We start from the raw sequence: 260,704 nt of genomic DNA, 5'->3' as shown, positions 1-260,704 counted from the left end.
TTTACTGATAGCAGCTCTTAATTTTTTTTTTTGCTTTTTTCAACAGAAAGCAAGTTTCACTTGCGGTGCGTTTTGTGATATGCGTCAATTTCCTTTTTATTTGTGTGTGTTAGCGAGCAACAACAACATGACCGACCATTAGCATCAAGCACTTGTATAGTATGTTGACCGGAAACTATCTTTACAACAGACATCCTGTCGGAAGGATGTACCAATTAGCGCTGTTTATGCGTCCGAGTGGCATCTTGTTGTTGATGTGTTTGTACTACACGCATTCACCATCGCCCCTCGACACGCAGTCAACAGGCATTTGAGCAGCGGCATAAACAAATGGGTAATTGACATTTTAATGAGTGCCACTTGACAGTATGTTCTGTGTGCTGTGTGCTATATGCTTTGGGTGCTGTGCTGTGCTGTGCAGCAACACAACCACCATTACATCACATGTCATATCGCATGCACAGCTTACAGCAGAATAGCCATGGACTTGACACGCAGCAGCGGCAAGGATATTCACACTACACGCATCTAACATACAAGCGAGTAGATAATTCTTTGTGCTGACTAACTGACACTGGAATGAGATGACTGAATGGAGATTTATGTAATTTATATACTTCTTTTTGCTTCATTACTTGAATTGTTTCTGAACACTTTATGCATTCTGCACTCTATTCTATACAATTTAAATTGTTGTGTATACTTATAGAAAAATTATATACACTTTGTATAATTTAATTAATTACATTCATGACGTTTCTTTGTTATGCCTTTTTTGCAATCATTTAGAACACTCTACTTTTTAAATTTCTATTTTGAAATTTACATTGGGGAAATTTATAGACTTTTCTTTTAATCTAATCAGTTGACGCGTTATGTAATTTTTTTTCCTTTTCTTCAATTATGGTAAACTTAGAGATAATAAAAAATATTAAATCTAAAGAATAAGAATACTAGCAACTAACTAGACCTTCAATTCTATTTAATGAATTTCGAATTTAAATATTTGAATGTGAGTTTTAGTTATATTTTATGGCTGAGATTGGCTTCCATGTCTGAAATGCATATATCAAATTGTAATGAAGTATTTTTGCAGATATGGAGAAGATTGATAAATATTTTATCAAACGCTTACAGAAACGCTTACGCTCTGTACATAATACATTTATTTAAAGCAGTATTATATACGATGTATAATATATATATTATGATATAGATGCTTGAATCCTTATCAATCTTTATATATTACTTTACTCCTTAGTGACAAACAATCATATTTTAACAAGATTTGTAACCTTCCTGCGCTACCGTATTAAACTTCTCTCATAAGTATTATATTTTGCAATTCATTTTTAAAGATACCACACACTTACCTTTCGTTTAAATCCACTCCACGTTATTTTGCTGCCAACTAGACCACAATAGGCTCAATTTACGATACGTTCAACTCACCTTTGTGTAATGCGCTCAGTTTACTCCATAGGAATTTCAGTAACATTTTGCCACCATTAAACTTGACTGCACTTGGGCCACTGCCACAGCAGATAGCTAAGCTTTTAGTGCTCTAAACCCAACACTTCATTAGACACCAGACAGAGAGCAGAGAGTCTGTGCTGGCTAACAAATACATAAGTTGATGTTGGCCATAACTCTAAACGAATGAAAGAATAACACGCGATAAATAGAAAATGGCAGGTAGTCTGAGATAATATTACGCATTCTACAGGGCTCTTAAAGTTGTGGTTATAACTTGATTTGCTGTGGCAGCATTAAATTGAAAGTAAAAAGTGTTAAAATTTTCACATGAAAGAACATTATGGGGTTTTGCTAATGCCAAAGGATAAAGTTTTCCCAAACGTTTGCTTCTTTCTTTGCGGAAATTGTTTTCGTGCCAAGCTTAGGCAAAAATACCGATAGATCCCAGAACGTGACTGTAAATTTTAAAAATTGCACAAAATTTGAATTTTGCAAATGCTTTTCATTATTTATTTTTTTAGTTAAAATCCAAATGCTGAAATTAGGACCTTTATCAATGCAATAAATTAAACAATTTGTATGCAAAAATTGCGTAAAATTTGTTGGCTGATAAGCCTTAGTTTTTCATTTCCCTAATGATAAAATTTTAATACACAATAAAATGAGAATCGCAAATTCTTTATTTATGCGTCACCAACTGTAATTTCACAAAATAAATTGAGTAGCAAAACTAATGTGCAAATTTGCTGCAAATTTGTAAAGATAAATAGATTAACTATTATATTATTATAAGCAATGCCTTATTATTAAGTATATGCCTATGGGTCAATAATATCTTTATTATTTATTGTTAGAATTGAGTGCAGCAAAGTTTGAATAAGAATAATATTGTTATGTTTTCTTTCTCAGTTTTTTTATCCTTGTTAATGTTGGGGACCAGAATCCAAATGTAATTTCACTGTATCGTTAAATAAGAAACTGGGTAATGGATGCTTCTGTACAAACAAAAAAAACAAACAATTAAAATGTATTCATAAACATAAAAAACAAAAAGAGTAACTCACCTTCTAGAGTAGCCTATCAGAGCTAAAGTCGTCCGATGGAGAGCCAGGAAGTTGAAGTCTACGCAACCAGTCTGCATCTATGTATGGCCATTTTAGACCTCTGCGTATTGTTGGAATAATTGGATTTAAGTTGTCCACAAATGCTTGTGAGTGGTTATTTCTGGCTCTGGGAAATACGACAGTGTTTAGCTCACAAATTCCATGCAATGAATCGCACCAATTTCGATTTTTTTGGTTATCGATGTAGGCATTTGGGGACCAACTGAGTAAGTTTCTTGCTTTTCCTCCCGATGCTGAAGGTGTAATTATGTCAATGAATTTACATTCGTATTGACAGCTTTGTGTTAACACAGTCAAATCAGTTGGATTCGAGTGCACTTGGTCGATCTGCCAGCCAAATAGATAGCCTTTATCGTGTTTGTATTCGACATTGGGTTTACTTGCGATATTGAAGACTTTACCAAACTTTTGCGCTATTGCAGCCGCATACCACCAAGGGCAATTCCAGCTATAATGCGTATCGTACCATGATTTAGTTATATTCTTCGGCCACACCGTCAAGTTCATTGCCATGCCCAATATTTTGTGATGGTTAGCAGAGTCAACAACTCGACCTTCACTTCCTGAATGAATCACAAAATTCTGTGTGATGTTTGGCCAAAGTTGAAAACATTTATGAGCGGCATAGTCATCATACTCCCCCATGAAATTGTGTTCAAACAGAGTAACTCCCAACTCAGCAGCTGCCCAATTTGTAAGACCCAGCAGCAAAGATCCATAGGCAGTCGTAGTGTTGAAGAGCTCTATAGATTCTCTCACTTTAAACTGTTCTCTCTTAAATACATCACACACTTTAAGTACTCTAGTGATATTTGGACAAAAGCTTAATTGGTACTGCGGGCAATGAATTCCATGATGGAATGCAGAATCTTTTGAGATATTCACGCTACTAAATGCAAAGTATCCAAGTGGATCGGTTCGCCAATGTTGTCGATTTTCTAGCACCAACTTCAAGGTTTGTTCGTCTAATGTGGCCATATCAAGTAACTTGGAGTCTCCAATCATAAGATCCTCCTGGCAATTGTACTTGTAGACGCCAGCAATGCGAGAGCGTTCCGTTTCATTATCTCCAGCAGCTTTTGAGGGACTTTTACGACTTGGATATACGCCGTAGCCACAAAATCGACTAGTACATAGAACCGCAGCACGCAACTGAATTTTTCGAAACTCTTTGGCCGTGAACATAAACTCACACATATGATTAATGGCCATGGCAACATCAGTTGCAACATTGTTATTAGCGGTTGCATCGTGGGTTCTACCTAAATAACACATTACCTTCTTTGCAAATTCAGTTTCTCCATCGTGTTTTGCAGCGATGCCATGGCCAACCCTGTAATCTTCGACCGACATTGAGCTGTCCACAACAACTAAACAAATCCTTTCATAATTTCCGGGAATACAAACTGTGGCAGCCCGAGGCATTAGTTCAATTTTCATTTGATCAATCATCTCCACGCTGATCACAGCAGCATGATTCCACCATTTTGTTGTGGTAAATGCTAGGATATATGGCAGTAGCCAAGATTGTCCCCTCCAACAAGACTTGACAGGAATGAAAACCACAGAGTCTTCCCTTATTATTTTCTTGTTTTCATCTCGCAGAAAACTGTTTTCATTGGCAAATCCATCAATAAGCCCCGCGTATTCATGAAGAGTGCGAAAGTAGAGCGTGCTTGTTGCTGTTTGCGTTCCGATTTGCAAGTTATCACTGCATTCCGCAGCTGGTGTCCATTTTACGCTACACGATCCTTCTTTAACTCTGGTGTTGAACGCGAATAGATGTGGACAGTCGGAGATTCTGACTTGATAAGCTGGTTCCATTGTGATGGCCTGAAGTAAGAGCAATCTAACCATTGCTGCTTCGTCGATCGATTCCGGGTTGCAAAATTTTATTAATGAGCATAGAGGATTAGTCCGTGTACGAGGTAATAAGTCCCACAGTGTTCCGGAATTCCTGTATTCAGTTTTGTTCAACTCTTTCATACGCAATCCAAGCTCAGACCACTCGAGAGTTGATGGCGCTGTTGAGACTATTCCGACACCAACTTGAACGGCAGGCATTGAACTTACAGCAATTTGCTTAGCTCCCATTGTAATGCTATAAGGTATTAGAGGATCAGCCCACATTACGGGACTGTATGGGACGTAGTCCTCTTCCATTTCGTTGCTTAATATCTCAGTACCAAATGGCATATGGCGTTGTCCGAATGGGCAGGGATTCGGCATTGGATCGGCAAAGAGTTCCTTCAGCACATCGACAACATTAACTTCATTCATTTTATAGCTTTGTAAGTTTATTGAAGTCTTTGTTGAATTAATCACACTTAATATTTATTTGTTTCACTGCTTTGATTCAATTCGTGTTCTTTCCTAATTTTGTGTATCATTATCAGCTGTTGTCTGTATCGATAAATCAGCTGCTTTCTGTCTTGCGGCATATGTCAAGTGTTGAGAAACTACAAATTAAAACTTTGCAATATTGAAGTCTACTTTTAGGCTGTACATTAATACACATTTAGCAATATTGCTAGCTACCTAGTAATGATAAACATTTAACAAATAATTCTCAATTTTAAATTCATTTTCAAAAAATTCTCTCAACTAAAATATTTGTATTTGTAAGTCGGTATATTTTTTTGAGTTCAATTCGCAACGCCTCGTATATCACTTTTATGTGTCTGCAGAAAGTGTAAAATGTTCATTTGATTGTCATCCAAATGCATCAAAAAAAGCACAAGAGTGTGTTGGAAAAAGAAAATAATATTTTACGATGTCGTTACTATGATTTGTGACTAGCTTTTTGAATTTGGCAATATAAACTAAAAAATAATAATAACACGGAATAAGTAGAATGTAGAAAATTATTTAAAGGCTCAATTTAAATTCTTGAATAATTGCAATTGAGCAATCACGCTAGCTTAGACAGAAGAAGATGCCTCATTCTGTTGTTACAACAAGCTTAATGCTTGCCAGCTTGTCTGTTCATCCACTATGAAGTCAAACATATTTTGTGTAGACAGTTATTAATAATGCTCAGATAATTATAACCGCACATATTCGTGATGACCATGAACGAGCAAAGCAAGAGCAAACAACTGGAGCCATCCAACTAGTTTGCTCCTGTGTTCACTGTTCACTATGCTCTGTTGCTGCCTGTGCATAATTCGTGTGTCAAACTTTGTCCTGCAGCTGCAGTTTACCGGGTCCGTGTCGTGATAGTAGTAGTAAAGAAGGACGACGAACAGCACCTGATAAATTTTCAAATTTGCATGCTAATGAATGGCACCAAATCCACAGAGTTGCCATCAACTTTTAAATTATTCGACATTGGCTAGTCGGAAGTAAAAGTCCTGCCAGTGACAACTGCCGGTGATAATGAATTTATTCAATGGTTTCTTACTCATATGCTAATTTTTTAGATTTTGCTTGTATTTACTGTTTAATTTCATCAGTTTTATTTCTTTTTTTTAATTTCATGCTTTAAATAATATTTATACTTATTGTGCAGTAATAACGCAAGGACATGGCTACAGAGCAGTCGCTACTTCTTGTGCCGCTGCTGCTGCTGCTGCTGCTGCACGTGTTTACCCAGTCAACTGTGCAGGCATTTACAATTTGGCCTCCGCCCCACTGGCTCTAGTTGTATTTGAATTGCACTCACTGTGCATTCATGCATTCATCCATTTTATGACCCACTGCCGGCGAACTTTTAACTATTAACCAAGCAACCAGGCAGTCAACCTTTGGCCAAATGGCCTTTACCATCGGTTAACCTTGCCTATACGAGGTCCATGCCAAACGGTTGGCCATAAATAATTGTGTATGTTAACCGCAAAGTTAACTGAGAAGCTGTTGTCCCCTCTCGCTTGCAAAATTGCTTTCAGTCACTTGTTATTAACGTCCCTAGAACTTTTGTCATTTCTTTTTGTCGTTGCAAATATGAGTCTATTATATTGCCGTTGATGTTACTAACATGACACTGCAAGTGACATTGTAATAGTTACGGAGAAAAGACTGTCATAATAATGTCAAGGCTTGACACGAGACTCTATGCTAAATGACATTAATTGTCATCAGTTTGGGGAAATCAAATAACGAATTGAAGGTTTTAAGAAGCGAAGTTTCTCTTGAAAAGAAAATAAGTACTTAAGCGTACGCTGTGTAGGAGAAACAAGTCAATTGTCAATGTAATGCAAGGATTGATTAATTAATGTCCAGTTGAGTATTTTTACACTCGAGATTAAGCTATATTCTAAATGCAATGCAATTAAAATGTTTGAAGTAAAACTCGTTTGCAACTTTATAGAAATTATCTAATCCAATCATGGCATCACTTTATTTGCATATATTACAACTTAGTATTTATCTCAATATAAAACCTAATTATAGATGCTTTTTATCGCAGGAAATTGATATCAAACAGAGGAATTCATCAACGCTTCTCCATTGCCTTCAAGTGAACTTCAGCCGAATTGTGGTTAATTCAAGTCATACATTAGTTTCTCGGCATTATTGGGTTCCTCACATTCAAAAGAAGCCATCATTAGTTCTGTAAATGAATAAATAAAATAAAATAAAAAACTTTTAAGGAAAATATGCGATTAAATGTGATGAAAGTGATATGAAAGGCTAAACTAAACTCTGATTTATTTAATTGCATAATTAGGTTAATAGTGTTTCTTAGCTGTATTATGTGAAATGTTCTCTTTCGCTTTCAAAAAGTAGCGTAAATATTCAAACATTCACACAGGCAAGCCGCACAACTTTTGCTGGCTGTTTTTTTTTGTCAAATCAGCAGACATTCGGCCGTGGTCCACTTAAAGTTGCAAACAGCGAACAAACAAAAACTGAAAAGTCGCCAAGTGTCAGGGTAAAAACCAAAAATAAGAAAAAACAAGTAAGAAAGTTACAGTCGAGTGTGCTCGACTGTGAGATACCCGCTACCCATTTTTAATAAAGGCAAAATACTGCGATATTATTTTCAAAATATACCGAAAATACTAAAAAATATACCAAATGGTATGTTTGGTATATCGATATAGTACACCATTCAAAATATACCATAGACGGCACAATGTACCAGATTGTCGGCCAAAGCAACTCAGACCCCTAGTAAGTAGACGTTTTTGCCCATACAAAAGTATTTCTTTAATAACTTCCACAATTTTTATCTGATCGTAACCAAATTTTGAGGAATCGTAACTACTATAGTAGTTATTGTATATGCCAAAATTCTCTAGCTTTAAAATTACGCTTGGTATTCGATTTTTTTTGATTTGCGGGGGCGGAAGTGGGCGTGGTAAAAATTTGAAACAAAGGTGATCAGCGTGCAAACATAAAAATGCTGTCGAAAAAAAATTATAGCTCTATCTCTTATAGTCTCTGAGATCTAGGTGTTCATACGGACAGACGGACAGACACACAGACGGACAGACACACAGACGGACATACGGACATGGCTAGATCGTCTCGGCTGTTGACGCTGATCAAGAATATATATACTTTATAGGGTCGGAGATGCCTCCTTCTACCTGTTACATTTCCTGCCGGCACAAAGTTATAATACCCTTCTACCCTATGGGTAGCGGGTATAAAAAAAGAAAAAACAACAACAAAAAAATGCACGGAAAAAGTTCTCACAAAATGTAGGAATAACAAAAGTGCAGAACTCTTATGACGCTGTTTAAAGTTTGACACGAGCACGAGCGTAATATAACTTACCAGCCTCGGCAAGTTTTGTAGTTTGCTGCATATGGGAACAGAAGTGCTCATACTCGTCGCCAGATGGCGTCTGTGTCGATTTCATGGCCTGCATGTGCTTGGTGAAGGCCCCAACAATGGCAGCCATGCGATCAAAGGCGTTTATATCGATGTGGCCATTGGGTAAACTGAAACGAAAACGTCAAAGTAATGGATACAATATTAAATTTGCTTTAAAAAATATATTTTTTAAAGAGAGAGTTTTAAAAGTACTGTAATAAGCAATTAAAAGCTTATCTCTTTGAACTCTCCATTTAATACCGTTTTTTGTTACTTTCATTGCATTATAAAAAATTAATGTCTCCACAAAGCAATTTATTTTGTTAATTGAATTAATGTAGTTTTTGTGTCATAGTTTTTTGTTGCACAGGAATAATTAGAGATTTACTCTCCAGTTCACACTCAATTAATTTTGTTGTTTTTTTTGAGACTATTAATATTATCGATTATACAATAAATGTCCATCAATTTTAGACTGTAATGCATTAAATTAAAAACACTAAAAGTATATTAATATACTTGATGAATTTCGAACAAAAAATTGATTAATATTCGCCGACACGAATACATTAATCAAAATCCACACGCAATTAACTAACGTATGCGAACAATAATAAGTTTTGCAGGGAGAGGAAAAACAAACTTACCGATGCAAACAGTTTTCGCGTTCGCCGAGTGCCAATTTAACAATATCCGCAAACACCGGAATAACAACCCAATCATTCGGTTTGCCAGAACTTGTTCTCGTACTCGCTCTTGCTTTCGTTGCTGTTGATGTTGGTGTCTCTGTTGCCGTCTCTGTTATTGTCGTTGGTGGCACTTTGCCACTGGTAGCTGCCACAGCCATCATTATTTGCGGCAAGTCCTCGTTTGGTGTTGCAATTGTATTCATACCGGAAATGGACGAAATTTCGCCATCCAACTTGTGTTGTCCACTGCTTGACGAGGTTGTTATTGTTGTTGCTGCTGCTGTCGCTTCGTCTACAGTCTCCTTCGAGCTCGATAATAATGATGCCTGCTTATCAGTCTTTAGCTGCTGCTGTTCATTTAAGACGATTGCCTGCTTTTGCCATAAATGTCCATGGCCCTCGGCATGTCGTTGCATGCAATCCAATTGCTGACATGTCACTTGCAATTTGCTCCACTGTAATCACATAAATATTGGAACGAAGATGCGATCAAATGATTAAATTTGCTTGGATTTCATGCTCAGAACTTACTGTTACTTTAAGTCTAGCTATGGCAGGCGACTCTAAAGATTCCAATATAGCCGTAGCACTATTATAATTGCCCACCAGCAGACAATACTGAGCAACACCACTCCACAGCTCCACGGTGCGGCTGCGTTCCTCAATTCCGCTGCACTATAAACGAGATACAATTTTCAACAGAAAGTTGAGATTAATCTCTTAAGAGATTCTTTAATCTTACCTGCAGTATTTCGTTGCAGACAAACAGACGCAGACGTGACGACCAATCCAAATATGTTTCCAGGTTGCAAGTCTTTTTCGGATCCTGTGCTCCTTGCGATCCCGTTGCTGTGACAGGCTGGTCCCACTTTTTCTGCAGAAAGACCATGTTGATAACTGTCTTAAAGATTTCGTTACTATTAAAGCCTTGCCTGCTTATCCATTAACACCAAGTTGCTGCACTGCAAAAACTCCTCGGGTCCAATGTGCTTGGCCAACTTCTTTTCCAACCGGCATAAGATTTGTGCGTATTGTGTGGCAGTCAGACACTTGAGGGGTGCAGCCACCTAACGGAAAATACGATTTAAAATAATTTATATAATAATTCATTAAAAGTATAGAATTATTTGTATTATTTTGTAAACTTTGCATGCCTAGCTGTTGCTTTTACATTATTTATTTTACTTAAGTGTATGCTCTAAAAATGCAGATTTTACATTTTATTCTGTGTGTTGTTAGTTCACACAGTGAATGAGTTAAAGAAGAGCTTTGCCCAAACAAGTATATACATATGCACATAATATTAGTTATCGGGATAATCTTTGATTACAAAAGGCCGCTTCACATGTGACTGTTCTACTTTTGACGACTGTTGATACAGATATGCCGAATGCCTGTCAACTTGCTAATGCCAACTGATATCCATAGGGTTAGTCGATAGACCCTCCACTTATATACCATAGTGTGTATCGACTAGCCTCCACCTCTGTTACATGTGTATCGATAAACTCACCTTGTCGTTGTTGGTCTGGCAGGCACGCAGATCGCCCTCATGTCTCTCTAAATCAGTCAAACGGTTAAGTAAGGCACTTAGTACTTGCGAGACTATGGCTTCTAAATGAGTATGCGAGCATCTGCAATTGGAATGATTATTTGCTTAGTCGTATTAAATAGAGATTTGGCAAATACAAATTGTACCTGACAACGATATGTTTGACATGATTCATCATGCGCTCGTCACGATAATCATAAGGGAACTTTTGCGTCCATTCGGAGAGTAGGGCAACCAATGCCTCGAGGCATCCACTCTCAGGTACCGAGTCCAACAGTTTGCCCAACAGCTCATGAGGTCGTAGAAATAAACGTGAGCATAATAAGAATGAGAACAGAAATTCCTGCGAAACACAAACATTATCTCGCTTATTTTCTGCACATATTTCTAAGCATGTCGAGTGATTAGGTTGCGTTTAATAGCAGCCACAGGATATGTTAGCAAATGTTGTAATCATTTCTGGCAACTTGTCTTCACAGTTACCATAAGCTTGCTCTAATCACTCTTAAGGTTTTGTCTGTGTATTTTTATTTTTCGCTGAACTGCCAGCATTTTTGGCGTAGGCGTTCAGAGTTTTGGCTTTGACCGATGCCAAGAAAATTATAAATTTTGGCGCTTGGCAAGTGACCAAAAAAATGTAACAAACAGTTTCAGTTTGCAAATTATTGAAGGTGAATTGAATAAAAGAAAAGTGAAAAGGAAGTAGGCCAACTGCATAAATTCAATTTGCAATTTAAAATAGTTTAAATTGTACCACAAAAGAAAATGTGGAATTACCTTATCTAAGTCGATGACGTGCTTGGGTATGAGAACCTCAGTGAAAGACTCTAGCGGTCCAGAAACTATTCTACCATTTATGTACATGATGCCGCCGGAACCCAAAACCGAGCTCTAGAGTAAATAAATAAATAAATTTTCTATTCAACAACTATCCAATAAAATGTTATCCAAAATTTGTTGGTGTAAATAAGTAAATGTAAATAAAAAAAGAGAGTAGTAAATGTTGCTGAATTGCCTCAAAATTGATATCACATTGGCTGCGTTTGTGCGGATTTTTGGGTACATCATATTGTATAGGATCATCCCTACCGCCTGTGGCTTTTAAATGCGTGTTGTTAAGCTGCAATGGGAATTTCAATAAGCTAATAAATAAATTTTGAAATATTTAAAGCATGCACATGTTTGAAATTGGTAAAAAATAATGTACAATAGGCAAGTTTAATACTAGATTTAATATGATTAATAAATCAATAAATGATAAAATAATTAAATAAAGAAAATATGCAAATAAATAAGAAATAGTTAACTACTTGAAATCATTACCTCAAACTGTTGAAACCCTTGCTCCAAGTCCTGTGCACTCAATTGCTCGGCGCTGTGTCGACGCCGCAGTCGCAGCTGCTCATTGCCCAGCTCGAAACCAAGTGGCAGATTGGAGTGCAAGATTGGATTGGCCACATCAATCGAGATGACACTTAAATCCGGTTGAGTTGCAGATATATCACAGCACGCCTCGTCGAGGCTCGCTTCACTCTCGGAGGAGCTACTGTGATGGCAACGATGCTGGAACTTGGCTTTATCACGATCGCGTTGACCGCGCGACTTTTGCAGCACGCTCTGCTTGCAACGTGAACCGCAGGCGATTGCTGATATTTTACTGGCATAGAAATACATCGCCATGTGTCACGTTCTTGTTGCCGCTCGTGTCGCGGTCATGTGCTCTGTGGGGCTGCGACTTTGCTGCTCTGCTGAACGAGATTCCAGACGTTACTTGTTGTTTACCTCACACAGGTGTAAAAATCATTTGTAGGTCTTCACTCTCTCCTCGATTTGATGCTCGTTATGCCATCATTGTGTACGTGTGCTGAAAGCAACTAAAATTCAAGCCGCATAAATAAAAGCGACATTTTATGATTCACAGACACAGTCATAAAGTTAACGTTGCGGACAATCGCAGCACATTACTCATACGTCGCGTTGTACACAAAAACACATTCAAACAGACGGCGTAAATTACGGTCATTAGGATGCTCCAATACTACGGACACTACACTAAATCATTAAATGGCGTTAATATCCAATATCAAAAGAACCAAATGGAAATTTATGTTGAATTTTTTTTTGGTTTGTTAGGAGAATTTTAAAGAGAAAAATTTGGAAGAACTTTAGTTGTTCATTTTAAGTTTAACTTGATTTTCTTTTTGTACATTGGTTAGTCAGTTCCAGCAAGCTCTAAATAAAACACATTTTTATTTTTAAAATGGTCATCTGATTATCACAGAATTAATTGCTTATGCTATCAATCGCGTAAAATTAATAATGCATAGGTTTAGCTCACTTTATGCTTTTAACACACACTCTTTATGCTCTTAAATATATTCTATATTCGCTACTCTTATTAACAGTCTGCATTTTTTAATTTAATTGTCAAAAATTATAAAAATATGTGGTCACAGCTAATTTCGAAAACGAGTAAAAATTGAAATGACTCTATTATGAATGACTCTAGTTGACTTTCATTTATATTGTTTTAATAAAGAGCGGCCAAAATGTATTTTGAAAGCAATATACATTGTAAAGTTAATATTTTATCAAGTGTACTCATTTAAAAACTATTTTTTGTCTTTCAAATAATATGTTTAAATTTGCCCTAAGCTCCAAAATATTTTGAATGGGGGCCAAAGCGGCTTATCAACGAAAACAAAACAAACGGGCGAGTTCACGGACCCGTCCTGCAAATGCAATTCAATATCACAAAAAATATCCGGATAGCACACTCGTCTGTCTCGAACACACCCATTTTCATATATATGCAGATGAGGTTAAACAACAACAAACGCCGCGGAACGAGGACTGTTCATTGTGCTCGAAATGAACTGAAACTCGGCATAATTATGGATATCAGTAGCCAGGCATGGATTCACACTGAATTTATGCTTTATTTCCCAACAGAGGTTTTGTCGTACACCACTCTTTGCGCACAATTATCCTTTTTATCAAGTTTGCGCAAAGTGTCACACGAGGCGTATACGCAATTTAAAGCGGAAAATACACGTTAAATGCGATCTGACATTTGTCGGTTGTCGCTTGTCGGCCCGTATGTTGGTCTACATATTAATGGATTTCATTTATTGATTTGGTTAAACGAAATGAATACCTCGTTTTCGGTAGTGATGAAACGTGATTTGGTTATTTATTTAAATTATGCAGCGTTGCAGTTTGCAATTTCACTATATATAATAAATCTGCTTATTATTGTCACTCTTTGTTAGGAATTTCAATTTCGTTAGATTCTTTGCATTTTAAAGGTAACTAATTAATTGATCAAATCACACTGACACCATTAGTAACTTATTCGACTTGATGTCCGTTCTATGAACCGCACTCGTCTAACTTCCGCTGTGAACTAAACTCTTAACATGGCTTTCCATCGCTTATCTTAATCAAAGACTTTCAGCTTAACAGATAGAGGGAAATTTGCAATGCGATGCAACATCAAACATGTTCGTTTGCAACATGTTGCCATCAGAACTGGGACAGTTTTTGCCACACTTTTTATTACGTATACGTAAATACTTGATTCATGAATGGAGTTAATGCAAAATGGTGGCAAGCGTTGTTTCAATTACAGAGGGCGCCTCAATGTATGCTAAATAAAGAAGCTGTCGTGGACATGTGAGCACATCTAATGATCCCCCATTGCATTTTGTTGTGTGCTGTGTGTTGTGTGTTGTGTGTACAGCCTCTCAAGGGGTTCATCGTACGCCAAGAATCTGGCATTGTTTTTACGTGCTTGTGAAAAATTGCCAATTATTCGGTTGAAATATCTTTTGCGGCTGGCGGTTGAGGCTCTTGAGGCTGGCTGGCTGGTTTGGCTTGTTTGCTTTGTAAATCTAAATTTAAGTGAATGTCTGCGCCATCTCAACAACAACAACGAAGAAGAGAGGAGAAAAAGTTCACACAACAAATTAGCGAAATCAATTTGAAAATTTCGCTGAGTGTGCGAACTTTTTTTCTTTTTTTTTTGTTTAACACGCACATAACTCAAACACTCATTGGGCCAACATTTTCTGAGGTCAATGCGGCATTTTTGAACCAAAAAAAAACTTTGGCCAGGCAAAAGGCCAAAGTTTCAAGTGGCCTGACTGAAATTCATTTCATATTTTGTCGATTTAATTTTATTTACATCTTATCAAAAATTCAGAGTTTAGTAGGAAAATAAATATCATATTTTGTCAATTCTTGTAGAGCTAAAGAAATAGAATTTAATTCTAAAAGTTGTCATTAGAATAGATATTTCTTTACACACTATTCTGCTTAATGAGGTTTCCAAATTATATCTTCTTACCTTTTCCTTCCACTTAACTAGACTGCAATTTGTATTTAATGTATTTTTAATTTTTATGTAGGAGCGACAAATGAAACTGTCTGCGAATTTATGACCATTTTATTTTGACAATTTATGCTAGAAAGTTTTACGAAATTACAAATTGTGTCACAATTTTTATGGAGTGTGTGAACGTTAATTTTATTTCACAATTTTTGTTGTTGCTCTTCCGCTTTCGCATTTAGTACTCAGTAATTAAAACCATACACATGTAAAGCACCTGTTTTCGTTTTTTTTCCCCTGCAACTAAATTGCAAAGTACTTTAGAGTTGAGCTGTGCAAATAATTGTAATAAAATGCAATTGAACAATTTTGTTAGTGAATAAATTCTTTTTTTGTTGCCAGGTTGGGAATTGTTTAATTGAATGTGTGAAACACTTGCAAAAAACATTCGATTTCAAAGACCAACTCAAATTGATTATGCTCGTAAAAATTGTGACATTCATTTTCCCAACGGTTAGGCAATCAATATAGAAAAATGTCTGAGATATGTTTTTATTTAGTAATTGTTGGCTATTTTTTTTGTTTGTTTAAATGGATGCGCTGCTCTTTAGATTTGTAAGTTTTTCGAGTTTTCTATTTTAAATGCTGAACGAATTTCATTTAAATGTAAGCCTGCTCTTTAATACATATAACACGCAACTCAAGTGCAACATTGCCTTTTTATTCCATCTCTCTTGCACTGTGAGTCGTATTTCTCGACTGCATTTAAGAGCAAGTTAATGTCACGCGTTCGCTGTCGCAGCCTTCCGCCTTTCAGCAAACACAGCAGCGAGGAGATAAGCGCAGAGTTGTTGGTGTAGTTGTACTTTGAATGTTGTCATTGCTTTTACAAGTCAGCTACATTATACTTAGTTATGCATGTCTGTGCACACAAACACATATGTGTGTGTATGCTTACTGCACTCAAGTGTGAAATGGAAAATGAGTTCGCACTTTAGATTAAAATCGGTAAACACTGCGGTGGGTAAAAGGGAGGCGGATAGAAACCTTGCTTTATTTGATAACATTACCCTAATTAATTCCAAAGGAAATAATTATTGCACGGATAAAAGTGGAAAGTTGGGAAGAGATTTTCAATAAATTTATAGTAATCAATCATTATTAAAATACACATAAATTAAAGGCTAATTTGACCATATGCGAAATTAACCCAAACGCTAAGCTCTTAAAATAGTTACATAACTACTATATAGATTCTCATAAGCATAAGTATATATTATTCAAATATATTAACTATAAATAATGTACAAATTTATATAAATTAAACTTACTTTTTACTCGTAATTATGCTTTAGAGTCATGTTCGTTTATCTTCGCTTATTTAATTAAGAAACATGACATAAATGCTGCTGCCATTTTACTAAAATGGCACTCAATTCGTGTTTAATTCAATACTGCTCCAATGGAGAAAGGTCAATTATCGAGATGGTTTAACACAATCTATTATGCCAATAAAATTAACATATTAAATAACAAGTATGACATAAAGGTCTAAAGGTCAATTCTCACGCTCGAACTGAATGACATTAAAAATTTCACTTACTCAAGAGACAGCTAAGGATAAATAATTACAAGGTCAATCAACATTTTTGTATTTTATTTTTTAATAAGATATTTATTAGTTGTTTGAAGAAATCGTCGACGCAGCTTCAAAAGTGTTGGCAATTAAACCTTGATTTCTATCAATGCCAATTAAAGGAAATGGAAAAACTTTTTATTTCTAATTAAAATCATATTAAACGAGGCGATAGCAAATAATTCGTTGCTAAGCTTTGAGTTTAGCCTGAATGGTCAAACAATTTCGAGTTTTCTTCAGAATTTTTTCTTTTTTTATTTCCTTTTTTTTTTTTTTTGCTTGGCCTGCACACTGCAATAGAAATAATACAATTGATTGGGGTTTTAGTTGAGCTTCTTTATTTGTTTACACCACGCACAAGTAAATTGGTTTCGATGGTTTGGGAGGGTCAACAACAACAACAAAGGGAAAGTGGGAAACGTGCCACATTTTCATTCAATAATGTTATTAGCCACAGCAATTTCAGTTAGCCTTTGTGTGTTCTCTGGGCCTTTTTGTGCAATTGCGAGAGTGTTTGCCTTTGGCCCATTCACACAAAAGCATTTTCACTTGGCCTTTCAGCTGTTCATTTTCGTTGATTTCATTGTGATGAATTCTGTAAGCTTTTTGTGTGGCTTAGGCACCCAGCATCAGCATCAACATCACCATCAGCATCAACATCAAGATTAATATTATTTACTCAGCTGTAAGAAAGACTTGGTCATCATTTCGTAATGGATTTCCAAAAAAAAATCGAGTAAAGACTATGATTATGAGTGTGGCAGCTATAAAACCAAATTTGACGATGCTTTGATTACTTTGGCACGTCTTTAATAACTGATAACCAACGTCTTGAATCTCCAAGATTTGCATAAACATTTTGTAGTAGTAATCAAATCAACTTTTCCCATTATTTAATGAAACTTTAACCACTGTGCTGTCAGCACATTTTTGCTTTTCCATTTGTTTTTTTTTTTTTGGGAAACCTCAAAATCACTTTAGTTTTAATAACTCAGTTGAAAAACTTGCAGAGACTACTTTGAAAGTAGAATGTTCAATATGAATAAAAAGTTGGTCTTATACTTTAGCAATCGCCAACAGAAAGTGTTAAAACGAAAACTTTTATTTTGCGCTAGATTTAATTCAATTGCAAAACATAATTTGATAGGAATGACAGCTAAATCAATGCAGGAATCATAGTCATAGTTTTCAGCTAGATAATCCGACAGGTGTACAATACTTTAAGTAAGATGGGAGAGAGAGGATCCAATAAAGTTAAAAATCTAATGAAACCCAACTCGCATTCAGTTTATCAAATGAAATTAGTTTTTAGGCCACGATTTATGCGAACCCAAAAACAGTTTTCGTAAACTGAATCCTCATTCTCTACTGTTGTTCCATTTTAATTAAAATCATGTCGATTTATAGTTTCGACGTGAAAATTCAGCGCTTCTACGAACCCTTATTATCTTATTTATTGGACACAAAACGCGTTTTGGTTTTGGTTTTAAATTTTTTTTAAAAAAAATTTTTTGGGGGTTTTTAAGGTTTAAAAAAAAAAAACCCTTTTTAAAAATAACCCCAAAAAAAAAATTTTTTAAAATTTTATTTTAAAACCCTTTGGGGAAAAAATTTTAAAAAAAATTTTCCAATTTAAAAATTTTTTTAAAAAAAAAAATTGGTTTTTTTTTTTTTTTTAAATTTTTTAAAAAAAAAAAATTTTTTTTAAAAAAAAATTTTTTTTAAAAATTTTTAAAAAATTTTTTTTTTTTAAAAAAAACCCAAAAAAAAATTTTGGCCAAAATTGGGAAAAGTTTTAAAAAAAAAATTTTTTAAAAAATTTCCAAAATTTTTTTTAAATTTTAAAAAATTTTTTTTAAAAATTTTATTTTAAAAAAAAAAATTTTTAAAAAAAATTTTTTTTAAAAAAATTTTTTTTTTTAAAAAGTTTTTGGAAACCCCAAAAAAAAAAAAAAAAATTTTTTAAAAAAAAAAAAGGGAATTCCCCTTTTTTTTTTTTTTTTTTTGGGGGGGGGAATTTCCCAAAAAAAACCCTTTTTAAAAAATTTAAAATTTTTTAAATTTTTAAAAAATTTTTTTTTTCCCTTTAAAAAGGTTTTTTTTTTTGGGTTTTTAAAAAAAATTTTTCCCCCCTTAAAAAAAACCCTTTTTTTTAAAATTTTAAAATTTTTCCGGGGTTTTTTTCCCCTTTTTTTTTTTAAAAAAAAAATTTTTAAATTTTTTTTTTTTTTTTTTTAATTTCCAAAAAAAAAAAATTTCCCCAAAAAAAATTAAAAAAATTTTTTGTTTTTAAAAAAAATTTTTTAAAAAAAAATTTTTGGGAAATTAAAATTTTTTTTTAAAAAAAAAAAAAGGGGTTTTTTTGGGAAAAAAAACCTTTTAAAATTTTTAAAAAATTTTTTAAAAAATTTTTTTTAAAAAAATTAAAAAAGTTTTTTTTTTTTTAAATTTTTTTTTCCCAAAATTTAAAAATTTTTCCCCAAAAAGGAAAAAAAATTTTTAAAAAAATTTTTTAAAATTAAATTTTTTTTTTAATTCCAAAAAAAAAAAAAAATTTTTTTTTTTTTAATTTTTTTTTTTTAAAAATTTTTTTTAAAAATTTGCCCCTTTTTTTTTTTTTTCCAAAAAAGCTTTAATTTTTTAAAAACCCAAAATTTTTAAAAAAAAAATTTAAACCATTTTTTTAATTTCCCCCTTTAATAAAATTTTTTTTCCCCCTTTTTTTGGTTTTTTAAAAAAAAAATTTTAAAAAAAAAAAACAACGGGAAAAAGCAAAAACCCCCAAAAATTGGGAAAAAAAAGGACCAAGGGGGGAAAAAAAAAAAAACCCCAAAAAAAAAGGGTGGAAAAAATTTTAAATTTTTCCCAAAAAATTAAAATTTAACAAAAAACCCAATTTTAAAAAAAGGGAAAAATTTTTTGAAAATTTTTTTTTTTTTTTTAAAAAGGGAAAAATATTAAATTTATTTTTTTTTTTAAATTTTAAAAATTTGGTTAAAAAATTTAAAAAAAACCCTTTTTTTTTTTCCCGGGCAAAAATTTTGGTTTAAAAAAAAAAAATTTTTAAAAATTCAAAAAAAAAATTTTTTTTTAAAAAAAAATTTAAAAAAAAAATTTCCTTTTAAAAAAGGGGGAAAAAACCCCCCAAAAAGGAAAGGCCCAAAAGGGGGGGGCCCCCAAAAAAACCCAAAAGGAAATTAAAACCCCCAATTAAAAACCCTTTTTTTTTTTAAAAAAAATTTTAAATCCCCCCCCAAAAAAAAAAAAATTTAAATTTTTAAAAACAAAAAAAAAAAAAAAACCGGGAAAAAAAAAAATTTTTTAAAAAAAGGGAACCAAAAAAGGGAACCTTTCCCCCCAAAATTTAAACCCAAAAAAAAAAAAAAAATTTTTTTTTCAAATTTTTGTAATGGAAAAAAAAAAAAAATTTTTTTTTTTTTTTAAAAAAAAAATTTTTCCCTTTTTGGAATTTCAAATTTTCCAAACCCAAAAAAAAAAAAAAAAAAAAACCCCTTTTTGGTTTTTAAAAAAAAAAAAAAAAAAAAAAATTTTTAAAACCCAAAAAAACCAAAAAACCCCAAGTTAAAAATTTTTTTTAAAAAAAAATTTTTTTAAAAAAACCCCCCAATTCCTTTAAAAAAAAAAAAAATTTTTTTTTAAAATTTTAAAAATTTAAAAATTTTTAAAAATTTTTAAATTTAAAAACCCTTTTTTTAAACAAAAAATTTTTAAAAAAAAACCCCCCAAAAAAAAAAAAAAAACTCCGGGTTAAAAAAAAAAAAAAAGGGGAAAAAAAATTAAAAAAAAAAAAGGTTTTTGGTTTTTTAAAAAATTTTTTAAAAAAATTTTAAAAACCTTTTTAAAAAATTTTTTTGTTTTTTCCCCAAATTTTTTTTAAAAAAAATTTTTTTTTGGGGAAATTAAAAAAAAAAGGAAATTAAAATTTTTTTTTTAAAAAAAAAAACAAATTCCATGTATGACTGTTGTATCCATCCTTGAACCTTTTCTTCCATTTTACCATTTTCAATGGCGACTTTAAATGCAAGCAGACATTTTTGTCGCAATCTAAGCATACATCAGCGCAGCTTTCTTGCTAATTTATTTGAGTGACGCAGTCACAAAGAAATATCATTCAAGATGACAGCTTAGTTGCACATGCTAACAGACAATTTATATTTATCTTCTCGCCAACCACTTTACTGATTATCCTACATTTAAATAGTATCAAAGCCACTTAAATACAGTTTAACCAGAAAAATATTATATCTTTAAATGAGAATTTCGTTTAGTCTGGATTCGTATGCAGATTTAAACGCTCTATCCTTTAAGACACACATCAGCATTTCACTTACAGAACTGTATCCTTAGAGCACAACGAGGCGTATGCGCAACGCTTCTCAGTTATTAGCATATTCTCAACTTGCTCAGCTACTTAATGATGCAGAAATGTTACACACAAAAAACAAAACACATACTCACACAACCCTCGAGTTTGCCGAAACTCGGAATCCATTTCAGTTTCGAGCCATTGATTATGCTTATGTCGCAAAAACATGACTCAAGGGAAGTGGAGAGATTGCATACTTTGAATTTTTGATTGCTTGACAAAATCAAAAGTACACACGGATCCCTTTTAAGCAATTTATTTAAATCATACTCACGAATGCAGTAACGCAAATCACAGCCAAATATTGAAAACGTGTTCTTCCCTTTTCCAACATATTAAATAAATTTTAGTTTGAAAATTCATAATTTAATAAGAGTAGATCCGCATATTAAATTTGACTACACTAAAAATGTTTAACGAGTTGTCCAGCTTTAAATCCAAGGCCTTCACTTCTGACGTCATTCTGAAGCTGGCAGCCGAGTCAACGCTGATTTATGCAAACAGCCAACGTGATGAGAGTAAATTAATGCATCTGATGCGAAAAACTTCTCTAATGGCATTCACAACTGAGCAGTGGCAAAATCTGGTAGTGGGCTTTAAAGAAACTTTAACTCTTTTGCTACTAAGAGATATTTTCATTTGGTGTTTTTGTCATTTAATATTAAATTGGTGAGGCAATTATAAGAAAAGGTTTACTCTAAAATGTACAAAATGAAATTGGAGCTTGTTTAGCTACATTCTGAATTCATGCCATTTCAGACATCCCTTTTCTATTAATTTGAGTTACATTGCGAACCTTTTTGCTTAAGCTTTGTCCTTATTCTTTTGCACTGGTCTTATTAGATATCAAAGCAAAACTCCATTTACTCCGCTTGATGCTTTTGTGTTGATACTTCAAAGCAAACTCCATTATCAGCTGAGAGCCAGCGTAATCCAATAATCTAATTTACAATTGCCAGTATCGTATGATTTGTGATGTAAGTAACGCTCAGTATAAGCTACTCAAGCTTTGTCTCTGTTTAAAGACAATAAAATTCTGCGACATAATTTCAAACTATGTCCAAAAACATTATTCATAATATTTGTAAAAAATAACTCATACGCAGAGCATAAAATAAATCCAAAAGCCACAAAGATTTTAAGGATTTTTCACACTCGACTGGCACTTAAATTTTTGCAGCTGCTTTCATACTTCACAGCTGACACAGCATAAAAATCGCAGCGTATAAAATAATCCCAAAATCTCTAAACTGGCAATATTGAACGTTTGCGCTGCAATCGAGTTGCAATAATTTAATTTGCAGCTGAATGGCAGTTTAAACAGAAAATTCACTTAAAACCTAACAACTAGCAATTAATTTGTGCGAATAAAAATGAAAAACAAGCTAAATTTCCAGCGATAAATAAAAGCCATTATCGATACTTTGCTACAACGAATGCTCAACAAAATAGTAAACAATAAATTCTGTGCAAAAACCAACAAAACCAACGTTAGCAATAACAATAACGCGATATTGATGCCGAGAGTTTTAAGTACTCGGAATTGAAACATCTGGGTGGCAGTGCTTCAATTTCAATCTGCGGTTGAAGGCAATAAATCAAAGCGAGTGCAACACAGTTGCAACAGCATTTTGCGGAGTACAAATAATTATTTGATATGAAAGAAAAATGCAAGTAATTTACTAAGAGATTTCTACAGAACTTTGGCATATTTTGTGAGAAACTGCCACTTTAAATTGCACGAATATTTCAAATGCAAAAATATGCAGCTGTTTAGGTTGTGTAATCTTTTGGAAGAAATCGTTCATTTCACCTTTCTACGACACATGGTATATGTATGTTTGTAGCATAGTATAGTTGGGTTACAGGTGAAACTCGCTGCACAAGCATAGGTTAAAAAGTTCATCGCAATCTCCTGGCTGGGGATTCGCGGCATTCATTAGCATGCAAATTTGAAAGTTTATCAGGGCAAACGGTTGAGCTTCTATTAGGGTTTCAGCTGTAAAAACGCCAAGCGCAAAGCTCGGCAAAGTTTTCACACACAAATTATGCGCAAAATAGAAAAAAAAAGAGAGAAAGCCGCATATCTAAGCCGGTCAAATTTTACCTGCATAATTATTATGCGTTGTCAACTGCATGAAAGTCTGTTTATTTGGCAAGCAATATTTAGCGATTTGGCAGCGTATTGTTGAGGCAAAGTTGATGATCACGCGGATCAGCCCAACGTCCGTAGCTATGGAAATGTGTGCTCAAATGATTTCTTTTAAGCAATAGCGGTTTCACAATTCTCAGAAATTTGGGATAGAGTTGATGGGCTTCTCGAGCTGATTTCAATACAAGTTGCACCTTTGTAATGAGATTAACCGAAGTGCAATCGTCGCTGGAATGATGAAAGCCACTGCGAATACATTCAAATTAGTATTCGATATCTCAACTTAGTTTAACAACTTGCCAATTGCCTATGTGAAAGACTCGCGTTCCTTTGATTGCCATAACAAGCAGTTGTCTTTTGAGGCACCAACTGGAGGCGTGTTGCAGTGACCAATCCCAATTGTAATCGTTGTAGTTGCAAAAGGACTTGGCACATCGATTTATGTTAGTCCACAGTGTGCGATTGATGGCGAAGCCCATATTGTGCTTGCCCACATACCAAGGCTCGGCTTCAACCTAAAAACAATAATTATAATAGACAGTCAACTAAAGAATATGGTTATTAACTCACCTTTTTGTGGTATGTAAAGTACTGAAGTGACTTTAGATAATTACCGAGTGCCAACACATTGCAGTCTGGACACAAATTTCCTCTACTCTCCTGCATTAATAACAGCACATGCAGAAAGTCTTCGGCCACATAGTGATCTTCCTCCAGAAACAAAACGAGACCTAGAAACGAAAAAAATTAAAACAGAGTTAGAGAAAAGCAATTACAAGAAATCATAAAACCATCTAGAAGCTGGTATTCACAATAAAAATAAGTAATTTCCTTAATTTTAAAACTAAAAAATAAATAAAAATAAATTAATTTATAAAAATTACTTCACCTTTGTGATGCTTGGTAATTTCTAGTCCATTGAAAACCATATTAGCCTTCCACCACCAATGATGCTTCATCTGCGTAACATTCGCAATGTGTAACACGTTATTGCATTTACTCAAGGGATTTCTTAGATAGATGAATAACAATAAAATTTAGATTTGCATTAAGCAATTTATTTCTATGCTCACCCTTCCATTGAACTCTGTTGCGAACATTCGTTAGGATCATCGCCTGGGAATTCATTTGGATGCATTTGCACTGAGTGTGGATAGAATATTTGCATCACTTTGCAAAACTTGATTGATTGCACCAAATCGTTTATGACATTATCATAATAATCGTGCGAGAAAATCAACAAGGCCTGCGAGATATTTCGAGCTAGCGACAGACTATAAATCAAATGCTCCAAGTACTCAATACGTTTGTGAACCTGCAATTATGAGATCTGTGTTAGCGGTATTAAATAGTATTTTAAATAATTCACCTGTATGAGAACAATAACAGAATCATTTGTCAGTGGTCCATAAATCTCCTCATTGAGCACCAATTGTTGCTTATTAATACTAATTATGTGAATCTTTATTTTCTCTATGCTTTCCTCATTAAAGAAGAGTTCTGCAAGAGCAAGCAAATGATTAGCTGTAATTATTATTTTAATTATCAACTTACCTTCACTGGACTGTTGTTGTTCTTGGTAGGTCTCGACATCATTGGCTACAAATAAATCGTTTAAAAGTAGTTCTTTATTTTAATAAATGTTCACTTACAGTATTTCAAGAACTTGGAAAACTGCCAAAGGAAAATTACAAGGTATATGTATAATAATAGTCCACAAATCCAGACTATATAAAATTTGACTTGTTTGTTTTCCATGGCCCAACAACTGACTAAAAACTTCTAACTTCGAATATAATTTAAATTATACCATAACAATTGCAATTGTGACGCATATAAACAGATTATTATTTTTACTTTGAAGTGCTTTAAATTGTATAAAAGAATCGAGTACCCTACAGTTAATAACTTTAAAATATACTCGCATATATTTACACATTTGCTGCTCCCCCGCAACCGAATTTGGCTATCCCATTTATTTACCCGAAAAACAGCAATATCCCTCAGGTGGATATTTGCTAAGTCCTCGTCACACACATCCAAAGTAAACTCAAGAAACAGCAGACGAGGTAGGAAATTACTTTGGTAACCTCAGGCAGCTGCTGATGCTGTTGCAGCTGCTGCTGGTCAGCAAAGATGACCCAGAGACAGGTGAATGTTGACTGGTATCAGCATGGCCAGCAGCTCCATCTCGATATGCTACTTCTATTTATCTTAGTCTCCCTCATATTTACAGAAAGAGCCACAAAGAACTATTGGCAAGTTGAAGGCAAAATAAATGTGGCCACCACAAACTGGAATCCAATAAAAGAGAGCGCAAAGACAGTTGAACTTCAGTCGCAGTCGTCGTCGCAGTCACAGGTTGTGACCACATTCAATTGTCTAACTGACAGGACATCCAATGGCTGTCAGGATTCTGCCCAGCAGGATTTCCTGCAACGAGATTAAACATTTTTAAAGCAGAAAACTATTTAGAGCACTCGAGCACTAACTATTGTTTCTTGATGTTTGAGGCGCCAATGGATTGCTGTAAACACTCGAGGCTATTACAGCAATAAATATCCTTTAGTTGTAGCAGCAAAGGGTATGCAGAATATATTTTCGTAAGTTGTTTCCATTTTCATATACTTTTCCTTTTCACAGAGTATCTTCGTTCCCATCCGCCTTTATTTAATGTTTCACTTGTTTTCTGTGGCACTTCCTGCGATTTTTTCTGCAGTGCTCAGACAATGGGAAGGCGTGGTCCCTTTGTATCTCAGCGTTTAAGGGAATATTCATTTTTAATACTGAGTTGTCGAGCGTCGAACTGGGAAATGGTGTGAACGCATTGTAGTTGAATGAACAGGATGCAAGCGGCAGCAACATTGCGACATTTGTTCCCATAATTTGGCACAATTATGCAACTGTGAATGCAACCTGGAAGCATTCAAGTAATATAATAGGTATTTTTTTAGCAATGAATCTCCCACTGTTTTGAGTTATATTGAAATTCCTCTGCGCGCTGTTGTCAGCACATTCGTTTTATGAGCATGTCTCGACACAGCATTTAATTAGCTTGACTAATATGGTCAGACACTTTGCCCCACAACCGCCACATGAGGGGTAACTAAATTGCATTTATGTTAATTAAGTATGCATAAAATGCAGAGAACGCAGAGCCAACAAATAAACTACCCTAGTGAATTCCACATTGTTGGTTAGTAATTTTAATACAAATTTTTGTAATACATAAAAAAGTCCGTAAGACCAGCTACAGACGAGTGTGCTCCCTGTCAGATACCAATTATTTATTTTCAATAAAATCAAATCTAGAAGATACAAAATTAATATTCCGAGAAAATACTAAAATATACCAAAAGTTATATTAGGTATATCGATATACTCCTATTAATATTCAATAAAATAAAAACTGCATATTTCTTAATAGACACTAAATTAATATTCCAAAATATAATAAAATATACCATAGGTTATATTTTATATATCGATATATCACTGTCCATATTCGATAAAATCTAAACAGTTTAATTCTTAAAAGACTCTAAATTAATATTTAGACAAAAAAACAATAAAATTAGTTCTATTTGGTATATCAAATTACAATTGCATTAAAAATATACTATACATCATAATCAATAAATAAAATCATAAAGTCATTTTTTGCAAAAATAAAAATTATTGCTCTATCTCTTATAGTCTCAGAGACTTCCACAATATGGCAGCGGGTATAAAAACCTGCTTAAAATCATATTTCATGAAAGTTATTTATATGCGAACGAAATTAATAACGAGCATCAGCAGCAGAGAAACTCAAGCTCTGCTAGCCATATTTATTTTCTTTTCTGACCTATTCGTAGGGCAGTCAAAACCACAGCTGCCTTTTGATTGAAGAATGAGAAGAAGCCTGTCAACACGTACAACAACCGTCTGATGTTTCTCTCCGTTTCAGGTGCACTTAGCATCCAGTGCCTTCATTCAGATGTCAATTAGGCTGGATATTAGTTAGATTTCGATTCTGACGAATCTTCTACTCGTATGTGGGACACTTTTTGCTCTGTTTCGGTGAAAGTATGTTTGCTTTTTTTCCAACCTTTTGGCCTAAACGTGTCTACAAGTTAACTTTGCTGTCAATCGATGAACAGATAACAGAACTTGAGCAACTCAACATGTGTTTTTGTTGAATGCCTTGGGAGACAATTGAGTTGGTTTTAGGGAATACAGCAATGCATAGAAATACGAAAAATCTTAAGGCGCTCCCTTTGAGTATAAAAATATTTATATTGCAGAACAAAACTTTGTCTATATTATTTTTTTGATTCAATAAAACAATTTATTCATGACAAACAAAGAAAGTATTTTTACAATTATTATATAATTAAATAAAACAAAATATTTGCACTAATTAAATATTTTAAAAGGTTTTTCTTAATTAACTTCACCGAATGCTTTATTGTTTATCTGCGCATATTGATTATGGTCTCGACATATGAAGTTAATTTCGATGCTATTACTGTCACGTACTTGCAATAATGAAACCTCATTAAGAGCCACTTATCTGAGATTTTTGCTGGGGTAAATAAACCATTTGCACCACGTTCTGTCGCAGGCGAATTGCAGTTCGATTAATTCTGCTGAAAGGACGAAATTCAGACAATATTTTAAATCCGAGCAACTTATAACGAAAGGCTCATAAGCATTAATTTGCATGCGAATATGATTGATGATGTTGGTGACAGTTTGTATTATTACCCTGCAACAACAAGGATCACAAGGATATAATGTAAGTTAAAAATAAAATGTACAAACGTCACAAACAACAACTGCGGAAATTATGTTGAAGAGTTGCAAGAGTTTTCGAAGTAAGTTAATATGCGGATATTCCTTATGGAATATCTCGTAACTTTTGCTAGAGTATTTTGAGTTCTTTAAATTATATTAAACTACAGAAATTGATTTAAACTACGAAACAATTAATGTCTGGCATTGTCAGGTTTTTAATTAAAATTTACGAGGAGATTGAGGCCACATGTTAAGCATATGAATACGTTGACAGATTAAATATATTTCCTCAAAACATTGGAATTGACTCGGTGGCTGTAACTATATTTTATATAATTATATATCCCCATCAGTAAAAGGAGGAGTAAAAGTAGGCATAATTTTAGAGAGACAAACTTTGTCTTAACGACAGCCCATTTCTGCATGTGGCAGCAACAAAATGTGAATTTAATGAATGCATGCGAATAAAAAGTTTAAATTACCGTCTAGAGTGACTTTAACAACTCGAACGATAACCTTACACATTATATATAATATATGATTGACATAAGCTACAACATACAATATATTTTTAATACTCAAAATAACGAAGTTTGCAAGCAATCAAGTCTTGTCATCTTGGGGAGCAATAAAAAACATTTAACTATATTGCGAATATAGAAATATTAACATAATCAAAATTGAGCTTTTAAATTTTTTGGCAAATGATAAGATTGACTCTTCAGTCAGCTTTCAATCTCCAAATAAAATTGCTTAGCTCATGCACTCAACGGATTTTGAGCGAAAGATTGATGATGGTCAGCGATAAATAATAGCTTGAGCAACATTGTCTTCTGCCATGGTGATTTGTTGCTTTTTTATGGCTTCCCGTAAAATATACAAAAAATTTGCATAGACTTACATTTGCTGCAACAAATTATGTGATAAAGAACTTTGAAATTGTCATATTGAAAGCCATAAAATGCGGGAGCCATTTTCAATATTTACCAGCCACATTTTATGACTATTAAATGCTACGTTTTGTTCATAATTCCAATTTAAAAGTGATTTTCTGTAACTTTACGTTGCAACGCACAACATTTTCAAATGCGATAAATATTTATTTCTTGTCCAAATAAAACTAAAACTATATATACATATATATTGACTTTTACAAATAGGAGCGCAAATTTCAATCTGCAATTGCCATGCGGAATGCGAGGAAGAGGAAAATATGTTGGCTCAACCACAATTGATTTTAGATCCTGCACATAAAAACTGCACAATTGGAGCAAAGTGAAAGCAAACAAGTTGCAATCCGATAAATGAAAAATATTTGCAAAAATAAATAGAGTAAAGTGGAATGGTATAAAAAAAGAAGTGAAAGCTGATAAAAGCAAAGCAAACCCGATAAAATTGACTATAATGCGAAATAAAATGCTCAGCGTGGGAAAGTGAAGCCAATAACATTTTTCGTTCTTACATAAGAAAATAGGGGACCAATTCTAAAAGTAGTAAATGATTATACTTTTATTACGTACATAGTAGTTATTTACGCTAACATTTACCTATTTTAATTTTATGGCATACTCTATTATTAACAATAAGTTGTTTCAACAATGAAATGCATTTTATTTTTTATTCGTTATCGACTACATTTATCTACTTATATTAATTATTACAATGATCGAATTGGCTTAGAAATAAGTTTAATCGATAATTTGAAGAAATAGTCTTTTAAATCCGAATATATTATATATAAAATTGAATTTAACAAACTCTGAATTCTTTACACTTTCAGCAGTAAGCGAAATTTCCCACAGTGTTTCAGCTAAAGAGGGGAAGTGAGAAAGAGTGAGAATTCGAGGGCGAGAATGTTGGCTTATGCGTAAATTGTTGGCTTATGCAAATGTTTTATGATCCACTTGGCTAGATTAGCATAGCATTTTGTGCTAAAGTGCCGCGGGCATACGCTGCGTATGAGTTATTTATTGTTTGTCTAAGTAATTTGCCTCATTTTGGGCAACTGCATGCGAAACACCATGTATTTAGTCTGCAAAAATGGGAATTACGAACATCCTCTACAATTAAAAGAATATAAGAACACTTAAAAACAAAAATTTAACCAGAAATAACAAAAAAATAGATAAAGATTTTAAAAGTATTTCCACGCTTACATCTTTAATTACCCATTGCAGATCCAATCTGCATGTAATCGCAGAGTGCGCAACAATACTTACGCTTGATTAGCCAAGTATTTAATTGAATCCTTTGTGATTGCAGAAAACACAAGAGGTGGAATGCAAAAAACCAAAAAAGAAATACGCAAATGAGAAGAAGAACTTCGAAAAAAAAAAACGGCTGAGCTAAATTCGTACAATTTCCTTGGCAAACAGTTGAAATTAATGAAATGCTTGATTAATTATTGTTCACTTGCAAGTGAGTGAGCAATATTTTAATTGCGAAATCCAATAATGAAATCTCACTACATTTCGGGTTTCAGTTTTCTGTTTGAGTTGTAATTAAACGAATGAATAATTCTTACAAATATCTATACGAAATTATATAAATTCGAGCCCACAAATAAATGCACGAAAGATCAAATGCCTTAATCCAAAACACAAAATTTCACACCATCATTTAGCTGGCAGATAAAAATGCAATAAACATTTCACGAAGAGCCCCAACATAGTAATGCCAAATGGCAAACCAGTTTGCCTGCGAAATGACCTGCAATAATATTTGGGAAAAACTCCAAAAAATGCCAGCTATCTGACCCACTTGCAACACACACTAACACACATTCTCGTATTTGCTTCCCCCTCGAGTGTTGATAGCAAGAATTTATGTGACTCTAAACATGTTCATTTTTAGTGGTAAAAAGTTAACACCTGGCCACAGTGTGTTTTTGCTTTCGTGAAGTGGAAAATAAGTGTGCTTGAAATAGACAGAAATTTACGTTGTGTTTTTATTTTGCAAATATATTTACAAATCAGATATACTACATATTGAAATTGTTTAACTCTTTTACAAAGTAATTGATGGATTTTTCATATTTATTTATAAAAGCTCTCTTTTCTGTGAATTTAATTTAGTATTTAATACTAATAAGAAACAAAAATAATAATTTAGAAAACAAAGTTGCTTTGCTGTATAAATCAATTACATTTTTTTAAAATTCTTATTTTCTATCGATTGTCAATTGACATTGCAAGCTACAAACGTTTGAAAATCTCATGTGAGAAAAATCGACTTTAATTCTGTTTGTACTTTGCTTAGCGGTAAAAAAAATTCTCCCATGCAGAATCAAAGCCGAATATGTGTATTTTTGTGTTTTGTGATTTTGCATTGCCAGCAGTTATGAAAACTGTTTGACATTTTTTTGTCGCAATCTGCGAGAGAGAAACAATCTACCACCTTTGTGGTTTCAGTTCTCTTATATTTCTAAATTGTGAATTGCGCCTGGTGTCAGGATTATACTATCAAAACAAACAGAAGATTTCTATACTCTTTTTAGTACATTGGAATATGAAATAAAAATAATCAAATTAAAACGGAAAGGTTTAAGATGTAATACTTGTTTTATTTCCGTTTTAAAATAATTATTATTTTAAAATAAATCAACTGCATTGCTAACAAAAATGCTATTAAATCTGCATGATAGAGCTTAAATATATGGTAAATTTAAAAATATGTAAATAATATGGTAAATTAGATAGGAGAAAGCCAGCTACATGGTGTTGAAGCTGGTTTTAGTCTACCCAACACACATGCTAAGCATAAGATTGTGTTCTGTCTAAACTGAATTTGTTTGCTTTCCCCTTGATTCAGTAGTTGACAATCTCATGCTTTTGGAAACCTTCTTTCTTTTTTTGTAAAGCCATGGGGAAAAGCCTGTCAACACGAACATTGCACAGCCGAAAATGTTCATTAAAATGTCATTGAAGTTTGACGTGAATTCAATTACTTTATGCCACGTGAGAGCAGCAAAGCAACAGAGCGCACAAAAGTATGCAACATTTTGGAATGCAACAATCTCGATACGAAGCGTATGGAATGCTCAACTCTCACGGCGATAGACTCGAAAGCAAAATCTTTGACTAAATAACTTTAAAATTGTATGGATCTCTATGAAGTCTGAGCGATATTTCATTTCCCTCTGGCATTCAATAAATCGGACTTCCCGTTGCTTTCATGCGTACTTTCTTCTCTATTTTCTGTACCTGTAACACCTGCAGCTTTAAGGGCGGCAAAAGCTTTTAGGTGACCCCCAACTGACAGTTATTGAACCGTAAACTATATTAGAAAAAGTGAGTGCTGTCTCGTAGCCGGAAACACTTTATCGCATCAAATAAAATGCATACAATGCTATTGAAATCACGCTATGACACTCAAGTGATAAATACGATTCAATTAAGAAACATTTTATCAATAAAGAGAACTCTTAGCACTAATCAATGAATGCTACAGATTCGAGTGTACTTGAGTGCCATTTAATTAGAAAATGTTTTCAGGCATTAGCAAATACGTAAATTTAAAGCCATTTTCTGAAATGCAACTTTAAACTTCGCTGAGCAAACTCAACTTTATTTTAAATCGTTTTGGGTGAAAGGTCAATGGAAAGTAGCTCAAGTTACATCAAAGAAAATATTTTATGCAGACAGTAAAGTGTGACGACAGTTTCTTACGTGCTTGGCATGACAAATTAATGAGATAGATGTCTGGATTTAAAGGAATGATTCAAGACATTTATTAACTTTACAATTTAATAAGAAAACACTCCAGTTTTAAAATCAGTCGGTTAGTTGTTAATTCCAATATTTAAAAAAAACGCCAATAAGTAACCCAACCAAAATTTGATTTATTAAACACAAATTTGAAGACTAAGCCCGCTTAAATGAAAATGCCTATCAGGAAGTTGCAGTCAAAGAAGAAACCATTAAATGTGTTAAAACTTTGGATAAGACCTTGGAAGGAGAACGCCTTTATAAACAAAAGTAGGAACTAAATCCTTGGGGCAGCATTTAAGATTCTTTGCATATTATGCGACAGCATTACGGTTACCTGGAAAAGTCGACAATTTGTTAATGTATCTACCAACAAACCGCAGTACGCTCGTACACGTGGCCCAAAGAAGGGTTAAAAAGGGTTTACGCTAAGTTACAAGTTTGCTAAATATAATTAATGTCAAGTTAACTCTGCCAGTCCCATCGCCAGATTTGTTTCATAATTTATTTTTATTTGAAGGTATAGCACTAAAATACTCCGTCGACAACAGCAGTTCTAAATGTCCGCCTTCGAACCTTACAACACGTTGCAAGGACAAGTCGCGTGTGGATTGTGTTTGAAGTGAAATTTAAGGACATTTGTTCTAAAGTTCGGGGAAATTCCAGAGGAAATATCAGATTGTCAACTGTCCGATTTTCATAATTGTTGTCATAGAAAACTTTTAAAAACATTGCCATTTCTTATCAATCAATCGACGATAAAAGAATTCTGTATTGCGCATTATTTGTATATCCTTGAATGAACACTAATACTCAACAATTAACTTACCATCTTACCATCTTTATTTAGAAAGTAATCAAAATTAATTGCGTGCGTTTTTGTTGTTTTTTTTTATAAGTTTTTAAATGAATTAAAACATTTGATAGATAAAATTAAATTTGTTTTGTCTAATAATAAGCAATATTTCTTTTCAATTTATTCAAACTAAAATACATAAGGCATCATAGCTGATTTCCCAGTTTCCAGAAAGTAAAACCTTTCTCAATCTAATTTACTAAGGTATTCTCTTATCAAGTCTTATTCATTTCATTTGTTATGAAAACTCTATTAGTAAAATAACGTTTTTGCTAAGTTCGGTAATGTTATTTTAATTCAAATATATTTTAACTTTTCTCAAAACTTTTACAGTACTCTTTTGAACCCAGTGCTTCTAAGAACAAAAACAATAATTTAATTAAAAACATATTTTTCGGCAATTCCAGACATTTTCTTGTTTATCTTGGCAAGTTCGCAGGCAAGCTCAACAAGTAAAAGCCAAATATTCATTATATTTCATACTTTCTGAAGCTCATTTTTAAGAAACTCATCTGTAGATTGTTTTACTTTTAATAAACTCTGCCCTTTCTGTAAATGTTTAAGTATACGTATGTTACCTATGTATATAAAGCTCGCAGTTGATTCTAATTTAAAGCTCAACAATTCATTTATTTCACGTCAATTTCACCATCATAAAGTGCTATTGTGTAACACATTTTTTTATGCATATCTCACGCCACATCGAATAATAAATCATATTTTTTCGCCACTTTCGATTTGTGTTTTATTTGCGAAAAGGCAACAAATAATTTGCTGCGAACAAAATTACCAATCCCAAAGATAAACAGTCAGTGAAGGCAAAAGCATGACTTGGCTATTGTACAATACAATGGGATTAATCTAAGACACGAGACTAAGTAGGTCACGGACTTGCTCCTTAACACTGTGAGGAAACCATATACATATATACGATAAATAAATGTGGAAAACATATATTAGATAAATAAGCAATTTGTATGGCATGCTGAAGCTTTTCAGCAATTTGTAACACACAATAATAATGCACTAAGACGACTTAAAGAAGGCTTAAGTAATTGAGTAGATAGAAATTATATTTAATTGAATATTCACTTATTTATTACCGAAACAGGAGAATAAAGTATTATTTATACCTCTATTTTTCTTTCTCTTGAATGAGTTTAAAGAGTTTAAGACGATGCAAACAAATGTTAGCTGGCAAGGGGACCTTTCGCTCTGCAAATGTGTGTTTTCCTATGCTAAGCAAGAATTGCTTAGATTAATTCGCAGATAGTCTGGCCAGAGAAGTCAATAGCAGTCGCAGTTGCAGACCAGATGACAAGCATTGTGAATTTCGCAGATTAATAGACATTTGATGAACACACTGTTCTGCTGAGTCTGAGCTTGTCTTACGAATTGTCAAGAGTCGGTGGCAAAATTGGAACGTTAATCACATCAGCAACTGAAATGCAGACACACGACTCGACAGACATTGAAGTGGGCAAGGGAGAGACCGACGGGCTGAATGAATACACTCATAGTTATGTGAATGAATGGAAGCCACATTCACGGAGAGTGTCAAATTTTAATGAGTTTAATGTCCCCAGGGAATAACCCAATAAAAATAACACAAAATGGCATTTTAATGGCTGCAAATGTTTTTTAATTGCATTTATGTCAGAATGTGTCTCATTATTACATTACACGAAACATTGAAAATTGCGTGTACTCCAATATAAATGATTTACATCGAGCGATGAAAAATTACATCTTTAAAAATTTAAGTAATCAATAATGGTGAAGGCTAAAACAAATACAGCAATCGAAATTTACATTTTACGGCCAGCGAATATTTCGAAACCATAAAAAAGCAATAAAACGGTTTCGAAGTTTCATCTCAATAACTGACATAATTCTTTTGAATAATGTATTTAAAATTTGCATAAAGCATTAAAAGTTAATACGCTTAACAATTTCCTGGCCACAAGTGACAGTAAATTAAATGCGGCTCCAAGGATTCCATAAAAGTGAATTTGCAGCATTTATGAGGTTCCAAGGGCCTCATTAAATCCAATCACAATCAAGACAATTAACCCCACATAAATTAATCCCTATGCTTCCAATGGCTTTGGCCATGCACTAAATCCAATGACAAAGTCAAACCCAATGCCTAATGATTTTGGTTAAATGGCGGGTTGACAAAAACACACACACACACAGACATAATAGACAAGCTAAAATTCGGGCAATTTGTGTTCGATGTCAAAGTGCATACGTCATTTGTGTGTAACCTTTCAACTCCAACCAATAAGACCTCAAGGAAAATAATTAAAAGCAAGTTCCGACTTCAAGTTAAAGCTATGGTAAAAGAAAATTAGAAGAGATTTAATGTAATATTATTCTATAATTTAAATGTATGCACAATAATCTTTTACATACGTAATTTGCCTGCAACCTTACAACTGCAAACAAATTGGCTACACAGAAAAAAATAAGAAAACTTCAGTAGAGTGTGCTCGACTGTGCGTACTCGCTACGCAGTTTAAATAAAAGCAAAACAGTGCGGTATTAATTTTAAAATATACTAAATAATAACCTCAAAAATGCAAGTTCCGACTTCAAGTTCAAGTTACCGAAAAGACAATAAGTTTCTTAAATTTAAATTTATGCCTAATTAGCTTATCAATAGTGAAAGCAAACTTTATTGATTGTCGAATTATTTAACTTTTTATTTAATTCAATTAAACTAATTCAATTAAACACTTTCTTTGTTTAGGCCACAGAAATGCAAATGACTCAAAACCCAGACGACACGAGTGTAAAAATTGCTTAAAAATACTCATGGGTAAAAATGCCTTAAAAACGAGTCTCAATAGGAACAAAGACGATAAAAAGTCTTTCAATTCGTTTTATGGTTGTTTTAAATGCTTTCGCGCAAAGACATTAAAAAGTCCTCAAGTCTGCAAAAGTTGTTGTTTGTTTTCTTGAGCCGGCGCCACTTTAGCCGAGTCCTTGAACATGATAAGTAAAAAGGAAATGATTATGAATCGTAATGAACATAATTGTGAAATTAGCATTTGTTTATGCTACACACAAATACTATATAAAATCTTTGGCTGAGTGTTGAGTGCAATGAACTTCCGCACTTGACAAATTTCAAACCACAATTTTTCAGCGTGTCAATTGCTTTATGAAGTTTCAAAAGGTCAGCTAACATTATTATCTTGCCAAGTTCAACATTTCTGCAACTTGCTTTAAAACTTTTCCGTGCTCTCTACATATTCACAATTGTGTGAGTGAATATATATATACATTCGTACATTATTCAAATATTTTGAATGGCCAGCTTCGCGCTGAGATCCAATCCAATTTGATGGCTCTTTGTTGAATTCCTCGAGGCGAGAAATGCACATCAAATCTGTTAATGCGTGGTCTGCCTGTTGGGAATATTTAAGTGGTTCTGATTTTATATGCACAGCTCGAGGAAGCAGCTCAACAATTTACAGACACTTTGCGTTTTCCCAAAACTTGAGGACAAATATTCGAGTAATTTAAATACATTAAAATTAAATGCCTTACTAATTACGATGCTTGATATCTTAAATTTTGCACAGTTTGTAACTCACTCTAGACAAGGGAAATTCAATATTGTAAACTGGTTGCTGTTGACTTTTGTGCCTTATCAACTATGCAACACAAAACTGCATCTGCATTTTGAATTTACGATACTCAATGCTTAAGTTAATTGATTCCAATTGCTTCGGGCCAGCATTGATGCAAGCTTTCTACGCCCTCGATTCGATTTCATCGACTAAAACTGAGATCCTGGCTTTGTTATTGCCATTGTCTGACTATATTGCTGCAATACTCACTCGTACTTTGGCCTCAATGAGGCGTAGGCAGCAGCCTGTAGTCTGGAGTCCGTAGTCTGTCGCTTGTCGTGACCCGCTTGATAAAATGCACACAAATATCCTCGTTTGTTGGTTGCATAAAAAAACGGCAATAAATTCACCCTCCGTCCGGTTTCATTTGTTAACGGAATGAGCGCATTGCAATTGAGCGTGAAATAACAGTTTCATCTCACTTTTTTGCTTGTCGCTTTTATGAGTGCAATTCTTTCAAGTTGACTTTTGTATTCAGGCCACAGTTTGTCACCCGGCAAAGAACTGCGATGCACTGTAAACGACCAAAGCAACAGCAGAGAAATTTCAAATACTTAAATTGCTGACAACAATCGAAAATAAAGCTGCAATCAAATTACGCCGATAACAAGTGATTCAACGAATTCAATTTGTTATTGACAACGAACATTTATTGATTTCCACAAATTATCTTTAATTTTGCACTGCATTACATAGTACAAAAGTAATTCCAAAGCTTAAATTCTTATGAGTTCCTTAAATTTTTCGTTAAGCGTTCCCATTTTCCATTATCACAATCATTGGAAGCCACAAAAAATGTTTCAAAAATTGTTCAACTTAAGAACGCTTTTATTATTAAATGGCCAAATGGACCATTTCCTGTTTCCTGCTCTAATATGTACAGCCTTAGGCAGCTATTGATGAAGTGGGCAAAGAAAAGAAAAAAAGAAAAATTCCTGGCCAGCGAGACAAAAGTTGAGCCTTAGCAACATTTCTTGTACACTGAATTTTAATTATTTATTGTTTTAATTGAAATTGAAAAGTTGCTTAAATTCCCCTCAACTTTTGTTGACTCTGTTTTTTAAATGCTTCATTTATTTGTTGTGTCGGACAAAACTTAACAAAGTTTATGTAACAAGAGGTATAAAATTAAATTCCAAGAGAATCTTGAAGTATGAGCGAAGAGATTGTTCAACGAATATCTGAAATAATTGCAGCATTAAAACAATTTAAAAAAAAAAATAAATAAATATAAATATGTATAAACTCAAAATCTATCTGCCAACTATATTTTTATATATACTCTCGCTTTCAAGAAAACATCGTAATTAATTCTTTTAAAGAATGTAAATTTACATAGAAGACAGACCAACAATTGTATTGATATCAGTTTTAATTGATATTAATTATTACAAATTCAAATACCTTGGCGAGTTTAATGCGTAGATATTTCTGCTGTTTATTGAAGTCAAAATTGACAAACATATTTGCACCGCATATTCTGTAATTATGTAATACGATTAAATGATAGACAAGCAGACCAACTGAGTATTAATTCAAGCTGTACTTGGCATTAGCTTTCATCGATTTGCCAACTGGCAGTCAAGTTACACTTCACAAATCAAACAGGTGCCAATCCATATTACAACTCACTATTAACTGAGCAAATAGGCTTTTGTGTGTGTGTTTGCTTTAGGCAATTCATGTGCTCATATTGATTGATTTGCTATCTGAAGTCAGGTATCTGTAACAAGTGAATAGAAGCTTGTTATGGAATCATGGTATCGAATTAGCATTCATAGCACAATAATAAAACTAATTTCGCAAATTAAATTTATTTATTTTTACCTTACTTAATTTCAGCAACATTCTAATTAAAATTCAGCCCATCATTTGTTTGAACCTTTTTCAGTTTCAGGTGACAGCAGCAGATATTAAATTTTTAAGACATTTCCCCGAGACGGAAGGAAAAAGTTTGATACTGCAATTACAGTTGTCTGTCAGCTACTTTGTATATAGAGCGCTAAAATTGTCAAATTATGGAAATTAGCATCAAGTGCAAAGACATCTGGCTGCTTGGCGTCATCTTTTGAATTTTAAGCAACTATGTCGTACTACTTACTATACGAGTAATAAGTGTAATGATGTAAAAATTCAATTACTTGATGTACCCGGCCATAAAAAAGCGTGCAACATTGTTTTTATCACAAGGCGCTCGGCGAGTATTGCAAGGATTTTAAATTTTTGGCCAGGTGACAGCAGCAGTCGGCTTTACGACTTTTGGGGGTATCCTTAAGCTGCTTTCTTATTTCTTGACTTTCCATTTACTGTGTGTGTCCGCCTCAGCGTCTGTCGCTGTCGCTGTCTCTGCTTAACACTATGCTCTTGTCTGTGCTGTGTTCTGTTCTACTTAGTATCCCTAAAAACTTTGTAATGTCTTAGAGCTTGGCATGTGTCCCTGGCACGTGCCTTTGCGGTATCGTTGACGGCTCACCTTTTATCCCTGGCCTTTTTCACATTTGGAGTGGCAAAGCAAAGTACAACTAAGACGGCATCCAACAAGCCCACTTTCAATGCGCCACTCACTTGAATTGCTGTAATTCTATTAAAGCATAATGCGATTATGATATTTGAACTACGACTATTTCCTTTAATTTTATTTCATCTTTATACGAGCAATTATGCACTGTAAAAAGAAAAGTTTCGTAACTTAAAAACATTGTTAACAAGTAAGAAAGCTACAGTCGAGTGTGCTCTACTGTAAGATACTCGCTACTCATTTTAAATAATAGTAAAACCGTGCGGTATTATTCTCTAAATTTACCAAATTAATATACCGCAAAAATACTTACTTATACCAATTGCTATATTTGGTATTTTAATATAGCATTACACTTAACAAAAGTAAAAAATATACCAAATTGTCAGCCAAAGCATCTAAAACGAAAAATTATATCTCTGCGATCAAGGAAAGACAGCAGACGGGCATGTCTGTATCGTCTTGGCTGCTGACGCTGATCAAGAATATATGTACTTTATAGCGTCGGAGATATCTGCTTCTTTATGTTATATAATAATTACATTTCCTGCAGGCATAGCTATAAAAATTTACTTGTTTAAATTAGACCAAATTATTAAAACTAAGCAGAGCAACCAAACCTTAAATTATGCCCACTTTTTAACCGTGAAAAGTATTATTGAAAAAACCACAAGCACATACATATAATATATTTAGCAAGCTACAAAGTAAAAGTTCACAGCTTTTGTTCCAAAACAAATTTTCCACTCAACGTCAACTCTTAATAATGCATTTGAATGCGGGTATGTCAGTACTCTAGAGATTACTGATGGAAATTCCTGCACAGCAATTCAAATGTATTTTCGCTGTTGATGTGATTGCAATTCGGTGTGTGGAAAGTTCTGCTGCATACATTACTGTTACTAATTTACTATATAAGCGCAATTTCACGCTGCTGAAATACGAATGGTGACTTTATTTCAATAAATGATTTATTATACATTACCTTCTTAGTATACTCTCTACTTTGTGATTACGTGCTGCAAATCCATTTTCAATAATCAAGCTGCAATATTTACACTTGCAAACACCTTATTAACTGCCAATCGCTTACGAAAACTATATTTCTTGCCCTTGTACACGACGTATACGTAATGCGCGTTGAGCTTATCAAATTGAATAAATTCTGTAAAAGAAACCGCCATAAATTAGCATAGTCAAGGCAGCCAATATAAGGCATAAACTTGCCTCTTTACAATGTTGCCAAGCTGCATATTAACTTGGCTTTTAATCTTGTCGTGAATAAACCGAGGAGACGAGAGAATATGCACTCGAATATGCAAACAGACATAACTGAAATGGGTCACCTTTGGCAACAAACGGCAGCAGCAACGTCTACAAAGTGACGAAAGTGTAATTTAATTTTCTCTTTACTGCCTCCGTCTCCACATGCGAAACTTAAAAATGTATTAAAAACAAATTGCCGACTGCAAAGTGCAAGAGACGTCATTAAGTGGCACATGCAAAAAACTTTATAGCACATCCGCATGTGTATTTTATGTAAATAACTTAACTGCCAACGCCATCCATCCTGCACTGCACTGCACTCAAATGATATGTGAGCACAGAAAAAGATGCCTTCAACAGCAGCAGCAACTGCAACTGGGGATTATTTGCTTTTCACAGTCTGTTGCCACTGTGCCACGCCACTGTGCAACTGTCTGCACTTATAAGGACAGGTTTAAGTACATTGCTTGGTCATTTTTTTGACTGGACATTACTGAGTAAGTTGGACTTCCGTCAATATACTTGTAATATGAATAACATACATTTTAAATAACTTACATTCGACGACCTGATTTTAGTTGCAAGACAACATTGTTTGCTTTTAATGGAATAACTTGTCTATGATAGTAGAAAATGTATATTATTTAAAACATGTTTTGCTCTAAACCAACTAAGATAGCTACAATCAAGAGCGGTATTCTTCTTAAAGTATATCATACATATATTGAAAAAATCCTAGAAAAAAAATGCCGAACGATATATCCGCTACGCATTTTGACTAACATACAAAATACGGTATTATTCTTCAAATACACCAAAATAATATATGTCAAATACAAAAATATATCGAAGCATATATTTACTATATATATATATATACTACACTAAAAATATACCGTAGAGTATAACAAAATAATCTTCTAAGAAATCACATAAACTGAAGTTAAGATGGTATGTACCAAACATCATGATTTAAAATTGAAGTCTTGATTTACCAATTAAAGTATTTTGTATTTTAACATTAATTAAATTAAATGTTATTTGCTTAACTTTCCCGACTATATGACAACTTTATTCTTACAACTCAATGTGCGACAGAATTTCTCCATATCTAGAGCTTCTAACAATCTATAAACTGTAGTAGGCAGACGATATGGACTAACTGATGCAATAATTGATATTTATTGGTAATCCAGGGTACCTTGAACATCTCTTATATTCATAATTCAATATATATATTTTCAATTATATTAATTTTCGTATAATAATTCAAAACTCTACAAATTCTTCCAATCGATTATTTTAAGCAAAACTTTAAAACATAAATCTGCGTAAGTTAAAATAAGATTTTCTTTAACAAACATTGTGATTTCAAACAAACCTTTGGGGGCACAAACTTTTCACAACTCAACGCCATAAGATATATTGAGAGCTGAGTGGGTAAACTTGAGTGCGACTGTATAATTGAATAGAGAATTTAAGTATTCCAAGTGCTGTGATAAACCCAAGCAATCCGAGTGGCAAGTGGCAACTGGCAACTGGCAACTCGACGCGGCATCTTCTAACTTCTGATAAAGTGCCAGTCATGGTGGATTAAGCAATTGAAATTGGATTACACATTCTAAGATACGTGTGTGCCTCGAATAACTACGAGTGCTTCCATTTGATTTGCATGTATGTTTTATTTTTATTTGGCACTGAGCATGATTAAACATCTGCAACCCTCTTACAAATTACTGCACTTTGGCGATCCGAAGAAATAAATGAATGCTCGGCACTTTCAAGCAAAAGTGTTTAATAAATCATAGCCGAGTGGTGGGTGGATGGTGAATAAAGTACAAACAAAAACCAATATTTCGACCGAAAGCATGAATTTGTCAATGTTCATGTCCCACATGACGTATGAGTTATCCGCAAAAAGCGAAACCCGACACAAAATAAATAAAGAATGGCGAAACTTCGTTTAAAAGGCAGCAAGTTAGTTGCACACATAATGTTTAACTTTCCAGCAAACTTTCAACACAAGAAGAAAAAGTATCATAGCACAAAATTGTGACTAAATTCGTGCACGAATTCAGTTATGAAATGGAGCTGAAAACACTTTAAAATAACTCACGGAATCTGCATTGAAATATATACAAGGGAAAACTCCTGAGGCGTTTAGCACCCACAATTTAAATGAATTCAAACTCGTTGAAGCAAAAACAAAACAAGTTTCAACATTTCAAACTACTTCGTGTTTCACAGACAAACTGTTTTGTTTTTTTTTTTGGAGTAGAATATGAATTAAATTTGTGTTCAGAGTGTGAACAATAAAATCTAGGAGAATGTATAAAATTAAAGCGACTTTTACTACTGATGCTGCTACTGCTTGAAACTTTTGCCACTTTCGCATAGACAAAGTTCAGCTGAGCAAATTCCCAACTGACCTTACAACGTGTTTGCCCCATGGCTATGAGAGCTCTCTTTCTATGTGTGTGTGAGAGTGTGTGTGTGTTAGTGTGCGTGCTAAATGCTTTTGACCCAAAGCCAAATTCGACTAGAATTTCAAATTGATTTGTGGCAACTTTTGTGGCCCAGACATTTTTAGCATTTAAATATAGATTTCGCAACTGAACAAGCCTAATTTGCCAGCCACAACTTTTAACCCCAATCTAGGCTAGATGAAAGCAGGATATTCATTTCAGGGCACGTTCTAAGGTCGCAGATTCCAACTGCCAAAAGGTTATTGAACATAACTTTGAGACCTTATTGGGGTTCAAGTCGACAAAGATTAGATTATGGATTCTTATTAAATCGTATGAGTAGAAAAATTAATAAAAATGTAAATGCAATCTATCAAGAAGCAAATAGAATGAAACATTACTTCACTAGTAGACCAGCAAATATTAATAAATTTCCCATTATTAAGCCACAAACTATGCTCCGTTAAGCTGTTAACTTAATTTCCTTCTGTTATTATTAAATTTCCTCGAGGCCTTATCAACTAATTTCAACCTTTAAACAGTTGCTAAAATTGTGCAAATAAAGTCTTTTGCGTCTTGGCCCCGTTCCAAATCGCCAAATGCAGCCAATTGTAAAGTTCTCTCTAAGAGCAAATGTAAATGGAAATCAACTGGCAACGTTGAGATAAGCATTTGACTTGCTCTCAGCAAAATGCCAAGCTAATTAAATGATTAATTCACTGCAGACAATGTCGAATTTTGGCAATTGTTAAATTAAGACAATTGCAATTGTATCACACTTGTAAAGCAAACACACACTTTGTATTTATTGTCTCAATCAAATTGCAATTCAACTGCAGAAGTGCCACACTGACAAATGCAGAAGTGCCTAATTGAATCGGTTCAATGATTTAGTGATGTGTAAGATCGAGTTTGTATAGGAAACAATAGAGCAAAGCTCTATTATATCCAAAAAGCTCCCCCTTTCGACCATTCCAGTCATCATGCAAGTAACATGCATTTAATATTCACAAATCTGATAACGAAATTTGCAAAGCACATTCGGTTCTTGTCATCTAGTATCAATAGAAGGACTATTCTAAGGGTCAAATAAAAGTTTAAAGCGAGTTGCTTGTAATAACAAAATATAATAAAACATACTATAAATTTGTTATAACTGCAGCTTATAACTAAATTTCATATTTCATATTCAGAGCAACTTAGTTCCCCACGATGTTTTACTTTATTACCATTTTTAATAAAGTATAAGTATAAAATGGATTTAAAAAAATTTAAGTTCATTTATAAAATCATCATTCATATAATGAATATGTGAACAGATCATATTCAAAACAAATTTTCAAATATTGTTTATTATTGAATTACAAAATATTTATTACTAATTCAATGTCTTAATTACTTTCTGCTCATCATAAATTAAATTTAATTTGAATTTTCAACTATTTACTGCATTTCAATACTGTGATTCATTGGTTTTTTTTTTACTAAATAATTATTTTGAATTTAAAATGTTTATTGAATTTCTATCTGCTCAACATGGGTAATAATCAACTTGAATACTTTAATATGAGCTTGAAAAAATGTGTCCTTATATGTAGCTATTTTATCTGTTAAATTTTAAGTTTTAAATCTGCATTTAGTTGATCCTAATCTAATCTTTATCTGGCTTTATATATTCATTTAATCATTAAATTTGAATTATTAAAATATTTCGCATAGACGCAAATATCTATTTTTGTAGTCTGCTCATTATGAAGTCAACAGTCGACAGTTAGACACTTTATTTGTACATATATTTATTTTCTAATTACCTCTTTAGCTGATACCTTTCACCTTAACCGATAGCTCCTTTCAACATGGATAAAATTCACATTGAATATTGCAATATGCCCTTGTAAGCTTTGGTTTTTTAGTTGTTTTATAAAATGTTAGTATTGAATTTGTCATTAAATATGGTAGGTCTTAATTGACGATCTTTCAACATCTTGTTGTCAACATTAAATTTAAATTATTAAAAAATGTAACTGTTGCAATTATTTTTTGTTCAATAGTCGATATTTATACACATAATTTATTTACTAATTGCTACTTTAGTTGGTACCTTACACAACCTGTCAAGCTCATTTCAATAATGGTAAAATGCAAGATGGCAAAGAAAACTGAATAGATCTAAGTGAACTTTAGTACCATTATAAGATTATTATAATTATCGTAGAAATAAATGTATGCAATTTAAACTGGAAATTCCTCGGTTTAGCGATTTATTGGCATGAGTGAATATTTACTTATTAATTGCCTGACCAGCAAAAAAAAAAACTTCTCGACTACTCAAGCTCATTGCAAAAAAAGGAGTATATTCGTATTCCCACATTAGCCCTTCGCTGTGCTGTGCAGTGCTGTGTGCCTTTGCATAAATTACACATCACAAGCATATGCAATTAAAGTGATGACAAGCAGCTTCATTAACAATGCTGCCTTCGTGTGCCTCATTCTGCTTTAACAACAATTTGTTCTCTCCGAGCAGCAGTAAAAAAGAAGAAGCAGAAGGCAAAAGGACATGCTATCGAGCGGACACTGTGTTGGAATGAATGGCAAAAGGAATACGATGAAGGCGAAGCTGATGCCGAAGCTGAGGCACGTCTGCTTGTGTTTGCCTGCAATGAGATGCTGCAGGTAAGCAAGGCTATAGTCACATCGTGCCAACTACTATACCATATGCTGTAAGCTGTATTCTGTGTGTGTTGTATGCTGCTGGATGTTGCTGCGTCCGGCGGCATGACCGGGTCAGCCATGCGCAACCCCAAGTTAAACGGGGTGCATGAATCCTTAGACCCTGCGGATTGAATTAAAATTCCCCAGCATGTTAAATATACAGAAGGACACGCTTCACCCTAGACTCTGGTGACATCTGCATAATCAAACGAGGCGAGCTTACATACGAGTATAAATTATAAGCCTCGTTCTCGCTCTCGCTCTCCCTTTTGGTCTGTCTCTCTCTCTCTCTCTCTCTCTCTCTGTCATATCGACAGCTTGTTGGCCAAGTAATCGCCTCGTTAAAGATTTAGCCAACTCGTGTGCTTTGACTAACTAACATCCGTAAACAAAGCAAACTTTGATTTCGAATGCATCTCAAATGAAGCATGTTTATTGTTTATTGTAACTGCAGAAATATATCTAACTAGCTCGAAGGTGAATTTCTTAAATAAACTTTAGATGGAAATATCTATTATCTTTTGTATTCAATTCAAGTTTCTGCTTTCTTTACAGGTGACAAAGCCACACTCGAGAATGATCGACTGTGAGATACGTGCTAAGTATTTTCTAAATCAATATACCGAAATAATACTGAAATATTCCGATATATCATTATACTATATATTATACAGTAAAAATACACCAAATTATCAACCAAAAGCTACTTTGTAATTTATAATTATTTTTTAACTATATCAACTTTACAATTTTTAATTGGTTGTAACAAATTCAAATGGAATTGTTATTGTATGTACCAAAAATCGGTTGTCACTGATCGAAAATTTATATACCTTATGGAGATGCCTCCTCCTGCCTATTATATACTTACTTATGTACATTTACAGTAGGCACAATGTTTTAAAACCCTTCTCAGCAAAAAGTAGCGGGTATACAAATATTCACACACGATTTCATTCATCGTGCTTATATTTGCTTAAGAAAACTAAAACAAAAATAGCAAAGGCAAAGATTAAATTTGTATTATTCACCCCAAGTTGCTCGTCTTTGTTGCGACAATTGTTCACAGGAAAGTTTTGCTTAAGACTGGCATTTAAATTAGCATTTTATTCGCTGCGAAATGGGTTATCAAATTATTAAAAGCCATTTCTGTGCTTCGCACGTAATTTGTCTGCCAAAGTTCAGTCAAGTTCATTTGCATGTTGCTTAAGCAGAAACTTTCCTTTCTCAACTACACACTTTATGTGCTTAGCTTTTGTTTTTTATTTAAAATATCTTTTAGACAAGGCGTAAAAAATACTTGACATTTTATTAGCACATCTGCAGTCTGTGAAATCAAAAAATTGTATTGCATGGAATCACAAAAATTGAGTGAGCATTATTGTCAAAAATTTATTGTTGAAATTGGAAATCAACAGCTGGATTCGGGAGTCGTAATTGATTGTATTCCCATACGATATCCTAATTAGAATCTTATCCTTGCGCAAAGCCAAATGTCACGCCATAAAAGTTGATGCAAAGCTGCACAACAAATTACACACATAAAATTCGCTCGCACACCAAAAAGATAACCATAAACTTTTACAACACGCGCCACCCGCCGCAAAACAAGACACACAAATAACACGAATAAAAGCAAATAAAGATTATTTTCCATTTGATAGGAACATACACAGTATAGAAGCATTCGAGCACAGAATGTTGTTCATTTATGTATTTACCCTTGATTAAAGTGTGGCAAATTGCAAGTGACTTGTCAACAATTGCGAGTGCATGCCGAAGGACAGCAACGTCTTCAACAACCATCTAGAATGCCCAAAGTCCTAAGACCAATGTCAGAAACCCAAAACCCAAAACCAAAGCCAAAGCCTGCTAAACTGGCGAGTGGAGACAACCTTCGCAATAACGAGCATGACCATCATTATGCTGTGCTTCGCTGTCAAAGACGCCCAGTTGGCATAACAGGCACTTCCGGTGTGCATGCAATTCAAACAGCAGTTCGCCATGTTTCTGCTGTCGCCTGTGGCCATCAACAGCTATGTGAAAACAGCAACAGCAACAGCAACAACAATGACATTAACAACCAAGCCATCGCTGAGGTTTGTGGCGATGTCCACTGAGCGAGTGGTTCACGTTGTCTAATCTCCTTAATTGATTGATACGAAGATATGAAAGGGATGTAGGATTATTAAATTGGACATAAATGCAAGTACTATTAAATATATAGAATATGTATTTAAATAAATATTTTGTAATTAAATGAATTATATTGAAATAAATATACAAAAAAAGGAGAAAAAACAAACTATGTATAATAATGACTCTTTATATCCAAATCTAAATACAAAAGCGTTTGATTACAATACATATTTAGCTTAAAATGATGGTCTGCTAAATATATTGTGAACGCATCCTTTTCATTTAACTAGACTATCCGATGCTACTTTTAACATCCTATTACACATATCTTAATTCTATTTATGTTTATGTTACAATATCACTATCCAATACTGCCAGCATGTTACAATATGTATAGTATTTATTTAAGAAAACTTCAAGTGCAATACTTAAAACCGAAAGTCCCCAAGAACTATTGGAAGGTGTTTATTTTCCGTACATTTAAATGATGAAATGATTGAACTAAAAATAACCTAGTCTTGTGGACAAAATTAAAACTAGTTTACATATTATTAATTTAATTATATATTTATAAAAATACTTTTACCCGAATATTTCACTTTAATTAAAAAAATTTCTGGGGGAGTTATAAAGTAGACTTTATTTTACGGAGCTCTACTTAAGGAACATAAAATAAGCCATATTACAAATGTTATAAATATATTATATTTCAAAATCTTTTTCCTTAACTATAACTATAACATTTTCTTTTACTACACTAACAAAGAAGTTGGCATATTTATAGAGTAAAAAAATATTTTACTTTAATAAAAATTGTTTGGAATGAAATTCGAACTGTCGTACTATTTAGCTAAAGTAGTAGTATAAAAAGTATACTTGTTATATTACTACTTTAAAATAAATATTATATTTCAATTAAGCACTTTTATATAAATAAATAAATTTGGCTAAACTACGTACAGTGACTTTGCATTTTAAAATATGACAAATTAAGTATATTACGTATACGCAAACATATTCCGAATTCACAAAATACCTTAAGATGCCCTTTGATTTCGAATCTTATTTGGGTGCTCATGTTGTCCAGCCTTTCCCCCAATTAATTGCCAAAATATGCTAAACACTGACAAGCCTGCTTATTATTAGTACAAGAGCAAGTACAAGACATGCAAACCACAAAGCCAAGTGACCCAGAAGTTGAGCACAAGCACAAGTTGTAAGGAACCAAACAAGCAGATAGCCTAAGGATTCAAGGAATTCTGAGAGCATTTCAATATTTGTTGTTTCAATTGTGCTCATTAGGCGCAGTTGGCAAGCTGTGGCCTAAGCTGATCATGACCAAATAAATGTACCACTAATTAATTTAGCAATTCAGCAATGTGTTGACCAAGTTGTGAATGTGGTCAAGACAATGAGAAGACTCTGCTGCAATGAAATCCAATGAAAGAATTCAAAACATTTTAAATCCATTTTTATGTTCAATGAAATGAGCTTTAATATTCGTTTATTATATGTTAAAAATAATTTTACTTAAAATTGTTGATTTGGGAATTGAAATATTTATATCAAAGAAAATAATAATATCCAATGATAATGTGCATTTTATATTCGAAAATATAATTATATTAGACATATTGAAAATTCAACATTTATATTATGGTTTTGAGATTCGAAAATGTATAACAAAATAAATAATCCCATTTGCATATCCAATGATAATGTGCATTTAATATTAAACATAATTTGCATGATTCGAAATTAAACATTTATATTGTGATTGTGTGGAATTGGAACATTTATATCATGTGCGGAATAAATAATTCTAAATTCTTGGTATGACAATGGAGATGTGGCATTAAACATAATTAAACAATATTTTCAATTATTGAAAAGTCTTGGGTTTGCATTGTGCCGTTAAACGGCCGGGTGTCTTTTTTAATGTTTTGTGTGTGTGTGTGTGTGTGTCGAAAAAACTTGAGAATACTTTATTGATATTTCGGTTGCTTGGGTTTGCGACGTGGAGGTCGAACCGCTGTCCTAAATGGAGATTCATCGCCATCGCCTAGGCTGGAGGAGCTCTCTCTGCCTACGATCTGTCTTAACAGCTGCTTTTGTTCCTCAAACTCATTGAAGAGCACTTGAAACTGATCTGCAATCGGCAAAGAAGGAACTTCATTCAAAGTTTTCGTTACTCATACCACAAATATACCCGATAATATGGCCATCTCTTGCCTCATCGTATCTACAAAAAAAGGAAAGTTAAATATTATTATGGTAACTTTAAAGTTTAGATAGATTTACTACCTCTAATGTGTGCCAGTAACTTCTCGTTATCCATGCAGGAATCGCAGTGAATACTTGTCTTTGGGCTATCTCCTACCATATCTCTTAAAGATATTTAATAAAAATATAATATTAGTGCAAATAAATAAATATTATTCGAAATTTTGTACACTTTCTAATTTCATTTCATATATTCCAAATTGCATAATTTGTTTCGATTACAAAATTATACAACTTTGAATTTAGTTCGTTTATTTTTATAGAGATTTATATTGATTTGATTTTCTTATTGTTTATAGTTTTACATGATGCTCCCTTGTTGTTGAGTATTACAAGCATTTACACACACTTCTTAAAGCCTTTGTACCAGTGATGACTTAAAACAAAGATTAAACATGTTAGTTACAAGCAATTTGAGTATTCAGCTTCTTAATCCTAATGATTCTTACTTAGCACAATGAAACTTAATTAAAAACTAAATTATTTCTATTGCGTACAATTTGTCTCGATTGGTTTTGAAGGTGTTTTTGTCTCGTTTTATTTTATGACCAAACTACGCTGTGTTTATTTCATGTAATATTTATAAATATGCATTATTAATATTTATAAATATTTCGCCGCTCGCATTTGCTCCCGATCGCAATGAGATTTTGATCGGTACCCAGGGGAACACCACGGGAAGGCCATTACAATGGTAATGGGGTCACCCACACACACACATACACGCGTATCTTTTGGTGACCTACGAGTCGACTTGAGCTGCTCCAAAGCAGCTCCCAAGTTCCCCAAAGTAAAAACTGTGTAAATGCACGAAGAGGAAAATAAATACTATAATTAATCAATACTAACTAAATAGAAATTATACACACTTAAACGAAAGTTAAAAAACTTATTTGAAATTAAGTTTTTTTCTGCATTTATTTTATTGTTTAGACAGCTATAAAACTATCAGAGTGTCAGCACTGATGCTAAACCAAAAGGCCCAAAATAGACAGCCATGGTGCCATTGAAACGCTTTCAGGCTAATAATAATTTGCTGCACTTTGGCAAAATCTAGGGATATAGTACGCTTTGTTTCTATGTTTTCTAATTAATTTCAGCAAATTGGCACAGGTGCACTTTTACACTGGCACAATTATAATATGTTTATCGACGGTTTGGAACTTTTATAAATAAAAATAGTTTCAAATTTACATTATTTTGTTAATAATATAAAAACGTATAACATTAATAAGCAGTTTTAGCTACATATTAAACAAAATTATGCAACAAGTATTAATTTCATAGCACGAAATTAATTATTTGTATTATTGCCTTTGGAACGGAAAATATCCAATATTTGTTTTTATTTAATAGTCCGCCAGCACACTCAAAATATTCATTTAACACGGATTAGTTTAAAAAAAGAAATATATGAAGTTTTCAACAAAAATTCATAAAAGTCTGTATAAATGCGTTGTAATAATTTTCAACCGCTCGATCTAAACGCACGAAACGAATTAAAATTCTCAAATCAGGGAATTTATAGCAAACTAGTCACTAGTCAGCGATACATCAAGAGAAAGCGAGAGAGCGAGAAAGAGAGCACCGCATCCAACGAAAAAAAAAGGGCCAAACATTTTTGCACTCACAGATAAAAAGTACGCGCTACAAAATTCCGCCCACCTGGCACTTGCAGCTGTTGCTTCCCACTATTTTGGCCTTTTGCGAAAATTGTTGTTTACTCAACGAACTGCCTGTGAAATGGTTAATATAAGTACAAGTACAAGCATTCGCCGGCAGAGGCGTTTTCAAAATGTACACTATGGTGAATATAAATAACTGAACAAGTGGATTCCATGTGCCAGTTGATGCATAACTTCGCTAAGCAAATTAGTATTCAATACAAACGCTAGGGGCGCTGTATAGCGGCTGGCAGGTCACAATAGATATCGCAGCAGCATAGGCTGAAACCTTGTTGGTGAAACAGTTTCTCCGCTGAAACGTTGTTGGTGAAATATTTTCACCGTTGCTAGTCAACACTCAAACCACAGTGGTGAACTTTGCTACTTAGTACACGAATAGCTAAACGACAAAATAAGAGACAGCAAAATTCCTCGCTCAACTCGTATCTTTTATAACACCCACAAATTCTACGCCCACAGCGACATTGATGCCAAAAGCCTCTATTAACATTGTTGAGCTCGTTTCGTGTTAATCTGTTGCATGGATAAAATCACGCCTCAAAAAGAAAGGCGACGACGACGACGAGTTGTGTCATCATCAACCAGACACGTTTTTTGGCCCACATTCTGCTGCGTTTTCTATTCGTTGCCTGGGTTTATTTAATATTGAATTCAAAAATAATATTTGTGCTGTCACAGTAAAAACAACATTGTTGCCACATTTCTGATTGAAAGTTTTGCCACTCCCCATGACTTAAGCTGTTTGCGTGACGAAAAAGGATATGTTGATTGAGCTTTGCTTATATACTAAGTATTATCTATAAATACTCGAATTTCATTGAATTCGCTAAGGAAAGGTGTGAGAGCAAACATTTGACGCATTCCATAAATAAACTAAATATTTTTCTTTCTAAATCAGCTTAAACAACTGGATTGAACTTCAAGCTAAAAGAATCACAGTGAAAATATAGAGTATTAACAATACGAGTTTCTTTTTGAATCTTTTCCTAAGGCCTAGGGAAAGAAAAACGGAATTGTAAACCTATTCACTCTCCTTTCTTCAACAAGGCTTTCTATATGTTTTATTAGGTGACACTCGATACATCACTTTAATTTCATTCTCTTGTAATAATAGTTTTCTAGAATTAACTTTGCTCACATTTCAGTTTTCAGTAGTTAATCTTAAAGTTATTTAGTCACAAATATTTAATGACAGGCCTAGGCACAACTGAAACGCATTTTTCTTACACATTCCACAGCGTCAACTTGACAGCTGTGAATGTGGCAACAACGACAGCAACATGAACACGAGTCGCCCCACAGGGAGACACTTAACATCCATATTATGCAAAAATTTGAGTGGGGCAAGTGGAATATTTTTTGGGGGAAAAAAAAAAAAAAAAAAAAAAAGGGGGAAAAAGGGGGGTTTTAAAAATTTCTTTAAAAATTTTTTTTTAAAAAAAAATTTTTAAATTAAAAAAAAATTTTAAAAATTCCCCCTTTTTTTTTTTTTTCCCCTTTTTTTAAAAAAAATTAAAATTTTTTAAAAAAAAAAAAAAAAAAGGGGTTTTTTTAATTGAAAAAAAATTTTAAAAAAATTTTTAAAAATTTTTTCCTTTTTTAAAAAAAAAAAAAAAATTTTTAAAAATTTTTAAAAAAACCCCCAATTTAATTTTTTATTTTTTTCCTTTCCAAAAAAAAAATTTTTTTAAAAAAAAAAAAAAAACCCAAAAAAAAAATTTTTTTTTTTTTTAAAAAATTTTTAAAAGGGCCCTTTTTTGGGTTTTTTTTTTTAAAAAAATTTAAAAAAAAAAAAATTTTCCAAAAATTTTTTTTTTCCCTTTTAAAAAAAAAACCCCAACCCAATTTTTTTTTTTTTGGGGGCAAAAAATTTTTTTTTTTCCCCGGGGAAAGGAAAAAAAAAAACGGTTTCCCCTTTTTAAAAATTTTAAAATTTAAAAAATTTCCTTTGGGGTTTTGGGTTTTTTTAAATTTTAAAATTTTTTTTTTTTTAAAAAGGTTAAAGGAAATTTAAAATTTTTAAAAAAAAAATTTTTTTTTAATTAAAAACCCCAATTTAAAAAATTTTTTAAAAAATTTTTTTTAATTTTTTTCCCCTTTTTCTTTTTTTTTTAACTTTTTTAAAGGGCCCCCGCCCTTTTTTTTTTTTTTTCCCCCAAAAAAAAATTTTCCTTTTTCCCGGGTTTTCCTTTCGGTATTTGGGCCCCCTTTTTTTAAATTGGCCTTTTTGGGGGCAAAGGCCTTTTTTAAAAAAAAAACCCTTTTCCCCCCCAAATTTTAAAATTTTTAAAAAAATTAAAAAATTTCCCCAATTTTTAAAAAATTTTTTTAAAAAGGGGGGAAAAAAATTTGGGAAAATTTTAAAAAGGCCAAAAATTTTGCGGGGGCCCTTTTTTTTTATTTTTTTTGGTTTTTTTTCCCCCCTTTTTCCCCCAAAAAAACCCTTTTTTTGGTTTTTTTTTTTCCCAAATTAAAAATTTAAAAATTTTAAAAAAAAAAAGGGGGGGGGGGGGTTGGGTTTTTTTAACCCCCCAAAAAAAATTTTTTTTTAAAAAAAAAAAAAAAAAACCCCCAAAAAAAAAACCCCCAAAAAAATTTTTTCCCTTTTTAAACCTAAAAATTTTTAAAAAAAACCCTTTCCTTTTTTTTTTCCTTTAAAAAAATTAAAAAAAAAAACCCCCCTTTTTAAAAAATTTTTTTTAAAACCCTTTTTTTAAAATTTTTTAAAAAAAAATTTTTTTTTTAAATTTTTTTAAAAAAAAAAAAAAATTTTTTTTTTAAAACCAATTTTTTTTTTTTTTTTTAAAAAAAAAAAAAAAAAAAATTTTTTTCCCCTTTTTAAAAGGGAAAAAATTTTTCCCCAAAAAAAAAAAGGGAAAAAGGAATCGCTTTTTAAAAATTTTTTTTTTTAAGGGGGAAAAATTTTTTTTTAAAAAATAAATTAAAATTTTTTAAAAAAAAAAAATTTTTTTTTTAAAAATTAAAAAATTTTTTTAAAATTTTGGGAAGGGAAAAAAAAAAAACCCCCAAAAAGGAAAAGGGTTTTTAAAAAAAACCCCAAAAAAAAAATTTTTTTTTTTTTTCCCCCCAAAGGAAAAAAAAAAAAAAAAAAACCCCAAAAATTTTAAAAAATTTAAAGGGGGTTTTTTTTTAAAAAAAAAACCCCCCACCTTTTTGGGGGGTTTTTTTAAAAACCCCCTTGGGGAAATTTTTTCCAAAAGGGAAATTTTTTTTTAAAATTTAAAAAATTGGTTTTTTTTCCCTTTTTTTTTTTTTTTTAAAAAAAAATTTTTTTTTAAAAAAAAATTTTTTTAAAAAAATTTTTTTTAAAATTTTTTATTTTTTTTTAAAAAAACTTGTTTTTAAACCAATTAAAAGGCCCAAAAAAATTTTTAAATTTTAAAAAAAAAAAAAAAAAAAAAAAAAAAAAAAAAATTTTAAAAAAAAAAAAAAAAAAAAAAAAAAAATTTTAAAAAAAAAAAAAAAAAAAAAAAAACCTTTGGAAAAAGGGGAAAAACTCCAAAAAATTTTGAAGGGTTTTTAAAAAATTTTTTTTTTTTCCCCCAAAAAAAATTTTAAAATTTGAAATTTTTTAAAAAAAACTAAAGGGGAAAAAATTTTTTTTCCAATTTAAAAATTTTTCCCCAGGTTTTTGGAAAAAAATTTTTTTTAAAAAACCCCAAAACCCCCCAAAAAAAAATTTTAAAAAAAAATTTTTTAAAACCAAAAAAACCCTTTTTTTTTTAAAAATTTTCCAAATTGCCCCAATTAAAAAGTTTTCCTTTAAAAACTTTTTAAAAATTTTTTTTTTTGGGTTTTTAAATTGGGGTTCCGGGAAAACAAATTTAAAAAAAATTTTAAATTCCCTTTTAAAACCCGAAATTTTAAATTTTTTTTTTTTAAATGGAAAATTTTAATTAAAAAATTGAAAATTAAAAAAACTTTTTTTAAACCCCCTTTTTTTTGGGGTTTTTTTTTTCCTTAAATTAAAAACCCAAAAAAAAAAAAAAAAAAAGAATTTCCCCTTTTTTTAAAAAATACCGGGGTTTTTTTAAAAAAAAAAAAAAATTTTTAAAAAAATTTCAAAAAAAAAATTTTTAAAAAAAAAAAAAAAAAAAAAAACCGTTTAAAAAAAAATTAATTTTAAAAAAATTTTTTAAAAATTTAAAAAAAAAAAAAAAAAATTTTTTGGGAAAAAATTTAAAAAATTTTTTTTAAATTTTTTAAAAAAATTTAAAGGGCCCCCAAAGGGAAAAAAAAAAAATTTAAAAAAAACCCTTTAAATTTAAAATTTTGGAAAAAATTTTTTTTAAAAAAAATTTTTTTTGGGGAAAAAAAGGGGAAATTTTAAATTTCAAAACTTAAAAAACCTAAACTTTAAGGCTTTACTTATTGTTCGACTGGCATCTCTAGTCTCAATATTTTCAGAAATACACAACCTAAAACTGATCAATTTTGTTAACATAGTTTTTATCATTTTAGAAGTAGCTAAAAATATTTCAGTATTTTTATAACTACATCTGTGAATTCATATAATACGAAAGCAAGCATAGATGAATTGAAAAAATAAGTTCTCTCTTTTTTTCAGTCGTAAAATTAAAATAGTTTTAATCCTCATTTCGAATACATTTCGTAACAATTCCATTTAATACTCTAAAATTATTCAATACAATCCCAAAGTTACTGAATAACCGAGTTAAGACATTCTTCTCCTAAGTAAAAAATTTCACACCGACTGCTTCTTAAATTCTACAATAAACTGCAAAACGAATACAGAGTATCTCACAATCAGGTTCTTGTTTTCCCAACATTCTTACTCTTTTAATTGCAAGTTTTGTTAACGCTTGAAATGTATTTATCTTTAATATCTTTGGAACTGCTTATCGTAAATTCCCCATTTGCACTTGCTGTTTTTTGTCGTCGTTGTTTATGCGCTGCCACAGAACATATGACTCGCAAATCGTGCAACAAAAACATTCATATCACATCACTAAAAAATCAAAAGAGCGGGCCCCAAAGGAGTTGCCTCCAAGCGTACAAAATGAAAACAAATTACCGCCGCCCCCACGAGACTTTGCTATCAAAAAACTAGCGTTTAACTCACGCTCTCTCTCTCTCTCTCTCTCTCTCTCTCTCTCTCTCTCTGTGTGTGTGTCAATCTCTTTTTATGTCTCACTCACATTCTCCCAGTGTTTTCTCTCTCTGACATTGTAAATGTCACACAGCCAGGACGCTGTGAACGATTGTTGCGACGGCGCAAGAGAACGCCAACAGAGCGAAAGAGTGCACACACAGTGAGAGAGAGAGAGAGAGAGAGAGAGAGTGGGTGAGAGAGGGAATTGACAAGCCGAGTCTAGGCCTAGTGGGCAATGTGTACTGATTTTCAGGTTCTCCTGGCTTGTGGCACAGTGCGGACGTGTTTTTCAGTTCGGTCGGAAAAACCTGCACGAAATAGAAACCTGATAGCTAAGAAAATTGCAAAAGCAAAGAGCGTTCAAAACCCATTTAGAAACATCCACCAAAAGTCAATAAAATAAAATAAAGAAAAGTAAAACCAAATGCCAATTAAACGAAATCTTTTGTAGCTACCATTTTGTTATCAAGTGTTGTGTGCGTGACAGTGTGTGTGTGTCTACCTAGAATTAAATTGAGCCCAACACAACACAAAAAGAAACCGAAAACCGAAAACAGCGAAACCTCAATCAAAAAACCCAAATCCGTACCCTTAACAAAAAGTGCATTTAAAACGAACATAGAATCTTTTAGCCAAATAAAACCAAACCCATATTTAAATTGTGTATGTGCGGTGTGTTGGCCATTTATGTTAATCAGCCCAGCAAACTGGCTAAAAAAGCTAAGCAAAGCAAAAGGTGTGAACCAACCACAACAACAACAACAACAGCAGCATCGTCCGCCTCAGCGTCAGTTTAACCAAAGCCAAAATCGATAAAATTGTTAAAAATAAATTCCATCATTAGACGCGAGCGTAATTTATGCTCTGGCAAGGAAATAACGTAATTCGCTTAATTGAAACCGCAAACACTGCCACATAACGAGCTAACATTCAAGTTGATTGCAAACAAAACCACCGTTTCGAAATCTAAATCTAAAGATAAATACCAAATGAGCAGCATTTAAAAGGAGAACATCCACATCCACAGCAACCACTGTAGCAGTAACTAACTGGGTCAGTTAACAGCAGGCAGCTACTGTTGCCAACTTTCCTCCTGCCACGCCTACCTTCCACCCTCTAGCAACAACTACAACTACTTCTACGACTCCTCGTCAGGGCATCCTGACAAACACGGTAAGTTGAGTTGACTGCTCTCTGCTGGGGGGCAGCAAAAAAGTTTGCACTTTTACTCGACTCTGCGTTTGCTTGAGATAGCTTCACTCGAGTGGGAAGAAACCACAGTTTATCTTCATTCCAGCAGGTGTCTTACTTCAGAAACTTTTAGTCGCACTCTACAAAATGTTTCGAATTTAAACTTACAACTTTATGTGCATCAACGAATATTTGTTGCTAATGAGTTGTGATCAAGATCGAAAGAAACCACATAAGTTACTTTCTGATTTATCAAAAGAAGCTGGGTAAATTTGTCATGACGTTATACAAGTATCAGATTACTCAGAAGCAATTAACAAGAAGAGAATGCATCGAGTCTCAATAAAAACAAAAGTTATATTAAACACAGAACAGAATGATTAAATGCATTAAAAGTTGGTCACAATTTGAAATCAAGATTTCAAACCAACTTCTTTTCAAATACCCCATATTTAAAGATATTTAATTAATTTATACTATATATAAAAATAAATCTGAAAAAAACTTATATTTCGCATCTTAAAACTTCCCTAGAATCAAATCTTTATAATTTCCTTATCTCTCGATTAAAATTCCATATTGAAATTCATACTTGACAACTGCAAAAATAGAAACTACAAGTAAAATTAAATATTTGTATATTATATATTATATAAAATAAATTAAAGTAAAAGTTAAGTAAATTTCAGAAATGATAAAATAATGAGAGCCAATAAAATAAACATTTCTCAAATTTAAAAAATGTTCCCTTTAAAGTCCAAATTAAAATTTGTGGTTGTTACTACAAAAAATATTCAAATGCGAATAAATATTTGTGAAAAATATTATATAATTTAAAGATTTAAAAAAAATGTTTAAGATAAATCAATATTTTCAACTAAATGGTAACATTTAAATTTTCACTCGTAGTTTTGCTACTGAAAGGTGAATAATTTTGTAATCATTAAAATTCACAACTTCACCCACTGTACTGACTGTTGGTGGCGCCAACCACCGAAAGAGCTTAACATTTTGATTAATTTGCAATTTTTGCTCGAAAACAAACAAGCAAGTGACAAGCATATCAACATTTCAAGCTGAGCAATGCGAAACAGGCCAAAAAGGTAATCAATGCCTTTTAAAAATGCCCAACTGTGAGGGGAATTCACGGTATTTGCATTGTTTGCTTTTGTTGTGTTCTTGAATGTTGCATTAGAGTAAAATGAAAACAACTGCTGCCCGAATGTCTGGCAGAGCTTTGTTTCTGCTTGATAAGCCAACGATGAGACTCAATAGGCTTTCAACTGTCGCTACTTTACTTAGGGTTTCTCTTAGACTTGGACTCGTTCTTGGTGTCGATTTATCAGAGAGTGTGTCAACGGGTCAGGCTTTGTTTTGTCATGTCCTCAAGCGCTTTTGTTGTCACTTTTGCTTGACGCCAGTGTCAACTTTAGCTGCTTTTTGGCATTCGCATTCTAGACTTGCCAAGTACTCAACGCCGTTGGCATACTTGATAATTTGCCAACTTTGGCAAATTTGTAAGCGAACTTTGATGCAGATAACGAGCACACATAATTGGCAAAAAGATCAAACTTGGGCGAAGCATGCAAAAAAAATAGATTGTAAAGCAATGTTACTAATGAGAAAAAATGTACTTTCCTTGAATTAAGTTGAAATTTGCTTAGAACTCGAAATGAATAAAGTACACAAAAGAGTTCCCCTTCAATGATCTTCAATAATAACAATTTGAATTGTTAAAGATTAGCAGGAATTCCAATAAGATGATCCCAGTACTCGTTACTTAACTTCAAGTTAGTTAAATATTACACTCAGAGCAAGTCAAACAAGTTGAGCTTTATGCGGCGCCACACAAAACAAATACTTAGTGCTGGCCAAATAAAGCTTTCCAGTTAAACTTCACTTCACTGGCTGTTAACTACTCGCCACTCACACACACACACTGTCGAATTGACACAAACAATAGAAAAGTGAGGTTATGTTGCGTGGCCATAACTCATATGACACTCCAGCAATGGCAAATAGGGCTAAAGTTTCTGACACATGGCCCGCACAAAGGCCCTGGGGACAAGGACATTAAGGCAGCGTCGTTAAATGTTGACTCCAATCGATGGTTATTTTTATACGGCCTGTAAGCTGAGTCTTTACTTCGTTCTCCTCTTTCTCACTCACTCTCATTACCATTATCCCCAAACTCACACAACACACACACCCGACTGTCAGGCTGCATTACGAATTCATTGCCGTAATTGGTATGTGGCGAAGCTTATGCAAAGAATTCCGATTCCCCTAAAGGAATGGGCAACGTCTTGAAAAATATGTTTGTAAGCCACCTTAAGCCGGCGGACAAGTTGAAAAGTCCTACTATAATTAGCACGTGGAAACGTATGCGTATGTCTGTGTGCTTGTGTGCGTGAGGGTAGTCGGGTGTGTAATTAGCTTCCAGCCAGTCATGTCAAGTGACACAGCGTGCTCTCAAAAGTACTTTTGCCTATTCTAGACTAACCTGCTTACAGTTATGCACATCGTCATCTGTTTTATTAACTTTTCCGACTTGCACATACACTTAAATTTCTCGCATTTCATTCATTTGAGAATTTTTTCTGAAATTTTCACTGCAACAGCAATTTAACTTCTTCGATAACTAACATGCAACCGATACGCCGATTACAGCAACGATAACTTGTCAGATCAATTGTTATGCCACTGTTAAGTAACAGCTATGCTAAACAGCACAACTGCTATGCAGCTGTTACGCAATTATCGATTAACCCATTTGGAATGCGATCCCCCGCAGCGAATGCAATTTAAAACGATGCATTTTAAAATGCAATCGTTCTGGTTCGTTCAACCAAAGGGTTAACGAGTGCTAATAAATCCACGTGTGCTGACATAAATCCTTCACTATATTTAGTAATGGGCTCGTCGCATGTGTCGCTTGAGTGGTTTCTGGAAAGTGCGTTTCAGCCAAGTGGCTAAGTGTAAGCCACCCTATGAATTCGTCAGGTTACACATAAATATGTGTGTTGTATGTAATCGTGATAGCACGTGTTGTCTGTGGCTTTTGTTGTCACATCTCATCTATTTCGCACCACTTCCAACGCGACCTTACAATGCCATCTAACTAGTTCTCCTCCAATGCCTTGACTCTATTTAACCACATACTCTTATGTGTGTTGAAGAAAAATCAATAGCGACAACGTTTTCCTTTCATTTGCTGAATTTAGCACACGCTGCGAAATTGAAAATTACATTTACACTTGACAGAGGCGCACGAGTTTACGCCTAACATTCACCCACATTTTTGCTTTTTTTTCTTTTCGCCATCTTCCTCCACTTCCACCTACAAAACACATTCATACAATTGCCTTGCCTCATTCGCACGTTTCACGTTTTATAGGTTCAGTTTTCCTATGGGCCACCAAACACACACATTACGTATTGCCTGGTTACAGTTTTCATATCCGTTATGTGTCTGCCACAAAGAGGAAAACCGAACCAAAAACGTCAACGTTAAATAAGATAATTCAATGCAATGCGCGGATGCCAATGTCGCGTGTTGTCGTCAAAGGGGGGAAATAAAAAGAAGGGGAGCAGATGAAAGGGTGGTGTAGAGAGGAGTAAAAAGATAAAATCATATGCAAAATACACATAATGTTTGCAGAATAAATATGAAAGGGCAAAAAGCATTCACGAAATGCGAAAATGTCATTTACTGATGCGCAGATAAAAATCAGCTTTAAAATTCATAATTTTATTTTAAATTCATGAAGGTAGCTGCCATAAAATGAACGTGCATTAAAAATATGTTCATTTTAATTAAATTATAATAAAATTATAAAATTACAAGATATTTCATATGTGAATCTAATGGATCTAATGGGGCATTCAAAAAATAAGTTATAAAATGTAACATGGCAACAATAAGGATAAAAAAAAAAACTAAACCCTCAAAGAAAAATAAATAGCACGATAAATCGAACGATATCGAACGTAAAATAGAATTCCATTTATATAAAATATGAATAAGAATAAAAACAGCGCTTTCAAGATGCTAAGCCTTTCATTTGCAATAAGATTCATAAAATAAATATTTTCATTCACAATGAGGTTTCCGGTTTTCTTTACAATGAGAATTCTTTCATTTACAGAAAGAATTAAAATCATGAAGAGAAATAAAAAAGTAAAGAACGTTTTTCAAATATTATATTTGATTATAAAACCCAGCTTCCCAATATGTCAATAATACCCTTTCAATTAAGCTTCTGGCCTTCCATAAATCGATGAAAGGTTAATGGAAATGCTATTAAAAAGCAACCTCATCAATTTCTAAAATTAACATAATACTTTCGTTGACCTTGCAAGAGGGTAAACTTGAACACTGAATTAATTGAGTGCATTCCATAATTTGTGTTGGCAAAGAAAAAAAAGCTATCAGTCAATTGCTGTGCAAATTTAATTAAATTAAATTGCATTTGCTGTTACAGCAAAATCAACACGTTACCTCCAACCGCACGATGTCACACACACACACACACATGCCGAGTCTTGTTACCACATTGGCATCCTTTTGGCCGGCAAAAAAACACCAATTGGCGTGCAAGTTGGAAACGTGCTTATAACACAATAATTATGTGTGAAGCCGTAAAGTAAACACATTAATGCAGCAGACAAAAGAGCGCCCAAAAGAGAGCCACCCCGAATGCAGTTGACACTCTGCTCTGTGCAACAGTTGCAGCCAAAGCTTAAATTAGAAGAGAGCCAAAGAGCGAACGAAACTAGATAAAGAGAGCGAGCGAACGTGCATCGATGATACAAAAAAACAGCTGAGCGAGAAAAACTTAAACAGCGTCGTTGTCGTTGTCGTTGTCGTCGCCCATGACGACTTCGCGACGCTTTTAACCCGGCCGGATTAGTCTGGCGCGCGACTCAATGCAATGCGGATTACGGCTGCAGTTGCCACTTCAGCCGGAATAGAGAACTTAAAAAAAAGTGGTTAAAGTAGAAGTTGAAGAAAAAACAGCAACAAAAATAACAGATTTTAATCGACCGCGCTTTAAACTCTGCGCTTCGTTGATTGAATTTGCTGCTTCCCTCTTTTGACTTGGGTTAAACTCCTTTCAGCCAGCTTCGTGTTGCTTTTGTTCTTTGTGTCTGCAAAACGTCGTGTCAATAACCCGCCGTGTCTTTGTCTCGCAGTCGCCGATGCTGTCCAAACGCAACAACAAATCGCGACCATTTGAAATTTGTTAATTTACACATTGTTGCGGTGTAGAAAAGTAGCAAATTGGTTGCAGTGTGGTTGACAGCAATGCCGCAACAAACCAAGTCACAGGCACAGCTCAAACATTTTCATGGCAATGGCAGAATGCCGAATGTGATAGCAACGAATAGCAGCAGGTAAAACAACTAAAAACAAAACAGTTCTCATTTTAATAGGGGCCAATAAAAGCCAACAGTGCGTATGCGTAATGCATGGGTGGAGTTCAATATGCATTTAAAATTGCACTGGCAAAGTGGTTTACGTAAATGTTGAAGGAAATAATATATATCAACCAAAAACTAAATAAATTAAAATACAAAAAAAAATAAATACCAGAAATTTAAAAATAAATTTATAAATATTAACAAAACATTATACAAAATAGAAAATGAATATAATAAAAAATAAATAAATTATTTCATAAAAAATGTCTAAAGTGTGTGAAAAGTTAATTGTGTATCTAAGTGAACTAAGTAAATATGATACTCAACTAAATATATTTCAAAGGCAATAAAATGCTAGACAAAAATAAACCCAAATTAAATTAATGATATATTTATAACTAACTAGAAAACAAATGTATTAGTTTATTTTACTTTAAATGCATAACTCATTCATTAACTTGACCATTTCACTGCCATTATAGCAGAACAAAACAGTTTGTGTGCAAAAGATTGATACAAACATTTGTTGAAGCAACACAACTGCTTATCATTTTCCTCGAACAATGTAAAAAACAGTAACTGCAAACGAAAAACAGCTGCTGGTCGTATCGAATGAAAGATCTAAAAGCATGTTTGTTGAGCGACACTCAGTGTTGAACAATGCCAGAAGCCGGCTATTGTTTTCAATGCATTGCTCATACGACATGTTGTACGTAGTAAAATTACAAATTTAAAAAAAGCAACTGTCGCTCTACTATATTTAACTTCACGCGTATTTTTATTTCTAAATTATCACTAATAATAAATTACAGTTATTTATGTGCCCCAGACTCGCACACAATAGTTATTTACATGTCAGCCCATAGCCAAAGTCCAAGCCCAAGTTGCATTCACATTAGCAACAAATACGGAGAGAAAATAAATGAAACACTCACGATGCAAGAGATTTGAAAAGCACAATAGCTTTTCCATTATACCCATAGACGTATTACTTATAGACGTAGTGCCCCCCAATTAAGTGACAATGGGAACTTCCGCGACACGCATATCTACCCCAAAGTATTATCATTAGGTCAACAAATTATGATTTGGAAGCATTTGATGAGCTGGCACGATACCGACTATTTACCGAGTATTGTCATTAAAATGCGATTAGGCCATAAATTAAACTTGATGGCGTCTAATTGAAAGCTCAAATAAGCGCCCAGCAAACGACAGGCCATAAAGGCTTTAACCATATTGCGTCAAGTGTCAGATGACGGAAAAGAAACAAAAAAAAATGTATGATAAAGTAGTAAATGTTTGAGCTTGATAGACAGCAAAGTACTTAATGATGAGTCTCGTTTAAATGACAATAAAAATAAAATTATTTCTTGAATAGAGTACTCCAAATAAACTAAGACTAAATAAAGAGTAATTCAAAATAAAATTAAATTAATTTAAATGTAATACTGTTCAATGCAAATAGAAAATATATTAAACATGTAAAAAGTTTCAATAATTCATTCAAAAATGTTTACTTGCTTTATTGCTATATTAAAAGACCTCAACAAATCCTTTCAACATTAATTAAAAACAAGCCTACAACAAAAATTATAACTATTAAAAGAAATCAATTAAAAAATTCAGCAATAAAATTGATTCAATTGTCCGATTGAATTGTGAAGCACAATTATGTTTGTACATTTTGTATTATTCATAGTTTTGTAAATAGATGAAAATGTTTAGCCAATATCAAATTAAAAATAAATACCACACATTTTCGCAACATTTTTATTCATTACATTCATTAAATTGTTGCTGCTTGAAAAGGATAACTTTGAGAATTTATAGTCTCCTTTCGATTGCTTTGCTTTACTCTGCCTGTCACAAGCTCGTTAACTAAGCTATCACACTCTTTAATCTTTCGGCTAGAGTGTATGCAAGGAAAACTTCTAGCAAAACAATGGAGTCTGTCGCTATGCTGAACTTTGGAAAACTTTAGCTTACTTTCCGTTTTGTTTGAGATAGTCTCATGTGTGTCTGCGTCTTTGTATGCGTGAGCCAACTGTGTGGGTGGTTGGAATACGTGTGTGTGTGTGTGTGTGTGTGCCATTGTTATTTTTGCTGCAGTGGGTCAATAACATGGCAAGTGCAGATGGTTATTGTCTGGCTGTGTCTGGGGCTGAGTCGCTGATAAGTTCGCTGTGCCCAGAGCTTCCTTGTGCTGTGTTGTTGTTGGTTCAGGTGGCAGGAAGCATTCGATAAGCGAACAATGTTGCTGAGTTGCAGTCTCTCGCTGCTGCTGCTGCTGCTGCTGCTGCAAGGTGTCTCTCTCCCTCTCGCTCACAATCCTTCTCTTTCTCTGTCAGCCTCTCTCTTTGTTGTCCACTCTCTTGCTTGGCAGTTGGCATTTCTGTTTTGCTTGCCTCATTCTCCAATGCGACATCCACATCCACAGCGCGGGGACATTGATCCCATTTGCCTGGCTGAGCTCCAAACACCCAACTGTCACCTTCCTCCCTCCCTTCCATTTCCTACTCTTCCTCACTGAGTGTGACTTATGTATGTCATTTCCGCCATGTTCCGCAGCAGAGTCGACGCCTTAAGCGGCACGTGCCTTTTTAATTTTTATGTGTGTAGACCTTTTAGCCCAATTTGACACGCTAGCTGATCTATTTGTACTTGCAATATTTTTCAGCATTATTTACTGCTTAATTGTCGCTTCGTTAATTGGTAACGAACAAAAAAAAAACCGCGTCAAGTGCAAATTGTTTGCGATTAATGCGTGAAATTTGTTGTTTGCCCGCGATAAGCTAGAGAGTTGTAACCATGAGAAAGTCATGCTCTCTTTCTCAACTCGTATAATTTAATAGTTCTTTTTTTTTGTTTGCCCCTTTCTATTTACTGTCACTTGCAGAACGGACTCTGTGTGTCCTTGCAGCCAAAGACAATAAAACTAAACTGAAAGCTGAAAGCAAATGCCAGACAATGACATCAGCTAAAAGTAGTTGTAGTAGCATTTTAGCACGACTTTATTGTATATGCGGATCGGGCAAGGGTCGCAAAAGAAAGCCAAAACCATTAACTTGCGTCCCTGAGCTTACAATATCATTCCATGGCCATCGAAACGACACCAGACTTAGCTCATCTCTTGCCCGAAAAGGGAACGAGCAAATTTATTATTGAGAGCTGATTTTCATTTGGTCTAAATTCAAGTCGCAAACTCGCTATCGCTATTACACAGTTGCCTTAAATCAAAACAACAGTGTCAAGATTTATTTTAAGACTCTTATCTTGGGCTGTTTTGGTAAATTGAATTGATTTTTACGACTCCTGCAGTCAAGTAGAAAATAAATAAAAATATAAGCAAGATAAGAACGAATTAGCAATAGTTCGATATTAACTTTAAATAGACTTGCCTCTGAGAATTTTATGCAAAACAATCAAATTTCCTAATAATAATAATGCCTAATAACACAAATTACTAATAACCTGAACCGCAAATGTGATCGCTTTAAAATTTAATATAGAAAAAGAAACCGGCTTCTCAGACGTCATGCGTATTTAATTTCTTTCTATGTTTACTTGACGTAATTGCAAATCATTAAAATATTTAGAGTAGTATTAATGATATTAAATGCTGTGATTCAGAAACCATTTATTATATTTAGAAGTTTAATAATCCTTTCCTACGTACTCAGCAAAAATGCTAAACAAATAATAATGAATCAGTTAATTCCTAATTTTATATAGTGAATTATTCGATGTGTTCATCCAAGTCATAGCAGCTATGTCAATACAATAAAAAACGCTACACACTTCTTCCCCTCACTTCTACTGCTATCTAGTCTTTTGACTGATATCAAACGGCTTGTCTATTTGAAGTCAAATTCAACAATGAGTTTTATCAAAAAAAAAAAAAAAAAAAAAAGCTAAGCTATAATAAAATTGTGCTAATACAATTTGTTGATACTTCAGGCCAAAACAAATAACTATAGCGGAGGCCACAAACTGAAGCACCTAAAACAATTTGTGTAAGCCTGTTTGAGGCGACCCTAAACTGGTTTTTGTGTGGCCATATCTTCATTAGTACCAGTTAAAAACACATTAGAGCTCTTAAAAAATCGTTTCCGAATTTTGTGAAATTTGTCAAAATCATAAACCTATCAAAAGCCAAAGCAAAGTAGAACCCATATACCACACATATAATGTTTTCACACTGAAATAAAATCAAAATGATAAGCGTAAAATTAAAAAACGTTATCAAATGGTTTCACAAGTGCCTTGTTCAATGACGTGCCAAACAATATTTATCGATAATCATCTCGATTGACGGAGCTTGTCACGTTTATTAAACAATGTAGTTGCCAAGTATAACAAAGCACTTAAGATTGGCAAATGAAATAAATGATAAAAGCAAGAACCAAACCGAATACGCATCGAATCTGTTGTTTATGACACAGTTCCCTTTTGGGGGGTTAGTGAAATGACGCTAGTAGAGCTCGATTGTCATCCAAGTTATCGACGACTTGACGTCAATGCGGCTAAGATCTATTGGTTTACCTCTCCACACACTCACTCACTATGTCTTGACTTAGTACACAAGTTTTTATCGTCGAATCTTGAACGCACGTGTTGCGAACAAATATAGATATCAATTCATCAATATGTTGTTGCTAATTATTATTGTTAATTCACCGAAAATGAATTCATAAACAATACACAATACTGTTGCTGAGGGCAAGCAAGGTGGTATGTGTTATGACCCAAAGCAGTGACAAATTTTATGCGGAATTTCATGAATGATTTCGGCAAACAAACAAATTGATTGAAAATCCAGTTCGATTTTGAATGGGAAGCCGCGAGTTGGGAAGTACAAAGATCTTCCTTCTGCCCCCGTTCCAGGTTAACTTCTGTGATGTCTGCCGTGTCTGCGTCTCAATCTTAGACTGTCAATCAATCACTCGATCAGTTGATCAGTTGCTCAAGTTTGATTTGAGTTACTAACACTAATTATAATTATAAAACTCGACACGGTTGACGCTTTCCAGTTTAAGCCGGTCAAATGCTACCTTGCAGCGACGTCGTAATACGCATCGTTGCAAATTCAAATAAATACTAGCGGCCATTATAAAATCAAAACAAACAACAACGATTAAGCATTTGTAGTATTATATTGCCCCCTTTGCTTCACCGTTTTCTTCGACTTTCAGTTTCGGTTTCGGTTTTGATTCAGTTTTCTTTTGGATTTAGCCACACCACACAGCTGTTTTCCGATTCAGAGCGGTAACACTCATTAGTATGTATATATATTCACTTCTCGATATATGTATATATATAGTATATGTGGCGACAAATCGTGGGCATTCCGTTAGTAGCTGATATTATGCATAGCCGGAAAGTGTCGCGCCAGAGACAAAAGAGAAACACACACAAACAACTAGAGACCGAGACCGAGAGCAAGAGCGAGAGATAAAAACGCTGCCTCAAGATTATTTCTTCATCTTTATATGTATGGGATATATCTCGATGCTATTTGTTTTGTTCTCCGTCTCATTTCGAGTTCGATGTGTGTCCTCGCATCGAGTGATAAACACAATGTTTAGTTAGTAGATACCAGTTCGGTGCGGTCGACGCAAGTGGAATTTTGTTAGGATCGTTGGAAACAAAGCAAATAAACATTTTAAAGAGACATTCCATCAAGCCCACAATGTAAAGCAAAGAAACTCCCATAAAATAAACTATTAAAGAAAATAAATGTTATCTCATTTGGTCTTTGACATTAACCAAGTCAACAGCCTTTGAATTTGAACAGAACTTTAACTTATTCATGCTAATATAAATATCAACTGAAGTGGAAACTCTTCTATATATAGTTCAATACAAAATAAGGCAAAAATTAGATAATTTATTCTATTAAAGAGATGAAATTTAAATCTCATTTGGTCTTTGACATTAATTAAGTCAACAGCAAATTACAAAATTGAAAACAAATTTTTGCATTCATTCAAATTAAAAACCAAAAATTGAAAAACTTATCCACAGTCACGTCTTAGTATTTAAAAAACACTTAAAAATCCTTTGATAATATAAAGAAATTTTACCTTAAATTCTCTTTAAGAAATAAATTTACCAAATTTCTACCGAAATCACAAACATCTCCAATTAAAACTGTTCTAGTAAATTCAGTAAAAAGTCAAGCAAAAATAAGTTAATTTATTCTTCAAGCTAAGCGCTTCAAAATATTAACCAGAAATCAACTCAAATTCAGTAGCCAATTTCAATTCTCATACTTCTCATTTATTTTAACGTTTTAAGAATTTCAAAAACAAAATCTTTAGCAAACAGGTATCATTTTTCTGTCCCATTGTCTTGCCCCTTAAATATATGTGTTTGTAAACAAAAATAGAAACAACAATGTCAGGCAAATGAAAACAAAAACATAAACAAATAAACTAATTTGATGCAATTAATAAATTATTTGACTGTATGCCAAGTATGTATTTATGCAAATAAGGGAAATAAAATGTTAATACATATACGTAAGAAAAACAAAAGAAACATTTCAATATTTGAAGAACAATAAAAACAAACAAAAAACTGAAATAAATACATATATTAACAAAGTGACGTAGTGTGCGTGAACGGCGGCTAAACAACATATTTTTTTATTGTTTTTTTTCTTTTTGGCGCTATAATTAAATGGAAAAGGCAGCATAAAAATAATATTTCTCAATTTTTTTTTGGGCCAACACAAAAATTGTCAAGTTCTGCTGCCGCCAACTGCAAACATACTAATTTGGTTAGTTTCACTCCAAGCCAGCAATGTTTTTGGGACGAGTTTGGAGCAGTTGTAACCAGTTCCGCAGTGCAAGCAAACACGGTATCAATGAATGCAATCACTGTAAAACACAATGCCTGAATAGCTCCGCACAAAACAAAGGCAAATATTGTAATAAACAAAAAGAAAGAGATGAAAAAAACAAATACTACTTAATTGCAAGTTAGGTAAACAGTCTGTAAAGAAAACTAACTGATAACAGAGTGCCCAATGTCTGAGCGAGCAAGGGCGATAAGAAGAAGTTCTACAACAAATACATGCGTACGTAGAAGGCGAATATCGATGATAAAAACCACAAAAAGATAATCAACGCCTTCTAAGCACCAACACTTTATGACAATTCTATTTGTGTGTGCGCGTGTGCGTCGCTCTTCTTCACGCTTGCCGTTCGACAAACGCACTGTGCAACCAGTTTCATTTGGCATTAAACTCAATTTATTAATTAGTAATGGCTGGTTATAGCTAGCCGGAGTGGAAGCCATTAATTCAAGTTACTAAAAGGAAATGAATAAACTTAAAAAATCCAAGCGTAATTATTTGCAATTGCTTTTTTTAATATTTTTAGTTGGTTGTCAAGAGGAGGAATAAGTAATGATGAATGAGTAAAAGAAAACTAATTGAATTTATTTTAAATATTTGATCAACACTAGAACACACACATCAATATTATACTGTACAATTCTACTAGAAAATATTTATAGATTTGTAATCATGAGTAAACAAAAATTTTAAATTTAGAAACATTACTAATTGAATTTAATAATAATATAGTAAAAACAAAATATATTCTTATCTACAAATCTATATAACATAAATGTTATACAAGAAATGAGAAACAAGTATACAAATATTTCGACACAAAATAAACAAATTTCCCTTATCTCATTTTTATTAATTCACATTATTCCAATATCATTTGTTATCAAAATGAGTGAAACTTTTGAAATTTATATTAATATGAAATATTTTTAAAAATGTAAAAGAATTAAAGAAAAATATTTATAGAAATATTTCGACACAACATATACAAATTTCCCTTATTACAATTTGTAATCAAAAAGAGTGAAATATTTTATTACATATTAATATTAAATTCTTTTCATTTTTATACTTTAATTTTTTGTTTTTATTAAGTAATTTTGAATTCAGTTAAATTGCCAAGTCATGCTAAGGTTGCTTTTTCGCTCGTATCTTGAACCACTGTGCATGATCGACGCGTCGCTGTCGGCGCTAATCGCAGCAGCAGCAGCAGCAGCGGCGACGGCGGCGGCGGGTTAAGCGCCGACGCTGCTTCGCTTTGAAGATCGGCCAGTTAGCAGTTAGTCTGCAATCGTCCGGGTTTGCAGCGAGTCGATAGAACGGCGCAATAAAGAATCGAGTGAGCAGGCAAACTTAAAACAAAAACAAAAAAAACATAGCACTACTCATAGTAGAATATTTTTGTGCATTCGTGTTGTGTGTTGACACACGCTTTTTGTGCCTATCTTCGCCTATCGCATAGTTCGCCCTTTGCCGCATTTTTAATCGCCGCCGAGTGATAAACAACAAATCGATCGCGCAATTCGAACAACGCGATCTCGTTTCGTTGTTGCAGGTGGTTTTAACATTTTTATTTTGGGTTTTCGGTACAACAACCAAAAGGCCGCGATTCGTGAAGACGACTCGTAAGTAAAGTGGGAAACAAGTTTCCACCCAATCAATGTAAAATGTAAATTGAAAAATTAATTTGTGTGCGCTGATTGCCTTGGAATGTGTCACAATCCATGTAAAAGTCGAGTATTTACTTAAAAGATTATCAAGTGTCATCATGTATTATTGACAGGTTTATCTTAAGGGCAATAAACAACGATCATAACCGTTCACAAAAGCCAAGGACAAAGACAAGCGTACTCTCACTCAACTGTTCTACATACGACGAGTATCTTTTTGTTTAAACGTCGCCTATAAAGTTTAACCAAGCGCTTTAATGGCATTGTTTTTTATGATATTCTTTAAAATTGTTTTTTATAATCCAGCGATACGTGAGTCACTTGTTTTTGCACTTGGTTAGGGACAGTGTAACTGGGAAAGCAATGGAAAAAGTGGTTGATAGTACATATAGGACTGGGATCGACCCAGTTTATACCGGCACTTGACAGATAGTCTGGACAGTTTGTCTGAAGCTCATTATATATACTTTGCGTATGCTATACACATATATAGAATATAGATAAGCATTCTAGATTGTTGATAGCGCCTGTCGTTCACTCCCCAGATGTTAAGCTCTTTTATAAAATATTAACAACAATTTCAACAAGAAAACACTTACAGGCCACACACAATTTTATGTTGTGTACTCAAGAGTAAAGACTTAACAATGCCATTGAAAGTGACTCGAAAAGATGATCTTATACTTTTTTGAGTCGTAATATTCGCCTTCGCTATTCCTTTTACGTATTGGCATTTATAGCACTTGTTGAATAATTCGACAAATGCATTTGTAATAGAGTCAAAGGTGCTGTACATTAATTCGTAATCAAATCGAATGAATTACGTTATTATTTCATTAGCAAACAAATAAAACAATTATCATGAAAGTAAAACAGATTTGCCAGCTTAAACAATGAGACAAATTAAAACATTCTTTAAATACAAATTTATTTACCAATTATAAACAAGCTGATTAAATATGTGTAGTACTGGGTGAAAATAAACAATGATGATTTGATGCTCTTACTTTACAAGTTTTTTTTAACTACATATTTAGTCACTTCAACTAAAACCATACAAAGTAAAATAATTGTAGTCATATTTTGAATAATTAATTCTTCTTTGTGACACAGTGTATTAATAAATATACATAAGTAATTACACATATCGCAAGTCCAAGATAAGCCTATTTCCTCTGATTCCGACTACAATATACCACGTAGAGAGATTAATAAGAAATTTATGGCAATAATAATACAAAATTTGGTGACATTAATAAAATCAGAATTTAATATTTGAATTACTTATTAAAATTCAGTGACCAATAGATCAATTCAATATTACCCATTTCACTGAGATTATAGGGTATTAAAATATGCGAAATCTATCGAATTACTAGCGCTAAACGAGAGCAGCAACATTTTATAGTCGCGTGAGAAGTGGAGACAAAACAGATGTAAACTTTGGAATGACAGTGACACAGAGCAAACAAATTTCGCATTAAATAATTTACAATATAATGAAATGTGATACACGGCACATGAATTGCCTTGTTTGATAGTTCATGTCGAATTGTAAGTGCGACTGTGACTGTGACAGTGACAGTGATGTTGACAGTGGCTGTGATCTAATGGGAGAGCACACAAAAGCAACGACGAGTTCTTAAGTTGTTTGTTTTTGATTTTGTTTTTTACCTTTTTAGTTTTATTTATTTATTATTTTTATTTTTGAGCCGGCGGCATTTATGGCGCATTTCAATTAATACGCTGCACATGCAGTACCGGTTAGTTTTTTTTTTTGGTTTTGCTTTATTTTCTGGTTTTTAGCCTTTTAAATTGTTTTTTTATTGGGTGCGCCAAAAAGTTCTGAAAGCAATTAGTGTAAAGTGCAAATGATTCATTAATAATTTAAATTTGTTAATTCAAACATTTATCACGGTGCTTCAACCTTTATCCACACACAACTAATTGTGTCTCGAACTCAATTTTGTTTCGCTTTTCAGGCCCTGGAATATGAACTCCTCAAGTGGTGACGATGAGGCGCCCAAGGATCCGCGAACCGGCGGCGAGGACTTTACTCAACAATTTACAGAAAACGATTTCGAGGGTAAGTACGAAATATAAATGAAATTGTAGCTCAAGTGCACAACGCGGCGTATACGCAATGCATTGGCATGCAATTAACCTGACTTCGAGGTTGATTCTTTATGCAAAGTTTTGCGCAAAACGATTTCAAGCACACCCCCATCACATCAACAGGTTGTTGATTACGAAACCAGTCAAGTCTCAAGTTTTTAGGCAAAATGAAATTTACTAATGACAGCGACGGGACGTGAATCCCCCAACTCAAGCAGCAAATCTTCAAGTCGCCAGTTGAGCGAATAAATTTAAAAAATAGAACAGATATATACAAGTTAATGAAACTTTAACTTGTAATTACAGCACTCGTAAATTGTTTGTTATGCTAATTTTTACTGCATATTACAAATGCAAAACTGTATTTAGCATTCTTAAATATATAATTTTTACTTCAATTTCGTTAAAGTATTATTACGCTGCATGTTTCCCTTTATAAATAGAACAAAAGCTAGGCCAGTTAATGTGAATGCTTTAAAAAGTAAAACTGCATTTAGTTTTCTTAAAATTATCATCTTTATTTCAAATTCGTTGTTATATTTATATTGCTTTTTTTAAGCAAAATTAATTAATGCCTTGATTATTGAGTGTTGAAAAAACACCTCGTGAATAACTGAAAGGAAACGTGATGAGCATAAATGAGTTGAATATTGAATATTTTACGCAATGTAAAGTACGAGAGCACTCGATGAATTTTTTATAAATATTTCCTATTATGATGATAATTACAATAATTTTCGCTACACTCGTGGAGTGAATGCTCTAAGTGGACTTTAACAACAAAGTTCCGGGTGCAATTACGAAAACAAAAAATTTGTATTGAGTTCAAATAATATTATTATGAACGTTTCGAATTACGAGAATTATATTGAGCTTAAATTATATTATTTTGTCATGTATTAGACAAACAAAGAAAACTATTTCAAAAGAATAATTTACAGAATTATTTCAGAGCACAATTTTTTGTTATTATTCAAAAATAAATATTTAGAAAGAATAGGAAATTTATTTTGTTTACGAGTTTAAATTATTTTGTCATTTTCTAGACAAACAAAGAAAACAATTTGTAAAGAATAATTTTTTAAACAATTTGCGAGCAGAATTAAATAAAATGTTAGCATTTATTATTATTATAAAATAAACATTATGAAAGATTAGAAAATTTATTTCGCTTTTTTAAAATGCAATTCAATTATAGTAAATGGTTTCATTTATATTTATTTGTCAACCCCATTCACAACCTTACAAAATAGTTGAATTATTTGTATATTAATTTAATTTATTTTTATATTATTTGAATTACACTAATTTATAAGTATTATTACGTATGCTAATTTATTAATCCACAATTCATGTTACACACCTTCATTGCATTATTTCCCATTAATACCACATTATTCCGGATAGAACTGCTCCATTCACTCTCTTACTATCCGTAATCAAATATCAGATTGCCTTGCCCAACGCTTCCTCTTAGCTATCTCGCCGCTGTATCCGCAGACGAATTAAATGCATTAACAGCAGCTTTGTAATACGCCCACCACATCTTGTGACAAATACACACAAATTGTATACTAAGTATCCGCTGAGAAAAACTCGAAGCACGAGATGTGTGATGGCATTTAAAAAACAAAAAGTTACTCATAATTAATTTAAATAATGATCAAGCAGCTGAGAGTACTTAAACCAGATGATTTCACAATTACGAGTAGTCAAAACGAATTGAAGACTTGTCTTTAGGGCAAGAAAATTTCCAAACCCAACTAAGTACTATATAGCGACTGAAATGTTGTGATGCATGCGAGAGAGAACATATTAAATTGTAATTAGGCAAAGCACCGACCGCAAAAGTCGAAGCGTTCGGCGCGTGTTTGTCTGTGTATTGGATGAGTCAACACGTCGTATGGGCAACGTGATGACTTGACAGCTGTATTAAATTATCAGTGCTTATCAGCTGATGCCGAATGTACTTCAAAAGTGCGACCATGAAAATTGAAAAGCTGACCGACATTTGTAATGCATTGCGTGCACTTTGGATTTACTACACTCGAAAATGTTAATTATTATTTACAACTGCTGTTCTTGTTGTTGTTGTTGTTGTCAATTACTACGAAATGCATTCAGGACATCGTGCACACACCGTTTATGTGGGTGTCCATGTGCCAGGAGGACGACGGCACTCGCAACGACGCCGCAAACATCATCACGGCGGCACAGGCTCTGCAGGAGTTGGAGCTGCTGCTGCGGTCAGTGGCAGCCTCGCTGGCTCGACCAGAGATAGCATCAGCGACAAGCAACAGGAAGTCGAGCGTCCAGGTGGGCAAACACAAATTTGTCCCTTCCCCCCTCCCATTGTAATTGTGTGAACTGAAACTGGAGAAGGTCAGGGACAACAACAGAACATATGTGAGGCGACAATCAATGTCGAAGCGTCAGACTGATTACAGGATGTAACGACAACGCAGCCAACAGAATACACAAATTACAGTCATTCGATTAATCAGGGCTGCTTGTTCAGAGAGGAGCCTAAAGTTACATATGGCTGACAAATGAGGCGACTGACTGTAATTGCACTGACTATAAATGAATTTTCAAGGATTCAACTCAATGCAAAATGACATAGTGTCAGAAATAATAAGTGTTAAATATTTTAACAGAATTTAAATTAAATAATTTCAAGTTCATTCGAAAAGAGTTCTATGAAAATTATGAAAATAATTGACTTAAATTCACATTCGTTAACAAATTCCTGGCAATTTCAAAGTGATCCTCTTTGTAATACCCTTCACAAAGATAAATTCAATTTACGAAATTCTTTTAAAAGATAAACACAAATAACTTACTCATTTAGACTGAAATTTGTTCTATCAAAATCTTCGATAACAACTAAATACGTTTGCTAAGTTTTTTTATCATTGAACTGATAAAAAAGATTTTTGTTTATTTAAAATGTGAATCAAAGTTAAATTCCAAATCTTCGCAGATCAAAAAATAATTAATGCAAATAAATACTGATAAGATAGAACTGGTTTTAATAGCAATAATTAGCATTAAGTAATTAAAAAAACTTGAATACAACAAATATTGAGCAATTCAAAAAGAGGATAAAAGTAGAATTCTTCACAAAATTTAATATGGAGTACAAAATGTCTGCTACTTTCAAAGAATATTCATAATACTCATTGCAAATCATTGAGGATAAAAGTAGAATTCTTCATAAAATTGAATAAAGAGTAAAAAATGTCACCTACTTTCAAAGAATATTCATAACACTCATTGCAAATCGTTGAGCGAGGTCATCACGTCTCAAAGGTTGCCACTTTCATTTCGCAACATCTACTAACCAAAGTAAATTAAGCTAAACTGAATGAAACAGCGACTAAGTGGCCATATGGTCGAGTCGAGCGAAATTCCCGTGCGGATCGGCCCCAAAATGATGGGGTCAATTAAGCGGATTAAGCTTTGAGACCTTCGGCCAAACGCATCGCTGACTCCTTGAGTGCCATTAATGTTTATTGACCTAATCGTGATATCTGCTCTTGACCTTTTTTTACCACCCCTGCCCTTCCATTAGCAACACCGCCCGCACAACGCGTACAATTTATACTGGGCGAAGACGTGGACGATGGCTCGCATGTATCGCATCCGCTGTTCTCCGAGATGGGCATGCTCGTAAAAGAGGGCGACGAGATTGAATGGAAGGAAACGGCACGCTGGATCAAGTTCGAGGAGGATGTCGAAGAGGGCGGCAATCGTTGGTCCAAGCCACATGTGGCCACACTCTCGCTGCACTCGCTCTTTGAGCTCCGTGGCCTGCTGGCCAATGGCAGCGTAATGCTCGACATGGAGGCAAATAATCTGGAAGTCGTTGCGGATTTGGTTTGCGATCAGATGGTAAGCAGCGGCACATTGCCCGCTGGAGTCAAGGATAAGGTCAAGGATGCACTGCTGCGACGCCATCGTCATCAGCATGAGTACGCAAAGAAGACGCGACTGCCCATCATCAGATCTCTGGCCGATATGCGCAATCAATCGTCATCGAAAAGTGAGTACCCCAAAACAGAACAAAGCAAAAATAATCGATTCAATTATCGAGGTTATTCTAAGCTCATCTCGTACGTTTGTTGCGCATCATAATCATAAAAACCAAAAACAATACATGAGTTACTAAAATGTCCTGACATAATGTTTATACTAACTGAGCTGCAGACGCATTGCATGCCACATCGCCAAATTACGGCATGGAGGGATGCCACACACCCGTGACGCCGAGCTATGTGTGTAGCAAGGATCAGCGTGGTTGTTATCTCGCTGTTCCCACAGGTATAGAGACTCACACACTTCCACACCGATCTCTCGATCTGCCAAAATGTTGTTGCTTCCACGCACCTCAGCACAGCTGTACAGCGAGCACGCACCCAATTAAAAAAATACGAGTACTATACAATATTGATAGCGAGGCTGTCCAAGTCTGTCCCACCGAGAAACGACTTTTAAGCAAGCTCGCATCGTTAAGATCATGCATATTCATTCAGCACATCTCATTAATCAATCAATCACCAGTGTTGTACAACGCCTTTTGCGGCTACCATTCTAACCATTCGCTCGCTCTCGCCTTTGCTCTCGCCTTTGCTCTCTTGCCCTTGATACATTAAGCCGACATGGGCGCTATTGGCGTTACCACCTGGTTCCATGCGGGCGCCTCGCCCTCGCATATTTCAGCTGGCCAGCAAGGATCGCAGCCAACGACGCAGCAAGTGCAAAGTAATCGTCTAACCACAAAAATAAAACTTATTTTACTTGTGTACCTACCAAATATAGCACGCTCTAGTTTGACTATCTCTCTATCTCTCTCTCTTTCTACATCTTTAACTCTGTCTCTATTCTAAATTTGACTTTTTATATACTATATATGAATTCTCTACTACCCGTCCACCGTCCCGGCCACACTACGTATACGTGATGCTGCAGACTTAACGCGAGACAATCTTAGATATCCTGTTTTTTTTGTTTTCTTTGGTTTCGTTTCGTTTCATTTGTTTTTTGCAACGATTTGAACTCACAATGCAACCCAAACAATTTGCAGTTGAAGAACAGTCTGGCAACGCTTTGCTGGCAACGACACCGTTATCGCTAACAGCCAGCGAGCCTGGACCACCTGGCAACACTGGCAATAATGGCAGTTCCAATGCCCTGGCGATGGGAATGGGTCGTTTTCTAACGGTACCCGGCAAGCCCAGCAACAGAGCGCTTGGTAAACGAAACCAAACTTCAACATTAAACCAAACCAATATCCAACTACGAACTACCAAGAACCAGCAAGTTATCGTTATCGTTATCGTTATGGTTGCCCTTACTGTTCGTTTAGCGTGTCTGCATTTTTTGTTTATTACAACAAAATTAGCTGCAAATCAAATACGACACAAAGTTTTATTTTCTGTTTGGTAGCATTAAAAACAGTTAAAAGCAGCTGAAAATTTGCATGTGATTTAATTGAAGAAAAAACATTGGAACCTAGTATACGAGTAAGGCAAGAGTTTTCAAACTTTAATAGAATATTCCTAATGTACATATTAAAGTTGCAAAACTATCGATTGTGCGATAGTATTTCCAAGAGAATATAATTTGAATTTGTTTTTTATTTATCTTTATTTATCTAAAGTCGTAAATCGTTTTCTTTACTATCGATTACATATGTTACTATCGATATTTTTGCAACACTTCATAACTAACACTAATACTCTCACAAACCCACACAAATATTTCCCCTTATCGATCACAGTTCACTTTAATACTCAGCTCTGCATGTTAAACTCTTTTCACTTTCATTTCTGATTTCGCCCTGAAATTGATCTATTTGAAACTAAACTTTTATGCACTTTTGTATTTTTTCCATTGAATTTTATAATTTATGTTGTCGTTGTCGTTGCTGTTGTTGTAATGCATATCCAAAAACACACCTAAATACAACCACAACACGAACTTCCAATCAACCAACCAACAACCAAACAACCTGCACGACTGCCTGCCGATCCAATAAAAATAAAACCTGAAAAAAACGAAAACACACTTCTGCGATTATTCGAAACACCTCGACTAATGTAGAGAAAAAATCAAATTCCAAAAATCTGCGGCCCGCACAAAATCTGCCTGTGATCACAGAGGATATGGTGAAGAGTCCCAGCAGTCAATCGATGGCCAGACAAACAAGCGGCACCGAACTTGCCGAGCAACAACACAAGGGTAACACGCACTTTATGCGCAAGATTCCCCCAGGCGCTGAGGCGAGCAACATTTTGGTGGGAGAGGTCGACTTTCTGGAGCGTCAACTCTCCTGTTTCATACGCCTGAGTCAGGCAGCAGTAATGGGTGATCTTACAGAGGTGCCAGTGCCAACAAGGTAATACGAAGAATAATTTGATGGAATGTTCCTAATAGAGGTGGAGAACTACTGATAGTGGCCAACCATCGATAGTCCCGATAGTGCCATCGATAGTTCTCTACCTCTAGTTCCTAATACAAAAATAACAAAATAGAGAACAATATTCTAGATACATATTTTTAATATAACTAACTATAAAATACAAAGTAAAGTAAGCTAAAATCTTGTATTATTCTCGAAGTTTTAAAGTCTTGTACTGACACATGCTTCTTCTCTCATTTACATTTCTTCGCTATAGATTCATCTTCATCTTGCTGGGTCCGCCTGGCAGTCAGAGCAATTTCCATGAGATTGGACGCGCCATGGCCACCTTGATGTCCGATGAGATCTTCCACGAGGTCGCCTATCGTGCACGCAAGCGTGATCATTTGCTCGCCGGCGTGGATGAGTTCTTGGATGCGGTCACAGTATTACCCCCAGGCGAATGGGATCCCACCATACGCATTGAGCCACCCGCTGCGATTCCCTCGCAAGAGGTACGCAAGCGTCCGCCAGAGTTGCCCAAGGAGGAGATCGACGAGGAGGAGGAGGAGCAGCGACTGCGTGAAGAGTCGGGTTTGTCGCGTAGTGGACGTCTCTTTGGTGGCCTCATTAATGATTTTAAACGCAAGATACCGTGGTATTTGAGTGATTACAAGGATGCACTCTCCATGCAATGTGTTGCCTCCTGGATCTTTTTGTATTTCGCTTGCTTGTCGCCCATCATTACCTTTGGTGGTCTCTTGTCGGAGGCGACGGGCAAGAATATGGCTGCTATGGAATCGCTGGTGTCTGGGTTTGTTTGCGGCATGGGTTATGGCTTCTTTTCCGGCCAGCCGTTGACAATTTTGGGTTCCACCGGTCCAGTTCTGGTCTTTGAGTCCATTGTGTATGAGTTCTCCATGGCACAAGGCTGGGACTACATGACATTCCGGTTCTGGATCGGCATGTGGGTCGCCGTCATTTGTGTCGTGCTGGTCGCAATTGATGCCAGCGCCTTAGTTTGTTATATCACACGCTTCACCGAGGAGAACTTCGCCACATTAATTGCCGTGATCTTTGTGTACAAGGCTATCGAGAATGTTGTTGTCATTGGCAAAACTTTCCCAGTGAATCAGGGCATCTACGATTGCATCTGCACGCCGCCGTTGCAGAGCAATGCGAGCGTCTTGGAGTTTGCCAAATACAAATGGGATTCCTGTGAGGTAAGTAAAGCTTACTTTAGTCGGTCTGTCTGTCAGATTTAGATGTCTCAGATGAAATCATCTTCAAATTTGATCTTTCGTTTGCAATACAGATCATGTGAAAATAAATTACGGCAGCTTTTTTGAAGATGGCAACTAGAAATATAATTTGTAAATTCCTTTCATTTTTATCATGCTGAAAAGATGAGTCGAGGTCGATCACACTTGACTGTTGCACTCTTACTTATTCCCTCAATTTAATCTTTATCCTTATATTCTTCTATTCCCAGTCCTACAATGGCACGCTGGTTGGCCACGATTGCGGCACACCGCCCACCGAGAACGTCTTCCTTATGTCTGTGGTGCTTTGCACCGGCACCTTCATCCTCTCCACAATACTGAAGGAGTTCAAGAACGCTCTGTTCTTCCCCTCGATTGTGCGACAGTATATCAGTGATTTTAGCGTGCTAATTGCCATCTTTGCCATGACCTTCTTTGACTATTCACTGGGTGTGCCCACCCAGAAGCTGGAAGTGCCCCACGAATTGAAACCGACGCTTAACACACGTGGTTGGCTGATACCGCCATTCACCGAGAAGAATCCTTGGTGGTCACCCATCATTGCTGTCTTCCCTGCCATGCTGGGCACCATTCTCATCTTCATGGATCAACAGATTACAGCGGTGATTGTCAATCGTAAGGAAAACAAATTGAAGAAGGGTTGCGGCTATCATTTGGATCTGTTTGTGCTGTCTGGTCTGATAGCCATCTGCAGCATGATGGGACTTCCCTGGTAAGTTAAGGGAGTGTTGGAGTTGTTTGCTTAGACTAATCACCTTTTCCCAAATGCATCTTCAGGTTCGTGGCTGCCACCGTGCTGAGCATTAATCATGTCAATTCATTGAAACTGGAGTCGGAGTGCAGTGCCCCTGGTGAGAAACCACAGTTTTTGGGTGTGCGCGAGCAGCGTGTGACACACATCATGATCTTCCTAACGATTGGTGGTTCCGTGCTGTTGACACCGCTGCTCGGAAACATACCGATGCCAGTCTTGTTTGGCGTCTTCTTGTACATGGGCGTGGCCTCGCTCAAGGGTCTGCAATTCTTCGATCGCATACTGATTATGTTCATGCCAGCGAAATATCAGCCGGACTATATGTTCCTGCGTCAGGTGAGAACGCACAAATATCCCAATTCGATTGTTTCCTTAACTAAATATTTGATTCTCCCTTAGGTGCCCATCAAGCGCGTGCATCTGTTTACGATCATTCAGTTGGCCTGCTTGATCATTTTGTGGCTGATCAAGAGCTTCCCGCAGACCTCCATTTTGTTCCCCCTTATGTTGGTCGTCATGATTGGCATTCGTAAGTCGCTGGACTTTGTGTTTACGCGACGCGAACTCAAGATTTTGGATGATATTATGCCGGAAATGACGAAACGAGCGGCAGCGGATGATCTGCATCAATTGGACGCTGAGGTGGGCTTTTGTCAGAAATATTTACCGTTTTTCGGTGGACGAGGCAAGCGCGAACCGAAGGGCAGCCTTGATGCTGGCTTGGACGGTGCTGCCAATCCAAATGCTGGTGCACAGATCAAGTGCAACATCTCAAATGCCAATGAAAAGGAATTCGAGGCACAAAGTAGTTTGCTCAAAAAATGAGCACACCACCACCAAACACAACAAATAGCACACACGATCTGCACGCACAACAACAAAACACCCAACACAATAGAACAACACGAGTGCTTGGTCACACTTTGCTCTGAACAGTGCTGCCCATAACGTTCGCGCTTGCGGTCGCAGTGCTGCACAATCCACCAAAACTCCAGAACTCCAAGCAAAACAGAAATTCAATTCAATTACATACAAATACTATTTGTGTCTAATTTGTTGGAAATTATTTTTAGAGATTCTTTGTTTTTATTTTTGCATTTTGTTGTATAAAAATGCATACTTATATATATACTACATACTTTTAAATAATGGGGTTTTATACAACTCTATACTTATATATTTTGATCGTGTTTTTCAACAGTATTCTCTGTAAATGTTTTTCCCTTAATTTGTAGCATGGAATTTTTTGCATTTTGTTTTTTCTCTTAAAAATATGTCTTTTTGCTTATGAACGAACATTTTACTATTTTCCTAATTTTTTTCCAAAACATAATGCTCAATATTCTAATTGTTATTATTATTATTAATTATGTACTGCAAAAAAAAAAAAAAACTAAAAAAAACGAAATTGTACCTACGCTAATGGCCCTATTTGTACTATATATGCTACTATCTAAAATTCTGTTATTTTCTAGTGCATATTAATCAATTATGAAATGTGTTATCTCTACTTACGCTATTCCTACAATATTTGTATTTATACATATACATTTATATATATATATCGACATAGTATATAGTCTACACACACATAAATGTTAATGAAAAACTAGCTTAAGTAGTCTGCGCAAGTAAACCTATTAAATGTATACATGTTAAATAATTTTACAACAAAATCATAGTACAAGTAACTAACACTAAACACAATTTTAGCGAAATTGGCAAACAAAAAACAAACGACAACAACAAATATTTGTAGCGACTTTGATGTAAACGAAAAAAGCCAATACCAAACACACAAAAAAATTAAAACAAAAATATTTGGCAAAAAAAAAAACCGCACACACAGTGAAGAAATACAACTAAATTGTTAGCAAAACGTTTCACAACACTACACGGCAAATTGGCGTTAAGATTTCACTCGATCACTTCAAACACCAAATTATCACCGTTAGCTCGATCTTTCTACCTCTCCACTATCCACTCTCTATCTCTATTTATCTCTCTCTTGCTCGCTTGTGAGTTGAGTATCAAAAAAAAAGACAACAACAACAAAACCTGTCTTATATTAAAGGACAATCATCATCAGCCAGCCAGCTACAACAATGGTGGCAACCCTGGCGGTGGTTCGGGTGCCACAACCATTCACATACCGTTATCGGGCAACAAGCTGAGCAACAATGGCAACGTTCCGGCTGCTGCCACGCCGCCTTTGGACGTTAATCGCACTGCGGTCTGGCAGCAGATCAACAAGGATGGAACCTCCGAGCAACTGATCATACCCGTCACTGTCAAAGTTCGTCAAATCAATGGCAATCAGTAAGTGTTCTTCACAGCAAATATGCGAAGAGAGGAGTTATTACGCTAGGCGGCCATTAAAAACAAAAAAACCAAAACCAAAAACCCATCATCAATTATCCCACAACAAATAATTAACGATAACAAGAAAAAGTATATTGTATATATCACATAATCATTTGCATTCGACCATGCCTCCTGCAGTTCCTCGACAAATGCCGCCCTCTCGCCACGCCTATCGCCCATGCACGAGGCCGATGAGTATATCGAAACGAATAACAAGATGACGGCAGCAGCCCCCACGATGCCAACGACAACCCCTACGAATCTGGCCAACAACTGTAAGGAGGCATCTGGGAAATTGGATGCTGCCGCGGCTAACACACAGAACCCAGCCAACATAACGCCAGTTTAAAGTGGGCAACATAGAAAACAAAAACTTCACTAGAAAATGTGTGCACAAAATAAGTAGATCAGAAATGGGGGACGCAAAAGAATGTCGCAAATACATACCAGTATCATAAGTTATGATTCATAACTATATAAATATATATATATACCACATACATTATAAAATGATATATACCCATATATTCGTAGTGAATTTTTGGACAGAATTTGGTAAACATTTTTTAGATGTGCCAGTAGTCGCATTTACCAAATGCCTAAATATAAACGACAAGACAACTTCAAGAGTTACATAACTTCGGCATGTCGAAGCTTAAAAATCCTAGCAGAGTGCATTAAATAGAAAACAAATTAAAAAGTATTTTTTCCAATTTTCACTTCTACTTATTGTCCGATAACAAATAGCAAATCGCATTGCTTAAAAACTAAAAGAGGTTTTTAATAATAAAATCAATAATAAAACTACTGCCGGGATAATAAATACAAATAAACGTAAATAATGTCAAAGAATTTAGGCTCAGGTACATGTTTTACAAGTATTATTTATACTGAATAATAGTTGCAACTGCATTCCAAAGAATACAAATAATACAAAGAGATAATGTATGTATACACTTTTTTAATGGAATTTTATAAAGTACGATCCACATTGTCAATTCGATACAATATGCATCTTAGAGAGAAGTTTTTATGTTTACAAACATTAATTTCTTTTTGCACTTTTGGCTCGTTTGAATATTGATATGGGTTGGGGATAAGCTGTGATCTTATAGTAGTGTGATGGGGTTTTATGTTTATGGTGTGCGAGTTTGTGGGGGGGAAAATATTATATATAAAAGAGCCGTCTTAGCGAATCTAGCCAAAGTCAGTAAAATGAAGAAATAAACAAGAAAACCAAACTGTAAACAAATGTATTATAATTTATACATTATGCTAAGTTCGAAGTGAAACACACACACACACACACACACACAGAAACAATACATTAAAGATATGCATATAAAATATTGAATAAAAGTACAGATTAAATATCTCTATGTTTGATTTCTAGTTTTAGACTACTATCTATTTTTGTTTCAGTGTATTTTGTGCATAGTTCTCTCAGTGTGGCACATTGTACATACATACTACATTCAAACTAGCACAAAACTCTATATACATATATACATCTTGATATATGCCTGCTCCCCATCAAGCATCGATCAGTCAATCAATTAATCAGTCAACTAGTCAATCAATCATCAACTAATGTCAACTCATTTTTGCATCGTGTTGATGTCTAAAAAACTATACCCACATCTAGAATGCTATCAAAATTGTATTTAAGTGTATGTATCCCAACAGATGATGTCTAGATTTCAACTGGAACTTTCCAGTTTCATTTCCAATGTATTTTGATATTAATGCTCACAAATTTCATATTTACAGAACCCAAAACTTGATACGACGAAGCAATTATGGCGTGGATATCTTACATCAACAGAAACATCCGTTTGAATCGATGATTTAGTTGCAACAATTAACCAATTTAATCAATTTGTATAACTCTCTTACATGTGTATAACTCGTTACTATATATGTATATTTACGGTATTATTATTGATGTATTAATTGTGTACATACCACCAAAGTTCTCCATTGCCGACTCCTCGTTTTTCTTAACATATCCAGAGTGCGTTATTCAAGGCACAAAAAGAAGGAACACACAAATCACATTATTTATTAACTGTGCGGGACGTCAACATATCAACACTACAAGCAAATAGCAACCTCAATGATAACATTCCAAACTACCTGATCCATGAATTTATTATGAATAAAACGTTTCAAATGTGTGTGTTTTTCACTTGCTCAATTTAATAAAGCGCTTGGTCGCTTTTTAAGAAAAACTGTCGGTTCGATTAGTAATCGATTGTGTTCAGCAAGTGGTGGCGGTAACGATAACAATATATTGGTAACGGTTTATTATTTCCGTTATTCGCGTACAAACATATGGATGTGATCTATTTAACTATAGCTATTTTGTTAATGTTTATATTACATGCCTCCTAATTAGAGTTAATGCTTGCTAAGCATTCAGCCGGATTAGTTGGCAGTCGATTTCAATTCGCTACGCTTTTACTGTGGTATTTTAAATACTAGACAGCAAGCAGTCGATTGAACTCAGCTGCTAGTGTGGTGGCAGACCGATAACAATACATTGTGCATTTGTTATGCGTTACCGTTTTGCAACACTCTTTACCTCAACCAGCTGTTTGGCCGTTGCAGCACGTAGCGCGTGTTTTTATATAAATTGACTATATTATCAATTAAAAAGCAACTAAAATGTCGCTTATAACGCGCGTGCTAAACGGCAACTTGCCGCTGCGCATCAATGCCATCAACACGTTGCGTCAGGTGAATAAAATCATATACAACTTGTTGGTTTTTCCAGCATGGGCTTAAGCGGCTCATTATGTAATTTGAAATAACTAATTGTATGCATTCCAAATAGTTGCAATGCGGCTACAGCTCGCATGCCAAATATGCGGAGCACAAGCCCATCGAACGCATACGCAACATTGGCATCTCGGCGCACATTGACAGCGGGAAAACAACGCTGACCGAACGTATCCTTTTCTATACCGGACGCATTGCGGAAATGCACGAGGTGCGTGGCAAGGACAATGTGGGCGCCACCATGGACAGCATGGAGCTGGAGCGGCAACGTGGCATTACAATCCAATCAGCTGCCACTTACACCATGTGGAAGGACACCAACATCAATATCATCGATACTCCCGGTCACGTGGACTTTACTGTGGAAGTGGAGCGTGCTCTGCGTGTCCTGGACGGTGCTGTTCTGGTGCTCTGTGCCGTGGGCGGTGTACAGAGTCAAACGCTGACAGTGAACCGTCAAATGAAACGCTACAACGTACCCTGCTTAGCATTTATTAATAAGCTGGATCGTTTGGGCTCGAATCCGTATCGTGTGTTGTCGCAAATGCGTTCCAAGATGAATCACAATGCTGCCTTCATACAGCTGCCTATTGGCGTGGAAAGTAATTGCAAGGGCATTGTGGATCTGGTGCAGCAACGTGCCATATACTTTGAGGGCGAACACGGCATGGACATTCGCCTAGATGAAATACCACAAGATATGCGCGTCGAAAGCGATGAGCGGCGACAAGAACTCATCGAGCATCTGTCCAATGCTGATGAGACGTTGGGGGAACTGTTCCTGGAGGAGAAATCCTTCACGGAGGTGGACATCAAGGCAGCGCTGAGAAGAACCTGCATTAAACGCACTTTTACACCTGTCTTGGTGGGAACAGCTCTCAAGAACAAGGGCGTGCAACCGTTGCTCGATGCTGTCATCGATTATTTGCCCAATCCCGGAGAGGTAGAGAATCTGGCGTACATCGAGCAGGAGGGCAAGGACCGCCAACAATTTGTGTTGAACCCGGCGCGCGATGGCAAGGAACCCTTTATGGGTTTGGCCTTCAAACTGGAGGCAGGTCGCTTCGGTCAACTGACTTATCTGCGTTGCTACCAAGGTGTGCTCCGCAAGGGCGACAACATCTTCAATGCACGCACAAACAAAAAGGTGCGAATTGCTCGTCTGGTGCGTTTGCACTCCAATCAAATGGAGGATGTCAACGAGGTCTATGCTGGTGACATTTTCGCCTTGTTTGGCGTCGATTGTGCTTCGGGTGATACTTTCACCACAAATCCCAAGAATAACATGTCCATGGAATCCATATTTGTGCCAGAACCCGTTGTCTCCATGGCGATCAAGCCAAACAACACCAAGGATCGTGATAATTTCTCCAAGGCCATTGCACGCTTCACCAAAGAGGATCCCACATTTCATTTCTACTTCGACAACGATGTCAAGGAGACACTTGTCTCGGGCATGGGCGAATTGCATCTGGAAATCTATGCACAGCGCATGGAGCGTGAATATGGTTGCCCAGTGACGCTGGGCAAGCCAAAGGTCGCCTTCCGTGAGACGCTTGTTGGTCCCTGTGAGTTTGACTATCTGCACAAGAAGCAATCGGGTGGATCTGGACAATATGCGCGCATTATTGGCATCATGGAACCCTTGCCACCAAATCAAAATACGCTGCTGGAGTTTGTAGATGAAACGGTGGGAACCAATGTACCCAAACAGTTTGTGCCCGGTGTGGAGAAGGGTTACCGTGAAATGTCCGAGCGTGGCATGTTGTCAGGACACAAATTGTCGGGCATTCGCTTCCGCCTTCAGGATGGTGGTCACCATATTGTGGACTCTAGCGAGTTGGCATTTATGCTGGCCGCTCATGGCGCCATTAAGGAGGTGTTCCAGCAGGGCGCTTGGCAAATTCTTGAGCCCATTATGTTGGTCGAAGTCACAGCGCCTGAGGAGTTCCAGGGCGCTGTTATGGGACACTTAAGCAAGCGACATGGTATCATCACGGGCACCGAGGGCACTGAAGGTTGGTTCACCGTCTATGCGGAGGTTCCCCTCAACGATATGTTTGGCTACGCCAGCGAGCTGCGGTGAGTAATAAGTGGATGATTTTCTCTAATTTATAGTAGACATCCGCATTTGTATTTGATTTTAAAGTGGCTTTGGAGAATTGTATATTTATAAAAAAAAAAAACTAATTTCTTTATAAATATAAATTTTATATTATAGCTCGAGCACGCAGGGTAAGGGCGAGTTCACAATGGAGTACTCACGCTATTCCCCATGTCTGCCCGATGTTCAGGATCAGATCGTGCGTCAATATCAAGAATCCCAGGGTCTTTCGCATCCCGAGAAGAAGAAAAAGAAGAACTAAATCACAACTCTCGCTTAGCTTAATTTTTTAGTGTTTAAAGTCGATTGAATAATTGTAATTTATGCAACAAATCCTTAGTTTTTACTGTGATAATTCACTGACAATTTGTACAGATTTTTTTTGCGTGAATAAAAGCAAAAATTAAGCGCAAATTTTAAATTCAATTCAAATTGTGCGCGCAACATATTTGGTATTTTTAGTATAATCTTATAGCTCTATACAACTCATTTTCATATGTTTAAAGTGTTTTTTCTATTTTTCATTGCTATAATCACTATTAAATGCTTTACATATTTTTGCGAATGTAAAATCCTAAAACTAATTTGTAAATTTAATTCAAACTGTGTCCGCAAAATTTTTGGTATTTTGTAGTATAAAGCTGAAATGCTCTTGGTGACTTTATTTCCGAGGCTTAAATTTAAAATTTGAAATGTAGTTCGTGTACTAAATCTTAAGATTTTATTATGCCAATCGCAGCTCAATCTTGTGCAAGTTTTAGAGAAAATAAATTCAAGAACTTAGAATTTATTTTGTGTACTTTCCAGTAAATACCACATATAACATAAATTTGCTGGTAACACTGCGTCGCAAAATTAACATTGTCAATGTGAGCACAACAGCTTCCTGTTAGCGCGACTGTCAAATGTTAACGCTGTCGTAGTCGTTGACGTTGTTGTTGTGTCGACGTCGAGCCAACGGTGAGCAACGTCGCGCGTGAAATTAAAAGAAAATAATAAATATTGAGCAAAGCATTGACGTTGCGTGAGGTTCGCATGCGAAAAAAACAATGCGCAAGAATCGAGTGCAAACAAACGTTGCGAAAACTAATGGAACGCGAAATGGAAACATAAATCGAAGAAACTAACGAAATTACTAGCAGACTAGAAAAAATTAAACGAGAAAAGTCAAACAAATTGAATTGACGACAATAGCAGCAAAAGCAACAACAAAAGTGTGTGAAATGGAAAAGGGGTGCTTCTTCTTCCGCTTCTGTTGTAGGTGTAGTTTAGTAGGATATTGCTTAAATCGAAAATTCGCTGACAGATCATCGTCGTAAAATACGCGCGCGGCGTGGCAAAAACACACAGACAAAATATATATTTTGGAAAATTCAATACAAAACGGCGCGAGAATAACAACAACAAAAAGAAAGAAAGAGCGTATATAAAGGCAAAGAAGGCAAAGCAGCTGTGTCTTTCAGTGTGTGCGTCTGTGTGTTTGTTTGTGCATGTGTGTTCGTGTGTTTGTGTGAAGACAACAGAGAAAGAGCGAATCAAAGCGAATTACAAAACAGCAGCAGCAACAAAAACAACGGCAACGGTAATCCACGACATCAACAACAACTTCCTCTTTGGGCATTTGCAAACGCATTTACACACACTTACCTGAGTTACAACTACAAGCGCATCATCTGCAGCAGCCAAAAGCAGCTGACACTATCTCCCTCTCGCTCTGACGTCTTTCGCTGCTCTTGTGCAATTAATGAACGCCTACGCTGACGTTGACACCGCTGTCGCAGTCGTCGTCGTATAATGCAAAACGCCCAAAACATAACGAGAGTAACGACAACAGGAACCAGAACAGAAATTACCGTAACAACAACAACAACAACTTCCAGCCGCTTTCTTCTCAACTAGTCAAGACTTCAGACCCCCCTGCAGAGACAGCGACCTCGACAAACATATCCGTCGTATTAAGTACAGTTTATAAGGCTTATACAGTATAATATAAGAGTACAACATGGATTGGATCATCAGCGATGAATTGGACATTAAGGTTAGCCATGTTGTTGGCTGGGCGGCGGCCACAGCGATGGTAGTTGGGGGCGTGATTCCCTATGTACCGCAGTACATTGAAATCAAGAAGACACAGGACGCCGAAGGCTTCTCACTTTACGTCTGCCTAGCGCTGTTGGTGGCAAATTCGCTGAGGATACTCTTCTGGTAAGTTCATTATCAACAAAATAAATTCCAAGGGGAATACCAATGATTTAAGTTAGCTGATAATAATAAAAACTACATTACTAGAGGAGTACCAATAATATTAAAAAGCTTTTCCTTCACTATTTTTATTAATCGATCGTTGGAATTATTTAGGATCATTTTATTTTGTTGAAGAAGAAAATAATTGGATATTATAAAAAAATTAAAAGTAAAATTATTTCATCATTAAATTTATTGTGCAATAAATATTATGAAATAAGGAGAAATAATTGAAAATATCATTATTATATGGACATAAAAGAAAAATGAAAATGAAAGGCATTACAAACAAAGAAACGAAAACTTCGATTCCGCTCCAATAATCAAAAACTTATTTTTGCACTATGGAATTCTTAGAAATCATTTAGTATACAATTTTATTATGCACAAGCAAATTGATTTAAGTATTTAGCTTTCGAGGCGGCGATTAAACAGATCCCAAATGACGCGCCCTTGTCATAACACTCATTTGTTATCTCTATCCCACTTAGGTACTTATAAACGCAGGCGCCTGTATTGTATTGTTTTTTTTTGTTTATCAGGCGGGTTATCGGACAACGTTTATAACGCTCGCTCGCCTGATGATCTCATGGCACATGTCTAGCCAAGTCATGATTCTTAGCCGATTTCTAGGCATGCTCATGCAATAGATTGTGCTAAGTTTATTACATTGACCAAGGCCTCATTTTTAGACGAACTTATTATGTACCTAACATGCTGGACTATCTTTATGACGGTGTGTTTCGGGGTGGTTCGATTTAGCGTCATCATGGTTAATAACATTCTCCTCATTTTATGGGAAAAATGACGCAAACTTACTTCTAGCTTACTTAATTATGTGCATAATGATATAGAGTTTTCTGCGAACAAAAAAATATTCCTCTACTTAAAATAATTATAAAGAGCCTCTGGAAATTTTGAAACAATCAGCGGAAATGCAAATAAACTTGACTCAAGTATTATCTGCAATCACGTGTAATACACATGTTTATTCCAATTTCAACTGATCTGTAGTTAGATGTCAGCTATGGTGAAAAATGATAACGATGACACATTTAATTGCCTTTCGCGTTGAATCATCGTTTGTGAGAGTGAATCAAAATCAAGCCACCAATATTAATTCAATTTGAATAACTGTGCAAAATGACTATCAATGTCAGGGTTCCTTCTTTCCGAACCAGTTTCAACTGCAATTTATAGCGCCTTTCTAGAAGTACACCGCAAAAAAAAGTAGGGGTACAATAAAAATAAATATGAACTATGTTTCAAAAGTGAATCACCTTATAAATTATTATTGGATTAACATACATACCTATTTATAAGTTCGTAGGTTCGTATTTGGGTTTTTTCCATTTCTGTGGCTTTACTCTATATAAGGTCTTAAAATTTAACTTGTTTCATTTGTTTAGCTGAGTGTACGTTTTTCCCTTTACTGAACTTGAATTATGTTCAAAACAAGTTTAGCTAGATCACTTTTATTTATGTTCGCTAATACTTGTTTACTTTCATACTTGTTTACTAAGTAGTAATTAATCAATAATACACTGTAAGCAAGCGATGCATAGCTAATAAAGATAAAGTTTTCGAGCTCTATAAATAAAGCTCTCTAATTCAATTATGCTCTAATCGATTTAAATTGTTGAAATTCAATTAGTGCATCTTCCAAGAACGTCTAAAAATATTCGTTTATTAGCAAATATTGTTTGCTTTTTTTTTTGATTGTAATAAAAGAAATATTCAGCTTTCATCTTCTCTTTATTCTCACATTATTTTTGCATTTATAAAATTGAATTTTCAATTTCTTGCTATACAATCGTTAATTTGATTATTTGTGTTGAAAATACTCTATTTTATGGTTCTTTAAATTACATTCTACAATCTATTTAAAGAAGCGTTGAAAATACCTGACTGTATTGTTTCAATTTTCGACAGAAATCAATCAGTTGTGCTGCTCTTTGATCAACTGAAATGAAATGTGTTTGGCAGCACATAAAAATAACAAACAAAGGAAGGCCCAAAACGGGTTTTTTGTTTTTGGTTTTTGTTGAACCACAGCTGATTGGATTGGACTGGAAGTGAACCATCGTCATTGCAATCCAGGGTTAACCACTTCCACCAGCTGTGAGTGTGTTTGATTATCGCTTTATGTTATGTGAATGCTTAATGTCACTTCCGAAGCACTTTTAAATTATTAACAAAGTCTTTGCAAAATAAATAAGGCAACGGCAAACGGCAAGTGGCAAAAAGTGGAATCAACTGGTGGCAGACGTCGAATTGTCTGCCACGTTGTTGTGTTGCGACAGCGGCAATCAATAATTTAATTGAGTACTCATTCCCATTCTCGAACTCTTACTCATACTCATACTCATACTCATACATTTCGCTGCCAAGTGAATCAGCTGTTTTCAAATACCGTTTCCTTTCAATGTCATACGACAAAGAACTCTATCACATCCGCATGTGGCAAGAGATGTGTGTGTGTGTGTGTGTGTGTGTGTGTGTGTGTGTGTGTGTGTGTGTGTGTGAGGGTGTTGTTACCACCTCCTAAGTCTTGCGTATTTATAGCGTGACTCTGCGGGTGGCAAGTTCTTGTGTCACGCGATTGCCTTCGGGCCACCAGCGAGGCGCCAGCATTAGATGGACAGCATTTTGATTGTGCTGCAGCGTGCGGCTGATTAACAAAATGTGAACAAACAACATTCAAATGATATAATAACCAGCAACAATAACATAAAACGCGTGTTTCTTTCTTTATATTTCTCACTATATCTTGAAATACTTGTAATCAGCATTGAAACTATCACAGTTTCTGGCATTGAAACATTTACTTAGCACTAAGTATTTGCCCATGGGACCGTGAAGGCTTCTCACAAATGTTAGATTGGGCCCTTGGGATTGGCAAACTTCGGCTGGTTATTGGCTACCATAAAAAATATAAATAAAGAATCATAAATGAGTAATTAAAACACTAATTGTATAATTAACTTCTTGTTTATATAAAGTAAACCAATACAAGTAATTAAGTGTTTATAAGCACTGAATAAATTAATTGTTTATTAATTTATTTGAATCATTGGTAAATTAAAATTGTTTTCTAATTGAAATTGGTCTCAGCTTTATTTGTCTAGTTAGCAAAACGATTTAATTAATTAATAAAATATGAAAATATTTCTCCATTAAATTCTCTATTTGTGGGTATTTGATTTGGTTGCGATCACATAAAAATTGTATGAGGTATTTAAGGAATACTTCTGTAAGCAATCAGGATTTAATATATATGGTATATAGTATATTATATATGGTTTATAGTATATGTGGTATACAGTATATGATATATGATATCTTTGTATCTGTGTATATTTATAATGTAGTACTATCTCGATTTACCAAATATAGCATTCGGTATATTTGTAGTATTTTCGCTGTATACTAATTTGATATATTTTAAGAATAATTTTGCTTTAATCGCAGAATTATTTTCAAACAAGTTATGAATAGCTTTCAAACACCTTCTTCTTTTATGATGGTGAGAAAATATATTATTTACCTTTTAATAATAATACTTCTCAATCAATTTTGTGTTTGCTTTAGTTATGAATAGTCTCGTTAGCAAGTCGCGCAATATGTGATCTAAATGTTGCTATAATATTTAAGCGAACATTTTCGCTCTGTTGCATTGTTGTCGCTCTTTTCATTGTACTACTTTAGAATACAAATTTGCCCTGTGCCAATTGAAAAACACACTGACAAGTTAATTATTATGATGCCGTCTAATCGTCGTCAAATTCCCGCAGCTCTTCTCTCTTCTCTTCTCAATTGCATTCGACTGTAGCTTTAGCCGAGCAATTTGTGGAAACAGTTAAATAAAAGTCGTAAAAAGTGCTGGAGGGGGGAATTACACTTGCATTTATCTCGCAGTAATGTGCAACAACAGTATAAGAATAATAATAAAAATAAATGTTGCTAATTGCAAGCACACAAATGCGTCTTTGTAATTTACGTGTCACGAAAGCTTTCGCATTTTTATCTTCCGGACAGAATCGTCACTTTCGTTGCAATTTTCATTGTCACTCTCAATTTGTTGTTAGCATATTAAATACAATAATTCGCAAATACATATGCAAAAACTTAAACATGACTGTCCGTGTGTGTTTGTTTAGTTTTCAATTATTTTCACACCCACAGTTGGCACACAGCCAGATCCAGCTGGTCGCCGGGTTGAATGATCTCATCGATTCTCATTAATCACCACAACAACAAAAATGAGTTACAACCGAGGGAGAAAACTTCTGCAAAATACCCTGTTTTTTTTTTTGTGACATATTCAAATTCTTGAGAAATTTCGGTGAAATTCTTTAACAAGTTTTATTGATTTATTTTACATTTTGATTGACTTAAATAGCCAATTATTATGCCATCTTTCTGTACACATTTCTTTAGGTATTTTTCGGGCTCTATTCATAAATCATTTGCTTCGGTTTGACAACCTTTGTACATAACATTTGGATATTTGCTTGAGTTCAATAAAGGAGCGTTAGATTTCCACTGGGGAAACCAAACAAATGCCAAACCCAATAAGCCCAACAAAAGAAAGAAATACAACTTCACACTTTGTGTTTTATTGTTTCCTTTTTTTGGTGACTCAACGTGTGGTTTGAGTCGTCGCGAGACGTAACTAAATAAAGTAAGTGAACAATCAAATTGATTGCCATACAATAAATTTGAATCAAGGCAACAATGTGAGCAAATATGTAAATTTGAACTGCCTTTAAGCTAATGTAACTATTAGTGAGTTAATTTTTAGTTAGCAGAGACGTCGCATTATTTGAACAATCACAATTGCAACGCAATATTATTGAACCAAGTGAACAATGCAAATATGTAAATTTAAACAGCCATTTAAATAGTTGCATTAGTGAGTTATTTTTTAAGCTCGCATTATTTACTTATTTGTTGCTTTCTCATTTGCATAAATATTTGCCTAAATTGTCAGTGAAAAGAAATTACGAAATGCTAATTTGACTAAGCATTTTGGAATATTTGAAATAAAATACAAAGTTTAGAGTACCTTGAATAAGATTTGATTAAAATATATGTTTAAATCTCTGAGATTTTAATATTACACCGATTTAAAGCGTAGGAACCTTGTAATATTGTAGATAATTTCATTTTCTCATAAACTTTAATAACAAAACTAAAAATATTTGTGACCTGTTTTTAAATAGTCAAATTTTGAGTACTTTTTGGAACATTTGAAATATAAAACTACTTTGAGAGTACCTTAAATATAATTTTGTTAAAATATATGTTTAAATCTTCGAGAATTCATAATGCAAATAATAATAAACTTTATTTCAAAATCATATTGGTTTTAATTTTAAACTGATCTTAATGGTAGGAAACTTGTAGCGAATTTCCATTTTTCTAGAAATATTTTTACTACTTTTTAAATAATAAAACTTTGAGTACTTCCCATATATTCGTAATACCCATTTAGAGCACTTTAAGCACGGGGTATTAATATCAAGTAATGCGCCCTCGAAAATATTTTTTTTTATTAATGTGCCCGCCGTCAGTAATTATATAGCGACTATGTATCGCTTGTATCTGTGTGTGTGTGTGAGCGTGTGTATTTGTCTATATTTAAAATAAGTCTGTTTGCATCTCAATGTGTGTGTGGGGAATATGAATATAATTTTTAAGTACACGAGCCCCCACTTAAATTGTTGAGTGCAGTTGGCAAAGTTAAAAGCCGCTTTAGTTGCGAAAGGCCAAAAGAGGGCACACAATTTGCCAACTTTTCATATTACAGCAATTCGATGAAGCGAGCGGTGCGATGAGGTGAGGTGAGGTGAAGTGAGCGAGGAAGCACAGTTCAATGAACGCCATGTGCCAAATGCGACAATCAAGTTTTATGTGGGAGCATGTTTGGCTTAAATGTTGCAGAATCAAGTGTTGCCAATTGCGAGTGGAATTTGTAATTAGAAACGAAAACACAAAGTCAAGATTTCCAATTAGACAAGCAAAGTTGGAAACAATTAAGCAATGAAATTAAATTATTTATTTATGAAAATATGTATATGAATACTTAAGTAAACTTTTGGAGAGAAGGGAGAAGTGACAAAAATCAGAAAAGCAAAAACAACAAGTAAGAAAGACACCAATTTTGAATAAAAGCAAAACAAAACCAAAAATAATATACTATAAAAATACTAACAATATGCCAAATGGTATACTTGGTATATCGATATTATGCCCCATTCAAAATATACCATAAAGTGCCAAATATATTAGATTGTTAGCCTCCTACTCTATGGGTAGCGGGTATAAAAATAAAAAGTAGATGCACTTTTAAATAAACTTAGAGCGTAGACTAAAAAAGTTGGAAGCAATTGAATAAATGTGTTAAAAAATATGATTTACAAAACATTTTCAGCGAGTATACTGACGAAATTCGACTTTGCAATGATAAATTATTTTTCCAAGGAAAAATCATTCAACAAAATCCATTTTTATCAAGAACTCTGACTGTCGAGTAGTCGAAATTCCGGCGTAGAAATCCACAAGTTGTTCAAAATTCCGTTGTGGACGCTTCCTCAAGAGATAAGCTGCTTGTGGAATGACTCTCCGAGTGCTCGTAATCGTATGCTCTATGCAATCTAGTCACTGATACGCGTCCTCATTCATTTTTACAACGCAACAAGAATAACAACAACAACAATTAGAACAACAATAAACATAAGCAATTCACTTGAGTTGACGACGCTTCTTATCAGTGGCCCCACAACGTGAGCACTCCATAATATATAGACTGTTTGGACTAGATAAGCAAAGCCTCGTATGACAATTAATTTATATTTACGTACAAATTATCGCATAAGCTGACGAAGAAGCTACTATGTATAGACAAATAATACTAATGGCCTATTAATAATCATGAAATGTCTATATGGAATTAGTTGCAACATTTAAGGATTGGCAATTAAATGTTAATTTTAGACAGAAGTAAAAGTCATTGCCATAAAAATGGCAACGTGCAGAGCGCATAAATTGTCGTATTAAAAATGTGTCTAGAATTTATAAAGCACAAAAATTAAGAATAAAAATAAAAATATCTATAAATTGATATCTTAATAATGAAAGAAAATAATGGAAATCATTAAGAACAATGCAAATGCTGAAATATCTAAAATGCTCACGTGTATTCAAAACATTAAAAAAACATTCAAATGTCGAAATTGAACTATTTTAATTTTTAATTTCAACTCAAAAACCAGTTTGTTTTCTTTTTCAGTATTTTATCCCATAAAATAAAAAGTCATCTGCGAAATGCTGACAACAAATCCAAAATTGAACGTGTGTGTTTGTGGCACGCTTTGCTTATCGCTTCATAAATTATATTGTCATGTATTATAAAGCCAGACAATCTTATCTACCTTATAAACAGAACTCAAAGAGTCATTTACGCTTAGTATTTGTGAAAGCAGCACAAATAACAGAATAAGAGAAAAATATCACAAAACTGAACGACTTTAATGTTATATTTATAATAGAGATACACACACACACACATTTGACCCACTTAGTGAGCTGGTTTTTTTTTATTTTTAATACTATGTGCATAGCGTGGTGGCTGACCAAATGTTATTAAAAAGTAAACAAAATGACACTGGAATTACTTTATTCAAGGTCAGGGTTGGTGGGGCGTGAGCAGAGGAAAAGGGAAAGAGAGGCGTGTGTGTGTTGGCGGAATCCAATTAATTTTTCTCCATCATATGCTTTCAGACCCCAAAAACGAAAGGCAAAAACCGTCAGAATGATGCCAAAAAAATTCTTATTTGACCATCAACTTTTGATGATGCCCCTTTTGTTGTTGCTCTTTTTGCATGCAAATGGGCTTTAAAAGCATTTTTAACCGTTTGACGTTGCTAATAATATTAGGTTTATATACTATACAAATTGTAGATACAATTTTTATACCCACAGGGTAGGAAGGTATTATAATTTTGCTCTTTCAGTAGAAGGAGCCTAATAATTATATTATATTATATATGGTATTTATGATTGCTGAAAATTTGGTTGCGGCAAAAGTTGAAAAGTTATTTAAGAAATACTTTTTTATGTCTTAGTTGCTGACAATCTGGTATATTTTGCACTCTGTGGCATATTTTGGTATATCCATATACCAAACATAACAATTAGTATATTTTTAGTATTTTTGCGGTATATTAATTTGGTATATAGCAAAATGAATACCACACTACTCTGCTTTTATTTAAAATGCGTAGCGAGTATCTCACAGTCGAGCACACTCGACTGTAGCTTTCTAACTTGTTTTCTTTTGGCACTTGACGCACAGCGATGACGTGAGGAAATTGCATTGATTTTGTTAGCGCTTCGGCGAGTTTCCTGGGTAGGATAGGTTAGGCCTGTCGCATGTCTAACATTATCGCATTCATTTCACAATGAAGCCATAAAGTTTATACGACAATTCCCATTATCGTTTCTTTATAAGACAGGCTAAAGAAAGTAGCCAAAGCCAAAAGGAAAAATATTTATTTTTAAGTAGATTTTGGTCACATTTAATCAAGCTAAAGCCTTGTCACTTTTTTCCATGCTGAAAACCAATTTTCTTTTTATAATTTAATTTTATGCCCAACATTGCAGCTGATTTGTAATCGGCTTTGCTACCGAACTTTGTAACTAATTCAACTAATCGCAAAAACAGAGCTTCAAACTTTTTAACGTGACCCGCTTTTTGGGGTTATCTCTGCGGTTGCCAAGTGTGTTCAATGTACGACAAACAGTTGTTCTTAATGCCATCACTCAGGCGAACAGCTTTTGAGGCAGAAATATGGTCTTGATCTGGGTGCGGTCATTTGTTGGTTGGCCTAACCCAAAAAGGTCAAGTTAGAGGCTATCTCCGTGGCACCACTTTATCTCCTCAGCATTTTGCTCGATTCGTTGTTTAAGATTTTCGTGTAATTAAAAAGCTAAAAAAGTATATTGAAGAAAAAACGAAGGTGTGCGCGTATCAAAAATAAAACACGTCATGTTTCGTGCTTTGGGACAATCGTTGAACGTGAACGTGAAGTGTTCAAGTCTGCAATCAGGACTAAAGCTCAGCAATTTTCTGTAGACGCTCTTTTTCTAATTGAATTTTAATGCTGCTTGCCCCCAGCGTAAATTCCGCTTCTGTTACGACTTTAAGCTCTTATTCAACTGATTTGTGTACGCGGCATTTAATTTTGTTTTGCTTGCGTTTTTGCGTATGGGGCAACAACAACCAGACGCCGACCCATAAAACTAATCGAAAAAGTCGAAACAGGCGCAATAACAACAGCAACAACGACAACATCAACTGGTAATGGAAATACTACTTTGGAGAGAGGACAGCAACATCAGCAGTAACAACAGCACAACAGTGCCATCAATCGCTGTCTTTCCACTTGGCAAAGCACTAAAACCTCCTCCATTTTCATGTTCTTCCTGAATGTGGGAAATGCTCTGCTTACGCCTACACGCTCTAATAGAACTGTTTGCGTAGAACAAAGCTTTCAATTTGCCAATTGCCATGCAAATAGTTCAACTTTCATGTGTGTTACAGACCTGAATGATGGATGATATGGCGCGGGTTTCGATTAGATATTGTTGTTAATAGCCTTCTGATAATGGCAACTTTTAACTAACGGTATAACAGTTTGTATAACAGTATAACAGTTATCGAATAATTTGATCGGTGTGTTTATGAACTGTATAAAGTACAGTGTACAGCAGTTTATATTACTGTCATTAGTTTCCTTGACAATTAAAAACATTACAATACTATACAATTCTGTATTACAGTTTGTATAACAACTTAAAAACTGCACTTTTTCCTTTTCATAAGTTTGAAATTCAACACTATTAATAAAATCGATTTAATAGCTTTATATTACAATGTTTATTTTGTATATTTACGAATTTAAATGGAAACAGTTTGTATAACAGCTTTGAATTTGCGTTTATATACGATTTCATAACTTTACTTTGCAAATTCAACACTTTCGATAGGATTTTCTTGCTTCAACTAATTCAAATTCTAGCCAAATATTGTCACATTTGTTTTACGCTTCGATTGCTTGAGGCAAATCAGATTCTGTTAACCTCTTCGCAACAAAATAAAAATGAGCGAAATATATGTGTGAGAAGCGTCTCCTGAAGCATCTGCGAGATAGCCGCCTTATCTATGGCACATGATTCGTGTGGGGCGTAGGCAAGTACAATCGTAAATGTATATATAGATGTACATACATATATGCATATCTGTATACCATATCTGGCAATGACTTGGCAACCGTATTTTACGCCCATATGCAAATCACTGTGTGCTTTATTCACTTTCTCAGTGTTTCCAGCTTCCAATCGGCAACAATTGCGGCATTGCCTTTTTATTTTCTTCTTTCTTTTTGCGCGCGACTTTTCTTCGTCGCTTTTGTATGCGGTCTTATTATTCGGCCTTTGTTTGCCATCTGTGCTCCCAACTCTCTTCCGTTATCACTTACGTCTTCTGCTATGGCTGCTGCTTTTTTCCGCTGGCGCTGAGCCGTAAATTGAAGTGACTGGCTTTGCCACCACCACCATCCTCAGTTGGCTAAACGCTGTCGTCAACGCCAATGTTTTGCCGCGCCAGTCAGTCAGTCTGACGGCCGATTGTTTGTCTTGTTTGTTGATGCTGGGCTTAGCGCCATGTGTGGCCCTGTTGTTGTCGAATGTGCATATTAATTTTCATTGAGCAAATAAAGCAGCATAATGAAATACTTATTGCTATTATGTATTTCAATTTATCATCGTAACGAACCTCACTTGAACTTGGTGAAAGTCAAGATGGCAACCTAAATAGTCTGGGATTATAGTATAACAATTGATTTATTGGTGTAGTTGTGCTTTGCTTTGGTATTTAGCTAAACTTCACGGGTATAACAGTTTATGCACATGTATAACACTTTGTATAACAGTTTTGTTTTGAATTCTATTAACTTTTGGGAGTAGTTCAGAAACTATTCAAATCGAATACATGAAATACAACCCAGTTTAGTCCATTCAGTGTAGTATAACAGTTGGTTTATTGTTGTAATATTCCCTGTTTAAGCTAAATTACTTGACATTTCGCTAAACATTGTATGTATAAGAGTTTATGAGCGGTTATATAGTATAACAATTGATTTATTGCTATAGTTTCGGTTTCATTTCTTGGCATTTAGCTAAGCACTTCGCATAGAAGATGTTTCATTTAAAGCTCATCGACATTTGGGCACATGCCAAGCAGCCAATTAAATCAAATACAAACCGAACCGGACCGACCCAGTTTTCTTATGCCTATTCATTCATTGCCTCATTACCAGTCCAGTCTCGAGCCTTTTCCATTTCACTCGGCCTGGCCTATTCAAGGATAATTATGGCTATATGCAGCGGCTCATCATTACTGCCATACTGTATTTACACACAAATCTTGGCGGTCACACAAGCAGATATACAAATACAAGATGTACTATATAGTAGCTAAATAAGCGCATTCAATGGAATATAACAGTTTGTGTGTAGTATGCGTATGGAGCTTTTTAGGCGCGTACTCTTTGGGGTAAGTGGCGCTTTTTGGAGGCGCTCTAAGGCGCTGGCATTCAGTACAGTTAGGAGAGCCCTTCACACGGCGATGATGACACGCTCTCAATTGGTTTGAGTGTTGCTGCTGCTGCTGCTGTTGCTGCCCAACAATGAGTGTAGCCTACTTCCAGGCAAATTAAATTTATACATACATGTGTGTGTGTACGTAATGTGTGTGTGTTTATGAGCAAACAAAACGCCGCCGCACACACTTGAGCAAACAGTGTGCATTAAAGCTGGCACAGTTTTAATTATGTGTATACTCACACACGAGTATAACAGTTGGAAAAAGGGCAAGCAAACAAATATATACACACACACAGACTGGCTTATAAATTGCCTAAACATCCATGAGCTCTGTGACTTCATTTGCTCACAAATGGAACAAAATAATTTCATCAATAAAACTTTCATCAGCACTAAGTGACATTTTCTTCTCACTTTCAGCTGTTGTTGTTGTTGTTGTTGTTGGCCACAAGTCATTCAGCCAAATTGTTGTGGCTATTTGCACAAATTGCCATTATAAATGCGACTGCATGTGGTAGGGAATGGGTGGGGGAAGGGGAGGAGAGGAGAAGGCGTCGGTTCATGCATAACTAAAATTGTTTACATTTTGTTGTTGGAGGCAAGCGAGAACATTTCATTTTGTAGTTCAGGCTCGACACACAGACGTTTGCAATTTTATTGATTTTTTACGACTCTCGAAACACACACACACACTAAATAAACTGCCTCTGTATGTGTGTGTGTGTGGGGGGGGGAGGTAACGTATGTGTGCTTGTTCTTTGATGTGTGAGTTTATTTTCAGCAATTTAAAAGCAATGCCAAACACCAAGTGCAAAACTAGCAAAAAACATAATTTACCACTCTGCAGCTGAATTTAAGCACAGCAATTGAATCCAAAAGATACACTTTCAGTTTATTTTTCGTTTTTTGCATTCTCTTTGAATCAGCTTCGCTTTTATGGCCAACCTTTTTTCTTTGTTATCTTAACTTCTTCACTTACATTTACATTCGAGAGCTGTTTATTTCACTTTATCATATTTTTTTTGTTTGCCTTGGTAGCAGCAACATTTTTACTCTTTTAACATGGCTTGAAAAAGGTATAAAAAAAGATAGTCAAACAATTGCGAAGAGGGCAGAGAGGGGGGAGCAAAGGGGCTGCTGTTTGAGCAGCTGGTGTCAAGTTATGGCTCTAAATGTCAACAGCGTTGCATATTGCAGTTATTGGCCAAGTCAGGCAAGCGTTAAATTTGATTAGAGCAGTGGCAAATAACAAATAAAACTATTATACTACACAACAAACTGTCAGCGTGGTAAATGCACCAAGGGGGAATAGCAATTATTTTCATTATTTTTTATTGCTTTTGCCATTTGTAACTGTAATATAATTAAAAAAAAAAAACCAATTAAATTAATGATATACTATTCAAAAATAATACATACACTGCGACATATAAAAATTTATATATTTTAAACTTTTTTTGTTAAGTAAACAGAATTAATAAATATTTATTTTCTATAATAGTATGGTGAAATTATTATTAAATATGTAATAAGGGGGTTTTTACTTATTTCCTATTTTCATGTTATATTTTAGAAAAAAATTAATAGAATTCAAAATATGAAACTATTATTAGAATACAGTATTCAATACAATTAATAATTTCTTTATAGTCGAAAAATAAAAGAAATTGTTCTTGCAATGATATGTTTTATCCTTTGTACTTTTTTTCAATTATAACAAGTCACGCTTTTAGTAAGGTTTTAATAATTACTATAAAGCAAGTAAGGGAAAAACTGACAGCTATACACTAGTGATTCGTATAATTTTATTTGAGGTCATTCTACACAGTCATTAACTGTTATACAGCAGTGCGAAATGAGCTGTGCGAAAGCTACAGTCACTGCCAAAGTCAACAAGCAGCCAAAATGCCAACCTGCCAGCCCGGCACTAATATCTCAGTAGCAATCTACACACAGCAACGACAACAACAACAATAATGACAACAACAACTGCGACGAGAACAATTTGCAAGTAGTATTTGCTTTGTGTGGCCCATTTGTGCATGTCATTTATGGCCAACTGGCTGTGATGTTGTTGCCAATTTGCGTGGGGCTTGGCTTGCCCAAAAAACTGAAATGGCATTAAATGGCAGGACTTGTAATTCAATTTTAGCACACAACTGCTGCGTACAAGTCAAAAATAAAGCAAAACTAAAACGCCAAACTTGTTATCGCGACAATGAAAAATGTGTAGTCTACTTTTGAGGTGGCTAGGCGAGAGGAGGAGGGCGAAGAGAGAGAGAGAGATAGAGAGAGCAAAGCAGTCGCATTCATTTGCCTGACATGGATATTATATTCACGCATGTAGGCAGGCATTATAATGGAGTGTGACAACAATAACTGGCAAGAGAAAGAGTAAACTTATCGCAGACAAAACAGAACCAAACCAAACAGAACGCAAAGCGTTTAGAGAGCTCTTAATGGCACTTCGAATCGACAACACACAAAAAAACAAATCCCCAACTAATGCGTGGCTTTTTGTTGTCGTTTTTTTCCTTTTTTTTATATATATATATTTGGGCTTAGTTTTGGTTGTGTTCCTTTTTGTGTTTGGTGCTTTGCCAAATGCTCAACACGTTCCAAATTTCCAGTTGTCTCTCTCTCTCCCACTTCTCACTTCTCTTTTCCCCCCTTTGAACACTTGCCGTCTGTCAAAATTTATGACAGTTTGCCGCTTGACACCGAGCCTTATTTCTCTTTTGTGTCTCGAGGTTAAAAATATACAACACACCACAGTGTTTTGGCCATTTAAAGCTCACCATCCATCGATTTTTTTTTTTATTTGCTCTCCAGGCATTTTCATAAATCATACTTTAGGCAAAAATGTTTGTCAATTTATTATGTTTAGCACTCCATAAACCAAATGCACGTCTAATTAATCATTATAATTGTACGTTACACGCGGCGCAATTGACAATCTGCTATTATAAATCGTTTAAGTGGCATCAAATTTGTTTGCCGGATGTACTTTATTTGCCGGAAATTTTCCCAAAATTGTTGTCCATTGTGGAAAAGCAAATAGGCAACGTTCAGAGTGTGATTGATGCCTGGGAAAAATCTTTTTAAGTGCCAAAAAGTTCTTTTCAGCAAAATATGTGGCACTTAATTGCATTGCAATGAACAAGCTTAGAAACTTTTCAATTTTGAATTCAGTTTTAGGAAATAAAGTAATAGGAAAGAAGCGTATAAATTACTTTCTTGAATAAGTAAAATTGTTGTGTGAGAAATTATGGAAAAAATCTGAAGTTTTAAGACTCAGTATTTTATAATTATGTTATCTAGTGCAAAAAATAAAATATGAATAAGAACAATTTGAAATATCTTAGCATTAATCATGTTTACATAAAACATATTCAACATTTATCATTGAGGTTGAATAAATTATAACCCATTAAATGTGATATATTCTACAAAGAAAATATTATTCATCCTTTGTTATTGTGGTTAGTAAAGTATAAAAATAATTTCTTAATTAAAATCAACTTCTTATAGAGAATCCTAATAATAATAATTTGTTCAACCGCCCGCATAAATAATAATTAAATTATACTTATGAGCTTACGCTCTGTCCACCTTCTTCCTCTGTGTCTATAAATAAATGTATATACATACATTGATTTTGTGGGCCACAATCGATGCCAATTAAAATGCCATTTGTTCTAACACTTGTGCTTTCATTATGTATTATTGCAGGTTCTCCAGCCGCTATGAGCTTCCACTGTTGGTGCAGAGCGTTGTCATGAATGTCACCATGTTCCTCATGATCCATCTGTGCGTGAAGGTGAAGCGCATGAATGCGAACACACGAGATCACGCGCTTCGTGGTGAGTCTCTAAAACTAACAAAAGTCCCTCCCCCCTCGATGTGTAACTCACTCATTCAAATTTATTGGCATTTTTAGGTGACGAGTTGCAGTTGCCAAAAGTGATGACGGACACGGATACCGGCGCCTCTGTTTCAACGGATGCAACTGTCCTGAAGCGTGCACGTTCCAGGCATTATTTGAATGGTGAGTCGAGGAAAGAGTTTGCGGGGAAATGGGGAGGAAAGAGTGCTTTTCATTGACAAGTTCATGACAGCGCGACAGGCATTTTCCGCACCATCTTCGTTAATGTAGAAGCTTCCTCTGACACACGTTCTGTGTGGCCGCAAAAACCAACCAGGTCGATGTCAAAAGTCACGCCCAGTTTCAATTTCGTTGTTATCGACATCGACGATTTTGCTACTTTTATTTTTATGCTTTGCCTTTTTATGATACCCTACTTCCATTAAATATACCAGAATAGGGTATATTTATTGACTGAAATGAGCTTAGATGAACTTACATGACTTATCGTTGACCCTATAAACTTTAAGGCTTATAAGATACATTAAGTACGAGTATTTTACGACATTTCATTCATTTAAGTACAGGAAATACGGAGAGTTAAAAGCTATAGCTTTAATTGTAAACTCTGATTTTGATTCGCATTATGAACTTATATAGTATATATTTCCAATAAAGAATAAACAAAATTAATGGCAGTATTGTTTTAAAGTAACGACTATGGTCAACTTTCTTTTTATTTAGCAAAATATTTTTAGTTAAAAAGCTTTCCTTTTTAGTAAAATTTTTATAATTTAAATTTTATGTAAAATTTCAGTTTTATTTTCAATTTTGAAGAGTCTATAGTCGATTCAACAATATTTTTCTTCTTTGAAGAAGTGCAATAAATATAAATTCATTTCAACGTATTTAAATAAAGTTGAATATCCTAAAAAACAGGGTATCTCTAAATCGGTCTTCCTTGTTATATGCTTCGTGGTGTTTTCCTGACTTTGCCATCTTTATCTTTACGCGCCATTTACAGTATTTTAGCATTTGCTCATTTACTGGCACCTTATCAAACGACCCTCTTACTATCCTATACTATGTATGTACAACAGTAAAACTGGGTTAGTCTAGGAGGCGGAAATGGAGGCCATAAATTGATCAATGAGCAGCTGTCTTTCGTCTGCCCGAAACGTTGAGCTAATTATACGTGGCACGCCTTGGGCTTCTTGAGTTATCTAGCTGCTATTCGTGCCATGTGCTGTACTTGGCACTATGTCTTTATATGTGTTTATCTATCTGTGTGTGGATGTGGGGGTTGGGGAGTCAAATGTGCGCTGAAAAGTAGGCAACAATAATATGGATTGATTTTCAGACAAGTGAACAGCTTGATATGCGGTCAACGATTTTGCATTAGCGCAGTTTAGGTGATTGAATAACTACTGAAGTGGAATAAATGCTGTGTTTAGTCATTATTTGTAGACGTTTGAAACGATGGCTGACCATGAGCTATGCAGGAAGTAAATAATAATAATACAATTTAATCAATAATTTGATGTTAGCGTGTATTTAGTAGGAATATAACAGTTTTGAAAATTATTATTTTTTTTTAATCTGTAATATTGTAAATGTTTTAAATGAATAATGAAATGAATTTTCATTAGATATTTGCTTACTCAACATTTCGACATTACAGCGTGTTTTGTGGTCGTATAACAGTTTGTATAACAGTATAACAGTTTTCAAATTAGCAACATTTTCAATTATACATATAAACAAGAAATTATTATTGTAATTAAAGAAGGAGAAGCGGATATACCATGTGTATAACAGTTGTAATTTAATATTTTGTTCATATTTTAATAAATTTTGATTGTCTTCTATCTACTCTTAGATCTGGATATGAAATACTTTTGGAACTGGACCGACTTCCAGTCGTATCTGGACATGATGCTGGTCGTTTGGGCAGTTGGCGCTGCCGTCACATATCTCATGCTGTCCGTGCATTGGTTCATGGAGGCCATGGGCTTCGTAGCCGTCTTCACAGAGGCCATGCTGGGTAAGTACCCAACGCATTGATTGAAATTAATGAAACCTAATCTTCGATAATTAATTTATTCACAGGTGCACCGCAGTTTCTGCGCAACTTTAAGAATAAATCAACATATGGTATGAGCATACACATGGTGATTATGTGGACTCTCGGTGATATGTTCAAGACTGGTTACTTTATAGCGCGCAATGCGCCATCACAATTCTGGATATGCGGCACGCTGCAGGTAAGCTTCAAATAAATACAAAATTCTTGAAAAGTTACTAATATTCTTTAAAATCTTTAGGTCAGCTTGGATTTTGCGATATTGCTGCAAGTGTGGATCTATCGCAACAATACGAAACAGCGCGATATACATCGCGGCGATTAGCAGTTTGCCCCCGAAGAACAACAACAGCAGCAACAACACCATGAAGAAGATCAACAACATCAGCAACACCATAACGAACTGCACACTTCGCACTCCGAGGAGCGTCAGCTATCGCAGCCCATAACGCTGAGCAGCAGCGGCGACGATCATCTGTTGACAGCGCGTGCCGACGACGAACACTACAAGTCACTGGACTTTGGACAGTGTCACGACAATCGCGCCTTTCAGTATCACAACCATCACAACAACAACAACAACCATAACCACAACAAACTGTTGCCACGTCCCGGCGGCAGTGGCAAGAGTCAGAGTCGCCACGACAGTCCCAATCCAACGGCGGCGGTGGCCGTTGCCCTCGACGCCCTCGAAGTGGTTATTGTGCACAAAGCGAATGTGCTGCCCAATGGTCGACGCAGCAACAGCAGCAGCAAGGCAACCATACACAATCACAGTGGCTGCTGTCATCGGCGGAAGCGCCACAATGCCACACAGACGTCGATAGAGCGCTGCTGTTGCATCAGCAGTTGTCACAGTTGCCATCATGTGACAACCACGCATCATCATCATCATCATTGCCATCACCATCATTGCCAGCATGAGCATTATGAGCGACGACAACAGCAGCATCAGCAACAGTTGCAGCTGCCGGAGCACAAGCGTAGCAAGAAGCCGCAACACAAACGACGGCAGCATCATCAACAACAACAACAACAACAACACCATCACAACACAAAGTCTTCCCTGGACACGAGCGAGGAGCGACCGCAGCTGCATTCGGCGGCCATTGCCATTGAGATTGATGCGGCCACCGTGACGGAGAACAACAGCAGCACAGCCACCTCGAATTTCCCCTACAAGGTGGCCAGCGAAGGCGGCGGTGCGCCAATGAATCTGATACCGCTTTGCGAACAGCATCGTCAACGGCGACGCGGTTCGCTCAACTCCAATACCACCATCGAAACGGATGAGTTATCGCAAGACGACGACGACGACGATGATGATGATGATGTGCGTTTGGGTCTGCAGCCCGACGATGAGGAGCAACTGACGCCGGCGCGTCACAACAGCAACACGTCCTCGAGCAGCACAACACGCGCCTTTGCAGGCGCTGTGCCGCCAGCGCGCAACGAGTGCGTGCGCATCAAACGCAAACGCTTTGAGCCGGATGCCATGCATGACTATTGCAGCAGTTGTTCGCGTTGCAGCAGCTGCAGCTGCGATCACGAGGCACGCACCAGTTCGTGCAGCAGCCTGGACGATGAGCTGATGGCTGGCAATCATGAGCTAACCGTGGCTGCCGATTGTCATCGCTGCCAGGCTGTCAAGGAGCTGGGACAGCAGCAAAGTCGTCGCAGCAGTCTGAAGAGTTTTTGCTCTTGCCACACCGACAATTGTTGCTGTGGCAGCGACGCAGGCGACGAAGAAGGCGACGACGATGATGATGACGACGATGAGACGACGGGAGCACGGGAATCATTCTGCACAGCAGCGGATCATACAATTGTGAGCACACCCACACTGGACGAGGCACACAGCAGCACCTTGACGCCGCTGAGCACTCAGGAGCACACGATGCGTAGCGAAATAGCCGACGATGATGATGATGATGATGAGCGTTCGATAACCGATGCAGATGCCTCATCGCTTAGCCAATCAGCCGAATACTTTTCGCTGTCTTCGACAGCAGGTGCCGCAGCAGTCGCGCCGCCAACAACAGTTGCTGTTGCCGAGCAGCCACAGGGCAGCAACAACAGCAACAACAACAGCAGCAGCAGCAACAAATCGAGCACGAAACGTTGGAGCAAGCATATACGTCTTAAGCGCAGTTCATCGCCAATGGATTCGCATTTATGACGAAGTGTCTCGCTGGTCGCTTGGCCAGCCATCGATGTGAATGCGCTGCTGCAGCAGACGATACGTAAGACCGCCGTGTTGCAAGAGACGCCAGTGAAGCAACAGCAGCAGCAGCGACGACAACAGCAAAATCTGCCGCTGCCTGCTGTGGCAGCAGCTGCAGCAATGCCTGCGGCGCCAGGCAGCAATGATAGCTCCACCGCCACATTAACGCCCAGCATTATAACGATCGCCAAGCAACCGATGACGCACACAGCGGTCACCAGTCACAATGGCGTCACCAATGTGACGACCACATTGCCAGTGGCCAGTGTTAAAAGCAAACGCAACTCCAAATTTGCCCCAGTTGGCGGCTGTGATCCGCTGCAGCGACGCTCCACAGAGATTATACTTTAAAAACACACACACACAAACACAATAATCTATTAAACTTCATGGCAAAACAAAAAACGAAATTCTAAAACATTGAAAGCTGTTCATTTTTGTTGTTATTCGGGGGTTTCCCCAACCCAACACACAATTGTATAAATTCTATTATGATTTCCTTGTCAAATTATCTAGTAAATAATAATTAGCCATAATTATTCTTATATTTGCTACTACTATATATACTATCATATATTTTTTTGTTGTGTAATATTAATTTTAGTTACGTCGACTATATGAATTTAATGCTTCCGCGCTGCCAAATGTTACTGCTGACCCTCGCATTTTCCATTGATCAAGACTAGAGCAAACTCTTCTCTCCCCCCTCGTTCACAACAACATATCCATATTGTAATTGTACTATTTGCCACAGCTTGATCATGAAATGTTTCGAGGGTTCAGCGTTCTTTGAATGCGCCACAGCTTTATACAGACCTTGTTTTCAAATCATTTCGTACAATTTCTTAGTCAATTCCTCTTTTAGTCAAGTAAGCGAAAAAAAAAACAAAACAAAACAAAAATGCATGCATAATTAAATGTATAAAAAGAAAAACCGTTAATCTCGATATTACAAAAAAACAAAACAAGAGTTAAGCGTACGTATATAAATATATATAGATTGTAAATTTTATGATTTTCTAGTGGAATTTATAAGCCAAGGCTTACAACAAGTAAAACAAAACAAAAACAAAACCTAAATAAAACAAACCAAAATCAAAACGTCAAAACAAAATTATTATTTTCGGTTCTTTTTCATTTTTTTTTTTTTCATTCATAATTGGCGCACATTCTTAGCACATCCACATTTATACATACATATATATAAATTATAATTACATATATAGAGCTACTTATATAGCGAGCCAGTTTCATAAGTCTAAGCCAAGTAAAACGTAAAAAACTAAAGAAAAAACTTTAAACGAAACGCAGCCAAATATCTTCCTTGCAATGTTGAGATTCCGTTGAAAATGCTACACACAATTTAAATGAATAAATATCAAAATTTATTTCGTAAGCTAAACTATAATTCAAAGTGCTTGAAAATATTTATGAAATATTTAAAATCCAAAAAGAAAAACAAACAACAAACAAAACAAAATAAATTACATTTTTAAGCTCCACCAAGTAATGGAAAATATGTTGAGAATTTTTTGCCTAAGCATTTGTTGATTAGTGAGTAGCAGATATCTTGTTTGCCTATATCAATTATAATGCTAAACTATTAACCAAACGTATCAAAATATTAAAAACAAAAAAAAAAACAAAATTTAATTCAAATAAGTTGCCGCCTGATGCAGGCAAAAAACCAAATTTGTTGGCCACCTTGTCTAGCATTTGATTTTTCTTTTAATAATTCCAATTGTAACGAATTACTTACTTATAACCAATACTCATATATCATAGACTATACATAACTGTTCAACTACAACGTTTACGGCAACTAATGTCGGGATTGGAAACGCATTTCAATGTATAACTCAAAACGAGCTAATCTACAAAATCAACATATTATTCTATTCATTAAATATTCGTACATTACTAAGTATATAATACAAAAGCAATATTTGCATACAACTTGAATTAAATCAATTATTACAAATACAACTAATAAACATTGAGTATTTTTTTAGATATGATATTAACCTTTTGAGTTTGACTATTTTGAAATTCAAAAAATGCGCCAACTGCCAGCTGCTTGTGGAATTTTGCTATTTATCAACACTATTAGAGTTACCATAATAACAACAAAGTAGTATTTACCAGCAGAACGTTAACAGCTGCAGTGTTCATATGACTTACTACCGATAATTCATATGCCTTAACAATTATTAAATTTATTTAGAGCAATTTAATCGGTTTAAAGTAATTAAATAGCTTTCGAAGCGGTATCAAGCTTGCGACACAGCTTTTACGCTGTCCAATAAGAAACTAATAAGTTTGCAGATTATCGAAATGTCAAAGTGGTTGGGTTAATCTCTATCGATTTTCCTGCCGAAGGCAGAATCGATTTTATATCGAATCGTTTCAGCTGTATCGCTCGGGCTCAAAACAAAAAAGCCACAAGCCCTTCGTCTGGTTTTTTTTCGTGTGTGTTGCAGCGAAGTTCTGCCAGCGAGCGGTTAAAAAGTTGTTTAATTAATCTAGGTACTTATTATTCGAAAAATTATCAAATAAATAAAAGACGCGTCGGAGTGTGCAGCACGAACCACATAAACAGCAATTGTGAATATTTATTTAAATGCAAAAGTGAGGGGAGTGAAATAATACTGTAAAAAAAAAAACAAGTGAACTGGCACAATTAGATATAAAATAAAAGAAAAAGCGTACAAGCTTATTAAACCTATTTTGATAAGAACAAATTGAGAGGAAAAAAATAAGGAGAGCGGACAGCAAATTGCAATTGCGCTTGGTAAGTATTGCAAACACTATAAATAAAAGACTGTGTGTATACACATACACATACATATACATGCATACATACGCATGCGAATGTGTGGGAGTGTATGTGTGGCTGTGTGTTATCTATCCCTTTGTTGGCGCTCTCTGCTCTTTTGGCCTGTGTGACCGTAACAATTGTCAGCATCAATTTGCCAATTATAAGCTTTGCACAACTCCCCACCAATCCCCTCAACCTCCCATGCCATCTATTGCTGTTGTTGTTGCTGAACTTTTACATGATGCTCGGCACCTTTTCTGTTTTATTTATATTCTATTCTCAATAGCCACATCGCAAACAATACCAGCTCTTCTGGCTTGTCTATGTGTTGGTATGTATATGTGTGCATTGTCATTGAGCAGCAGCTTCCCGCCTCTCCCCAACCCGCCTGTGTGGGTTGTTTTGTATGTTGTGTGTGTGTTTGCCTATGCATTCCACTTTAGCTTTTGACATTGCTTTCTGCAGCAAACGTTTTGAGCGCTTTAAAAGCTGCACTGCTGTTTAGTTACTGATAGCAGCGGGAGAAGGGGGAACTATGTACTTGGTTCATTCAATGTCAGCTTTTCATTGAACTTGATACTGAAATTTTCGAGTAGAAAGACCGAAGGCTAAAGTCAGGGCCAAGGCTCAAAGCTTTAAGCTAGGCCTGCGTGGGAACTTTTAAATATACATTTATCTAGCTTCCATTTGAGCAGCTCTATTACATTATTCAGTTTTTAGTTACTTTATTATTTTGATTCTGTCTAAGGAAATATCCGGATTTGGCATTGTTCCAATTTCATTAGCAGCATATAAATATTAATACAACACATGTGTTCATAATGTGACCTCATTTACACAAAACTTTAACAGGAACTCATTTATTTTGAGCGCTGTACCATCCACAGAAACTTTAAGAACAAAGCGCTTTATAAATAGTGAGAGAAAAGCTTACAGTTTATACTTTATGTAGGTTAATTTAAACTTTAAGCGGCTTTTGGATTATCTCAAACATAAAAGAGAGTAGCTCAACCAAGTTATTTTTATTCAGAAAACTTTATTTTTACTAATTACATCAACTGCATATGTGAATTTGTTGGTTCCGTACTTAATACTTAATCAGTTTATGTATTTAGAGAAGACTAAATTAAGGGAAAAATAATTTGCTTATTTAGTTTTCTAGTACAAGTTGTTTTATTCTATTAAATCTTAATTTGCTATTAATGCTTGATTAGACAAGTATATGCTCACATTATTATAGGAAAGTCTACCATAAAATACAATTAACTTGGAGTATTTCAGGAAAAACTTTTATATAATCCTTGATTGCCATATATTTGTTTTGTATATCTAGCTCGCATTGCTGCCTTCTATAGCGCTTGTAAATAATTTTCTGATAATAAATACAAAAGAAGAAAAACAAAATCCTTTGCACGCAGAATTTGAGCGTGCTCGTTTGCAAGATACTTCAAGACATACAAATAAACTTTATCACAATATATTTTAAAATGTAATTAATTACTTTAACAGAAAATTAAAAGATGTAAAATATAAGACATTCCTTGCTAACATAAAATATTTTTAATAATTTCTATAAAAATAAACGTATCAACAAATTGAGGTAAATTCAATTTACTACTTTACAGAGTACAGCAGTATATAAAAAATAAATTATATTTTCCAAAACCATAAAGACACAACTTATACACTTTCAATGTAAATATTTATCTGTTACAAACAATGTCACATACATTAGATACTTTTCCTCAATTTTGGGGCTGCGAATACTGAATACAGAGTAAAATGAACCGGCACGAAATGCGCCAATTTTATTTACTGCTGACATTTCGACGCCCACACACGAGACGTCGACAGCGACGACGACGCCAAGAAGCCAAAGTTCGTTCAATTGTGTGTTATTCATGAATGGAAGCGAATGCAGTGAGCAGAGAAGGAATGCGGAAGTGGGAGGCGAGTGCATAACGAGTTGAAAAGAGACAACATCGTGTAAAGTTTGTAGGCTATCTCCATTTCGCTTACACACACCACACAAAGAGACAAGGCGCTAACAGCGTTGTTGTTGTCGTTATTGCAGTACTTCATGAATAACCCAGTCAGCAACTAGGAGTGACTGGTGTGGGTGGTGGGGGGAGTGAGGAAAAGGCAGGGGTAGGTGGAGTGCTTTGGTTCAGTTTACGCGTTGCGCATTTAAATCGCAGTTGATCAGTTTGTTTGAGCTTTGAGCTTTAATAGAAAACTTTTGATAATAAGGTTGCATCGTAGACATTTTATTTTCATGAGAATCTTCTCAATTCACACAGTCGTAAATTGATTATGCATGCACATGATTGCCACACATACACATACACATACACGTACACACACGCATTTGTTTATCGTCCCACACGTCCATGTCTTACACATTTCCCAGGACTATAAATAGGAAAAAAGCCTGCCGTCGATTAGATGAAGTTCATTGCGTTGTTCAAAGGGATTTATGAATTTTACATGAGCCCCGAGCAGGTGAATGAGTCTAGTGTAGATGATAAACAATTTCTATCAACATGCGCCATATGTCAGCCAGGTGGCTTCAAGTGCCTTCCTAGCCTGCACTTTGTTCCTCCGCCTCCGTCTCCACCTTCCTCATTTAAACGCACGCGTATCCTGACCCATTGACGTCAGCGTTTCGGTGCCCAAGTGCCCCACAAGTTGAAGCGTTAAGACGTAAACAAAGGTTAAGTTGATTAGAACCAACAATTATGCTGCAATCTTTTATGGCTTTCGCTTGGGCGTAAATATTTGAAAAGGAGGAAATATGGGGAATTCTAGAAATATAAAAAGGAAAAGAAAGCAAACATAAAAACAAAAAGTATGTATTTAAAAAAAAATTAAACTTGTTTTGTAATTTTGTTCAAGTGCTGATTAATTAAAAAATTTTGAATATAAATCATGTTTAGAATATTTTAATGAAATTTTAATAGAATGAACTCTGAAAAGGAATATCTCAATTTGTCAAAATGTGTTGAATTTTTACTATACAAAAAAGTTATGCCTGTTTAGAATATTTTTATGAAATCTTAGTTCTGAAAGGGAATATTTCAATTTACCAAAATGTGTTGAATTGCTTTTACTACTCAAAAAAGTAAATCCTAAAAATCTCTAAACAAATTTAATTTAAATATTAAAATTTTCATTTTAATTTCTTGGGTCTTAGAAAAGGTCGAATATACATATAATACTCTTTGTGAAGTAAAATTTCAGCAGAAGAATTATTAAATTTCAATGGAAATTGCTTCCCAGCGCACATTATGATTCAACTTGTTGAAATTGTGGAACGTCATGAGTAGCTTGCCTCCAAAAAAAAAACCGAAAAACACCTTGAATCGTTAGCAGCTCATCTTGGCTTTAATGGCACTTCAGACGACGCCCAATCGAGCTGACATTACCACTTCACATCTGACACGGGCCATAATCGAACCCGCTAACTAACCCGGGCGGACAGACAAACAGAGGGACGGACGGACAGGCGGACAGGAGGACGAGACATTGCCGTCATCATATGACACACGCGTCAGCATGACGCCCAAGTCCAAGTATCCTGTATATGGTTATTGTTCTTCTTCATGTTGTTGCGGTTGTTATTGCCGTTGCTGTTGTTGTTGTTGTTGCTGTCGCTGTCGCTGTTCTCGCCTCTTGTTGTTAGCAATTTCATAAATGGCTTCCGTTTGCACAAGACACGCGCAACGGGGCCATTGAGAGTCGAACTCATCCCCATCATCCCCTACCACCCCCCACCCTCTACTTGCATCCTTTTTATCACACCACGACGAAATGAAAGTGATGAGCAAGAGATAAAAAACAAGGCATATTGTGTTGCCTGCTTTCAGGCGCTGCGACAGCCAAAATTCAAATTATAATATAAACATAAATGAAATGTGCCTGATAGTGGGGAAAAAGACGCGACTTCAGTTATGGCGCCACACACACATATAACTGATAAATAAACATACGTTTCAAGGTCAAAGTCGAGCATGCTCTGTCAATATGTTTTGCATGGGGTTTGTCTTATTTGCGACTAATTATGCAACATATTAATGAAACTAATTACTTGAAATCAGTTCAGAAAGATACCGCTTGATGCTATTTTTGAATTAGATAATGTATTTTCTAATTTAATGTTGGTAAAAGTTATAAATTTAAATAATGACGTATAGAGGATACATTGAAAGGAATTTTTCAAAGAAAAAAAAAGTTACTATATATTAGTGTTTTATATTAATTTACTTTATATTGTTGAAAAATAATAGTCTTATATTTTTAATCAATTTATTCTACGATTAAACTTTTGTGTAATTCTTCTTTTGTAAATAAATAAATATGAGTTTAAATTTATAAAAATTTTGTTTTATTTTCAAAATTATTTTTATTTATGGAATAACAATTTTCTCAGTCAATTTTGAATGAAATTAATGATATATCGTGATATTCAATTTGTTTATGTTCCGCGAAATACACGAATAATTATTATTGTGCATTGATTTTGCGGTTTCCCGTCAGTCATTTTAATGAAAAGAACTTCCCAGGAAACAGTCAATGAACTTTTGTGGCTGGGACAATGCAATTTATCGCTTTGGTTGGTTAACTGTCAACCAGGAAGCTAATGCTGCGCGTTGATTAATACGCATGCGAAAGCACATTTAAAGCCGAGCTTAATTCAATTAGCTTGCATTAAACAGATGGAAAAAGGAGTGTCGTAAATAACAGAGAACAAAAGCTGCAATAAGAGCAGCAGCAGAAACTGCGGCCAATGAGCAATGTGCAAGTAGAACAATGCTATGTAAAAAAAAAAGCGAAACACACTCTGACACAGACACAGACACATACACGTGCATTTGCATGCTTTCATTCTCCACGAGTGGGGGAGAGAGAAAGAGAGGGAGTGCACGAGATTGATTGCAGAGGAAGCTCTCGCTACAATGGCTCGTGGCAATAGCAGCAACAACAAGAACATCAACAACTACAAGCAAAACAACAACAACACAACAGCTGATTGCCATGACAGGCGCAAAGTGCAATAAGAGCAACAGAGGCAAACAAAAGAAACTGTTGAGTAAAAGCGAACGCAATGCGCTCTCTCGCTCGCACTCGCACTCTCACTTTTGCGCTGCCTCGTTTTTAATAAAGAACTTAAAAGAACTTTGTGTGTTGATTAATGACGCATTTGCAAAAATGTTGCATATCATTTAAAATGCAATTAAAACTCATTGCAAAGCCGCGGCTAAAATCGATATTGAGTAAAATACTTGCAAACTGTAAAAGGAAGTTACGACCAACACACACACACATACATACAAATGTACTTACACTACGATTACATGTGTTTGTGTTTGCTTCCCTACGTATTACGTAGTGTATTGTGTTTTCGTTTCGTGTTTGCATGCAGCTTTCATTATGACGTTTCGTGTTTGCGCTTCTGATTTGCATGCAGCCCCAAAAAAAAATTTGCATGGCAGCACAACAAGAATAAGCGCACATATACAAACACAATACTCACACAACATGTATGTGTGTGTGTATTTCAACTAGATTTTGTTTAGAGAATAAGTAACAATTTGGTTAATCACGTTGTGTTGTTAGTTGCTAGTGAAGTGTGACGTTGTTCCCACGCCCAGCACTAAACAAGCCAGTGTTGGGAAACTCACAAATAGACAAGTTGTGTTCAGTCTAGACACGTTCAGCACCCCATAAAGGGTGCCTATATAATTAAAATTAATTACTAATCTATGGAAATGCGGATGAAATTTACAGTATGTAAATTAATTGTTTGCAAAACCAAAACAAGTGTGAATATTCATTTTTGTCGTTGAATTTCATGGTCAATTAATTTCCATTCTATATGTTTTGAAAAAAGTAGTAAACTTTAATAATATCAACCATAATAAATTAAGAATTAAAGAGCATTTAAATTCTAATGTTTTTGGTATGAGTTCCGAAAAATAAATATTTATTTATTAAACTAATGTTAACTAGGGATAATAAACCTCACCCTGTATCTGTGTTCATTGCCAATGTAAATTGAACCCAATTAAATGCTCATTTAACTATAGATTTGTTTTTAACGCTTTATCGCTTCCTATTCCTATACAATGTTGAACTGATTTAATGACCCTGCTGAACCTAAAATTAACATCAATTTGTCAGGCTTGTTATATTTATCAACATGGACAGAGATTTTCAGGGATAGGTCAGTGCTTGTGGTTATCGCGTGAGTTCCTTATCGATTTTCATGGCGCCAGATAAGATTAGATTCCCATAAAAAAAGGGGAGAAAAACAACAGCAAATTCGAGCTCCAATTGGCAACCCTTGGTGCCAATTTGTCGTCCATTAATTCCGAGCTGTCAAATGCTCAATTTTTTATTTGCTTAACTCGAACGACAAATATTGGGTTTCACTAAATGAATCTCTCTCTGTGTGCAATACTCAAACGCAGCTTGATGCCAAAAATAGAAAAGTCAAAGGCCAAAATGTCTGGCAGCTTTTGCTCAACAATCTTCGTCTTTTTTTGCTCTCTTTTGAACTTGTTTAAAACTTGTTTCCTCTGTTGTTACATTTGTCTCCCATCTTTTTCTTGTCTGCTGTCATTTTTCCATTGAAAGCAAAAGTGCACAACTTGCAAGCACATCTATAAATAGTTATCGCCACCTCAAGGCATTCGTTGTACCAGGAAAACACTCGTATCCAATAAGTTAATGTGTATTGACAGCCAACAATAAATTGACCTTTGGATGAACTCCTCTTAATGAGTTTTCTGCTCTATTTTTAGTCTCAGCCAGTCTAACCTGGAAATTTATCTATATTTCTGTTTACTATAGAAACAATATTTGTTTGGTTCGGCAACACATCGATCCATCATTGTTTGTTTAATTATTTTGCTGAAAAAGATACTTATCTGATCAATTAAAGCAAACATAATATCTAACATGTTAAAATAATAAGAAAATAGTTTTAGAAAATAATGTTTAGGTATTTTTTTTAATATGTAATAATCAATGTCTTTAATTTTTCTTATAGACTTACAATAATACATAGAATATTAATATATCTTATTTCTTCTCAATTTACAAAAAAGCTTACAAAAATGTAGCTAAAATCTAAAAAATAAAATAACCAAAAATTTGGGTATAACGAAATTTCAAAAGTTCTTTTATTAATTTCATTAGAATTTTAGATCTATGTATAAAGCCGAGTTTGAAAAGCTCCTAGAAAAAATAAACTTTGAGGCATTTGCTACTAATTAATCGTGCTAATTACAAATAAACACCAAGCATAGAAACGCCAGCTTCACCAAATCCCACGAAAGGATAACACAATCCCCATGAGATGTTTGTAAAATGAACCAAATGAAAATCCAGACACTTGCTGTCCACTCGCGTTTTATTTAATTACAATTACCAATTTGCGTGACACGTTTAATTAATTAGGCGCCCACACAAGATGTGGGAGAAGTTTTAAGCTTGCGTTCCACTCGCACTTAATTTCCAACACTTTATAATGCGAATTAAGATGAAGCATAATATGCAACAAAAAATGAAACCCTAAACTTGGGCTTAGCTCTAGAGGCAATTATGGGCGAAGGGCAACAATTTTAGGTCCATGGTCAACACCTAAGCTGGCGGCCCACGTGCATAAATAAATTCCATTCCAGCGCCAGACCACAGAGAGAGACAGAGACAGAGAGTGAAACAGCGGTATAGCCAGAGCCCACACAGCATCCACAAGCAAGCGAAACTTTTGCCATAAAAGTTGCTTGCCCAGCCAACGCGATCCCCCAACCTCCATTTTCCACTTCTGCTTAGTCTCCTTTCTGTCCTCAATCTCTTCCCCCTTCCATTGGTGCCTATCAACTGTTGGCTGCGTCGCAATAAGTTTTTTTTTATATCGTTCTCGCTCGTCTCCTTTATGAGCTTTTGTTGTTGTTGTTGTACATTTTTGTTGTGCTGTTGGCTATGAGTATTTAACATATTTTTTGCTCTTGTTTTTATAAGCTCGCAAATGTTGTCAAGGATTCTTGTTGTCTCGGGGATGCGTTGTCGTATTTATAGCCGAGTTTCAAGTGCTCTCATAATTTGTTTTTTTTTTTTATATATATACCCTGTGGCAAAATCAGCGCTGAGTGTATTGGAATGAATTATTAACCTTATCAACTAGCATATTTGATTACAGGGTATTCGGGTTGGCGACCCGCTTAATTGGCTGACATTTTTATTTACGCCTTAGCTAATTGCACATGCCAAGGTCAGTGGGAGAATTCATGGCAATCATAAAATGGGCGTAGGTCAGGGACACTTTTATATGTGCCAATAAAAGAGTAAAAGCTTGTGCTAATACCCTGTAATCTATAATTACCTGGAGTGTTTATTAAAATGTCTGCAATTGCTGTCATTAAAGCTTGCTAGAAAATCTATAAGAATATGGTATATAAATAATTTACATGTTGAAGACATTTTTAAAAGCATTTTTAATATTTAGCAAAGAAGATTATTATATCGAAAAGATTATAGAAAATCCTAAAGCTATATTTTATACTAACACTATAAATTTTGTTAACTAAATAAAATTAAAAAATGTTCTGCGAAAGTTTTTTTTTAATTTTACTTGATAAAAATTTGTAAAAATAATTTAAATTTCATCAAATCCAAATAGTTTTCTTTATGTCGAACTCTCAGTTTTTTTTTATATGTATATGTATATGAAGAACACTGTAATAATGTACTTTATTTATTACTATTTAGTAAATTTAGAAATAATTATATTCTTTCCATTAGTGAATTGAATTGGGTCCCACATGACATCCACTCATTGTACTCAAATATAATCCACATACATATTTCCCAAAAATTAAATAATTATTTTCTCTATATTATGTTATCTTCAATTGCAGCACACACAATTTATAAAACAAGACTGAAAAATCACATCCACAAACACACACACAGTCCACCTCACAAATACTTGCAAAGAGCAAAGATGTCATCACGTTCCAAAGAGAGAGTAGTCACCGCATTTCGCAAAATCTTCCACAAGTCCACCAACAACAACAACAACAATAACAACAACAACCATAACAACAATAATAATAACAACAACAACGATAGGAGCAGCGATAAGGTTGATGGCGCCGACCACAGCAGCAGCACTAGCAGCAGCAACAGCAACAACAATAACAACAACAATCCGGTTATTGAAGCCAGCACAACAGCAGCAGCAGCGGCGTCGACGGCGGCAGCGATAACTGGAGCTGGCAACGAGGCGGCAGCAGCAGGCGCAGGAGCAGCGCAGTCGACGAACGCTAAAAATGCCGTGGTGCGCGTCGCAGCCGAGCAAGCGGTGTGCGATTCGCCAGGCAAGCGACGTCGACAGGATCACAAGTAAGAATAAAGCCGAAAAAGCATCAAAAAGAAAGTAAAAGAGAAAAGGGAAATAAATAAAACATAATTGAAAATATTGGTTGTTAAGAAAATATAAAAATTACGAAGGGAACATGTTTGTGATAAAAGACACACAACTAAAAATACAACAAAACTTACATGGGAAAGAATACAAATAGAAAAGTAGTTTATTAAAATTAACAAACTGTTAGTAAGCAAAAGAAGAAACATCATAAAAAATGATTAAACAAATGAGAAGAATAAATAAAAATAATATGATAGCTAATAGCTGTTATACTAACATAAAATAAAATAAAAAGTTAATGATCTTATGCAATTCATAAATAAAATCAATTTGAAATTAATCAAAGCATCGATACATCGATTAGAAGCAATCGCTTTAGCGATTAAATCAACTGCTTGTCATGTAAATTGCGATAACATTGACAATCGTTTGACTGAAGAATAAGAAATTGATGTCGCGCGATTATTAATGTTATCACCATATATCGAGCAGTTTGTATCACTGATAAAGTAGCGCAGAACCTGCAGTGAAGAACTTACGAATTTAATTTGAAGATAGTGAAAAAAGAGGAAATAATTAATAAGAATGGCAACGTAAATATTATTTATGATCATTTAATATCGAATTAGCAGAATGTGGTATTGTTAGCAGTAATGTCGAATTCTTCAAAGTGCAAAATGTCAAAAAAAAACAAAGAAAACAATGTTTAAAGGGGAATAACTTGAAATGAGTCAGGGGACTGACGAAAAACACAAGTTGCAAAAAAGTTCTAGAAACTCGTTGTGTGTAGAATAGTTGTTGTATTAAAAGTGTCGATATAAAAATACAGATTTATAAATTTGAATTTCAGTATAATATAGACAAGAATTATGTATATCTTTTAAATTTAAATATTGACCATTTGATACATTACCATCTACTTGCTCCACAGAGTTGCACCGTCTAATAGCCGCTCGCTAGTGACAGCTCCAGATCAGACCATACGCTCTCGTCGCCTGATGAAGGAATACCGCGAAATGGAACGCCTGCAGAGCAAGAACGATGCCACCTTTACGGTGAGTATACACAAATCTTAGAGCTCTACTTCAATTACAATCGATTTCTATTTGTTCAACAGGTGGATCTGGTCAATGATAGCCTTTTTGAGTGGCATGTGCGGCTGCATGTCATCGATCCGGACTCGCCGCTGGCCCGCGATATGGTTGAGATGGGCGTGACCGCCATACTGTTGCATTTGAGTTTTCCCGATAACTTTCCATTTGCGCCGCCATTCATGCGTGTGGTGGAGCCACGCATCGAGAAGGGCTATGTGATGGAGGGCGGCGCCATATGCATGGAATTGCTGACACCGCGTGGCTGGGCCAGCGCTTACACTGTGGAGGCGGTCATCATGCAGTTTGCGGCCAGCGTTGTCAAGGGTCAGGGTCGCATTGCGCGTAAACCAAAAAGTACAAAGGAGTTTAGTCGGTGCGTCCTTGAAACACTTGCAGTCCCGCCCACTCGGTGGCACTTTAATTATGCACGCTATTCATGGGGTGCAAGAATTTTATAGTCTGCCTTTCTGTGTCTGTCCGTCTGCATAAACGTTAAGATATTGGACAGAAATGTGGGTATCAAAGTTTCTACCACCGAACAACTTTAATGAATATTTCTAGCTTTGCTTAGTTAGAATGCATTTCTTCAAAATTAATTTAAATGTGTACTTAATTATCTTGAAACTTGTAGCTAACTTGGTAGTAGGGTAAACTAGAATTCAAAGAGAACCCATTGAAAAACAACTCTAAAAGATCTTTCAGAGTTCCATTAAATTGTTTGTAATTAACTATGAAATGAGTAGTGTGTATCTCAAAGTCGGGCTTCCTCGGCTTTAAGCCTCTCTTACATGTTAATTAAATTCCTCTTACCTTTAATATTGCAGACGTCAGGCGGAGGAATCGTTCCGGTCGCTGGTGAAAACACACGAGAAATATGGCTGGGTTACGCCCGCTCTGGCCGATGGTTAAATCTGAAGTCGATGATGAATCCCGCCGCGCTGCTCAGCGCCAGCTCTTGCGTTTGCCAATAACAACCACAACAACAAACAACTCACACATAGTCAACTCCAACTCCGATTTCCATTCACCGCTCATTAAAAATACTATATTAAAGTATATACAATATATATATATATACATATATAGAAACGATTAACTACAAACTAGTTGTAGATTGCTTTTCCTGATTTTTCAATTCTCTACTTCGGAAAAATGTAGTCAAGTAAATATGTAAACGATTTCAATTGTCGCAAATGAATACCATCCATAAACAGAATGAGAAGTTTAGCAGGAAACTGGCGTCAACTAAAGAACTTAGCTTAACATGTAATTTAGCTGTAGTCATCTCAATGAAAATTAACTAAAAACAAAATAAGAAAAAAAATCATATTTCAACTGAGTATTATGTGAATTCTTCAATAACCATTTAAGTTCTACACATACGCATATTTATTTACAGTTAAGCTAAACAAAAAAAATGAAATGCATAAGTCAACTGTGTTATTATAATTTGTTGTGATTTCTGTTAAGTTAAACAAACAAAAAAGTCAAATTTGCATCTTCAGCTGGCATACGATGTAAAATGTATGAACATATTTTTCTTAAGTTTCGCATATAGTCAATAAATACAATATATATTTCTCTGTGTGTCGCTGCCTAGTATTCTTAATTAAAAATTGTTATCCATTTTTAGAGCATACTTTATGATCTGTAAACGTTTCACATGCAGTTGCACTGGCATTTTGAATTGCGCGCTGTGTCAGTGTTGCACAGCAAGGAAAAGAAACCACATTGTGGTCAAGCATAACAGTGCGACTCTTCATACGCCGTCGATTAAATCGACGCCACGCGTTTCATCAACAAAGATGGTTTAGGGAAATGTGTTGCTCACGTAAATCAAGCATATTTTCTTGTACAATTTAATAATAATTTGAAACGCAATAAGACTTTCTTTACCGCGAGCAACGTAATTTAAAGAGGAACGCTTGCTCATTTTGTGCGTAAGTTGGAACGTGTTATGCCTACCAAACAGCTGTCGTTGCCCAACACTACGAAAAAACTCAAAACGGGCTGCAGAAAATTAACAATCACAGGACATCATTTTGTAAGTAAATTAAACAATTTGGCTAAGTTGTGGCATTGCCAAACATATTCCAAAAGCAGCCCCAAGCTGTGGCACAACTAAATTGCGCACAATTTGCCTGCGCTAAATGCAATTTAGCGGCGTAAAATGTCAGTAAAAAAAAGCGCTGGCATCAGTGAGAAAAAAAGGTGACGGTGAAGTAACGATGGGAAGGGGGATGAAGCATCGACGACGCTGCTGACGCCGGCGTCGACGGTGACGGCAGCGACACTGTAAGAGAATGTGGTGTGTGGACAAAATCCTAACTGGACGCCAAGGCAGTGCTCAACATGAGACAGCTGACTGTGTGTGTGAGTGTGCGCTAGAGTGAACGAGTAAGAACAAGCTGTGTGTTGTTCTTGCGTGTAAGTTGTGTGTGTGAGTGTATAGAGCAAGCAATTGAAACCCACAAAACATAAAAATACCCACAGCGCCTAAATAGTAAATAGTTGTTTTTGTTACATGTATTTATAGAACGCAGAACGCAGAAATAACGCATTCAATGGATACGAACGCCAGCAGCAATGACGAACCAAGTAAGACGAACAGCAGCAGCAACGACGACGGCGGCGTCGCTGCCATGGACACTTTGGAACCGCCAGCAACAACAAAGACTCTCAAACGTTGCTTAAGTGTGCCCATCATACGCACCAACAGCAGCGGCACCGCTCTGCCTGGCAAATTGACGCCAATGACAACACGCGCTGCCGCCGCCGCTGCAGCCGCAGCACGCGAGCACGAACACGACGAGCACGAGCACGAACACAAACACGATCATGCACACAGGCACGCACACGAGCAGACGCCAAAGAAGGACCAAGGCCAAGTGCTGCCAAGTCATCGCAGTAATTTGACTATCGATTGCTTTGGTAAAAATATTCACATACGCTCGCAACCAAATTCACGCGAAGTATCGCCAGCGCCCATGTTCAATGTATTTACGCCACGTGCACGTCGCTATTCCGCCAGCTATAGTCCCGCACTGACCGCAGCTGGTATTGGAGGCGGTGTTATGGGTGGTGCTGCTGGAGGAGCTGCGTCTGCCTTGTGTTTGACGCCACGCGTCTCACAGTTGCGACAGGAGGAATGCGCTGATCTAAATAGTCGTGAGGTGAATCACGAGCGTGAAGTGCATCGTGATCTGAAGATCTCACAGAGCTGGGAGGATCTCACGTTGGTGGCCGAGAATTGGTCTTGCAAATCGGATGAGTTCTCGAATCCACTGCAAGTCGTCTTGCCTCAAGTGGGCAGCGGTTGCTCTTCGCCCAGCCCAACCAGCAATAGAGCTGGCATTCGTTTGCCTTATTCGCCGTCACCGACGCGTCGCACTTTCGCAACCAGGCGTTCGATGTCGCCGATTGCGATGCGTCCGTCGTCGCTGGGACCGGTTAAGCGCAAGTTTGAGCTGGACAGCGACAACAACTATCCGGGCGTGAGCAACTGGAGCGTCTACTCCCCACCGCCGCTCAAGAAGATCTTCACAGACAGGTGAGAGCGAATCTCTAGAAGATTACCATTGAGTAATGTTGCTATGCATATTTTAGTAATGTAATGGAGGCTAATCGCAATCACAAATTTATGTAGTAGGCTGTAAAAAGCAACCGCGTAGCCTTAAATTATTGCATTCTTGATGAATGTTAAGATAACCATCCGCCTTGCTGTCTGTCCATCCGTCTAAACAGCTAGATCTTCTAAACTATTAAAGTTAGAGAAGCCAAACTTACTGACAATACAGTTTAGTGCTGACGACAACTAAAGTACATTTTTAATTTTGTCACGCCCACATCCTTACAAGAAAATCCAATTAAAAAAAATTTAGAAAATTGTTTAAAAACCAAACTTTAGGATGTAATAATTATAAAACACAAACTAAATGTTCCCTTAACTTTAATTTTCTTTTCGACTTTTTTTGAAAAATATATGTAAATTTCACAAATGGATGTGATTATATGTTACAAAATAATAGTGCAGTTCAATTCCATATCTTTACTACTGAAACAAAGAAAAACAATGAAAGACAATTTTATAGATAACCGGATATTTAACTGTTTTGTAGTTTCCTTAACTTTTCTAAATCCCAATCAGTTTAATGCAACGTTTCCCTTCCCTTGCAGCCGTGGCTCATCGCCCGTGTGTCAATCGCCATCGTCGGTCTGTCCCAGCCCCGATTCAGGCACCTACGATGGTCGCATTACGCCCAAGCTGTTTATCTCTAAGCTCTGCACCAACAACAATGCCACCGGCAACAGTAATAACAACAACAGCAGCAGCAGCGGCTGCCCATCACCGGTGTCCGCTTCACCCAGCAGCGTGTTAACCGGCAACGGGTTGGATGCGATGTGCAACAGTCAGAGTCAGAGCATTGATGAGGGTATCTCGATACCGGAGAGCGAAACGAATACGTGTCGTAGTCGCACCTCGTCCATACTGTCGACGGCATCGTCATTGGGTGGGCCGCAGTTGTTGGTCAACGACATGGTCGATGATGTCACCTTGATGGACGATGCGAAAAGTGAAACGTCTTCCATTGGTGGTTGTTCCACCGTCAGCATTGAATCCTCCTCCTGCGACAGTGGCGCCAAGGCGGCAGCCACATTCCTCAATCGGCTTGCGGTCGATGATGTGGCCCAGAAGAGTTTCTACATCAATAAGCAGGGATTCTCTGGCGCCAAGAAGTTCATTGTAAATCACGAGAAACTGGAGCCAAGCAAACAGTCATCCACCAAAATGGATGTACAGCAAAAGCTTTAAGCAATTTCCCCCTCGTCGAGGATTGCAACTGTAACTGTAACATATATAGCAAGAGCCCCAAGAGTTAACCCTGGAGATATATATTAATTCCGAAATTTAGCGTTACAAATTTAAACACACAAAACACAAGCAAGCACCCACCCAATGTCGCCTTAGTTCTTAAGATACTTTTTCACTGTACATAGTTAAGTTTTTGATTCACATCAGTTTTCTTTACACTCGAGTTTTTGCATATCATCTTCATTATAACTTTGTCCGTTTTGTTGTTTTTTCATATCAGTTTTTAACTTGTATTCCCGCATCTTTGCATCTTTTGTGTATATGTCTCAATTAGCCGTCATGCCGACCATATTCTTATGAGAGTTAAAATCACGTATCTATAAAAAATATACATAATGATATGTAGCTAGATTTGTAGCTCGATTTACACTTAGTTCTTAGCCCGCTTAGCTCGTAGTACCAATCCAATTTTGCCAAATATGTTTCTTTTTAGATATACTTATATATACAAACATTATATACTTACATATATGCCCACGATTTATGTGTAGTGGATATCTGCGCATATCCAATGATCTTTTTTTTTTTTGTCCAACGATTGCATCCCCAAAAGAAACAACAAAAAATAACGCGTTTGGATCGTTTGAAGAATTTAACAAAAACCTAGCTTCAAGATGTTTTCTTTGTCAAACACAAAAAGTGCATAATAAAAGAGTTTTTTTCAATAGATTAATTACAGACTTTTATTCAATTGACTTATCAGAGTTGGCATATTATATAGTTTGGAATTATTCTTAAGTTTAACTCTTAATTTCTGCCTTTCCGATTTATTAGATCTTAAATTAATCCAACAAATAATTTATATAAAATATAAAATTGGGTCTAACTAATCTATACGATCTCACATTTATTTTAAAATATAAGGTTGTAAAGTGTATTATTATCATTACATTCATTTTGTGAGAAGTTTGCAGTGTTCTTAAAATCAAGTCCATAAATCTTATATTAATATATACATATATGGAAAATATCTATTTTAAACTTAGAAGTGCAACACCTTATCTATTCTTTATCTTTTATTTTATAATAGCAACAGAATTATTCACTTTATATAATTAAAGATTCCAACTATTTCTCTCACCCCTTTCAATTATACAAATGGACAAAAACATTTTTATATTTTGCGATTGGAAATATCTCACATTCATAAGTGAAATAACATATTTATAAATATATAAATTATATACATACATATAGATTTTTTTCGCAATCCGAATTAGTTCAATTTCATCAGTTTTGTTAGAATTCCAATGAAATTAGCTTCCATTTCAAATTCCCATTAAAATTTCTTTCTAATCTGCTGCATTTATGTAGTATAAATGTGTATGTATATTTCAGAATATATGTATGTATATTGTATTTACTGGTATGTCTGGCTGTGTGATATCATTGGCAAGCCTTATAAAGTGAGGTAGACAACAGAAAAGTTCGAACACCTGGCGCTTTGGGAGCGCCGAGCATTGCTCCCCACTTGAAACGCTGTCTTTTTTTTTGTGCTGATCGAGACTCCCTCAGCCTGCGTCTCTGGGCTGAGTTGGTTGAGTGGGCGTGTGTGGTTTTTGATCTAAAACGAGTTTCATAGTCGATTCGAGTCGAGTTGCAGTCACGAATCGCGGGGATGGCAAAAGGAGGAAAGAACCGAAGACGGCAACGGGTCAGCGTTGTTGCCATCACTAGCATGACGTCGCGCTCTGCTTAGATGCCAACCACCCACATTAAATGCATACTAATCAGCATTGTGCAAGGGCCCCCCTTTGTGGTGGCGTTGCTCAACACTGTCGCCAGGCTGACGCAGCAGCCAGCGTTGACGCGTCAGTAACGCTTCAACAATGAAGCCCAAAGAGAGCAACAACAACAAAAGCCTGCTGCAAAAAAGGAAAAAGAGCAAAAGCAGCAAGAAAGCAAAACGGTTGCGCACGGAGCTTACGCTGCTCGACAGCAGCGCGCTGCTCTGCCTCTCTGTTGCTGTCTCTGTTGTTGGGTTTTTACTGCTGATATGTGTGTTGTTGTTGGTTGGTTGGGACCACGACGATTCGCTCCGCTTCGGTCGTGCTTTAATGGGGCTTGCCGACGACGACGACAACTTCGTTTGCCCCGCTGCTTCAGTCGACAACAACAACAGCTCCACTCGAAAAGTAATCTTGAAAATCGTGAGTTGAGTTTTGCGCTCGCTGGTTTCTTTTTTTCGTCGATTTTATTCATTGTTGCTGTTGTTTTTGTATTTTATTTCTTTTTTTGCTCTCGCTGGTCGCGTCGCGTTTTGTGTATGTTTCGCCCTGCGCCGCATTTTCTTTGTTTTTCGCTTTTGTGTTGTTCGCCTGAAGAAAAATCAAGTTAACAGCCAACGCACGCAACGCGCCATCGATATACAGGGTGTGTGAGTGTGTGTGGGCAGAGAGAAGGCAGCGACAACGACCGAGGCAGAGGCAGCGAAGCAATAACGACGAGGAGCTTCAGCTTCGCTTTGCCGGGTCGCCAACGATCGTCGCTTGTTGTTGTTTTTGGTTTTGCGCGTGTGCATTAAAAATAAAAAGCCTGCAGCGCCAACGCAGACGTCGACTGCGACGCTTCGCTTGCTTCTGCTACTGCTCCCATTGTGTTGTTGTTGCTTCGCTTCGCTGATTCAGAGACGTCGCGCTGTCGACGTCGACTGAAACTCGACTTTTGGCGTTTTGTCGAGGTTGCTGAGCCCGGGCGAACGAGCCGCGAATCCAGTTTCTTCTTCACTCTCGGCCTCGGCTAACAAACAACGCGAAACAGCCACGGCAAAAAAGAAATAAAAATAAAAGCAAGCAGAAATCACTTTTTTTTTGCTCGTTTGCCAATTGTTGAATGTACTGCGGCAAGGTTTGTTTATTTGTGAATTGTTTAATGTTGTTTATGTTATTAATTGTGCAAGGATGCTAATTAACTTAATAAGCATAGCATATACACAGGCGCAACAGCGCACAACTAAAGCTCTCGGAAAAAGCTCTTATTAAATCACTCAAATTACATTTCTCTTTCGCTCTTTAAAAGCGAAAGCTCTTTTCAACTTACACTTACACTCCCTTTCACTCTTCCACTTGCTTTCCTTTGCAGAGCATGGAGCTTTCGTCCGCCGGCTGTGCTGATTGCTGCAGCGACTGCACCCCCGTCCCACCCGCTTGCTGTGCTACGTCCGGCAGCTGCTGCGAAGAAGCTGCCTGCTGTGAAACGAATTGCCAGCTGCTGCCGAGCGAACAGACGATCAGCTATGAATATCACGAGCCCGAAGAGAATTTTGTGTCGATTGATGATGCGAAGATTAAAAGCTTGCTGCTCAAGATTGGACAACAGCAGCAGCAACAACGACAACAATTACAGCGCGAATTGCAGCAGGAAAGGGAACGACAGCGGCAACAACAGCAGCAGCAGCAACAGATTATTGAGCTATTGGATGATGATGAGACTGCAATTCGATGCTCACCTGATATACAGTTGATTCCCAAGCCCGTGGAACAACATCGCATTGTGGCACGCATTGAGCTGAGCGACAGTGAGTGCGATGAGGAAGAGCAGGAGACAATAGCTGAGAAGGAGTTGCCACTCAGCTGTGAACTGCGATCGAGTCCGGCTCACATCATCGTGCTGCAGTCGGATGATGACGAGCAGACGAATCTTTTGCAGCCACTGCCTCCAGAGGTTGCAACTGCAACAAAGAAGAGACCCACGAGACCTTATGTGAAGCGACGGGGTCGCAATTTCTATCAGTGCCAAGCGTGTGGCAAGAAAGTGCAGTCCAACTACAATTTGCGGCGTCACATGATGATACACACAGGTGAGTCGCAACTCAAAGAGCAAAAAAAAAAGAGAAAGAGAGAAAGACAGAGAATAGGGCTCCAATTGGTTAAGTAGCGTGTCTCTAATTGCCGCAGCATTCGAGTATCAAATGTTATCTAAGATCTAAAGTTGAATACTTCTTGAATTGATTCGAAATCTGAAATCACTAAAGCTTTTAAGCATTTTTAACAAAGATCAACCCTATCAATAGACAAAAATTCTTCTTTATCATAGAAATTTTATTTATGTATGTACATATGTATATTGTATTTGGATACATTTTTAGAAGTTTTGTATATTTTTGATCCATTATTAATCAATCTGCCTTAAGACCACAAGTAAATGCAATAATTTATATTAGGTTTGTTTTGGAGTTATCACAGATAACTTATCAGACTTAAATTTCACATAAATTAAAATTTTTAGTACAGCAAGCATATTTTTAAAAATCTTATCAAGCCGCAAGAAATGTTCCTAAAGTACAAATTTACAAATTTGATTCATTGATTGATTCCTAGATTGTATTTTAAATGAAATGAAATCAAATGTGGTTTTTTCTTATTTTTTTTAACAGGAGAACGTCCCTTTCCATGCGACTTATGCGAGCGTCGCTTTCGCGAGTTCAGCGATCTGAAGAAGCATCGACGTCGTCACATGAACGATCCGCGCTATATCTGCATGATCTGTCACTTGTATCCACCGATGGAGCAGGACTCCACGCGCTGTGTGGAATGTGAGGGCAAGAATCTGTTGCTCAATCCTCAGGACTGTGAAGATGGGCCAGAAGTTGTGAATGCTGTGGACAAAGACGATGACGACGATGAAGAGGCTGAACCAGAAGCAGAGCCAGAGCAGGCACAGGAAACAGATCAAGAGGAAGGAGATGATACGTTGATGTCGCCTCCACCAGTTGCCACAACTCTAATTGCCCCGCCGTCACCCTTGCTGGTGGTCACCTTGGTGCCTCCATTGCCAACGCCACCTCCCAGTGCATCGGTAACAATTTCGAGCATTCCGCGGAGCTACAGCAGCGCGAACTCTTCCTCGTCGCTGAGCAACGATGCAACTTTAGTGTCGCAGTTGCCAGCGCGAACTTCCCGCAATCGACGTTCCTATCCCTGTCCGCTCTGTCATCGTCCATTTGGAACGCGGCACAATCTCAAGCGACACTACATGATACACACGGGAGAGAAACCCTTCAGTTGCACCAAGTGCCGGAAGCCGTTTCGGGAGTGCTCCACGCTCAAGAAGCATATGGTGACCCATGTGCGAGAACGCTGGTATAAATGCCTGAGATGTCCAGCCAAGTATAAGGACTACTTGCATTACACGTCACACAAGGCGACGCATGGCAATGAGACACCATTGGAGTTGGGATCTGTTGCTCAGCATAGAGTGCGTTCCTCGGACAGTGATGATGGGGAAAGCTCTCTGGAGGATTGGCTGGAGTGCTGTGAATGCCAGAGTCGATTTACACGCCTGGATGCGTATACAGCGCATCTAAAGCAACACGATTTGGAACTGTATGGCATGAGTGTGGATGATGTGGAGGACGATGATCAGGAAGTCGAAGTGGCTTAGTTCACGATGTACTGCAAAGGTTAGAGCAGTTTTTTGCGAGCCTGTTAATTAAAAATGCTTTTTAGGTTGTAACATTGTTAAAGAGCTTTCTGTCTGCCCGTCTGTCCACATCTCTAAATGACTGGATTACAGAAACTATAAGAGCTAGAGCTATGAAACTTTGTAATATGACTTTTAATGAGTCTATAAAGCTCGAGTTTAGCTTAGAATTTAGCCACGCACCCTCGTTTATAGTATATAAAATACTATGGAGACATTTATTTGCATGCATTCCAAATTTTCGATAGGCTATAAACCTGACTCTTCAATCAACATCATTCACTCCCAGGCTGTATTTTCCTTAAAGAAACAAAACTTTCAATGCTTTAAGCGGTAAAGAGTAATCCTAATATTTTGCTTAAAAATATTGCTTATATGTATTTCCCCACAACGCAAAATAAGACTTTATTTATATGATAAGACATTAGCATTTATATTTTGTTGTAATTATTTAATATGATAAATATTAATAGATATTTTCTAAACGTATTAAGTGCACAAGAGATGTTCGTCAAAATTGTGTTTAAATATATCTGATGAAATTTTATTTAAAGAACAATATGCAGAATAATTGAAACTGTACCAAACAATTGAGAAGACAAATATTGATTGATTGTTATTTCTCTTTTGAATCATTGGTACATTCAACTAAACTGCATAAATATTTCATTTAGCCCTAACATTAACTAAAAATAATAAATAGTAGCACGGAGAAAAAATAATAAAAATAACAGCAAGCGTATGCAAAATGACTAAGTGAAGGCGCTTGGAGCACACGAAGGTCAATAAAAATCGAGCGAGGGAAAATATTTGGCAATCCACAATTCCAATTCCAATTCCAATACCAATTACTCTAAATGTCAAGTAAGACGGGTTTGGTTTCCTTGGCACATTTGAACACTGAACGCATCATCTTAAGGAAGCCGGTATCCTTGGGCTTCTCTAAACCGCGTTGCACGCGATTCTTCATGACCGAAACGAATTCTTTGTTACTCAGCTGGTTGTCATCTAAAAATGGAATAAATGTATTAACAACCATTAAAATTGAAATGAAATCATTCAACTTACTGTTCTCATCAAAGATGGTAAAGACCACATCAACCACATGATCGGAGAGATTGACAGCGGCCACAGTTTTGGCCACATGTTGCAAAGTCTTCTGATCAATCGAAGCGCCCGCAATGTGATAGAAAGTCAACGCCGTGTCCACATCGTTGATGTTGTTCAGAAAGTGAAAGAAGTCGAGATAATCCTGCTTGGAAATGCCAGTGCCATGATCACGAAAACGACGCTTCACACGCTTCAACTTCTTGAGCTTCTTTTTTTGGGGATATCCCGCATAGGCGAGCAACAGTTCAGCAAAGTCCGCTTCGGTGATGTTGCCCTCCTCGTTGGGTTGTTTCCGTTCAAACTCCAGCGAGAGCATTTCACGTTGCAGTTGCTCTTGGAAGTCGAGGAACTTTTCGATGGTCAGCTTCTCATCCATATTGGGTCCAAAGAAATACGTGATCAATGCCGAATTGACGCCCTAACACAAAAATGGAGAATGTCTTTGTATTACAATTGTTTGGGACATGTGAAATAATCGCTAATTAATAATATTTATGAGGGTGCGGGGTGCAAAATACAATTATATAGTGTTAGAATGAACGTGAATGGATGGAAAGCTAAAGCGTTTGGTTAATTACATAGACACAAAAGTACCTTCAGGGACTGGCAAAGATGCAGTCACAAAAAAGGAAGTGAAGTAGTTATTTTTTATATACACAGTTACGACACACACGCATTCAACGGACACGCGTGTACAAAAAATATAGAGGAATAAAGCCAAGAGATATTGAGAGAATATACAAAAGTATACAGTAAATGCTTTTCTTCGGTTTTTTTTTGTTTGGTTTTTGCTCTTGGATTAGATTGAGAGACAGCTGCTTTACCTTGAACGTGTTCCCGGTGTTGGCATGATCGCGATGTCGTGTTCCCATGCTCGTCTGTTGCCGGACAAGAGTCGCCACCATTTCGAATTCCTCGCAGTCCACATCGCCATCGCCATTCAAATCGAACATGCGGAAGGCGATCTCGAAGTGACGACGGGAAACTGCAAGAAAATTATTGAGTAAAGTGTGATCAAATTTGTATATAATCATTAAATGTTGCTAATTATAATGAAGTAAATTAAATTTACGTTCACAATTTGGATTCTTCCTAGATGAAATTATTGATTCTTTAATTAATTTGAGCAGCATAGAACCTAAATCACTAAAGTGAAAGAAAGCTACTTTTAATTTTTGATCTTCAAAATTGTTTCTTTACAATCGTATTATTATAACTAATAATCGAATTATTAAAATATCTACCAAGATTCTAGTTTGAAATGTAAAAAGTGATTTGAAACCTAATTAAAATTTCTAAAATAAGTTCAACTAAACACAGTTTAGTATTCCTAGTTTGCTGAATGTTATTATACTGGATATTACAAATTAAGAAAATAATATTAATGTTTCTATAAACTAGATGCTTACTCGAAAGTACGGTGAGCAAAAAGATATAGTCAGAGAAGGTGATGAGGCCAAAGGAGCCAAGTTTGTAGAAGATGCTGTCCCGCTCCAGCTGCAGATTCAGCTGCTCACCCACCGACTGCAAAAGAAAACTGATTAATGAGTACAAATAATTAAAAAAGATATAGCAAACTTACTTTAGGATCGTAGCGTCTGTATTGATCCAATCCCAGACCTGAAAGAAAGAATTAATCTTGTTCAGCGAAAAGTATTTTTGTAAAGAGTCAAACACTAGTTAGTTGGACGACTGCAAAGGCAATGAGATTTGAATTGAGATTAGGAGAGCACATACCATCTGGTTGCTTCATGCCTGGCGTCATGCTAGTCAAAAAAATCGGTTGGTGTCATGTAGACCTCATGTCGATCATCGGCCACCGGCACTTGGATGGTGGCAAAATAGCGAAATACTTTGTCTGGCGTTGAGAATTGCCTGATGCGATTCTCATATTCAATGATCTAAGCAACGATCGGTTTAGTAAGTTAATATTACTTATAAAATACGTTTTTTCTTTTCTTTTCTTTTTTTTTAAAGGAATTTTCATAACGCAGGCAGAGAAAAGGCAAAACAGAATGGAAATTAAAGTGATATTAGGAGGATGACGCTATGGAAATTGTATTAGTATTTACAGTCTTTATGTTTAACGTTTATATATAATATATAGAGAGAGAGAGTTGCTAACTGAATTACCATCTGGTTGCTTCATGCCCGGATAGATCGAGCGTAAAAAAGTCCTCGGGTGTCATGCATATAATTGTCTGTGTCGCATCCTGTAGACGCACCGTTGCAAAATAACGAAAGATTTTGTCTGGTGTCGAATATTGCCTTAAGCGATTCTCGTACTCAATTATCTGGTTTTTGGGAATTTTGTTTTTTGGGGGAGTGTTGTTGATGTGTCGGGTGACAGAGAGATGGCAACGGAAAATGTGTGAAGAACATAAAGAGAAATAAAAATGGTATAACAAAGAATATATATATCAAGAAATGGAATTTAAATAAAGTCTTATACACAGAAGAAAGATTTGAAAGCGCAGTTTTGTTTTATACAAGAAGAAAGAAATTTAAATATACATAAAGAAATGAAAGTAAAATAAGTTTTATATTCTATATAGCAGAAAGTAAGTATTTATAGTAAAAGAAATTTAAATACATATTAGATATATATAAAGAAATTGAAAATAAAATAAAGTTGTACACAGAATTATTACAGAAAAAGAGAATTTAGAGTGTTATCTTTGTATGATATTTATACATAAATACAAATTTATATAAAGTAAATTATACAGTGAGTTTAGTTCTTAAAAAGCTTTTAAAAAAAACTATTTTATACGGCAAAAATCTACACGTGCAGCTTGATTTTATTTACATGTAAAAAAAGTATGTTATGTTTTAAAAAGCCTATTATTCTACACGGCAAACATTAGAATTAAGGACAGAAGTTGTTTGCAAAAAATTAAATTAAATGAGTTGTTAAGGTCTAAAAGGGTTTTATAAAGAATTATTCTACACAGTAAAAATGTAATTTAAAGAGTAGTCGTTTTTCATAGATACGCAAATAAAGTATCTTAAATCGAAACTTTTACAAAATTTGAAGTGAGTTTTGTTTTTAAAAAAGCTGCTACAAACAATTATTTACAATTTTGTCTTACGAATGAAAATGAAGTAAAACCAAGTTCTATAGAGACATATTACTATGTACAGAAGAAAGCGAATTTAGGTTTTTTAAAAAGCCGTTAACATACTTTGCGCTCACGGAAACCGATCTTCTCCTTGACCGTTTTGAGCTTGTCATCGGCATCGACGGTGGTCTCACTATCGGAGTCGCTTTCGCCGGCACTAACGCCATTCGTTGGTTGCTGACCCGCATCCGCGTCAACTTTTGGCATGAGCAAGCGCTTTACTCTAAAAATAGAATAGAATTTTTATTTATACATAGTTTTGCTTTGGTCTTGATTAAGTTTTTAATACTTACTTGCCCCAATCTAGCACGGAGATCACAAACAATGTGATAACCATGAAATGGAAGTATTTGGTTACCTTCGGCGTTCTCTCCTCGCCATGACCAAAACGCTTGTGCTCCCGTGTTTGCTGTAGTTGAAGTTGTCTTTGATTTGCCGTTGTTGTTGTGATTGTTGAATTTGTGCTCGCTATGATTTGATTCCTATTGCAATAATTATACAGCGTTGTGTATGTACGTGAATTTTGGAATAGGGTTGGGGCGGGCAGTGTGGCGCGTCTGCTAAGCGCCGTTAGCGCCTGTCGCGTTACCAAAAAACGCAGCACAGACATTTTTTGCACAAACTATAAATGTTTTTATTCGCGTTTATTGCGTTTTTCGCATTCGCATTCGTTGGTGAGCTAACACTAAAATTTCTCGCTTAACAACACTGCACGCTACAACAGCTGACCGCACATTCCTTTGCCAATTACGTTGAACGCAAATATTTTGCACTGAACTATGCTTACTATTTACTAACAAAAATTTAGACATGTGTAGTTTAATTGAAGAGTTGCGAAATAAATGCTGAATTAACTAATGACAAGCAACAGCAACGCACTGGTAACGCTGCGAAGAGAAAACCTGTGCTCCTCACTGCATATAATATAGCTGTCTGGCAGCGCTGTGTTGCTCCCCATAATATGTTTTTTCGACGGTCTGGTAGTACAGTGCGCGAGGCTTTTGAGCGAAAAGCAAGACGGGGTTTAAAATAATTGTGAAAAATTAAAAAGTGTTTGTTGAAAAGTGTTAAGTATAAAGTTAAAAGAGTAAAAAAGTGCTTCTAGCTGCTAGTAGACTTGTTATGTGCAGGTATGTGCAGCTCTATGTTTTTACAACGATTAATAAATTGCGTGACACCCGCGCTAAGATCAACACGCACACACGCGTATGCTGAAGCGTCACGCACACACACACACGCATATCACGCATCACACCTTAGCATATCAATCACTCTATCAAGATATTACGATTGCGCTGCACTTTGCACACACATACAAATTTCTTCTCTGTGGGCGTCTTTACAAATTGAAATGCTGATTGCATGCAATGTCCATTTGGCCGCACGTTACACGCCAATACACAACAACAATAACAACAACGAGATGAGCGGTAAACGGTGAAATTTCATTTTGATTAATGTAACACACGCCCCGATTGGCGCACGTTGATGTATTTATTGGGCGGTCTTTATTTATTGCACTGCATTGCGCTAATAATAATGTTAACTTCGCTTTCTGGTTGTTGTTGTTATTGTGGGGGGTTTGACAGGCATTAGTTTTGGTTAACGGAAACATTTTACTTGTCGGCATTATTAATTACAGAATGCTGAGAATTATTTAAGAACTAATAGTTATTAGGCAATATTTCAAAGCTTAGCTTACGTTTACGCATATTTTGCACACTTACTTACGCAATTTTCCGCTGAGCAGCCATAGATGGCGCTAGCCATAGCTGCTTTACGCTGCTGCTGTCACAGATGGCGGCAGTATAGTATCGCTGCTTTATAACTGATAAATTTTGAGCTTTAACTACGTAACTTGAATAACTGATTGTATTAATTAAAGAAATGTTTCGTATTTAGCAGAATTTCAATGCGTATGCGTAATGTATGCGTAGTTATTTTGAACGATTAAAGTACTTGCAGATGGTCGCGTTGTAGCCTACTAGCCATAGATGGCGCCAGCGCTACATGACGGCGACAGTTGTTCCAATTACTTTTGTGATATTTAGTCAAATAACTTTTGAATTAAACTGATAATTAATAAAGTTCTGAGCTGTTTGTAAGTAAAGTTTTTATTTGAATTAAATGTTATATTTGGAAATATTTAATTTCTAAGCATCTGATGAAAAGAAAGTAAATCGATTCGTATTTAATTAATATTCTTCCTTTAACATAATTGTTAAATCTTTATTAACCACAAATAGTTCACAGTCTGTTTGTGAAGCAAAATCGCATCTGTGTTTGTCGTGTTGAGATTTCATGATTTGATTGAAAGTTATAACTGCTGTCAAGGCCATCGTTTTGACCATGTTGCATGCAACTTGTTGTTATTACAATTGCTGCTTCAGCTATTTTCGTTGTTTGTTGTTGCTGTTCTTGCTGTTGGCCAATTTGGACAATTAAATCTGCATTAGTTACGCTCGGTAACGGACACCTGGAAAACAAACACAACTCAAGCTGAATTTGAAAATTCGGATTTATGCTCGACTGTCAAACAGACAGACAGACAGACAGACAGACTGACAGTCAGTCAACGTCGACTTATTTAGCATTTGTGCAAATTAATTTCTCATTAGCCACGATTTTGTATAATTGGAAATGCAAAACGCATTGACTGCGTAATGACCATGCGAACCGGAGCAGCCAACGTCAGCTGTATTGGCTTATTGCTGTTGGCCGGGTTTGTTGACTCGCTCGATGGTGTTGAACAGGTTTCGAGTTGATGCTGCCAACAGCAACAGCAACAGCAATAGCATCGTCGCCTTTATCAGTTGTCGCCTGAATTGCCTCCAAAGGCCTTCTCAATGACTGCCTGACTGCCTGTTGTCTATAGGGCCAGCTAAATCAATGCAATTAATGTCACTTCCTCTGCATTTAATGTCTATGTTTTGTAATCGACGCTGGCGCCATTTGCCATTGTCCATGTGCCGCACAATTTAAGCCAGTTTCTGCACAGCGAGAAAAAGTGGTCTGAAACCAAGAATAAACTTTGAAAATTGAGCCTTGAGTGTATATACTAAAATAAAGAGCAATAATCTAGAGAGTTTGTTTGCAATCCAAATAAATTATTTTTAGTTTATTAACAATATTCTTTATTCCAAAAAACAAACTTATTAAAATTAAATGTTAAACCAGAAAAAGAAACTAGCCTAAGATTCTAGATTGATCATACTAAAAATTGATTTAAGATATTAAAGAAAATAATCTTAGTTGGCATGCTTAAAGTTTAAAATACAATGAAAAAGTTTAGGGGGGAAGTATTCTAAAATCTAGCCTAAGATTCTAGATTCATTCTAAAGACTGATTTGAGTTATATACAAATATTAAGACGAAGAATTCTCAATTAAAGATAATAATCTTTGTTGAAATTTATAAAGTTTAAAATATAAAGCAAAATTTAAAATTAATATTTTTCTTAAGAAAAGGAAATAAATTATTTTATTCTCATTAAATGATTGGTCAATACAAATTATTCACAATTTATTAACAATATTCTTTATTCCATGAACAAATTTTAAATCTGAATCTAGAGAATTCTAAAAAATAGCTAAAATTCTATTATTCATTTTAAAGACTAATTTAAGGTAATTTAATATATTAACACGAAATTTAAGATTCTTAAAGTTGAAAACAAAAGCAAAATTTTAAATTATGTATAAACTTCAGAAAGGGAAATAATTTCTTTCATTCTCATTAAACAATTGGTTTTTGTATTATTTAAATTTTATAAAGCAATGAAAAATAGATTTCTTTTGTTTATTTAATTCGAAGAGAAACTCTTTTTATTTGTATTTTTATTATAGTGATAACACTTTTTTTTAAGGTTGAAACATTTTTTTTTAATTTGTGTTGTTTTCAAGGTTTTTAATATTGATCTTGATTAGAGGGCCTAATTTTTCTCACTGTGTATGTCTTTATATATGTATGTGTATGCTATTTGTAGGCATTCTAGCCAGTTGCTGCAATGACTTCTAATTGCTTCGAAGGGCAGAGATAGCAAGTTGCTTCCCAAATTACAACTATTGGGATTTTAACTATATAAATTTTGCTTTGTAAGTGACAATTATTTAATCTATTTGAGCTCCTTTTGTGTAGCATTAAATAATTGTAGTCCAAGTAGTTTGGGTCAATTGTGTAAATTAAACATTGTCGGAGATGGAGTTTAATAAAATGAATGAAGATGAATAACTGTCTTAAATGATACGTTTTGTGAGTTATTCATTCAAGTTTAACAAATTTGTGCTTTGATTTGCTTTAATGGTTTGCTTAAATGTTCATTATTTTGTAATTATAGGTAAAAAGTTGTTTATGATGGTCTGTGATTTTATTTTATTATTTTAGTTTTTCTATAAATGTGTTTAAAATGTATTTTCCAGTTTGCTAGAATAAATTTTAGCAGAATAATTATGCTATAACTTTTAATTTTAATATATATGAAGAAATTTGCTCTCAAATTATTCTTCATAAAATGATATTGAATGCTTTTATTTAAAGCAAATTGTGGTCTATAATACAATACATAAAGTACAAAAAAAAAGAATGAGAAAGAGCTTTATACAAAGTGAAAATAAACAGAATGCGTGCATTTATAAATACAGCTAGAAAATAATTTTGCATAATGAGGAAAATTATACAAAATCGTATACAATTTCAATTGAAATCATAATTAAGGTTGTGTTCTCGGAATCCAAGTGGATTGCAGGCAAAGCAGCTTAGTTCAATGTTGAATATTTATGCATAAATAGAATTTAATTCAAGCGCCTGTCGTTGTCAGCATCTGTTTGTTGAATTTTAAGCATATTCCATGTTATTTTTTGTTTGTTGAAATTTTGTTTTGTTGCTTTGATTACCGAGTGTTGTTAACTTTTACGATATTGTTGTTGCTGTTGCTCAGCGGCTCATTTGCGCTTTAATTGGCCATTTATCGGATGGTCGCCAGCGTCTGTTGCAATGAGTTTTTACTAAAAGCAGCTGTTCGGACGCCTTTGCAGCCTTTGCAAGTTCAGTGTCTGAGAAGTCGCAGTTCAAACAATACAAATAATTGGCCCCTCTCTTTCTGTTTTTTGCAATTAGCCGGTAAAAGAGTTGCTTTTGTAGTCCTTTGCAGTAGTCCTTGAACTCACTCACAGAGTTCGAGTTTCCTCGTATACTGCAATGCAATATGGACGAAAGTCCTTTTTGCTTGTGCCTTTGCTTGTGCCAAGGCAAGCATTTGATTTCCGCCTTGCTAAGCAAATTCACTTTGCCTACTGGCAAAGCAGCAAACACACACAAACACACACAAACACATACACACAACACACACACTCACTCACAAATTGGCACACATAATGCGTAGGGCTTAAATGACATTTTCGGTTAGCAGCTCGTCATGAAGCTGCAAATCCTGATGCAGCCTTATTGAATGCATTGCCAAGTCTGAGGCCAACAAACAGAAAGAGAGATTGAGAAGGAGATTGCGAGAAAGAGAGGCAGCTATAAGCCTGAGAGATTGGAGAAAAGAGAGAGAGCAACTTATAGTGTGAGCAGAATGGGAGCAAGAGAAGTTCGCCTTTCAAACAGCTTTTAATTAATCAAGAGGCAATCCACATTGGCGTTTGATGAAAACTTCACTCAATATGCCATTGCCAATTGGTCTTACCAAGTTTTCTCTCATAAGAGGGCTTCTTTTCGCAAAAAAAAGAAACCCAATTCTCTTATCGAATTTCACTCTTGCAGCTTTCTGCTTTCCTCGTCTTGTTGCGTCTCATTTTACTCCCTTTTCTCCTTTTGACGTTTCCTTAATTCTGTTTGTCTATAGTGGGTGTTATATGCATCTTTATGTGCGTGTGTGTCTCTGAAACTTTAATAAAAGCTTTTCTGGAAATGTCATTAACATTGCTTGCATTTACAATTCACTCTTTTGCATCACTGAAAATGTTGTTTCCTTTGTTATAAGAAAAGGAAACAAGCATTCTTTGTTATTATATTTTGAAGAATTTTTGTTGTACACCTAAGAAATCAACAAAATGGAAAACAATTTGTGGAAAACACTTTTTTTTAAAGACAGTTTAAAATATGATAAAAAGCTTTTGATGAAAACAAATTCTTATATTCCATATGGTTGGGGAAGAATAAATATATGCAAAGAATAATAATTCTACGAGCTTAGGAATATAAATTAAAATATAAGTATTTTCAAAACTATAATAATAATATATATTTTTCCCATTTTTCAATTTTTTATTACAAATCTTAAGATGAATTTGTTATAGTAATCGAAGATAGATAATAGCCACTATTTTTTATTTTCGATTATAAAACATAATTCTCGAAAGAATAACTACTACTCAAATATATTATGTATTTAAAATTTAATTATTTATCATTAATTTGAATTTCTACATTTTTAAATTACATTGTTTTGTTTGTTTTTTGTTTAATGAAGATCTACATTTTAATTCTAAAATATATCTGTCAATTATAAATGTTATCGAAGTATTTTTATTGCTTCGTTTGAAAATCTGGTATATTGTGCACGTTATGGTATATTTTGAATGTAGCACTATATCAAAATATTAAATATAGCTATAGGTATATTTCAATATTTTTGCGATATTTTACTTCTTTTCAAAATGTGTACTGAGTATCTCACAGTCGAGGACTCTCGACAGTAGTTTTCTTATTTGTTTCGATAATATTTTCATTTTGCTTTGCCACATTCTAAATATAAATAATTTTTACAATAGTAAGCTGTAATCATTAGAAACATTAATTGGTTGTATCTAATTTTGAAATTGATAAGTAGCACAAAATGAAAAGCAATCGATATTTATAAATTGATATGGACCTCAACTCGCCTATTTTGCGGTTATGGCCAATGAACTCGCTGTGCATTGAATTGTGACTGATATCAGAGATAAGGAAGCCAAAAGCGATTGCATTCAAGCCAATCAAATTGTGATCTATTCAACGTTATGATTGGGGAGACTTTGATGATGGTCTATGCGATGAGTTTGTCAGTTCGATTTGATGAGTGTTTGTGGTTGGCCATGTTGATTGACCATCTCCGCTTCGCTTCTCCAACCGGAAGCTGAGCAGGTGCAGCTGCTACGAGTTCATATCGCATTTGACCGGTGGCAAGTGGCAGTTGCAAATGTGTGTGCCAAAGAGGAAATTAAATGTATGCTTCAATATCCGATCAAATTTACTGCAATTGCATTTGCCTCACTTTAACGCAATTCAATTTGCCGCATACAAAAATCCTTGCAAAATTAATTATATGCAACGCCCGCAAAGAGACGTTTAAAAAGTTTGCTTCCCAAAAAAAAAACAAGAAAAAAACTCTTTCGAGGCTGCACGCGTTTTCACATTTTCCGGCGAGAATTATATACAACAAAAACCAAAACAACAACAATGGAAAAAAAAAACGGGAAAAGTTATAACGAGGGGAAAACAAAACAAATTTGCGCTTGTTTTAATTTTTATTTACATGACACAGGAACTGAAAATCGCTAAAAGAGTTTAAAAAGTCAGCCGTGCAGAAGGAAGAATGAAAAAGGATGCGAATGGGAGGAAGAGGAGACAAAGGAGCTGTTGTGCCACACGAGGCGGCATGTGTAAATATTTTGAGTTAATTAGTTCAAGTGACTGCCAAAGAAGGGGTGGAAAGTATGTAGAAAGTAGAAAGCGGAGAGAAGGAGACACAAAGAAGGCTTCAAATGTGCTTAAAAGCGCGTAAAAAGTGCGAAGCTCATTTTGTAAAATAAACAAATTAATTTTATTACAAGAGCAAGGAAACGAAAGAAACTTTGTTGCGACTTTAAGAAACTCACATTCGTGTGCTTCCTTACTTTAACCAGACTTCCAGGGTATCTTATGATAGGTACACAATGACTTGCATGTGCAAGGCAAACAACCTGAATTCCGAGAATTTAATTTCCGGCTTCCACTTCATCTTGTTGTTGCGTTGCTCTTGTTATCATGGAAAATCTCATAAATTTCATTTATGGGTTGCACATAATCTTTAATTTCATTTGAGTGATTATGCTTTTTAATCAAATCAAATCAAATCAAATCGTTTATTGTCGTCGAACACAAGCAAATAAATAAATGTTCTCTCTTGCCAGATACCCTTTGATATGATTTAACCGATTTATTCACTCTGCAAATTTTACAATCGATAAAATCCCATCAAAGCCAATTAATGGCAAGAACAATTTAGACACATTGCTTAGTTTCCACTTTCGTTTTCGTTTTCGTTTTCTTTTCACATTTACTCTTCTTAAAATACTCTTCCTTTGACCAGTTCGACAATGGTTGCAGGGTATGAATAGAGAAATGCAATCATGTTGAAAATATTTGCATATGCTACGCCCCGAACCGGAAACGGAAGTAAACAATGGCCAGGCACCAGCTACAGCTTCGAGCTTCAAGCTTGAGCTTCAGTTCAGAGTGCCAGAGTACAAAAGGCAAAAATTCGGAGTGAAAAGCATCAAAAAGCGTTCCAATAAACTGCACATTCATCGCACAAAAATAAACAAAAAGAAAATCGAAAAGAACATTTCTTTCCAACCCAAACTGCGTTGGTAAAAAATTCGACAAAAAATGGATTCGTTACGACTCGATGCAGATACTTCAGTGCCTCCATTGTGACGCACGCAAAATACGAAATGTAAAAAAAATGCGAAAATAAATAAAAGGCTGAGAGTTGAGTTTTGGTTGAACTATAGAAGTGAAATATTGAAACATATACAATGGGAGCTGGGCGGAGATCTCTTTTGTTTCTTTACTCACGTTGTGTGCAGTAACAAAGTCAAACGCTATAAAAGGGACAATCAGTGTCCTGTGTTGGAGAGAGCAAAACAAAGAAGTTTATTCGCCAAATATTGTCGAGAAAAATATTTTCAAATTGATATACGGTTCAATCTGTTGTTGCTATCGATTTCGATGAAGATAAAGTAACGATTGCATTGAATACTCGATATTTAATAAGTGAGTTTTTCACTTTAAAGGTTTTTTGATGTGTGAAAAAATGTGCAACAGATGTAAAACAGATTTTATTTTTATTTTTGGTGTAAGGCTTCAGTGTGATGTGCAACATAAGAATAACATAGTAAAATCAATAATATATAATATAATTTGATAATGTTTTAAATAAAAAATAATTACATTTTATAATATCTTATAAATTCTATCTTCATTTCATATCTTTTGATATTTAAACGTCTACATCTCAACAATTTAATTTAATTCTAGCTTTTATTTTTGATTACCGGATACTTGTCGATAATTAGCAGTTGAAGTGGCACTCGAGTCGATGCAGCTTGATATGAGTAAACACATAAGTGAGTACAATAAACGTAATCAATTTCAATGCCTCAATGTATCAAATTAATTTGATTTAGATGCCGAGTAATGTAAACTACAATATCTCTAATAGTTATTAGATAACATCTTGGGAGTTTGTGTCTTTATTAAATGAAAACTGACTACATCAGATACAATATCTCACAGTAGCCGCAAACTGTAGCTTAGACAATTAACAGAATTTATTAAATAATTTGCATAGTATTTGCTGTAGTAGAGACTCGAGTCTGTTGCTGTTGCTGTTGCAACACTCGAGGTGTGCAAATGTTGCACTTAGCCAGCGGCAAGCTACAAGAGAATGGCACACACAGCTCAAAACAGAGTTATTTTGTGTTTAGAGAACTTAAGAACGAACGTTGTTTGCATTGGCAAGCGCTACTGTGTGTGTGTGTGTGTGCCACAGATACATAAAATCAGATAAGCACCAAAATGGGTATTTTGCAATGTAAATTAGAAGTCTGAATGAATGTGTTTACTATGTGTTTGTATGCGTGATATGCAGGCCGAGATATGACAGACGCGATAAGCATATCAAAATATTGTATAGTAGCATTTTTAATGTCAACCTAGCAACAAATTGTTTGTTACGAGCTTGTAGGTTGTAGCTTCTTGTAAACATTCACACATAATTAGGAAACTTATGCAGTTTGTTATGTAATTGAAATATCAGCAGGTTAATGCAAATAGATAGCAAATTATTTGAACTAATTCACACTATCTTCGTATCTTACACTGATTTGTTACTGAATATTTATATTATTGAGATTCCACACTTTTTTTTTGTTTTCATGAACTGATCTGTTAAATTTTCTGAAGATATCATAACTAAATCTTGAGATACCATTTTATATTTGTGTTTTATTTAGTATTCTATAATGAGACACAATCAATTTTATATAAGAATTACCATTCAAGAGCATACATTTGAAATTTCATGAAGATATCTTAAATATTTAAAGAGATTTTTAGTGTTGATACAATTCATAAGTTATTATGTTGGCTATGCTGAACCGCAAAATGTTTTGTAGTTGTTATGATACAATTAAGACTTGAGCAGGTGCAGTACGAATTTCATGAAGTTTTCTCAAATCGATCCTGAGATATCATTTCATATATCTGTATTGCTTTGTAATCCATATTAAACAACACTCACCTTCGTATAACAATTACCTCTCTTGCACATATACTTGAAATTTCATGAAGATATTAGAAATATTTACAGAGATTTTTAGTGTTAACACAATTCATAAGTTATTATGTTGGCTATGCTGAACCGCAAAATTTTTTGTAGTTGTTCTAGTACAATTAACACTTGAGCAGGTGCAGTGCAAATTTCAAGAAGTTATCACAAATAGATCCTGAGATATCATTTCGTACATCTGTATTGTTTTGTAATTCATAATAAAAACACAAATAACTCTGTTTTATATAACAATTAACAACTCTTGCACATACATTTGAAATTTCATAAAGATATTACAAACATTTACAGAGATTTCTTATGCATACAAGTTATTTCGTTGGCTATGCTGAACCGCAAAATGTTTTGTAGTTGTTATGATACAATTAACACTTGAGCAGGTGCAGTGCAAATTTCAAGAAGTTATCACAAATAGGTCTTGAGATCTTGCCTTATGCGTTATGTGTGTGTGTGTGTGTTGACAGCATGTTACAGCTGAATGATGGATGCATCATGACCAGACTTTGCCTGTCGCTTCCTTTATAAACTCAAAACAGCTGCTGGGCATCCATCAACACATACACACACACACACACAGACACAAAGACCTGGAACAATGGGGCACAAAAGGATGCGTAGAGAGTTTCAGTCCAGTTTCCAGACGTCGAGGTAAACATTGTCAAAAGCCAAGTTGGCCGAAGCCTTTTGTTGTGATTTATTTTGATGGAACGATAAGCTGCAGTCGGAGCTTCACTTCATGGGATATTGCCGCACTTGACTATAATGAATTGAGGCTTTTTGCTGCTCTTGCTCTCTCGATACTCTTCATCAATTTGCTGGCATTGTTCTTGCCGTCGAGCAGCCAGAGTTCTTTTATCTGCTGTGCAGACATCTTGTGCCACGTCACTAGAAACTCACGCTGTTGCGCTCCAACGCTTCCAACACTGAGCAACGTCTGCAATTCCTGCGGATAAAGCACATATGACGTTAGATCCGTAATGGAAATATTACAACGTTTCGCAAGCAATCCCGTGACGAACACATCATCCAAACGAAAGAAGCTGGAACGCTGAGCAGCTCCATAGAGGCGATGCACCACATTCGCGGAGTAGACGACAGCGAATCCGGGACAAAAGGGCGGATAGAAGCGGTCAGCGTATTCCCTGAAACTGACACGCCACTTGGATGAATACGATCGCAAGACGCGGGCATTGTCCTGACGGGCACACAACAACAACTCCCGCGGTTGCCGTTGGTACAACAATGCAGGTTGTCGTTGCAATAGAAGCGGCGTATTCACATAGATGTCATCGTCGACTTTCAGCAGCAATTGCGCCGTGTGGCAATGATTGTCGAACCATTTGAGGGCCATCACGTGCTTGTAGCTCAGATTGAAGTAGGCATCGCGAAAGTTGCCCTGCAACATGTCGCCATAAAGTCCTTGTTCCTGCAACAGCTGCAACTGCTCATCTTCATTATCCGCGCGACCAAACAGAAAGAGCAAACGTAGTGTAGAATTCACTGATATTATTGATTCGCTGCCCCATGTGGCACGTATAGCTGTGCGTTTCTCCACGTTAGCGGGAGCCGAGTGTATCACGATGAGCATTTGAACATGTGATTCGCATGGCGCTTGATTGATTAGATAATCAAAATTGTGTAAATCAATTAACTGTTGTGGCTGCTCATTGTACGCACTTCGAAGTTGCATCGTGTTGACTTGTTGTGCCACTAGATGAGGTTTGTTCGGCAGTAGCAAATAGATTAACAGGCACAAATAGAGCCACAGTAGCAAACCAATGTTTGAACGTAATTCCCGCATTATAAACCAACTCTTTCTCATATTTATCCCGTATGAAATCTATTTTTAATTGTTTGCTTTTTTAATTTGTTTTTTTTTAGATCTCAACGAGTCGCGTGCTCTATTGAAACTGAAGAATATTTGAGCGCTCCCAAACCTGAAATGCTTTCTGATAGTTTCTGATAATAACTTCGCTTCGCTGATAAGATTGTATAGATTGATCCCAATATGTTACAATATTTTGTGTCGAATATTATCGTTATGTAAAACTGTCTCTCCTTTTGATTGTCTCTCGTTGCAGACTTTCAGTTTTCGATTAGAAAGTCGTTCAGATAACCTGTAAGGAAAAAAAAAACAAAGTAATTTTTCTTCTCCTTTCGCCTGAAAAATCAAATGCAAGTTACGTCAATTGCTTTTTGCTTGAAAATCGTTATTTCGTTTTTGTGTTGAGTGTTGAGACGCGTAATTTGCATGGCTATGCAAATTATTGAGGCTTTTTATTTAATTGCTGACATAATAACAATTTGAGACGTACAAAAAATACCAATTAGTGTGATGCAGTACCATTTGTTGATTCACACAACTGTAATTTGGTGAAGTTTGTGGAACCGAAAGTGCTAAATCGATCAATGCAACTAGCAGTTTTATTTTTAAATGCATATATTTTTTTATTTGTTCATCTTGAAGAGGTGAATTCGTTGTCGAACTAATGTACAAATTAATGGCTAAATCGTTTGATGATGGTGCTCTGTTGTGGTAATTTATAAACAATTTTAGTGGCTCATCTTAATCGCATTGTTGCAATAAAAAGTAATTCAATTCTTAAGTGTTGTGACTTGCATTAATGAGCATAAAGCTGGCTTTAATTCAGGAAGTAATGATTAAGATATTGTTAATAACGTTTTTTCGTTAGTCACACTGAACGCCAAGTTAAATTTTTGTTTATTTCAAACAACAACTTTCTTACTAGTATTTAAATTAAAAGATACAACAACATGATACTTAGAAGTGTCCCAAACAAAAAACCTTTATTTTTTAAACTCACTATAATTAGTTAGAAAAATTTATAAATTATAATTACAATAATGCCATATTTTCGATGTGTTACATAAGTAGTTTTATAGATAATAATTTATTTAGATTGATCTTTTCTGAGTTTTTCTGAACTTTAAGTTCAATTAAAAACATTCTTACTGTATAAATCGAAAAGAACGTGCAAAATATATCTATTATAAAAAGATTTTATAATGAATTGGCAATTTTTTGAGTTGCATAAATTTGCATAAATTTGTAGCTGCAATAGTATAATAATCTCATATAATAGACTTAATAGATCAAGAATATGTTAATTACGTTATTTTGTTGGTATACCGAACCCCGAATTGAATCATTGCTTAAATGTATTGTTAACTATTATACTATTTAAATTAAAAAATTTCAATTATCTAGCTCAAATAGATCCTGAGCATTGAGCACTCTTATGCACTGCTTGATGGTTTCACAATTACCTTTTAAGGAGCTGCCAACGCAAAACGTTCAAGGGCCATTCAAGCGTATGATTGTCAATTACCAATTAAATAATTTTTATGCTCTATTTCCGCATATGCAAATGACCCAAATACATTTTGTATGTGTGCTCACAATTGATAATGAAAAATGCTCTAAATATTCAAATTAACTCAATTTGTCAGCTCGTGAGATACAAAAAAAAATAAATAAAAAAAATAATAATTGACCTTCAGGTTGTGCGTTTTATATGCACCTCTGAGTCACCGTCAAGTCGAAGACTATTGACACCTACTCCCCCTTAACTTGAATGGCATCGAAGTTGAAATCGAAGACGAAGTGTTCCAATAAAATGTGATGCAGATGAAAACCAGTTTCATTCTGTTTTTCATCTCTTGCGATGACATTGAAATTACAGCTCGATGGCCCCAAACACGAATGCACAACAAGTTTTCTTCTTCAGATGATGATAATTTTAATTGGGTAGTCATGGTAGTCTCTCTACTGTCTGTCAGTCTGTTTGTCTGTCGCCCTGTAATTTGTAAGCTTTATCAATTTATCAAGATGCGGGCCTTACGCATGTTTTGTGCATGTCATTAAAGCTCTTTTGCTCCTCATCTTCATCTTCGTCTTTTGTTTCAAGTTTTTATGTCTTGAAGTTGTTTTGGCAGCTGCTGTCAAAATATTATGCCAATCACAGAACGAGGTACTGAACTTTCCTCTGCAGATAAAGAGAGAGAGAGAGAGAGAGAAAGAGACAGAGAGAGAGAGAGAGAGAGATAGAAATAGAGAGAGAGAGAGATAGAGAGAGAGAGATAGAGAGATAGAGAGAGAGAGTGTGTGTTGTCTGTAATTTAACCTGACGACCTCAATTTAATCAACATACATTTTCCATTTGCGAAAATCATTTGATTTTTTCTTTAATTGCGACTATTTATAAAGCACTTTCTTTGCAACAATTTGTCAGTTAACTTCAAATACTTCAAATGGATTTTGTTTCTTTTATCAACGCTGTGTGCTTGGCAAATTTTCTTTAATTGCCGCTAATTGTTGTTGGTCTTTGACTTACAACAATTGCCCATTTGCAATCTTCATTATGTTTATCTTTTGCATTTGGTTTTCGACTTCCTTTCATATTGGCCGCCAGCAACAGCAGCAGCAGCAGCAGTTGTTGCAGTGATTGTTGGCCACGTTATTGGCGCAGATTTGCAGTTTTTTTTTTTTAGCAATATCTGTTGGATAGATTGGACCAAACCTCTGCATATTTCGGTCATTTCCGGCTTGGGTTTTTCAATTTAATTTAAGTTTTTGGTAATTGGTTTTTAATTGCTGTCGTAATTTTGTACAATTAATTTAGCCAAAATGTCGAGTATTATGTAATGTGACAATTGAAAGCTGTCATTCTAGTGGAAGCCACTTGACACTCGCAACTGCCACTCAGTCACTCATCACTTAATCAACTTGCAGCTTGCAGCTTTGCAGCAAGCGAATGATGTCATCGTTAGTCAGTTTAGTTTGTTTTAAATACCCAGCAGCAAATGTGACACGCTGACAGGGTTGCTTAGATGGATGTAATTGCAATTATAATAAATTACAATTACTTTATTTATTAAAATTTTATTTTATTTGGTAGTTATACCATAATTTTAATCCACTTTTTATAGAATATCTTTTATGTCTAGCATTTCCTATTGATTTTATGGTTTGTACTGCTGCTGTTGCAGTTTTTTTCCCTCTCTTTATTTATCTATCTGTCTTTCGATTTTGTGGCAGCTTTTTGCTATTTGCTGTGCATATTTGCCACATATCCACTTAAACGCCGCACCAGCTGAAGCAACCCAGCGTGTGTTAAGCCCTCCTCAGTGCCACACAAAATGTGAGCAGCAGCTGTTAACCTCGTAAGTAAGTGCTCGACTGCAACTGAAATGTTTACTCTGGCTGCCTTTGCATTTGTTTCGCCAAAAAAATAACAACAAATTGTTGGCAGCTAAAGTGGTCAATAGAAGTGGTTGCTGCCCAGCGAAAAGCCAATGTTTATTCCATTCGAGGCATATGTTACAAAACCAATGAAAATTTGTCGAAATTTTGACATTTATTTGCAATATTTATTAGCAATATTGACAGCATTTGTTTGAAACCTAAATGGTCCAAAATGTTGCAATATTTATTATTATTATGTTTACCAATTTATGTTGGAAGTTCGCTAATTTTTGATATTTACAATATTAACAGAGATTGGGTTCAAATCATTTGAATAAGCGTCACAGATAAGATACAATATTTATTTTGATACAAATTAAATAGTTGAAATTTAACTACATTTAGGTCAAACCAAACAAAAGCTTTATTTGTTTAATATTTGCGACCAATAAACTATTGAGATTTATTCTTGCAAAAATAGATTTCAAAAGGGCTCAAACAATGCAGTTAGTGTCCAGTGCTGCACATGTGGCTGTCACACTAAATACAATAATCCAAAATATGGCACAATAAATGTAAATATTGCTATAAAAATAAAGTGCTTACAGATGAAATGTCACAGACATAAAATGAAAATTCAATTGAATTGAATTTAAGCAAAAAATGTAATCAAATTAAATGGAATTTCAGTACGAAAAATAGAAAATGAAATTTGCACGTCACTTTGAAAAGGTAAATAAAGTGAATTGAAATAAATGTCAATTGGCATTTGAACGTACAAAAAGGGCCAACGAAGAGAATGCTTAAAATGCGTAAATGAAACTAGCATAAAGCTGCGACAACAACAATAATAATGCGGCAGTCGAACCGAAAGCAAACTTCAATCCAAAACAAAAAACCAAAGCAAGGCAAAGTCACAACCTAAACAAGCGTAAAATTTAGTCTGCTCGACTGTGAAATACTCGTTGTCCATTTTCAATGAGAATGTAAAAATGTCTAAAATTAATATACTAAATAAATAAAATAAATAAATACTAAAATTTGCCAAATATTGTACCAGAAGCTATTTTATTTATATTAATATACTACAAAAAATACCGACAGCGATATTTTGCATATCAATATACTGCTAAAATATTCTAAAAGAGATATTTCGTATATTAATATAAAAAATATACCGACAACTACTATATACTGCCAAACAGTTGTATTTTGCATATTTTTGTATTATCAAAATATACCAATAGCGTTATTTCGTAAATTCATATACTACTAAAATATACCAAAAGCAATAATTCGTATATTAATATACGACGCTACTTGAATATACCAACAGCCATGTTTCTCATATTAATGCAGTCCTAAAGCTTTATTTCATAAATTATGATAATATTCTTCTAAAATATACCAAAAGTTATATTTTATATATTAAAATATATAAATAACTATATTTCTTATATTAATATACTACTGAAATATGCCGAAAGATATACATATACATGCAAAATATACCAGATTTTCTACCAAAGCTATTAAGACCCGTCCAGTTCTTGCTATATACAAATATTTAATAAAAAACTTCAGCTGGTTGTGGATGCTGATCAATAATATATAAAACACAAAGTTATAAATACCCTTCTACCCTATAAGTAGCGGGTATATAAACCCAGCCCACCACAAGCCAAAAACCATTGGCAGACGCTGTCAAATCTGACAATGACAGCCAAAACAAGGAATGGAACAATTCGATAGACAATAGGGGAGGCAGAGATAGAGAGAGAGGGAGAGCAAAGCACAGAGCTAAATAAATTGTTTTCGTTACACAATTTTTTGGTGTTATGCGCGCCACTTGACTTGTAAATGGGCAATGGTTTCTCACACAGACACAGACGCAGACACGCAGGCAATAACAACAACAACAACAACAACGAGGCAGAGCTATGCAGAGTGAGTAGAACTCCCATTGTTGACCCAGTTATGAGCCACAAAACAGTCAACAAACAAATAAAACGCTGGAATGCTCGCTAATGACAGCTGCTCAGCTCAAGCTCCACGGGTGTTGTGACGCTGAAAAGTGTGCTATGGCAAATATGCTGACTTAAGAAGCGGGCCGCATAAAAATTAAAGATATATGAACCAAATGCTGACCATAAACTGGAGTCGCAACAACAACAAAAATGGCAACCACAATTCAGAGCCAGCGTGACGCCAGCCAAAAGTTTCATGTGCAAAAGAAAACTTTACTTTCCGCCGGAAATACTTGTCGTATATTTTTGTGCAAAAAGCTTTTAAGCAACGAACTTGCTTGATGCCCGTGATAAGAGTACTTGGCCATTCATAAATAGGACTTTATTTCTGGGCGTCCTCAAATACATTTCCACGCAAGTGGAACACATTAAACAACAGGATTAAGCTAAGTGAGTGGATAAAACAGCAAAAAAAGAAAACAATATAAGGAAGCTATAAACTGCAAACGCAACATAATTCGCATATTAATCATGAGCATTTTAATAGCTGTGAAGAATTGTCATAAAGTGCTTACGTTGCAATGTTTGTTTAAAATAAATCAAAGTTGCGAATAATAGATTTAGATATTTAAATTTGATGCATGCTTTAGATTCTTGGACGCAATTAATTTGTGAAATTTGATATAGATTTATGCAATTTGCAATTATTTTGAATATGTGCTAAAAAGCGGTTAGCTAATGCATAAAGAGAGAAATGTATAACCGAAACTTGTTATTTATTTCGGTTTGCACGTTAGTAATTAAATAAAATTCCAAACGCACATAATTAGAATTAAATTGCATTTGCAAGAGCATTTAAAATATTTAAATTCAATTTGTCAGCTTGTTTTTCATTTCATTAATTAGAGTACCATCAATTGATTTCTTTCAAAACTGCCTCTAATCCATCTACCTAACTTTGTTTCATCCAAAGTTGTGCCAAATACTTTTGCACACTTTGCTTGTATGCCTCTCCCTCCCTCTCGCCACCACACTGAGCAAATTGCCGCCGGTTGGTAAATATTTGCCATCATCAACAAACAAATTAATACAATTTTTCGACTAAACGCAATACTTAGGAGCCGAGTTCCTTCGTCTCTCCCCTTGGTTATTGGCTTAGCTGCCGCAGTGAGTGCCTCTTTTGTCTATTTGTCTAGTAATTAAAAAGTATAAAACCAGCAAATTAAACGCACCAACTGTTGAGAAAGTTTTTTTTTTTTTGTTTGCTCACTTGCTTGTCTTTTTTTTTGTTTTGTTCCTTTGGCGCTCAGCTTGTGCCGCTGTCGCTGTCGCTGCCGTTTGCGCAAAACTTTTTGCACAAACAAACAGGCGTCGCGTCGCCGCACTTAATTAAATTAGAAAGCGCCCAGTGTGCACAGTGGGACGATGGCAATAGTATGCGAAAAGTCACGCAAACCAAAGATAGCACAAGTTAAGCGCTGTATAATGATGAAAGGCGCGTGACTGACGTTGAATACTCTAACTCTTTAATAGTTATTATGATGTTAGAATATTATTTTCGGACACTTCAGTAGTTTCAAATAGTTTTATTGAAACAATTGTGGGAAATAAATATTAAGTAAAGTTCTTTTTCGACTGTTCTAACTGTTCTTAAACACTTATTTAAGATACAATTTTTATTGAATATATTTTGGGAATCATTTTTTATATTAAATTTATTTTCTTTACAAAAACGTATAAGATAATACATATAGTAAATAATTAATTATTACGTTGTTTTATTTACTAACGTTATTATTAACAAGGAAATATTTCTTAAGATATAATTACAAATAATTCTATTGCCAAACTATTATTTTAAGAACTAATATGTGTTTATTTATTTCTTATGTAATAATATAATATTAATTAGTGAAATAATGGAGCAATTAGGTCTTCGGTTACTGATAATATATTTAATGAATATTTCAGAACTACATTTTTGTTTTATTTCTTAAAATTATAGTGTGAGTTCTTTCAAAATGATATAGATTTATATTAAAGTCATACAAGCTTTATTGAAAATGTAGTTCAGTTTTGGAGAGTAGAGTATTTGGAATACAGACATTGATGTCGAAGTCGCCGGAAATCAGCAAAACTAATGCCAAAACTTTGTCGTTTGTGGTGTGGGAGGCGAGGGGCGTGACAGCTGCTCGGTAGTCAGTGTGGTCGTGTAAGTCGTGGGGCGTTTAAGGCTGAAGAGAAGCAAGAGGAAGAGGAAGAGGAAAAGTGGGAGGGGATGTGAGAGAGGGAGATGTCGTGTGTTCACAGTGCTCACTGTGGCGTAAAATGGCCGACGACTTTGTCTAGCAAACGGAATCTCTGGTTTTTCTTTTTTGTATGTATATTTTTTCTCTGCTTTTTTTGTTTGGCTCTGTTGCAGTCTTTTGGCAGGAGGAGGCGTTACGTGGGGCTGGGGGCGTGTCAGGCAAAGTTTATCAACTTAATTAGAGGCTTGATTACGTTAGATGGCGCTCATCTCTCGCTTGCCCCCGAACGATGAGCATTAAAAAGCCAAAGGAAGCTGGTAGAACACGGCCAAAGCACTTTGACATTTTAAAGCCAAGAGACTGACTGAGAGTGAGGCAAGTCTTATCGCCTGCACGTCTCTCGCTGTCCGTCCGTCTGTCCGTCCGTTTGTGTGGCAGTCAGTCACCTCGCCACCCGCTTGGCAGCTCTACAGTTTGTTATCAGCTTATGGCTCCCATTTGGTTAGCAGCCCTTTAACTGCTGGCCATTTATCGTAGATTTGATTTATGGCGCAATTAAAAATTTGCACGACCAAAGCGAAGAGCAACACGAACGAACGCCTGGATTGGAGGGGAGTTAGTGTAAGCGGGGGATGAGACTCCAACTATAGTACATATAGTTGGAAGGGAGGTCGGTCAGAGGGCGTGGCAGCTCATACGATCTGCCCATCGATGCAAAATTTATGGCAGCGCATTTATTGCCAAGCCGCGCGAAAAAATTTAAATGGAGCTTCCTTCCGCTCGACATCGCCTTAAACGCGACAAACGTCGAACCAACGACGTCGAGACCACGATGAACACAGTTGAAGAACGACTCGACTCTCTCTCATGAGAATCCGCATTTCGCTTTCGCTCGCTTTGAATGCAAAACCCCAAAAAAAGGCACTCGTTAAAGTACAAGTTTTCTTTTTAGTGTGATGGCATTATGCTGCCACATTTTGCGAGAGTTGTCCAAGTATTTGTCGATATTTTATTGTTTGATTTTTTATACATATGTATATATAGAACTCCAGTGAATATTTTATGTGTTTACATACTTATCTAAAAAACAAGTGAAAAAGCTAAAGTCGAGAGTGTTAGACTGTTTGATACCCGCTACATATTTGAAATAAAAGGAAAAGAATGCGGTATTATTCTTAAAATATACCGAAATTATATACTGAAATACTGAAATATACTGAATGTTATTTTTGGTATATTACTATAGTAGTACTGAAATATGCCGAGTGTTATTTTTGGTATATCAATACAGTATTAAAATCAAAACACAAATATACCAATTTTTACCAGATTGTCAGTCAAAGCATCTCAAACCCGATTGGAGTAATCTTTTTTTTTTTGCCATATAAAATGATTTCATATATAGCTTCTATAATTTTTACATCGCAACCAAATTTGTAGAAATCATAACGAACGACAGCCTACCGACTAAATACATAGTATATAGAATAATTATATTGATATAATTTCTTATAGTATATACTTAAAGTATACTGAGTAAATTTTAGTAGCAGGATTTGAGCTTTAATTCCGATAAATTTCAATGAACAAAAGTTTTGTTAAGAAACATTTCTGCTGTTTTATTTTGTACATTTTTATGCATTTTCTGGCTATACTAAAAAATGTGCAATGCTTTAGTAGGCCATCGGATAATCAAAATAAACTTTGTTATTGTTGTTTATTGTTTCATATAGATATTCAATAGCTATAAAGTTTTATTGTATGAATGGTATATACATCGAGTGCTGGCAATAAATCAATTCCTTCAAGTGCTTTCAAGTGGTATCAAAGCCTTGTCAACAATCGACATAGATATGAGTTTTTTTTTATGGCAATCATAAAAAGAGTTCACTACTTTCGAGACTGCTTACTCTGCTATATACTCGATATTTATTTTTGATATTTGGGCAAACTATTGTGACGACGCTCGCAATCATTTGAGTGTCGCCATTGTCAGAGGAAACGACGGATCCTTTTGCCTTCGACTCAACTGGCAGCTGTTTGCCTGCACTTTGAGTTATAGCTGCCTTATGGCGGCTTTTCCACTTGGACTTGTGTCAAAATCCCACACACACATAGACGTATGTATTTGTATATTTCTGTCTGTATGTTATCCATGTAATTTTGTTGGCTTCGCTTCGTTGGGGCATCGTCAGTGCAACATGTTGCCCAGGCCATGAAATGTATATAAATTTCTTATGCGGCCTGCCATGTCGTAAAACACGAGGTTAATGTGGTAAACGCTGTGTCGGGACAGTTGGCCAAGGGAAAGACAGAGAGACAGAGATAGAGAGAGAGAGCGCTGCTAACGGGTTTTCCTGGAGGACATTCGAGTGTCGCTGTAGAGTTAGTCAACATATTGTCGTTGTTGTTGTTGCTGTTGCTGTTGCCAAGGCAGAAACTATTAGGGCTAGTAAGTGGCATTTAATGTTGTTGCAACTCTCGGTTTTTTGTTGTTAATTCACTGCCAAGTTTGTTGCAAGCGCTGCAGCCTTTAAACTGATGATTAATCTGTTGATTGTTACGCAGCTTCACTGCTTAAGAACTCAAAAGTTAAGTATACGCCCGTTAACCCTTTATTGCCGCAAAATGTTGCTTTATGACTGCCGCTCGCGCACTAATTATTATAAGCTGACAAATCTTTGCGGCGCTTATCACCAACCAACCAGCCAACCAGACAGACTTTCAAATCCTAAGCCTAAAGTAGCAGCCCCAAATAAACTGCTAAAACTCAATTCCCGGCCCGCTACCCGACTCCCCGCGCTCTCCTGCTGTCTATTTGATTAACATGCGCACACAAATTCAGTTTAACTTTTTGTGTGGGGGGAAGGGACGGCGTAGTTTGAAGGTTTGCGGGTGAAATTAATTTGGGGCGCTCTACATAAACTTCTAATTGGCAGCACATTCCGCATACCGCGGGCCGCATTGGCCCTCATCGGCAACAACAGCAGCAACAACAACAACATCAACAATGTTGGCAACAATTTCGTTGGCCGCATAAAGTTTGACGTTCTGTGTGCCAAAAAGTTCTAATAGATTTTTAGTTTTTACTCATTTAGCTGATTTTGTTTTTCGTATTTTTAGAAATTTACTTCCCCCAATTTTTTTTTTTTTTTGGTTTTTGTCCCACTTATGTTTTTCCCCCAATCTCGTTTCTTTTTTGTCCACATTTACAACAATGCTCTTTGAACCCGTAAAACTAATCATTTGTAGTTATGACTAAAAGTTGACTTTAAAACAATGCCAAATGTAGTGGAAGCATAGCTTTTATGTTTTTCGGTCGTGCGACGTGTTTGGAATTTGTAAAAGATATGAGTTCTGGGAGTACTCATGGAAGTGTTTTTTAGTTACTGATTTTGCTATTTGAAAGTTTCATGCATTTTAACATGATTTATGTTTGCGTAGTTCAACTAACATAAATATAATTTAATTATTTGCATTTTGGGACTTTTTACTTGTTGTGCATGTTTTCATTATTAGTGCAAGTGTTGTTTTTTGGTTTTTTTTTTGTTTATATTAGACTATTCTAGAATATGTGCAACCTTCAAATATTTTTTTGGTTTATAAACTATACGAAGGGGGCTTTTATTTTATTGTATAGCTTCTTTACTTTCTTATCCGGAATGTATTTTCGACTTTTTTGAATTCGTGAAAAACTATCCTAAAATAGTTTATTTATATTTAGAAAACTTTTTAAATTCAGCGGTTCTAAATTTATAATACAATATATAGTTCAGTCCTTTTTGACTACAACAGATTCTTAATAAAACTTACGATGTACAGTATAAAAAATATATTATAATAGAATTTTTATGGGAAGTTAATTTAGGCAAGTTTTTGTAATTTATTTTTAATCATTTTATTTATATTTATAACAAAAAAGTATTTAGTACTAATATATAGACTCCTTTTCTTCTTCTCTTTGCATTTATTTTCTTTTCTTTTTCTTTCTCAATGTTCAGAAATCTTTATTTTGTAATGGTCGCGAAGATGCTGTTAAAATTTTAAGAGCCACTGTAATTTTTATTGATAAATACTGTCGCATGGCCAAGCGGAAATTGCATTTTTACGATTACGGTCAATGGGCATTGACCATTTGCCCATTGCCAGGGTTGCCACAGTGTGTGTAGAAAGTTTTGCAGTTGTCAGCAGTCGGCAGGGTTGCCACGCCTTCTTCGTGCCGCTCCAATTTGATGGGAGCATTTTGGCCTTCGGGACGATGTCAAACGTTGGCAAATTTCTATTCGATTTGTGTAACGAGTTTTCTATAAACATTTTGCTTTTAAAGTTTACCAGCTGACAGTTGTACTACGAGTCGACGCAGTCACATACACACACACACATATATATAAAGGCACACACACGTGCCACACGATGGCACAGTTGCAGTTCCATTTACTTTTATGGAATTGCATTCAGTTTGCAGTTTGCAACTGGACTTTGGTTTCGCTTCGTTTTGGGGTTTATGTTGTTTTTCCATCTGACTCTGTTTTTGTTTTTTTTTTTTTGCTTTTTCGGTTCTTCTTGCACATGTCCAAATGCGTTTTACAGTTGTTTGTCTGCCCTGCCTCGTCGGCTCATGACAGTGGCGCAATCCTGGCAGCTCATTTCGACAAATGGCCGACAGGAAGTGCACTTTTCCAGCTGACGTTTCCATTGCCAGGCGCAGTCAGCCAACAAGGCCAGACAGCTGGCAGCCAGCAGCCAGCAGCCCACAGCCCGCAGTGAGCAGTCAGCAGTCGCCTTTTTGTGGCACTCGACGTTGACATTAAGCGGCGACTTAAAGCCCAACGCTTAAAGCCACAAGTTGGCGGCTTAGTCAGTCAGTTTTTCAGCTCTGTTCTGGTCACGCACTCATCATCATCATCATCATCATGGCGATGTTTGTTCATCTCTCTGATGTTTTGCTTTGAAAATTGTTTATTATTCTTATCGCTTGGACTCGTTCAAGCTGCCCAAAATTGATTGAGTTAGTCAGGCAGAGTCAAGGCATGTTGGTCAGTTAGCCTTATTGACACTTTCATTGAATTATGTTTTGATATGAAATATGCCTTAACACAACATTTATGGTCCACAGAGTCTCTCTCTCTCTCTCTCTCGCTGTCTCTTTCTATCATCTGTCTTCAAGTGTGGCTGACCGCTGGTCGCGCATAAATCAACTTGAATTCGTTTTGCTCCATACGAATTCCTTGTAGTCTTTGAGTTGAAGTATTTACAGGCAATTTTCAAGCAAATATTTTTTTACTATCCATTGTCGATGTCCATTTGCACCCTCGTCTCCTCCCTCTGCACCTCCTCTGCCTCATCTGTCTGAGAAGTCGTCGTCGTCGCCTAAGCACGGAAGCGTGACCCAAATATTTGTTTGATTTATTAGCTGCTTTTATGTGCCATGGAAAAAGTTGTTGATTTGCCTTTGCAAGTGTTGAGAGTATTGCCAGCCAGTGGCTTAAGGTGCTTGCAACGCCCTGGAGTATTACATTTTATTGGGAGCTAAAAAGCAAGGAAAAACTTTTGTGAAGTCTGCTGTGGGAATTATTATTTCCGTAAAAAACTCTGCAAGTCATGAAAAATATTCATAATATAAAACAAAAATACATTTTTTAAAGGAATTATAAAAATATAATAAGAAATTCTAAATATTTGTATTAGTGTAGATTATTGTAATACACATATATTTTTAAAAATCTATTATGAAATATAATTTAATATTAAAAATTTTACTTCTATTTAATTAACCAGTATTTATAATCGAATGATTTTCAAGTTTATTCTATTATATTGACCATTTTGAAAATGTATTATAATTTTTTTTAAATAATATTACTGCAAATAATAATTTAGTGCATTTAGTATATTTCACTTATATGATTTAAAATAATTGAAAAGTCACGTTTAAAAAATTTAAGTAATTTTCAAAACTAAAATTAGAATTCAGAAATACTTTTTTATTATAACAATTCTATTTTTAAATTATTTAATTGAAAATATTGTAAAAATTAGAATGAAATTATTTTAGTATTTCCCAGAAATTAAATGTTACTTTCAATATTTTAATATATTCACAAATAATCGATTCAAAATATTATCATTAAGAGTATTTAATCTTCGTTGCACTCTTGTTGCATTCTAGCTTGGCTTTTATGCGTTTTTTCACTCTCAAATTTTTTACCGCATTCTTTAAAATGATGTGCGACAGTTCGCACAACTTCTGAAATGCAACTGACAGATACAAAACAAAGTTTCGATTTCGATTCCGGACTCGGTCGGTTGGTCGGTCGGTTTGCTTCCCAAAACTATTTGTTGTGTATGGTTATAGAAATTCTCACCTCATTTTTTGGCAGTCGGTATTTAAAGTTACCTTTAAGAAAGCAAACAAGAGATGCTTGCAATGAGGAAGCGAATTGTATGAGTATCTGAAAGATGCGTCGCTTGCACGTGCATCTGTTGCTGTTGCTGTTGCATCTTTGGCGGTTGTTTGTGTTTTGTTGCTGCTTGTTTATTTAGCTTGTTAGGGCCCCCTCAATTCGCTGTGGCAAGTGGCAAAGTGGTATAAAGTGGCAAGTGCCTCCTAAAACTTATTACGGGCCGCCGACGCCGCCGCCGCTGCCCGTTACGTAAGCTCTTGTATTTGTGTTTTGTACTTTTCTTCGGACCCTACTTTGGCAGCTTGAAGTGAATTCAATTGCCAAAAAAAAAAGAACAACATAAAGGCAGTTTGATCTGTTTTGTGACTTTTGGATGCCAGCTAATTCAATTGTCAAGGCCTTAAGCCTATCGAATGCCAAGCAGCACTCTTGCAATGGGAATTTATGACCAGTCCGAGAAGTAGTCAAAGTCGTTTGTTTTCAGCTCCTTTTCATTTTTTGTTTCTATTTTTGTATTGCAATTTGATTCGGTTTCCACTTGCCCATAAACGCAAACAATTTGTCACGCTTTTCTTCAAATCCAGGCTGTAGGAAAAGTCGTAGCAATGTCAAAGTCATCGACAAAGCGGCAATTTGGCCAAGAGCCGAAACCCAAAACTCAAACACAAACACAAACACAAACTTGTTGCCCACACATGGCAATTGTATCTTTTGGGTTGTCGGGATTTTGCTATCTTTTTGTGATATGCCTACACTTCAATTATTCAAGACACCTCCTGCTGTTTTGGTTTCAGTCTCAGTTTCGTGTTTTAACCCATTTTCTTGAAAGTTTTTTTTTTCTCATTCTTTCTGTTCCCGCCCTCAATTTGCATTCGGTTATGTTGCATTTATTTGCCAGCTCGGTGAAGTCAAGTCAAGTTCCCATGTTGCGTGTGGTGGCAGGTTCTGAATGCTTTTAGAGCTCTCCTCGTGGCATGTAACATAAAACGGCGCACTAATAGCGGCTAATGGAAATACAGTTGAACGCCTTGAGTAAAGTCGATTGCTTGTCGGCATTTCCATGGGATGAGTCAGGGGTTAAATATCCACATGCAACTGACCTGCGGTCAGAGTTGAACAGTCAATTGAATGGGCGCCAAGCTAATGCAACACTGCTTGAGTTTTTCACTTCATTTTTCTCTGACTCCAAGCTCAAAAACTTCTTTAAAGTTCAATGCAGAAAAGTTTAAGCCATGCATTTAATTGAAAATATAGTTTGGGCAGAATGAAAAACTTCTAAATAGAAAAAAATAAATTCAATTTGAATTTTAGATTATCGTTTAATTTTTCCTATAGTTATAATTAAAATGACAATTATATTTTTAAATCGTTTTTAAGTTATACTATTTTGACACATTTCAATTGCATTCTTCTTCCTCATAATTTACAAAAAAATGTTGTACATTTTTAACTTTTTTAACGTGGTCTTTTAATGCGATTGAACAATGTGCTTTGCAACATAATTCCAATTATTTTATTTTGTGTCATTTCAATTGCAGTTTTTACCATAAAAAGAGCTGGAATATGACTAATTATACATTTTATATATATATAATACATTATCTTTGCTTAATATTCAATATATGTATATTTGTCATTTTTTATTAAAACTTTAACTTTTTTTAACTTCTTTAAAGTGGTAATTTTGTTTCTTTTATTATTTGTTACATTTCCATATAATTTAATATTTGCCTATTTTTTAGTCTTAGCTGGTTTAACTGACAATCTGGTATTTTTACCTGTATGGCATATTTGGAATGTACATCGATATACCAAATATTACTTTCGGTATATTTTTTCTGTTTTGTGGTATTTTATTAGGCATATTTAAGAATAATTCCGTGCTCTGGCTTTTATTCATTTAATTTTCAATGACGTTTTAAAGCTTGAAGAAAGTTTGTATGTTGACACAATATTAATGAATATTAATGTCAATTACTCAGTTGACACAAAACCACTTTGAGCACACTTTCGTGTGTCAATAAAAACGGGCAGCATGATTACGATAAAAAATAAACATTAATTGTCATTTTTATTTAGTTGCTCAAATGTAGATTAATTGTAGATATTTGCATGTCATTTCACTCAGTAAATTGTTACCACTGTTTGATCACTTCATTGCAGGAGCGAAAGAAGCTGACAAATTGCCAACTGCTTTATCATCGTGGCCCAAAAAAGAAAAACGAAAGCACCTTTTGCCAACAACCTGACAAGTGGTTGTTGAGGATTTCAATCAGAGTTCCGACTGCCAACTGCTGCCAGACGTTGGCCATGACGATGTCTTCATTGCTAATCACTTGACTGCTCCATTTGCCAGTTGCAACTTGGCATTTGCAGCTGCAACACGAGCAATATGTGGCAAGTGGTCTTTGGCCACAGGCGAAATCGGCAAATGAGTTTGATTTTGATTTATGCAACTGCAACTGCAACTGCGTTGCATTGCTCCATTTCTAATAACTGGACTCTCGGGCTCTCGGTGGCACACACATAAATCAACAGTTTGCCAGTTGCCAGATGCAAGTTGCCAGTTGTCAGTTGCCGCCTGTCAACGTTGGCGGGCCCAAAACGCAAAACGTGTCTACCGTCTAATCACTGGCATCAACGGACGCTCAGGCCGCACTCCAGATGCTTGCACCTTCCGCAAAATGATGCCACAAGGCAACACTCAACGACTGCAGAGATACCCTGTAGGTTTTTAAGGTAAGTTACTTTAAAGATTGTATTATGTAGTTATGTCGATTGCTTTTCGTTCACCCTTTTTCCTGTTGCTGACTTCCTGTCCAGCAACTTGCTACTTGCAACTTGCAACTTGCAATTGCCACAGCAACATTGTAATGAAATGGCCGGCAAGAGATGCATTTTCATAAAGCAGTCATGAGCTTGTGTGGGAGTTGGCTATCTACCATGCATAAGGCTGCGCTGTAGCTGTAAATATATCTGTAGCTGCTGTAGCTATGAATGTATCTGTAGCTGCAGATGTGAATGTATCTGCTACTGCATATGCATTTACAGAATTTCTGAATTTCTATATGTAGCTCTGTACGTATCTGTATCTGTATCTGCAACTGTATCTGCTACTGTAGCGCAATGTGGACACGGATACGCGTATGCCACAACGCCTCTTTTTCTTCCTCCTTTTTTTTTGCATTCGCATGCAAATTTGATGCAAAAATATGTGAAATTTTCGATTTTAAACGACGCCATGACTGCCACAGTTTGCCACAGTCTCAGCTGATGCTGCCTCTGACACAACACACACACACACAGACACTCACACACACACACACAAATTTATGGCGTTTGCATGCCTGAATTTATCTGCTTGTTTCACATGCAAATGCAGCGCAGTTTCAACTCGTAATGTTGATAAAAATGAAAACATTTTACAGTCGTCCAGCGTTGCGTCGCGTTCGTTCCATCGTTGTTGCTTCGTTTTACCATTCGCTTTGCCACATGCAACATGGCAACTAGGAGCGCGCCGCTCGTTGAAGAAGTGCCTTTAACTGATTTCATTTTTTTTCTTTTTTTTGTGTTGATCTCGCTTAAACGAAACCATGTCAGGCTAAAGCCAACGACAACAGCGAGAGAATTCGCAGTAACAGCCACAGCATCAGGTAGCAACTTACAGTGGAGTTGAAAGTGGTTAGCTTCAAAAATATTGCTATACTTCAGTGTATTATGATATACTTATTTTTGGCATATGGTTGTATGACAAATACACAAGTTCTTAGATTAATTTTACTAAATAAATTTCTGTTAAAGCCCTGTTTATATTATCTTTTGAATTTGTATTTTGGAATTTCAATAAGTTAACTTATTAAATTGGAGATAATTATATTAATGCTGTTACTAATATTTCTAATATTTAGTCAGATATACAAAGCTTGCAATAATTTAGTAAAGAACAACTTTACAAAAATCTAACTGAATAGATACAATAGATTCCTTCGCAATTGAATTAAATTAAAAAACTTTCAAATGTTTTTTCAAGTTTATTATTGATTCAATTACTTTATTGTTGATAAATTTCAATCATTTTTATTAAAGAAATTCTTATTTTTAAGTAGCGAAATAAAATTCTTTCTATTTCTTTCGTATTTCAAATATATTTCGTACATTAAAGGTTTAATCTTTGTTTATTAGTAATTACATATTTGTATTTTCTACTATTTGATCGATTTAATATTTTATATTTTAAATATAATTTTATATTCAATTATAAGTAGTTTAACATTTGTCTTGTCTGTAAATCAATAAGAAGATTGTAATGAAGTTTGTTTTTACTTTGCTGCAGTTGCTTATTGAATTATTTATTATTTTCGTTTTTCTAAAAGCCGGCTGAAATCTTTCATAATTATGCAGAGTGCTTGTTTAAAGTGCTTTATTACTTTTCTGTTTTGTTGCAAAATGAATTTTCTCAATCGCTGCTGCTTCGAAGTATTGAGTATTTGTGGCCCATTGTATTGTGTGTGGCTTGTGTTCTTTCATCATACGTGTTCATTCATAAAAATTGTATATTTATTTGCATCCGAACACACACAAACAGAGAGAGTTGCACACACACATACAGAGGCCACAAATAGATGGAGGGAATAACCAACATTTCGCATTTGTATTGCCAGTTGTTTCCCAGTCTGTGGTGTGTGTGTGCTTGAGTGTGTGTTGTGTGTATTTTGACCTTGAGCTATTCGTGCAACAGCTGAGGCTGCCAATCCCGTAGAGAGAAAGAGAGTGGCAGGAGAGGGGGAAGAGTGTGTGGGCGTGTTGCCAGTTGCCAGTTGCCAGTTGTGCTCAATGTAGTTTTGCGACTGTTTTAATATTCCTTTAAGAGCTGGATATGATGAGAATGACTTTTCCTAGCGAATGTCTCTCTGCCCCATTTCTGGGAGGCAATCTTGCCTCGTGTTTTATGCTTTATACTTGAGAATGATTCTCTTTCACTCACTCCCTTCAATCTGTGTTGTGTATAGCTGGCAGTTATTTGCTGCCACCTACGTGACGGCCTCACTGTGTCTTTGATGTGGACTCTGAAACACAGACTTTAGACTGTAGTGGGGACGTCAATGGATTGCCGTGGCAACTAAACTGATGATGCTCCTGTGATGCCGATGCCGATGCTGCCTCAAAAGTTGCCACGGCAAGCGGCAGTCTTCTATCGGTATCTTTACAGTGTTGCAAGTTTTGGGCGGGCTTAAAAGCTTCGGCTTTCAAATTGACAAAGGCCAAAAGCAAAAAGCTGACTGACTGACAATCAGGTGCTTCTAAGCGTAGGCAGAGCTGCCACAGATGGTCTGGTAAGGCAGGTGGCAAGTTTCTTAAATTTGTTGCGTAAAAGATTTTCATAAACTTGAAGTTCAAAATTGGAATATTTCATTTATTAGTTTAGGTGTGCATTAAGATTGAATTCCAACTTGCAGTTGACAAGAGTTTTCTGTTTACTGTTGTGTTGTGTTTAGGATAGTTCAACTTTCCCATGACTCGCTCGCTGTGTGTGTGTGTTGTAACAAGTTAAGTTTTGTGCCCCCAAGTTGCAACCTGTTTGCCACAGACGCCAGCACTTCCGCCTAGCCCTTGCAGCATGAATGCGTTGCATTGTCGTTCTGTGTGTGGTAGGGAGAAGACTGAAGGAGGCTTTCAGCACTACCGCCAGTTCATCCAAAAGTTAAACCAAAAATCCGTGGAGGGAGCCGAGTAGTGAGAGCACTAAACATTCATCTTTAAAAACCATTTTACTCGACACAAAGCGTCGCGTTCTTGCTACCAAGTGTGGCAGCATGCTTGCCAAGGCAGACAAAGGCCGCTCAATGATGATAAAGAGAAAAAGAGAGATAGAGAGGGGGAAGTGAACATATACACACACACACACATAACAAGTGTTGTTTAAGGCAAGTGCAGATAGCAGATAGATGGCAAGAGAAAAGAAAACGCGTAAAACTTTCGCATAGACGCAGACAGGACACTGGGCCCCAGAGGACAGAGGAACAGACAGACGGGCTGAGGGACGGACGGAAGGACGTTAGGTGATGGAAGAGCGGAAGCTGTCGCCTTGCTAGTGACTGTTGTGCTGTTAACAAGGCAGCAAGGCAAAGCCAAAGGGAACCATGAGAGCTAAACAAGGAAATTGTAACCCGACAGATAGCGAGATGCGTATAATGGTGGCCCAGCCATATTTTTCAGATTTTAACGAGGCCAACGACGACGACGACGACAAGGACTGCGAAAGATGGGAAATGAGAGCGGACTAAGTAGAAAGACTGGCTGTCTGCTTGCTGGAATGTCGCTTCTATGTTTCGCTTGCATCTTGTGTCATATTGCCACCACGTCCAGCGCTAGATTGAGGGCGTGTCAGTAGCTCAACAGCGAGGCAACATTGTCTAGGGTTGCATTTGTCATAAAAGTGGCTACAAAGTGTGCCAGGTAAAGTGCATGTTGTCTAGCTAGCTTTGGCACCTCGATAACAATATGTAAGAGTTATGTATGAGAAGACAAGGCAGCGAGCAGCAGGTTGAGTTACTTTTAAATTTCCATTTAAACATGAAAATTTCAATTGTGCATCATATAATGCAGTTTGTGTTAGAGAAGTTAACATAAAAATGTTATAGTTGATTACTTGAAAGAAGCTAAATATTGCAAATATTTTATACTAGAAACAAAATATTTTTATGGATCATTATTGAAGGTTTAACATATCAAAGTTAATTATTTTTAGAAAGAAAAAAATAGAAAATATCGTGGGATTTAAAAACTATATTAAGTTGTATTGAATCATAACAAAATTACTCTTTAGATTATGTACGTTTATTTTCCTATTTGGATTACAAGAACTTTATTCAAAGTATTCATAATAAAAACATAATTTAATGACAGCTTCTCAAAGTATTATACGAAAATTATATCACCAACAGGAGCAATGTCATTAAATTTGGTAGCTCTTGCTTTTAAGATCCTCCTGATCAATTTATTTATATAGACGGACAGACAGAAAGACGGTCAGATTCGCATAACTGGTAGCAGCAGCAAAGCTTTGACAGGCTTTAATCGAATGTTGTCTCAGGCTGGTCAAACAATGCCAAAATGCCACACAATGTGTCTGGCTTAACCAAACGGAATCCATATTATAGATAGACAAATACAAATACACACAAAATCAAGCATAGATAGAGAGTAGAGGAAGCAAGAGAAAGACAGATGTCAAAAGCCAATGCTTTGGCCATAATAAAAGCCAAGCCAATATCATCATTTCCATCATCCTCGCTTAACTTGTTTACAGTTCTTGACTTTTGACGTTGCCAGTTGCCATTTGTGACACACTTTGCTCTTATTGTCGTTTTCGTTGCCGTTGCTGTTGCTATTTTTCTTCTGTTTTTGATGGATTACCATCTATCAGCAAAAGTTGCCACAGTCAATTAAAAATGCTAATTGATGTCTGTTCTCTTTTTGGGGAGGTGGAGAAGGAGTTTGTCACAGGGAAATGAATTCATCAGATACGTGTATCTAATTAGCCGCAAAAGTCACAAACTGCAATTAATGTTTAATATTGTCAGGAGATTTGTTAAACTCTCCGACATCGAAGGGGACAATTTAAAATTTAATTTCATTTGCCACAATTCTCTATCCGATATCTATTTGTATTTCAGATAACAGATATTTAAATTCCCTTTTGTGTCATTCAATGAATTGTTAAAATAAAAGTATTCTCTTTTGTTTGTAATAATTATGTTGTGGGGATAATTAACTTTTCCTATTGTTGTATTTTTATCACCTCGAGTTGTTATTATTCATTTATTATGATTATAGGCATAAATGTTGAACACTATTAAAGAATCTACTTAATTGCTAGTTGAAATATAAGCTCAAAAAATTTATTCCATTGGAATTATATTTCATCAATATTTAATTTCTGCAATATTTTGAGTTCATTTTTAATATTTCAATAATGTTTGCCTCTTTTACGCAGTATCGCACAGTCATTATGTTTATTTGCCTCCCATTTTAATTGTGTTTCTTGTTTTGTTTGCGAATTTCAGTGTTAAATGTCAGATCAAATATTTATTTACCTTTCTGCAAATATTTTTGGCTCGCTCATTAAGGCAATTAAAATTTTGTTATTGTTTTGCCTGCTGTTGATGCATAAACTTTGCTGTTACGTATTTTTATTTCTTTTTTTTTTTTTTTTTTTGGGTGCCTGTCATTTATAGGAGTCGCTCTTCCTGATAGTTTATGCACATAAAAAAGTTTTAGAAAAGTTTGGCTTTAGTTTATTTATTTATTTAGTCTCTTTTTTGTTGTTGTCATTCACCCGCAAAGTTCGACCGGGAGAAGTCGAAAATAAATGGAGGTTGTTACAGAGCAGTTTGGAGTCAACTTAATTAGCAAGTTGATTATTTTTAACGCCTAATCGAGCACTGGCAATGATTTCATTAGGTGCCACATGCCAGACTTTTGCCAATTTTGCTGCAACATGCCGCAATCTCAAGTGCTGCTACTCAAGTGTCGCAATGGAGTCATGGAGATGGGAACTTGGGGTTTCCACTTGTGCAGCGAAAAGTGCGCTCTGAATATTTAATTGCCTCAAAGTCCTAGACGTTGGGTGTTTGGGTGGGTGCATGCAGCATTTTGTGGCAGGCTGAGAGTCATTGAAAAGTTCTAAATGTTGCAAATTAGTTGGCATATGGTAAGTGGCAGACAGCTTGAATGCTAGATGACACTTGCACTTGCCAGTGCTTCATAGGCTATTTAAAGTTTTTATTTAAATGGGGAAAACTGCGATGACAATTGGCATTAGAAATAATTTCTTATAGGTCAATTTGATTCATATTTTTTCATAATTAAAAATTTTAATATTTGTCATATGATGCATATTCCACTTTGCAATTGAACTCTTTTGTAATTACCTTAGTTTTTATAATTATATGTAAAATTACAATTTATGAGTTTTGAATTTTAAAATGCAAATAAAAAATAAATAAAATAGTATGGAAGCAGAAAATAACTGTGAAATTACATACTACAAATTATGATATAATTAGTGTATTTAAGTTATTTAAAGCATTTTAATAAAATTCTTTTAATTTGAAAAAAGAGATCATGAAAATGATTTACTTATCAAAGCTCACATTTCTTTGAGTAATTTAAATTAAATTAAAAGGTTTCAAATGAGAAAAAAGCTTAAACTATTTCTTCATTTTGTTATTACTACACATAGGAAATTATTTGAATGTTGCTTAAATTACAATTAAACCTTTTCAGAATTAAAAATTAAATATGAAAATTCTCAGCTTATAAAAAAAAACCTATTTCCTCAATGATTCCTGATGATAGGATGGCTATTGTGTTGCAGCTACTTTTCTTCATAGTAATAAACCAACTGCTTAACAATACGCGTATGGAGTGGAACTTTTCTGCATTATCTGTGAGAAATTCTCAACCGGTTCTAGGGCCGGTTTAACATTCCGCTTGAGGCAAAGAAGAAGCCTTTGTTTCTGTTTTGCAGCAGATTGTAAGAGCGTATTAAATTGTAGAAGCAAAAAAAAAGAGATAACTGCATACTTAACGATCTCGCAGTGGAGAAACTCGTCAGCATTACAATGCAAATCAAATAGTACTTGAATAATATATTAATAGCTCAGCTGTCGAGTTATTGAAAGTAGATGCTCGATAGATTATGCAAATTATATTTGTTGCAGTTTACTTAAACAGTTTGCTAGTTAATGCCCTAGTCAAATGATAAATTTAATTCATGTTTTAGTCATTTAATCATGAAATATTCAGATTGTGTTGTCTAACTGTCATTTGAAGAATTTGTCGTCTCATTTAAGCTATGCAGCGTCTCAAATGGAGCGTTAAATTCAACACATATAGTAATATAAGTTTTATGACCCAAGCGTATAGCTTTATAGCTCTATTGCTACACTCCCTTCCCCTCCCCTTCCATTCCCTCCCTTTCTGAGATTCAGATCTACATATCTTCGTATCTGAAACTACAAGCAACTTGTTTGCCTTTGAGCTTACAACAATCAAACAACGTTTAACAACGGAGAACAATGGAAATACAGGCAGAGAACAGAAGGAACATTCTTACTATAACTATGACTATGTTTATAAGACCATTTGAGGGATGGGAAGGGTTCTTTCTACATTTCTACATATATCAGGGCTCGTTACCTTTAGCTGCATTTTAGTAAGAAATATTTAATAGTTTGACAAATCCTATTTGCACGCTTCGCAGGAAAATCAATTTTCCGTTGTATGCTCTTTTGTTAGTGTTATTGTGTGTTCTCTCTCCCCCTTTCTGATATTGCGCCATAAAAATCTTTTTTTTTAAAAACTTCATTTCGCTGTGCGGTGTGCGGTGTGTGTTGTTGGGTTTATGGCAACCCTTTTATCATTGATCATGCTTACTGAGTGACTTCAACTCCATCTACCGATTTTTATGGACTTGCTAAGAAGGCAAACTGTGTCTACGCTTCCTGCTGTCCTCCATAAAAATACGAAAAAAAAAATAAGATGTGGCTAAAGAAGAGCAGGGAAAACTCTGACTCATTGCCTTGCAGCTTAATGGCAATTAGTTGGAAAATTTGTGAGGCTACCGTTGATGGTGGTCATCATCATCATCATCATCATCTTTGCAGAGAGTTTTCCATTGAAATCACACCCAGAACTGAAGACCTGTAAAATGTGTTGTCTGTGGTTAGGTGCGCAAAGTTCTTGGGCAACCTTAATGGTTCACTTTTGGAGTATTGCCACAGTGATTATGAAATGTTGCTGATGCTTGCTGCCCACATACATAGTACGAGTGGAGGCTGCGCTGCCACATACAGTCCCATAGAGACCCATTGACAGCCATGTGGCAAAGGAAGCATTCAATGTTTGATGATTGTCGTTGGCGTTGGGCTGAAGTTGCTGTGAAGATGTTGTGTTGATTCTGTTTGGGCCTCTCACGTGGGCGGCGACGAGTGCTAAGTTGTTGCAGTCGCATCATCAATCATACATACTAACATGCAACACATACTGTGTTGTGTTGTGTGCAGTCATTGCCAATTGTCGCAAATGCGCAATGCAACTGATCAAAACCCGAATAACCCAAGCAAACAAAATGCCGGCAACATGTTTGATAGAGTGTTCGATTCAGTTGCATCGCCAACATGTCTGGCATGCAACTTGCTGAGACGACATGTTGAGTTCGCTTGTTCGCTCCTTCGCTTGTTCGTTCTTTTGTCAAAACAAATGCCGGCAGTCTCGAAATGTTGCTGCCCAGCATGCGCTCACTACTCACATCACGCGCTCTCTGCAACATGTTGCTTGTGTAACTGCTTTGACATGTTGCACGCTCTCAATTTACATTGAAATTTCCAATTGAGCATAATATTTAATTGTTTTCCGCTATTAGAGAACAAAAATTCAAATCTAATTGTTAAAATTTATTATAAATAAATGCATTTAAAGTGTGGTTTTTGCTTTTATGCTGCTGCTTTGGTAATTGTTAAAGTTCATGCGCATTTTTCTCAGTGTAGCCAGTGCTCTCAACATTGCGGCGCATCAGTTCAGATTCAGTTGCCGTTTTAGATTCAGTTGTTATCTGTAAGTCGCTTCGTGTCGTCATATGTGCGGGTTAAACGCGTGTCTCCAACGCATCCAAAAACTATTCAAACAAACTTCTTTCACAATTGTGAGGTAAACAACAACATAACATACATTGTTATGCGTGCGTGCAAAACAAATTCAAATATGTTTAACAAATAAACATATAAAATTATAAACGCATATCTGTGTGGATTTTTTTTGGCAGACCGCAAAAGGAAAAAAACGCGCGCGTTAAATAAATAACAAATTAAATGTGACTTAAAAATGCATTGAATATTTAAGTATACAATAATTCAGTGGAAGAAAAATTATTGTAATTTACTGCATTATATTGTATTGTAGCATTAATAAAACAAACAAATAAAATATAAAATGATTGTGAAAAGCAAAAAAAGTTATTGAGTGGTAAAAAAGTTTAAATGATAAAAATACAAATTTAACAAACAGCATTTTAGTGTGAAAAGCGATTAATATAAAACAATTTTGTTAAAATTGCATTCATTAAGTAAAAATGTATATTAAAAATAAAAAGCATTGAAAATACAATTGGAAAAATCACCAAAGAGATTTAAATAAAAAAAGAGGAAATATCATAAACGAATTGCTGCAAATAAATGCAAAAAAAATTTAAAATTAAAAGCTACCAATAAGATTTATGTGAATTAAAGAAACTGCCAAACGAATGATGGCAACATTAATGAAGTTCAATTAAAATATTTGTTGTTAATTGCAATTCCGCGAAGAGTGTCTGTCGATTTATTTGAATCTGGCATGTGTGTCTCAGTGTGACTGCGAGAAGGAAAGTGGACTGTGAGTGATTTATGGCTGATGGTGGAAAATGCAGTAACAAAAGAAAAAAAAAATGCTTTAAATAAATAAGAACGCATAAACGTGCAACAACAAAGCGAAAACACCGAGTGAGCGGGCAAAGAACAACAATAAAAGGAAAATACATATATACGAATATAAAAAACGAAGAAAATTTCAGCACAAAAGTGAGGAAAGTGAGAGAAGAGGAAAAGAATAAAGGCAATTGAAAACAATACGACGGCATTACAGTCGAGGATAACTCATTAGAAATTGAAATGAGACGTGGCAGCAGCATGGTTAATTTTCTGTGGCTGCTGCTGGTGCTTTTCAGCTGCGCCACAGCTGAGGAGCATTCGCATCGCCATCATGAGGCAACAGCGGCGGCGGCAACAGCAACAACAACAACGAGTGCACCGGGCACGCTGAAGCAACAGCAACGCTTGTTGCAACTGCAACAGGCACAGGAGAACGGCAATGGCAATGGCAACGGCAATGACATTGGCCTCCTCGACTATCGCCACCAGCATTCACATCATCACTTGCGTCATGAGCAACATTTGCGTGCCGAACTCGCTGGCAGCGTTGGCAACAGGCAACCGCCGTCGGCAGCCAAGCTGGAACTGGAGCAATTGGCCATGTTGCCGGGGCCGGGACAACAGCATCATTTGCGTCATCACAATCGTCATCATGCCGCCTGGGAGCAACGTGTTTTCCCCGCGCTGCGCCACCAGCAACAGCAACAACAGCAGCAACAACATCGCACCACAAATGCCCCGGCAACATATTCGAGAGTTGTAACAGATGCCCCTCCAGCGCATTCGTTCAGCAATTCGAGCGGCACACGTTACTTTGATCGCGATGGCATCTACGCTGCCTGGATGCAACCACGTGCCACACGTGCCCCCAACTGGCAACAGCTCGAGGAGAGCTACGAGGATGGTGACGAGGATGATGAGTATGATGAAGATGAGGATGAGGACTATGATGAGGATGCTGATGATGCAGCAGCCACTGCCGAGTTGGCCAAACAAATGCCACGCTATTCGTTGTTTAGTCAAAAGTTGCCCTCAATTAGCTCCAACGAAGAGGATTACGATGCCTACGATCAGGCAGTGGATGTCGAAGTTGATAAAAATACCAACAATAATAAGCATCCAAGTGTTGCCAATGGTCATGCCAAGGCGGCGGCCAAGCGGAATGTCTTTGATTGGCTCTTCAAGCGCGACAAGGAGAAGGTCAAGCCTCAGCCTCAGCCTCAATCGCCGCAAGTCAAGCCAAGCACAACAGAGAAGCCGAAAAGCTTTCTGGATGACAACCTAAACGATGACGGTGACGACGGGGACAACGATGAAGCCATCGATGCCTTCTCCAACGAGCAGTGGAACAAACTGGAGCATGAGCATAAAATCCAACACGAGCATTACATGAACAAACAGAAGCATCAAAAGGAGATTGAAGCTTTGCGAGCACGCAACAGAAATACGCCATTGATAAGGCGCGGCAGCATGCGACGAGGCGGCGGCATTGATAATGAGGTAAGTTTGGCATTGCGCCCATTGTAAAGCTAAATCTATATACCAGCTGTTGTTGTTGTTGCTGTGCAATGATGTCATTAGACATTGTTATAGATTCATCGTTCAACGCTGATAAGTCGCTGAGAGGAGAGCGAGCTCAATGCGTGGCATGAATTAGGCCACAAATTGGCTTGCTTTATTGCCGACTGGTCAACCAAACACACATTTACACTTACACGCACACACACATACAAACAGATAGACAAACAGACTCTCACACACACACGCAGCACTTTCAATATTTACACCGAGAGAATATTGTGTAAACTCGGATGAGTTGCGAAATGCGCGTTCAACTCTATGATTCATAGCCACTGTCTGCCAACCAGCCAGCCAGCTAGCCCCTCAATGGTAATTTATTTTAATAGTTCTAGACGGAAAGAAAATGAAAGGGAAAACTTTGAGCAATGCAAAAGCGGAAAACATAAAATTTCGAGCAAATTTATGCTGATTAGATTGAATCTTTTGATTGTAATTATGTGAAATTAAATGTGGCAAATGTGTACTTATTGTAGAGAAGTTTTAGAGCATTTCAGTTGAATCGAATTATTGACGATTCCATTTAGGAAATAGTACTGAATATAAAGAACTTGTTATTATATTAATTCGCTTAAACTAAATAAGCTGTTCTTATCAATCATTCATTTTATTTCTGAATGAAATTAGTTGCAGTTTATTTTAAATAAATAATAAATATACCAAAGGATGTATTTGGAAAATTGATATATACCATCGAGTGCAAAATATACCAAATTGATAGTCAAAGCAACTAACATAACATGGCAATTCAAATTTTATTATATAATATTATGAAGTAACTAAATTATACCTAAACAATATATAATAAACAAAAAAGCGTAAACTAATTATTAAATTAAATTAAATTACAGTTAGTTTCTTTCTCTTTCTTGATTTATAAGTAATATTTTGACTATTAAGTCTAATTCTAAAGTCTAAAACTATTAACTTTTAGTCGGCAATAAATAGATAAATTATATAATTCGAATTTAAAGCTTACAGCAAAGCAAAACATAAAATTTCCAGCATATTTGCATTGATCAAATAGAACATTTATTGGCATATTTTCATAGGCGTTTTTTGATTTTAAATGTGGCAAAGATACAAAAGCAATATATATTTTATTATTATTTTCAATTGAAATAAATGTAATGCAATATTGATTTAAAGCTCCAGCTATGAATAAAGAGCGCTTCATTTTATTAATAAATGCCACAAATATATTTGCGTTTCTTAATAAAATTAGCTGTGATTTATTTTATATGCAAATTTGTCTTGCATTGGCAAAATTATAAAAAAAATGGTATATAACAATGAATTGATGGTATCTCAATGTTTTCTCTTTGTTAAAAATATAAATTAAAATTAATATTCAAATGGTTGCTGTGCTTTTTACTGATTACTGATTTTTACTGATTGATAAAAAGCGATTTATAATTTTGATTTATTGTGCTTATATAAATAAATATATAAATGCAAATTTCACTGCGATTGCATTTGATTGATTTTTCTCAGTGCGTTAAACGTGCTATATACATATGTGTGTATATGTAAATATAGGTCTGCAAACAGACGTCGTTGGCAGTGTGTACAATAGGTACTGACCACGGCTAATACCATTTGTGTTTTGGCTTTCAACACGAGTCATGGCAACATGGTAACAACAAGAACGAGAGCAACAACAAAAACAACGAGTCACGCATTGCTCTGTTTCAGTTCTCTTGTTAAATATTTACAGAATTTTGTTAAAGGGTCAACGCTGATTTCTAGACAAATGCCGTCCGCAATTGTTTGTCCAGCTGTCCAGTTGCCAGACTGTTCAACTGTTCAACTGTTCAGCTGACCAAATGCCCATTGCGGTTGGCTAATTGAAACGAACTGCAGCTGTGGCTAAGAGAAACAACTACAACTGCAAATACAACAAATTGTTGCATTTAATTTACACTTTTTGCATAGCTTTTGTTTTGTCAGCATTTAATTGCATTTTGTGGCGAAATTCGCTCACATTTCATTCTCATTCACGTTCTTGTTTGATATTCAAGTGCTTCAAGTTCCTTTTTCTTGCGCACACCTTCACCTAATTGCAAAGGGCAAATTTAATTATCCCAATACAAACAGTTGTCTATTTAAACCAGAGAGAGAGAGAGAGAGTGAGAGAGAGTGCAACTGCAACTGCCACTGCAACAGAGGCAAACTGGACACAATAATCAAGTGCCAAAAGACGCTCTCGAGTATTCTTCGCTCGCTTTTTTAATCGCTGCTAATTTAGTTTCTCACTCTCTCTCTCTCTCTCTGTCTATCTTTTAATTTTGCTGCTTTCTTGGAAGAAGCTGACCCATTTTCGAGCTTGGCTAATAAGATTGGAATTTTTGTGCTTTAGGTTAGTCAAATATTTTTGCATTTGCTCGACGATTAGTTCGCTTGCATAACCTAGAAAAGATGCGTGTATTTTATATGAAAATTGCATTTGCTTCGTGTGACACTTTAATTAGTATGAAGAAGATTATTGTGGAAATTAGTCAAGCTATTAATGAGGTGGAAAATGAGGATTTTTTTTAGTTAGTAATTCAATTATTTAGAATATTTTTTTTCATTTTATATTACTTTTTAGCAACTAATACCTCTGATCCTTAAGCTTATTTTCAATTCAAAATATTGTAGTCAATGATAGTAATCTTATGAGGATTCTATTTGTTAATTTGTTGTATTTATTTTTACTTACAAAAAGTGAATTTGTCTTGTAAGTTATTTTAATTTTATTTTATTTAAATTATTTTTTTATTATTTTATTTTTATTTAAATTTTTAGTTGTCTTTTAATAAGCAGAATTGGGATATTTATTTTAAATATATTTTATTGTGATTTCTGCAGATATTTTCATTATTTTATATGTTTCTTAAGCAACTACTTTTATTCTCTATTTCTAGCTAGTTTATTTTTCCTCAAATCATTTTATGTGGTTTTCATGATTTGTTTGTTAAAATTTATGCTCAGCAAAAGTGAAAACTGTATCGATTTTGTAGCCTTATTTTATTTGTAGAATATTTCTATCTTAACGTTTATACTTGAATGTTTTATTGCTTGTTTGTCTTCATCATTTCTTGATGCAAATTAACTGCAGAAATTTCCTATTGTTTGAATTTTTGCTTCTGTTTTGAAAACAACACAACAAATGAAATTAGCCAGCATTTTTTTTTTGGAATATTGATTAAATGAAATATGCATAGCGTGTGTTGGGCATTCATAAATTGGTCAAACAAATAAACGCATTTCTTTTGTTGTGCTGCTAATCCTTGATAAGCTCTGTTGAAAAGTATTTCGTAAAAACAATTTCAAATTGCAATTTGAATAATAGTTTCAAAGCTGCTAACAATACAAAATAAAATACAATGCAAAACAATATTTTGCTACTAAAACTTATGAACTATTTGCTACCAGTCTTGACATTATTTTCCAATGCTGCAATTGAGAAAATATCTCAATCAAGTTGAATGCTTGTTGTTCTTGTATTTGAGTGCAATTCCCGAAAGTGTCAATAATGATTATCGCATAATTACGATCGCAAGAAAAGTAAAATGAATGCAATGAAGCGAGCCATAAAAAACAAGCTTGAATGAAATGCGTTTAATGCGATGGCATCGTAAATTAAAAAGCACTCGGAAAAATATTGTAAAATAGCAGCAAAATAAACAGCAAGTGTGGCAGCTGTGGTAGCATGCAGTAAAACAGCTGCTACAATAATAACAACAACAACTACAGTTAAAACAAGTGAGAAAGCCGAGTGTGCTTGACTGTGAGATACCCGCTAACCATTTTGGAAAAAAAAAATAGTTCTGCATTATTCCTAAAATATATAAAATATAAAATAAATATGTATACTGCAGGTATACTAAAATATGCCATAGGTTTTATTTGGTATATTGGTATAATACTACATTTTAAATATACCAAAGAGTTCAAAATATAGCAAATTGTCAAGCAAAGTAGCTAAGAAGAGTTTTTCTCATACAAAAGAATTTTTTCAATACCTTCTCCAATACGGATAGATTTACATGGCAATATCGTCTCAGCTGTTAATGCTGATCAAGAATATATATACTTTATAGGGTCGGAAATGTCTGCTTCTGCCTGTTACATACATTCCCCGCAGTCACAAAGTTATAACACCCTTCAACTCTATGGATAGCGAGTATAACAAGAGCGAAAATTGAGTATGTAAGAGTGTGAGTGGGATAACAAAGCTAAAAGTGTGGCATGAGTCGCCTTTTGCGACAGGTGAAATTGGCGCTATGCCATTAAAGTGACAACAACACACGCTCAATGCTTGTCCCTTCTTCTTACTCTCTCCGTCTCCGTCTCTGTCTCTGTCTCTCACTCCCCCTCGATGGCGAGTGACACACATATGTTATGCATGTAGTTGTATTTACATATGTCTGTGGATGACGCCGTGGCGCTCTTGTTTCCGTCCTCTGCTTCCTCTTCCTCTTGAACTTGCAACAACAGCAGCGGCAACAGCGGCAGCAGCCAGAGGCCACTCGTAAAATGTATCTCGATGTTTACATAATGCATTATTTGCATGTTGCCGCTGCTGCTGTTGCTGCTGCTGCACTTAATTGCAAAGTTGGTAAAACATTTTTTAACATTTATTTCATTTGATGTTGCTGCGGGCTGCTTTATTCTGTGCTCTGCTCTGCTCTACTCTGTTCATTAACGCGCCAAGTGTGGTTAACCAGCGCGTATACGCAATGTTGCAAACCATATTACTTTTTTTAACCAGTGATAAATGCGTTAAAATTTATCACACACACACACACACACAAAAATGTGTGCTACAAATTAAAGACTTAGTTAATTACCGACAGCTCAAACAAACGCGACTTGTAATGCAAATTATAAATTATCGCTGGGATTTGTTTAGCCAAAGCTTGTCTAAAATGTGGTATAGCTAATGTTTGTACATGATGGATTAGTAGAGAATCAAAAGATTTATATTTACACATTGCTTGGCTAGAAAAATATGTATGTAAGCATGAATGAAAAATGTATTTTTGTTCTATTTTAGTTTGATCAAAGTGTGAGTGTTTTTTTGTGCTTTTTACTATTGAGTAAATTAGAATTTGTGCAAGTAAAAAATCATAATATTTTTACTAGCATGAAATACAAAGTTTATTAAAGAATGCTTTAATATAGTCGTTAAATATTATTTGATCAGAATTGTAAAAGATACTTGGTTAAATTAAACAAAACAAAACAAATGAAAATGTACATTTAATGCCTTGTTAGTGTGCTTAAGCTAAGCATTGCAATGAAATCTGCTTGAAAGGCTTAAACGTTTCTCAAGTGCAGCTTAGCTGTTGCTGCTGCAGTTGTAGTTACATATATCTTTAGTTGCTCTTAGAGTATTCCAAGTATTAGCAATAATAACAACGTAGCTATAAACCTAACAACAGGCAATAATACATTTTTCAATTCAACACAAATTCCTCAACTCTCAACTTTTTGTTGTTGCTGCTGCTTCACAAAAAAAAGGTGTTAAAAAATTTGCACGCAGCGCAATATTTGCAAATATTTTGTGCAATTTGCCAAGCTTTCTATTGTAGCTGCAGTTGCATTTAGAGTTGAAGTTTTTGTTATTTGCTGTAAATGTCGCTGTTGTTGTTGTTGTTGTTGCTGTTGCTCTCCCGCTGCTGCTGTTGCTGCTGTGAATATTATTGCTTTAGTTGTAGTTGTTGCTCCCGCATTGACCTTTTCGAGCTTCATTTGCACATATGTATGAATGCCACGCCCCCATATCTCAGCATGCGCCACGCCCCTGCTGTGCTGTCAGTTTAGCTGCAGATTTGATAGTTGTATTTTGTTGTTGTTGCTGTTGCTGGCATTGTCGCTTTATCGTCGTCGCATTTGTTGCTACTCGTATCGCGCTGTGTTCATAAGCTTTTAACTGCCTTTTGTGTGCAAGTCTGTCTCTACTCTACTCGATGTCTTCCTTTTCCTATATCACAGCTTCCCTGCTGAGTTGGCTTCTCTCTTTTGCTATCTCTATCTTTGCTGCTGTGGAAGCTGCGCTTAGCCCTGCACTTCAAATGGCAAAGCGGCTTAGTGTGAAATGAAAACCAACCGCAAAGCGGTTGTCAGAGCGAGCAACACCCCGCAAAGCAGCAGCAGCAAAAAAAAAGGCAAGCAGCAATAGCAGCAACAAAAGGGGCAACCAGAGCAGTAGTAACTACAGCAGCACCAACAATAGCTTCTACATTGACCTTGAGCTACTAAAAGCAACAACAAGCAATAGCAACAGCAACAGCAACAACTAGCAGCAACAGCAATAACTGCCAACAACTAGCAGCAACAGCAACAAGCAACATTGGCAACAACTTGCTTGCACTGCTGCAGCAACAACAACATTAACACAAGCTACAACTGCTTACAACTCAAGTATTTGTTGCATGTTGCATGTGTGTCGTTTTGTTGTGGCTCTTTTACTTTTCTTGCTATGTAACTGTTGCTGCTGCTGCTCTTATTGCGTGCTGTTTGTTGTTTGCTGTCTGCTGTTGCTGTTGCTGCTGTTTTATTGCACTTTTTGCTGCTGCTGTTGCTATTGATTATCCTCTACTTTAGTGCCTCATCTCATGTTTGTTTGTTGCCTGAATGTTGCTGTCGTGTTAGCTCTTGATGTTGTCATTTTTCGCTCAGTTTCGATTGCGTGTTTGCTGCCGTGACTCTCTTTATGCTCTCCAGCTGTTGTTGTTGACACTCTGCTGTTTAGTTTCACCCGCATTTCGTGCACTTATTTTTGGTCTTTAAGAATTCCACAGTTGCTGCAACAGCCACTCTTATATAAGTTTCTATATATGCTGCAAATGAATTTCATTCATTTTCAATTGCACAAAACTTTTTCTTTATTATTGTCTCTGGAAAATGTTCAGATTGCACTCTCTTTTATTTTTTTTGGCCATTTTTCTTGGCTTGTGGAAATGACTCTCGAAGCAGCTATTGCGACCTCTTTCTCTGGGGTCCCATAATTTATGGCAGCATCTAATATAAATTTCAAGAAATTACTTGCTCGTATTTTCTTCGCTGCGCTCTGTGCTTTGAAAAAAGCAATATAAATTCTCTCAACTAATTGGCAACGTTTTGCCCTCAGCACTCTTGGCTTGCATTTTTGGCCAGATTGCTGGCAAAAGCTGTTGTTGCTGTTGTTGTTGCTGTTGCCAGGGGCAGCATCTTGAAGCTGCTTAATGACTTTATTAGACAAACAAGTGGATTGAAGTAACGATTTCCAGACTTCTCCTCCAGCTCCCACACATTGCACTGCCACACATCATGTTGCAAAGAATTCTTGGAATGCCGCGGCATCTTCGTCGACGTCGTCGTCGTCGGCGGCTTCATCACTTAATAAATCATGCAAACTATATGCAGACATATGTAAAGAGAGAGAGAGAGGGGAAGACACACTCACATACTGTACGACGACAGTTTGCTAGTTAATCTGACAGCAAACTCTTTTGTCAGACAACGTCGGCGGCGTCGGCAAGCAAGAAAACGATATGTATCTTTTGTCTAGTAACTGCGTATCTTTGTGTTCACAGTCCCACAATCTGTTCAGTTACAGCATTTGTGTCGCTTTGCATTTGCAGAAGCGAAACCTCATGGGATATACTATACTATACACACCATATTATTACACGCTGATGCCGACAGTGTTGATAAAAATCGATGATGAGCTTCATTTCAAATGCAGTGCGTCAACTTGATAAATTGGGGTCAAGGTGGATGGATGCACATTGTCCACACACACACACACACACACATTACAGCTAGCCGCACACATTATTATTACAGTTATAGTTAGAACTCTCTGGCGATCAGCGATCACGTGGCATTGTGATAAAAAACGCCATCAAGTCACATAAATAAAACTTACGTGCCTTCATGTAGAGGTGCGTGATGGTCTTTTTTTTTTTTGGTAGTGTCAAGGCATCAACACTTCCAGACTTGCGCTTTATTATGGCCAAGTCGAGTGAGTTTCTTTTTAAGGTTTAGCGCAATTGCTCAATTTGCTTGCCAGCTCGCTTAAGTTTTTATTTAGTAGTTTGGGCTGTCAGAGCAGGCTGACGGAAATCAATCGGAAGTGATTTAGTAGATTGCTTCATTTCAATGCTATTTGCAGAAGGGTTTCTTTTAAAAGTCTAGCAACGTCATGACGTTTAATTAACAGCACTTTTTTTGACACGTTGACAGCTCCATTTACAATTTGGGTAAAGGTTGGAATTTTCCTGAATTATAAATAAATATTCCAAGTAAATGCTTGCCAATATTATTGATTTATTTATCTAATTTGCAAGTGATGTAGTGAGTAACGAAAAGTGATACTTATTTGGCATTTGAGTTTTATAATCTAGCAGAGAATCGAATGCATTAAATATTTATATAATTAAAGCATTACAAATTTGCAATTATTTAATGGAAAAATGTGATATGAAGTCACACATTTATTTAGGTATTTTTCATTTTGCTTGTTGCAGTTTTAATTAATTATAAATTATGTTAAAAATTCATGAATATTCTTATGAAAATATTTACATATATATTTTAAATGAAAAATATTGCATATTTTCTATACATTTTATTAATTATGAATTCGAATTTAAATTCGGAAAAAATAAATTTCCCTTTTATAATTTGTTTAAATGCAAATTTTTGGGTATTTCATTATTTAAATAATTTAGGTCAATATGATTGCATATTTTTTACAATTTTCTTTTTTTAAAATGTATGTGTTTTAATGTGTAATTTTGCGTATTTCTTTACTTTGTCATTCTAAATTAAAAATCATATCGTTCTTTCTATGAATTGAAATAACTATGAGTTAATTCCTTCGTTTCAATAAATTAAAAAATAATTTTGTCTACTCATTTCTATATTTTAATTTTTTATGATATTAGTATGTGTGAGGTGTGGCCTAAATTAGTTTTCACTAGAATCTGTTGTAATTTCAAACATATATTATATGCGAATTATAAATTTTGCACAACATTTAATGATTATAATTGAAAGTTGCATTAGTTGAAGCTCTCACTTGTGTGGTTAGTGCGTAATTCTGCAGCTTAATTAATAATCTCAAGCAAAAGCTCAATTTGAGCAACAGTTTCCTACTAATCTTGGCTAAAATGTAGTTGCAGAGTTGCCGCCTAGCGTGAGACAAAATTCTCAATTGTTGCTCAAGGCCATCTCCAGGTATCTAATCAACTTGAGCACGCACACGCATACACCTTAAAATAGAGCATGTGTGTGTGTGTAACCAAATATGCTGCCCGAAAATTCCTTCGCTTTGCACCGCAACACTTTGAAGTGACAAACGGCAATAAGAACAACAAACAACAAGCAAACGACAAGCGACAAGCGACAACAACGACAATGAAAATGCGACAAAAGCGACAACGACATGCGGCAAAGCGGCTGGAAAATAATATGGCTGTCAAAAGAGCCCAACAATAAATCATGACAGCTAACGAAATGTGCAAGTGTATAAGAGTGTAGAGTGAGTGGTGTGTGTTGTGTGTATTTGTATTTGTATTGTTGTTGTTACGTGTCGCTGTCCATTTCGCAATCGCAGCCATGCCCAAGTCTATTTCAATTTCCATTCCCGCATTTCCGCAAAATGGCCATGTACATTTGTTGGTCAGAGAGTTTTGGGTGGCCAACAAATTGTAACAGAGATTTGTGAGAGACAACAACAACAGCATAACAACAGTGCTGCCCCTGAACAGTCGAAACCAATTCAACAAATTTAATGAAGCCCAAATAGACAGTGAAAACCAAAAAAACCAAAACACGACACAACAATCATTCGACTGTAAACTCTTCACTAAATTCTAAATTCGAATTTTGTAAACTGTTGCACTCAGGTGAACGATAAATTCCACTGATTTCATTGTTGTTTTGATAGCACCCTCACTTGCTCTCCCTCTCCCTCTCTCTTCACTTCATTCTAATTCGTTAAGCAGAGCGCATAAATCAAACTAAGTAAACTCCAAACTACAAAATGTCAATTGAGTGCTTTTGAAAGGTTCTTTCAAATATAAAATATATAAAAAAAAACAAAACAAAAACCTTTTCAATGACACCCGCTGTGGCGGAGAGTTGAGTTATAGCTGTCAGTTAATGCCACAACTGATGGTTAACGATGAATTGCACCTGTTGTTGCCTTTGCCCGATTTGTATCTGTAGCACACACCCTTGTGTAAAAAAAAGGTCAAAGGTTGCTTTGCAAATGTCTTTATTCAATATTGATGCATTGCCCCCTGAGCTGTAGGTCCGAGTCGCTCTCTCTCTCTCTTGCTTGTGCCTCTGGAGTCATTAAAAATTTAACATAAATCTTGCTGTTGCCCACTTGACAGACTAACACACATACACGCTGACACTCACACAGGTGTGTATAAGTGTGCGCTGGTATGTGTGTCAAAGAGTCACACCAAATTGCATTGCCATTATATAAAGTAAAAGCCCCGATTAGACGACGACAACAACGTGACACGCAAAGGGGGCAAAAGGAGAACCAGAAACACACCCACCTGACAAATTGTATGAGTGTGTGTGCTGTGCTGTGCTGTATGTTGTGCTGTGTATGACAAGTGTCACCCAGTTTCATATGCACGCACAGTGGTTTCAAATACAATACTTTGTGATGAAAAGAAATTCCAAAACTCAGTAGATCCCTTTTCCTTCCTGAGATATTCAGAAATCAAGATTAGTTTACTCTTTTTAACCATAAACTTAATAAGTTATAAGTAAACTTTGAAAGAATAAACAGCATTCAAGATTTAACAATCTTTCACAATATTAGATGTTGTATTTATAAAATATGAATAAGCTGCAATTTGTTTATAATGAATTGAAAATTAGTTTAATATACCCATTTTAAAATAACAAATTATTTTACCGGCCACCTATAGGGTAGAAGGTATATATTGCACTTTATGGTATATTTTGGGCGTAGCACTATATCAATATACCAAATATAACATTTATTATATTTGTAGTATTTTTGTGGTACATTTATTTCGGTATATTTAAAAACTAATACCACACTATTGAGCTTTCGTATTTGTTTTTGATTGACTCAGATCACTTTGCAGTTCGTACAATTCAATTTAAATTAATTGAAACATGCAGAACACTTTTGCATTTTCTCCGATTTAATTTATTCGTTAGTTTGATTTATATGAATATGTTTTGGCATAAATATAATAATTTATTTTGCATTTCATTACAAGAATTTGAATTATGCAGTGACAAAATCTTAAATGCAGTTTTACTTGTATTTGTGGATTAGAATTAGTGGCCATAAATCTATTTTCCTATCGTTTTGTGCAAGTAGATCTATCAATTTTCTTATCTTGTGTAATTTATGCACACATCTTTTTGCATAGTGCTTTGGGCATTAATTGGTAGAATATTTATTCGAAAATATAACAAGAAGTTGATTTATTGCGACAAACTTATTGCTTGCGTTACAATTGAAAAGCGTTTCGACTTGAATAACGAATTAAGTACACACAACATTTATGGTTATCCATTTCATTTTGACCACACCCATCATAACTTAGCGCCCACTATGCACACACACACACACACACACACACACACACACACACACACACAGGCATTGAAATTGTAGTTACAGTTAGATTGGATGCAAGAGAGTTGCAGAGTTGTCGCAGCACTCAACTTGCCTCGGATTTCAAATTTTCGACTGCGAGTCTGAATGAGACACCAAGTGTTATGCAAATGACTGGCAAAAATGCATTTGACAGCTAAATCAATAAACATAACTCTGGTCCGTGACAAGATCGGCATTGCACTTAGTCCGAAATTGATGACGAATGTATGCATGTGAATATGTTTTGAATATGACTGCACGAATGAGTGCACATTGTGTATCTCTAATGCAGTTTTCGGGGAGGTCTGCAGCATACAAAATTTGCATTTTAATTAATTCAACTGCAGTTATGCGAGATGACTCTATTGGGACGTGTATGTCTCAATTTTGTGACAAGATGTTGTCGATAACTGTTTTCATATTCGATTCGCTTCCACTTGATTCGATAGTTATGCGCTGGTTGCTCTGTCTTCATTGTGTGTCTTCTATTTATGACATTCGAAATTCCTCAAACCAAAATGACAGCAAATTGAATGCCAATGCCAAAGAGTTGTATTTTTTTTTCTTGTCTTGTACCATCAATAAATCGTTTAATTGAATTCGATTGGCACAAAGCATTTGAAAGACAAGAAAGTTGTGAGTAGGAAACGAAAGTTTAATACGCTGCCAGAGCTGGGAATTGAATGAAAAAATATGTATAGTAACTTTGATTGTTTGTAATACTTATTCGTTGAACATGTTCCATAAGTAGCCTAAATAAAGCTAGTTTATAGCAATCATTACAATTTTGAACAATGTTAATCACAAGGAATTTTTACGAAGTCTTTTTGAAAATTTGAAGAATAATTTGGAACCACAATTTGTTTATTTTAAAAGCTAAACGTTTTTAATTTTTTGTGAGTTACATCAAAACATTTTTTTTTATCAATCATTTTTTTAAGAAAATTTAAATAATAAGCTAAAGATTTCATTTTTAATTTATTTTATAACAAAATTGAGTATTTATATAAATTAAAAAAATAAAATTCTTATATTTTATTTATATAATTCGAAAACATAATCTAGAACCAATATAGAACTTAGGAAATTTAGGATGCATCTGCTAAACATTTTATAATTTTCTTTAAGATTGCACAAATTAATCTAGTTTCTAGAAATAATTTCCTTATGTAAATACTCCAGTTCGCTACAAATAATACTAATAATAACATTATGAAAATAAAATCTTTACCAAGTTTTAACTAAAACTGAAACAATAATCTCGAAATCATTGATATTTAATATATGCAATTAAACATTTAAAAAAAACTCCGTAATCTCCAAAAATCAAACAAATTTCTAGTAATCATTTTCATAATTTAATACTCAATTTTCTCACAAATTAAATTACCAAAATAAACCCTTTTGACAAATCACATTTCAAATTGAATAAAATAATCTTGAATTTGTATAAGATTTGGCTCAAGAGCTCAGTTGTCACACCTTTTATATTCATTTTCATCATCCACTTCTTAGCAGCACTCCAAGACCCACATAAAGAGTATCAAAAAACTAAAGCCCAGTAGCCGTCTGAGCTTTGTCTGGTCTGGAGAGCTCTTCAAATATTAGACGTTGCCGTGTCGTAGTCGCGTCAGTCGCATTTATTTGATTTGTGTCGAGAGACGACAACGACGACAACGCACAAAAATAAAATTGTTAGAAATTTTCAGCGTCTCGAGTTGCACTTTTGCATTATGCATGAGAAATCAACGCAGACTTTATTGTCGATTTCGATGTCGATGACTGTGCGGTGCGTTTGACAAGTTCACAATGCATCAGTAAATTTCCACAATATATCATTTCATTTTTCGTATTTTGGACATTTTGATTGCCCTCGCGGCACGTTGTGCGCATCATAAGCGCATTTCTATTTTTTTTTGTTTTTATTACACAATTGTGATGTGCTGGAAACAAAACACTTTGACACTGAGCCCATGAAGCGTGTCTCCCGCGCTGACAAGGCTTATAACGGCACATCTTTGCCAACTTATGAGTGTGTGTGTGTGTGTGTGTTTACTCATCTCAATTTGGCTTTCAAGACTTTCGCTTTTACTTGGCGTATTTTTCTTTCACATGTTGCAATTTGCACACGACAGAACTTTCCCTAATCAAATCACACAATTTCACTCAACTGAAACTCGTGTCGTTCGCACGATGACGATGATGATGATGATTATTGTGGTGACGATGATTATCACGATCACGATCTAGTGGACGCAGCCATTCACGCGTTGAAAGCAAGCCAAGGGCAAGTCTATAAATATAATTAGTTCAACATTGCCACGTTGAATCAACCAAGTGGCCAACTTATGATTTCCGTCGATGATTCATAATTGTTAATTGCGTGTGCTTAGTTTGAGACAGAGACACAAGAATGAGGCAGCTTTATGAATTAATTAATATTTAAAAAAAAAAAAGTAATAATTTATTGGTATATTAATTCAACATCGTGTGCAGTAAATAAATTTAAATTATGAAATATAATTTTGATTTTGACGTGAGTAGGTAATAATGTAAAGGAATTCAATTTAAAGTTAGTTTCATTCGTTTTAATAGAAAAACAAATATTTTGATTAATACTAAGAAGTTTGTAGATTTCAATGAAGTCATACGGTATTATTCTTCAAATGTACTAAAATAAAAATTATGAAAAATACAAAAAAAAAATCCAAAACAGTACGACGTTATTCTTAAAATCTTGCAATATGGTGAAAATATAAAAATATACTAAAGTTTATATTTGGTATATTGCTATACAGTTCCATTAAAATACTATTACCATTACAACAGTCATTGTTTGACATTCAAAAATATTTCTTAAATAAGTTCTAAAACTTCTTGTAATTTTTCAAGATTAAAAATAGTCAGAAATAAATGTTATGCTATGTTAGACAATTGCTGTTAAAATATTATGCGTCTTCAAACTTAAAACTAATAAACTAAATTGAAATCTTACAAATCTCACACCATCTTTTCAATTTGGTATGTTTAATATTTTAACATTTACTTAGTCAATTTTGAATGTTACTTTAGAATGCTTAATTTTAGTGGCTCTAGAAGTTCACACATTGATGAGCAAATCGTCATTGATTAGCGTCAATAAACGTAGAATTGTTGATTTGAAGTGACCTCAGTAACCCAATTACTCTTGCAATGAACAGACTCCCTCCCATTGCGTAGCCGCAAGGTTATTTTAGCTCCAATTGCAGCTTCATGATTTGCCCTTCTCCAGCACTCTCGATGTGCTTGAATTTGCATAATTCTGTCATTGCCAGGCCATGCACCTGCTGAGAGATACGAGAGTGGATGCTGGCATATGACCATTGTGAACCCTGGGCAAGTTATAAACTAAACGATATCAAGAGCCAAAAGCAATGGCATTGTTAATCACTTCATCAACGTCAAATCGCCAGCAACTTCAACTGGCAACCAAAACTAACCAACGAAGCAATCAGTCGATGCAGCCAGCGGGGCATTTGCAGCAATAGCAACAGCGGCAGCGGCAGCTTCTAGACTCGTTGACTATGTTATATGTACTGTGCATATTCATAGTTGAATGGCAGACCAAATCTCAGCGGCATCAAACATTTTTGCGGCCTTCGTGTGCACCAGGGGGCATGCAACCGCTTGCAGATGCCGCTTGCAGTTGCTGGCAGCCTCTTGGAATTATGATGTGCTCGTGCTCGTCTCGACTGCCAACTAATAATTGCCTCAACTCGCGGCATTGTCGGCGGGGGCAGGCAAATAAATTTACACAGAGTTGCAAATCATTTGACTGCAACGTCGACGGCGGCGACGGCGACGGTGACGGCGACTCCCAACTAACAGTCTCTTTGTCTCTCTATGTCTGTCGTTGGACTGTGTTGTGTGTTGACTTGTTTCTTCTCTTTTCGCTTGTTGCCTTTTGCATTCCGAAGTTTTGTTTGTTTTTGCGCAAAAGTTTCGCTGCTGTGCCGCGATGATGTCATATGCAAATCAACAAGCATAGCACAGACCAGCCACACAGTCTAATCTGTGCATTGGCCTGCTCGATGCCAAAATGACAAAGGTTATGCCGCAAATACTCTAAGGTTAAACTATGCCAATGCGATTGTAAGCATTGTCGATTTTACATCATATTGCAAGCTTAAATCTAGCTTGATTTATGAATTACTTGTTTACTGGCTGCTTAGAAGGTAGAATGGTATATAAGAACAGCATGTAAGAGGCGTATCTCACTTATGGACAGATTAAGCCTACTTAAGAATGGAGTCATGCACCTCAATTAAAAAGCTATTAACTAAAGAGTACGACAAATTTATAACATGTACTTTAGATGCATTTTAAATGTCTTCTGGCAATAACATTACAATAGGAATAATAGTTAAACTAAATTCTTTATTTAGAATGTACAAAATATATTGCATAGGAATTTTACTGCTTGAATTACCAAACTGAATATCGGAATTTAAAATATCAAAACACTTAAAATAATCATCATTCCAAATATATTTTAATTGAAAATTCTTATTCAATTTTATGATTACTACAATTTCACTATGATTGTTATTATATATTATTTTATTTCACAGTAATTTCCCCTTTTCAATGTCCTTAAAATACACATTGAAATATTTTCTTGCTGCTCTTAAAATATTCACTAAGTATCTTAAAGAATGTCTTAATTTTCACTGTATTTTTATTGAAAATTCTAATTCCTAATTCTTTTTTGTGTATCTTGATTTTGGGATTACAGCAAATTCATTGCAATAATAATAATAATTATTGTGAAATTTTCCGAATTTATTAAAATATGTATATAAATGAGTATCTCAAAGTTTTTATTATAAATTGCCAAATTCACAAAAATGTCATTTAATGTATTGACGTCGTGAGAAGATAATATTCACTAGGTATCTAAAAGTATATTTTTGTTTGTAATGCATTTTATTTAAAATTTTAATGTCTAATTTATTTTGAATATTTTGATTTTATGAAAATGCATCACAATAATAATAATAATTATCTAAAATGCTGTATACTGCATTATTCTGTAAAATATATTAATAAGTATTCCCAAGTTTGATATCGTTTTAATTGTGACATTCTCAAATATCCATTCTAATTACTAATTCATTTTCTTGTTCTTATTTTTTGTCATTGCAGGTGAGTCACACTGGCAGCTGTTTGAGGCTGTGGCATTTTAGCAAATGTCAAATTAACATTTTACAACGTGAGTCCAAGACAAGTTCAGCTTGATTAATCAGTGTTAAACTTATCTATGTGGTTGCTGAGTTTCGGAGTTTGCGGTTTTCCCTTGACAACGCAGTGGCAAGAGTCGAGTTTTGTAGGCGAGTGGCAAGTAGCAAGTGGCGAGTGTTGAGGTCAGTGCGTATAATTAGCCTAGTGGTCTTGTTGCCTCTCATGTTGCCCATGTTGCCATTCCCAGCTGCATCGTTGTTCGGCAGCCAATTTGTAACTGGCCAACTCGAGCATGTCCCTGGTTCCCTGTCTTTGTTTCTCTTGACATCTTTGCTGCCAGTTCGCTGCTCGCAGCACACAATGCCTAACGACCCATTAGTCACGTCAAATCAACACACACAAACACAAGTCAAGGAAATAAGGTCCAGAATAAAAAAAAGAAAAAAACAATAAAGGCAAAGTGATCGTGACCAATTCATGTTGTCGCTCTCGCTTCACTCTTTACTCGCTGAGTGACGTCAAAGTCGATGTCTGCAAACGTTGGCCAAGTGTTGACAAACTTGTGGCTCACACTGTACCACAACACAGTGGCAACACTTTCCACACCCCCTTCAACACTCACTCTCTCTCTCTCGCCCTCTTTCTTTGCTCACTCTGTTAACCCCCAGTTGACCCTTGAGCCTGACATTTCAGCATAGAGTGTGCGTGTGTGCGTGTGTGTGTTTCTCTTTGTGTGTCCCTTTTGTCCCTCCTGGCAAACAGGCCAAATGCGCAAAACTGTCCATCAACTGACCACAAAATGTCACTCACTTTACGCCTCGGCAAAATAACGCAAAATTCTATGGCAAATTTATAATTGAAGCAGCGGCTGTGGTTGCCAAAAAATATGTCGCAAGCCAGTTTTGCATATTTATCCTGCGATCGACTTTTGATATTTTTTATTTTAAACGAATTCCGGGAAGAGATGCGATAAAATTGATTATTCTTTTCTAAGAATTTTCATTTAAATGGTTGACTCGAATTTTCCTTGGCTCAATTTACATTTAATTATTTAGCAACCAATACTTTCCTAGAATATAGCATTACATTTTATTCTGGTCAGTTTCTTTATGAAGTCTGCATTTAATTAATGAATTCACAAATTTTTGAAGGTCGCAATAAATTTAAATTTTTCTCTAGGGTATCTATAGTATGTGTGCAAGTCGTCTTGCAATAAATTCTTTGCTTACCTTCTTGAAGCCAACAATTAAATATTGTAATGAAAGCCAGTCTCGAGTTTGTGTGGAGCAGGAAGTGTCTTCATTATTCCTTAATATCACGTATAGGTGTGTGTGTGTGTGTGTTTTTCGTTGATTTGAGAATTGAATTTGCATACTTATTAGCATGCGACTGGCATCTAAAACTATTCGGATGTAAGCGAGGCGAATTCCAAGTCTACTTCTCGCAGCTCCTTTTGCACATATGGACAGGCAAATAAACACATTTCTGCTGATGGCCACAGCAAATCCATTTAAGGCAGCTTCACCTGTGTGTGTTGGTCTGTGTGTGCGTGTGTGTGTGTGGACGTGGCCTTTGCTTCCATCTTCTAACCGAATTGCTGTGCATCGTGTGCAGCACGCAGAAAAATGAATTTCAAGCAGGCATGCCACACACACCAAAAAAAAACACAGAAAATAAATAAAGTTGCAAAGCTGCAAACTCAACCTCCTTGTGCTGCATCGCCTCTGATCTCACCAGGCTATTTTCTTTACTCTGCGTTGGGCATATCAATTTTGTTAGAGAATAGTACAAAATATACCAAACTATAAACCTCTTTCCTTTTGTTCATCTACTTCTATGTTAGCTACTTTAATGCTAATTTGAAACTTTTCATTATATGATAGATTTCATATTTGATATCAATGAATTTGGAGCAAGAAGATTAGTCTCTGGAATATAAAAAAATATACATCGGATTGTGAGAATAGATTAACAAATCTTTCCAAAACTTTTTGTCTATGAAAAACTTGTCAGATTAATTGGGGCTTAATGTGCTTAGTCTTAAAATGTTATTCAAAGATGTTCCTCTTTATCAGCCTTATGTATATTAGTTATTCGAAATAAGAAACTTTTGCTTCCTTGTTAGTTAGTTTTACATTTTATTTAAAGATTTCATCTTCTATCAACCATAGTTATTTGAATTTTTAAAGTTAAATGAATAGTGCAAATATTGCCCAAAGAATTGAAGTTCCAACTATCTTTTCATTTTATAAAATTCATATTCGATGTGCCAAATAAAATAGTTGTTATTTTTGTGGCATTTGGGCATTCAGTTGGTGTGGATTACAAAATAATCTGCGGTTTTTATTTGCGCATCATTTTTACACTGAACTCTGAAGGGTATTTGACATATTTAAATTCATTCGTTAGGTTTCGTTTATTTTTGGGGTTTGTTGTTGTTTGGGAGGCGGGTTGAAGTGCAGCTTTTGGCCCGTTGCGAAAGCAAAGTGAAATGGGTCTAGTGCATGCTCAACATGCCATCGTCATCGTCGTTTTCGTTGTCGTTGTCGCTGTCGCTGTGGTTGTCCTTAGTCCTTGCTGCGGTGGCCTATCCTCTGGCCTTCAGCTGGGCTCGCAAGGCAAACACAACAGAGACGAAAAAACTGCGACGTTGTTTGTTGCCGTTACTTGTGCGCGCATTTTTTTGGCACGGAGCATGGATGGGAATTTGTTTTGGGCTGTGCATGTGAACTGCCACACTGTCTTTCCACATTCTTAACGGTGGCCAGGCAGCTGCTCATCCTGTAGCATTTTTGCTTAAATTGAGTTTTTGCCCGCAACTTGGATTTATTGTATTTGCATAGTGGCAAACACTTTAAAGTCTTGTGTGCGACTTTAAGATCTCCAACTCCAGAATGTGTATGCGTCACTAATGGACACTGGTCACTCCTTCGTGCTCCAGTTCAGTCCAGTTTTGTCGTAAGCCTTTTGCGGGTGAGCTTGTGAGCTGCAAAGTCCTTGGGAGAGCCTCTAATCCTTGGCAACGACAAACGGACCTGCAGCTAAAGTGTAAATGCTGTCATAATGCTTGTACCGACATCAGCTTGACAGACCTCCTCCCGCCTCTTAACCACAGTTCTATGCTCCCATTCCTCGCATTCCCCACTCTCTCTTGCCTCTCCCATGAGGGGCTTGGCACGTGCTCAGCGGGCGAGGACAAGCACTTACTAAAGCCGAGCTGCTGCTGCTGTTGCTGTTACTGCTGCTGCTGCTGCTTATTAGCCATGCAGTTGAGTGCGTGTCATGTTTCAGTTTGCTTTAATTAATTTCAGTCTGCGCTAAGTAATCTGAGAACCAAAAAAAAAGAAACAGGAAAAAACACACACACATACAAAAACACAACAAGCTCAGTTCGCAGCGAGCTTGGGAATGAAAGTGTTGCATACTTTCTAGCGCTGGCGTTACAAATACGTAGCGTGGGTTGTGCAATCTTTAACTGTAGGTTATGAAAATTTATTTAACTAATAATGAAAGTCGCAAATTTGGTTAGCATTTATGCATAATAATTTCGTATTATTTGTTGGAATTTAATAATACATTTGAGGATTAATTATAGCGAGTTCAAGATGGTTTTTTTTTTTGTAATATTTATTTAATCAGTGAAGGAAACAAACAAATATAAAAACTACAACTCATTACAGTATATATTTTTGATCCAAACCTCAAGTCTATCGAATGAAACTTAGGTTCTTAGGTCTATCGGTTTAGTTATTTTTATATAAATTGAAATTTTGAAGTACTTTCATTGATAATAATTTGTACCTATTAAGTTGGTAAGATGGGTTTATACCGATATTATAAATACCGTGTTTATATAAATAACAAGTAAGAAAGCTACATTCGAGTTTGCTAGACTGTGAGATAAAAACGGAAATAAAGCAGTGCTCAACATTTTTTAAACTATGATATAAACTATGATATCTATAGATTCTCTTAATATTATATCAGAATTATTATCATTATTCGGAATGCTTTGGTATAGGTATTATTGAATTGTGGCCATACTTAGCGGGAATTGAAGGCCACAAATGATTCATTTATAAGTTGAAAATTGAATGCTAAATAGACTTGCAATTGCGTTAAATCTGTTTCGAGCAGCATATATAGTATATAAAATATGCCACTCTGCATCGCGATGGACTATCGCAATTTGTGTGCTTTATTTCTGCATGCCGTGCATTCCAAACAAATTGCTTTAAAACACTTGCCACGCGACACGAGTGCGAGAGAATTTGCCGGATGCCGTGAAGCACGAAGAGCCAAGCACTTGGGAGGTGCTTTGAAAACGCGCTAGCTGCATTTTACACTACAATTTTTGATTACATTTCAATCGGCTCCGGCCGTTAGCTGGAACGCACTCTTCTCCTTCTGCCCTTAAACCCGGATACATAGAATAGTCAGAGTCAGAGCAGACCTAAAAAAAAAGAGAAGAGAAACGCAGTAAAATATTAGGTAACAAAACCAAAAACCCAACCAAAATAAAATGGGTCACGTGCCGAGCGAAGAAGCGCGCTTGAAAAATTGCAAACGCCAACGCAAACACTTGCCTCAACATGCGGCACTGTAGGCGTGGCACAAATCACAGAGCACATACAAAAATCCCAAAAAAAAAGAGATGAAAAGAGGGGAAAACTTCTGGTAAAATGCAGCTAGAAAATGCTGGAAAATCAATCAAAATTAAATTTCAATTGCATTGAAATCTTGTTGCCATGGCAATTCGAACTATAACTGTGACTGCGATTGCGATTGCGAACTGGGTACTGGGAACTGTAGCAGTTAACTCTATAGAATCGTAACTTGATTTGTGGCAGAGATTATTTGTTGTTGTTGTTGCTGTTGCTTGTGCTGTTGCGGCAACATCTGCACTCATTTCCCACTAACTCACTCTCTACTGCTGTTATGCATTTCAATTTGCGACGCGGACACAACAACAGCAGCTTAATTTCGTTTTAGCAGCTTCAACACGCGCATTCAGTTGGAGTGTGTAAATAGCAAAAATACGCATACGCCGTGTGGTACGTGCAATGATATCTAATGAAAAGAGTGCAACTGAATGGTATGCCATTTGTGGTACTCTAAAGGATGCCAAGCAATGCAATGCCAGCGATTCAAGCCAAACCCGTTGCCATCTGATGCGCTTGTTGTTGTTGTTGTGGATGCTGCTGTTGATGCTTTTGTATTGAGTTGATTAGGTTGCCATAGACACTCGAATGGCTGCTTGATTCACATTTCAAATGTGTGTTTGAGTTGCGCTGCTTGTTCAAGGATTTCTAATTATAGAACACTCGGTAGTTTCAGGTTGGCAACTGCTGAGCATTTATTTGAAAGTACCATAAAGCATTAGCTATAAATTTAAATTTACGCAGAAGTTGTGAATCTCATTAGTGTCATTTCTTTAATTTGTATCTATGGGTTGATAAAGTTGCCCCTTCCAGCTTTGAATATTAGAAAAGGTTATCATTTAAATGCTTTCGTGCGTTTCTCCTGTTTTCTCTGCTTTTTTTTTATTAATTTGTTGTAAATAATTATACATTTTTTTTATTGAGTATACAATTTTTTAGATATGTTTAAGCTGCAACATTTTTTTATGCATTTGCTTGGAGGTTTATTTTTATTTTTGTTATTCCTGTCACTTACTTAACCTATTAAGTTAGGAAGACGTGTTTATATCGATATAGTATCTATTGCCTGCAATGCCCAAAGTTCTTTTAAATTATAAATTATATTATTATTGTTGGTATCTATGTATTGTATATCGATATAAGAGTAAAAGAATTGAATATTTAGTAATGGCATTAGCGAAATTATAAATTATATATATCTATAACGATGTTCCATTAGCTTGGAGTTGAATAGATTTTATTGTGTTTATTTGTGGTTCGGTTTATCGCTTCTTCAATTTATATGAGTTGAATTTTATTATATTTATGTATATAAAATTATTTCTCTCTCTTCTTTGCTGCTAATTAACATATTTCATTAATTTTCGGATACCTAACAGACTCTTAAATTCTACGCAATTAAGCTTATTTTGGCAAAAGGAAGCTTTGCAATCTTTAAGATTGTACAATAGCTCTTTTGGTTGGCTGTTTCTTTCTTATGCTAGACCAAATCCCAGCTCAGACAGCAGCCAGTTTGCTTTCTAATGCTGTTTGTCCAATGCTCAAATCGCAACTAGTGCTGTTCCTTTTGCCAATCTATCTATCTTCTACATCTCTGTCTATGCTGGGGTCACGTCAGCTTGCAGCTCATTTCCCCAGCTTACCGTCTAGAGATGCCTTCAACTGGTTGCTAAGTCAGACTGAGTTGGTTGGCCACGTTAGCAGCAGCCTGCAGGCTGCAGCTCATTAATCAACTGCTACTTCACACGCTTGACGCTGGCGTCGATGGCGACGTGGTGTTGACGTTCGCCTCGAAACTGTCACTTCCTGGGCGTGACACACACACACACACACACACACATACGACTACGACGACAACGACGAGCTTTTGTTTGGCTTGATTAATTATTTAGCTTGCGATAAGTGCTAGTAGCGGTAGTTCACACTCACTTCACTCTCTTCTCGTCTTCTCTCTATCATATATACATATATTTCTTAGACACCTTGGGCAACGTTGACTGCAAAAGTTTGTTCGCCAATTAAAATGTGAACGCAAACGCGGATAAGATACACGCAACCAACGAATATTGAACGCTCTGATGCAGACATTCAATAATTTCGCTATTTTTTTCTTTCTCTTTCTTTCCTTTATGTGCCCTGCAGACAGTGCAGCGCAATTGGTTTGCCTTTGATGTAGAGATGTGGCAAGTGGAGAGGTGGGGTGGGGTGGGGTTAGGGGAGAGGGAAGAGGGAAGAGGAGGCATGTTGCAAGTGATGGGGTTGCCAGTTTGTGTTTCAATATAACCGTCAACACTCGTTATTGCCACTTCAATGATGAGTTCTTCTTGGCGCACACAGACAACCACTTGAATGCACACCAATAGACACATACACACAAACACTTAAGCATTCACACACACACACACACACACAGTTGCATACACAGATAGTGCGCTTACAAGTTGCGGATCCCTATAGACACGGCATCAACTCCCACAAATGCCGCCCGATTGCACTTGTCTAAAATGCAGCTCACAATTTTTGCTGCTTGCTTTCTCTACGGCTTTTAATACCCTGTAATTGCCCCAGTCGCTGTGTGTGGATGTTTTATCCAGTACAAATTTTGAAATAACATTATTATTTATAATATAATTTCAAGTTTTTAATTTTGTTGGCAACGATTAACTTTTCTCTTAATAAAAGAAACAAGTGATTTTCTTTCTTTTGTTTCCCGAGCATTTCTTTCTATTAGAATAGTCGCTAGAAACTAGAAAAATATATAATTAATTTATGTTGTTCATAGGAAACAACTGCTACTTTCTGAAAGAATTCGATGCTAATGTTGCATGCTAAGATATTACTAATACAAATCAGATCTTTCATAGCTTATTTCATATTTTGTGTTTAACCAGTTATAAAAAGATATTCATTTCATTTAATTTGTATATAATTTACAATTATTCCTAATTATGTATTTACGCTACAAACTCAGTTATACAAAAAATTAAACATTTTAGCAGCTGCAAAATTTGTAATTCGTATTAAAAAGGCTTTTATAATATTTACATTATTCCCAATTATTTGAAAGCACAACAAATTCAGTTGAATTTAATTACTGATGATATTCTACACAGTCTTATATAATTTAATTTTCTTGTTTGATTTCACTGCTAATAGAGCAAAACATTTTTCATATTGCATAGAAAATAGAAAGAGTGAAAGCATAATAATTTCTCATTCACTTTTTAATATTTTTTCAAACATTATTAGAACCCAGGATATCTCATTGTCGAGCAATTCCCAAGTTAAGTTCTTACAATTTTGTAGTTGTTGCTGCTTGTTCGTAGCGTGCATCATTGAGTTTTGTTCAAGAACAATTCTTTTATATGCGCACAGTGCATGTGTGTGTGTGTAACTATGTGTGTGTGTGTGAGTTAGTGTTGAAATTGTGCGCTCATATATGAGTAGAGAATATATGTATGTATGTATGTGTGTGTGACATTGTTAGAGTGCGTCTGGTTGTGACTGCAATGTAAGTTTTCATACTCCGTCATCATCATAAATGTCGCCTCTCATATGAGTCGCTGCTGCATTTTTTTTGGTTCGAAAAGCGAAAAACAAGAAAATGTTCCAAGACGAAAATGTGTATATAATATATTTTGCGTTTATTTGATTTGGGTTACTTTATTTATTTGTGTTTCTTGCCACATTTGGCAAATTTTCTTAACTTAACTTGCGCTCGAAGAAGTTGCGTTCTTTCTATGGCAAATCGATCGATTTTTGCGGCAAAAGTTTTCAAAAGGGAAAGTCTTGAATGCATTTTCTTTATCGGCTTCTCGCTTTCAACCACTTTGAGCATATTTTCTAATTTTCACTCAGTGTTCCTAACGGTCTGTCAAATAATTTCAACACTTTGCGGCATTTTTTCCTAGCGCTAAAGAAGAAAAACTTTTTCGCACAATTAAGTCGGCAGCAGATGAGAGAGCAGGTGGCTTCTCTTTTCTCACTTCTCTCTCTCTCTCTCTCTCCACTTGCTGCTCGGCTTATTTCTTGGCTGCTTTAAGTTCTCATCCACGTGGCAGCAAGCAGCAACTGTTGTGTTGTGGCACGACGTCTGTTGACTGCCAACTTTGCACAGCGACGCAACGCGGCGCAAGCCAAAAATTTAATTTGTTTGCCAAATAATTTTACATAAACTTTCATTTAATTTTCAAGTCGAAAGTTGAGCCCAGTCAAATCTCAACTTCTGCTGCTGAAATGTGCCTCATAAGGTTCTTTCTATACAATGCCGTCAACAATTTTTGTGGCGAGATTTTTGCGTCAAGATAGAGAAATATTTAATGCGTTAAAATCTATCGATTTTAATTTGATTTTCATATGAGAGAATATCAATGCATTTCGATAATATGTTTACTAGAATCATTTTGAAAAGTTATCCAGGAAAAATAAAAAAAATTTGTATAGGGATTGTTAAATATTGTTGTGACTATCAAATTAATAAGCAATTGTCTGATTAAAAAACGAAAAAAATAAACAAGATAAAAGAAATTCTCGATAGTCTATGAAGCTCAATTAAGTTTGTTTTTACATGTTATATACCTTTTTGTGTAAGCTTTTGATTATAGTCATTGTCAGGGACTTAAATCTGACCTCTTGTTCAACTGTTTCTAATCTAGACGTTAAAATCTCAAATTGTATGCAAAAAATAATTTAAAATTATTTAGTCGATCTCTTCGAAGGAAAAATTTGATTCTTATATGTTGAATTGATGTAACATTTCTTCAATTCTTTAGTAAACTTTAGTAAACAGCTTTTACCAATAAGTTTCCCCATAAAAGATCTTAGTGCTCCTCTTTTATTTATCAAACAAGCTCAGTCGTTAAACTATATTAAACTCAAATATCTGCCAACATTATATACTACCAGTTGGTTCCTCGCTCATGCAGCTTATGGCTCAATTTACTGCCTTGAACTGCTAATGCAGTCGAGTTAACCCTTGGTCGAGTGAGTTGCAGCCACAAGCTGTGGCTAATACTAAAGTTAGTTGACCCAAAACAAAGGCGAAGGAACATGGTTAAGTTCAAGCTGGCGCTTAAATTGATATGCAGGTTTATTAGAAACCGCATAAACAATTTGCCCAATAGCAGTTACGATTATGTTTAACGATAACGATAATGCTAACGATAACGATAACGATGGCAACGTGAGCCAAAGAAGCACCTGAATGACCCAAAAATATTAAAGCAGTCAGTGAGCGTTAGTTAAGACCTAGGTCAATAAACGGCCAGCAAAGCAAACGCCAAATATATGATGAAGAGAAAGAGAAAGAGAAGAAGATAGAGTGAGGCAGAGATAATGAAATGGCTTCATTGCTGGCCTAATCTCTTTGACGGATTGCCAACTAGGGATTATGAGCAACTGGCCATGCTGAACGTTAATTGAATGCAGCGAATAGCAAACAATATCAGAGGCAGAAAAGTAGACAGAAAAAGAGAGATATGGACAATGGGAGAGAGGTTGAAGGGATCATGGCTAAGTAGGGTCAATTCCAGAAATAAAACACACAACAACAACAACAAGAGATCCAAATGCGATCCAAATCCGAATCCGAATCCGATTCGAAACGGTGCCAGGGTCAGGCTTGAGGTCAGCTCAGCTCAACTGGCCACTCGACTCGTTAGGCACACGAACAATATCTGTGTACAAAATGCCATGGCATTGTTTAACTAATTGGATTAGTTTGATGCCTAACCAGAGCCGATGCCACACTCCTCACTCAGTCTCTCAGGTAGAAGAGGGCGGCTGCAATTCGCTGACTGTCCATTTTAGTTGTACAAATAAACAGGATATTCATGTACATACAACTCTCAATAACATCTTTCCTTCGCTTCGCTACGGTTCGTTTATTTTTTTTCTTCTTTTTTTACTTTTATTTTTATTGTTGTTGTGTATCTGCCCAGCAATCAATGTAAACAACCAGCCCACATCAACAACAACAACAGCAATAACAACAATGGCAATTCCAGCAAGTCATTTTATTTGTTGCACCTTTACATTCTCGTTTTATTAGAGGATGATTTCGTTGGCGATAACAAAAACCGAATTCGATTTGAGTGCATTTTAAGTGAAATTAAATGAAAATTACTTTGCTTTTCAATCGATTCCTAAATAATGAATGCTGCCTCTTCTTCTCGTTTATTCCAACAATAGCCAACAAATTGTGAAGAATTTAAGTGAAGTAAAGGCAAAAGCAAAGCAATCGCTATGCGTTTTAATAAATACTGTACAAAGACGTATGTGGAGCATTTAACATTCACTAATTGCCGCACTGAAAGATGGAATAGAATTGAAGTTGATATAGCCTGATTTCGATCGCATTAATCGATTTGTTTTGAAAGTTGAGAAAATATCAATTATAACATGTGTTGTAAAATGCTACGAACTGAGATACAGAAGTACAGAGAAAGAGAGAGAGAGAGAGAGAGTAGAATAAGAGGAGAAAGTGAAAATTGAAGCATATAGACAAAAAAAAAGTTTGAGAATTAAAAATAAATTATTTTAGAATATAGTCTTTTTTTTATTTATTTAAATTTATATTTAGTAAATTTTGTTTTGTAATCTTAATTACTATATTTAAAATAACAATTTCGTATACATATCTAGATGACCTCACGAATACCACTAAATTTGTATACAAAATTTTAGAGGAGAAGAATTATAATCTTGCTTTGGTAAAATTGCAAAATTGTTATTTTGGGCTACTTATTTCGATAAGGTTAAGATTCTTGAGTTTGATAAGAAAACATTTCAATCGGAAACAAGATTTTTAAATTTAAAAAAAGGAAAAATAAATTTAGTATATTTTTATTATTTGAAGAATAATAATTTATGATAAAAATAATGTTAGGAAACACAATGTTTCTGTGTGTAAATCTGTATATTAGATCGAAAAAGTGTACAAAAGAAACAGTAAAATACTCACAAAGAATTATAGAACTTAACGCAGCATGCCAACTGCTTTGGAAACCAGTGTACACAGCTGAGCACGCAGTACAGTGACGTCCCACTCTCAAACAAAAAGAAACGAGAGCTGCGAACAGTATTAACATCCGCCCAGATAGATTTATGAGTTTCGTTTGTGTGTGCTGTTTTTTTTATTGTTTCTAGTCGCATTTTCATAACTGCAACATCTTCAATTTTCCATTTTATTGGCCAGCTTCTTATGCAAGAGAGAGCCAACAAAATGCCGCCACAAATGGACTTATTGCATAATGTGTTTGTGTGATCATAAAAATAACAATGCGAGTGAGTGAGCTACCGCTAATACTACAAACTACAAACTACAAACTTACAGACGACTCGTAGTCGATTTTACAGTGAATGATTTCTTGCACCTTGGGACTGTAAGTCAATCATTGTTGCACGCTCGCAATGTGCCCCCTTCTAAAATTTCTTAGATAGCCAAAGCCAAACAGCATTTCCATTTTTATCCACACATGCCACAAGTTGCCTGTCTGCCTGCTTGCTGCTTGCCTTTGCCTCCTCCCTCCCCCTTTGCGTTGCATTCACCACAAGCGACTAATTGTTGGCGGCGGCCTCGCCTTTCAACACAAGAAACGCCGCTTTAATGGGCTGCCAGCTCCTTTAATGAGCCTCCCCAGGTGTGGCAGCAACTCCAATTCGATTTCCAGCTCATCAACGGGTGGCCACCAACTGTTGCAGTTGCATTCGGTTGCAATCTGTGTCATTGGGTCTTTGTGTTTTATGGGTACTACTCGATTATAATGATCATTTTAATTTGGTTAAAAAGGGTATGGCCAACTATGAGGCTGATTTTTGATCGAATGTCTTTCTGCCTTTTGCAGAGATTATAAAGTGTAGAGACTTGCAAATTTAAATTAACGTTAATAATATTATTGGTGTTAACTAGATTGTGTGGTATAAATCGAAATTATTTTAAAGTAACAAAATTTAGCATAAGATACGGCTTAAGACATTTCCCAAAAATCATGATGATGCCCTTCATCTTTTAACAGTCTTTAAGGTATGTAAATATTGAGAACACTTAATAAAACTGCAATTTTCCTAGTATGGTTAAATCAATTAATGTAAGTTTTTTTTAAATTTACAAAATTTGGCAGACGAAATCTTTAATCACTTTCTTATGATATTCCCAAAACTCAAGATTTCTTTTTGATGCCCCTAAAGGAATAACCTAAATTTTCGTAATATTGTAAAATCAAATAATGTAAGTTGACTAAAAGTGTTCTCAAACTTTGAAGATTTTGGCGCGTTTTAGCTGGTTGCAAGGTATATAATAGTCGACTACAAATAGAATAATTGTTATTTTAGAAGAATTTCTAAGATTCCCAGCTAAAAATGCAGACACTCACATTAATAGCTCGAGGCGTCGTTAAAAGTAGAAATGTGTTGTATGTTTTTCTACCAAGAAATTCGATATTTAGAATGAATAATACAAGTCGCTAGTCTGATGTCATTTAAATATCAGCTAGCTTGCTTTGTACTGAATTTAAATCAATCAATCGATTTTTTAAAGTAATCCTAAAATTAAAATGTTTGCTCAAAGTATTTCCTAAATTTAATGATGCTGCCATTTTATATACCAACTAGAAGAAATGTTAAAGTCTAGAATATTTAAACAAAACCAGCTCTCTTTTTATGGTTGACGAATTTCTAAGATTTTCAGGCATCGTAAAAAGTGGAAATGTAATGTGTCGTGTGCGTTTTCTGTCCCATTCTACTCGCAGTGTAAGATTAAAAAGTATGCAGCATTTCCATATGTCATAATACGCTTATCTGATTTCCATTCTTCATTTGCATACTCACATGACCTTTGGCTGCCGTTTTCAGTTGCCTTTTCCAATGTCAACTTTTGCCAAGCACCAAATATTTGTCTGCTGACTCAAATGGAAACCTCTCTTACGCCCAAAAACTCATCGCATTTGGCCGGAAATTGCGTTGTGCACCCTTTTTTCATGTTGTGGCCTTGGGCGACACTCTCTGTGTGTTAGTCAGACAAACATTCAGACAGACTGACAGACAGACGGATGTAGAGTCAACCCGTCAGCTCTTGAGCCACTTTATCTTAAGTCAATTTGCTGCCCCTCATCATCGTCATCATGAGGAGCTCCGCTTTGTTTTTCCCAAATATTTTTCAACATAATTGGATACATAGAGACCAAGTGTCATAGATCAGCTCGCTGCTGAGCTCTGAGCCTGGCAAAGAAAAAAGGATTTTGGTTTTCGCAGCCCTGGCTCAATTAGCAGGAAGCGACTGTCACCTCTAGGGGATGCTCTACTTTATTCTTTTATATTTTTAGGGGTTGTTGCTCTAATGTGATTTCATTAAGCCATCTCATTGCTGCACCTTTTCTCCTTTTTGTTTTTTTTGTTGCTGTGGCGGTTTCGATTTCATTTTCGATATGTCAATTATTTAAGCAGATACCCCCCGCGTCTTCCTTCCGCGTCCCTCTTTCTATCGTCCCTGGGGCCGCTTTCAATTTGATTTTTATGATTTTGCGGCGCATTTTGGTTCTGCTTCATTTGCATTTTGTATTGAATTCGTATTTGTGATGCCGATACCGATGCTGATTCCGTTTGCGTTTCGTATACGTATTTGTAATTCACGTATATATATTTGTCTGCGGTTATCTGCTTTTGCTTGTGGCAGCTGCTGTCCCCCTCCTCCCTCTTTGTTTCTCTCAAATGGCAACTTAGGCAAATTGAAAGCAACTCAGGGCGAGGCTGAAAACTGAAGCAGAGCATGCAACAACAATGGGCTAATGGCGAGGGATGAGCATGAAAGTCCAACTGAAGTCATCAGCAACAAATTTGATTTCCATTTTCATTTTACATTTACTTGATTTTCGATTTGCAATCGAATCGGAAACTTCGTTTCCTTCTCTCTGTCTCTTTTATTTTGTTGCCGTGCATTATCTGATCTAATTGCGACTGTTGCTTCAGCGCTGACCTTCTACATAAATATTTATCATCATCAGCATTATACTTTTCATTATCATTATCATTGTCTCTGTGGCACGTTGCAAAATTGATTGAGAAATTCATTTTAATTAGCAAACCGGAGCACAAGGTGGCGCCATTGTGAAAACTGGCAACGTGCTGAAAATTGGCAACGTTGCTAGAAAAATAAAATAAAAAAATAATACGAACTGAGCGCAACAAAATTCTGTGGCGGCTGCTTTCACCGCGCCTGGGTGGCCCGTTGCTGCTGCTGTTGTTGTTGTGGCTGTGTGTGCAACATAATAATTTGTAAACATTTATCAATTATGCAGCAGCAACAACAATAACGCTGGCCTCGCGTGGCCTGCCTCACATGGCTGGCTACTTGCAACGCCCCAAAGATGCCCCAAGCGCGTCGACCACAGCAACGGCAACTGGCCACATAAATTTTCCACATAGGCCACCAACTCGCGGCAGGGCGCCAAGTTGCTCCGTGGCCCCTCTTTTGTTGTCTGCTTGCCCCTTATCCTTGCCACACAACGCATTCCAGAAGCATTCGAGGCGTTGATTTCGTTGGCCCAACACGCAATTAAGTGCAAGTGGGCAACACCTCATCAGCAGCAGCGGGAGACGAGCAGCAGCAGCATCAGTAGATGCTGTTGCTGTTGCAGGTGCCACAATGCACGGATGGGATGTGTTGCACGTTGCTGCAAGTCAGGCGATCAATCATAAAACTGCGGCATGGCTTGTTGACAACCACAAACAATAACCACTTAATCCCCTAAACGACTAAGTAAAGGCAACAACAACTACTGCTAGTAAATTGCTTATCTAAGCAGCAACTTTTATTAAATATTTCACTGAATAAGATGACACATTTTAAAACATTTTGAAATAAAATAGTCAGTAATATCAAAGTTTAGTAGTCACATTGTGTGTAAAACTACATTATCACAATAGAGAAATACAGAATACAGCTAAGGAAACCAGCGTAAACAACTTATACACAAAACAGCTGACAGAGCTACCGCAACATATTGTGCTGTCGCCCTCAACATGCAGCCTTAGCAACATGCTGCTAAGCCACAGCCTATGAACCTGTCTAGCTACATTTGCTCGCGCTCTCTTACAGCAATATTGACGAACGCACGCACAATACTCGCATGTTTTGGCTCTCTTGCTCTCTCTCTCTCTCGATTGTGTTTTGTTCTCTAGCTAGCATGTTGCTCGCAGTTGTTATTGTTGACAGCGGTTTGATGCGAACATTGTTAACTCCCACTGCAGTGGAGTCAAACGTCTTTTGACTGTGGTCGCGAATGTTCGTGTTGGAAACGACATAAGTGTGGGTGTGTGTGTAATTATTCAGTTTTAGTGACTTCCAAGTGGATCTTGGATCGCGATGCTGCTGTAGTTTTAGTGCGAAATAACTGATTGTTTATAATGCTGTGACACAAAATAGTAATTAACTAATACAGATACAAAAAGTAGTCAAAATTCAGTTGTGGCAAACTTTTGTGCAAAAAAAAACAAAAACAAAATGCTGAGAAACGTGATTTGGGTGCTGCTCTGGCTGCTGCTTGTTGGTTGTGTGCTTGCCCTAGAGGCCAACGCTAATGACCAGCAACACGTCGTCGTTCATATGAAGCCGGCACAGGTTTTGCCCGCTGCAGCTGATGACTGCAGCACAGCAATCAAGATGAAGATTCCTCTGCCAGGGCTGGCAAAGAGTCATCAGCAGCATCTACGAAAGCGACGCGAACTTCATCGTTGCCGTTATTTTTCTCGACGTCGCCACCCCTTCGATTCACAAAATGCCATTAGACATGGACCAACAAAAACAACAACAATCGCAACGACGACGGCTCACACTGATTACAAGAACAATCATGATGTGGGTGCAGTGCAGACGACAGACACACCATTACTAAACGCACACAGTTATCCAGCAGCATCGAATAACGGTTCTATAGCAAAGAATCGGCAAAAGAAGCGTCGACTGCATAAACAACAACGCCAGCTACAAGTACAGGCACTTAAGCAACGTTCGGTAAGTTATGTGCTTAATTATGAAATAAACGACAAGTTCGATTAGCGTTGTGCTGCTCTACTTCGCTCTGTCTCTGTTTGTCTTCAACTTGCTTAGGGCTTTTTAGTCATCTGTGGTGAGACTGCAACTCCTAGTCACCTCACATCGCCACTGCTGTGGTGTAATTCCCATCACGTGACTTTGCGATATTCAGGGAGACTATTGATGACAGGCAAAGACGACTGTTGGTTTCGCATGATCTACATGACGTCATCAGCTTCTACGCATTTTGTAATTCTTTGTAATACTCTAAACATACGACCTTTTTAAAATTACGTTAACTTGAATGTTCTCGATTGGAGAATAGGTTGTGATGGCTTTATTACTTCAATGCATTTCAAGCACTCAATGCTTGGAAAAAGAGTGCGACTATTAGTCACCTCACATCGTCGCTGCTGTGGTGAAATTGCCATCGCGTGATGTGGTGATGTACAAGGAGGCTGTTGAAGACAGGCAAAGACGGCTGTTGGTTTTGCATGATCTGTGTAACGTCAGCTTATGTTTGTAGTACTGTAAACAAATAACGTCTACACTAACGCTACCGTGTAAGTATTGCTTATGTAGCTTAGCAATTCAATTCAAAGACACAAATGGTTATTCGCAATTGTGAAATTTGATAATTCAATTAGTAATTATAATTAATTATTAAAGGTTGAAATCAAATTTATAATATATAAATTAGATTTAATACACAATTTAATTTTGCTTCTGTAGTATTTTTCAACACAATAATAGAAAGTCCTTTCCAATTTATATGAATTCTGGAAAAGTCATAGTGCCAACATATGTAGTAATTTAAAGAAATTCATTTTCAATAAGGAATTACAGTAATGATGATTATTATATATTTAATAATATCAATGTTGATGTCAATTTGAATTCGTGCTCCCCTATATAATCATAAAAATTCGGTTCTGAATTGGTTTGGGAAAATGCGATAATCGTAACAAGCTTCGCACATTGAGAATTGATAACTTATTGTTAAATTACAATTTAATAATCTAACTAAATAATACAAATTATTCAAATTGAATAATAAATTGATTGTGATTATAATTTACTTTTGATAACATGAAATTTGAAAGATTACGAATATTACATGTTTCACAATTTAAAAAAAATGTTTATGCCTAATTTCATGCAGCTACAATTCATTCCCTATATGTTCATAAAAATGTTCTTTAAAAGTTTGTTTGACTCGTGGAAAAGGCGATAAGCCCAGTGCTCTATCACCCCCTCCTCACTCTGTTGATTTAACCCCAAGTCTGAGTCGTTGTCTGGGTGCGAATCAATGTGGCAGAGGCAGAGTTTCAGTTGCCACTTGGCATACAAATTAATTTGTGTTTATTATTGGGATTGCACTGCACGTTCCGCTTAGATCTTTTGATGTAGATTAGCTGATTGTTTGTGTGCGCCACGCTTTTGTTGCCTTTTTTTGTTATTAATTGTCTGGCATAATTGTTCAGATTCAATGGAGATTTATGTGGAAGAAAAACGCAAACATTACACACAAAAAAGATCGCCTACTTCCATTGAATATATTGCCAATTAAAAGCATATTAAGTGCATATCACACTTTGCAATTCAATAGACAACAGGGAGAGAGAGAGAGAGAAGGAGAGAGAGTCCCTCTGTTATCTCCACCTCTCTTCTGCCCATCCATTGATAACGTAACTGAGTCAGATGATTATTATGCCGACACCTTTAAGCTAAATTTGCTATTCAGTTAATTTGAAGTGCATTTTTTTGTACATTTTTTTTGGAGACTGAATTGTGAACGGAATAAAGTAGGCATATTTTATAGGTATAGTTAAGAAAATGCCATAAATCTGAGCCTCTGACACATTCGACTATAAAATCGTTGTTTGTTTATTTGCAAAGCTCTCATTTTCTGACCTTCCTAGAGCATCGCAAATTTCTTTCCTTTTCGTTACTGTCTCGTCGGCGATTTTAATGAGTATTCAATAATACTCAGCAATGGCAGGTGACTAATTTGTTTACAAAAATTCTGATTACCAATAACAACAATAAAGGCAGATAACAAGGCTGATGCAGCTGCAGACAGTTTTGTAAATGTATATAAAGCACATCGTAAAAATTGAGATGAATGACTTATCTCAATTTCAAGACAACCTTGAAAAAAGGCAATTAATTATTTTGCGCTACTAGGCCTATCAAAGTTCTAATATATGTTATGACATGTCAATTATCGTATGCTGGATTTTAATTGCGTAAATACCTTTGCAAGGTTATGAATATTTCTTTGCTTGCTGGGTCGAGTGCTTGTTTGATTTAATATCCGAAATACTTCTTAAATGTTTTTCACAACCAAATGAATCTTTTGTTTTGGTGGTATTTATATACATATGTATGTATATATAGATCTCTTTCATATTTCTGTTAATCAATACAATTTCCTTAATTACACATTTATAAATAAACCATTAAAATGTTTAAACAACAACTGATTTTTCTTCATCTTTTTGACTGTTTAATTGGATGCATTTTAATGACTAATAGTACTAAATAGTTATTATGATTAGTATTTAAAAATTCTTACGATTTACACATATTAACTACTATATTTACATCTGCCTTGCTGTCTAAATATGCTAAAATGTAAACATAGTAAAACGAAACAAGCTACTAAAAGTTGTAATAAAATCGATGGCAATTGAAATTCATTTGATTTTCTGTTTACTTTTTTCGCAAATGAAGTCAATGGGGCACAAGCAGTAAGTTTGCTAATCGCAGCACTTATGGATACAGTGGAATATATATACATACATATAGTATTTTTATATCCTCTCGCATTGCTTTCAATTTTTATATGTGCATTCCACTTTCATCTTTCTAATCGCTTTGCATTATTAACACCACATTTAAATTCAGTTCGTTGCGATGTCGATGTCGATGTCGATGCTGATGTTGATTTTGATCTCCTCCCATTCGCTCGCTTTGTGAGTTTTGTCTGCCCTTTATCGCTTTGACACCCCGCCACTCGATTTTATTTGCTGCTCCAATCGAATCCGACACTTTGCTGCCCATCCCTTTTCCCTCTGCTTCACACTGTTGCAAGTTCTGCAATCAGTCTATTAGCCGAAGCATATTCTGCTGGTTGCGCTTCATTGGCTGCAACTCTCGGGGGCCACTTCAAACATTGCCAGCCGCTTGAACGAAAAATTTGGCGCAAGTAAACAACGGAACGCACTTGCAACTAGTTTGAAGGTGGCATGGGGCATGGGGTATGGGGCAGGGAATGGGAGTGGAAGTCGGAGAAGTCGCTGCTGCCATTCAATTAATTCAAAGCATTAAAACAATTAAGCTGCTGTGGCTTCATTGACTTGGCACACGCTCTCCAACAGCTTCAAATGCCTCGCTGCTATTGCCAATTGCCGCATTCAACACGTCTTGGCAGCAGTTACCCACTCCCACTCCCCCTCTCCTTCTCTCTTCTTCTTTGTGACCCAATTTTCACACAAATTAGTGCAGCTAATTTTTAATGATGATTTTTCCAGTAACGCCTCACGACTCGCCACGAGTTAAGATCCCACTTCCTTGGCATTTTTCATAATTTCCAATGGCTTTTTATTTCTATAGTTTTTTTCCCCTTTACAATTTCTTGCTTTTGCTTTACGCAATTTATGAGAATTTTTAGCTGCCGCCGTCGCTGCCGCCGCCAAATGCAATTGAAATAAACATGGAAAATGTTGTTTGGTCTTCTGCTATTTTGGTCGGCGGACTTTGATGCAGGCCCCGAGGCGATTGACGCCTCCAATGTTGTTTTCAAGGGCCAACACATTTGTAGAAGATGCTTTGGCCGTATTCTTTTTCTGGTTGATGCCAACTCCATGCGTTTCTACTCATTTGCACCTAATTGTCATGCACGTATATATAGACGAAAGTATATAGTATCTGCCAGATACTCGCCTCGCTTTATCTGTATCTCTTTTCTCCATCTGCATCGTATCTATATACTCGTAGAGCTGCTGCACCTCTGTTGTTGTGGTTTTATGTATATTCATTCAAGCAGCTGCCTGCCCGCCTGCCACATTTTTATCATTCTCTCTATTCATTCTCTTACCAGAGGCAAATCGCTGACTTAATCTGCATTTCTTTTGCTGCTTTTTTCCCCCTCTTTTTTTTGGTTTGTTTCTTTACCTCTCTTTTTGCCATTTGCTTACGTATGCGCTCCCATTTTTGTGTCCCTGGTCAACAAAGAAAGACATTTGCATAGTTGCCGCTTAAAGCTCTTTAAGTTTTGTGCCACCAAAGCGGAAATCGTCAAACAAGATAGCTAATTGTGCCACTAAAAAATCTGTTGCAGTTTATAATGCAAATAGTAGCTTTTTTTTCGATTGAACAAGCTTAAGGATATTTAAAATGTTTGGCAGGAGATTTTGTAATTAAAATAGATTTGAAGTGTATATCAATTGGCAAAGAATCTGTCTTAACTTTCGATTGGAATAAATATTATAAGTTGGTTGTGAAATTTAAAAAAACATTTAGGATTTTAAAATTGAGGGAATTAAATATAGTAAAACATAGTTTATGGGGTGAATGCTATAGATAGTCTTATTTGAAGGTTTAATACTAAGTTCATAATGTAAAATTAATACCAATATTTTTTTTCTCTTTAATGATTAGCTCTATGTCGCTAAAAAGAGTGTTTAATTTAATATTATTATCCTATTACAACAGGATTCAGATATGCTTGGAAGGGTTTAAAAAAAAAAAATTAGTTAAGTCTCCACCAAAATTTTGCTACTTTAGTTAATGGGTCAATGTAGATACCATTTTTGCTTAGGTCTATGTCAATTAGCAAAGATTTCAACTGAACTTTCGATTGAACTAAATATAATGAGTTCGTTGTGAAGCCTTAAAAGCAAGGTTTCAAATATTTACACTAAAGAAATGAACACTTCTTTTAAAAAGAATGATACATATTTTCTAAGAATAATTAATGTATTGCTTGTGTATAGATATTCAAAGTTAAACGTTTATCACAAAGTTTTGCTTAAGATAAAATATTTATCAAATGAATATCAATCATAAGTTATATTCTTCATATTGTTTGTCTAAAGATAGTTTTATTTAATATTTTTATTTTCTCTGTATAATTACTTAACAATGAATGTTAGATATGTATAGCAATGTTTTAAAATAATTATGACTTGTTTTAGAAGTTTCCACAAGAAATAAATACCTTTCGTTGATGGCACAATGTGGAAACCAATTCTGCTCAGGTCGATATAGTGAATTAATATTTTTCTTGTTTCTGAAACGGTTTTAGCAGTTTATTTTCTATACAAATTCCTAGCATGAAATGATATTTAAGCTCTTTTACTTGTCAAAGCTGTCACCATCTGATAAACTGTGATCTCATTTCGAATGCAGCCTTGTTTGGCTCATCGTAGAGGTGAAATGCATTCAGCATTCTGGAGATGCCGAGTTGAGCTAATTCGTTGTCACCTTAAATGCGATAAAGTGGCAAGCAGCCCATCTCTAGCATTCGGTGCTTAGCTCTCAGCATCCTTTGAGCCTTTGTGGCCCAGCAGCTGCACTGCACGGAAATGTGCCGTTGTGTTTGTCCACGCCTTCAGGTCCTGTCCAGAGCAGTGCTCGAGAAGAGACAAAAACCAAAAACCAAAAACAAAAATGGGAGTGGGAGTGGGAGCGTCTCTTTGGCATTGCGCTCTAGTTTTCCAGCATCGCACTTTGTCAACGCAGCGAATTTTCCAGGCGTTGGCCTCGCTTAGTAGTTTTTCATTTATGAATCTCCGTTTTGCATTCCCATTTTATTTATGCAATTTTCACATTTTCCACAATTTTATTTACATTTTTGTTGTCGCTGTGTTTGCATCTCAAATTGCATTTGTTTTTGCCGCTATTTTTGTTTTTTTTTGGCTCTTCTCTCTCTGTGAGTTTTCCTATTTATTTCGCTAGATTTCGCTTTATCATTTTGCCGAGTCGAATATCAATTTTCTTCATTCTGGTTTTCTGGTCGTTATTCAAATTCCAGCGTTGTCGTTTATCGCCGTTTGGCGTCCCCTAAGCGTTTTTTATTACCCGCAATTTGCGCATTTTCACTTTTAGTTTTAATTAACTAAAATTCTCCTACAACATGGCATCGCATAACTGCGCTCCACTCCCCTGGGCGCTTTTCTTGCCTTTTTCTTTTGCATTCTTTTTCCTCGCATTCTGTTTTTTTTTTTCTGTTCTGTTTTGTATATTTTATTTGCATTAACAGCAATTTCTACTATTTTATTTCGGCGCCCTCGTTTTGTGTGTGTCCCTTGGAAAAGCTTAATTTTTATTTGCTGTTGTTGCTTTTGTTTACTCGCTGCACACAATTTTCCGGCACATTTTCACAGTTTTCTTCTTTTGCTGGCCGCACAATTTTAATTATTTGCAAATGGAAGCCTTTCGGGCGGGTTTCGTCGTGTTGCTGTTGTTGTTGTTGTTGTTCTTGTTTATGGGCTCGTCCTTTGACAAAGGATCTGCGCTTGAAGCTGCACTCCAGGCGGCTTCTATAGGTGGGCGGAAAAACAGGCAGTCTGGCTGGACGATGGGGACAACAGCAGGCTTCCAGTTAGCTTTCCAACAACATGCTCGTTAGCTCTTTAGCTCTTCAACTCTTCGAGCGCTGAAGCCAATGAAGGCCAAACTGTTTTTGGCACACTGTGCAAAAGTTCAAAGTGCAAGCTTTTGGCTTTTACTCTTCTGTTTTCATCGTGTTGTTGTCGTTGTTGTTGTGGTTGGCTGGTCCGGTTGGCTTTAATTAAAGTCGAACCCAGACACAATTCCAATGTGCCTGCGGTTGCCACAGCAACATTAACAGCAACGGCAACAGCAAAGAATAATAACAATAAAAACGTTTCTTTTGTTCTGCAAACTAATTAAACATTGGAAGCGAGTCCCCCCTTTATTTTTCTTCCACAAATTGCCACACTATTAATTTGTTTTTAAATCGTTTTTCTTTGCCTTGCTGCTTCGATTACTCGATTACGATAGGCGCATTGTAGAATGGAAACAACGCAAACGGATTGGTTTGAAGTCGAAACCAGAGACAGAGTCAGAGTCAGAGTCAGAGTCAGAGAGTTGAGAGGTAGACTTGTGATTAATGGCCACGTGGACGTAACTTCATTTTGATTGCCTGTCGAATTGGCCGGCACATCATTTGTTGTACAACATAAATACAAACTGCCCCACCGACAACATCAACAACAACAACAACATCGGCAACAACAAGCAAAAGTACAAAATGCGATTGGCTTTTCAATTTCCCAAAAACGGCTTTTCTTTCTTCTACCACATTGCCCATTAATCAGTTTCGAGTTGTGTTTTTTTTTTCTCATTTTACCAACTCTCCTTTATGTTCCTACTTTTCTGTTTCTGTTTGTTGCTGCTGCTGATGCCGCTGTTGTTGTGTGGTCCTGACGTTGCACCTCTCTGTGGCAAATACAAATTAGCCAAATTGTTTCGTGAGTGTGTTTACACGACCCAACATAATCGAGATTCGAACTGTGGCATCGTCGGCGTCGGCGTCAGCGGCCTTCAAGTTAATTGCCAAAAATGCGTTACAAACGTGGCCAACAAATGCGACATAATACTAGTTATTGTATTGTTGGGAAATTGTTGGCGTTTTCTCTATGGCCGCGTGTCGAGGGAGGGGCAATTGCTATACGTGCTACAAACAGAGGCGTTAAGTGTCGTCACGATACATTACATGGTTTTTGTGTTTGCCAATGTGGCACTTACTATAATGGTCTATTGAAATAACTGAACTTGTCAAAAGAGAACATGAAACAAATATTACACGCAATATTTCCTCACACTATTATTATTTAGAATAGTTTGTCATTACTTGTGTTGAAGGCAAGTTTTCGGTTTAGTTCTTTAAAGTATTTCTATATTATTATTATTAATATTTTATTGAAATAACGAAAACAATTCTTTTTTTGCAATGAGACGAGCGGCTAAGGCCTTGTCTATAGTTTTGTTCTATTTATGAATGTTAATATACGTTTTTGATAATGTTAAAGAATTAAAATAGACCACAACAATATTGCCATTAATTATTTGAAACATAATTCTTCTTTGTTTAGGAAAGTGTTACCCCAAATCTTTTGAAATATTCAATTTTATTTTTATATTTAAATGTCACTTATTAATATTCCTTCTTTTCTATGAGTAACAAGCAAGTTTATAAAAGTAGACCGCAATTATAATGATATATTGCTTGCGGGAAAACTATGATTAGATGTTTCTTAAAGCAATATTTCTTCGCATTTTTGAAGACAGTTCTTGTCTGTAATCTTTGAAAGTATTTTGCAATATGCTTGTAATATTTAAATATAAATTATTCATATTTTTCTCTTCTTTGAATAATGTATCGGCTGACAGGAGCACTAAAGTAGACCGCAATTCTAATAATACATTGTTGTGAGAAAACTACATATAATAAGATGAGACGTTTCTAAAAGCATATTTCTTCGGCAATATTGACAGACAATTTTTTTTTTAAACTCTACTAGGTAGATTACAATACTCGTCAAATATTTGAATTATTATTTTCTCTATTTGCTTTTGATTACATCTATATTGCAAGTAGGTCTGAGTAAGTTTAAATGATCTCATTATTCATTAATGTCAATGTTATTATTATAACGCTATAATATTTATATATTCGAGTTATGAAAAGCAAAGAGCAAATAATTGTCTAAAGATGTAAAAGACTTTACAAAAGTAAATCATTAGCTCTTCATAGACAAAAGATAGCTCTAGAATAAATGTAATACAACACTGACAGATTTTCTTTAGATTTCTGATATTCTTTGCGCTATTAATAGAGACTATTCAATGGGGGCACGTTTTTATGAAGACGTTGAGAGATACCTTGAAAAAGTTTGCCGTGAAATAGGTAATATACGACTTGTGTTTCCCGATCAGAATGATGCACTTGCTGCTCGGTTCAATGGCCTGGTCAATGCCACAGTAAGCTTGCAGCTGCCACATTGAGAGTGCAAGTGGCGCTTTTTACTTGTAATAAACAGAAAATAACAATCACAACAACAACTAAAGTATAAACAAAAGCGCTGCCAGAGGGCACAAACAAAAGGCCTGCTGCCTGTGTTGTATAGTATAGTATGTTAAGAAATACCTGCCTGCATCTGTCGTTGAGCACACACAAAGTGAGTGAACAAGATTTCCCGGCTTTTTCCTTTTGTGTGTGTATTTTCCCCTACACAACTTTCAGTTTATGCTCTCGACACAGTTGTAGGGACTAAAAGTTTTTGGCAATCCATTAAATATGCTCGCTCGACTGGGTGCCATCTAAGCAAATGTCAATGTTGCAAAAGTGAAGGAGAAACAAAAAGTTAATGAAGCTCAACGCGCATGTCGAACTGCCAAATGAAGCCAATCGAGAGAGTCTCTTTTTGCCCTTTGCTCGACTACTCGTAAAATAAGAATGCACGACAAAAGTGGGGAAAAGCACTTGGAAATGCAAAAGGCAAAAATACATCACAGAGAAAAATTCATAATGTGCATAAAATATTTTAGTAGAATATAAGAAATGAATAAAGTAATGCGGGAAGTAAGAAGGAGGAAATATGTTGAATGTATGAAACCTAAGCTTGTCATAGCGTATATGTACATATATTATTAATGTTTATTAGAATTTATGAAATGAATAAAGTAATGTTTATAGTGTAGTAGAGTAATAAGTAGATTAGAATATGCTGAATAAATAGGGCTAATGTTAAAGCATGTGGCAGTATAAATTTTATTGCTATTTAGTATGCTTCATGTTGCCTTAAAAACAGTTATTCATTTAAGCTTCTGAGACGTATTTTAAGTATGAAATTATAGATAAATAAAATATGTTATTTAGGACGTTATTACTTAAATATAATCATGAATAATTAATTACAAGAGAAAACGGCACAATGTGTATCAAATATTTTAGTCGAATATAAGAAATTAATGAAGAACGTTTTTGATAGGAAACAAGTATGGGAAAATGATGGGAATGAATAAGGCATAAATATTATTATTATTATTTGGTATACTTGATTTTGTTCTGTAAACAAACATTCATTTAAACTTGGGGCACATCATTTATATATAAACAGAGCTAGGCAAATGCTACATACATTATTTAATACATATGATAGTAGATTTTATCAACAAAAATGCATATTCTTCCTAACATATTTCAATAAAATATACGTAAAGAATAAAAAGAAAACAAGTAGAAGAAAAAATTAATAGTACAAATATAATATTATTATTTAGGTTAGTTTATTTCCCCTTATTATGCTATATACTGTTAAGCTAATGATACACAACTTGTATTTAAAAAGAGCTTAGCAAATATTCGATTTTATCATGACGTATTACAAGTTATTAGCGTATGAAATGTGATACAATGTTTGCTTAAGTCTAGTCAACGTCGTCATCAGATTGCTGACTTTAAATCGTTGTTATTAGTTTGCCCCTATATCAAATTCCATTGCATTGTGTTGTCAATTCACAACTGAATTCTCACGCATTAGGTGCAACCATATCTAACATGAGGAATATAAATCACAAGTCAACAGTCTGTTGTCAATTTATCAACGGAGTTCCAGTGAAAAACTCATCGAGTTATTAAAGTACGCCCACACAGATTGCTGCTATTAAACTTCTGGGTATTTTAATTGACAACCAAAACTCAAAAATCACGCAGACAGCAAAACGTTTGAATGAATATGCGGGCCAAGGGGCAAGAAGAGAGGGGGTAATAGGGAAAAAGAATAACATTGGGATGATCCAAAGACCCGTAGCTCAACTCGATGCACAGTATCTGTATCTCTCAATCTAACTGCAGGAATAAACTACCAAACAGCAATTGCCAAGTGCAGCACGCATTGAATCACTCACTCAGTCACTCACTCAGAGAGTCAGTCAGGCAGTCAGTCAGTCAGGCAGTCAGTGGCTCAGTCAGGCATGCAGTCAATTATACAATGTTGCCGACGAATGCGACTGCAAAAGATGATAACTATTAGATACTTTCGTATGCATCACAGCTAACTGAATTTATGTCAGTTTTTATGTGCGCTTTACAAGCTCTACAAACTCGATGATTAAGTTGCTACTGTTCATCACGATGATGTTAATGTTGATGATGATGATGATATTGCTGTTGATTGCTCCCTGACGTGCTGATGACGTTGCATGAACTTTCTGCTTGCGCCTGGGGTTAGACACATGTTGTTTTTGTGGTGGCTTCTTGGCCACCATCACTCCATCAGTTATTTTTTTGTATCTTTTACTTACTTTACGCTCTGGGTATTTTGACGTGTTTTCAATTTGCAAAACATAATTAAATCAGCGACGCAGCTGGCAATGAATTACGATTAAATCCACTTAAAAGTCATAGACTGGCATTACTGGGCCACAATTTGACCAAAATTTATGATACTCGATGCGTGTGTGCTAAGTGAAGTCAGACATAAATTCAAAAACTAAATGTGCAGACAAAAGTGCAAAAGTTCTCAGAACAAGGAAACAAAATCGAAAGTAGCTGAGAATTGACAAGTCGAAACAGAATATTTGAGATATGTTGAGTGCATGTGGAAAGCTGCTTAAAAAAAATGCAAAAAAAGAAAGAAAGAAGCTTTAAAGTCATTTTTCTTGTCAGCATGTGGAAGTGAATTTGTTGAAAAAGAAATTCTGCAAACTAAAATAATTATATTCAATTATTCTTGGCTGACACTGATTAAATGCTGCAGTTTTTGTCGCAGTGCCTTCCAATTTAATTACCTAGACTTGTTTGATTAATTAACCTCCGCTTATAATTACAATTAAGCACAGTTCGACTTCGTGCTGTATAATCTATCAACCCTCATCCGACACTCATCAATGTCAGACGCTGAACTCTGAACCCAGCGATGCACTTGACATGATCAGACTAGATTGAGCTGACTCCTCTCTGACTCTCAAGCTTTAATCAAGCGAGGAGCATCGATCGGGCACAAGAACCGCCCTATTCATTAAACACACGCAGAGCGAGTCTATAATTTGTTCAAGAAATGCACGTTGTGTGACACACTTGAAACTTCAAACTGTCAGCGATTTGATGGCTGCGGCATGCCACATTCACTGAACAACACATTCCTCACGCTCTTCGGGAGATCCCCAAGCCAATTAAGCAATTTGATTTGTATTCGTGTGGTCGTCGTCACATGCCACACGCACTTGATGGACAACCTTTAATCTTGAGCCATAAAAAAAAGTTTGATGAGAGACACATTTGACACACAATCGAAAGAGTTTTATGCACATTTAATGCTTAGAGAAATATTATTATTATTATTTCTTTCTTTCTTTCTTTTTTTACTATGTCGATAATAAAAACAATTTTCACTTTAGGGTCACACGGCCAGTTGACTTCTGAAAGTGATGTTTATGACTCCTCAATAAAATGAAGAGCTACGCTGCGGGGTTTGGTAGCTTATAACTTTATGACATAAAACCGAAAGCTGACAACAAGTCGCACAAACTTTAAGTCAATTGTCAGTTGTTCGGTTGGACAATCTGAACATCTGTCAATATTTGCATTCGTTACGCCCTTAAAGGGGTCTTTATATGAAGCGTGAGTGAGTGAGTGTATAGTAAGATACTCTTGTAAATACTCTCGTAAATCACACAATGAAATATAATCATAATAATAATAATGATGACGATGATGATGAAAAAAGTGCCATAAACAGCACTTATGGCATTATTGTTACCTCTGTAAACGAATACAGATATTTACACACAATAAAACGTAACATTCGATTCGATTTTGAATATCAAATGCTGGCCACTTCATGCATGACAAACAAGCATGTGCATCCACAAGATACAATGAAATTGAAAGTTGCACATCAAGTGGGCGGTGCCTAATTAGTCGAGAGTCGTTTGCTGCTTATGATGACCTTTTGTCTTCTATGCATATCAACAAGATTTATTGACACGTAATCGCATCCAATTCCAAACAAATAAATGTTAACCCATTCAGGCATTCCGTTGTCTCAAAAGACAAAAAATATTGTCACGCTTTACTGCGGCAAGCAACAAAGCAAAATTGTAACTTAAGATTGAAAACGAGGGGAAAATGATGCTGCTGCTGCGTCTGCTATTTGTTAATCGATATTTAAATTGAGTCAATTTGGGGGGCTGCCCCCATGAAGCAGTTGAGAATTGTTAGCGAGCCAATCGTTTCCCAATTTGTTATTCAATTTTCAATGCGTTCGTTTTATGGGGTATATTAAGTTAATTGTGGGTAGATTACAAAGTTTGTATTGTGGGTAAAATATGTGACACTTTTTATGCTATTATTTTGAAAGTTATTTACCACACAAATAACTTCTTTTTTTGTCTCAATCGCTACCTTATTTTATATATGTTACCTTAGTTACAACTATCTTTTTTCAAGGGTATAAGCTCTTCTCTTCAATAAATCTCTGCAGTTTCCTCTCTCTCTCTGGCACAATTCGTTAGCAATTTATCACAGAAAACTCTCAAGTTCATTTCGAAAATCAAACTGTAAAATTGTGCAAGTTTGTGTCGGAAAAGTCAAGCATTTGTTTATGCAGCTCATTGCAGAAGAGTTGAGTGCAGTTAAAGTTGAGAGTGTAGTACATACATATGTATGTATGTATGTATATCTACTCGTAAGTAGTAGAAGCAAAAGATATTTTTGTAAATGCGGGTATTCATGTTGCACATTGGCAAACTCAACGAGTTCATAGATCAACAATGTTGTTACTGAGTGAGAGATTGTTTTTGGTTCGGGGTCTGTGGAATGTTGTATCTGTAACTCTGGGACCTGGTCACGCCATCAATGTTGAGTCAGCGCCACACAAATACATTGAGATACAATCACACACACACACACATAGATACACACTCACATACCTAAAGTGGAATGGACACGAATCAAATGGAAGCTTGGCTGCAAATGCTGTGCGTACCCAAAGTTCAATGCTTCGACACGGCACTTGAAATTTCCTCTCGCTGTTGTTATCGTTGTTGTTGCCTTTGCTTTCCTCTATTATGTGTGTGTCTCTTTCGCTTTTTCCTGTTCACAGTGGGTGAGAGTTATACTCCCTCTATTCCACTCAGTTGTCAATTGCAGAGCTTGCCAAAGTTCCATTTTTTCTGCACTCATTCTTTGTCGACTCGCCTTTTTTTTTTTTTTTTGTTAGTTTTTCATTGGATTTTGCTAAGTGCAGGAGGGCATGTCAAATGCCTGCAAACACAAACGGTGTACAAACAAACTTCGAGAGTGCAGAAGAAGAGTTGATCTAATAGCTGGCAAGAGGTCTGAGTACATAGCTCAGAAATGGCAAATAAATGAAGTACTTGACTGCAAAAATAATGGAAAATATAGTTTTGTTGTCCCAAATGAGGAATCATTGAGGCATCACTTGAAGAAAGTATAGCCAGCAATTGTATAGGAGTTGTATAAAGAATTTAATTCAGAAGAGACATTAGTAACTTTTATTTTCCTTATGTATAGCGTTTTGCTTTTCTATATTTTATATGCGAATTTACTTACACTAAAATGGAGTACGAATTTAGAATAAGTGCAATTGATTTCAATATTGGCATGTTTATTATAGATTATAGATTTCTATCTATGGCAATGTAAGGTGCTTAAACAAATTGTTAGTTTGATTTAAAATGTTAATTTAATTACGAGACAGTTAGTTGTCAGTCAGAAGCGAAGCTCATTGACAAGTATCTACAATAATCCGGTTTTATTTTTCACTTTGAATGTAACTGCAATAAAACAAAGTATCTATTAAAACTAACTGCAGAAATCTGAATTATATATTCAGTACTGAAATGTGCTTAATTGAATCAATACTTGACTGCACATTTAAGACTTTGAATTCTTATATTGGCTTTAAAATGTAACTTGTGTATAGAATATTAGTATTATAAAATGGCAAAAAAGTAAAAAGAATAACTGCACAAATTTCATTAGAAATGTTGCCCGTTTTCTTTGAAAATTATATTAAATTATGTTAGATATAAGTAGAAGGGATAGATTTAAAAGTAATTTAAAAATCATCGGAAATATTAAATATTATTATTAAATAAATATTATTAATTCAAACTTATTGCTTTTTGGAACATCTGCTCAATTTCTTACACAGTTGCTGTTATACAGTTTTATACTGTATAATGCAATTCATATGAAAATAATATATTATATAAAATATTTCTTTAACTGACTTACTTAATAACTTCTAAATACAAATATTGAATCTCTTCAACTTCTTTCAATGTTCTTTAAGCCAGCCACAAAATGAGTCTAGCAGATCAGCACTTCACAAACTTAATTATTTAATTGCTCATACAAAATTTCCCCTCTGTCTCTTAACAACGACTTGCTGATACTCTCAGCAGCAGCTGCAACGGCAATGATCATTGATTATTGCTCGCCAATGGGACGCTCTAACATTTGTTGCATGTTGCAACTTCCTCCATCCATAAAGCGTTTGCTTAGCGCGCTTATCGCTTGCCATAAATTTGTCACGCTTCACACAAAAATTCCAACAAACTGCTCAGAGACAAGACAACAACACTCGTGCTGTCAAAAAAGTCACCAAAATTATGACATGAACATTCGAATATTAACAAATAAAAAAAAGAAGGAAAGAAAAGAAGAAAGAAAACAACAACAAAAAGACATTATCAATTACGCCACTTAATTATTTTTATTGGAGCATAAAATGCTCCATTTCTCGGCAATGCGGCGACAAATATAAACATTCACGACAAACGAGACACTGTCTCCTTCTCCTTCTCCTCTCTCTCGTCTCTCCATAATCTCTTTTTGTTTCTCCCCTTTGGAACATTGGAACATGTGTCAATGATGTGCTAATTGTCGCGTGCCCACTTCTGTGTGACTTTTTGGGTTTTTCTCTGTGATCTCTGTGGCATGGCGTTCCCACTCCCAGTTCTTGCCTCGGCGGCATTTTGCATAATATTATATTTCTGAATTGAGAAATTGAGAAATACTGCCAATTTGAAGGCTTGGCCCAGTCACAGTCGAAGACAATTTGTTGCGCAAAATAAAGAAACAAAATGCAAGCTGAAGGCGTTTCACACTTTCCAATTCAATTTGAGTTTCAGTTTTCTCCCATTTTATTTCAATTCATTTATTTTCATTTTTTCCGCTTTTCTTCTTCTGCTGGGAACATGGAACATGGCAATAAGGAAATGTGCCACAAAATGCATAGCAAACAAACCGGTTAATGAACGTGCCACAAAACGATGCACGTGATTTGCTTTTTTTTTTGCTGGGCAAAACTCAGCTAATCAATATTTATAGGCATTTTTAGAAAGCAAGCGAAAATGTTTGCCGCTTTTTGTATTATTCTCGCATAAATTAAAATATCATTTAATTTTATGCTTGCATATTTATATAAGAAAATATTTATTGGCATTTTATTGTTATTACTTGTGGTATTTAAATGAATTTTTGGAAAGACGTGCTAGGCCTCGAAGCTGTACAAAAAGGAATGTTTTCGTGGACAGATTTTTCCCATATTTTTTTACACATTTTTGAAATTAATTTTTGTTAACCCCCTTGTAATCCCAGTTGAATTAAATTTAATGATTGCATATTTATACAACAAATGGTTATTATAATTTTATAGTTATTGCTTGTAGTATTTAAATGAATTTTTTCCGAATGTCTTTAGTGCATGAAATAATCTTTTCGTTAACAGATTTTTTTTTACATTTTTTCACACATTTTTAAATGTGACACCAACGTGTCAATTCAAATAAGATTATAATGTTATAATAATCTCACTGAGCTCGCACGATTTAGTGATAAAAAAACAAACATGCATAATCTCTGTTGAATAAATATTTGATTGACACTCATGAATCATTCGAGTGCATTTAAGTGCACCGAACAGAGAATCTGCATCCACTGAACCACAACTAAAATATTTACTGATTGAAATAAATATCGACAGAATACTTATTAAGCAAAAAACAAAAATAAACCAATTGTAATTAGCAGAGCAGTTTTGACAATTGGCAACTTTTTGCGAGCAATTAAAAAACGGTAAAAAAACAAAAGTTGAATTAATGCAACAGTTTCGAGCCACATGTGGCATGTGTGTGCATTGAATCGCAAATCGTTAATTGCCTTTTTGTCTTGATTGAAAAACTATTCCGATGGCAGCATTGCTCTGTCTTTTTTTAAAGCCATATTTGCATATTTCTTTTTTTTTTATTATTTGTTGCCGCTTTGACAATAATTAAATTAAGGCCACAAATTGACACCCGCGCGGCGAACCGAAATTTCACGAATGTCGCAGTAACAACAACAGCAACAACAACAATAGTGAAGGCAACTCTGCAGTTGATTTACAATTGTAAATAATTTATGAATGCAACAATTTGTGGCAGGATTGCAGCAACAGCAGCAGCCTTTTGCATTGTTTGCGAGAAAGTTGAACGCACAATTCAAACAATTTATTTCGATGTTGATGATCGAATATGTGCAGCCTGGGAATTGCTTGAGATTTAATGAAATGCATTGCATTAAAGCGCAATTAAATTCGCGAGCATGGAATGCATTTCACTTGTCAACATTTTGTGGCGTTTAAAAACGCGCCCAACTCGCAGCAACATGTTGCAAAGCGATGCGCGCGCAAAGCCATAAAAAAATACAGCAGAAAACTCAACTTGCAACAAGGGCAATAAAAACAACGCCCAAGTGCGGACATCGTGCCACTCAGTTGTCGTTGTTGCTGCTGTTGCTGTTGCAAATTGTTGCTGTTGCTGTTGGGTGTCTATTGGATCCGTTTGGGATGTTGATTGATGGGCCATTGGCAGAGGCAGCTTTTGTGCCACGCCAGTTGAAGGCCAACGCTGCATACTAAACGCTGTCATGACTCAACAAGTTGCAACACTCAAATACACTTACATGCACACACACACACTCGCAGATAGAATCGAATACACCCACACCACAGCAATTTGCGGCTTATGGTTGCGGCTGTTTGCATATAAACAGCAGTTGCTTATGATGATTATATGGGGATTATTTTGTGCAAAAACTTTGAGCACCAATTGGCTGTGTGAGGCAGGTGGAGAGAGTGCGGGTGGGGTGAGTGGGGTGCACCTTTACTGTATCTCTATCAGCCATCGAATGTGTGTGCAACATTTAATGATTGTCTCCCCCGGGTGATTAGATGAGATTGCAACAAGTTGTTTTGATATGCGTAGCGCATTGATTTAAGTTTAGCGTGTGGCAACTTCAGGCCCTCGCAGAAGCTCTGGTTTCATGCCTCATTATTATGCGTATTATGCCATCAAAGTATGCGCTATTTTTGCCATATAATTGAGACAATCGAACGTGCAACTTTGAAGCTGTAAATAGAATGGCATTTTTATCGAAAACAGCATTTAATGTTGAGCTATGTTGTTACTATTTACGTTGTCATTAAAACTTGTATGTACTATAATTATAATAATATAGTATATTTATATACTATGTAGTATATTTGTAAATACATAGTATATTTATATTATATAGAGTATATTTAGAATCACATGGAATACTCATATATGGTATATATATATGTACATAAATATATAGTATACCTATTCCATAATTTATAAATATAATGTGCATTCTCAGTTTTTATAACTCCAACATTAGCGTGTCATTAAAATCTCACAAAATGTTAAAGTAAAATCTGATTTAATTTACATTTCGACAATACATCTTTTACTTTTATTATGAAGGCATTTGATTAGTATAGTTAGTACTATATAATTTTAATTATCCTATAGTAAAATATATAAATGTACCTTCAAGTGAGTCAATCTCACACATTGCCAAAACATTAATATATAAATTGAAGCAACTCCTCATAAGTATTTCAGTATAATTTCCTTTCATTTGTAAATATGTATTTAAAGAACAAAGTCAGACAGTGAAATTTGTAAATGCTTAATTTACCCTGCTTTCAAATTAAGTTGAATGTTAATCTATCATAATGGCATCTTTTCAATAAACATCTACTAATTTCTCAACTTTCCATTTTCTTTAAAATCATTCACATTTAATTATGTATTTTTCATTTATTTGTCATATATGTTAAATTAAATTTTTATTTAATTTTTGCTATTTTAAATTCTCTACTTAAATCACAATATCAAACAGTTGAACTTATTGTTTGACAATATATAATTTACTCTGCCTTCAGATTAAGTTTTGCTTACTTCCTCTCTATCTACTTAATTTTCTATCTATCGCTATAATTACAAAGTGGCATCTCAATCTCCAAGGCAACCGCAAAGTACAACTTATTTGCTTGCCCCACCGCAAACGCTTAATGAATATCTTGTGGCAAATTAATGCATGCGGCAAATGCAACGGCGACTTGCCACCAAGTGAATCAAGCACTATCTGTCCCACTATGTATATATGTGTGTGTGTGGTTGAAGTGGTGCTGCGGTGGCTATTGGCAAAATGCTGTCCAAAGCAAACAACTGTCGACCATTAAGCGATTTACCGAGAACCAAGAAGTTGCAATAATTTTTATGTCTGTCAGAGGGAAAGAGTGAGAGAGTCGCAGGCAGTTAGGTGGAGGTGCCTCAAGGGGCTGCAACTGGACTGTAAAAACTTTGTTTGGCCACATTTGTAAGCCATAAACGAGGCTTCTAACTTTGACTTTACAACTGTCTCGCACTCTATCTCGCTCTGTTCCGCAGCGAGTTTCTGTAAAAGTTCAGCAAGTAGAAAAGTACCTAGAACAATAATTCTTATGCTTATTTTTCGCTTCTCTACTTCAATTGCAGGCAAAGGCAGCCGAGGGACTTTTGCTGCTGTCAGACACCAACAACAATGGGCATGTAAGTAACCGAAACAAACACGAAAACGAATGCGAATACGCATACGAATACAAATACGAATACTTAGTGAAGAGCCACCCACATATGTGAGTACCCGTAGTTGTCTCTTTGGGCTGTCTGTGTGTGGTCTCTTTGCCACACTCTGCCATTAAGTGAGCCACTCCTGACAACAGCACAACAGCGCTTTGCCACTTCCGCTTTCAAATGGCAAAGCATTGAACTTGCAACGCCCCCTCCACATACAAGTAGAGAGAGACTAGTTGTGCTAGAAAGAGAGAGACTCACATGCGAGGTAGATGAACCCGCTATGATCACATAGAGCAACCACAACAGCAACCACAACCACAACAGCAACCACAACAGCGACAGCAACAGCAGCCGCAACAACCACAATAAGCGTCTGTTTAACGATCGTGACCAATTTTGTTGGTCAAGTCAACAACGAGACATGAGCAAATATTTACATTATACGATCGTCTGACAACAACACTCACACTCACACTTGCAGTCTGCAAGTGCAGTGCAGTCTCTAGTTTATCGCTTGTCTAACCTCCCCCCCGGCCCGCCCCGCACTCACTGCAGCTGCTAGTCAATCAAATAGGTCTCTGTCTCGTCTGTGCTTCGAATATTCAATTGACTCGAAGCACTTTTGGAGGCGCCTCTCAAGTCTCGACTCTCAAGTCTGACTCAGACAGAATCAGTCTCGAAACGTGACGAATTGGTTTTGTTTATGGGCAAATTTCATTTCGCTTGTCTTGCAATTTCATTTAATAGTCGCACTTTAATTGAATTGTTAACTTGACGCTGATTTGACTTGAAATTTCATTTATATGCATATTCTGTATTTTTCTTGTTTTTTACTTCATCTTTAATGCCCAGCCAAATAGTAGCCTTTGACCCACTTTGAAAAGTAGCCGCACTTGGCAACAACTGTGCAACGGGTTCTTCTTGCCTTTTGCCTTTTGGGCTCCCTCCCCTCAGAAAAGTTTATGGCTTTCATTTGCGGACTTGCCACGAAAATGTGGCACAATGTTTACGTTGTTGTGTGGTTTTGCCTTTTGGCCAACAACGCCAACGGCTAACTAGAACAATAACAATAACACTACAACAGCAACAATACAGAACACAACACACATTTATCTGCGGTGCACCAAAAGCTTAGATATGTTTTTAAGCAACCTTAATAACATTTTCTTCCCCCTTCCTTTGCTTGCCCCATAAACATTGTTTAACACACGCTCATGTTTGTGGCTTGCAAGTCAGACAGTTTTCTTATACATTTTGCAGCTATTGCATGGTAATTTTCAGCTTAAAGACTGAGCAAATTGTGCAGAGATTTCTTAAAGAAACAATTGCTTGTTTAGGGCAACATTTATTGAATTCATTTTAATTTGTAGTTTAGAATTGATATGAAAAAGGCAAAATTTAAAAAGTGAAAATCTCGCAAATCCCAAACAGAATTTTAAGCATATTAGGCAGTGATTTGCTTAAAAAACGTTTACACCAAACATTTATAGAAGAATGAAATTAAATTAACAATAACTTGTAACTAAAGTTATTAAATTTCATAGAGCTTAAGCTGAGTAAATCCTATACTGCATTTTTAAAGCAGTTGCTTACATTTATTTAAATTTCATTATTTAAGCTAAACATCAAACTAGAAACAAATTTCATCGATTGGAAATTTCACAAATCCTTAACAGAATTTTAGGCTATCAAATTTCACAAAGCGAAAGCTGCTCAAATCCGAAAATGAATTTTTAAAACGACTGCAAGCTTTTGTAGTTATTTTTTTTTTTTTAGAATTTATTTGAATAAATTAAAAATCATAGTTGAAAACTCCATTTAGTCAATACTTAAACAAATTTCGTCAAATGAAAACATATCAAATCCTAAACAGAATTTTAGGCTAATAAAATAATAATTTGTAGCCAGCTAAATGGCACGTTGGAGTGCATAAAAAAGAAATAGTAAAGCTGTGTGTGTGTATAAAAATATTTACGCATAAATTGCCATTTTGTGTGACGCAGCGTGAATTTATTTTTCGACACGAGAACCAATTTGGACTTCTGTCAAATGCAGTCAAATGGCAAAACAAAATGCGAAATGTCAACGCAACACAACACAACACAACGCAATGCGATGCGATGTTATGCGAAGCGATGCCCAAAGGACACGTGGACGACACTGAAGGGACAATGAATGGGCCCAAAAGGTTGTGGGCGTGTTTTAGTGGTTTGGGGGAATGGAGGAATGGCCATTAAAATGACCATAAAATGCACACACACCGAAACAAAACATAAAAAGGGATAACGGCGGCAAAACGAATGGCAAACATGTTAAACATCAGCGCAAAATATTTAAACAAATATTTGCGAAACATGCACAAACATGAATCGGACAGTTGGTAAATTCAATTTGAAGCCCACAAAAGCCGCGTAACGGCTTTGAATTGTTTTGATTACATACGTTGCATGGGGCACAGCTCTGGCTGTGGCAGTGGCAAGCTGACCAAATGGAGCTTATCCAGCTGAATGACCAACACTTCTGACACGACACGTCAACTGAATACACATAACTAAAATTAACAGAGAAAATTCCACAATTCAAATATTGAAATATGCAACGTTTGCAACGTTAGCACAAAAAGTATATTTCATTTTAATTTAATGCAAACATTTGTGCAGTCAAAAAATTAATTATTAAATTTTAGCAGACAGAATGCGAATTTTAATTACATTTTTTGTCGCTCACATTTATTGAACCAGACTCAGCAACAATTGAAAGTGAGCTGCCGTAATTAACGTGGATATTTATGGGAGATATAGAGCATATAAAATTAATAAATCGTTCATTATGTGCGCTTATTTGGACAGAACTATTTATTAAACTGAAAACTGAAATGCAGCAATTTCCGGCAACAACAGAAATTACACTTAAATCAACGTAAATTACGTAAATAATATTTCTATTATTTGTTAAGTTGCCGGTTTATTCAATAATTCGGAAGTTTTAACAATATTTAAAAATCCACTTTGATTACGGTATTAATATTTAGATTATTTGTAAAGTTGTTGTGAATGAAAAATGCTTTAATTCCTTCAGAATTTTAAATTTGTATTTCCTAACTTATTTTAATCTCTGTAAATACTTCTGAAATTGAAAAATATTTCATTATCGAAGTCTGCACACTTCACTGAGCTATAAATACAATATTTAAAGTATTTGTAATGTTGTCAGTTTATTCCATAATTCCTTCAGAAGTTTTAACATTTTCCAATTAATTTCAATCTTTGTTTAAATGTCTTTTAAATTGAAAATTATTCACTATCAAAGTCTGCATCCTTCATTCTACGAAATGTAATTGAACTGTACTTTTATGAGTACACTCGAGATTGTAATTGAGCTAGGCTTACAATTAAATTACACTCTTTCTTCTCGCTCAACTCTTTTAATCAAAAAAAACTATTCCCACAAAGAATAGGATTCGTGCACCCGACATAAAACCTAATTAGATTGTAGACTGCAATATATTCTACCTGCTGTCTGTTCCCAGTTCATTAGACTCTATTAGAGAGCGTCAAGAACAATAGAAACACACACACACACAGAAAGAAGAAGAAGAAGAGCAAACTGCAGCTTCTGGAAGTCCATTCAATTTACTTGCTGCTGTGTTGAGCAAACAGCAGAAGGGTGTCTCAATTGTAAACTGAGGTTCAAAGTGCAGCGCTCGGGAGATTAACAAAGATTGCACTTGTTCTGGGCAGAGGTTTAATGCACGATAAGACACAAAAATGAATACGAGTACAGCTATATAGAGAGGGGAAATGTACTTGAAATGCCAACTGATAACGCCTCAAAGCAAAGAAGAAACCGTTTGACAACAGCTTAGAAACCGCGCTACTCAAGAGGCTAATGAGCAATGCAAGTTGACAAGGGACCCAAAAACCAATTAGCCATGGGAAACTGATAATTTTAAGCTACCAAAGTCACAGATACATTGGCTTAAAAAGGTTTTTAATTAAATTGCAATCACACACCAAGCCCCGAAAACAAGTCACAAAATGCCACAGCGCAGGAGAAGTTCAACTATTTTTTGGTCATTTGCTGTTGTTGTTGTTGTTGTTGGCTTGTGTAAACTATGCAGACAGAGGACAAACGGCGCCAGCTGCACTTAATTGAAATGATATAGAAAACATTCTGAGTATATTTGAAAGCAACATAAGCCAATGAACCCTAAAGTCAAAGCCAATTCATTCTCTCTTTTGCCTCAACATCCTCTGGGTCCTCGTCTCAGATTGATGAAGAGAAATTCTTGAGAAATTTGAGCTGGAAACTGGAAACGTGTTTAAACGTTGCTTCAGCTTCAGTTGAACTTTGTGTGTGAATTTTAAGCCCATCATCATTTATTTAAAGCATCTTTTGCACTGTCATGGATCTCAGCGATGAGCATCTAAGGTAAAATGATGAAAAATTAAATGTAAAATCGAAATTGAAATCAATAAATTGCAATGCCTGGAGGCAATATGGATGGATGCCGCCGGCAGAAAATCCCAATAAACTGTCATTAAATATGCATATTAAATATGAATGAATTTATCTGAATTGATGTACGTGTGTTTGCCAGACTCCCTCAGAGAGTGTGTGTGTGTGTGTGTGTGCGGGTCGTGTGGCATAAGAAATTATTACCAAGAGACGAGAGATGGGAGATAAAACAAAATTGCATAAATTGTATTTTACGAAATACTCGTGGCTTAAATACGACCAATTTGTTTGCAAGGTGTGTTACAAAAATATGGCTTACGTTTACAAAATTTAATTTTAACGACATGTTAAATTTATAGAATCGTAACATATACATTTCGGTTTATTGCTGTACTTAAGAATATCATAAAAAATTCTCTCATTTATGTTGCTAAATTTCTGCACAACGTTTTGAACAAAGCTTCGACTTTTATGCAACAAGTTTTGTAAACTAATTTAATGAAAAGTTTTCAAATCTTTTCAAGAGCAATCTTGTATAAGAGCTCTATAGAGAATTGTGAGATTCACAGTTGTTGTTGAGCTACAGTATTGCATGTTAAATAGGTTTAAAATATTATTTAAGCCTAAGGATATGAGGACATTTTTGTATTCAAAGCTGATTTTTATTCTAAGAATCGAATTAATACAAATTGTAATTCTCTTAATTTATAGAATCAATCAAAAACTCTCTGCACAGATTTAATAGTTTTACTTTTTTTAATATACAAAGCAAATACTTTTTTTTTGTAGAGGAGAGATTTTAAAGTTATCTTTTTTTCTTGAAGAGGATTAATTAATATTATACTCACTACTCAGAAATGTATTTAAACACAGCTTGAAATGTAGTTAGCAGATTTATTAATACTTTATTCGTTATTCACAAATTCACTTTCAAAGACATCTCGATTTGAAAGCAATTATTAAAACTCAGCGCCTTCTTCATTCAATCATTTTTGCTACACTCGCTTTGAAAGTGCAACTGCTCGTTATAAGAAATTTATCGTCACTGCATCTGCTTCCCTCTGCTCCCTCCTTCGACGTCTCGAATTTATTTATTTTCAATCAATGTTTGGCTCTTCTACATCTTCTGGCTTTGCCTTTGCCTTTGCGTCGTCGTCGTCGTCTCCTTGTTGTACATGGTCCGCAACTTTGTCGCCTCGTTTTCCCACTTTGGGCAGAGAGCGCGTGCCTCTGGAATATTTATGAGCTGTGTGCTCTCTCTCTCCCTTTCTCTCTTGTACTGTCTTTCGACCAGGGTCCGAAGCGTCAACCGACGGAAATCAATGTTGACCCACTTAGCAGTTGGCAGTTGGTCGTTGGTAGTTGGCAAGACGAGGCAAGGACGGCGCCAAAATGAAACGGCTCCCACAATGACCTCCAAGCTCCAAGCTGCATGTTTGATGCGCACGTTACGCACGACAGACGGGGGAACTGAGAAGAGAAAGAGAGAGAGAGAGAGCGAAGCGGGGGTGCAAGTGAAAGTCGTGGAAATTAATTTCCCAGCAAGTCATTAATATTAAGTGCAAAAACCCAAAAAAGGCCATAAGACTTGCACATAATGAGAGAGTCTCCACCGGCTTCTCAACTCAACTCGCTGCCTTCTACAATAAATTGTCGCCAGTTGTTGTTGCTGTTGCTGTAGCTGTAGCTGTTGCTCTGCTCCTCATCTCGCTTACTGTCAGCTGCCTTAATTGCTGCAGCATTTATACGATAAACCTGCCTCTCTAGTCTCTAGTTGAAGTCCAGTCCAATTCACTTCCTGCTCAAATGGCGTTTTGATTTCCGTTTCCGTTGCGTTTTTCCATCTCCGCTAAATTGTTGCCACGTTTTTGTGTTTTCTTTTTTTTGTTGGCCAAAAACTCTTTCACCACATACAGCTGCTGCCTCGTTCCGCAATACAAATGTGATTTATTGATCAAAATTACGCCAACTGCAAGTTAGAAAAAATAATAATAGAAAAAATATACTCTTAGTGCCGAATTAGCTATGCTCTAAAATTTCATTTTTTTATTTAAAAATTTTAGCATTCACTATATTTAGTAAACAAATTGACAATTTGAAAGAGAAATTGAGCATAATTGCAGAGATTTCTTAAAAAATCAGCAATAATTAAAAGAAGTGTTTGAAACAAATTTAATAAAATTAAATGCAATGTTAAAAAACTAGGCAAATCCTAAACGAATTTTTCAATTTCGTTGCATATGTTAAAAAATTATTTTCTTAGAATTTAATTGAACAAATTTAATATTAAATGACTTTCACTATTGATTCAGATAAATTACTAAGTTTTCATCTTCAAATCTTCATCATCTTTGAAAATATTTTGTAGATCATTTAAATAGAATTAATGTTAAATTAAATGATATGAATAGCAATAGTTCATTATTCAATGTTACATTTACGATTCATATTCTTATAATTAACTAAAAAATCGAATCCTTTTTATAAATTTATTCAAATTATTAAGCAGATAATAGTTCTAATATGTCAATTATGAATTTGTAGTTTTTAGTTAGGAAAAAACTGTGTTAAATGCAGCTTGTACAAGTCTTTGGACTCGCATTGTTAGCGTATCAAAACTATTTTATCGCCTTTGGCTTTTGGCTTAGCTCTTTTTTTTTTGCTGTTGCTGTTGCTGTTGCGTATTTCTATTTTATTTTTTTGGTTTTGTGTTTTACGGATTTCCTTGCAAATCGATAGCAGAAAATTTATGAGCAACGTTGCCATACTAAATGAATTTATGGCTAGCGTTTAGCACTAGCTGTGGGAGTTTTAGATTAAGGGATGGCGAGGGAAGACGAGGAGGAGTTGGGATAAAGCTGCTTGCATTTCGTGGACTGTAAAATATGCGTAACTTTTGCTCCTCGCAGTTGTTGCTGCAGTTGCAGATATAACATAGATGTATGTGTGTGTGTTAGATCTGCCCGCAGCAACAAGCCCGCAAAAAGTTGGCAACACTGAAAATTCATTTTGGTTTTTTGGGCTTCGTTTATGTTTTTTTCTCCCATTGTTTTTTGTGTTTTTCTCCCGTTTTGTTTTGTTCGACGCTTTGTGCGAAGGAGAAACTTTTTGCGGTTTGTGTTTTTCGCCTAAAAGCAGGCTTTAAACTTTGCATAACCCGCGCAGAATGAAGCAGGTTCACCTCACCGACTGCAGTCCGCAGTTAGCCCTCGCAAGTTGCAGTTTTTAAATTTTGGGTGAGAGACGTTCATAAATTTTGACACTTTTTTGGCTTTACGGCCAGTTGGCCAGCTTCTTCACAGCAGCATCAGCAGCTGTAGCTGCTGGTCGCTGCTGGCTGTTAACGGTTTTGACTGCCTGGTTGGTTTGTTGGTTTTGACTGCGCTTTTTGGCCGCACACATCGTCAGCGCCGTTGCCATTGCCATTACAGAGTTGCCAAGTATTTTCTGTGGTTTTATCTATGCCAAGTAAACTTTTGGCTGCGGTTATGCAAAGCCTTTTGAATTGCAAAACTAGTTGAGCGAATTATACATACTACCACCACCAAAGATACTTGTGCTTGAGTTATGCTCGCATACATGCGAATGACGTCTCGCTTTTGACCAGCACATGCTCAAGCAATACTCAACCGCAAAAGCCGTTGAGGTCGTCACTCAACTCAGCACTCACACACTCACATAGTTCTCCTAATTAATGCCCTTAATGCGGTGCTAGATCCTTGAGAACTCTTTACGCTAATTCCCTCCGTCTTGCTATTTTAATGCCGTCGACAGAGGGAGAGCTCAACCAGAAAATTACAAACCCAGATGAGTTATGGCAAAGTCAGCAGCAAGCTGGCCCCCATCACAAATGTATTTGTTAAGTAAATCCTTTGAGTAAATCATAAATTGCATAGCTAAATCATCAGTCATCGAGTTTGTGCAGTCAACTCCGAGTTACTCTGCAGTCTGGGCAATTTAATTGCTGCCGTGGCTCTTGAGTTGCAGCTGAAGTTGCGCATCTGTTGATGGCACTTTCCACTTCGTTGCAACGTTGGATATTTATCACCTTTAGAGAGCAACTGCTTCACTCGCAGACTGCAGAGTTTGCTGCTGCTGTCAACTTGCGTTGCTATTGTGCCCCCAAGTTGAAGCAGCTGTCTGGCAGTCAGTCTGTCTGGCTGCAAGCCTGTCAGCGTCCTCATTGCATTCATCACAGTTCTGCGCTTATTAAAAACTGCGCACACTTCTTTTTTTCTGTACTCGAGAGTGTTGGCGAAGACAGTTTGCCAATCTGTCATACACACCAAGTGGCAAACGAGACGCGTTGAATTGATTGCTCGACTGCATAGCAACAGCGTGCCTCAATTTATTATTAGCTCAATAGAAACACACACACACACACACGCACACAAATCACACTGTCAATTTGTGTCGTCTGTTAATCCTTGCTGTTTGTGGTTTGCTGGCATGCTTCAGTTTTTTTTGCTGCATACTTTCAGGCGCACGTTGCTTGCTGGGTATTTGTTTTGCATGCAAATTGCGCATACGCCACGCATGACAATTGCATATCTCTTATTGTTGTTTTCATTTTGCTGTCGCTTTTTTGCGTTTGAAATATATGTGCATACGATAAAAGTCAGCTGCCAGATAGTGGCGTAAATGTTTAAAAACTGCAAGTGAAACAGACACAGCCACACAGACAACTGGCACTAAAACTTGAAACTGAACAGAGAACAACAGCAGCAAGAAAAAAATAAATTGTCAAAAGCGTTTTGTATGCACATCGCTTGAAAACTTTGACAACAAATAAAAACAAAAAATAATAAAGTTTTTTGTGCTAAATATGAAACTTTAAATACTCTGCAAATTTGAGTTTCATTCGTAGAGTAAAATATGAGTTTCACACTTTAAAGAACGTTTAGCAAAATCAGCAATATAAATTAAATAGATCAACAAACCAATTTTAAAATAATTTTCAATGTTATTAATTATAAAAGTTTTTAACAAGATAAAATTTATTCAGAAAATATTTAACATTTTGACTATTTATACAAAAAATTAATTTATAAGTACAACAAAATTGTACACGAATTATGAAAATTATGTGAATTTATATAAAAAAAGAACTCGCAGTTAAAGTAGAGTAATTTGTACACAGAGAATGGCCGCAACACTGCAATAGAAATATTCTCGTAATTGTTGTTTACACAGAGACGCAGTGTTGCACATGGAACATAAAGTGCAACTGCGTTGACCCTCTCTCCCACTTCACCATGACTTGCCCCCTTTTAGCTTCTGCAAAGTTCACCCTTCGTTACCTGTTTGCTTGATGCGTTTTGCAATTCATATAAATTTTATTTGTTCAACTTTATAATGGCAATGAAGTTGATGTTACCACAAAGCTTTCATGCGATATGTGTGTGTGTGTGTGTGCGTGTGAGTAAAAGAGATGGCAATAATAGCAGGGAAGGAGATAGCAAGCAGCACACACACAATATATAGAAAGTTTGTTGTGTAAAAGTTGATTGTTAGCAAAAAAGTTTGTTCTTTTGGGGTAACGCATAAATTTGTATTATTTATTGTAGGCGAAAGAGGAAAAGGAAAAGAACTGTAATGGTTCAATCTTTTTGCTGCATTTGTTAGCTGGTTTTTTGTGGCATTTGATTTTGTCGATTGCAGTCATCAAGCTGCTTACTGGCTGCCAACTAAACTGACCCAGCTGCAGGACAACTTCAAGAATAACAATCTCTTATATTGTTATTCTTATATTTCATTGCCCAAAGGGACCCTTTGTTGTTAAATAGAACAGGAACCAAGACCGAGATCGAGACCGAGACCGAGGCACTTGGCCTTTGGCATTTGTAAACTTAATTATTGCGTATACGACACGTTTACACAGCCTAATACATGCACAGCCCACACACACAGACGCGTATATTTATATTTATATAGCTATCAGGTTGTTGCTTTTGCTGCTACTTTTATTTATGAGCTGCTTTAGCATTTGCACAAAATTTCCCAGGTGTCTTATTTTTCACTCGAACTGACTTTAAAGAACTGTTTCGTTTCGTTGCGCTGTGTTCTGTTGTGTTGCGTTGTGTGTTGCGTTATTTAAATTTGATCAAGCGCTTGAATATTTCATGTTCAGCTCGCAATGACTACGTTCAGGTTACTTCTCAGTCAGCTTTTGCCTGCAGTCATTTGCTGCTTACTTTACGCTGGGGATGCATTTCTACATGCGCTATAATTCGAAATGGCAGCTTAAATTATATTGTCGTGGCTGTTGGCCACGTTAACACACACACACACACACACACACTGTGGAAAACGTTTGCCTGCATTCAGCTCTTGCTGCTGCTGGTCTTTGTTCTTTGTCCTTCCCCTCTCGCACTCTCTCTTTGCTTACCCTGGGTAATTGTTGCAACAAGCGCAATTGTCGACTGGATGGCTGCCAGCAACAGCAGCAGAGCAACAGCAACGTTGCAGCAGCAGCAGCAACAGCTGTTCGAGGAGGTGACCGACAAACCCTTTGTCAAACAACCAGCTCTGTGTGCTCTCACCTTCCCTTCCCCTTATCCCCGCACTCGCTGTGTTTTACTTGTTCAAATTTAGTTTGACGCAACTTCCATTGTCAGCTGGCCCAGCTTCGACAGCGATCTGACCAACAAGCTGCTCAATTTAATCTGCCTGCAGCAGACAGTTTATGCAGGCAGAAAGAGCGAGAAAGAGATAGAGAACAAGAGAGAGGAAAGGTAGACAGACAGACAAGGATGCAGGAAGGCTGGCAGACAGGTGTAAATCGTGGGTGGTGCAATCAGATGCAGTTAGCCAAAACCATATCTATATTCGAGCCCGTTTGTCTGCAGCTGACTTTCACTTGATGCCCCAAAGGTATCTCAACTAAATGTGGCTTGCCAGCTTCAGTTGCCACTGACAGCGCTGTCAGCTTCACAATTAACATTCGGAAAACTATAATTGACTAACAATTGCTTATAGTATTTTCGACAATTCGAAAACCAGACTTTGACTAAAAAACAAGTAAGAAAGGTCAGAGTGTGCTTGTCTGTGAGATACCCGCTACCGATTTCGAATAACAGCAAAGCTGTGCGGTATTATACTTAAAATATACCAAATTAATATACTGAAAAAATTCTAAGGAATGCATTTGGTATATTGACATAGTACCACATTTCAAATTTATTATAGGGTATAAAATGTACCACGTTATCAGCCAAAACAACTAAGAATCGTATTAAATAGGCGTTAAATCTCTTGTTTAGAACAATTTTCAGAAACTCTGTTAAACCTGCCAAAAGTTATCAAATTGAAAAGAAGCTTTAACTGTTTCTACTATAAAAGCCACATTAACTCTTCTAGTTCACTTCTCAGGAATGTGGTCTAAGTTTAAGCAACGACTACAAACATTTGAAGCTTTTATTAATATAGTTTCTTGCCACATATATTTTGGTCTACTACTTAAGCATTGCGAAATATTAGATGACTGTTTTATGGTCAGTCTTCTGCGGCTTACAACTTTTGGTAAACTTACCTTTATTTTATGGCATTTTTTTATGCAGTGGCAATCAATTGAATGGCCACAAAGCGATTTGTGTCAGCTCAATGACAACTACAACCACATCTACAACTACAACTACAGCATCTATCGGCTATTGAGAACAGAGCATTTTAATCAAATTGAATTGGCTTTAATGCCACCCAATGGTCAGCACTTGATGCCACACAAAAACAATGCCATACATTTGCGCATTAACGCCACATTATTGTCGGTGGAGGGGAGGGGGGGGAGAGAGCTAAAGAAGCGGGAAGTGGGAACAGAACAATGGAGCATTCATATGGAGCCCAAGGTTAAGCCGCTAAAAATCATTGAGCAACATCAAAGCGCCATTGTTTTGGCTTTGGGCCACCAAATGTTAAGCCAAATGAAATGAACAAAACACAAATACATAAGTAAAAAAAAATACCAGAGACCAAGACGCAGATGAAGACGAAGATTTATGCCAATTGCTCTTGAGCAGCGGCTACCTTGGCGCCTAGCCTCGCCTTGAGTCTTGCCTCTTGCCTCTTGCGTCTTGCTTGCAACTCCTGTGTGACTAATGAACAGTCTTAAGAGCTCTCGCCTCTCTAACTCAGTCGCAGTCGCCATCGCAGTCGCAGTCGCAGCTTCATTTTTGGACATTTGCTCAGCTTTTTGGCTTTTATTTAGCCATTGGCCCAATCGCCCACACACTCGCCTTGCCTTGCTTTACCTTCTAAATGCTCAGCACTTCTTCATTTGGTGGCGAAGCTTAGCCTGTTTCCTGACTGCCTGCTGCCTGCTGCCTGATGACTGCTTGCCTGGCTGCTCATTAATTTCGCTTAACTTCACAAATTGCCAATTGTGCGCATTGGTCAACATTTTTGTTTCTTGTTTTATTTTGCTTTGGCTTTTGCTTGTGTTGTTCTGCTATTCAGTTCTTCTCGGCAACTGTCCGTCTGAGCGTCTGGCATTGTTCTCTATTGCTCTGCTGCCTGTATTTATTGCCTTGACTGCCAATTTGTTTTGTGTTGCCATTGTTATAAATGCCACAAGCCACAGGCAGCGAGTATGCTGACTATATGCTGCACTTCGAATTCATTGAGAAGGAGTTAAGAGATCAAGAGTGGCAAATTGAATTGCAATAAAGTGAATTTGATATAAATACTAGCTAATTCAGGTGTATAAAATACAATACAGTAAAATAATATAAAATTCTTAGTAATACAATGATCAAGCATATATATATTGGAGTGAAATAAAATAATACAAATACTTGAAAAATTGATAAATACTTCATAAAATAAATAAAAATATGTTCATTGTTGTAAAAGAATATAACATAAATAGTTAAATTTAAGAAAAAAAAATAATAAATTACTGATTTATTAGTAAATATTAGTTTACTTTTCCTTCATCAAAATTTTATTGGATTGCTTGATATAATTTTAAAAAATGCAATGATAATAATAATATAAATATCAAACAATACATTGTGTTTGATCTTCATATTTTTATTTTTTCTTCTATTGTAAATACATCATAGTTATGTTTCTTTATTTTATTTTTGAATATAAATACTTGATCATTATATAATTTGATTTTGTATTAATGAATAATAATATTATAATTGATATTAAAACTTTTTTAACACATTATTTAATTTAATTTCTATATAAATATTTGAAATTATTTCATGTTTCTGTATTGCAATTCTCTTATTTACGAATATTATCCTCAAAGAATAGCAGCGTGTTTGACAATCGTTGTGACGTAAATTCTACTTGCTTCTTGCTTATGGGCCACGTTGCAGCAATTGCCGTTGCTGTTGTCGTTGCTGTACCAATTGTTGTAGTATGTGCACATGAGTTCTTAGTTTATGAAGTTCTGCAGCATTTGCTCGTCTGATGCCTCCAGCTAGCTTCCCTTTCCCTTTCCGCCCCTGGCTGATGTTTGTCTGGCACGTTACCTGGCTGCCTGCTGCCTTCTGTGTTTGAATCTCAGCATGTTCGCTGCCCATGCCCGAAACAATAAAAATTGTGACAAATTGCCATCAGCAGAGCACAAATGGGGCTTTTATTTAGTGATGACTTTTATGTGCTGCACATGGCGTATGCGTAATGTAGCCAAACGAAAAAGTCGAGCAACTGACCCCACCATTGACCCCTCGGGAGCAGTTTTAAACAATGCTGCTCTAGTGACGTGTCAGAACTAATGTGCAGCATTTACAGCTTTCTGCTCCAATTCAATTAATTAACACTCACATTCAGCAAAAACTTCATTAATCAAAATTGTGTTCTTTTTATTGTTACAGAATGCGAATGCAGACAACAATTATTCACACAATTATATACCCGGCAAGCTAACTGAATTGAAGAACAAACAGCTTGGCAATCCGAAAGCGGTGTCAAATTCACGACGTGGTCATAATCCTGACTCGGGTAAGTGTCAAAATAATATTCAACTAAAGAGCAGTTGGTAAACGTTTTGTTGAACACTTTATTTGCAGAATTGGCTGAAAAACATTATAGAACTGTCATGGAGGAGGCAATGTGCCATGAGCCACAGATGCGTTGCATGCGTGTTGAACGGGATCCCTCGAAAATCTACAGGCCACATTGCACCAAGCTGTTTCGGTGCAGCGAGGATAGCGGCTGTTGTCGCAGTCGCAGCGAGATCTGTGCCCCAAAGGAATACCACGAGGTCGAGCTGACTTTCTATGTGAGTAGACCAAATAAAATACATACTTATATACAAAATATTTATATATAAAATATTATTGCATTTAAAACTAAAGAAACATAAGAGAAGTCTTAGTTAAAGTAACATGAAAGTGAGAGCAATTAAAGGGAAGTGGGAACAGCAGAAGAGTGTAGAATAGAGTGACAAGCAATGCCAAGTTGACTGATAAACCAAATGGGAACAGTTTGTAAGCAGAGTAAATACCATTTGCATACCAAGTGGGAACAGTTTATAGGAAGGGTGAATACACATTGCATGCCAAGTGGATAAAGTTCATAAACTAAAAAAGGAACAGTTTTGAAAGTAACTTAGGAACACATTGCAGGCAAAGTGAGCACAGCTTATGGCCAGAGTGGTAACAGTTTGTAACGTGCACTTTGTTAGCAAAGTAAGAACAGCTTTCAAACTAAGTATTCAACTATCAAAAGCAGCATTAAATTTCGTAAGCATTTATTTAATTTCCGCTCTCTTTTGCATTGGCAATTAAACACTGTAATCATTTGAATATGTTGTTCAGCCACACACACCTTAACAATAATTGAATTCAGCACAAATACAATGCATAATTACATTCTCGATTTCAGCATATTGAATGCTCGTTACATCACAAAAGGTAACAACAGTGACAGCGACAGCAACAATATCAAGCAGCATAAATCACCAACAAATTGAATTATCATTGCGTCATTAAAAACTCATTTCTGAGAGCAAAACACAGAGAAAAAAAAACAGAATAATATAAAAAAAATGAAAGAAAAGGTGAAACGATATAATTATGTTGCAATATGGTGCCCTCAAGCATGACCTACGCCCACCTCCAGCAACAACAACCGAGTCGCGACAACGACAACAATCAGAGCAATTACTAAGAGCGGGAGGGGGAAAGGGGGGAGAGAGAGACAGGCACATACGTACATAGAAGTCGCCACAGTCGAGGTACAAACCCATTGGGACACCGACTCTTGACAAATTGTGCGAGTTTCCAACGTTTTCGTTGCTTTTTAAAGGCCCAGCAGCAATTTGGGGGCATGTGTGGCTTGTGTGGCATGTGGCATGTGCATTAAGTGTGCTATGCCTCGTGTAAATAAACATATAGGGGCTTGTATCTACGTTTCGAATTCATTTAGGAGTTCCCCAAACTCAAGCATTGCCCGCCACGATAGCAAATTAATTGAACAATTTACAATTAAAATAGCTGGCGTCATTAGCTGTCACATAAACAGATTATAACAAAAGCAATTTGACAAAAAGGTAATTGCCATTTTAATGCACCAAATAAATGCGAGTTATTAAGCATGATAAACAATAGAAAAAGCTGGGCAAGATTTTAGATATAAAAGTAGCTGTACACAAAAAGAAAAATCGTCCTAAAATCAATAATAAAGTCTTGAATCAAGATTGTATGATGTCAAAATTGAACCAATAAGGTTTATTCCTTCTGAGGAACAGCAACAACACCAGAAATTAGGAAGGGAATTCCAACATTTTAAGAAACAAGAAAATAATTTGTTTTCTTTATGATCGAAAAGATTTTAAATCAAGATTTTCAATCTTCTTTCCAACGAAGCTTAAACATTCTTGACACAAGATTTTATTGTTAAAAAAAATATGTTTTTAATCATAAAATGCAAATTTTGCATACAATTCTTTTGATCGATTGTTTAATTGATTTTATTGATTTTATATTTACTCAACCCAAAAAAAAAACTGATTTTAAAATTGTTTATTTTCAAGATATGCAAACTTTTCAATTTCGATTTTTTCGCTCTTTATTATTACTTTTACTACAGTCCAATAAACTTATTTCTATATTTTAAAGTTCATCTCTTCTCTATTTTTACAAATAATATTCTACATGTCTTTTGCATTTAACAATTTGAAAATGTTTACCAATATTGCATTTATTCATTTAGGCAATAACATTGCAATTGACATGAAATGCAAATAAATATAGTATATTTTGCATTTCTGATAAAACTTTTGCTCTTTTGCAAAGGTAAACAACATGCATTTAGTTTATTTTTCGACAGAAACAACAACAAAATTCTATTTTTGAAGAGATAGTTGAAATGAAAGGGCAATTGCATATTCATATTACCTGTGAACTCAGGTGGCCAACATAAATTGACAAATAATAGATGATGATCTAACTAACAGCTAGAGGAAATTCTGGGGCAACCAAAGAAATCCCAAAAATTTTGCAAATTGATGGAGTTGAAGTAGGATTTTGCTACACAAATTCAAAGCATGAAACTGTCGTCGTGCAAAGTTTTTGAGAGCACATTTGCCTGCTTCAACACTCAACTGGGCATTAGGGAGATTTGTTGCAGCTGTAGCTGTAGCTGCAACTCCAACTCGTGCTCTGATTCTAAGTCTCCTTCTTACCTGTTTACGTGCTTCGCAATTTGCATGTTGGCTGCCATATGCAAAACGTTTGGGATTTAAGCTGACAAAATTGCATTAAGCAGCAGCAGCAGCAGAAGCAGCAACAGCAACAGCAATAGCGAATGTGTCACGCACGAGCTTCGCAACTGCAACAGCTGCTGCTTGCCCCGTTTAAAGCGCTTCACGCTCATTGTTTCAATAAGCTAAATTAATGTTTGTGTTGCGGCTGTCAATAAAGCAAACAGCCATGATTATGCATGTGGTCTCGTCATCTGCTCAAGGCTAAACGGCATAATTCGTGCCACATTTTGTGGCAAATTAATTAAACGCTCAGGCGCCCAGGACACGGACAGAGCCTACGATTTTGCCTGTCAGCCAATTGACTTTTACTTTGCATGCAGTCGAAGTCGTAGTCGAAGTCGATGTGGGCGACATGGACATGGACATGGCAAGCTTCGTGGCGCTTTATGTGGAGGCGTTGGCTTTCACGTTCATTCGGCAACTTCTTGCTTTGGCCTAGGTGAAAGTAACACCATCTTTCTCTCTCTTTCTCTCTCTCACGCTCTATCTATATTTTTTTGCTCTCTGTCTCACTTTGAGTGCATTGAACCCAGAACTGAGGCAAGGCGTCATAAATCTCGCAATGCTTGCAACATATGCAGCGCCTTTTGCCTTTCGTTGCCTTTGCCTGCTGCTGGCTTTGGCCTGGTCTGAAGTAACATCGAGTGCATTGCCCTCTTACCGGCCAACAATGCAGACTGCAGACCCCTCTTTCCCCATTCCCTCTTCCCCTTCCCCTACCTCTTACTTTCGCCCCCTCTTTGCTCCCCACTCTTCTGTAAATTTGCGCAACATAAATTATGTTTTATAAGAATGTTTTTTTGATGCTGCTCGCCGGGATGCAATGCATCTCTCTTTCTCTCTCTCTCTCGCTCCCGCTTTGTAGCTATCTCGCTCTCGCTTTCCCTGGGATCTCAAGCTGTTTGCCTGGCACTTGACACCTCTCAATGACAGCCGCTGTGCTACCTCGTGTGGCTCGTGTGTGTGTGTGCAAACTTTGCTCCTCTGCTCCTGCACAGCTCTTTGCTCCTTCGTTTTCCTCTTCCTGCTGCTGCTGTTGCTGGCCACACTTTCGGTGCTTTATGGAGACAGCCAGCAAAGGGTTTGCTTCTTTATTTTTTTGTTTATGTTTTAGCTGGCAGCTTGCATTTTTGCTCACATCGCCAGACCGATAAAGTCGAGAGAGCATTGCAACTATGTGGAACTTTATCAAATTGCAATTCCGGGAATTTATCTAAAAAGCATCTGTTGAAGTAAGGTTTCAGCAACAAATTCTAAAAACAGCTGAAAGATAATTAGTACATTTTGAAGATCAAATTGAGATACGGTTCAAATTCAAAAGAATGCTTCAATTGAATATAATTAAAAATGTTCGAATATTTTAATGTGAATTGTCTTTATCCTAGCTTTTGGAGCTATACAAATGCTCTTAAAATATAATTATAATCTTCTAAGATTTCTATTAACTAATTATCAAAATCTGGAAGTTGATGAAATATATTTAGGCATTTTTTTTAAAGATAGCATTTCAATTGAAAAGAATGCTTTAAGCAGCTGAATATAACTAAACAAATAAGAAAGTAAAAAAATATAACAAAAATATAACAAATTAATATACCGAAAATGTATATAAGTATACCGAAAGCTATATTTACTATATTAATACACTCTTGCCCCACGATTAGTGGGTATACTAAAAAGTATATTTTGCCGCCTAACTTCAAAATCATTTTAAGATATAATTATAATCACCCACGAACAAATTTCATATATTATAGATTTCAAAACGAATATGCAATTTTATGTCTAGTTTTTCTTCTAAAAACTGTGCTCTAAAAAAGATTTAAATATTTTTAAATAGAGTACGTAAATCTTCGCCCTGTTTCAGTCTTTGAAAATTCCGCTTAAATATTAAAACATTCACTTGACTTTCGTAGAAGCCAAGGAGCCGGAATAATTGCGTGTGGTTTTGCCAAAACTTTTATTGGATAATTAAACACTCTTCTGCTTAGAGTCTTCTGTGCCCTGTGCTCAACTCATGTGTGCATAAGACTTCAAGTCGAAAGTTCTTTTGCCGGAAAGTGTGGCATAAATATTTTTCAAATTAAAAGCCATACATAGGAAAGCTGACGACAAGAAGCCAAGCAAGGGGAAAGAGACGGGGGAGCATTGCCTGCTTGCCTGCTTATCTGTGTGGCGCCACAGCGCGCACATGTGGCAGCAGCAAAATCGTAGCAAGTGCAAGCAACATACTCATAATTAAATTCATGCATGCAACGGGAAAAAATCCTTTAAAAAAGTCACTGTTTGCTTTACTTACCTTACAACGAATATGCGGGCAAAAGCGAAGCATTTGATTGTCAAATTGTTTAGCATCTTATTAGCATAAATAGAAAATCAGCAATGTTAATGAAAATTGCCAGCAGCTTGTAGATTTGTAGGAAACTTGGAAAACACAGTCGCGAGTTAAGTGAACAAATATGGGGGAAAAATATAGCTGTAAATTTGAGCAGGAAAAAGATTGCGTTATAGAATTCTTGAACATCTTTCTGTCAATGTTGAATAAAGTTGCAGCGAACTTATCAGCTAAAATGCATAACTTGTATTTGTGAAAAGAAAACTCTAGGAAAACTAGAAAACATTTGCTGCCTTAGCAAAGTTTGTTTCTATCAACGGAGCTGGCATCTCTTAATAGTAATTTGTAGTGCATTCTGCCCACTTGACGACCTGGATGAAGAGTGTAAACGCCCCCTTACAATATACTTTATACTAAAAATTGTACTACATTTTATATGGATGGCTTGAGTCCTTGGTGCACTTAGTGAAAAGGGAAGAAATACGAGGAAGAGAGAGAGAGAGAGAGAAAGAGAGAGAAGAGGAGCAACAGCACCTAACACAAAGCAATAACTGACTAATTGCTTGAGTCCAAAGTGCGCACACAAGAGTTCGTTGAGTATTTGCATATAAACACACACATAACCCAACCACAATTAGGGTGGCACAAACACACTTAGCAAGAGGGAGACAGAGTGAGAAGGAGAGAGAGAGAGAGAGAGAGAGAGAGAGAGAGTGAATGAGAGATGGAGAGACGCAAACTACTTATAGTTATGGCATATATCATGTTATGGACATGAGACTCAACCACTTTGCTGCAATTTTAGATGCGGTTGCAATTCAAACAGCAACAACAACAAAAGCTCAACTGAAACAAAGAGTAGAAAAAGAAGAAGAAGAAGAAGGAGCTGAGAGTAACAGCAGCAGCAGCAGCACTTTGCACTTCCGTTTCCGGCAATTATTGTGCTGCAGCACTTGATGCGACCTCAGCAGGATTTTTGCCTCTTTTGCCTGCTGCAATTTTCTTGAATTTCATGTTTTCCAAACACACACGCACACACATACGCAAACACACACACACATTATAACTAAAAACTTGCGTGCTCAAAGCAGCAGCAAGGACTCTTGTCGATTAGGCAAGGAGCTGAGAGCGGAGACCGGGAGGGGAAGGACGATGGAAACTCTGTGGCTTGAATATGTCGAGCATGAAAAACTTTTTCAATTCGTTGCATTCCAAAATTTGCATAAACATTTTACCTCACAACGCAGAAAAAAAAGAAAAGAAAAGTGAATGCGAAAACTCAATTTGTGATTCTTGTTTTCAAGAGTTGCAAGTTTTGCATACAATACCATATATCAAATATGTAGAAATTTTGCAAAGCTTATCAGTACGTTTTTTCTCCTTTTATTTTTTTTTTTCTGGGTGTCAGTTTTGTCGGTTTTCTGCTTTGATGCGTCCAATCAAAATTCAATGCTCGACTAGCTTCAGAATTTCGGGCAAAACTTGCTGTGCTGTTGCTTGTTGTTTGTTTGCCTTTTGTCAGAGAGCAAAATATGTCTGCTGTGTGTTGTGTTTTCTTAGTTTGATTAATAACCGAGAGCTATAATTTTAATTAAACGAATCCAACTTAATTTATGCAATTCATACGCAATTCATCATTTTGCACTTGTCATGCAACAGCAGCAACATCAACAACTCGAAACACAAGACTTAAGTCGCCAGCCTCGGAAACTGTCTGCTAATGGGAGTAGACAGTGGCTTAGGCCAAGAGGGATTCAATGGCTTGAATTTTGCATTCAATTTGATCAAATGCCAAATAATATGCCACTGGCAAGTGGCAGCTATCAGCTGACAACTCATTTAGCATTACAACAACGATGACAACTCACTCTGCAGTAGTCAGTTTAAGTTGGCAAGTTTTGAACCCTAAGCAACTTTTGCATATGCAAATGCCGCTGACATAATTAACAGAGGTCAAATGACAATTAGGCAAATGACTAAACTGTCTTTAAATTCTTATTTTCAGGTCTCGACGGTTGGCTCACGCAAATCAACTACTGAGAAATTGTCGTTTGTCAATCACACCAAATGCCATTGCATTGAACGCACCAATTTCTACAACGGAGCTCTCTCCAATGTGGGAGAGTTGCAACAGGCGGCCATACTCAACTGCAATTGTCCCAAACTCTTTGAGAAGATCATACAGAACGATGGCAAATGTCGCTGCGATTGCACATCAAGCAGCAATCACTGTGCTTATCTGAAAACCGGCATCGAACACTTTTCCATGAAGGATCGCAAGTGAGTGTCGCCTAAACAAATCATTCTTTAAGTAGCGAGTAGCTTACTTTATTGTTCATTTTCATCCTTCTTCATACAGGTGCATACATCAGGGCATTTGCAAGGCGCCCACCTGTCAGTATGGCAATTATATGGAGAAGCACGGACGTTGCCCCAATGAGAACGAGCAGAGCAACTACAATGCCCACAATTTGTCGTAAATGGTGTGCGACACAAGTATTAGAGCATAAGATCTGTTATATTACAAAACGGAGGTCTGAGCCAGGTTAAACAAACTAAACTGTCTATCGAATCATTTAACAAAACAAAACAAAACAAAACAAAAACCAAAGCGAAGTGAATGTTTTATGTTGTTGCCTGGCGAAGAGTAAAAGAAATGAATTTAGTTGCATATCCTATACAATTTACGAATATATAATATATCCGCTGATTGCAAAACTGTTTTACAACAGTTTCAGTCTTTTGTCCCTCCCATTTTTATTCAACAGATCATCTATCTTAACTAGCTGTAAAAATCTATATATGTATGTGTGTACTACGATCGAACAAGAAACGAATTCGAATTAAATGAAATCGACAACAAATAAGCAATTTATTTGCAAACGAAAAAAATAAAACTGAGTAAAAAGCATATATATAAATTGCAAAAAATATTCCAAAATATAAATTGACTGCGTTTTAGTTTAAATTTACTATTCATATGTTATTTAATTATAAATGAAAAACAAAACAAACAAAAAAAAACACAAAAGCAAAACAATATATATATATATAATTATTAGAAATTTTAATCATACTATATATATATACATATATCATAAATATTATTATATGCAGCACTAAATACAGCAAAAGGAGAAAACAAAATGAAAACGACAACAAAAATCAATATTGAAACTGCTCACAAAACAGAGAAAGACAAATGTTTTGCATTTGGTATTAATAATTATAAATTTATATAATTAATTTCTAGTCAAACGTTTACACATGATTTGTTTAGCAAAAAAAAAACAAGCATTTAATACAAATTACATACTATAATATGCGTACATAAACATACAAACATACTCGTATAGAGAACGATAGACATAATTCATGCTATACTATACTTACGTAACATAACTTCATGTATCCGACTGTCCCAACAACTGTCATTCTCTCTAGCAAAAACAAAAAAAAACATAGAAAACTTAATTATAATGAACTTGATATTAATTCAGAAGCCATTATGGAACCCACCAGCGAGAACACAATAATAACTACGAATATATTCACAAAACAAGAGAAAAACACTTCAACATTTTAACATAAAACGAAATCTGACTTTATAAGTGTAAGTTTAAGTTCTCTGATTTTAGTTTGACTTCAAACAATAAATCATCACTGCAAGGACTATGTTTTAAAATGTGAGCTAAAATCAAATACAAAGTTATTCACATTAAATTCAAATCACGTTGTGTTGTGAATATGAAAAGCATTGGCAATAAATAAAGCGAAAGCAATTGTTGTTTCGTATGAAAATTAAAATAAGTACATATAGTTTGTATATGTATTTAATTCTAAATAATTTAGTGCTCATATACTATCGAAATTCAACATTTGAACATTATCAAAAGGCATCTAATACAAATTAAAAAAAAATGTTTAATTTGAAAGTATTCGCAATTGATTGCCCAACAATGAGCCGTTAATAAGTATTTTTGTGCTTAACTTGTTTTCACATTTATTTGCCATAATTTATGAGCATTTTGTTTGCTCAAATATTATTATATTTATTGAATTCCACACACACACGCACAACACACCAACACACACTCATAAGCACTCACAAAAACACACAGAAAGTGGCACTCAAATGCGCAAATTGACCCATAAATAAATTAAACATTTATATAATTGTTTTTAGAGATGTTATGCAAATATATAAAATAAACATATGTATGAAATATATACTACTACAAACAAACAAAACAACAAAAACAACAAACAAATAAAACCAAACATTTCAACACGATTTTATTTCTAACCTTAGCATAAATTTTAATGTATAATATAAATCAAACACATTGAAAGCGGATGAGCAAAAACATTTAAGAACAAAAAATAAAACCACACTTATTATAAATAAATGGCGCATTATTATTATCCACATAAATATAACTATAAAACGGAAACCAAATATTGTTTAATTGTTCAATTAATTATTGTCAATTGTCATTATTATGGTAAATTTATTTGCGGTTTGTTAAATAGAGAAAAAACGCTCGGAGTATTGACTGTGAATCCTTGAACTTCCATGTCCAATAGCGTTTCTAAAGAGGGAGCATTGATTCCTGGATTACCTTAATATCCTTGAATGCCTATCGATCGAAATGAGTCTTACGAGTTGATTAAACTTCGTCCTTTGAAGACCCATAAAAAGTTAGGGAAAATTTTTGAAAAGGATAAACTTATTTCAGCCATATCTCGCGCATATCCTTAAGGATTTCAAAAGGAAATATATTTTTGGTGTCACATGAAAGACCACTATCGAATTGCATTTAAACTGTTCAAAGATATTTTCAAAAATTGTACTGCAAAATTTTTCAAGGGGGAGGCATGCAAAATTTGGCTAAAAATCGAAAAGTCCTTTGTATCTCGGCCATTTGAAGGACTAGGAGGATGTCCTTTGGCACACAGATAGTGCTTTTAAAACCCAAGCGAAATACAAAACAAAAAGGACGAAAGTCCTTGAAACAACCAAGATACAAGGACTTTTTTGTTTATAGAAAATAGACTATATCTCGGCCGTATCCTTGCCGATCCTGTCCAGCGGTATGTCAATCGACTTCTTTTAGTAAGGACTACCAACTGGCCAAAGGACATGCAAATCGTCCTGGCGGTTCTCGAGTTATCCAGGATTTTTGATATTTGAGAGATTTTTGGCGATTTTCGGCACCTCAAGAAAATGACAAAAAGTGTTGCCTATCTTTAAGGCGCAAAATGTTAGGCAGCTGGAAATAAAATACTTACTGTACTTACCATTTCCTATAGGCATTGATTACTTTAAATGATTAAATTAAAATAAATTTAGAAGTTAATGATATAATCGTTGCCTATCTTACAGGCGCTCAAGTAATATTTATTTACAAAGTGTGCTTTTAGGAACTTGTCTTGAAACTAAATCGAAAATTCGAATCGATATTTTTAAAAATAAATGGCCGTTTATTAAAAAATTGCTTAAATTTATAAACATCTTTGCATTGTTCTTAAATCCTCTATTTATAGATAAACAGTGAGTAAATTGCAATTTTCTGAGTTCAAATATTAACTTTGCAATTAACATAGTAGTAAATAACTTAATCTAAGGTTGTGTCTACATCTTCACGCTATTTTTATATCTGTAACGAAAAACAAATTGATTAAGAATTAATTAGAATTTATGTAAAGGCTTTAAGGGATTCAAGTTTAAAATTTACCAAGGTTACATTAGAAAGTTGTCAAAACTAAAAGCCACAATGTTATTCGCCAGATACTTAAAAGTATCAGCAATCGGGATGTGAACTTTGCAGCAGTTGTTGAGCGCAACACCTTTCGCCAGTTTTGCGAATAACAATCAACATTAAGTAGGAAAGTATACGGTATACGGTATACAGTAATGTTTTCGTGCTCGTCCTGGCACTCTCAGTCGGGCTAATGATAATGGCTTAGCAGCTAGGCAAACTTCTAATGAAAATGCATAACAAATAGCTCAGCAGCTAACCCATTTTCACTCACACGACGAGAACCGCAAAGAGGAAAACAAAACACGCAACTCACGTAATTTCCACACATACACACACACACACACACACGCACGCACATAGTACGATGTGGTTTCAGCATTATGATCTAAAATTTATAGAATTTATAAACAGAGAGCACCCAAAAGGGTTAACGATGATAGCGCCCCCTGGCGGCCAAGAGGCCAAGGCAACAACAACCACAGAGCAACCGCACACATTTAAAGCAACAACAGAGATGGCTACATAATTTGCGTGAGAGAGAGAGAGAGAGAGAAAAAGGTGTAAAGATAGCGAACGAGCGAGCGGAAGAGCAAGGCAATAATGGTATCAATTAATGTGGCCATGGAGGATTCGGCGCTCTTTTGTGCAGCACACGAATGCATCGATTTGGCAATGTGAAATCACGCGGATATGCAGACAAGCCAAGCAAAAACTGCTAAAGCAAACACTGCCCCAGCAAGCGATGGGCGTTAATTCAAGGGGCGTGTCGCAATGGCAGCGGCAATTGCAACAGCAAACTGCAAACTGCAAACTGCGAACTGCAACTGCAACAACGAAAAGGAAAAGGATCAGTGCAATGCGTTGCAGCCTGCTCACAAATTAAAACCGCACACGCACAGAGGCAGCAGCGCTGTGGCAAGAAGTGACATGGGGCGTGGCAAGGAGGAAGAGCCCAAAGGATATACGGAATTGTACTGCGGCACGGCAAATGGAGGCGTGGGAGTGACAACAGGGGCAAAGGAGCTGGGGCAGCAATGATGTTTGCCATGATATGCCTGCATAATTAATTCTCACACACACACACACACACACTCTATGGCACGAGGGGCAAGAGGTTGCCAAAGGAGCGAAGAAAGCGAAGGGGAGAGGGGGAGGGGCTACAGGTGGATGACGTCGCCTCGTGCAGAGAGGAAATGCCGACAAACGGCAAATGCCGCAGCGCTTAAATTGAAACTCAT

The 260,704-nt window shown here is 35.7% G+C and overlaps 12 protein-coding genes across 38 annotated transcripts; 7 read left to right on the top strand and 5 right to left on the bottom strand.

The window, feature by feature from the left end:
• Positions 1–6,905: 6,905 nt before the first annotated feature.
• Positions 6,906–14,000, bottom strand: LOC133849134 (ras-GEF domain-containing family member 1B-like). 3 transcript variants are annotated; one of them, XM_062285030.1, is made up of 12 exons: positions 13,762–14,000; positions 11,928–12,478; positions 11,620–11,724; positions 11,382–11,495; positions 10,751–10,947; positions 10,566–10,686; positions 9,985–10,119; positions 9,795–9,926; positions 9,584–9,727; positions 9,011–9,507; positions 8,325–8,491; positions 6,906–7,152 (listed from the first exon to the last, which is right to left on the bottom strand). In XM_062285030.1, the coding sequence occupies exons 2-12, from the start codon at positions 12,282–12,284 to the stop codon at positions 7,082–7,084; spliced, it is 2,040 nt and encodes a 679-aa protein (XP_062141014.1). In that variant the 5' UTR covers positions 12,285–12,478; positions 13,762–14,000; the 3' UTR covers positions 6,906–7,081. The 3 variants fall into 3 exon arrangements, with proteins under 3 accessions (XP_062141014.1, XP_062141028.1, XP_062141020.1); XM_062285044.1 differs by lacking the exon at positions 11,620–11,724; XM_062285036.1 differs by lacking the exon at positions 13,762–14,000 and having other exon boundaries at positions 11,928–12,700.
• Positions 14,001–23,052: 9,052 nt separating this feature from the next.
• Positions 23,053–24,944, bottom strand: LOC133848136 (alpha-1,6-mannosyl-glycoprotein 2-beta-N-acetylglucosaminyltransferase-like). Its single transcript, XM_062283564.1, has 8 exons — positions 24,920–24,944; positions 24,664–24,708; positions 24,479–24,609; positions 24,183–24,424; positions 23,999–24,120; positions 23,680–23,840; positions 23,410–23,624; positions 23,053–23,355 (listed from the first exon to the last, which is right to left on the bottom strand). Exons 1-8 carry the CDS (start codon positions 24,942–24,944, stop codon positions 23,124–23,126), a joined length of 1,173 nt encoding a protein of 390 aa, XP_062139548.1. The 3' UTR covers positions 23,053–23,123.
• A 25,195-nt stretch (positions 24,945–50,139) lies between these two features.
• Positions 50,140–61,022, bottom strand: LOC133839882 (uncharacterized). Its single transcript, XM_062271554.1, has 4 exons — positions 60,988–61,022; positions 50,496–50,578; positions 50,401–50,433; positions 50,140–50,340 (listed from the first exon to the last, which is right to left on the bottom strand). Exons 1-4 carry the CDS (start codon positions 61,011–61,013, stop codon positions 50,177–50,179), a joined length of 306 nt encoding a protein of 101 aa, XP_062127538.1. The 5' UTR covers positions 61,014–61,022; the 3' UTR covers positions 50,140–50,176.
• LOC133838813 (sodium bicarbonate cotransporter 3) lies at positions 57,601–87,538 on the top strand. Of its 19 annotated transcripts, none has more exons than XM_062270304.1 (12): positions 57,601–58,466; positions 74,423–74,526; positions 76,680–76,871; positions 78,130–78,600; positions 79,642–79,809; positions 80,718–80,955; positions 81,236–82,181; positions 82,451–82,953; positions 83,019–83,331; positions 83,395–83,637; positions 85,070–85,314; positions 85,498–86,528. In XM_062270304.1, the coding sequence occupies exons 2-12, from the start codon at positions 74,433–74,435 to the stop codon at positions 85,706–85,708; spliced, it is 3,624 nt and encodes a 1,207-aa protein (XP_062126288.1). In that variant the 5' UTR covers positions 57,601–58,466; positions 74,423–74,432; the 3' UTR covers positions 85,709–86,528. The 19 variants fall into 19 exon arrangements, with proteins under 19 accessions (XP_062126288.1, XP_062126937.1, XP_062126447.1 ...); XM_062270463.1 differs by lacking the exons at positions 57,601–58,466; positions 85,498–86,528 and adding exons at positions 63,553–63,881; positions 87,130–87,538; XM_062270075.1 differs by lacking the exon at positions 57,601–58,466 and adding an exon at positions 63,553–63,881.
• A 387-nt stretch (positions 87,539–87,925) lies between these two features.
• On the top strand, positions 87,926–91,321 carry LOC133835371 (elongation factor G, mitochondrial). The gene is made up of 3 exons (XM_062265395.1): positions 87,926–88,098; positions 88,196–90,222; positions 90,362–91,321. The coding sequence occupies exons 1-3, from the start codon at positions 88,027–88,029 to the stop codon at positions 90,504–90,506; spliced, it is 2,244 nt and encodes a 747-aa protein (XP_062121379.1). The 5' UTR covers positions 87,926–88,026; the 3' UTR covers positions 90,507–91,321.
• Positions 91,322–91,457: 136 nt separating this feature from the next.
• LOC133835370 (uncharacterized) lies at positions 91,458–114,008 on the top strand. The gene is given in 6 exon segments (XM_062265394.1): positions 91,458–92,449; positions 107,891–108,021; positions 108,099–108,206; positions 109,903–110,067; positions 110,133–110,287; positions 110,348–114,008. Coding segments are annotated over 6 exon segments (3,096 nt in total). The 5' UTR covers positions 91,458–92,246; the 3' UTR covers positions 112,682–114,008.
• A 743-nt stretch (positions 114,009–114,751) lies between these two features.
• LOC133838266 (ubiquitin-conjugating enzyme E2Q-like protein CG4502) lies at positions 114,752–127,263 on the top strand. Its single transcript, XM_062269327.1, has 5 exons — positions 114,752–115,121; positions 124,070–124,556; positions 125,513–125,636; positions 125,699–126,048; positions 126,500–127,263. The coding sequence occupies exons 2-5, from the start codon at positions 124,156–124,158 to the stop codon at positions 126,582–126,584; spliced, it is 960 nt and encodes a 319-aa protein (XP_062125311.1). The 5' UTR covers positions 114,752–115,121; positions 124,070–124,155; the 3' UTR covers positions 126,585–127,263.
• Positions 127,264–127,560: 297 nt separating this feature from the next.
• On the top strand, positions 127,561–131,221 carry LOC133838256 (uncharacterized). Of its 2 annotated transcripts, none has more exons than XM_062269314.1 (3): positions 127,561–127,719; positions 128,212–129,225; positions 129,852–131,221. In XM_062269314.1, the coding sequence occupies exons 2-3, from the start codon at positions 128,240–128,242 to the stop codon at positions 130,486–130,488; spliced, it is 1,623 nt and encodes a 540-aa protein (XP_062125298.1). In that variant the 5' UTR covers positions 127,561–127,719; positions 128,212–128,239; the 3' UTR covers positions 130,489–131,221. The 2 variants fall into 2 exon arrangements, with proteins under 2 accessions (XP_062125298.1, XP_062125290.1); XM_062269306.1 differs by lacking the exon at positions 127,561–127,719 and adding an exon at positions 127,831–127,886.
• Positions 131,222–132,544: 1,323 nt separating this feature from the next.
• Positions 132,545–136,175, top strand: LOC133835106 (zinc finger protein 853). Of its 3 annotated transcripts, none has more exons than XM_062264992.1 (3): positions 132,545–132,683; positions 133,630–134,347; positions 134,924–136,175. In XM_062264992.1, the coding sequence occupies exons 1-3, from the start codon at positions 132,606–132,608 to the stop codon at positions 135,928–135,930; spliced, it is 1,803 nt and encodes a 600-aa protein (XP_062120976.1). In that variant the 5' UTR covers positions 132,545–132,605; the 3' UTR covers positions 135,931–136,175. The 3 variants fall into 3 exon arrangements, with proteins under 3 accessions (XP_062120976.1, XP_062120975.1, XP_062120977.1); XM_062264991.1 differs by having other exon boundaries at positions 132,545–132,698; XM_062264993.1 differs by lacking the exon at positions 132,545–132,683 and adding an exon at positions 132,747–133,395 and having other exon boundaries at positions 134,924–136,174.
• Positions 136,176–136,424: 249 nt separating this feature from the next.
• On the bottom strand, positions 136,425–141,049 carry LOC133835109 (calcium uptake protein 1 homolog, mitochondrial). The gene is given in 9 exon segments (XM_062264995.1): positions 136,425–136,977; positions 137,038–137,497; positions 137,904–138,064; positions 138,489–138,603; positions 138,662–138,699; positions 138,817–138,856; positions 138,858–138,980; positions 140,265–140,424; positions 140,495–141,049. Coding segments are annotated over 9 exon segments (1,569 nt in total). The 5' UTR covers positions 140,812–141,049; the 3' UTR covers positions 136,425–136,822.
• A 10,464-nt stretch (positions 141,050–151,513) lies between these two features.
• LOC133848131 (beta-1,3-galactosyltransferase 5-like) lies at positions 151,514–152,380 on the bottom strand. The gene has a single exon (XM_062283552.1). It carries the CDS (start codon positions 152,378–152,380, stop codon positions 151,550–151,552), a length of 831 nt encoding a protein of 276 aa, XP_062139536.1. The 3' UTR covers positions 151,514–151,549.
• A 26,342-nt stretch (positions 152,381–178,722) lies between these two features.
• Positions 178,723–258,110, top strand: LOC133835105 (homeobox protein cut). Of its 4 annotated transcripts, none has more exons than XM_062264986.1 (6): positions 178,724–180,585; positions 234,104–234,157; positions 248,473–248,599; positions 248,668–248,879; positions 255,707–255,981; positions 256,061–258,110. In XM_062264986.1, exons 1-6 carry the CDS (start codon positions 179,326–179,328, stop codon positions 256,179–256,181), a joined length of 2,049 nt encoding a protein of 682 aa, XP_062120970.1. In that variant the 5' UTR covers positions 178,724–179,325; the 3' UTR covers positions 256,182–258,110. The 4 variants fall into 4 exon arrangements, with proteins under 4 accessions (XP_062120972.1, XP_062120970.1, XP_062120973.1 ...); XM_062264989.1 differs by lacking the exon at positions 178,724–180,585 and adding an exon at positions 213,426–214,189; XM_062264988.1 differs by lacking the exon at positions 234,104–234,157 and having other exon boundaries at positions 178,723–180,585.
• Positions 258,111–260,704: the final 2,594 nt, after the last annotated feature.

This window comes from Drosophila sulfurigaster, chromosome 2L (genome assembly GCF_023558435.1).
Source record: "Drosophila sulfurigaster albostrigata strain 15112-1811.04 chromosome 2L, ASM2355843v2, whole genome shotgun sequence".
In the NCBI taxonomy this organism is placed as follows: domain Eukaryota; kingdom Metazoa; phylum Arthropoda; class Insecta; order Diptera; family Drosophilidae; genus Drosophila; species Drosophila sulfurigaster.
This window is presented reverse-complemented; position numbering and strand designations above follow the sequence as displayed.

What these genes read in the sequence shown, in the direction of transcription:
- LOC133835371 (XM_062265395.1), top strand. Translation starts at nt 88,027, where the DNA reads ATGTCGCTTATAACGCGCGTGCTAAACGGCAACTTGCCGCTGCGCATC. An exon ending in CCATCAACACGTTGCGTCAG is followed by an intron (nt 88,099 to 88,195) that starts GTGAATAAAATC and finishes CATTCCAAATAG; the next exon opens with TTGCAATGCGGCTACAGCTC. An exon ending in GGCTACGCCAGCGAGCTGCG is followed by an intron (nt 90,223 to 90,361) that starts GTGAGTAATAAG and finishes TTTATATTATAG; the next exon opens with CTCGAGCACGCAGGGTAAGG.
- LOC133838266 (XM_062269327.1), top strand. Translation starts at nt 124,156, where the DNA reads ATGTCATCACGTTCCAAAGAGAGAGTAGTCACCGCATTTCGCAAAATC. An exon ending in AGAACGATGCCACCTTTACG is followed by an intron (nt 125,637 to 125,698) that starts GTGAGTATACAC and finishes TTTGTTCAACAG; the next exon opens with GTGGATCTGGTCAATGATAG. An exon ending in AGTACAAAGGAGTTTAGTCG is followed by an intron (nt 126,049 to 126,499) that starts GTGCGTCCTTGA and finishes TTAATATTGCAG; the next exon opens with ACGTCAGGCGGAGGAATCGT.
- LOC133848136 (XM_062283564.1), bottom strand. Translation starts at nt 24,944, where the DNA reads ATGCGTCACAATTGCAATTGTTATG. An exon ending in TCACAATTGCAATTGTTATG is followed by an intron (nt 24,709 to 24,919) that starts GTATAATTTAAA and finishes ATTTATTTGTAG; the next exon opens with CCAATGATGTCGAGACCTAC. An exon ending in GTCTTTCACATAGGCAATTG is followed by an intron (nt 23,356 to 23,409) that starts GCAAGTTGTTAA and finishes ATGTATTCGCAG; the next exon opens with TGGCTTTCATCATTCCAGCG.
- LOC133835106 (XM_062264991.1), top strand. Translation starts at nt 132,606, where the DNA reads ATGGGGCTTGCCGACGACGACGACAACTTCGTTTGCCCCGCTGCTTCA. An exon ending in GAAAAGTAATCTTGAAAATC is followed by an intron (nt 132,699 to 133,629) that starts GTGAGTTGAGTT and finishes TTTCCTTTGCAG; the next exon opens with AGCATGGAGCTTTCGTCCGC. An exon ending in TCACATGATGATACACACAG is followed by an intron (nt 134,348 to 134,923) that starts GTGAGTCGCAAC and finishes TTTTTTTAACAG; the next exon opens with GAGAACGTCCCTTTCCATGC.
- LOC133848131 (XM_062283552.1), bottom strand. Translation starts at nt 152,380, where the DNA reads ATGCTCATCGTGATACACTCGGCTCCCGCTAACGTGGAGAAACGCACA.
- LOC133835105 (XM_062264986.1), top strand. Translation starts at nt 179,326, where the DNA reads ATGAGACGTGGCAGCAGCATGGTTAATTTTCTGTGGCTGCTGCTGGTG. An exon ending in GCGGCGGCATTGATAATGAG is followed by an intron (nt 180,586 to 234,103) that starts GTAAGTTTGGCA and finishes CTTCAATTGCAG; the next exon opens with GCAAAGGCAGCCGAGGGACT. An exon ending in TGGTCATAATCCTGACTCGG is followed by an intron (nt 248,600 to 248,667) that starts GTAAGTGTCAAA and finishes CTTTATTTGCAG; the next exon opens with AATTGGCTGAAAAACATTAT.
- LOC133849134 (XM_062285030.1), bottom strand. Translation starts at nt 12,284, where the DNA reads ATGGCGATGTATTTCTATGCCAGTAAAATATCAGCAATCGCCTGCGGT. An exon ending in AATGTGATATCAATTTTGAG is followed by an intron (nt 11,496 to 11,619) that starts GCAATTCAGCAA and finishes TATTTACTCTAG; the next exon opens with AGCTCGGTTTTGGGTTCCGG. An exon ending in TAGCTAGACTTAAAGTAACA is followed by an intron (nt 9,508 to 9,583) that starts GTAAGTTCTGAG and finishes ATGTGATTACAG; the next exon opens with TGGAGCAAATTGCAAGTGAC.
- LOC133838256 (XM_062269306.1), top strand. Translation starts at nt 127,846, where the DNA reads ATGTCAGTAAAAAAAAGCGCTGGCATCAGTGAGAAAAAAAG. An exon ending in GGCATCAGTGAGAAAAAAAG is followed by an intron (nt 127,887 to 128,211) that starts GTGACGGTGAAG and finishes ATGTATTTATAG; the next exon opens with AACGCAGAACGCAGAAATAA. An exon ending in AAGAAGATCTTCACAGACAG is followed by an intron (nt 129,226 to 129,851) that starts GTGAGAGCGAAT and finishes CTTCCCTTGCAG; the next exon opens with CCGTGGCTCATCGCCCGTGT.
- LOC133839882 (XM_062271554.1), bottom strand. Translation starts at nt 61,013, where the DNA reads ATGACGATGTGCATAACTGTAAGCAG. An exon ending in ATGTGCATAACTGTAAGCAG is followed by an intron (nt 50,579 to 60,987) that starts GTTAGTCTAGAA and finishes AATATCTTTAAG; the next exon opens with AGATATGGTAGGAGATAGCC. An exon ending in AGAGATGGCCATATTATCGG is followed by an intron (nt 50,341 to 50,400) that starts GTATATTTGTGG and finishes TGCCGATTGCAG; the next exon opens with ATCAGTTTCAAGTGCTCTTC.
- LOC133838813 (XM_062270075.1), top strand. Translation starts at nt 63,793, where the DNA reads ATGCCGCAACAAACCAAGTCACAGGCACAGCTCAAACATTTTCATGGC. An exon ending in TACAGAAAACGATTTCGAGG is followed by an intron (nt 74,527 to 76,679) that starts GTAAGTACGAAA and finishes AAATGCATTCAG; the next exon opens with GACATCGTGCACACACCGTT. An exon ending in CAATCAATCGTCATCGAAAA is followed by an intron (nt 78,601 to 79,641) that starts GTGAGTACCCCA and finishes AACAATTTGCAG; the next exon opens with TTGAAGAACAGTCTGGCAAC.